This window comes from Anabrus simplex, chromosome 1, assembly GCF_040414725.1.
Source record: "Anabrus simplex isolate iqAnaSimp1 chromosome 1, ASM4041472v1, whole genome shotgun sequence".
NCBI classification, from domain to species: domain Eukaryota; kingdom Metazoa; phylum Arthropoda; class Insecta; order Orthoptera; family Tettigoniidae; genus Anabrus; species Anabrus simplex.
This window is the reverse complement of record NC_090265.1, coordinates 1724384065-1724672422: the sequence shown is the minus strand read 5'-3', so window position 1 is coordinate 1724672422 and position 288358 is coordinate 1724384065. Positions and strand designations below refer to the sequence as shown.

The 288358-nt window shown below is 38.7% G+C and overlaps 1 protein-coding gene and 1 pseudogene across 3 annotated transcripts; one reads left to right on the top strand and one right to left on the bottom strand.

The window, feature by feature from the left end:
* The first annotated feature begins 60601 nt into the window (after positions 1–60601).
* On the top strand, positions 60602–61072 carry LOC136864088 (mitochondrial pyruvate carrier 2 pseudogene; annotated as a pseudogene).
* A 187-nt stretch (positions 61073–61259) lies between these two features.
* LOC136882279 (fatty-acid amide hydrolase 2) lies at positions 61260–276484 on the bottom strand. 3 transcript variants are annotated; one of them, XM_067154855.2, is made up of 11 exons: positions 276064–276484; positions 219447–219689; positions 171886–172105; positions 169661–169878; positions 165399–165510; positions 155043–155197; positions 148334–148474; positions 137332–137427; positions 120851–121006; positions 100402–100584; positions 61260–62203 (listed from the first exon to the last, which is right to left on the bottom strand). In XM_067154855.2, exons 2-11 carry the CDS (start codon positions 219681–219683, stop codon positions 62108–62110), a joined length of 1614 nt encoding a protein of 537 aa, XP_067010956.2. In that variant the 5' UTR covers positions 219684–219689; positions 276064–276484; the 3' UTR covers positions 61260–62107. The 3 variants fall into 3 exon arrangements, with proteins under 3 accessions (XP_067010956.2, XP_067010947.2, XP_067010938.2); XM_067154846.2 differs by lacking the exon at positions 276064–276484 and adding an exon at positions 275723–275788; XM_067154837.2 differs by lacking the exon at positions 276064–276484 and adding an exon at positions 275854–276025 and having other exon boundaries at positions 61261–62203.
* Between the last annotated feature and the right edge of the window lie 11874 nt (positions 276485–288358).

Here is a 288358-nt window from a genome sequence, read left to right as displayed (position 1 = left end):
GGCTCTGAGTCTCGTATTGTAAATGTTCACGCCCTCATTTATAGGTGGAGGCACAATTGTTAGCCTAAAGACCATTAAATTTTCTGAACAAGGTTAAATAAACGATCTGTCACATAATCAATCAGTGTCAATCAATCACTAGTGATCTGCATTTAGGGCAGTTGCCCAGGTGGCAAATTGGTTATCCACTAACAATTTTATTGAACCATTTTAATTAGACTACGTATTTTTAATGCAAGAAGTTTTAGTCTCTGACAAGATAGTTTTAGTATAATCATTGACAATGTTCCATTAACATGTTTTTATTAATGTATGAATATTCACATGTTATGTATCAAATTTTAGTAACTAGCTAATCTTTTAGCTTCCATATGTAATATTACATGTACTTTTGAAGATTATTTTAGGCTGAAGATGCCCTAAATTGAGGGTGAAACATGTCCCAAATAAGTGTTATTGTGTTTATGTAACCACTATAAGTGGAAATAAAGTACTGAATAGGTGGATTAAAGAACAAATGTGAAATGTAAAATTTTTCAATAGGACCTAAAATGAGGTTTATAACATGTAACATACCACTTAGTCGAGCAGCTCGTCTCCTTTCTCCCAAGTTTTTCCAGCCCAAACTTTGCAACATCTTTGTAATGCTACTCTTTTGTCGGAAATCGCCCAGAACAAATCGAGCTGCTTTTCTTTGGATTTTTTCCAGTTCCTGAATCAAGTAATCCTGGTGAGGGTCCCATACACTGGAACCATACTCTAGTTGGGGTCTCACCAGAGACAAATATGCTCTCTCCTTAACATCCTTACTACAACCCCTAAATACCCTCATAACTATGTGCAGAGATCTGTACCCTCTATTCACAATCATATTTATGTGATTACCCCAATGAAGATCTTTCCTTATATTAATACCTAGATATTTACAATGATCCCCAAATGGAACTTTCACCTCATCAATGCAGTAATTAAAACTGAGAGGACTTTTCCTATTTGTAAAACTCACAACCTGACTTTTATCCCCATTTATCATCATACCATTGCCTACTGTCCATCTCACAACATTATCAAGGTCATTTTGCAGTTGCTCACAATCTTGTAACTTATTTATTTATTTATTTATTTATTTATTTATTTATTTATTTATTTATTTATTTATTTATTTATTTATTTATTGATGTCTTTATTTGTGGCGAAGTTAGGGCTCTTGGCCCTCTCTTATACTTAACCACATTATGCGGCTATATACTGAATCCAAACTTAATATTCTAACTTAACACAGTGTATATAATATAATAGTAATATAACTTAATATAGTCTAAAAATAAAAGATTACATCATAAGTCTAAAATTAGAAAAATAATAAATAAATTCAATATTAACTACTCTAGGTGGAATTCATATAATATAACAGTAATTTATGTAAACTTTTGGGAACTATTTACTCCAGACATTCACTCACACATTCACACATAACTACATGATATAGCCTACGTATTCAAGAGGAAATCTTTAGACTGTCTTTTGAAGGTAATTAATGAGGAACAATTTCTAATTTCAGGGGGTAAAGCATTCCATATTCTAGCGCCCGACACAAGGAAAGAATTACTGAAGGTAGATGTATGATGTGGAGGTATTGCAATTGTTGACCCAGATCGCGTGTCACGGTCATGAAAGGAGGATAGAAAATGGAAATTACTGGAGAGATATTCAGGTATATTTTCAGTCAAGAGTCGATAGATAAGGGTTGATACATGGTGATTCCTCTGCTGCTCTACCTTTAACCAAGAAAGTCGTGCATAAAAAGGGGATACATGCGAGGCAAAATTCAATGAAAAGATAAATCTAATGCAGGAGTTTAAAACTCTCTGCAATTTCCTATTTTGTTCACTGGTAGCATCCAGCAACACAACATCACAATAGTTAAAAATTGGAAGTATCAATGTTTGAACCAGTTTTATTTTTAAGTTGAGAGGTATTATAGTCTGGTGAATCTTAAGGGGATGAAGTGATGAGTGAACTTTCCTGCATACGTTAGTGACATGCTCATCCCAGTTTAAAGTTTCATTTATAGTGACTCCAAGGCTTTTTACTGATTTACAGAGTGGGATAGCAACGCCATTTAGTTGAATGACTGGAATTTGTAGACTGTGTAGATGGGCAAGCAGTTTTCTCTGCCCTAGTATGATAGCTTGTGTTTTCGTTGGGTTGATGGAGAGAGAATTCTCAGCTGCATAACAGCTGATCTGCTCTAAGTTTCGGTTCATATTTTCAATAGCTGCATTTATGTCATTCACTTTTGTGTGGCAGTAAATTTGAAGGTCGTCGGCATAGAGATGGTAGTTGCAGTTTTTCAACTTAGAAGAGATGTCATTCAAATATAAAATAAATAACAGGGGGCCGAGTATAGAACCTTGTGGTACACCATTAACTTTGTACTTCCACTCCGTTCTCTTATCATTCATGAAAACACACTGTCGTCGGTTATGGAGGTAGGAAGCGAACAATTTGAGAGCAGCGTGGCTAAGATGGAAGGAATGCAATTTCGCTATTAATATGTCCGTACTGATAGTGTCAAAAGCACTGCTGAAGTCTAGGAGAATGAGCACGGTCACTTTACGTTCATCCATTGCTTTTCTTACGTCATCCGTAATTTTTAGAAGAGCAGTAGATGTACTATGTCCTTTTTTAAATCCAGATTGCAGGTGATCAAGTAACGAATGGTGCATCAAATATTGGAGCAGTTGTTCATGCATGAGTTTTTCTAAGACTTTCGAAAGTGAAGAAAGTATACAGACAGGTCGATAGTCAGATGGAGAATTTGCTAGAGATTTTTTTGGTACTGGGAAAATTAAGGTATCCTTCCAAACAGTTGGGAAGTAGCCTTCCGAAAGACATGAGTTACATGTGTGGGTTAAAATTGGCAGTACTACATCTATCAAGGTAACGACGAAGGATATCGGGATGCCGTCCACTCCGATTGCTCGTGATTTGATTGATGTTAGTTTTCTTCTTACATCGTTTTCATTTACTTTACGAAATTTGAACAAAGGCCGTTGTGGCAACGGAGTAGACTGGAGAGAATTTATTGTTGTTTGTATAATATGAGGGTGGGTATTAACTATTTCTCTAGTAAAGTGGGCATTTAATTCATCTGGATTTATGTCATGCGTATTGGAGTTTGTAGTTTGCCTCCCAATACCTACGGATCTGAGTACAGAATAAAATCGTATGCAAAAAGCCTTATCTCTGATTCCATTTATTTACACATATCATTGATATATATAAGAAAACATAAAGGTCCAATAATACTGCCATGAGGAATTCCCCTCTTAATTATTACAGGGACAGATAAAGCTTCAGCTACTCTAATTCTCTGAGTTCTATTTTCTAGAAACAGAGCCACCCATACAGTCACTCTTTTGTCAAGTCAATTGCACTCAGTTTTTCCAGTAGTCTTGCATGATCTACCCTATCAAATGCCTTAGACAGGTCAATCGTGATACAGTCCAACTGACCTCCTGAATCCAGGATATCTGCTATATCTTGCTGGAATCCTACAAGTTGGGCTTCAGTGGCATAACCTTTCCTAAACCCAAACTGCCTTCTATCAAACCAGTTATTAATTTCACAAACATGTCTTATATAATCAGAAAGAATGCTTTCCCAAAGTTTACATCAATGCATGTCAAACTGACTGGCCTGTAATTTTCAGCTTTATGTCTATCACCCTTTCCTTTATTTATAGGGGCTACTATAGCAACTCTCCATTCATTTGGTAAAGTTCCTTCATGCAAATGATAATAAAACAAGTACTTCAGATATGGTACTCTATCCCAATCCATTGTCTTTAGTATATCCCCCGAAACCTTATCAATTCCAGCTGCTTTTCTAGTTTTCAACTTTTGTATCTTACTGTAAATGTCATTGCTGTCATAGGTAAATTTTAATACTTCTTTAGTATTAGTCACCTCCTCTATCTGGACATTATCCTTGTAACCAACAATCTTTACATACTGCTGACTGAATACTTCTGCCTTTTGAAGATACTCGCATACACACTCCCCTTGTTCATTCATGATTCCTGGAATGTCCTTCTTGGAACCTGTTTCTACCTTAACCCCTTCAGTCCTGAATTTTTCTGTTTAGAAAGAAAAATCATTTCTGACTGGATTTTGATTTTAGGTCATACTGGGGATGTACTTACAAATTTTGGTTGATGAGAGACCTCCCGTTACAAAAATATATCATGTACAGTATACTGTACATTTGGTCTCAAGTGTTGCTGAATCCCAAACTTTTACCTTGGGATGGCAACCTTCTTAGGACAGGATTTGGAGGTATACAATGTTTCTACTGTACTAAATAGTAAGCCATACATTCCTATAGAACTGAAATTATCTATTTTTGAGATAGTTTCATTGTTTACAGATAATTACTTACAAATATTCATATTTTGTTCACATGTTACCGACAAAGAAATGCTTCATAACAATTCACATTCATTTCATTGCTTATGAAATGCTGCAAAGCAGTTCCTGTTCCTATTTATACAAATATGTACTCCACATTTTCTGCAGATAATGTGTGATCGCTGGGTGCAATTAATTTTCTTGCATCGAGTAGGTTCTTTATTGCCATCATGCTCTGGTAAGTGATCAACACTATCCTGCACTTCCCTCTATGGTCTCCTCTCAGTTGTTTGTTTTTTATTAGTTGAAGGTGATCTTACAGGGCTTGTAGATAGCCTTCCTCTTTTGATACACTTGAATTGGTTATCAACCTTCAGAAAAGCTTCAGCTACCCTAAGCCTGAAATCTAACAAATCCATTATCTCCTTCTGTGCCAACCCAGCATTTCTAGCATTTTGACTGTACTCCATCACTCAGAGAAAACAAATATGTATGCACTTCAGAAAAATGTGACATACAAGCCAATCAAACCTGAGGAAAGTAATTAAAGTGTTGTTTAGTTTGCACATTGTCATGGGAGCAGAATATCAGGCCTCTGTGTCAGGAAAATATCTTCAACAGAAAGTTCAGCATCTCCAGAAGTACCAGTAGTATATCCATTGCCACTTGCCTCGGTTGGGCTGCTTACAGATATCATCTCAACATCAGCTCCTGAAATATATCGCAGAATAAAGCTGTATTTTTATAATTATTAGCTAAAAATTTGGGCAACTCAGTTTGCCATAAGAGTACTGGAGTTTCATAATGTGTAATAATACTGAATGTGATAACGTACCAATGTGCTGTATTTTTAGCTGGTTTGTGGTTCATCCTCATCATCACTGGCTAGTCCCTCCACATCAGACACATCTCCATTCTCCAACAACTTCAATATCATATCAACGTCGCTTGGGTTCATTTTCATTCTTGTTGTGCCTTAATTTCAACAAAAATATATTTTTAGGGAACTCAGAGAACAAAAACAAAGTTTCTTTTTACATTTCTAAGAGACAATCTAGAGTATACAACACTTAATCTTCTTCTATATTACTAGAAACTACCAGGTATATAAATAAAACTTTGTGAAAGATAATGAACTCAGTCACACTATTTGCAACACTTGAGACCCCATGTACAGTATACTGTACATGCTAATATACATGGATGTTATGAGTCAAGGGATATGAAAGACTAACTATAATTAGTATGCATATTCTATTCAAACCTTTATCTTTAACCCCCAAACAGAACTTTACCCTAAACAGAATAAAATGTTAAAAATAAAGAATAAAATTTTCCCACTTACCTCCACTAACAGCATGCTTCTCTGCCATGTTCGTTGTTTATCTTCATAATTCACTAATGTGTTGGTAGATGTCACTTCAACCAATTGAGAAACAAAGACAAAGCATAGAAGTCTCTAGCAAGATAGAGAACTCCCCTATTCACTAATAATTCTTGGTGCTATAAGCTAATGAATTTGATGTACAGTATACTGTACACCTGGACTGAAAGGGTTAAAGTACCTATACATACTCTTCCATTTTTCACTAAAATTTGTATGGTCACCAGTTGGACGGTGTTATGCATGACTTGACCAAGAGCCAAATTGTCATTTCGAGATATTGACGTGAACGTGTTTGTTAGCATATAAATTTGAGTCTTGAATGAATTGGCAGATTTATTTCACTATAAGAAGGACTAAGGTCAGTTCTATTTACAGACCAATCACCAACTGCATAGCGAGTCATTAAGTGTCTGATTATCCATAAAATGTCACTTAGTCAATTTTAACTTTCTGAAGTAATTCATTCTTTCTATTTCACATCAACTGATCAAGTGACAATTTTGTCCCTTGGTCATGTGATGCATATTAATGTCATGCTTTTACTTATGTTTTACATTGGGGATTGTTACTACGAAAGGGTAATAATCTAGGTAAACAGACGTATAGACAGTTTTATGAGTAATGTTGAACAAAACTTCTGTTTATTATTCTACAATACCATTACCATACATACAAAGAAACTATTACATACTGACATTTTACAGATGGGTTTCACTAATAACAGAAATTGAAATAAACTTCAGAATGTTCAGCCTGACACAGGAATGGGAAGTATCATCAGCCTCATCTAAGTTTCATCTTCAACAATTAAATCAAGTTGCTGGCAATAAAATCCATCAATATCGTCTTCAATACCCGGATGACTGCAGAGTTTACGATAAAAATCAGTGGCATCTTTTGGAATAAGTGACATCAAAGAGGGTATGTCGCTGAGCTTCGCTTCTGAAATGGGTTTTCCATTCGGCCACAGAGGTGTTAACACATTGCTAAAATAGTGGGTCACGCCATTTTGTGAAGGACGACCAACAGCTTTCTTCTTCTGAATGTTTATTTCAACTGGCTGTACTTTATATTCCTGCTTGAAGAATATGCTAAATGGTTTGTCTTTATGTAGCTCTATATCCTTTACTTTCAGCCAGTTTATCTTTTCTCTCAAATTATTTGTCTTCCGATTCACCATTTGTTTCTCAAGTAAATCTGTACTTTTAAAATCCTCAGATTTCATTCTGTAAATAACTAAAGCAGCGCCTCTCAGGGTGCATGCATTGTGCAAAAGACGACTTTGCTTGGTTGCCCAGAGTGCAGACCCTCACTTCTCGATTTGGAGCAATAGCGCTGTCTCTCTCTTTCCCCACGCTTGTCGCGCTCGCTCCCCCTGTCTCCCTCTTCCTCACTTGCTCCGTAGCACTCCAAATCTGAGCCGAGTAGCCCAGAGACGAAGCGTTGGTCCAAGCCGAGCTGAGCAGGACCGATGCACAGAGCACGGAGCTCTTGCGCCTCGATTTGCACGCGTGAGATTTTGGGCGTTTGAGAGGCCCTGAACTAAGGGATTTCTCTTCCTACACAATTTCACTACATTGATGTAGTCCTCTGCTGTATACAACTTTTGCTGATGTTTCAGTGCACACTCTATGTCCTCCAAATGAATGTCACTGGGGAGAAAGCTTTGTCCTGGAACAAGGAAATGTTGAGTGATTTTTTTCACTGTGGGATGGTGTTCTAAGATAGCTTTTAACATCAAAACCATTTTTATGTTTCAGTTCTGTCCTCCACAGGAATGTGACCACAAGATGACTTCTTTAACACCTAGTAGCTGTTCCATTATATATTTCATCAGGCATTAACCTATTGTAAGAATATGTCTGAACGTAGTTTAAAATTATTGTAGTGTATTGTAGTATCTGTACTTGGTCTGAATGTAGTTATTGTAGTGTATTATAGCATCCTATTAGAAAGTAGTGTGTTTATTCTATTACTGTCAAATATTTGTATAGTACAGTACCATTTCTGTGGTATCTGTAGTAACTCTCTTACTAAAATTCTGTTGTTGTAATTAGGGTAGACTTATCTGCAGTTAAGAATTGCATAATTCTTGTGTATTATTCTATGTTTCCAGTAATTAACAGCAATTTTCATCCTGTTAGCATGTTGTAGGAATAAAAAATCAGAAAATTAAGTAGTATTGTAGTGTAGTAGTAGTCTATATTAATTAACTTACTGTCGTGTGATCTTTGTGAACTAACCTAGACAATATTTCTTTCCTTTCAATTTTATTTTGCACAGAATAAGTTCTTATTTTTCCTTTTCTTTTCATTATTTAGTAAAAAATGGCTAAGGAGTGCAACTGTAGGAACTGTGGGTGTGGCCAGGCATTAAGGAGTATGAGGGAGGAGTTCTCTCAGAGGACAGGAAGGAAAGTAGGCCTCCAAACAATGTACAGGATACAGTAGGTGTAATAGAGGGATGGGAAGGAAAGGGGGGAATTGTAGAAGACAGGTGGTCTAATGTTTTAAGGGGAAGGAGATTGCAGGCTAAGGGCTCCATTCAGGATCAAAATTCAGGACAGGTGTCGGAGAGAAATCAGTACAAGTCACTGCAGGTAGAACAACTGAGGGAAGATGAGGAACAGGGAACTGTTGCTGAGAAGTGTGGAAGTAGGAGAAAGGGAAGATGTAGGAAAGCGAAATGTGGAGTAGTGGATAGTAAAAGACAGGTGGAACAGGGTCATGGGATGGAGAAAAGGGAGGAGGAAGTAGCTTCTGCAGCTGTCAGGAAAGATAGGACTGACCAGGAGGGGAGGGGATCAAATGAGGTGGATAGGGTTGAGGCTCTGGTCATGGGGGATTCTATCGTTAGACATGTCGGGAAAGTGTGTGGAGGAAAGGGTACTAGGGTACAGAATTATTCAGGAATTAGGTTAAGGCAGATGTTGAGGAAAGTAGAAGAGAAGGAGGAGGGAAAGGAGAAGGTGGTAGTGTTTCACATTGGTACTAACAATGTAAGGCAAACAGGTATAAATACCAACATAGTTGGGGATGTGTGGGATCTGGTAAATGCAGCATGGGTGAAGCTTAAGGAAGCAGAGATTGTTATCAGTGGAATACTGTGTAGGACGGATACTGACTGAAAGGTGATTGGGGATTTAAATGAGACTATACAGTGGATATGTGGGAAACTGGGAGTGACATTTCTAGATCCTAATGGGTGGGTAGCAGGTAGGGATCTGCACTCAGATGGCCTTCACTTAAACTGCAATGGTACATATAAGTTAGGAAATTTATTTCGAAGGGTTATAGGGAGGTACATTCAGGGAAACAGGGTGGCCTAGGGAGCGGTGTTAATGGAACAGGGAACTGGAAATCAAGTAGGGATGACATAAAACTGTTAGTGCTCAACTGTAGAAGTATTGTACAGAAAGGAATATAATCAAGTAATTTAATAGATATATATACTTACCAGATATTGTAATAGGAGTTAAATCATGGTTGAGAAATGATATAATGGATGCAGAAATTTTCTCACGGAACTGGAGGGTGTGAAGTCAAATAAATAATAAAGTTTAATTATTCCACCTATTCAATACATAAAAAGAGATGTTAATAAAGAATTAAATCTGTAAATAAAACTACAGGGGCATGTTTCGCCCTTTAATTAAGGGCATCTTCAGTCTAATCTCAATCTGAAAGTTAATTAATCAGGTACCTGATTGTAATTGAAATACATATGAATATGAAGATGATGTTGGAAATGTGTTTCAAATGGTGAGCAAATTGGTTGACAATAGTTTGGTATTCTTAAAATGAAACCTCAATTAAGTCTAATATACAAATAGTCGTAAATTTATGAATCTCCTTGTTTATAAAATTGGTAACAAATTGTATAGGCCTACTGGTAGTTTTTAAGAACGTAAATTTTGTAAAGAGACGTTTCCGTTGCTCACTTCAAGTGAGGTTTGAAATAAATTGTTACATTGAAACAAGTAAAGCGGGGCCTTTTGATGGTTGAGGGTGTTAGAGAAAATTTATCGGGTATTAAACGGTTCAAGCATCAGCATAAAAATTGTTAGACTGTTGAAACTCTCGTGTGAAGAGATGAAACTGCAGTCTTCTAGAAGCATGAGTGAAGAAGAGTGCTTGATGTTAAGTAGCTGTGTTAAATATGAAGTCTGTAACGATGTGTATTGATTCATTCAAGTGTCCGAGTGAATCGATTCACAAGAACAGTGAGTTCACGGCACACAATTCAGCTTACTCCCATTGGACAGTGCTGAGTGGCGCACTCACTGGGCGTTGACAGGGAGCCGAGCTTCCACTGCAACATGACAGTGAATCATGGCACATCAAAGAATCATGAACGAGCGTGGCTCAGTAAGACACAAGATACACACGGCTCCTTATCGGCTCACTGGACACTGGCAGAGAGCCGAGCTTCCGCTGCAGCGAGACATACAGTGAGCCATGGCACACCGAAAGAATCGTGAATGAGCATGGCTCAGTGGGACACAAGATACACACGGCTCCTTATCGACTCACTGAACAATACATGTAATAAATATCATTTTTGGTCTGTACTGATGATATTTGATTGAAATAATAACAGTAAGTTATTTATTAGACCACCTAATCAATACAAAATCTAGTCTTGGATGATTTACATAAATTTGTTAATAGTGGTACATGTTTCGCCTTCCCTGAAGGCATCATCAACCATAGTCTTAACCTTAAATTAAAAATAAGCGTCTAAATAACATGTAATAATGAAATGAATTTTAAAAATCTTGAAGGGATTTGAAGTAAAATAACATTAAAAATAACAATGATGGTTTAAAAAATACAATGTGATGAGATATAATAGTGGAAGTATTAACAAAATTAACATTAGAAGGCTGCTAAAATAAGTGCAATGGATAAAACAACAGATTGTTATACAACGAGTAGTAAGATTGCATAAAAAGAAAGTTGATAGTCTGGCGGTTATAATTAGACGATGGCGAAAAATCGTATATAATCAAAGTAAAGAAGAGAGAATAAAAGTCAAAGGTTAGTCGAGAGATCTGAAGTTAATCATGATCTTGAAGATAAAAGACGAAAGTCAGAGGCATATGGTGAAGTTGTAGAACACGTTGATGATATGAAGTTGTAGAATAGAAGTTGAAGAACAGTTTCAAATAGGATCTCTATGGACCATCTCAAAATTTGAAGTAATGCTCAAATGTTGCAAATTGTGAGTTTGTAGATATTCTAGTTGAAAAGGCATATAATAGTGGAATCTGTAAAAGGAAGCAAGAAATGTAGAGTTAATTATTTCTTGCTTCCTTTTACAGAAGAAGTTAATTATTTCTTGCTTCCTTTTACAGAAGAAATAATTAACTCTACGTTTCTTGCTTCCTTTTACAGATTCCACTATTATATGCCTTTTCAACTAGAATATCTACAAACTCACGATTTGCAACATTTGAGCATTACTTCAAATTTTGAGATGGTCCATAGAGATCCTATTTGAAACTGTTTTTCAACTTCTATTCTACAACTTCATATCATCAACGTGTTCTACAACTTCACCATATGCCTCTGACTTTCGTCTTTTATCTTCAAGATCATGATTAACTTCAGATCTCTCGACTAACCTTTGACTTTTATTCTCTCTTCTTTACTTTGATTATATACGATTTTTCGCCATCGTCTAATTATAACCGCCAGACTATCAACTTTCTTTTTATGCAATCTTACTACTTGTTGTATAACAATCTGTTGTTTTATCCATTGCACTTATTTTAGCAGCCTTCTAATGTTAATTTTGTTAATACTTCCACTATTATATCTCATCACATTGTATTTTTTAAACCATCATTGTTATTTTTAATGTTATTTTACTTCAAATCACTTCAAGATTTTAAAAATTCATTTCATTATTACATGTTATTTAGACGCTTATTTTTAATTTAAGGTTAAGACTATGGCTGATGATGCCTTCAGGGAAGGCGAAACATGTACCACTATTAATTAACAAATTTATGTAAATCATCCAAGACTAGATTTTGTATTGATTAGGTGGTCTAATAAATAACTTACTGTTATTATTTCAATCACTGGACAATGGCGGAGAGCCGAGCTTCCGCTGCAGCGAGACATACAGTGAGCCATGGTACACTGAAAGAATCTTATGCTATAATGGACTCTCAAGCTCAGCTCATTTGAAAATAATACCCATTTTCATTCACTGTCCTTCTCTTACAGGGAGGTTTAAATAATACATGGATTTATTTGCAGTGTTAAAAAGGTAATCAAAACATTTCTGAAGTAGCTAGTAAGTAGGTAGGCTATTAGGTTATACTATTTATTACTTTAATGAATCTTAGTATTATAACTTAGTTGACATTTGACAATTAAACTCGACTTTTTTTTTTGCTAGGGGCTTTACGTCGCACCGACACAGATAGGTCTTATGGCGACGATGGGATAGGAAAGGCCTAGGAGTTGGAACGAAGCGGCCGTGGCCTTAATTAAGGTACAGCCCCAGCATTTGCCTGGTGTGAAAATGGGAAACCGCGGAAAACCATTTTCTGGGCTGCCGATAGTGGGATTCGAACCTACTATCTCCCGGATGCAAGCTCACAGCCGCTCGCCTCTACACGCACGGCCAACTCGCCCGGTAAACTCGACTCTAGCCTGCCCTATGACTATGAGTCATGCTCATGACCACTCAAAAGTACCTGTTTTATATTGTGAAGAACGGCTCAGTGTTCTCTCAGTGCATATGTCACATCGTTGCACAAGACTTCGGTCATATGTGGACAGATGCAATAACTTAACCTACAGTATGTTGAATCAGAAAACCAGCGGGCTACTGTACATCTCGGGTAGCCTATACAAAATATGATGATTTAAAAAAATCCTCAGCTGATAGAAAAATACATATTTTCAAAAATGACTGAGCGAGTTGTCATGCGGTTAGTATCGAGTAGCTATGCGCTTCCATTCGGGGGTTTGGTGGGTTCGAATCCCACCGTTGGCAGCCGTTAAGATGGTTTTCTATAGTTTCCCCATTTTGACACCAGGAAATGCTGGGACTGTACCTTAATTCAGGCCATGGCTGCTACCTTCCTAATCCTAACCTTTCCCACCCTGCGTCGCTGGAAACCTTCGATGTATTAGAGTGACTAGCATTTTTTTCTAAGAAGGGAGTTCATAGTATGAAGACCAGATGGCAGCTGCGAGCACTGAATGCTGTGAATCAGATCACTGTATCGATTCAGTAACGTGAATGGAATCAAATGAATCGATTCAGTAAAATGAATCGAATGTCCCTTCACTAGTATTTGGTGAGAAAAATATCAGGTTTCAAAGTTAATTATGCGTTCAGCATCTTACGTTTATCAATAATTCTTATTTTTCTTATTTACCTTAACATTCATATGTGATGTAGTTTGCCATATTGGAATATACATACGAATTTTGGTGATCTTACGCTAAGCTTTCAACAAAAGACCGATAATTCCTACCTACTGGGCATGGGTACATAAATTCAAAGCACAAGTACACTTGAATGACAATAGTTCGGTTATGTCTTTGATACTGAGCCAGAGGTACTCCTGAAGCCTGTGGCAATATGATAGGGAGGACCCACGGAAAATAAATAGTGGTTGGTATGCGTGGGTGCTGATGGAGTGGAAGGAGAACCTTTGGTTGTAGAGCTATTATGTAATAAAAAAACAAGGCATCACTGATATATGTGTTTGATTGTGTGTACCTTCACAGAAATACTAGAAATCATTATGCATGGAAGTTGCTGGGAAACGGCCGGGAGTGAACGTGTTAAAATATAATACTGAAAATTGTTAATTCATACTGTAAGAGTACAAAAATATTTTGAGGTACTGGTAAACTGTTTTTGTATCCAGTCAATATCAATAAGCAGAGCAGAAATACTGTAACTAATTTCTTATAACGTAAATTATATTGAAAATTACCTGGATTTCTGTTTGCTGGAAATAAAACAAAAGTAACACTATTCCCTTAACACTCAAATATATGTTCATCATTCATTGCTCTTCATGGTACCGAGCAAGTTGGCTGAGCAGTTAGGGTCGTGCAGCTGTGAGCTTGAATTCGGGAGATAGTTGGTTCCAACCCCACTGTCGGTAGCCCTGAAGATGGTTTTCTGTTGTTCCCCATTTTCACACCAGGCAAATGCTGAGGCTGTACCTTGATTAAGGCCATGGCCACTACCTTCCCACTCCTATCCCTTTCCTATCCCATCGTCACCATAAGACCTTGACAGCCTGTGATATAACTACAATGTGTGCCAGTGCAGTTTATCACAACTTCTATTTGAAGATGTCCTTTGTTGCTCCCTCTTCCCACACTGACTCTCACTGTCTTTATCCTATTATGTCTTCTTTCAATGTTTCTTCTTCTTTAGTTTCTTTTCCTATTTGTTTAATGTTGCACAAGAACATCAAAGGTTTTCGTGACGGAAGGTTGGGGAAGGGCTAGGGTTGGGATGGTAAAGGCTATAGCCTTAATTAAGGTACAGTCCAGAATTTGCTTGAATGGAGTTTATTTGGCTGTTGATAGCCACTTTCCATTTCCAGTATGTTTTGATTGGAACTGTAAGGACAGCTGTCACAACATATTGGCAGTTCCTGTGTCTAGTGCCACGCATTCTGTTAGTTCACATTCACCAAATACATTGCGATGTGTCTGAACTTCCTCCTCGTCAATGTCCAGTTACAACTACAACTCGGATTTTGAAGCCAGTAGAAGTAAAGTTTTAGGCTCCCAAAATAGGCTCTAGAAATACAATTGAAGATGCCTAAAAAATATATTTTACTGACCTAAACTGTTACAATAATGGTATTGCCTAACTACTTTTTATGATTTTCTAAGCTGTACAAGTGCCAGTGGGCTGGGCCTGTCAGCACAGTCCCACTGGTGGAAGAATGTTGGCCTGGGTTCAATTCCAACCCTCTCTGCAGTGTTCATACAGAGTGAGGGCATATGGCTCTAATAAATTCATACAATAATGCCAATATTATATTAAATTAATTATTTTACCACTCAACTAATTGAAAGGGCGAAGTAAAAATAGTTCTGTTGCATGTATTTTGATCATAGGCTTTCAGCCATGACCATATGATATCAAACATTGGTAATAATTCATTTGTAGATATAAAATATGCTTGGAATAAAGACAGCAGAGGCTGAGGAAAGAACTGTGCCACCAGAATATTTCCAGGATTTGACTACAGAAGGCATGATGATGATGATGATGATGATGATGATGATGATGATGGTGTTAGGACTGGCGGAGACAAAGAGGAGAGACGTGTCTGCTGGCTGAAGACAAAGTACGTATGAAGGAAGACAATGCGAACACCCTTGGTGATTCATTCATTCATTCATTTATTAATTATCTTCCATAGACTGTACAATTACATATTTTGAAATATGCCAACAGTATATTCATTCATTCATTTATTTAGCTTCCATATACTGTACAATTACATATTTTGAAATATGCCAACAGTATAGGAGTTGTCAAGTGATTTCCTAATACTAACAATAACATATGTACAATCATGAACATTTTGAACAAGAAGAAAAACAGAAACACCAAATACCTCAATGTTAGGACACCACATCTTAATTTTTTAAAATAACAAATAATATTAATAACCAATATTTACAAGACAAAATAAAAATCTATTGGTGTGGTGTTAATAATATGTTCATAATCAATGTGACATGAACATATTTTTAAGGCTATATACTAGATATTAAGAAAGTTTACAAGTTAATAAGTAATAGCATCATTACCAGCACTTCATCATGTATTCTTCTGTACTGTAGAAGCAGCTACTCAGCAGGAGATTTTTTAAAGCTGTGGTAAATGAACTACGGGACTAATATCTTTAATCTTATTTGGAAGCTTATTATACAATCTGATTCCAACAGAGTCTTCATGTCTCAAGGCAATGGTTTTACTCTTGTGCTCGATAAAAATATTATTTCTTGTACGCGTTTGGTAATTTTGATTGTCAAAATTCTTTCTGAAGTTATCAATATTTTTTTTCACGTGTAGAATGCATTGCATGATGTATATGCTTGGTACTGGCAGTATCCTTAGTCTCTTAAATAATGGTCTGCAATGATCTAACCTGTTACGTCTCGATATAATTCTGATAGCTCATTTCTGTATTCGAAAAATAACATAAAAATTTGATTTGTAGCAGCCCCAGAGACCAATAGCATAAGTGATGACTGAATGGAAACATCCAAAAAATGCTATTCTAACATATTCTTCACGACAACTATTAGACAAAATCCTTAAGGCAAAACCAACAGAACTCAGAGACTTCCCTATTTTTTTAATATGACAATCCCATCTTAATTTTTCATCTATATTGAACCCATGACCTTTGTGCCCTAAGAACATTATGCGTAATGTAACAATTAAACTAAAAGTTGGATTCTTGATAGCATGGAGTTGACACGTGACGAGGGGGTGATTACCTTCGGTCCCACGCTCTGGGGTACGTGACGTCAACCACACGTGTCGACGGCGGAAGAATCTCAAGTCATTTTTATGAACTATTTCAAAGCGCGTGTACACGGCGTGACCACGCCAAGTCAAAAAAATATAGTGCCTATCAAAGGAGGTCAATCATCTCACAAATCGAACCCGTAAAATTTTTAAATGTCCATGAACACTACCGCCAGAAATGTAGCAAGCATGTAGTCATTTTCAAAACTCTTGAAATTACAGTTTAGGTAAGTCAGAAAATTTATAGAAATTTTCTTGGCGGCAAAGGGAGAGATCCGAAGAGAGGGGGTAACTGCTATAAATATGAAGGGACGCCATGACGAAGTTTCCTTCTCCGGCATTTGTGATACAAAGCGGACGAAATTGTTGAGCTGCTCTGCGAAATCAAATCAACGAAAGTAGACTGAGTTCGACTGCAGATTTTAGCCATTGCGGCTAAGTCTTGACTCCATGGGGAGATAGTTTTCTTGAGAGAAATAAGTGTATCAGAAAGGACGGTCAAAGTACTGAAATATTCTAATGTGATTAAGTAATTCGTGTGCGGGAATAATTATAGTCCATCGTGTGCGTTCAAGCAAACAAGTGAAGGGTATTTTCTTTTTTTTAATGCTTTATTCCAGGAAACCTGAAGAAATAATTATAAATTGTGAAGCCATGAATGTAAAAATGGCTAAATAAAATGCCAGGGTCGCAGGTGAGCCCTAAGACGAATACTGGCATGAAGACATGAGGTAGGTGACTTCCCATCTTACTGCCTCTTATATCTCGTCTCGTGATTTCTTAAAGTGTATTTGAATGGGGATATACGACGCAGTGGTCGCCCTAATAAGTTTTGTAAATGTGAGAGTACGACTAAAAGAGTCATTGGTCTTATTTTCCACTTGGATAAATTTTGAAGTCTTGCGAAAGCCGTATAATGTTGTAAAAAGTTATTGATAAGGGTTCTGAAGTGATATCACGTCCAATGTAGATCGTCATCCGTGTGAGTGTACTGCCTGTATTTTGTGATGTCAAAGTAAGATGTTCATTCGATGTAAAATTCTTCTGTCTGCAATTTGACGTTAATAATAATAATCCATGGTTACTCATTTTCAATCGAGAGGAAGCGCGCTGTCGGGTGAGAGCCAAGGGAGATGAATTTGGTCACGGAGAGAAACGTTCTTTTTTAATGCCCATTTTAAACTGTGTCTGACTGACAAATAAAAGATCTAGTAGAATGTTTCAGTCATTTCTCGTAAAAATCAAGTTATTAAATACGATATCATTTATGCGAAGTTATTCATGAGTAATGCATTGTGCGATATTAGACGTCAGGGTTTCTAGTGAGGATTTTATTCCAGTTCTTTGTCGATGATAATTGTGGAGCTGGGAAACAGAGGTTAGTTTTGCGAAACAGGTTGGACCTGTCATCGAAGCCGGGACCCGGAAGTCCGAGGAATGTTTTGTATGAGTTGAAATGAGATGTGCGAATCAGGTTAGAGTCCTGTCATTGAAGCCGGGATATGATAGCCCGAGGAATATTTATAATGTTGAGAATGGAAAGAAATTCATAGAAATCCATAGCGGTATAATTGGCGACGCGTATAATTAGTGTGGGCATCTTGAAGCATATCTGTGCATTTTGTTGGTTAGAATATCGTATTTGTTTAATCATGTCGGCAGAGTTTAAAGGTGAGCATTTTGAGAAGCCAGTCAGCTGGAATAAACCAGGTGGTTCCTGTAACTGCCAAGCGAGCGAGGGGGGTGAGACACCTCAGCTATCTAACGGGACAGGCTTGGTATTGAGACTGTATTCTCGGCCAGGGAAACGTTAAAATGCTGGATTTAGTTGAAATTTCATAGCCGGTAATGATCTAAGTATTGTGAAGTACTGTAATTGGGGACGTAATGAACATTTGAAATCACGAACTTTGAGTATAAGGAACAGAGTAACCCAATTTCAGGGTTGTCCAAAATATAGAGCGATGGTCGTGATGATCGATTTGTCTGTGAGGGGTGTGCAAAATTCATAATGGTAATGACGAGATATGACATCGTAATTATATGGCGAGTTGTTTGGTTTGTACGTAGATTATTAGGATATCCAAGTGTTAAACGGTTAGGATTAGATTAGATTTTTAAAGTGTGATATCACGATACGAGATATATAGCTGGACATGAATGATGTAACAAATTCTTTTCCAGCCAGATAAACATCGCAATATTGAATTTACATCGCAGCTGCGTAGAAATTTGTGAGGAAACCAGAGTCCGCGGAGATAAAATTTGTTGTTTGTTAATATTTCGTTAAATCATTTAAATTTATTAAATTATTAAATTCAGTGAAACCGCATTTTGAAATAACTTTAATCAAGCAAATAACTTGGAGATGCATTCTGGAAATTTTAGTTTGTTGTCTGGGGAATATTAAAAATAAAGTAAAGATTAAAGGGACATATCCGAAGGAAATGGATTTTACTGCCACAAAGTTTGTGAGCATTGCTATTGTTGTAATTATTGAACTTTGATTGATTGAGCAGTGAATGTGCTGGGGATAGTAAAGTGGAAACTTTGGTCATCAACCGATGTAACTTAATTGTGTTTAGCCTTCAGCCTAGAAACTTGGATGGTCAGGGGGTCATCAACCTCAGTGACTTAGATTAGGGCCATATGCCATTGTAGCGTCATTTCCTTGCGGTCATCATCCACAATGACTTTAAAGTAACTTAGAAGATTAGATGTCGGTCCATGACATAGACGCAGGTCACATCGATTCAATTAAGGGTCCATGCCGTAGAACCACTGTGTGGCACACACCGATTGGACGGCCTTAATTATACTCAGAGTCCAGAGTTCGTGTTACGAGGGCTGGACCATAACGAATCACTATGATGGTACATGTGGTCTCACATGGAAGCCGAATTTAAGGATTTCCAGACTTTCCTTTCTTAAATGATTAATAATTGAGATAATGGTTTCTAGTAAGATTGCCCATCAGGCAGTTACGTTAAAGTCTCACGCCAGTGTTCTGACATTTATGTAAAAATGATTGTGGTGTCCAGTGGACACAATTGACTATGACATCGTTGACATAGTAAATTACTTCATTTCCCTGAATAAATAGGAATATTTTAAATAGACCTTTCATTCCAGTAGATAGATTAGAATTAATGAACCCTACCTTTACCTCAGCAAGTGACGAAGAACCCGAAACGACCCAAGAGACAGATCTCATGAACTTTGCTGATAGGTAAGGAAGGCAGGTATCCCTCAATATGGACCTAAAGGGTTCATTAAAATGGCTTCCAACGTGGGGCATCAGTCACTTAACGATGGGGCATAAGTCACGATAACGATGAGGGAACCTAAGTCACGATAACGATAAGGATATTTTGAAAAAAATCGTGTACTAGGGGAAAAGAGAAATAATGTTGAGGCTATGCCACATTATGGATGATAAAATCGTGTGCCAGAGTTGATAGTGAACTCGAAGAAATAGATAAACGCCCGATGAGTAAGGCTAGGAGATACCACTATGAGAATAATTTATCTACTGAATGAAAGGTATGATTTAAGTGTGTTAGTGTAATTTCCCAAATTTTTGAATACTGGTTTGAGTGTTTTGGCTGATCACTTTGATCGAGTGAACATTGAATTTCACATTTCATTAAATAAAATTTTAGAGAATATTGCATTAACAGTGTGATGTGTTAGATAGGAGGATGTTGTGATGTTTATCGTTGTAGTCTCATTATGCGCCGTTGAAGTCTCGGGCTCACCGATGACCTATCGTTTTCTGTTAAATACAGTATGTATATGCAGGAGGGAGAATTGGCCCAAGGGCAGGTGGTCCAAATGATGAAGGACTTTATGGAGAAAATGGAGGCCGAGAGGAAGGAGTGGAAGGACTTAAGTGAGAATATTAAATCTATGAGTGTAAGGTGGAATAATAAGCTAGAGACAGTGAACAGTAAGTTAGATAGTGTAGAGGCGTGTAGGAAGGGTATGAAGGAAGTCGTTCAAAATGTTGACATTAAAGTGCAGGACACTCAGGATAGTTGTAAGGAAGCTAGCGTTGATATTAGGAAGGACATTGGTGAATTTAAACATAACATTGATCAGCAGTTCATAGAAACTCGCGAGCTACAGCGTGTTCTCAGGGAAAATCGGGACATAAGTAGAGGAGACCTCGATAGGCACGTCAACGGAAGTAGAGATCTACATAAGCAGTTGATGTCAGATCAAGCTGAGCCTAGGGCCAATCTGAAGACAGAGGTAGAAGAGGATATAAGAAATTTAGGTACGACTCAGGAAGAAACGCCTAGGAGTATTGAGGAGGTACAGGCAGACTTGAAGGAACCAAGTGAAAATATAAAGGCGGATGCGAAAGACTCGAACAAGAAGTTAGAAACAGTGGAGGTTATATTCGCCCGTCTACTTGAATATTTTACTAACATGGAGTCTCCTAAATCAGCGCCACAAGTAGTTACGCATGTGGAAAACCAAGTGGATGTCGTAATTCATATCCAAGAGAGTAGACCGGAAAGGGATGTTTCGCAGGCAGACATACAAGAGAATAATGGGCCAGGGTTTGAAACCATACTAAACCAGGATAGTAAGAACGTGGAACAACCTAGCTACCTGTACAGAAAGTGGAATAGACGCCGTGATCCATGTAGTAGGAACCAGGGTCGATGTCGGGAAAATTCTTACCAAAGACGCAGACGCCGTTGTGGAAATGAAGCCGATAGAAGATGGAATAATTACAAATCCAGACATTCTGATCTATGGCATGGGTCTGAAGAGGAAAAAGCAAAACCTAAACGATTTGGTGCCAATAAGAAGAAGAGGCCTAAGAAAAGTAGAAGTGATGAACGTTCAGACGAGGATGCCAGTGATGACGATTATAGTCCGTCAAGAAAGGCTCAAGCAAATGCGAAGAAGTGTAGGCCAGCTGCTAAAATGAAGAAGATGACGATGATGAAGAAGAAGTGTAAGCCAGCTGCAAAAATGAAGAAGATGATGAGGATGATGAAGATGTGTAAGCCAGCTGCTAAAATGAAGATGAGGATGATGATGAAGAAGAAGGGTCAGCCAGCTGCTAAAATGAAGAAGATGAGGAGAATGATGAAGAAGAAGAACGGTAAACCACCTGCAAAAATGAAGAAAGTCAGTGACAACGAGAGTAATGAGGACAGGGATTTGAACCCAGAAACTTCGCATTTCGATGTGAATGCAAGTTCGTCGAGAAGTTGGAAGGACAAACCACCTAACTTCCAATAAGTCAACTATAATTTACTGGAGATCTACCCGCAACCCCGAACTCCCCAAGCAACCAAGAACTACCAGAAAGCTGAAGGCATCAACCAGTATCCGTACACCAGAAGATGAACAACTACATAAGAGGGAGGATAGGAATTTATGTTCAAAGGTCATGTTTCATCAGACGTCAAAATTAGAAATTTCGCCATCTGGAGTATTTAAAGGAAATTCCTTGTCACTGTGCGAAAGGAATTCGTGTCTTGGGGGAAATATGAACCCATGACCTTTGTGCCCTAAGAACATTATGCGTAATGTAACAATTAAACTAAAAGTTGGATTCTTGATAGCATGGAGTTGACACGTGACGAGGGGGTGATTACCTTCGGTCCCACGCTCTGGGGTACGTGACGTCAACCACACGTGTCGACGGCAGAAGAATCTCAAGTCATTTTTATGAACTATTTCAAAGCGCGTGTACACGGCGTGACCACGCCAAGTCAAAAAAATATAGTGCCTATCAAAGGAGGTCAATCATCTCACAAATCGAACCCGTAAAATTTTTAAATGTCCATGAACACTACCGCCAGAAATGTAGCAAGCATGTAGTCACTTTCAAAACTCTTGAAATTACAGTTTAGGTAAGTCAGAAAATTTATAGAAATTTTCTTGGCGGCAAAGGGAGAGATCCGAAGAGAGGGGGTAACTGCTATAAATATGAAGGGACGCCATGACGAAGTTTCCTTCTCCGGCATTTGTGATACAAAGCGGACGAAATTGTTGAGCTGCTCTGCGAAATCAAATCAACGAAAGTAGACTGAGTTCGACTGCAGATTTTAGCCATTGCGGCTAAGTCTTGACTCCATGGGGAGATAGTTTTCTTGAGAGAAATAAGTGTATCAGAAAGGACGGTCAAAGTACTGAAATATTCTAATGTGATTAAGTAATTCGTGTGCGGGAATAATTATAGTCCATCGTGTGCGTTCAAGCAAACAAGTGAAGGGTATTTTCTTTTTTTTTATGCTTTATTCCAGGAAACCTGAAGAAATAATTATAAATTGTGAAGCCATGAATGTAAAAATGGCTAAATAAAATGCCAGGGTCGCAGGTGAGCCCTAAGACGAATACTGGCATGAAGACATGAGGTAGGTGACTTCCCATCTTACTGCCTCTTATATCTCGTCTCGTGATTTCTTAAAGTGTATTTGAATGGGGATATACGACGCAGTGGTCGCCCTAATAAGTTTTGTAAATGTGAGAGTACGACTAAAAGAGTCATTGGTCTTATTTTCCACTTGGATAAATTTTGAAGTCTTGCGAAAGCCGTATAATGTTGTAAAAAGTTATTGATAAGGGTTCTGAAGTGATATCACGTCCAATGTAGATCGTCATCCGTGTGAGTGTACTGCCTGTATTTTGTGATGTCGAAGTAAGATGTTCATTCGATGTAAAATTCTTCTGTCTGCAATTTGACGTTAATAATAATAATCCATGGTTACTCATTTTCAATCGAGAGGAAGCGCGCTGTCGGGTGAGAGCCAAGGGAGATGAATTTGGTCACGGAGAGAAACGTTCTTTTTTAATGCCCATTTTAAACTGTGTCTGACTGACAAATAAAAGATCTAGTAGAATGTTTCAGTCATTTCTCGTAAAAATCAAGTTATTAAATACGATATCATTTATGCGAAGTTATTCATGAGTAATGCATTGTGCGATATTAGACGTCAGGGTTTCTAGTGAGGATTTTATTCCAGTTCTTTGTCGATGATAATTGTGGAGCTGGGAAACAGAGGTTAGTTTTGCGAAACAGGTTGGACCTGTCATCGAAGCCGGGACCCGGAAGTCCGAGGAATGTTTTGTATGAGTTGAAATGAGATGTGCGAATCAGGTTAGAGTCCTGTCATTGAAGCCGGGATATGATAGCCCGAGGAATATTTATAATGTTGAGAATGGAAAGAAATTCATAGAAATCCATAGCGGTATAATTGGCGACGCGTATAATTAGTGTGGGCATCTTGAAGCATATCTGTGCATTTTGTTGGTTAGAATATCGTATTTGTTTAATCATGTCGGCAGAGTTTAAAGGTGAGCATTTTGAGAAGCCAGTCAGCTGGAATAAACCAGGTGGTTCCTGTAACTGCCAAGCGAGCGAGGGGGGTGAGACACCTCAGCTATCTAACGGGACAGGCTTGGTATTGAGACTGTATTCTCGGCCAGGGAAACGTTAAAATGCTGGATTTAGTTGAAATTTCATAGCCGGTAATGATCTAAGTATTGTGAAGTACTGTAATTGGGGACGTAATGAACATTTGAAATCACGAACTTTGAGTATAAAGAACAGAGTAACCCAATTTCAGGGTTGTCCAAAATATAGAGCGATGGTCGTGATGATCGATTTGTCTGTGAGGGGTGTGCAAAATTCATAATGGTAATGACGAGATATGACATCGTAATTATATGGCGAGTTGTTTGGTTTGTACGTAGATTATTAGGATATCCAAGTGTTAAACGGTTAGGATTAGATTAGATTTTTAAAGTGTGATATCACGATACGAGATATATAGCTGGACATGAATGATGTAACAAATTCTTTTCCAGCCAGATAAACATCGCAATATTGAATTTACATCGCAGCTGCGTAGAAATTTGTGAGGAAACCAGAGTCCGCGGAGATAAAATTTGTTGTTTGTTAATATTTCGTTAAATCATTTAAATTTATTAAATTATTAAATTCAGTGAAACCGCATTTTGAAATAACTTTAATCAAGCAAATAACTTGGAGATGCATTCTGGAAATTTTAGTTTGTTGTCTGGGGAATATTAAAAATAAAGTAAAGATTAAAGGGACATATCCGAAGGAAATGGATTTTACTGCCACAAAGTTTGTGAGCATTGCTATTGTTGTAATTATTGAACTTTGATTGATTGAGCAGTGAATGTGCTGGGGATAGTAAAGTGGAAACTTTGGTCATCAACCGATGTAACTTAATTGTGTTTAGCCTTCAGCCTAGAAACTTGGATGGTCAGGGGGTCATCAACCTCAGTGACTTAGATTAGGGCCATATGCCATTGTAGCGTCATTTCCTTGCGGTCATCATCCACAATGACTTTAAAGTAACTTAGAAGATTAGATGTCGGTCCATGACATAGACGCAGGTCACATCGATTCAATTAAGGGTCCATGCCGTAGAACCACTGTGTGGCACACACCGATTGGACGGCCTTAATTATACTCAGAGTCCAGAGTTCGTGTTACGAGGGCTGGACCATAACGAATCACTATGATGGTACATGTGGTCTCACATGGAAGCCGAATTTAAGGATTTCCAGACTTTCCTTTCTTAAATGATTAATAATTGAGATAATGGTTTCTAGTAAGATTGCCCATCAGGCAGTTACGTTAAAGTCTCACGCCAGTGTTCTGACATTTATGTAAAAATGATTGTGGTGTCCAGTGGACACAATTGACTATGACATCGTTGACATAGTAAATTACTTCATTTCCCTGAATAAATAGGAATATTTTAAATAGACCTTTCATTCCAGTAGATAGATTAGAATTAATGAACCCTACCTTTACCTCAGCAAGTGACGAAGAACCCGAAACGACCCAAGAGACAGATCTCATGAACTTTGCTGATAGGTAAGGAAGGCAGGTATCCCTCAATATGGACCTAAAGGGTTCAATATGGACACCTAAAAATTTTGTGGTCAACGTATTTTCAATTGCATTTGCATTTAATATAAGGTTGCGTCTTTTTGCAGTTTTGTCATGGTAATTAGATGCCTTGAATTCCATGTATTGGATCTTTCTTAAGTTCAATGTTAATTTGTTTTTCCTGAACCATGATTCTAACCTAGACAGGACTGTATTTGCTGCAGTTTATACAGACATAGGGGCAGGATTATTAATAATTATGTTTGTATCATCAGCATACAGAACTGCTGTTTCTACTTGATTATTGTGAGGAGGATCATTCACTCTTTCTTCTTCTTGTATTATGTTGATGTACCTCCTTCCTTAATCAGGTTTTCTTTGATGTCCATTATGCATTGGTAAGTACATATTGAAGAAAGGGCCATTATTCCCAGTTCTTGGAAAATGGCCCTACATGATTGCTTGTCTGAAATTCCTTGCATGTACCTGATTGCTTTTTTTTTGCCATATAAAAACATCCTGAGACCCCACTGGAATTCTGCCACATTATTGTTCCATACTGTAGATATGAATGAAAGAAAGCATAGTAAGCAGATTTTGTATTTGAGGTCTGCTAACACATTTCTTCAGTTTTTGCAATAAAAATACGGTATGCACTAGCCATCTGTCTTGGTAGGTGTCAGTTACCAACAGATCAGCCCAACTTGGCACACTGGGGTGAAATGCTGGTAACAGCAATTAGTTAGCTGGAAAATCTGTAATGTTCAATAACAGACCAATTATATTGGTGTTATAAATTTATTCATTTGGAACAGATATTTCAGGTTCTCTAAGGGAAACTATTTCTGTAACATTTGATGGCCTAGCAAGCATCAATTTTTGAAAAAGAGACAAAGTCTCTCATAGAGCATTGGCACTGCCGGTGGTTCTAAGTAGCCTACTCAGTGGCCTCCACGCCATCATGTGTGAAGTCCGACGTGGCCTGCACACCATACTTCAACGTGGCATTGTACAGACATATTAAAACATGTATCGGATAGGTGGATAGAGTGGGCTTTTTACCCCTGGACTGTCCGGCTCCATGGCTAAATGGTCACAGGGGTCCCAGGTTCGATTCCCGGCAGGGTTGGGAATTTTAACCATAATTGGTTAATTCCCCTCAGAAGGGGATTGGGTGCCGTCTTCATCATCATTTCAACCTCATCACGATGTGCAGGACGCCTGTTGGCCTCAAATCAAGAAGGCTGCACCAGGCCTCTCTGGAGGCCACACGCCATTATTATTGTTACCCCTGGACTGTACACAGCTCTATTCTAGAACGGTGGAAGTGTTTATAGTCAAGACTCCCCTAAGTTATTATTACGTACTCAACACTCTCTCGGAAATAAGTTCAGAACATTTCAGTGCTTCTTAACATTGGACAGTATGTACCTGTATCAGCAGTATACACCTGTTACCACCATCATAGTTTCAACAACAACCTCTACCATCACCACTACTACTCACCCGGGTCAAGAAACTGCTGACGCTACTGCTGTAGCCTATCATACAGCACTTATGTCAGCATTCATGAATTGGCTGAACTACCCCGCCATATCTGCTTGCGTCACCTGCCCCGCAGTTCGAACATAGCACACAGTATAAACGCGTGGCCTCACGTGCTGTACCTGGAAGTGAGCCTGCTCTGTAAACTCCAATACCCTGCATGAATCCCAATCAATGAAAATACGGTATGCAATAGCCATGCGTCTTGGCAGGTGTCAGTTACCAACAGATCATTTAACACCACTTCAGATGCCAATTTTCCATCCCTCATGCCAGTCAGATGTCTTATTACCTCAACCCGTGCGCTACAGCCCTGTCTCCAGAGGATCCATTCCTTCCTTCTCATTAATCCCATTCCAGCTTTTCGATTGACTCAGAGAATTCTTGCCACTCTTCTTCAATTTAACATCCAGAAAGAACAAATTGCCAAATTCATTCCATGGATAAAGGGATTATCATCAAGGTAATGGTGAAGAAGCTACAAACAAAGTCTTAGGCACCATCGGCTCAGCTCAACTTGGGTCATTATTACATTTTCAGTGTCTATCACAGTCTGTATTCAATCCTCTACCCTCTCGCAGCCACCTTTTCAGATGCGTGATTAAGGGATAAAGCCATCTCAGAAGAATCTATGCCGGCCTCGTGGTGTAGGGGTAGCATGCCTGCTTCTTACCCGGAGACCCTGGGTTCGATTCCCGGCCAGGTCAGGGATTTTTACCTGCATCTGAGGGCTGGTTCGAGGTCCACTTAGCCTATGTGATTACAATTGAGGAGCTATCTGACGTGAGATAGCGGCCCCGGTCTAGAAAGCCAAGAATAATGGCCGAGAGGATCCGTCATGCTGAACACGACACCTCGTAATCTGTAAGCCTTCGGGCTGAGCAGCGGTTGCTTGGTAGGCCATGGCCCTTCAGGGCTGTTGTGCCATGGGTTTTTTTTATTTTTTTTTTATTTTTAGAAGAATCTATACTCAGCGAACTAAAAGTGGACAGTATTTCAGTTTGGGAGGCGATCCGCATCAAAAACATTGCTGGACCATCATTCGCGGTGTCTCCTTCTACTGCTGATCTTGACAGACTACTAGAACATGGAGTGTATATATTTTGGCAACATCACAGAGTAGAGCCTTCCGCATACTCCTCACCTGTAGCTCCTGCGCTGAGCGCTGCTTACAGTACAATGATCACAGCACGGCCCAATGTCGAGCAGAGAAAGCAAACTATGGACACTGTAATCAGCCTCACTATACTTCTTAGTGCCCCAACAAACAAACACCTCTGCAGTACCACCCACACTTGTGGATTAATTCATATAATTTACTTAAGACAGCGTAAAGCTTGCCCAGTCCCACCACCAGACTGCCCTGACCTCAAAGCTCCTATCAGAACAATAGACCCCACCACACCCATGACAGGCTCCATCTATCCATCCCGCATCACAGAAGACCTCATCGGATTTTTTACCCTATCTTTGATGAATATCTTCCCATACCACTGCCCCTTAATTATTTCTCACCTCCAAGCCACAGCCAATCAGACATTAAATCTGCACTTTCAAGCAATTCACACCGGCTTAAACACGCACTTCCAGTTTCACTGAATAGAAACTACTGTGCAATGAAGGTCTCTTCTTCTACTTCTTTTCAGCCTACAGTATTACCTCCCACCTCAGTGCGTATGACAGTGGTAATACTTTTCTACATCTCTTCGTGCCACCCATACATATTTCAATCTTGGTATGTGAAAGTTAAAACAAAGGATTTAAGACACGCTTAGGGAACAAAATCTCCTAACACTTAATTAACCAGCGCCAAAGTGCTTCATTTCTTTCAAATATTATTCAGCAAGAAATTGGGCTCCATTAACAATTCTGTGTGCCACTCCCGTGCAAATCGAGATAATCCACTTGCTCAGATGCAGGTTACCAGAAAATTGTTTAATTAGTTTAGCTGCCTGAACTAACAAATCTTTGTATTCATTTGTGTATTTCCTACATGGAAAAAATCACATGTTCTACTTTGTTATAAAAGGAAAATACAAAATAATGATAAAAAGTTAAAGAACAAAATAAAAATAAACAAACCTTAGCCAAGAAGCAAATCCCCCCTCCACCTCCTTAATTTTTTTCATCCTCACCTCCTTCCTCCATCACATCTCCCAACCTGCCTGCATCTCTTGGCCAGAAAGAGTGTAAACCTCAAGGTGGTCTGCCCCACACTTTCAGGATGGGGAATGAAAACATTCATAGATATGCACTAGCCACACGTCTTGGTAGGTGTGCTAGTTACCAACTGATAAGCTCAAATTGGCACAATGGGGCAAAACGCTAGCAACAGGAATGAGTTAGCAGGAAAATTTATATTGTCCAATACCGGACCAATTATACTGGTATGATAAAAATATCACTCAGGACAATTTCTTACAGCACTGTTGTGTATGAACATTCAAGCTCAGTTTTGAGTCTAAATGGAATTTTCATTGACTTGTTGCTGTCCTCCCTAGTTGTACTGCTTGGATGAAAGAAAATTTCTTCAGTTTTGTTGCAATTTAACACCAATTTATTCCCCTTTAATCATGCCAATGACTCCTGAAATCTCTCCCTGTTTTGAGCAATTACATTTTCTAATTCTTTATCTGCTGTTATTAGAGTAATATCATCTGCATAAAGTACACACTTACCTCATAAGTTCCCAGGAAAGGAATGGCCTGTCAAATGACCCTTGGAGCTTTTTGTCAATTAATAGTTGAGGTGCTACCTGTTCATTCAAGAAGGAAGAAGACTGGTTTGTTCCAGACTGAATGAGTTAACCAGCCACGGTTATAACCAGTAACCCAAGGATGACGAATCAAAGACCACTGATGGCTGTCTTCCTGGACATCGACACAATGAAGGAGTAGGCTAAAGGAATAGGGCTGCCCAGTCCTCAGCTCCATTTCCAGATGCAGTAGCACAAGTATTCTTATTGTTTTATAATGTAGAGCTAGCTAGGAGAATTTTCAATTTAATATAATAAAATTGTAATTTTACACAACTTTGTAAATATGTAGATAGAGCTGCAACTTTGAGGCTGGTAGTGTTTCTTGTCCGAGTGGGTCTTTTCTTTCATATTAAATGTTGAAGCTAGTGTAATGAGCAATGAAGTTGCTGTTGATATGGCAGCAAATAATGTTTAATTTGGGGTTGCTTGAAGACAGCAGAGCTGGAAGGAACGATTTGTCTTCTGCATGTTCTTATTGATAGACCCAGTTCCATGCTCGACAAGGGGTCTGAATATCCTACATGTTAATATTTTGTGTATAGATAACTTGTGTCCATTGTTATTTCAGTGTGTGATAGTATGTTATCATACAATGGGTTTTGTGAGGAAATAATTGAGAGTTCTCAGTTCAAGGTTATATTTGAGAAGGTGCAACCTTGTTAATGAAAGTGGATCATCTTATATTGGTTTTCCAAGTCGCTGAGAAAGAGAGCTAGGAACACACATAATAGGACGAACACAATGGCAGGTGAGTGTGGGAAGAGGGAGACAAGGACAAACATGGAAACACAAAAGGACAAGGACAATCTCACTGGGTGAATTGGCCGTGCAATTTGCAGTTAGGGGCACGCAGCTGTGAGCTTTCATTTGGGAGATAGTGGGTTCGAACCCTACTGTTGGCAGCCCGAAGATGGTTTTCTGTGTTTTCCAATTTTCACATCGGGCTGCTTCCTTCCCATTTCTATCCCATTGTCACCATAAGACCTACCTGTATCGATGCAAAGTAAACAAGTTGTACACACACACACACACACAAAAAAATCCTTGTTCTTCCACATCAATCTCTTTTCAGCCTCCGAATAGGTCGCTTCTGCTTCCCAACTTCATCAGGAGGGCAGGCGTCCTGACAGATCTTCAGTTTTGATGTGGGACAAAAGTGTAGGGTATGAAGAAAGCCGGATAAGTACAGGAGAAAGGAAGAAACATCAAAGATAAATGCAGGTGGAAAAAAAATATGAACACAGGAGAAACACAAAAGGAAAGAAAAGGATCCCAATGGGATAATATACGAGTATAGGAAAGGAACAAGTTCGTGCCACATCAAGTCAGGAAGACAGGAACAGAATATGAACAGAATAGGAGATCAGTGTGGGAACAGGGAGACACAGAAATGTCTGCCCTCAATAGATTCAGTTCCTAGGTTTGTTCGGATCTCTTTGTTCTTTATATGATTAAGTCGTGTATTTGGAAAGAAGTTCTAAGAAACTTTATCTCACAAGTTTACCGGGTGAGTTGGCCGTGAAGTTAGGAGCGTACAGCTGTGAGCTTGCATCCCGAAGATAGTGGGTTCGAACTCCACTATCAGCAGCCTTGAAGATGGTTTTCTGTGGTTTACCACACCAGGAAAATGCTGGGGCTGTACCTTAATTAAGGCCATGGTCGCTTCCTTCCCACTCCGAGGCCTTTCCTATCCCATTGTCACTATAAGACTTATCTGTGTCAGTGCAACGTAGAGTAAATTAAATAAAAATAAAAGTAAGCACAACAAAAACTGTGGCAATGAAAATGGGAATGACTTGTGCAGGGTGATTTTTATTCTTTGAGGAATCTTCCTATCCCATAGTAAGTTTTGCACAAGACTGTAGAAATTGGACCCTTTGGTTACTCTGTTCGGTACTTCTGGTTCCACCCTGACTTCACCGGCCATCATTCTGTGTAGATATCTGAATTGGTTTACTACTTCAACCTGTCTGTTGTGCAATTGTAGGTTGCATTCAGAATTCTCCCTGCTAATTTTCAATGCCACAGTTTTTGTTGTGCTCACTTACATTCCATACTTTTCAAATTTAGTTTTCCACAAATTAAGTTTGCTTTTTACTCCCTCCTCTGTGCTGTCCCATATGCTAAATTATCCACAAATACCAAAGGCTGTAGTTTTCCATTTCCTACTCCCTTTAGGTCTTTCACAATGGTATCCGTAACTGTTATACATAGAAGAGGTGAAAGGGCACTTCTTCGTTGTACGTGGTTGTGTCAAACCATTCACAGTATCGATTTCCACACATCTTCTGCAATTGGTATACATTTGAATTTTGCTGATACTCAATAATTTCGTGTAGCTATTTCTAGCCGGGTGCAGCCCTTGTAAGGCAGATCCTCCAATGAGGGTGGGCGGCATCTGCCATGTGTAGGCAACTGCGTGTTATTGTGGTGGAGTATAGTGTTATGTGTGAGTTGCAGGGATGTTGGGGACAGCACAAACACCCAGTCCCCGAGCCAAGGGAATTAACCATTTGAGGTTAAAATCTCTGACCCGGCTGGGAATCAAACCCGGGACCCTTGTGACCAAAGGGCATCATGCTAACCATTTAGCCATGGAGCAGGACATTTTGCTGATGAGGTACTAAGGAATTCTAAGTTTTCTGAAACTTCCAGATTACTAATCTAGGGACATTATTGTATGCCTTTTCTTAAACCTATAACATAGGTTTCTTATCATGGTAATTTTTTCATTGAATCCCAAAATGATTACATGTGAGCAACTAACAGATGGGATCTCAGTTTGAGACCAGATGATAATAAATTATATTGTATGGTATATTTTAATATTTCTTCACATTTATAAATTCATTGATACTAATTTAATGACTGTAAGATTTCCATGATAAGGCGGTGGTGATGATTATTGTTTTAAGAGGAAGTACAACTAGGCAACCATTAGTGTTAATAGCACTAATCAGAGGGGGAAAAATCAAGGCATATAAAGGAAAGACTCTCTAGGATTCGCAAACCTAATACCGTCGTGGTTAGAAAAGAACAAGAGTTGACAAAGGGAGGTCGGATAGGATAGATGAAAGTGAGGAGTCTGGCACAAGTAAGTGGAAGCAATGCCAGATAAGGGCCCTCTGGTTGCCAACCCTCCATGATAAGGAGGTGACCAGATGGACACACACTTAATGCTTCAACATTTTACTTATTCATTTTGTTCATTTCCATTTTTCTTTTTTAGGCCCATATTGTCAACGTCAGCTAGGATAGTTTCCATATGTGTATTATTTTGTTGTTGTTGTTGTGGTAAAATGAAGATTTCCTGAGAACTTATTGCACAGGTAATGTCATTTCGATTTCAGTAGGAATAATTTCTGATAGATATTGTCAGAATAACTTTGGTAAAAATGTCAACAGGGCGTGTAGCTCTTCGCACCTTTGTGTTAAAGTAAGAATCATCCGATAAAGGCCAGTGAATATCGTTAATGAGTTGTCGACATCTTTGGTAATTAACAGGTATTGTATTAAAGTAGCTCCAGCATCAATTTAGGACCTAGTCTTTGTATTTATGGAGGAATTTAAAGTTAAAAATTTCATTGTTCCGTATTGAAGAATATTACAGTTAAAATTGAAATAATTGATAAATAGATTCAACCTATTCAATACAAAAGAATAAGAAATGTAGTAAATTACATTCCCATTTAATAATAAGTAGAGATGGTACCGGTTTCAACCCTAGTTCAGGTCATTGTCAGCCGATTAAAACCTGAAAAACAATGCATAGGAAAAGGAAAAGATTAAGTACACTCCGGATCAGTAGAAGAGGCGATATAAATGAATGGGGGTAGACACTGTAAAACCAGAAGAAGTAAAATGCAAGTCACTCAAAAGGAAACAGTGCGCAATTCTCTGAGCGGCAGCATGGCACACACAGCGCTAGGCAAAGTCCCACAATGTTTACGAATAGCGGAGAACAGTTAAATGAGCCAGTTTTTAAACACTGTCAGGCACAATCGAACACATACGAAGATCCATAATCGTGCAGGAGTTGAAGACGAGTAGATCCATTGAAGCAACTTGCCAGCTCCCGGTGATCAGCGCGACACATTCAATATCAGGCACTGTGGTTTCAAACGCCAAAGTAAAATGGAGAATAGCTTGAAGATCCAGTAATTTTCCTCGGTCGCGGGAAAGTAAATATATAGATAAATATAATACAATTCAATATAATTGGATAAGTAATTGTGCTCCTATAGAATACTTATCATTAATTCACTTCAATACACAAACAAAACTCAAATCAAAGAATAAATCTCATATCTGACACTGGTGGATTCAAACCACTTACTTTATACTTAAATTAAAAACAACGTCAACTGTTCTAAGTATTCTATAGGAGCACAATTACTTATCCAATTATATTGAATTGTATTATATTTATCTATATACTTACTTTCCCGAGACCGAGGAAAATTACTGGATCTTCAAGCTATTCTCCATTTTACTTTGGCGTTTGAAACCACAGTGCCTGATATGGAATGTGTCGCGCTGATCACCGGGAGCTGGCAAGTTGCTTCAATGAATCTACTCGTCTTCAACTCCTGCACGATTATGGATCTTCGTATGTGTTCGATTGTGATGTGAATTTGTGCCTGACAGTGTTTATAAACTGGCTCATTTAACCGTTCTCCGCTATTCGTAAACATTGTGGGACTTTGCCTAGCGCTGCGTGTGCCACGCTGCCGCTCAGAGAATTGCGCACTGTTTTCTTTTGAGTGACTTGCATTTTACTTCTTCTGAGTTTTACAGTGTCTACCCCCGTTCATTTATATCGCCTCTTCTACTGATCTGGAGTGTACTTAATCTTTTCCTTTTCCTATGCATTGTTTTTCATGTTTTAATTGGCTGACGATGACCTGGACTAGGGTCGAAACCGGTACCATTTCTACTTATTATTAAATGGGAATGTAATTTACTACATTTCTTTTTCTTTTGTATTGAATAGGCTGAATCTATTTATCAATTATTTCAATTTTAACTTTATGGAGGAATGCGAAGTCTCCTCTGACATGTTAGATACTGTGCTTTACTGTGTCTTATGTCATAAAGTGAACTTGTTCTGATATGAAGTCACAGGAGAGATGTACACAGTAGTGTATATTGTGTAGAATTTGTAGATCCTAGCAGTTGCAATTTTAGAATACTTGTGGATTAGTCATGGTCACACCGGTCATTGTCTTGACATTATTCTGACAGCTGTGCTGATGTCTGTTTATTCTCAGCATGAAGTGTAGCTAACTGATTACATGTTCCAGCAATTGTTTCACGAATTTAAGTAATTTCAGATTTGTTTTTAATTTAAGTATAAAGTAAGTGGTTTGAATCCACCAGTGTCAGATATGAGATTTATTCTTTGATTTGAGTTTTGTTTGTGTATTTTTTTTTTTGCTACTTGCTTTACGTCGCACCGACACAGATAGGTCTTATGGCGACGATAGGACAGGAAGGAGCTAGGAGTGGGAAGGAGGCGGCCGTGGCCTTAATTAAAGTACAGCCCCAGCATTTGCCTGGTGTGAAAATGGGAAACCACGGAAAACCATTTTCAGGGCTGCCGACAGTGGGGTTCGAACCTACTATCTCCCGAATACTGGATACTGGCCGCACTTAAGCGACTGCAGCTATCGAGCTCGGTGTGTTTGTGTATTGAAGTGAATTAATGATGCACTCAGTTTTACAAGCAGACAATCCCCTAGGTGCGTAAAAGAGCATGGTTAGGATTGCACTGTGATGTTACCTTTAAAATGGTATAGAATGCTTCGTATTCAATGCGATTTCAAATAATATACTATCGTCAGTCGTCAGAAAGTTTTTTAATGTTTCCATAGTTTAACTAATTGCTGTTGTACTGTGAGCCAAAAATGAACAATTTTCAGTTAGTTCTGATTGTGGAAGTATTGCAAACGGTACTAGTAATTTTGTAATAGTGTAAAATGGATCACAATCTTTGTTCAAGTAAAACTTCTGCAAGCAGTTTCTGCAATGTTTGTGGTGAATTAACTTTGAAATCACAACACTGATCAATTACTGACAATGTAAAAAAAGTCTATTACTTGTATTTTGGCTCTAAAGTGGGTGAACAAGGCAAAAAATAACAGCATGTCCTTTGCTGTTCCAATGATTTTTGGCAACAGCCTACCAGTCATCTGGAGGATTGTCACTTCTGCATTACCAAAATAGAGGGATTTTCAAGAAAAACTAAAGGTAAAATTGTGTATCCTAATCTCTCATCAGCAGTAAGACCCATGCCACATTCTCCTATAGCTCCTGTCCCTATTCCTCTGCCCAGTCGTGAAGATTACGTCATTGTAGAGGAAAACAAGCTATCAGAATCGTCAGTCTACCCTTCAACCTTCGATGATCCCACCTACGTTCCCAAACATCATAAACCACCACCTATGATGCGACAGACAGAACTTTTTCTTTTGCTAGTTGATTTACGTCGCACCGACACAGATAGGTCTTATGGCGACGATGGGACAGGAAAGGTCTAGGAGTGGGAAGGAAGTGGCCATGGCCTTAATTATAATTAAGGTACAGCATTTGCCTGGTGTGAAAATGGGAAAACCATCTTCAGGGCTGCCGACAGTGGGGTTCGAACCTACTATCTCCCGAATACTGGATACTGGCCACACTTAAGCGACTGCAGCTATTGAGCTCGGTCAAACAGAACTTAATGACCTAGTTAGGGATTTAGGTCTTTCCAAACAACACGCTGAGCTATTAGGTTCTCGATTACAAGAATGGAACTTACTATCAGAGGATATTAAGGTTCCAGTATTCAGAAAAAGAAACAAAAAGCTGACGATTTATTTTTCAAAGGAAAATTCTGCTTGTGCTTGCAAAAATGTGAATGGGCTCATGGATGAATTAGATACTGAATATAATCCGGAAGAATGGAGACTGTTCATCAATTCTTCAAAACTGAGTTTAAAAGCAGTTTTATTGCATCACGGTGATACAAAACATTCCATTCCAGTGGCTCATACAGTTGCAATGAAAGAAGCTTATGAAAACATGTCACTGATATTGAATGGAGTAAATGATAATGAACATTGTTGGGTAATTTGTGGCGACTTGAAAGTTGCTAGGATTACAAGGTGGGTTTAAGTTCTATTGTTTTTTATGTTTATGGGAATTTCGGACAACAGCACTACGTTATGGGGTACAGAACTGGCCAATCAGACAAGTATATATTCCTGGTGAGCATAACATTAAATATCCTCTGATAATGCAACATGAAAATGTACTTCTCCCTCCACTTCATATTAAACTAGGGATAATGTAGAATTTTGTGAAAGCTGTAGATAAGAGTGGAGAAGTCTTTCAATACTTAAGGACTCTGTTTCCAGCAATCAGTGATGCTAAATTAAATGAAGGCATATATGTCGGTCCACAGATTAGAAAACTTCTGAATAGAGATGAGAATTATAGGCACTAAAAACAGTTAAAATAGGCAGGCGTATAGGCTCTTATCATCATCATCATCATCCTAAACCATCTCCAGTTTCCCGGGTGTGGTATATGAGGATCTTAAATTAGCCAAAATAAATAGGTACTAATTTGTAAAATAGGCAACAAAATAGGCATGAGGAAAAAGTACTTGTAATTTAATAAAACAATTACTATAAAAGGAATTTACAACAAGCTACTTTTCAATGTTTTTCAGTAATAATCTTGTTCTCCTGTCATACAGAATTTTTTTTTACCGAGAGAAAGATCTCTCAACATCAGATGAAGTGATTGGACAAAACTTTGATGAAACCACTTCATCTGGTTTTAGTTCAATTGTTTCGTCTACCTCACCACGTAGCTCCCTGGCTACTTTTACCATCGCTTTCCATCCTGGATTCTGCTGCAGGACCCTACCGAACGTTTTGCTGAGCAGGCAGACAAGAAATAGAAACCCATGAAAAGCGGAAACTACGTCAGATCCAACTGAGACCTCTACCCACTTTTAGATGTGACTTGTGTGGCTGCATATTTCATGTGAAGTTTGGCTTGATCAATCAACAGTGACATCTCCACAGAGCCGATAGACTTTAAGAAGAATTGCAAGAGAAAAACGTATTCTCAGAAATGAGTAGTGGCTGACAACGACAATTCTATACTTTTTTATTAATCATAAACTTAATTACTTGTATTATTGCTTACACCTTATTTGACTTCTCATTAAATGCAATTGATTAGCATGGTATTTTTAATTATTGTAGTAAAACTGAATGTGGTTCAATTTCACCACTACATCAACTATTTGCACAATATTAAAGAACTAAAGGAGTCATGAGAGTATCAAAGCAACAGCCACATGTTCTATAATATGTAGAAAAGTTGCTTTTCATGTGGATAAATTATAAGCAACTACCAGGTGATACTGTGACTGACAACGTAATCTGCTGACTTCATAATTAAATTGCCATGTACATCAATAGAAAACGGAAAGACTCGAGGCAAGCAGGGGATGGTTTGACAACTTTGAAAGCACAAGAGGCAACCATAGCACAGTGATGCACAGAGAGGCTGCGAGTTTGGATGTTAGGGCAGCTGAGGTTTTTGCTGTTGAGTTCCAGAAGCCCATGGTTTCCAAGGGTTACCTACTGCAGCAAGTTTTTAACTGTGATGAGATGGGATTCATTTTGGAAAAAGATGCTAAAGAATGCAATGCCCGGTCACACAGGCCCACGAAAGACCATCTCACCCTCCTGTTCTGTGTTAATGCAAGGCCCTACACATGTATCATTCCAAGAATCCATGATCTTTCAAGAAATGCAAGGTGCAGAAGAGCTAGTTAAATATTATGTGGAGGTCCAATGGCAAGCCTTTGGTCACTGGTATCTTGTTTACCTTATAGTTCTGCCATGAAGAATTCCCCTTTAGAAAAGAACTGGCCACTGAAGTCTTGCTGGTTATGGATGAATCCAGCCTGATGATAAGTCTTGCTGGTTATGGATGAATCCAGCCTGATGATGACTTACTGGGGAACTGAGGTATGTTAACACCACTCCAGCCTATGGATCAGTAGGTCATTAACCTATCAGTATGCGATGACTTTCACTACCTGGCTACCCTGTGCTGCGGGAGGAGTATAGCACCAAGCATGCTACGAGTGCAGGCTTTTAGTTAGTCGGGCGTAAATGACTAGTGGTTCAATGGATTTTACCAGAATGTTCAGTTTGTTATTAGTGCATAAACACACAAACAGCATAACTTACTGGAATTATCCAAAGTCAATGAAGTGGAAGAATCTTCTGAGCTTTCAAGTCGAACAAGAGATATGGCTGAACCAAATACAGAAGTAGCTAGTACCCGGATTTTTTGAGAAATAAGATCTCAGTACAGGTTTCTGTACTATGCTAATTAACAAACACAATGCAAAAACTACATACATTTCTTTTTTTTTTGCTAGTTGTTTTACGTCGCACCGACACAGATAGGTCTTACGGCGACGATGGGACAGGAAAGGAAGGATGCGGCCATGGCCTTAATTAAGGTACAGCCCCAGCATTTGCCTGGTGTGAAAACGGGAAACCACGGAAAACCATTTTCAGGGCTGCCGACAGTGGGGTTCGAACCTACTATCTCCCGAATACTGGATACTGGCCGCACTTAAGCGACTGCAGCTATCGAGCTCGGTCATACATTTCTTCCACAGTAACCAGTACACATTCATTTACCCTCGATCGGAACGGAAACAACATACCATGTGATCGCATGTGATGTTGAAAATAAATATCTGCCTATCTTTATGAACTCGGCAGTAGAAAACAACTGAAAATTTCCACACAGGACATAAGCAATTATTTGCAGCATTCTGAGACCCATAATTTGCCGTAAATATTTCCCTTTGCCCTCTATAATTATCCATGTCTTCTCACACAAACCCACCATCAATGTAACGATTACTACTTTCACTCTCAAATTCTATATCCTAGTTTTTGCTTAACGAAACTAAACTTTCCGTATCATCATTCGGTAAAACATAGTTAATTTCTGAATTTGCAGTCACAAGAAAACTTTTAGCTGCTATGATGTCAACAACAGAACTTGTTGGTTTTTCAGACGCGCAGAAGCACAAATCAGAAGCTGCTACGCGCGTGCAATGCACGTCACTCCACGACAGAGAGCGCCGGGGAGTCTGTGGCAGTGTATGGCACTCCACGTTGAGTGGTTAAGAGGTTTACACAAAAGCACTCTTTCAGCGAGGTGACCAAAGGAAAAACCTTATTATTTCCACACAGTGCACTGTCTTAACCCGCGAGGCCTCGCCGCGCGGTCTTTTCGACCGCACATTCATTTATTCACTTGTAATCTGCAATGAACTTACATCTCGTCTTGATCTTGCTTCTCTTATCCTCCACTGGAGAGTTGACAATGCTAGTGCAGTGACAGTTAATCTAAATTTTTTGTCCATTGTTACCGGGAGGAAGAAACTCTGACCTAGACAGAAGTTGCGGTCTTTTCCACCGCGCGCGAGGCATTGCGTTTGGCGTTGTTCTTTTGTTTGTGTTCCATACTGTGAGTCTTAATAGTTCTTTCTGCGTGTAGTGTTATGTTTTGTGTTAGAAAACATGGATCCGAAGGAAATAGAGAACATTGATCAACTTCTGCGAAGTGTAGAAAAAGAAGAATTAGTGAACCGAGCTCTTCAACGACAACAGCGTACTGCAAGGCGTTATTTGTTTGAAGATTATGATAGTGATTGTGAACCGTTTAATGACACTACAGCATCTGATGACGAGAATTATTCAGTGAATGAAAGTGAACATGATACGGAAAGTGAGGAGTCTGGCGAATCTGAAGATGATATAGACAATCCTTGCGAGGAGCCTGATCAAGTACCACGTTTGCTTGGTAAGGATAATAAAACAAAGTGGGATGCTCATGTAATGTGTAAAACAGGCTGTAAAAGAAAAACGGAATATAGTGAAACCTTCTCATTTACCAGGTGCATTTTACATTTCCAGAGTTCAATTTTTAAACATCGGTAGCCATAAGTTCTGACAGACGGATGTTCAAAGTAGTCAAATGAAATGAATATATCTTTATTTTGTGTCTTGTAGAATATTTTGTCAGCTGATTAGACATACATTTGTGTAATAAAGCTATGATATGACATTTCAGTGTATTATGTTCGAAAAAATAATGTGTGCATTATATAATGCCCCATGGATTCTGTGCGGTCGAAAAGACCGCGCGCGAGTTCTGGCGAACAAATATCAGTGCGAGTTCTCCTGGGTTAAGAGTACCAACAAAGTCAGCAAGAGAACCTTCAGTTCTGCTTGGAGATAAAAGTTGTCTAATTGTGTTCTTGGGCATGACTTTGATGTTTGCTGATGAACAGAAGCCACCAGTTGTGTTCATGGCGAAGACTACAGGACTGGATCGACTTGCGGAATAACATGGCCAATGGATATACATCGCGAGGAACAAGAAGGGGTTATAGAGGAAATCTCATCTGAGGAGGATAGAAAGACAGATAAATTAGATCAGGGGGATACCTAAAATGTGGGAAACAGTGCAAAATTTGGTAGAAAAACACCATGTGAACAAGGTCGTAGCAGTCCGAGCGATGAGTCTATTTAATGACAATGCAATGTCACGTTTCAGGGAAATCCTCAAAAGAAGGCATCAGACAGGTTCCTTGTTAAAAGTCGTATCTTCCAGAGAGCCCAATATTCTGTTAGTTATAGTGAAAGCTGTGCTACACAGTTAAATGGTAAAATGCAGGTTGAAAATAAAAACCCACAGCCTGTTTCCAGTCATTGACCGGGTCAGGAATGGAAGATGGGAATTGTGCCGGCTGCCGAGGCCTGTCGCACTCCTCTAGAGCAATGATTAATTACAGCGTATTTTATCTCAAGTTTTTTATGTATCACTTTTTTTTTTTTTGGTCTTTCATCTTTGTGTTATTTTAGCTGATGATGACCTCTAGGCTAGGTCAAAACATGTCCTATGTAGCTTTTCAGACAGACCATTTATCAAATGACATACTTGTATTGAACAGGTGGACTTTATGCAATTAAATTCTTTTAGAATTTTATCTTAAATACTGCAACTATGAAAAGAATCGTAAGGAATTTTGATCAAGAAACTGTTAAATATAGAATGTTTGGACAAGAAGTACTTGTGAAATGTAAGTTTATACTAATAAATAACTTTGTAATAAATACTTTACAGTGATATATTGGTTAATGTATCCTTGATCTCTTCTTACATTTAGTAAATAGCTGCAAGGTAAAGAAATCAAAGGGTTCCTTAAATCTGGCAACTCTACGAACAAGTTCACTCTGGTTATGGCTCTCTTCTGTGATACAACTGAAAACAGAAACCAATCCAAACCAATCATCTGAGTGAACAGATGATCACTCTGTGACTGCTACTTAATATATACATCACTCAAGGCAATCAACTCCATTCTAACCACAATCCATCATGACGGAGCTCTTGGGTGTCTACAAAACAGAGCGGTAAAATATTCATTTTTAAAATTTATCACACAAATTTTACTGTAACAATGAGATGAAGTCTACATTCTTAATTGAATAAATGAATACTGATGATATGTGTACAAATGCTTTTTAAAATTTTTAAATACAATTTGCTTTACGTTGCACCAACACACATGTGTATAAATGGAGACTGTTAAGGTACAGCAGAACCTCTCGTATCTCTTACTCACATGGTCAGTACAAAAAAGGTAGGGTAATTCAAGGAACAAATAAAAACATTCATTATAACAGTATTTTAATAATAATATATTTTATTGCAGCCAATGGCTAAAAGAAATTTACATTAATAACACATCTGTCATCTCTAGGGTGTAAGGGGTAGGTAGTCCTACTCAAATGTCAACCTCACCTGCAAGTGGTGCACCCTGCTTTCGACTGATAAGGCTGTGGCGACCGAGCGACTCCCGGGATAAGGAGCCCCCCTCTGCTATGCCAACAGCTCCCTATGAAGGCGGATGAGCTGGCAGGGGCTGGGGCACTCTCTTGCCCTTGAGGTGGGAAACCACCTCTAAAGGCGGAAGAACCATATATGGTCAATGGCATAGAAAGTCCTCAACGGCGAACCAGGCGTAGGGACAATTAAAGCTTGCCTGGCAGCTGGGAAGGCGAACAAAGGCTGCAGCAATCTTGGAGCCGCCAGTCGTCGTAACTTTTATGTCATTGGGGACTGGTTCCGAGTCTGTCAAGAAATGTGTGATTGTTGATGTGCAACAGCATTCCCATACTAAAAGATGTCACGCACAGGCGTTTTCTGAAGAACTCAGCACATACACTACAAGTCCTGCGGTGATTGGAGAGTTGTGCCAGGAGCAGGAATGTGTAGTCTGGGAGCTCCTAGTGACAAACCAGCACGTAGGCGATGAATGTGTGATTTGATCAAAAATTAGATGTGATTGCTGTTTTGCTTGAGGAGAGGCTGTAAAGCAACTCATGTGCTGCATTCGTGACTGAGCAGGCCTAGTCAGGAACCACTCTGCTCACCCTGAATCGGGAGGGGGCTATAAAAGGTGCCCTAAACATAGTCGGCCACAACACAACCCGACTGGGAAACTGCACCCAGAGGGTACACCATAAGCGGTCAAAAGAAAATAAAGATGAATTTTGCAACCTGGAACATCCGTACTCTAATGAATAATGATAAAGCTAATCGGCCAGAAAGGAGAACAGCTATCTTGGCTTGTGAACTAAAAAGATTTAACATCGATATTGCAGCACTGAGTGAAACTAGAAGGCCTGACGAAGGACAAATTAAAGAACAAGGAGGCGGATACACTTTCTTCTCACCTTGATGAACTTCCTTCTGGCTAAAATGAAAGACTCATGAGCATACGCCTCAAGCTCACCAACAATCAATGAGTTACAGTAATTAGTGCGTATGCCCCGACCCTCACTTGTGAAGAAGATGAAAAAGAAGCATTCTATTGCCATTTTGACATACTTTTAACAAGAATACCCCAAGCTGACAAAATCATTCTCTTGGGCGACTTCAATGCCCGAGTTGGTAGAGACTCAACGCTATGGGCCAAAGTAATTGGAAAAGAGGGAGCAGGGAATTGCAACTCTAATGTAACCCTTCTGCTCACGAAGTGCTCAGAGCACAATCTAGTTATCACTAATACCCTCTTCAGACAGAAGGATAAATTTAAAACATCATGGCAACATCCACGGTCAAAACACTGGCATCTAATTGATTACATAATTGTACGCACCCAAGACCAATGCGATGTGTTAATCACAAAGGCTCTAACAAGTGCTGACGACTGCTGGACGGACCACCAACTTATACGGTCTAAGATGACCCTTCATATCCACGTGCAGCGAAGGAAACAGAGAAAACTTACGAGACCTAAAATGAACACAGACCGTCTCAAGGATAATAGCAGTAAAGCAAAATTTCAACAACTCCTAAGTGATAAACTGCTGGATGAATATCCTGAAAGCACTGAAGAACACTGGGTAACACTGAAGACTGCAATACTATCAGCTGGTGAAGAATCGGTAGGACACCTTAGGGTCAAACACCAAGACTGGTTTGATGAAAATGACCAAGAAATTCAGAAAAAGAGAGCAGCACACCAAGTTTGGCAGATCAATCCTAGTTCACTCTCTAAGAAACAAGAATATCAAGAAGCAGATGTTCAGAGGAAAAGCCATGTTCTGAAAAACAGTTGGTGGACGATGAAGTCTCAAGAAATGCAACATCTAGCAGAAACTAACAACACTAGAGCTATTTTCAGCATGATAAAAACCGTATATGGCCCAACAGCTCAACGACTAAACCCTCTTAAATCTAGGGATGTCTCTACTCTTCTAAAAAACAGCAATTCCATTAATGCACGATGAAAAGAACATTTCCATGAACTACTAAACAAGGATCCAGAGATCAACATAGTAGAAATCTTCAAAATTTCACAAAACCTACAAAATCTCATCTTGGCGAAGTTCCTTCCTTAAAAGAAGTTGAAAATGCTATTAAACAGCTCAAAAACAATAAAGCTGCTGGATCAGATGGAATTCCTGCTGAACATATACTAATGCTCATAGTCAAAATATGGAACACTGAAACAATACCTCCTGATCTCAGAGATGCTCTGATAGTTACAATCTTCAAAAAAGAGACAGAACTGACTGTGGTAACTACCGTGGAATTACCCTTCTGTCTATTGCTGGGAAAATACTTGTTCGAATTCTATCCAACCGCCTGATACCTCTCGCTGAAGACTGCTTACCTGAAACTCAGTGTGGATTTCGACCCAATCGCAGCACAACAGATATGATTTTCTGTGCTAGACAAATGCAGGAGAAATGCAAAGAACAACATCTCCCTCTGTATCTGGCATTCATAGATCTTGCCAAAGCCTTTGATTCAGTTAAAAGAGATGCACTGTGGAAGATCCTAGCAAGAATAGGCTGTCCTCAGAAGTACATAAATTACTGCATTATAATATAATGGGCATGGTTCTTGTCAACAATAACCTTGGAGAAAATTTTGAAATCACAGCAGGTGTGAAGCAAGGTTGTGTGATAGCTCTCACTCTGTTCTCAATATTTGTTGGGACTATACTTCATCTTGTTGATGGGAAACTACCAAAAGGCATAGAAATTGAATGCAGGACTGATGGAGGTTTATTCAATCTCAGTAGACTATGAGCCAAGACCAAAACTTCCACTACATCCATCATATGCTGATGACAATGTGTTCTTGCAAACTCTGAAGAAGATTTACAAGCAATCTTAAACACATTTGATGAAGGTTAAACAAGTATTGGCCTAAGCCTTAACATCCAAAAGATGCAGATCCTTTACCAGCCTGCACCTAACTCCACCTCCATACGTCCTACAATCACAGTCCAAGGCAACGTTCTGAAGAACATAGTATATTTCCCATACCTTGGCAGCCATCTCCCAGCAAATGCAAATCTTGATGATGAGATTCAACACCATCTCAAATGAGCCAGTATGGCTTTTGGTTGTCTTCGGGTAAGGGCCTTTGATAATCATAATATCAGCACTCAGACCAAGCTTTATGTGTACAAAGCTACTGTTATACCATCTCTTACATATGGGTGCAAAACGTGGACTACCTACAGAAGGCACATACGATGCCTGGAAAAATACCATCAACGTTGCCTGAGAAGTATCCTGAGGGTGAAATGGCAAGATCGATGCACTAATATCAGTGTTCTGGAAGAAGCTAACTCCACTAGCATTGAGGCCATGATTATCAAGCACAAACTTCGCTGGTCAAGCCACATCGTTCGCATGCCTGAATTCCATCTCCCAAAACAAATTATCTACTCCCAGATAAAGGATGGTCATAGAAAACATGGAAGACCACAAAAGTGTTACAAAGATGCACTAAAAACCAACATGAAAAAGTGTCAAATCAAAACTAACAACTGGGAAGCTACTGCACGTAACCGCACAGTCTAGAGTCGTAATGTCTGGGAAGGAACTCAGTGCTTTGAGCAAGAAAGGCAGAGAACAGAAATTGACAAGTGCAATGCAAGAAAACAATGTAAGCTCATGAAGAAAAACGAAACTACACAAGCAGTACCTAACAGAACAAATGTATGTAAAAAATGATGAAAAATCTGCGTTCTAGGATTGGCCTCTACAGTCACTTAAGATCTCACAAAAACTAAGTTCTTCAGGAAGACAATAATACTCGTCTATGAAGGACAGACCATCAGTCATCTCTGCAAAAGGCTGTTAGTGTTTCGTGCCGACAAATACAAATCATAGCATGATAACGTTCACAGCTCTTACCACAACATTCACATACACAGTCCCTGTCTGGTTGATGGAATTTTTTAGTTTTACACAACTTATAATGAAACCCATGTATTGCAAAAATGTATAACCAAGTGTCTGAGCTCATATCCCCCTCCTTGCCAGTCTTTGTAAATCATTACGTCCATCGAGTAACATTCGCTCCATATTTCTCTCTTCTTTGCTCTTAATTTCTCTATGAACTGCAGATATGTTGGTGTAGTTGGTAGTGGTAGGTGATAACGGAGATCCTCTATGTAGAATGGTTCACGGGTTAACTTATACACAAGCCTCGAAGGCGTATACTTCCAGTCACATAGTACTTTTTTTCCATAAAAATAGCTTTCACTTTTTCTAGTTGCTCGAACTGCTTCATTTTTAGATGTGACCATACAATTTCTAAACCGTAGGTGATCACGGGTGAGACTTTGAGGTCAAATAGTTTCAGGGCTGTTTTGATAGACAACTTATTCAAATTCTGTATGTCGTTGATGGCTCTGATTGCTGCATTTGTCCTGTTGTTGATGTGGGTAGAGAAAACATTACCTCTAGTTTGTATTGTGACTCCCAAATACTTGAAGTTCGAAACATTCTTTAGAGGCCCCCCTGTATATGAAACTCTGATGCTTTACCTCCTTTCCTAAATGTCATCGATACTGTCTTTTCCTCATTTAATTGAAGTTTATTCTCTTCTGTCCACTTCACCAATGCGTCAAGTGTCTCTTGCAGTTTCTCACTGGACCTCGAGGCAATCACAATATCGTCTGCATACATACAAGGGTCGAGTCATAAGTCATGGCAACTATTTTTTTTTTCTCGCGCACAGGAGACAACATGAAAAATCTAAGATAGCATTTAGAAATATAGGGCATGTACTTCTGCATAGTGCCTGAAGACAAATTCTGACTTCAGGATTTCTCGTATGAAAGTGACAGAACACAGGCCATTGGTAAACATTGTTTTATTATGGTATAGACAGCAAATACACAAGACTACATGCAAAAGACAGGTCTCCACTGGTTACAGACCTTCAAAATAATTACCCAAGGTTTCCACTGTGTGTTGCCAGCGATGGAGCAGGCACTGAATACCATTCGCTGCATGTGTATCGGTAACGCGTGACACCTCTCTCCGAAATGCTGTTACAATGTCCTCTTTGTTAGCAAACAATTGTCCACGTAATGGCTTTGGGGATCCACTTTGGGGATTAGATCATAGTCACATGGACAAAGATCAGGCGAATAAGCTGGGTGTGGAAGAACCTCCCATCCCCACTGTTGTAAGTGACGCTGAACGAAGGCTGCTGTGTGAGCTGTCGTGTTATTGTGTAGGTTTATGGATCTGGATATTTGGTTCGCACTGCACGGCGCAATTGGTACAACAAAAAGGAATTGTAATAAACTGCATTGATAGTGTGCCCCTCACGCACTGGATGACACACAAGAACACCTTGAACATCGTATGCCAGGATTACCATAACCTTATTGGGTGACTGATTTTGTCGAACCTTGTGTCTCCGTGGTGACCCCGGACGATGCCATTCACTTGACTGTCTCTTCAGTTCAGGTTCATAAGCACGTGTCCATGTTTCATCAACTGCAATAATGCGATTCAACATGGATTGCCCTTCTTGCTGAAACCTCTCCAGAGTGATGCGACATGTTTAGTAACGAGTCCACTTCTGTACCTCAGTTAAGTGACGTGGCACCCACTTTGCACAAGTTTACACATCTGTAGGTCCTTGTGTAAAATGTGCCGTATTGTTGCCGCTGGTATTGCTGTATGTTCTTGCAATTCCGAGGCCGGCGCCTGTCCTCATGTAAACACTGATCGATTACCATTATCCGTACATCTTTGTCCATGGACACCGGACGGCCTGGGCGAGGCAAATCGGCAGTTGATACTCTACCCCGTTTGAACGTCTCCACCCACCTCGCCACTGTTCTATAGGGCATGGCATGCACACCTGATGTTTCCCGCAGCTCTGCATGGCATTGGCGTGCATTTCTGCTGCGGAGAACTGCTATTTTAATATACGATTGTTGCTCCTGCTTGTTGACTTCCATTTTGTGACGCTCTCACACACTGAACTTGAGGGCATGCTTAGGCCCACACTTTAAATGTTATGTGATATATACTCACATCAATAAACATTCATGGTACTGAAAAGGTGGACCTTTAACATTTTACTGCTATGACTCAACCTACGTATATATGCTTGTTTTTTCAGAGATTATTTCTATAATATCAGCCGTAGCAATTATAAATAGTAATAGGCTTAGTGAATCCCCTTGTAGTGCACCTGTGGTTTGTTGAATTGGGTTGGACTTCGTGATTCCGTCACTAATTTCTATGCAGTTTGAGACCAGTACGTTCTGAATTAGTCGTTTAAGACTTACTGTATATTCCTTCTCATTAATCTGTCTAGTTTCTCCATTATAATTTTTCGGTTAATAAGAGTTAAAAGCTTTCGAGAAGTCAATGAAGATGGTATATAGCTTGCCTCCTGCTGTAGTAGTACCTTCTTCAATATTATCCAGTAGACACTTGATGGCCTGTATCATGTTTCTCCCTCTTCTAAAACCAAATTGTTCCTCTGGTAATTTGGGATCCACTTCGCTAGTCAGACGTTGACATAAAAGTTTTGTTAGGATCTCTAGCAGCGTGCATTCAAGGGTGACGCCTCAAAACCACATAACAAAAGATAAAACCAAACCCACTGCATTTTCCACATTTACTTTCTCTCAAACGCTTATAAAATCACCAACATTCTTAAAAAACACAACATGAAAATATCTTTTAGAACCAATAACAGAAATCTTGATTTATTACACAACTCTAATTCAATTAATAAATCTAATGTTTTTTCTAAATCTGGAGTATACAGATTCCAATGCAATAACTGTAGCTCTTCATTCATTGGACAGACAGGACGTAATTTTAATATCAGATACTCTGAACACATCAACTCCATAAAATACAACAGATTCTCCACAATAGGACAACATGTACAAGACTCTAATCAGAATTTTACCAGTATTGATAAAGACACAAAAAATATTTAAAATTATTAACAAAGGCCCCCTTCTAAACACTACTGAAAATTGTTTTATTCACCTTGACCACTACTTCAACCCCAATTTCCATTTAAATGACATTTCTGAAAAACCTAATAATTTATTCGATTTCCTTATCCGCTTTTTTAAAAATGCTAAATTTATAAACCCAAATTCAATATTCAGGCCTTATATAGTTCCCACTGACATTTTCTACTTCCTGTAACCCATCCGCCTGATCCACTTTAAACTACTACACCTCCTCATTTATTTCCCTATTTTTCCTATATATTAATCACTGTTTTTCTACTTCAACGTTTCCTTTCCTTTTTACCTTCCTTCTTTTTTCCCTTTCCTAATTGAACTATATTTTCTAACATCTCTAATAATTTAGACCACTCTAACTTTCAAATTTATACATTATGCTATTCTAAGATTGACCTCTACTCTTATCTTCAAGATATAACACGCTGTCATTAAGCTCCTCAACTGTTCCAATTTTGTGCTTTTTAATATTTTTTTTTTGTCTACGTCATATGTTTCAATAACTTCAAGAATCTAACATACGAGTTTCTTTAACTTGGATATATTTCTTTCGACAAATAATATACAATTATATTGTACTATTTCACTCATATCAGCATTTAAAGGCTTGATTCTTGAACTTTTTAAATTATTTCATCGGGTTTCCACAGACCTTTGGAAGCACAGTGCCGACTGGCACATATATCTTGCTACTCTTCAAGAACTTCCTCCGTAATACATTTACGTATTTCATCTACGACTTCTTCATGATTTTTGGAACTATCGGCACGCAGTGCTGGTCCCTAAAATTATACAGTGCCTCATGAACTGCAACTGAAAAATACGTATTTGATCCTAGACTTCTTCATAACATTGAAATTTCAACACACAGTGCTCACTAAAGTGTTATAGCACTTCGTAAACAGCATCTGACGGAATTATTTAAACTTCACATTTTGTTTACCTGTGCATTGTCTTTTATACTTATTTGTGATCGGCTGATGATGGCCAAGAATAATGGTCGAAATCGGTACCAATTATAATTATTATTATTATTTTTTGCTAGTTGCTTTACGTCGCACTGGCACAGATAGGTCTTATGGCGACGATGGAACAGCAAAGGGCTAGGAGTGGGAAGGAAGCGGCCGTGGCCTTAATTAAGGTACAGCCCCAGCATTTGCCTGGTGTGAAAATGGGAAACCACGGAAAACCATTTTCAGGGCTGCCGATAGTGGGGTTCGAACCTACTATCTCCCGAATACTGGATACTGGCCGCACTTAAGCGACTGCAGCTATCGAGCTCGGTCAATTATAATTAAGTAGGAATGTAAAACTTCCATTTCTTATTTTAATAGTATTGAAATTTGAACCATCATATATCTTCTTTCAACTTAATAGTGGCCTCTATAAGCGTTTGGATCTTCAGTACTTCCCTTTCCTTTATATATCATGTTGACTGTTGACTTTCTCCAGTTGTTTGGAATCATTCCTTGCTTAAGGCATTGGTTCAAGACATATGTTATTGCTTCTTTTAATACCAGGAAAGCAATTTTAATGTGTTCATTGTAGATATTATCAGGACAGCAAGCTTTACTATTCTTGGAGCTGTTTATAGCATCCTCTACTTCCTTGAATGTAAACAGTTCTGTGTCTAGGTCTTCTTCTCCTGTGGGTGTATGAACTGGAATACTGCATGGGCGTGTGTCTATTTTACTTAATGCATAGCCCAAATGATTCTCCCAAACCTCAATAGGAATATTTAGCGGATATTTTGGGCGCCTTGGGTTAAGAGCTTTATACAGGCATTGCTCTGCTTTTTCTATCAACCTTTGTTCTTCCTGTTCCTGAAATAACCTTTTCTCCTGCTTTATGTCTTATAGGTCCGCCTCTTGTTGGTGTAATCTTGTAGTAGATTGGTGCTTGGGGCTTTAAGGGCTGCGTGCAGCGCTTTCAGTGCAGTCTTTCTTGCCAAGTAGCAATTTCCCTTAAACCAAGGCTTTGCTTTTCTTTTAAATGGAGGCTCTGAAATTCCTGCACCTTGTAATGAATCTTCTAGCTTGTTGGCCGCTTCCTCCAGGTTGCCTTCCACAACCATCTTCACAATTGCCTGGTTGTCTGTCCCACCTACATCGTGTTGCAGAAATTTTCTCGATATCCTATGAGTTTCAAGCTCCTTCTGGTCATAATCACCTTTAATCAGAAGCATGCTTTCTACCATGTGATGTTTCCTTAATGGGTTTAGGATAATTTTCTGTCCCATTGGTTTTAGTTTACCACCCAGGTTTGTAAAGATCAGGTCTATGGTGTTTATATATAATTTTCCTTCGCTTCTATTAACCATGGATAATCCTTCCTCTTCCAAGTGACTTCTCTTGATTTTTGCGAAGGAACATCCACTCTGCAGTTGAAGTCACTTGCAAGGAGAACGCCATCATTTCTGTTTGCTGAGTTCAAGGCTATGACTATTTCATCTATAATTTGGAGAGAGATGAAGTCCGGTTGGAAGTATGCACAAATGAAAACACACAGTTTAGTTTTTATTACTAAGACATTACTTGTTTGATGCATAACTTTAAGGGGCATGAATTTCAATGTGAGGAGGCACGTGATTCCTCCTTTTGGTCTTCCTGTCAGTCCTTGTTCTGCTAGTACGTTAACTGAATAGTGCTTGCTTGCTACCCACTCTGAGGTCAGGAAGGTTTCTAACATTATCACTGCATCATAGCGATCAAAAATATCCTCTGGTCCTAAGTTGACTACATTTAACAGGCCTTCAACGTTCCATAGCAATAGCTTCACTTCTGAGTCTTTCATTTGCCATGAAGTTTTACTCTCTATTTGAGCTGAAACGAAAGGGCCGAAAAATTACATCCATTGGCCAGAAAGCTGGCTTGTACACTTCATCTTTGCTTTCTAGAGGAATTCCGACTTTGAAAGCTTTATTTTCTAGTTTGGTTCTGAGTTGTTCACATTTTACTCCGTCTTTGAATCCCTTGTCCACCAAGTAGTCAATTACATCATTTGGAGTTATATCCTGGTGTACTCGGTCTATATAAATTCAAGCCATCCTGTTAGCAGCCCTTAGTTTTAACTTGCCTTCGGATGTTGTTGCTGTCTCTCGTTGCGTTCTCTGTTTCATTTGAATCTGGTATTTGCAATTTTTTCAGATTCCCTCCCATCGTTCCTCCACGGGTAGTGTTGCTCTCCTTTCGCATTATAAATTCTTGTGGACCTGCATCTGCATAGCCGTCCGTACTTTTCCTTTCCCATCTACTGATGACTCCCTTCTGATCTGCGTTAGTGTTCTGTCTGGGTGTTGGGCTAAGTTGTCTCGTTATCTGAGAGACAATCCTATTTCTGCCTTTGCTTACATCATGTTTAAAACTACTATTATCTTCACCAAACATCTGATTAACTTCATCCATCATCTGCACTCCATCTTGATTTGCACTTTTCCATGTCTTATCATGATCGCTTTTCCCTTTCTTTTAATTTTTAATAATCTTAATAGCTATAGCGGATGTGTTTATAATTATCTGGTCAGCTGGAGAGGCCTCATTTGATCGTTTTGCATTATTCACGTTGTTTCTGCAATCTTGCTGGAGGTGCACTGCTTCGTCCTCTGGCCTGGTCTCCTTTCACTTATGTTTTTCCTATATCTACATCTACATCTTTTCTGCAGTTTCTTGGGGGGTTGATCTCTACGAATATCAATTTCATATATTGTTTCATATCTTCCATATCTTTCATCATTCTGATCAGAGTGCTCTTGTAATTTCCCAAGCTTTTCATCTTTGCTTTACATTCATCATATAGCCATGTCAGTTTGCAGTTGGTTCATTTTAAAGTGTCAAATTCCTCCTGCGTTAAACCAGCACATTTCTTACGATGCCATGTTTTGCATCCATCGCATTCCACTGAATAACCATCACTATCAAAATTGTTCTTGCAGGTTCTGCAAACACTCTTTAGCTCACTCTGTGTAGCTATTTCTGGCATGTTGAAAACTATGTAAGTGACAGTGACTACGATGCAGTCTGTTTACTCTTTGTATATCATGCAGTTATTAAACCCCTTCTCCTACAACACAAAAATTCATCGGATTCCAGTTCAAAAGGACTATCCTACCTTGATTTAATAAGATGTCTCAATATTAGGCATCCAATAAGCAATAAACTCCGTACCACTTTGTCTATGGTGTTTATATATGATTTTTAGCCAAATTTTCAACATTTTGAAGATATTACTGTGTTTGGACATCAATGTCTTTAAAATTAATGGATATTCCAATTTTAGTATAGTCATTCATATTGTTAAATGATCAATGTGTTCACAAATTCCTATGTTTATGTATTTTACTACTTAATTTTAGAATTATAATTAAGCACAAATTTATCAAAGGAAATTAACAATGACAGGTCTTAACCTTGAGATGATTACATAGGCTGAAGATGGTTGAAATCAAGCGAAACATGTCCCTATAAAATAGTGTTGTAGCATTATGAATTTCTAACAACATAAAATCAATTGTATTGAAAAGGTGGAATGAAAAATCACAATACTGTAAGCACATTATAGCAAATTTCAATACAGGTCTAAACATGAGATTAGTTACATGTAATGTGATAGCTAACCAGGCAAAAACTAAGACAAATAATTATATTAACCTCAAGGTTAAAGTCAGTAAGATTGCTAAAGATATATGGTTTTTGACAGAATGTTTAAAGTGCAGTATAATACCTAAGTTTTTAAGGTCTAGCCAAAGAAAGAACATATCAAGTTCAAAATCTCTTGACACCCAAAACAGAGTAAACAAAATATGGCTAAAAAATGAAATAAAGTTGTTATATAGAAAGAAATCGTTATGGTACTAAACTTGCAACTTTACAAGGTACACTTAAGTACGCCCCAATCTACATCCCCATTAGAATGGAGTTCAATTCAACAGTATACCACCGGGCGAGATGGCCGTGCGTGTAGAGGCGCGCGGCTGTGAGCTTGCATCCAGGAGATAGTAGGTTCGTATCCCACTATCGGCAGCCCTGAAGATGGTTTTCCGTGGTTTCCCATTTTCACACCAGGCAAATGCTGGGGCTGTACCTTAATTAAGGCCACGGCCGCTTCCTTCCAACTCCTAGGCCTTTCCTATCCCATCGTCGCCATAAGACCTATCTGTGTCGGTGCGACGTAAAGCCCCTAGCAAAAAAAAAAAAAAAACAAAAAAAAACCAAAAAAACAAAAAAAAACAATAAAACAGTATACCAACAAAAAACTTTCCAACATCTTAGACAGAAAGCAAAAAACTCTGAAAAACAAATTAGAACACCTAAAAGAAGCTAAAAAAAAAGTCAACAACACAAATAAATAGAGAAAAAGATCCAATTTCTTTAATGAAAAAACATCCCCGCGACAATCAATTTATCAGACACCAACTTTTCTGACAGTGAAATGAACATACTTAATAAAGGAGCTAAATTCAATTGGTCCAATCCACAAAAAACGGAAGATTTAACAACCACAATAGCAGAATCAGAAGTAAATATAGGGAAATTGCCGGCAGAAATACAAAACGATATTAAATTCGAAGTAAAAAAGAAACTCCCAAGTTTAGTAAAAGAAATGAAAACCAACTCCAACCAGACCCTCCGAAAACAAATAAGGGAATTAAAAACAAAAATAAGGGATAACAACGTTATTGTAACCAAGGCAGATAAAGGCAAAACAATAGTCCTAGTAAAAAAAAACTGACTACATTAAAAAAACCAAAGAGTTCTTTTCTAATGAATCTTACACTATAGTGAATAAAGACCTGGTCGCTAGAATTCAACGAAATGTATAAACAATCCTTAAAAATTCAACTTCTTTATTTAATGAGCAAGAACAACAAAAAATGATTAACATGAACCCGACAATACTTAAGGCAAAGGTACTACCCAAGATACACAAAAACAACACACCCATTCGACCAATTACAAACAGCAGGAATAGCCCAACATATAAAATGTCAAAATTTATACATCAGTTTCTTAAAAAACATTATAAGTTCTATAATACTTCCTCAATTAAAAATTCAATTGAATTCTGCAAAAAAACTAAAGAATTTCAACTTACAACCCCGCCATAGGATGAGCTTGTTTGACATTACTAATATGTATTCAAACATCCATATTAATGAAACAGTGGAAATTATTAATTCAAACCTCTCCAAACATAGCAACCTAAGTAAGCTCGAAACAGATGAATTCATTAAACTACTTAAATTCATATTAAATAATAACTATATCACTTTTAACAACAAAATTTACCACCAGTTCAGTTTAGCTATGGGTGACCCCAGCTCAGGGATATTAGCAGATATTTATATGGACAGCATGGAACATAGAACAATTAAACCTAATATGGAAGGACTCCTGCCTTTGGCTAAGATTTGTAGATGACACGTTCGTAATAATAGATAACCGGGAAAATAACAGCGGAAAAAACTTAGATTTTTTAAATAATATTGACAGATACATAAAATTTACTAAAGAAGACAAAAAAGACAATTCATTGAATTTCCTGGACGTTACCGTAACACGCTTAAATTCTAAATTTGATTTTCAAATATTCAGAAAGCCGACACACACTTCAATAACAATAAGAAATGATTCACTCCACCCAAAATCCCACAAACAAGCAACCTTTTTTAGTATGGTCTACAGAGCTCACAAAATACCCTTATCACCCGCGAATTTAATGAAGGAACTAAATTTTATAAAAGAACTAGCACTAGTCAATGGATACAAAATAGAGATGGTAAATCGAATCATCAATAAAGTAAAACTCAAATTAGCCACAAATCTCGCACAGGAAAAGACTAAAAAAATCAAAATATGCAACTTTTACTTACACCAGTCCAACAATTCATCAAATAGCAAACCCACTGAAAAAACGGGATATACAAAAGCCTTCAAAACACACTCAACATTAAAAACTTCATATCTGGTCCGTATTGAAAGGAGATAACATACAATAGGAAAGTTGATTGATCCACCTGTTTTAATACATAATATGTTGAAAAAAGGTGGATCAAATCAATCAAGGAAATTTGATTGATCCACCTTTCTTCAGTACATAATATGTTGAAATAAAGGTGGATCAATCAAATTTCCTTCTACTGTATGTTCAAAACGCACAACATCAATAAAAATTTAGGCTTTAATCATATCATAGTAAACTCTAACAATAACAAATATCAAGGTTCTGGAATATACAGACTATCATGCATACAGTGTAATTTTTCATGTGTTCGCCAAACTGGCCACAGCTTTCTTATCAGATACATGAAACACTTTAACGCTTTAAAGCATAATAAATATTCCGCAATGAGTAACCATATGAAAGAAACCGGCCATCAATACACCACAATAGACAAAGACCTCACAATAATAAACAGGATTGTAAAAGGGAAGCTAATGACGGAGTTTGAAAATATATATATTTATTGGAGCAATATTTTAATAAGGAAAAAAAACCTGAATGATGCGGTCGATATAAAAAGTCCATTAATAGAGCAATTGCCAATATTACTACAAATTTTCAAATCAGATAATAGTAGATTCTTTAAGACATTTAATCTGAAAAACTACCACCACAAAAATAGACACAATTACTACTTTGATAACGCATAAAGATTCCCCTCCACACAACACGCCAAGGTCCAACGCCCCGCCTACTGTTTCCTCCTCTACCCCCACCTCGACAACAAATAAAGACTCCTCACCACATGATACGCCAATGTCTAACGCCCCGCCTAATATTTCTTCCCCTAAGTCCCCTACCCGCCCTTCACAACAGCTTTTCCATATGTATAACACAAGGAGTAGAACCACGACAGATAACAGTCACCGTAATGTAACAAATACCATGAGGTTTTGTAGTAGCAGTCAAAGGGGTAAGTGAAACATACCCTTAGATCACTGTAAAAGCACAACACACAACATTATTCACGTTCATTTTCCTTTGTTACAGATGTACCATCATTCAAATATTGCAAAATAAGAAACAAATCAACACCTTAAGATTTTGGATTGACGTACCTTTCGACTAAACTCTCATAATAACAAACTACTCATCATCATCATCATCCTAAACCATCTCCAGTTTCCCGGGTGTGGTATATGAGCCTCCTCCCTCTCATCCTGTCCTTGTACCATTCTTCCTCCACCAACTTGTCCCAATCATGACCTCTCAGCAGTACATCGCTCTTAACTAAATCTATCCATTTCCTTCGTGGCCTTCCCACGGGTCGCCTTCCTTCTACCTTTCTGTCAAATTCCTTCCTTGCAGTTCTGTTTACTGGCATCCTCTTCATGTGACCAAACCACTTCAGTCTTGATATCTGAATCTTATTGAGGAGAGAATCATCTATTCCTACTTCTTCTCTAATTTTCTCATTCCTAATCTTGTCTTTCCTGGTTTTCTGGATCATAGTGCATAGGAATTTCATTTCAGCTGCCTGAAGTTTGGAATTATCTCTATTGGTCAGTGTTGTGGTTTTGAGACTGTATGTAAGAATTGGTGTATAATAGGACTTGTACAATGTCATTTTTGTTTCCATGGGTATTTGCTCATCCCACAGCAGGTGTCTTACCTGTTGGTAAAACTGTGTTGCCTTATTGATTCGACTGTTCACCTCACGTTTTGCTAAGTTGTCATTTGATATAACGCTACCCAAGTATTTGAAAACTGGAACGCTGTCCAGTTGAGCTTCTTTTAACATGACTATTGGTTCTGTTCCTTCCCCATACACTTTCATCACCACCATCTTGGTCTTGCTGATGTTTAAACCATATTTCTTAAACTCCTCATTCCAGCTTAGTATTCTCTCTCCCAATTCCTCTTCTGAGTCACTCTAGATCACAACATCATCTGCAAATGTGAAGGCTTTGATATCTCCATGTTCTTTCCTTTTAATAGATTTCATTACTACATCCATTACAATAATAAATAGAAGTGGTGACAATGAGCTGACCTGATGCACTCCTCTCTTTGTTTCAAACCAGTCCGACAAACCACATCCTACTTGAATACAGCTTCTGTTCCCACTATAAAACATTTTCACTTTGTCTATGAGGCTGTCTCGCACTTGAAGTTCTTTCATGCATTGGCAAATTCTTTCCCTTGGTACACTATCGTATGCTTTCTCAATGTCCAAAAATATTAGAAATAAAGGCTTGTTCTTCTCCCAGTATTTTTCCATTAGCATCCTAATTGCAAATATAAGGTCTGTAGTTGACCTTCCTGGTCTGAAACCATACTGCTCTTCTTCCAAAATTGGTTCAACAATATCTCTGATTCTGGTCTCTATTATTTTTTCCAATATTTTCAGGACATGAGACAGTAGTGTGATACCACGGTAATTAGTACATTTTCGTCGGCTTCCTTTCTTGAACAGAGGTACAATGATGCCCATCTTCCAGTCCTCAGGAATAGTATTTTCCTCCCATATCTTGTTGAGCAGTCTGTAGAGCCATTGAATTCCTGGAATTCCCGCTGCTTTCAGCATATCTGCACTTAGTTCATCTATGCCCACTGCCTTTCCTTTCTTCATGCTCTTGAGCGCATTTACAACCTCAAGCCATGTAATTGGTGGTTCAGTTGTGGTTCCTCGACTTGGCTCTCCTCTATCCGTTGTTATGTTTTCTGTATCTCCATTCAGCAGCTTTTCGAAATAGATCTAGAGTTCTTGTTTAATTTCTCCCTCTTCTTGTGCCAGAGTTCCATCAACACGTTCTATTGCTTTTATGGTCTCTTGATCCCTTTGCTTGTTTTTCACTACTCTGTATAGCAATTTCATATTTCCTCTACTGTTCTCTTCCAGTTTGTCTGAAAACTCATTCCATTTCTTCTCTTTTTCTTCCCTTACAATGTTCTTTACAGCAAGTTTCTTGTTCCTGTATACTGCTTGAAGTCTTTTTATTTCTTGTTCATTTCGTTCTTGTCCCTGTTTTTGTTTTTCCTTGTTCAGTGCCTTCTTTATTTGGTTTCTTTCTTTCACCGCTGTTTTCACTCTATCATTTCACCATGGTGTCTCCTTTTTTCTTCTGATAGTGTAACTCCACATAGGTTTTTGGCTTCTCCCACAAAGGTGTCTTTGAAGGCCTTCCATTCTTCATTAATGCTGGTTACTTCACACTTCGGCAAACTCTGTTGAATCCTTAGTTTGTATTCTTCCTTTATTTGGACTTCTTGCAACTTCCAAGTTTTTTTTTTTGCTAGGGGCTTTACGTCGCACCGACACAGATAGGTCTTATGGCGACGATGGGATAGGAAAGGCCTAGGAGTTGGAAGGAAGCGGCCGTGGCCTTAATTAAGGTACAGCCCCAGCATTTGCCTGGTGTGAAAATGGGAAACCACGGAAAACCATCTTCAGGGCTGCCGATAGTGGGATTCGAACCTACTATCTCCCGGATGCAAGCTCACAGCCGCGCGCCTCTACGCGCACGGCCAACTCGCCCGGTGCTTCCAAGTTTTAACCCTTGTTTTTTTTCATAATAAGTTTCTGCGTTTCATTTGTCTTATGTTTGAAGTCTACTACCAACAATCTGTGGTCACTGTCCATGCTTTCACTAGGGATGACCTTTACATCTGTGATGTACCTGCCACAAACTACTACCAAAGTAAAATCTGATCGTCAAAACAAGACTCGTTTGATGAAACTACCTAATTCAGCATTTTACTGTTCAAAACTAATAAATTACAGTAGCATGGCTCAAAATTAATACCTGAAGCAGAATTCCAACGTATTCAAGATAGTAATCTTCAGAAACCAATAAGTTTTAACAAAAATTATGACTCAAATTTTAACATAAGAAGTCAATTTACAATTGTTTTTAATAAACTAGAACTTTGAGAAAAAAAAAAAAAGCCAAATTTTCAACATTTTGAAGATATTACTGTGTTTTGGACGTCAATATATTTGAAATTAATGGATATTCCAATTTTAGTATAGCCATTCATAATTTTAAACTATCAATGTGTTCACAAATTTGTCAAAGCAAATTAACAATGACAGGTCTTAACCTTCAGAAGATTACATAGGCTGAGGATGCTTGAAATCAAGCAAAACATGTCCCTATAAAATAGTGTTTTAGCATTATGAATTTCTAATAACATAAAATCAATTGTATTGAAAAGGTGGAATAAAAAAACACATTATTGTAAGCATATTTTAACAATAGCATTTGCCGACCGATTTGTGCCTCCAAACCTTCAGTCTTTATGGAGTCATCCTGCAGGGCCGAAAACTATCTTCTTTTCGTCTCCACTTTTTAAATGGGGCTTGGTGATAGCTGGACTAGGTGACACCCAGCACCCTCCTGAGAAACTCAGTATACCGTAATCAGCTGCTCTAAGTGCGACAGGCCTCATCTGGTCCCGCTACTCCCTAGTCATCATCCCCAAACTGGAGTCTTTTTAGTGTCAACCTCTTTGTTGCCCTTACTGGCCTCTACTCACTAGGATGAGCTATCAATTACCAGTACTCCCTGAAGAACGAGGAAGCAGCAGCTCCAGCCGTGGCCAGCTGGTGTGTCCTAGTTCATAGAAGATAGTCAATAGCACAATTACAATGGAGCAGCCCCTCGTGAATTCCAAGATAGTTGTAAATTTACACTTGTTACTTTTACTTGGACATCTACTCTTGATAGTGATACTGCAAATGTACTCGTACTTAAGTGATGATGAATATTTTTGAAATGTTGTATCAAAGTTAGTTACAATCTAAATAACAGTGTTTTAACAATAACTGAAGAAAGTAGACTTACACAGTTAAATATTCTTCTGTATATTTAATGAAATGAATACTAAAAAAAAAGTACAGCTCTGGAGGCCTACTGGTCATTAAAATTTGTTTGATACAAATTTTATATGTACAACACTGTATACAAATGCTTTCACAGAAATGACTTCACCTGAAGAAGTCTGCAATGTTCTTTTGTTTGAAATCAGACATTGTTGATTTTGCAGATGCACCCCTCTATGTAATTAACACGCACTGGTTGGCTGTCAATATCTTGCTGTTTGCTGTTTTGTCGCTACAATAAGCAGCAATGACTCACATTCATATTACGAAAAGCCAAGCACAGTGGGTTATGAGAGGGTCTACTGTATCCCAGAGTTGAAAATATCACACAGCACCAACTGCTAGACAGGCATTATACTTCTTTCTAAACGAGTATCAGTCAAGGTTGATCACAGAATCATACAATGTTACTAAAGGAAGCACCATAACCAGTTTGTTGTCAATACACACACTATACTGTTGTGTTGTTATACATAATACATCCATATTTCAGTTTTACTACAAACAGAAAGAGGCTAAAATCACAAATAAATGTCTGGTAAAGTAAGATTCTAAAGATTAAATACTTGATAGGTTAACACAACCCAAAGTGATAGAAAAGAAAGTGGTGGACTCAAACCCCTTTTGGTTTGTTGTGTACTGAAACATGTCTTACTTATTAAGTGTAGTGATTCACCAACAGCTCTTAATGTTGCTACATTCTATGTAAACAACACAGACATGATATCTGATTTCTGCATGGTGGGACCACTTTCTTTTCTATCCACAGCTGTCTTTAAGGTCAACTACATAACAAAAGATATGTAATACAGCCTAGACCTTAAAAGGAGGAACCCATCCACCAAACGCTTTCTGCAGTTCCTTGGCAACAGCAAAACACAGATGGTCTTTGTACGGAGCAGCAACCACCTGCAAAGAGAAACACAACACAAGGTTACAGCTTCTTTCTTTCTAGTAACTTTCCCATAATGGAAGCCATTTCTTTTCAGTTTTGACTTACAAGGAAACCCTTCCATCTGCTAATCTCTGATCTGATTGAGATTTGGCACAACGACTTCAGTAGGTATGTTTTATTCAGCCATGTCAAAATTAGATGCCCAGTTGTATATTTAGTACCGGTTTTGGGGTGTCAAAGTTTGCTCATTTAAGCACCGCATAGACAGGAGTAGCAGTGGGGCGGCCAGCCGGTTCATGTGTCATGCTCTCACTTCTCTCTCTCTCTCTCTCTCTCTCGCACGCATGCACGCACGCGCGCGCACACAGTGTTCTCATGTTAACTGCCACAGAGGCATGGTTCTGGTTATGTTTAAGGCAGGTTAGGTATATAGTAATTGGCAGTGAAAGCAAGTGTGTTTAACAGCCGGATTTTTGTTCTTTTGTTCACAGATGTACCACCCACCGACCGTTCGTAAGTATCATAATCTGGTCTGATTACAAACATAGATATGCTTGTTTTAAAGAAATTGAGATATGTAGGTTATCATAATTTTGCAACACGTCCAGCTCCTTGGAACAATAGACAGCGGGATCTATTCTCGGCCAGCTCAACAATTTTAGCTCAGGGACTGGATATTTGTAATACAACACACCATATTACCAACCATCACAGAAATATGCAATACATTTTTCCACACTGGGCTAAAGTCAGGAATGGCATCCGTCTGTAAAACTGGGCCAGCGAGAGAGACACACACACACACACACACACACACACGCACGCACGCACGCACGCACGCACGCACGCACGCACGCACGCACACTACTTCCCTAGCCTCGGTAATCACGGGCACTCTGCGGTGAATGGCACCATGTAGTCCTGTGTACATATATAAATAGTATGTAAACACCGACACAATGCCATGTAAGGAAAACAACAATTATTGCCATAGGAAACCTTTTTAAATAGTAGATTAACATCGCATTAACACATCAAAGGTTTTCAGCGATTCAAGGATAGGAAAGTGTTAGAATTGGGAAGGAAGCGGCCGTCGCCTTAATTAAGGCCTGGCGTCCCATTCGCCTCGTGGAGTGGCAGCAATTACCAGGGTTAGGGAAATAATATGTTAGAGAGAGAGAGAGTGAGAGAGAGAGGAACTGGCCGGCCATCCCGCCTGTACCTGCTTCCTGCCACTCATTCCTGTCTATGAGGTGCTTAAATGAGCAAACTTTGACACCCCAAAACAAGTACTAAATATATGACTGGGCATCTAATTTAGATACGGATGAATAAAACATTCCTACTGAAGTCATCGTACCAAATCTCAATAAGATCAGAGATTAGCAGATGGTAGGTTTTCCTTGTTAGTTAATGTCAGTCTGTTGAAACTAATATATCATTAATAAAATTTAGAAAATACCCGAAAAAGAAAACATTTAACAAGAACAATTACATTAAATTACATTGCTTCTTTTTCAGGTATAAACAACTTAATTAAATTCAAGTTATTTCTTTCTTCAAGCGTTTCCTAAATATTATTATTAATCATAAATTAGTTTTGGCAGTCTGAAGAAGCTAACAATTACAGGGGACAGAAGACTCCAATGGCACCATTACTCTAAGATCAAGGACACCAGGACAATCTCCCTCTCTGAATATTGAATTTTCACGACCGCATTGCAATCGAAACAGACTTTCAACCTATTAGGTCATGTTACGTACATTTAGTACGTGTTGAAGAGATGTTAAGTACAGAACAAAAATGGCCAACCAGACACCAGTGGTATCCGAACCCACAACCTCCCGATTTCGCGTTGGTTGCTCTACCAATTGAGCTATGGTGGCCTAGGCCATCTTTGTTCTGTTGGAAAGGATCTAAGCTACAGGTCTGGCACTACTGCCATCACATTGTAGAGGACGCTTAAGTTGCCCGTTGAGGGCCAAGTCAATGAATATTGAATTTTCATGACCGCATTGTAATCGAAACAGACTTTCAACCTATTAGGTTGTGTTACGTACATTTATTACGTGTTGAAGATATGTTAAGTACAGAACAAAAATGGCCAACCAGACACCAGTGGGATCCGAACCCACAACTTCCCGAATTCGCGTTGGTTGCTCTACCAATTGAGCTATGGTAGCCTAGGCCATCTTTGGTCTGTTCTTTTTAACCCCTTAGCGACGGAATACCCGAAAATCCTTCCTTAGTGAACACCTACACCCTAATATAAATGTATCCTCAAAATTTCATTTCTTTATGTCTAGTAGTTTTGGCTCGTCGATGATGAATCAGTCAGTCAGTCATTCAGTCAGTCAGGACAAGTTATTTTATATATATACTAGCAAGATACCCGTGCTTTGCTACGGTATTATAATGAAATTTATAATTGAATGCTTAACGTTTTATATATAATCCGCCGAAATTTGCGATCTAACTCGTTTTCTGAGATTATCCGCCAAAATTCATGATCTGACTCGTTTTGTGAGAGATTACGGCAAAGTTCCTCCCATTTTTCAATCTTTCTTTCCAGTAATCGATTTCGTACTTCCCGGGCTAGGTCCAGGTATTCCACCACCCGGCCAGCTGGGTCCCTAAATCTTTGCCATCTTTTCCTATAACAATTTTAGTATGGATCAAATCCTTGAGGAGATCCGGCGGGGTGTCGTCTTGGGTGCCTTGGCAGTACTGAACCCGCGGTTGGACTGCAATTGTAGTCATTAGCCGGCCAGGACCCGTTTCCGTTTATTGACCTTATTATAGAGGCGAACAACTACATGGTCAATATCATTCATATTGTTTCTTTCAAATGTGTTTAAATTTTTATTTATATGCCAGGAGAATCTACTGTAATTGGACTCTATGTACTCCAAAGGAAAAGATGGTTCTTGAAAACGAACCCAGGAAAGATTAAAAATGATCAGTTTATGAACAGAATAAGTACATTATGAACAGTAAAATCAACTGGTCTCAACTCATTTTTCACCCCACTGCCGTTAAGTTGATTTACCCCCCCCCCCCCCCACGAAAAAAAGAAGGCATGTTTCCTTATGTTTAAAGGAGATTCCAAATACCAATGTTCACGTCTGTTACCTTCAGTTCTGAGATATAAGTATCCCCATAAAAAGAATTCACTTTTTTCACTTCTTTTCACACTCCCCCCCTTAAGTGAATTTCCCATTAAAAATACCTGTCTCTTTATTAGTAAAGGATCTTCTAAATACAAATTATCATGACTCTAACATCTTCAGTTTTTGAGATATGTGTCCACATAAAAGGAATTCAACTCCTTTTCACCCCCGCCCCCAAAATGATTTTGCCCAAAAACGCTTTTTTCTTTGTTTTTAAAGGAGATCCAAATATCAATTTTTACGTCTGTAACAATTTTAGTTTTTATTAGATATAAGTATCCTCATACAATAAAATCAATTAATTATTCAATTTTTCACCTCCTCCCCCCTTCATTGGTTTTTCCGAGAATACGTGTTTGTTTAATTTTAAAGCAGATTACAAATACCAATTTTCACGTCTGCAAAATCTTTCGTTTTTTTTGAGATAATAGTATCCTCATACAAATAATTCATCTAATTTTTCAATTTCCCTTCTCCATTTATTGGATGTACGAAAACAAAAAAAATTCGTATTCCTTTATTTTAAAAGGAAATTCCAAATACCAAATTTCACATCTGTGACATCTTCAGCTTTTGAGATATCAGTATCCTAATTAAAGGAATTCAACCCCATTTTCAGTCACTTTTACCCCTCCACCCAAGTAGTTTTTTAGAAAACAAAAGATACATGTTTCTTTATTTTCAATAGAGATAAAAAATATGATTTTCCACTTCGGTAATATGTTAAGTGGAGTTTCCAAAAACAAATCACCTATGTTTCTTTACCTTTACAGGAAATTCCAAATACCAATTTTTACATCTGTAACATTTAACGTTTCTGAGATATACTGTAGATATAGTCTTTCTAAAAATTCACCCCAATTTGTCACTCCTGTTTAAGCCCCATTAATTAGATTTTCCAAAAACAAAAAAAATACGTGTTTGTTTATTTTCAAAGCAGATCCCAAATACCAATTTTCAGGTCTCTGATATCTTCTGTTTCCGAAATATAAGTATCCTCATTTAAGGCATCCAACCCATTTTTCACCCTCTTTCACCCCTCCTATTGGGATTTTCCGAAAACAAACAAATATGTGTTTCTTTATTTTTAAAGGGAAATCTAAATACCAATTTTTACATCTGTAGATTTTAACAGTTTTGATATATATACTCATTTTAAAAATTCACCCCCTTTTCAAACCCCCATTAATTGGATTTTCCAAAAACAAAAAATATGTGTTTCTTTATTTTTAAAGGAGATCCCAAATACCGATTTTCAGGTCCGCAATATCTTCACTTTCTGTGATATAAGTATCCTCATTATATGCATTCAACCCCTTTTTCACCCTTTTCACCCTTTTCCACCCTTCCTATTGGGATTTTCCAAAAACAAAAAGGAGATTCTAAATACCAATTTTTACATCTATAAACGTTAAAAGTTTTGAGATATACATACACTCATTTTAAAAATTCACCCCCATTAATTGGATTTTTCAAAACAAACAAAATACATGTTTCTTTATTTTTAAAGGAGATCCCAAACACCAATTTTCAGGTCTGTAATATCTTCAGTTTCTGAGATATAAGTATCCTCACTAAAAGCATTCAACCCCTTTTTCACCCCTTTTCACCCTTCCTATTGGGATTTTCCGAAAACAAAAATATGTGTTTATTTTTAATGAAGATTCTAAATACCAATTTTTCACAGTTCTTTATACGAGCTGGTAGGAACAAACATGGAGTCTCTGCGATCAAAATGTTAAAATAAATGCATTTAACGTCAATACGGCCCGAAATGTAATTATTTTCATCAGTCAGTTATGGAAAGAACCATGTATAGAAGGCACAGAAAAAGAATGACAAATGGACATTATTTAAACCTCTTATTTAAGAAAAATATTTGCTCATCACTCACTATATAATCAGACCTTGAAGCAGTAAGAAGACGTAGGACTAGACTGAAAGAGATTATTCATCTGGAGTAAATACCGTAATTTGGAAGGAAATATAATTCGCGGCTACACGCCCAACACTTGTTATCAAGATTTAATCGCTGCGCGAAAGATAAATACTATAAAAGGAGATAAAACAGATTACAATAGAGCTACGTCACGAAGTGGCGCAGAGCTTAAATAAATTTGCCCGATACCGCTTAATAGTAAAAGATATGTACCGATCAGCTGTTGAGTGCGTTCGCACCAATAAAAATATAGAGGAAAAAAGTTCCTTTTCAAATTGGAATAAATACTTAATAATTATCCTAGTCGATTTGGAGCTAGCATATTGGACTAACTGTACCATAGCAAAATCCATACAATTTGAGCTTCACAAGAGATATATTAGTTGAAGAATGACAGCAATGAATCACATATTTTGTTATTATTCTGTTATATACGTACGAGATTCCACTATGAGCCTGTAAAGAAGCAAGGCAACGCTATTTGGATCCTGATGAGGCGATACAATGTTGATCATCCCAGATGACCAGTAATCAATTGTGGAGAGCTACAATGAACCCGATCACTCGTGGAGGAACCAGATGACGAGATCCTAATCTCAGATGACCGGAGATGAGAAGACATCGAGACCACCTTGAGCAAAGCTAAGTCCATTATCTGAGTCGTTTTCGTAAGTAAGAGAATATTACCTTTATAATTATATGTTGATATATGTATTTGTGCGAAGACAGTGCGTAGATAAATGTCTAGATGAGATTATTGGAAGTAGGTATTCATCTATATGAAATGTCAATTTCATTAGTAGGCGTGGTCACCAAGTGATATTCCAATCGTAATGTTTCCAGTCATATGTGAGAGTAAATAGTTAGTGTTATTATTATTATCAGTGAAGAGTAGAGTGTGAAGTTGACATTAACACCAGTGTATACTATTTTAATCAAAGTCACTCGGTGCGAGATCGAATATAGGAAGTGTTTATGAAGGAATAAGGCAGTAAATTACTCAGAGTTATGATGTTAAATTTGGCACTATGACGATAGGAAGTAAAGAGGGCATTTTAAGAATGTCACGGCACGTTGACGTGCAGTTTAATGAAGTGATTTGCATATGATGAAGAGAGAGATTTATTATATGTGAAATGTGAATAATAATTGACACGTTAGAAATATGGTATAAGGATGATAGTGATTTATGATGGTCATATTTATTATTTTCTTCGAGAGAGATAGTCATAGTTGTTCTAAGTGAGACAATGTGATTTTCAAATGATGTTTCGGAGAGTGTCAGTGAATTCTTGCCAATTCCATATGATAATTCTTAATCCTATGCATTTTCACATAGCTTAGGATACGATCTCGAGATTGGTAGAGCAATGTTTTTTATCCATGTTGGGATTGTCTAGAGAGTCATACATGTAGTAATGATAATATTTAAGCCTTCACTGAATTATTTCGGATGATTCTGAAAACTCTCACTGTGTATAACTTTATTCTGAACAATATTCAACCTATTAGACTAATCAGGTGACATAGCTATTCAAAAAGGATTCTTTTTAGTCGAAGATAGTGTCTTCTGACCAAGTAGATTTTCCGTTAGTAGTAGGTGAGATGATAATTTCATAGGGTATGTATGATGACGTTTCTTACAACCAAATACGCACGTAGGCTGATACTTATCACTAAAATTAAGGTCACATTACCTTAAGTTTATAAGTTAAATCTTATGATAATGTTACTTGGAGGGTGATTACAACTCACACTGGACATAGCTTAGCTTATGGTGAGTGACACAGGGAAATATGAGTAACTAAGAGGCAATTGAGCATGCGAATGTGAATATTTAAACTGTGAAACATACGTGAGTGTACTTGTCAATTCAAAATCAGGAGAAGTTTTGAGATAGTTTTTATTGAGAAATTTACACCTGCATTGAGACAGACAGTTAGTGTAAATTGAAATATGTGTCAGTCCTATGAGTAAGGAATAGGTAGTAACGAACTGAATTTCATATTTAATCGAAGAATAACTGATATTCAGACAATTTGAACTCCAATTCTTATCTGAACACCAACTCGATGATACCATAAGCGTTCTTTATTTCTCAAGAAAGTTTAGTCAGAGATATTGTAAATAGTAATTGATACAATTTTTATTTATTTTTTCTTAAAGGATGCATCCAACACTCTTAATATTCTTGATCTTAATGTTTATTTTCTTGCCAGTACGGCACATGTAAATATAATTAATTTCATTCATATTAGTTTAATTCATTTTAATATTCTTGATCTTAATGTTTATTTTCTTGCCAGTACGGCACATGTAAATATAATTAATTTCATTCATATTAGTTTAATTCATTATCGCCCAACTTCGTAAGTGAATTGCCTATGAATGAAACCATATGTTTCTTTATAATTCCCAAATGTTATGTAATATTTCTTCTAATATTCTATAATTTTGAGAGATCAGTGGACTCATGAAATGAAATGGTAGAATCCTAGAATGCGTTTATTTACGATGAGTTCGGAGGATATGATTTTTCTGAGATGTTGGTGAAGAATATAGACTGTAGGAATAACAATGAATTACTCACTTCAAGAAGTTTTCATTGGTCGAATTTAAAATGATTTTTCTTATAATGTCTAACTTAATACTTAAATAAATATGAGATAGTATAACCTCAGCACTCTTTCTATGTGTTCCTAGAATTAATAGTTATAAGATAGTGGTATCTTCAGTTGACGACAACTTCTCTAAGAGCTAATGAGAGTATGGTATCTAACTAGTAACGGGTAAGAGACGTCTTTCAACGTTAGTTAGAATTTACCATTAACCGACCTGGACGTTTTTCACTTACGGAACCCATACCCATAAAACTTAGTCATCGAACCAATTGAATTTAGAGCTAGTCAGGATCTCTTGTGTCCATGCCTGGACGCGGGAACGGCGCACTATAAACATTAAAAGTTTTGAGATATACATACACTCATTTTAAAAATTCACCCCCATTAATTGGATTTTCCAAAAACAAAAAAAATACGTGTTTCTTTATTTTTAAAAGAGATCAAAAGTACCAATTTTCAGGTCTGTAATATCTTCAGTTTCTGGGATATAAGTACCGGTATCCTGATTAAAAGCATTCAACCACTTTTTCACCCCTCCTATTGGGATTTTCCAAAAACAAAAAAAAGATACGCGTTTTCTTATTTTTAAAGAAGATTCTAAATACCAATTTTTACTTCTGTAAACTTTTAAAGTTTTGAGATATAGATACACTATTTTAAAATTTCACCCCCCTTTTCACCCCCTTAGTGACGGAATATCCAAAAATCCCTTCTTAGCGAGCACCTACATCTTAATATGAATGTATCCCCAAAATTTCATTTCTTTATATCCAGTAGTTTTAGCTCGGCGATGGTCGGTCGGTCAGTCAGGTCAAGTTGTTTATATACAATATATATATATATAATATATATATATATAATATATAATATATATATATGTACATCTGTACATTTTAACAGTTTTGAGATATATATATATATATATATATATATATATATATATATATATATATATATATATATATACACACACATTCATTTTAAAAATTCACCTCCTTTTCACCCCCCCCCAAATTAATTGGATTTTCCAAAAACAAAAAAATATGTGTTTCTTTATTTTTAAAGGAGATCCCAAATACCAATTTTCAGGTCCGTAATATCTTCACTTTCTGTGATATAAGTATCCTCATTATAGGCATTCGACCCCTTTTTCACCCTTTTCACCCTTTTCCGCCCTTCCTATTGGGATTTTCCAAAAACAAAAAAATACGTGTTTTTTAATTTAAAGGAGATTCTAAATACCAATTTTTACATCTATAAACGTTAAAAGTTTTGAGATATTCATACATACATACATACATACATACATACATACATACATACATACATCTATATATATAAAGTAGCTTGTCCTGACTGACTGACTGATTCATCATCGCCGAGCCAAAACTACTGGACATAAAGAAATGAAATTTTGGACATATATTCATATTAAGATGTAGGTGCTCGCTAAGAGAGGATTTTTGGATATTCCGTCGCTAAGGGGGTGAAAAGGGGGGTGAAATTTTAAAATGAGTGTGTCTATATCTCAAAACTTTGAAAGTTTACAGATGTGAAAATTGGTATTTAGAATCTTCTTTAAAAATAAGGAAACACGTATTTTTTTGTTTTGAGACAATCCCAACAGGAGGGGCGAAAAAGGGTGAAAAATGGGTTGAATGCCTTTAATCGGGATACCGGTACTTATATCTCAGAAACTGAAGATATTACAGACATGAAAATTGGTACTTTTGATCTCTTTTAAAAATAAAGAAAGACGTATTTTTTTGTTTTGGGGAAATCCAATTAATGGGAGGGTGAAAAGGGGGTGAATTTTTAAAATGGGTGCATCTATATTTCAAAACTTTTAAAGTTTAGAGATGTAAAAATTGGTACTTAGAATCTTCATTAAAAACAAGGAAACACGTATTTTTTTTGTTTTCGGAAAATCCCAATAGGAGGGGTGAAAAGGGGTGAAAACGTGGTTGAATGACTTTAATGAGGATACTTATATCTCAGAAAATGAAGATATTACAGACCTGAAAATTGGTGTTTAGGATCTCCTTTAAAAATAAAGAAATATATATTTTTTGTTTTTGGAAAATCCAATTAATGGGGGGTGTGAAAAGGGGGTGAATTTTTAAAATGAGTCTATCTATATCTCAAAACTTTTAAAGTTTAAAGATGTAAAAATTGTCATTTAGAATCTCCTTTAAAAATAAAGAAACACGTATTTTTTTGTTTTCGGAAAATCCCAATTGGAAGGGTGGAAAAGGGTGAAAAAGCGGTTGAATGCCTTTAATGAGGCTACTTATATTTCAGAACCTGAAGATATTACAGACCTGAAAATTGGTATTTGGGATTTACTTTAAAAATAAAGAAACAGGTATTTTTTTGATTTTGGAAAATCCAAATAATGGAGGGTGAAAAGGGGGGTGAATTTTTAAAATGAGTGTGTCTACATCTTAAAACTTAAAAAGTTTACAGATGTAAAAAATGGTATTTAGAATCTTCTTTAAAAATACAAGAACACGTATTTTTTGCTTTCTTTAAACCCCAATAGGAGGGGTGTAAATGGGTGAATAATGGGATGAATGCCTTTAATGAGGATACATATATCTCAGAAACTGAAAATATTACAGAACTGAAAATTTGTATATGGGAGCTCCTTTAAAAATAAGGAAACACGTATTTTTTTTTTTGAAAAATCCAATTAATGGCGGTTAAACAGGAGTGACAAACTGGGGTGAATTTTTTGAAAGACTATATCTACACAATATCTGAGAAACGTAAAATGTTACAGACGTAAAAAGTGGGTATTTGGAATCTCCTGTAAATGTAAAGAAAGAATAGGTGATTTGTTTTTGGAAACTCCACTTAAGGGGAAATAAAAAGGGGTGAAATTTTAAAAAGCGAATTTCTACAGTATATCTCAAAAACTTTAACATGTTACAGAAGTGAAAAATGGTATTTTTATCTCTATTAAAAATAAAGAAACGTGTATTTTCAGCTTTCGGAAATACCACTTGGGTGGAAGGGGGGGGGGGGGGTAAAAGTGACTGAAAATGGTGTTGAATTCTTTTAATTAGGCTACTGATATCTCACAAATGAAGATATTACAGACGTGAAATTAGGACATTTGGAATCTGCTTTAAAAGTAAAGAAACACGTATTCTCGGAAAATCCAATGAACGGGGGGGGGGGGGGGGGGGGGGTGAAAGAATTGAAAAATTAATTGAATTAATTGTATGAGAATACATACATCTAATAGAAACTAAAGTTGTTACGGACGTGAAAATTGGTATTTGAATCTCCTTAAACAAAGAAAAAACGCGTTTGGGGGGGCGGGAGTGAAAAGGAGTTGAATTCCTTTCATGAAGACACATAAATCAAAAACTGAAGAAGTTAGAGTCGTGATAATTACTATTTAGAAGATCCTTTACTATTAAGGAAACGAGTATATTTTGCCGGAAAATTCACTTACGGGGTGTGGGGGGGAGGCGAGTGTGAAAGGAAGTGAAAATAAAGTGAATTATTTTTATGGGGATACTTATATCTCAAAACTGAATGTAACAGATGTGAACATTGGTGTTTGGAATATCCTTTAAACATAAAGAAACACGTCTTCTATTTTTTGGGGGGGGGGGGGTGTAAATAAACTTAACGGCGGCGGGGTGTAAAAGGAGGTGAGATTAATTGATTTTACTGTTCATAATGTACTTAAGGAGCCTCCGTTGCTCAGGCGGCAGCGCGCCGGTCTCTCGCAGCTGGGTTCCGTGGTTCAAATCCCGGTCACTCCATGTGACATTCGTGCTGGACAAAACGGAGGCGGGACAGGTTTTTCTCCGGATACTTCGATTTTCTCTGTCATCATTCATTCCAGCAACACTGTCCAATATTTCATTTCATTTGTCATTCAACGATCATTGCCCCAGAGGTGTTCTTCGGCAGCCGGCACAATTCCTATTGTCGCCGCTAGATGGGGCTTTATTCATTCCATCCTGACCCTGTCGAATGACTGGAAACAGGCTATATAGTTTCGATGTACTTATTCTGATCATAAACCGATCATTTTTAATCTTTCCTGGGTTCGTTTTCAACAGCCATCTTTTCCTTCGGAGAACGTTCTTAGATTACAGTAGATTCTCCTGGCATGTAAATAAAAATTTAAACACATTTGAAATAAACGATAGGAATGAGATGGACCGTCAAATTGTTCACCTCTATAATAAGGTCAACAATGCACGGAAGTATGTCATTGGTATCGCCAGAAATCCCGCACACTTGCCTACGCGCGACGATGGTGCTGGTCACATTGTAACAATGACACTGGCAGCAGATGTAATTTACCGCCAAGTAGCGATCTTGCATCTTGCTGTGGGGTTCAGAACATCTTTTAATAATAATAATAATAATAATAATAATAATAATAATAATAATAATAATAATAATAATATTCTGGCCCGTTGTCAAATGTGCGGACCCCCCTGGAAACGGGTCCTGAACGGGTAATGACTAAGAATGCAGTCCGGCCGCGGGTTCAGTACCGCCAAGGCACCTAAGACGACACCACGCCGGATCTCCTTCAGGATTTGATCCATATTAAAAACGCTTATAGGAAAAGATGGCAAAGATTTAGGGACCCAACTGACAGGGTGGAATATCTGGACCTAGCCCGGGAAGTACGAAATCGATTGCTGGAAAGAAAGATTGAAAAATGTGAGGAAACATACCGTAATCTATTAGAAAACGAGTCAGATCGCGAATTTTGGCGGATTCTCGCAGAAAACGAGTCAGATCGCGAATTTCGGCGGATTATATATCTAAAACAATTAGCATTCAATTATAAATTTCAGTATAATACCGTAGCGAAGCACGGGTATCTTGCTAGTACATACATATATATAAATAAAACTGAAGATATTACAGACATGAAAATTGGTATTTGGAATCTCCTTTAAAAATAAAAATGTATGTTTTTGTCTTTGGAAAATCTACATAAGGGGGTGAAAAGAAGTGAAAAGAGGGGGAGGGGGTGAATTTTAAAAATGAGTAAATCTACAGTATATCTCAAAAAAACTAAGGATGTTACAGACGTGAAAATTGGTATTTGGAATCTCCTTAAAAAAGAAAAAAGAAACATGTATTTTTGTTTTCGGAGGGAGAAGATGTGAAATAGATTGAATTATTTTTATGAAGATACTTAATCTCAAAAACTGAAGATGTTACAGACGTGAAAATTGGTATTTGCAATCTCCTTTAAAAATAAAGAAACACTTTTCGTTTTTGTTTTGGAAAATCCACTTAAGGGGGGGATGGAAAAGACTGACAAAGGAGTTGGATTATTGTTATGAGGATGCTAATATCTCAAAAATTGGAGATGTTACAGACGTGAAAATTGGTAGATACACTGACTGACACTGACAATGCAACACCAAGGAGGAGTGGTTCGAAAGGGATGAAAGTTGGGGAAAAAACACAGACGGCACAGACGAATAATTGATGTTTATTTCAAACCGATATGCAGGTTACACAATGCGCACGGCATCGACTCAGTAGGATGTAGGACCACCGCGAGCGGCGATGCACGCAGAAACACGTCGAGGTACAGAGTCAATAAGAGTGCGGATGGTGTCCTGAGGGATGGTTCTCCATTCTCTGTTAACCATTTGCCACAGTTGGTCGTCCGTACGAGGCTGGGGCAGAGTTTGCAAACGGCGTCCAATGAGATCCCACACGTGTTCGATTGGTGAGAGATCCGGAGAGTACGCTGGCCACGGAAGCATCTGTACACCTCGTAGAGCCTGTTGAGAGATGCGAGCAGTGTGTGGGCGGGCATTATCCTGCTGAAGCAGAGCATTGGGCAGCCCCTGAAGGTACGGGAGTGCCACCGGCCGCAGCACATGCTGCACGTAGCGGTGGGCATTTAACGTGCCTTGAATACGCACTGGAGGTGACGTGGAATCATACGCAATAGGGCCCCAAACCATGATGCCGCGTTGTCTAGCGGTAGGGCGCTCCACAGTTACTGCCGGATTTGACCTTTCTCCACGCCGACGCCACACTCGTCTGCGGTGACTATCACTGACAGAACAGAAGCGTGACTTATCGGAGAACACGACGTTCCGCCATTCCCTCATCCAAGTCGCTTTAGCCCGGCACCATGCCAGGCGTGCACGTCTATGCTGTGGAGTCAATGGTAGTCTTCTGAGCGGACGCCGGGAGTGCAGGCCTCCTTCAACCAATCGACGGGAAATTGTTCTGGTCGATATTGGAACAGCCAGGGTGTCTTGCACATGCTGAAGAATGGCAGTTGACGTGGCGTGCGGGGCTGCCACCGCTTGGCGGCGGATGCGCCGATCCTCGCGTGCTGACGTCACTCGGGCTGCGCCTGGACCCCTCGCACGTGCCACATGTCCCTGCGCCAACCATCTTCGCCACAGGCGCTGCACCGTGGACACATCCCTATGGGTATCGGCTGCGATTTGACGAAGCGACCAACCTGCCCTTCTCAGCCGATCACCATACCCCTTGTAAAGTCGTCTGTCTGCTGGAAATGCCTCCGTTGACGGCGGCCTGGCATTCTTAGCTATACACGTGTCCTGTGGCACACGACAACACGTTCTACAATTACTGTCGGCTGAGAAATCACGGTACGAAGTGGGCCATTCGCCAACGCCGTGTCCCATTTATCGTTCGCTACGTGCGCAGCACAGCGGCGCATTTCACATCATGAGCATACCTCAGTGACGTCAGTCTACCGTTCTGACCACTCCTTCTTGGTGTTGCATTTGCTCTGTCAGTCAGTGTATATAAAAAAGGCAATAGGCACCCAAAAAATTCCAACCCCCCAAGGGAATGAAATGGGGGGTGAAACCCTAAAAACCAAAATATTCATTCCTCCAAAACCGTTGACCAGACAAAGTTGAAATTGCACTCAATCATTCATGTACTAGATGTTAAATAAGACAAGATTAGAAAAAAATCAGTGCTTAAGGCTAAAATGGGGGTTTATACCTAAAAACAAATATATTCCTTTCTCTGAAACCGTTTCACATACAAGGTTGAAATTTAACATGATGGTTCCTCCTGTATGTCTTAGATTTTCAATAAAAAGTGATCTTAAAATAATACACCCCTAAGGGTTTTTGACTTGGGGAGGGGGGTCTGACAACATAAATATTCATTTCACTCCATCTGTTTGACATATGGGCTTGAAATTTCACATGATGGTTGTCCTATATGTCTTAGATTTTGAATAAGAATGGGTCTTAAACAATATGCCTCTAAGGGGAGGGGGAGTTGACTAGGGGGTGAGGTCTTGATGTGATAAATATGCATTTCTCTCAAAACAATTGGCATGCATGTCTGAAATTTCACATGATGGTTGCTCCTGTATGTCTTGGATTTTAAACAAAAAGTGGTCTCAAAATAATATGCCCCTAAGGGCTTTGACCATGATGGTAAGGTCTCTGAAATCCACTGACTTATGAGGTATAGGAGGTTGAAATTTTACATGATGGTTGCACCTATGTGTAATAGAATTTAAATAAGATGTGGTCTTTAATCAATACACCCCTAACGGGTGTTTGACTGGGAGTGGGGTGTAGCTGACGACATAAAAATTCATTTCACATAAACCGTTTGACATACGAGCTTGAAATTTCACATGATGGTTGTCCTATATATCTTAGATTTTAAATAAAAATTGGTGATTTTGCCGGGAAAGGCCAAAAAAAAAATTTGTATCTCTGAAACTGTTAAACTTACTTGAGAGGTTGAAATTTCACACAATGGTTGTTCCTGTATGTGACAGATTTTTTACAAAGTGGTCTTAAAACAATGTAGCCCTAAGGGGTTTTGACTGGGGGGTTGGGGTGAGGCCTGATAACAAAAATATCAATTTCTTTGAAATCGCTTGACGTACAAGACTGGAATTTCACATGTTGGTTACTCCTCAATATCTTGGATTTTAAATAAAAATTGGTCTTAAAACAATGCACCCCTAAGGGGTCTTGAGTGGGGGTGATGTCCGATGACAAACATATTAATCTCTGAAGCTGTTTGACATTCGAGGTTGAAATTTCACATGATTGTTGTTCCTATACATCTTAGATTTTAAATGAGAGGTAGTCTTGAGACAATAAATTCCTAAGGGGGTTTTGACTGGAGTTTGGGGCTTGATAACAAAATATTCATTTCTCTGAAACCGTTTGACATACGAGGTTGAAACTTCACATGATGATTGCTCCTACGTGCATTACATTTTGACTAAGAAGTGGTCTTAAACCAACACACCCTTAAGGGGGTTTTGACTGGGAGTGGGTTATGATGACATAATATTCATTTCTCTGAAACTGTTTGACATTCGAGGTTAAAATTTCATATGATGGTTGCTCCTAAATATTTTAGATTTTAAATAAGAAAAGGTTTTAAAACAATACACCTCTAAGAGGTTTTATCTGGGGTGTGACGACTTATGAAAAATTATTCATTCCTCCAAACCGTTTGACTATAAATTTGAAATTTTACGAGAACTTTGGTTGTTGTAGGTGTCAAATATGATATAATTCAAAATATTTCACGTATAAGGATTGGGATTATGTAGAAGCTGTTGACGTTATAAAACTAAGTCTCCTCAACAGCAAGGTACTCGACTGATATCTGACTCCTTTTCTTTATTGCCAAAAAAAGTTATTTGTAAAATTCAGGGGTTTAACTGAAATAATCTTGAATTTGATACACAACTGGAGGAATTTTCTTTTTGAGACTGTATACCATTAATGACACCTACCAATTCTTGTGGTCATTGAATGTATAATATTTATAGAGATTTACACCTCACAAATTTCTACTGTAATTACTTTCTACAAGCTTAATACATATAATAGGCCTAAATAATAAAGAATGTTTTACCTTGATTTTTATCAGAGATCAGTGCTGCCCTCTATACACACTAAATTCTATGTCTTAGATTTTAAATACGAAGTCATCTTCAAACAATACACTCCTGAGGGGTTTTGACTGGGGGATGAGGAATGACGACAAAATATTAACTTGTATGAAACCATTTGAATTACGAAGTTAAAATTTCAATTCATATCCTATGTGTTAAATAACAGAAAGTTTGAAACAAATTTAACCCCTCAGAGAGTTAAATGAGAGTTAAGATCCAAAAACAGATATATTTACTGTATTCCTTCCTCCGAAACCGTTTAACTTATGAAGACAACATTCCAAATAGCGGTATATATGTTAAATGCTAGGTTGGAAATAGGAAGTACTTATAAACATCCCACCCTTAAGGTGTTAAGTGGGGTTATCTCCGTAAACAAAATTATTGATCCCTCCAAAACCGTTTGACGTACAAATTTGTAATTTTATGAGAAGGTTCTTCGCTTATGTCCTAGATCTAAAATATCATTTACTTCAAATATTTCTCCCCTAAGGGGTTAAGATGGTGGTTGACTCTCAAAAACACACCATGTCCATTCTTCCGAAACCGTTTTGTTAATGATTGTTGTTTTAAGGGGCCTAACATCGAAGGTCATCAGCCCCTGAAACAGTTTTAGGCTCGATCTTAAAATGTCCTAGATGTTAAGAAATATTTTTGAAACATTCACCACCTAAAAAAAGATCATTCCTCCATTACTGTTCGACGTACAACATCTAAATTTCACAGGTTGATTGCTTTTACATCCTACATGTTAAATATGATAGGGTTTAAAAACATTCCAATTCTTCTGTACGGGGTACATATGCGTGTTAGATAAGAAAATTAATAATCATTCCCCCAAAACTGTTTGATGGACAAACTGAGGGTGTATTTTACAGTAGACTCTCTAAAGTGTAAAATTTTGAAAAATAACTTTCAATTCAAAACTGTAGCGAAGCAAGAGTACTTTGCTAGTGACATTATATTGTTTTAAGGATATTAGGTCGTATAACAATAAATTGTTGTATGCTAACATGTTCCAATCTTGCAACCATAATAGACTATATCAGAACCGACTTTAAATTAAGGAAATTTGTTAGGAATGTGCGGGTATTCCAGTGATTATTTGATGATAGAAACCACTATCTGATCTGTAGTAAACTAAGTATCTAAATATCTAAATGCCTACTACAGAGAAAGTGAAATCTGTCAGCAGATGAATAAGGGTAGAAAACCTCCCAGGATGGGGAAATCAGAAGTACATGGATATGGTTAGTGAAAAGTTCCAAACAACGGACAGTAAGCAGGTTCAGGATACAGAAAGAGAATGGGTGGCATACAGGGATGCTGTAGTGGAAACAGCAAGGGAATGCTTAGGAACAACTGTGTATAAAGATGGGAAAAACCAAACATCTTGGTGGAATGATAAAGTGAGAGTAGCTTGTAAACATAAAAAGAAGGCGTATCAGAAATGGCTCCAAACAAGGACTGATGCAGACAGGGAATTGTACATAGAGGAAAGAAACAGAGCAAAACAAATAGTTGCTGAACCGAAGAAGCAGGAGAAGTGTGAAGATTTTGAAATGACCTGGAAAGGCTAGGTCAAGCAGCAGGGAAACCTTTCTGGACAGTAATAAAAAATCTTAAGAAGGAAGGGAAAAAGGAAATGAACAGTATTTTGGGTAAATCAGATGAACTCATAATAGATCCCAGGGAATCGCTGGACACAAAGAAGGAATATTTTGAAAATCTTTTCAGTGTAAAAGGAAATCTTCCTGGTGACATTGCAAACCTAAAGCTCACGGGGAGGTGGAAAATGATGATGAGGAAATTACGCTTGAGGAAGTGGAAAGGATGGTAAATAAAATCCATTGTCATCAAGCAGCAGGAGTAGATGAAATTAGACCTGAAATGGTGAAGTATAGTGGAAAGGCAGGAATGGTATGGCTTCATAGAGTAGTAAGATTAGCATGGAGTGTTGATAAGATATCTTCTGATTGCACAAAAGCAGTAATTGCACTTATCTATAAGCAAGAGAACAGGAAGGATTGCAACAATTATCGAGGTATCTCATGGATCAGTATACCAAGCAAGGTGTTCACTGGCATCTTGGAAGGGAGGGTGCAATCAGTGGCTGAGAGGAAGTCGGATGAAAATCACAGAGGGGCTGTCAGGATCAGATTTTCAGTATGCACCAGGTAATTGAAAAATGCTACGAGAGGAATAGGCAGTTGTGTTTATGTTTCGGAGATCTAGAGAAAGCATATGACAGGGTACCGAGGGAAAAGATGTTCGATATACTGGGGGACTATGGAATTAAAGGTAGATTATTAAAATCAATCAAAGGCATTTATGCTGACAATTGGGCTGCAGTGAGAATGGATGGTAGAATGAGTTCTTGGTTCAAGGTAATTACAGGGGTTAGGCAAGGCTGTAATTCTTTCACCTGTGTTGTTCATAGTTTTAGTGGATCATTTGCTTAAAGGTATTAAGTGGCAGGGAGGGATTCAATAAGGTAAAAATGTAGTAAGCAGTTTGGCCTATGCTGACGACATGGTCTTAATGGCAGATTGTGCCGAAAACCTGCATTCTAATATCTTGGAACTTGAAAACAGGTTCTATGAGTATGGTATAAAAATTAACCTTTCTAAGACTAAATTGATGTCAGTAAGTAAAAAATCCAAGAGAACTGAATGTCAGATTGGGGATACAATGCTGGAACAGGTAGATAATTTCAAGTATTTAGGATGTGTGTTCTCTTAAGATGGTAATATAGTAAGTGAGATTGAATCAAGGTGCAGTAAAGCTAATGCAGTGAGCTTGTGGTTGCGATGAACAGTATTCTGTAAGAATGAAGTCAGCTCCCGGACGAAACCATTCAGATCAACTTTGCTTTACGGGAGTGAAAGCCGGGTGGACTCAAGAGGATGTCTTATTCATAAGCCAGAAGTAACAGATATGAAAGTAGGAAGAATGACTGCTGGTACAAATGAGTGGAAACAATGGCAGGAGGGAACTCGGAATGAGGAGATAAAGGCCAAGTTAGGAATGAACTCGATGGCTGAAGCTGTACGCATAAACTGACTTCGGTCGTGGGGTCATGTGAGACGAATGGAGGAGGAGAGGTTACCTAGGAGAGTAATGAACTCTGTTATGGAGGGTAAGAGAAGTAGAGAGAGTCCAAGAAGACGATGGTTGGACTCAGTTTCTAATGATTTAAAGATAAGAAGTTAAGAAGTAAATGAAGCCACAGAACTAGTTACAAAATGAGGATAGTGGTGGCGGTTATTAAATTCACTGAGGCTTGCAGACTGAATGCTGAAAGGCATAACAGTCTATAATGATGATGTACAGTATCTTTCAGTGACAATGAAATATCTAATTTGATCAATATGAACCCCAGATTATCATTAGCTAGAGCCCTACCAAAAATACATTAAGCCGTCATTCCTATAAGACCTATAATCAAAACTTCAAAATTCATCCATAGCTTCTTACAAAAGTATTATACTTTTCAATTAAAAACACAATTGAATTCTGCAACATTACCAAAAATATTAAACCTAAGCCTTCCTTAACCTTAAATTCGTTCAAAGTTACCAACAAATATTCTAATATTCCAGTTAAAGAAACACTAATTTTAATCAAGAAGAACTTAATGCAGAATAACAAACTAAGCAATCAAAAAATAAAGGAATTCATGTACCTTGTGGACTTTACTCTTAATAAGAACTACGAAGGTGGATCAAATATAAATGGGATTTAAATTTTTTTTTTTGCATCAACGAAAATAATACACATATAGAGATCACTTTTCTACACGCTGTTCTGCCTTCAATACACATTTTCTCCAACAGATTGGTAACTTTTTGATGTAGCCCTGATAGAAAGAAGAGGGACATACACGGAGCCAGTTGCGCACAAACTCTTCTGCACTTGCATCACCATCGAATCATTGTCCTCCTAGGTCTTGCTTGAGTGGCCCAGACAACTGGCAGTTGCAGGGTGATAAATCTGGAATGTACGGAGGGTGTTCCAGAGGTGTCCAGTGAATTTCCTCCAGTTTTTCCTGCATTACAGCAGCAGTATGGGGCATTGCATTGTCATGGAGAAGAATGACGCCTCAGATAACTTGCCGGCATCACTTGTTGCGAGACGCAGATTTTGCCTCATGCAAAATGCAACAGTAATAGGCTGCATTAATTGTCCTTTGTTCGTGAAGAAAATCCACCAAAACACTCCCTCGGAGTCTCAGAAAAACAGTTGCGAGCACCTTTCCAGCCGATGGGCATGATTTGGCCTTGACCGGACTTGCTTCATCTCTTCACTGCCACTCCATGCTTGCCTGCTTTGACTCTGGGGTGTAATAATGCACCGAGTTTCATCACAAGTCACAATATGATGCAAGAAATCCTCTCCTTCCTCCTCATAGTGACGCAGGAATCTCTGACAAACTTCCTGGCGTAAAGTTTTTGTTCCTGGTTGAGGAGACAAGGAACCCACCTGGCAGACAATTTTCTGAAACAGAGTTCATCTCGGATGATGGTTTGAACACTTCTGTAACTTATTCCTATGCATAAAACAATGTGCAAAATTCTATTGGCCGATTTTCACCAAATAATGTCACGAATGGCAATAATGTTGTCTGCAGTGATGCTTGTCCATGGGCTCCTTTCATGAGGTTCATTTTCCACAGCTTCTCTTCTAGCCACAAATTTTTTAGCCCACTCATACACCTGAGTCTGCGAAAGTGTTTCTTCCCCAAACTGTGCACGGAACCATCTCAAAATTTTGGAAGGTCTGGTGCCCTCTTTTGTGCAAAATTTGATAATGATGTGTTGTGCAACAGATGTGTGCACCTCTTGCTCACTCATAGAATACTGAAGCAGCCCAGCTATCCACCGTCTTTCGCACGTGCAAACCCTTCCTCCAGACACCCCCACCAACATCCTGGCAAAGTCCTGCCTCAGAATAGTAGAATTATTACTAACAGCAGCAGTACATTCAAATACCCATTTATATTTGATCTGCCTTCGTACTTCTCAGTTAACAACACAATATACAAACAAAAAGGACTCCCAGTGGGAGCTCCAGCTTCTGGTATTCTTGCCAAAATTTATATGGACCATTTAGAAAAATATTGGGAGCTCCAGCTTCTGGCATTCTTGCTGAAATTTACATGGACCATTTAGAAAAAACATAAAATACTAAATAACGCTAAAGGAATAGTGCTCTTGGTGAGATACGTAGATGACATTTTTGAAATAATAGACAACCAAATTAACAATAGTACCAATTTGCTAGAACAAATTAACAACTTAGACCCATACATTAAATTTACACTGGAAACTGAAAATAGGAGGAAACTAATTTTTTTAGAGATTTAACAACAGAAAGGAAAAAAAGAAAATCTGTCCTACACATTTAGAAAGCCAACCCAAACCTTAAATGCAATACAGAAGGATTTGCACCATCCCAAAGCGCACAAAAAAAGTTAATTTTTTAGCATGCTCAACAGAGCAATATTCTATTACCAAAAAAGAATTTACAAAAAGAAATTAACCTCATACATAAAATAGCAATCAGTAATGGGTACATGAAAATCTATATTGACAAACTATCACAAGCAAACAACAACTCATAAAGAAAAACAGAGTAATAAGAAGAACTCTGCCACTTTTACCTACAATAACAGCAACACCTACCAAATTACCACTATTTTCAAGAGGCTTAATTTCAATATAGTCTTCCACACAAACAACACTAATCAACAATTAGTTTATAACCATCACAGTCTAACAAAAATTAACAAATACCTAAGTTCCAGAATTTATGGGCTAAATGTGTGGATTGCAAATCTTATATTGGACAAACAGGGAGAAACTTTTAAATATGTTACCAGGAACACATCAAAGCAGACACACACAGTACATACTTGGCTATGAGTTCATACAAGACAGACTTAAATCATAAATTTACCACAATAGAAAAATTTAACAATCTTACACACATAAAATAAAGGTAAACTAATGAATATTTTTGAACTCATTTATATCGAAACAGATAAAAACAGAACCCTAACTTCAACACTAATTTAGATTACTGAAAATGTAAACATACTCCTAGAAAAGATTTGAAATTTAGATTCACAAAGAAAATTTACTAAAAAGAAACAAAAAAAAAAAATACACCAGCTCTCTACTTTCCATTAGCTCTGTTCACCTCCACACTACAGCTACTTTCCCCTCCGTTTACCCCCTTGTCCCTCTTACTGATCAGCTGCTTGACATGTACATTCAGCCAACAGACAGCACACGCAAAGCAAACCCAATGGGACCAGCGTGGAGGTGAGCAATTTGATATTTTTTAACCATTTTCAACACTACTTGAAGGTTTTCTTCACTTCTACAACTATTCTTTTATTCTTTTCATTTCAGAATCCTAACTACACATTATTATTGAAAGATAACACTATGTTCCTATCAAACTACGGTTTAAAAGAGTTTCCCCCCTGTCCAAATAGAAACTAAAATCCACAAGAACTTAAGTAATCAGCACTAATTTCAAAAATATACATTCAAAGAACCATAAATATTGATCAAAATACAGCACAGTGTTAAACACGTGAGAGGTTGCACCCGTTTTAGAACGCGAGAGGTTGCGCGAAGGCAAATTGCTCACGCTTAATATTCTAATGAGCTGCTATTTTCCTTTTGCAGTGAATGCTCTGATAAAAATATAAATATGTACCCTGTTTAACTGCCTTTCAACTAGTACTAACATAATTACCCAGTAACAATATTTTCTCAATGTAAAAAATTAATGAAATGTTTTTGCAAAATCTGGTAAAATTACGTGAGTTTTTAAAGAACGCGAGAGGTTGCGCGTGAGCAAATTGCCTCAATGTTTGCATTTGTACGTTTCAATGAATGATTTGGTCATAGTTCAAGATAAAACTACAGCACCACACTTCACTGAAAGCCACCATAAACCTCATGAACTTTACTTAAGAAACTTTCTTGGAAATGCAGTCATGTAAGAATACACTAGATGAGGGGTCGCTCGATGGTAATTTGCCGCAGCAGATGCGAGAATGCAAGAAAACTTAAACTACTCCAGAACGCAGCAGGCAATACACTAACGATAATCAACATCAGGCGGGGCAGAGGGAGGGGGGGGGATGAAACGAGCGCCCTAAGCCCTACAGCGGCTAGCAACGAAATTATTAACAAATATTTGAAAGTGTGGCAAATTGCAGCAGGTGCAATTTCTCCCGTGTTAATGACAATACCAACTTGCTCCTAGAAGAGCAGGAAAAGAAGACAACACTCGGCAAAACTTTTCATCAGTGCACGCTATTCTTCATAGATTAGAATGTTACCATGCTTTCTTAAGTGTCACCAAACAGTGTTGAATATATTTTAAACAGTTTTAAATCACCTAATATTTTATTGCCTGTGTCAGTTTTTGTACTGCATGCTTGTAAACCGGGATGAAACATGTTACTAATTAGACATTAAGCTAAGTCCAAAACAGACGAAAAGCTAAGTTTATGTAATGATAGGTTAGCCATTAAAAAGTATTGGAAGGTGGAAATCATCTCTTAAAACCAAAGTTGGGGACATACCACACAGTTGAGCATCTTGTCTCCTTACTCCCAAGTCTTCCCAACCCAAAGTTAGCAACATTTTCGTAACACTACTACTTCATCGGAAATCACCCAAAACAAAATGTGCTGCTTTCCTTTGATTTTTTCCAGTTCTTGTACCAAATAATCCTGGTGAGGGTCCAATACACTGGAACCATTGCGGTCTTAGCAGAGACTTATACGCCCTCTCTGTTACATCCTTGATGATGTAATACTTGTTGTTTAAATGGGCCTAACATCTAAGGTCATCGGGCCAGTTACATCCTTACTACAACCCCTAAATACTCTCATAACCATGTGAAGGGATCTGTAACCTTTCTTATCCTAGTTTATATGATTTTGTCATCAATCACTACTGATCTGCATATAGGGCAGTCACCCAGGTAGCAGATTCCCTATCTGTTGTTTTCCTAGCCTTTTCTTAAATGATTGCAAAGAAATTGGAAATTTATCCCATGGTAAATTATTTCAATCCTTAACTCCCCTCCCTATAAACAAATATTTGCCCCAATTTGTGCTCCTCAATTCCAACTTTATCTTCATATACAGTAAAACCTTGTTAAGACGTTTCTGCAGGGGGAGAACAAAAATGAACGTGTTAAGCGAGAAAACATACTACAGAATATACAAATAAAAACTATCCAACAGGGATATGGAAAAACTAGATAAGATTTTTTCCGACATGAGGCGTTTTACGTCGTGTATCCGTGGGTACAGTGAAAACTATAGTATCTACAATTTCCCAAGATGAGAGGAAAGTATTAAAAGGTGTGAAAAACATAGGAGAAAAAATATGAAAACCTTTTCTGCTGGGACTTTTAAAATAACGAGTGCACTGAATGGTGTGAAAAACACCAAACAACAAATATGAAGACATATGCACTGGGGCCAATAAAAATATCGAAGTATTATTGCAGATCACACTCTTCCTAAAACAAATGTTAGTAGAAGCCTTTTATTTCGGAGCAGTGGGTTATAAAACATTATTTTCTGGTTACACTCTTAGACAGTGAACTGGAGGTTATACTCAGCCACGTGTGACTGTGACAGACTTACTTTGGCTGCCATTTTGAAATATTTTGGCCAAATCGAAACTCGAAGGTGTGAGTTCAACATTTGCGACCTCTGCACGCTTAAAGATGTGGATACCAGTCCATTTTCTAAAAGATTTTAACACAATGCGGACCGGGTGCTCATCAATATGATCAACCCCTGCGCCCGGCCATTTTCTGTGTAACTTACTGCTACAGCGCATGCACATAAACAAATTACTCCTACTTCACTAACCTTCTACTTATTATGGTGAAATTTACTCGAGACCTTTGGTAAGAGTCCTAATAATGTTTCCTGGTGTGGTAAGTTGTGTAGCAATGACCTCTGTGAAGGGGCACACAGCAAAATTTGAGGGGATGACCAGTAGTCTTTCCAACATGAGTTTTTTACCTGTCCCATCAGTATAAACAAAGCAAAAAAATTTTGCTATTGACAACTAGTTACATCAGGCCACTTAAAGCCCTTAGGGGATATTTTGTGTAATGAAGTAGTTTGCTGGATACAAGTTCGTCTGCTCAGCAAAAAGTTCAAAGAAATCATCATAAAAAATAAGCCCTACTACTTCATCAATATTTTGAGGTTCATCAAGTCTTACTATTATGCCAGGAACTCCTGGGAAATCCTTTAAAGTCAGTGAATATTATTTTCTACCCACTCATCAGAAGAAATAGACATATCACTTCCATTTACACTCACTCACTTTCAGCCTTGTTCTCGACCACCAATACTTCACGTTGTTTTGGAGGGTCACATCATTATTATAATTTAAAGTTAAAAACTTCATCACTGATCCGTATTGAACTAACAGTTACAATGCTAAAAAGAGAAAGATGTTCCACCTTTTCAATACAATAACACTGTTGCACGAATCAATGTAGCAACATATTTAATTTATTAAGGGACCGGTTTCGACATCTGTCCATGTCATCATCAGCCTACACAAAAATGGCAAGAAGTTAACACAAGTGTCATAAGTGTTACAATTGTGTTAACTTCTTGCCATTTTTCTGTAGGCTGATGATGACATGGACAGATGTCGAAACCGGTCCCTTAATAAATTAAATATGTTGCTACATTGATTCGTGCAACAGTGTTATTGTATTGAAAAGGTGGAATATCTTTCTCTTTTTAGCATTGTAATCATTATTATCAACCGAGACACTTTTGTAAGAATAGCTATCAACTTCGAACTCGCGATCGTCAACATCACTGGGGCAATCCGAACACTTATCTGCATATAATTCATTAAAAATCTCGTCTGCATCTACGCTCTTGTTCAGTCTGGGAAGTGCCATCGTACTCACCACATGGCTCCTTGAACGATGTAAACATGAGGTCAGAAAACTTAGCAAATGAATCATAAAACAGAAGAAGAACGTAAAGCAAAGCTAGCATGGCATAAACAAAAGCTTCAATACTGAGATTCTAGTAACCTTGACCGCCAGATAATTTCAGAGGTTTTGACAGATGTCACCAAACGTACAAGTCTCATGAAGACGAGTTAACTCGTCTCTCGCCCACAAAGCTCAGCCAACCAAACATGAGTAAACTCGTCTCCCGTCCTCAATGTATTAATGTTGTCTTCATTAGAAAGGAATTTTACTTTTTCTGTATCCATACCTAGGCTATCATAAGATAAATATGCACCACGCTAGTCAATTTCACACGATCATGTTCCTAATCCAGATATAGGTATCAGACGAAAAAACTTCACTGTACCACTCAACACAAAATAAATTTCTAACTTTTGAATGAAATACAAGCACAAATAGGCTCACTTTTTCCGTAATCTCTATTGTGGCGACAGCTCTTACCCAAATTGTAAATCTAGTTTCTTTCACAAGGGATGATAAATAACATTTTCAGGGCTAGGAAAAATGTGATCGTACTTGCAGTAAGCAGTAAAAGCGAAAATTCGTGATGCAATAGGTATGTTTATATGTTCCTAATCCAGATATAGGCTACTGTACCACGTGACAAATATTTGCTGCACTTCACTGCACCACTCAACACAAAATAAATTTCTAACTTCTGAACGGAATGCAAAATACAAGCACAAATAGGCTTACTGTGTTATTCAGCAATCTTGCTGCTAACCGACAAGCAAAATTGAACATTTATGAGGCTAACAGCTTGCACCCCAAACTTGAAACTTATCCTGTGAAGTTCAGGAAGTTAAAGCCTTTTTCCGTAATCACGCAACTGTGGTGATGGATCTTACCCGAGTTGGAAATCACATTTGTTTCACAAGGGATGACAAATAACATTTTCAGAGCTAGGAAAAATGTGATCGTACAAAGCGGTAATAGTGAAAATTCGTGATGCGATAAGCGAGGTATTTTTATATAGATTTAATATGATGAGAATCGGGACTTCGAATTTATGATGTGCTAAGCAGGAAAATGTGTTAATGAGAGACACACTAACGAGGTTTTACTGTAGTGATCTTTCCTCATTTTAAAGACACCACTAAAACTTATTCGGCTACTAATGTCATTCCACACCATCTTTTCACTGACAGTTCAAAACATACCACTTATACAAGAAAATAACAAAGGTATTTTATTGGGCCACCTATTCAATACTATCAATTTGTATGTGGCTACAATTATCTACAGCTATAGAATTTTACGGTACATGTTTTGCCCTTTCTAGAGGGAATCTTCAGCCTTTAGTCAATCTTAAAATGTTGAATTTAAATATTAAATCAAATATGAAACAAGAAGCTACAGTAGATAATTAACATTGTAAAGCTAAAACTAGTATACAAAGTCATTTAAAATGTGGGCAACACTACATTAAAACTGCGATAACATAATAGATTAAAACTATCTCAATGCCAGTCTAAAGCCATGCGTCTGAAAATAAAACTAGATCTTCATCTTTCTAGAACATGTGGAACTTGTGTACGGTATTCTCGAATATGTAATTCCAAGATAGTCACAAAAGATCTTGCCTAAAGTTAATGTTCGTGTGTTCAGACTGAATAATGATGATTGCATCTGTACAAGGATATAAATTTTGAGTGAGTTGTAAAATACATAGTTGGTGCTATCATACATAATATAACGGGTGAGTATGCAACGTTTGGCAATAGAGACAATTATAAAATAAGGCATTAGCTGAGATCACTGCTAAGAATATCTTAAAAGTGAACTGTCGATGGCCATGTAGTCATATTGGATGTAAGGCCCTTTGTAGAGAGTACTAGATAGTCGAATGGACTGTCATTTCAATGTAAATCTAGATGTTATACACGTCCTCCCGTTACAGCAGTGTTAGCTTGTCTTGCATCCAATGTGACTACATGGCCATCAACAGTTCACCTTTATGATATTCTTAGCAGCGATCCCAGCTAACGCCTTATTTTATAATAATTGTCTCTATTGCCAAACTTTGCATACTCACTTGTTATATTATTTACAATAGCACCAACTACGTATTTTACAACTCATTGCACATTATAAACTTCCTCAATTCATTCATATTTTTCTTTTTCTTTTTTAGACCCCTATTGACAACACATAATCAAGTTCAACTTGCATCATCAGTATAACTCCACCTCCTAATCAGGAAATCTATTTTAATGTGGCATAACCACCACACTGTTTTATGTACAATGTGCGTATAATTTTGTTCGTACAGCCACTCACGTTGTTTTATAATTGAAAATTTGTTGTTTTGAACAACAATTTAATTTGTGATTTTAATTGGACTTCATGCTTCATATCATGTTCACGCCGCACCATTTTAACATTGAAGATTGACAAGACGCCATCACGCTGCGACACAGGATACAAAGACTTTTTATTCACTTATTTCAACGTGTCCTCACCTTATTTTTAACATTTTGTATTTGTGACTGAAGATGTCCCACAAGAGGACGAAACATGTTTTATGAGTATAATTTAATGTAGTCTTTTTTAAAAGACAATTACAGTACTGTAAAGGTGTAATTATAAATTCAAATTTTCACAAGTTTTTACAACTCACTCAAAATTTATATCCTTCTACAAATGCAGTCATCATTATTCAGTTTGAACACACGAACTTTAACTTTAGGCAAGATCTTTTGTGACTATCTTGGAATTACATATTCGAGAATACCGTATACAAGTTTCACACGTTCTAGAAAGATGAAGATCTAGTTTTATTTTCAGATGCATGGCTTTAGACTGGCGTTGAGATAATCTATTATGTTATCATAGTTTTAATGTAGTGTTGTCCACATTTTAACTCACTTTGTATACTAGTTTTAACTTTACAATGTTAATTATCTAGCTTCTTGTTTCACATCTTTTTAAATATTTAAGTTCAACATTTTAAGATTGACTTAAGGCTGAAGATTCCCTCTAGAAAGGGCAAAATATGTACCGTAAAATTCTATAGGTGTATATAAATGTAACCACATAAAAATGGATAGTATTGAATAGGTGGACCAATAAAATACCTTTGTTATTTTCTTGTATAATAACTTTCAATACAGAATAATCATGAGGATAATAACTTGTAACATATCACTTAGTCGAGCAGCTCGTCTTCTTTCTCCTAAGTCTTCCCAGCCCAAACTTTGCAACATTTTTTTGACAATTGGGTTTCAGTGAGAATTGATGGTAGAATGAATTCAGGGTACTTAAAGGGGTTAGACAAGGCTGTAATCTTTCACCTTTGCTGTTCAGAGTTTACATGGATCATCTGCTGAAAAGTATAAAGTATAAAATGGCAGGGAGGCAGTAAGCAGTCTGGCCTATGCTGACGACTTGGTCTTAATGGCAGATTGTGCCGAAAGCCTGCAGTCTAATATCTTGGAATTTGAAAATAGGTGCAATGAGTATGGTATGAAAATTAGCCTCTCGAAGACTAAACTGATGTCAGTACGTAAGAAATTCAAAAGAACTGAATGCAGATTGGTGATACAAAGCTAGAACAGGTCGATAATTTCAAGTGACTAAACTGATGTCAGTACGTAAGAAATTCAACAGAATTGAATGTCAGATTGGTGATACAAAGCTAGAACAGGTCGATAATTTCAAGTATTTAGGTTGTGTGTTCTCCCAGGATGGTAATATAGTAAGTGAGATTGAATCAAGGTGTCGTAAAGCTAATGCAGTGAGCTCGCAATTGCGATCAACAGTATTCTGTAAGAAGGAAGTCAGCTCCCAGATGAAACTATCTTTACATCGGTCTGTTTTCGGACCAACTTTGCTTTATGGGAGCGAAAGCTGGGTAGACTCAGGATATCTTATTCATAAGTTAGAAGTAACAGACATGAAAGTAGTAAGAATGATGGGTGGTACAAACAGGTGGGAACAATGGCAGGAGGGTACTCGGAATGAGGAGATAAGGGCTAATTTAGGAATGAACTCGATGGATGAAGCTGTACGCATAAACCGGCTTCGGTGGTGAGGTCATGAGAGTCGAATGGAGGAGGATAGGTTACCTAGGAGAATAATGGACTGTGTTATGGAGGGTAAGAGAAGTAGAGGTAGACCAAGACGACGATGGTTAGACTCGGTTTCTAACGATTTAAAGATAAGAGGTATAAAACTAAGTGAGGCCACAACATTAGTTGCAAATCAAGGATTGTGGCGAAGTTTAGTAAATTCACAGAGGCTTGCAGACTGAACGCTGAAAGGCATAACAGCCTATAATGATAATGTACGTATGTATGTACTCTTTTGTTGGAAATCACCCGGAACAAATCGAGCTGCTTTTCTTTGGATTCTTTCCAGTTCTTGAATCGTGTAATCCTGGTGAGGATCGCATACACTGGAACCATACTCTAGTTGGGGTCTTACCAGAGACTTATATACCCTCTCCTTTACATCCTTACTACAATCCCTAAATACCCTCATTACCATGTGGAGAGATCAGTACCCTTTATTTACAATACCGTTTATGTGATTATGCCAATGAAGATCTTTCCTGATATTAACACCTAGGTACTTACAATGAACCCCATACGGAACTTTCACCCCATCAACGCAGTAATTAAAACTGAGAGGACTTGACCCCAATGAAGAACATTCCTTATGTTAACACCTAGGTACTTAGTGTTTCCCATGAGGTAATATCACCCCATTAACACAATAATTAAAACAGAGGACTTCTTGTCCTGGTGAAACTTACAACTTAACTGTTCATTCCATTTACAGTCATACAATTGTCTGCTGTCCATCTCACAACATTGGTTAAGTCCCCCTGCAGTTAGCCACAGTCCTGCAACTCATTTACTACTCTATACAGTATAACATCATCTGCAAATATCCTTATATATGATTCCAGTTCTTTACTCATTTCTATATATATAAAATAATATGTTCTGACTGACCGACTGACTGATTCATCATCACCTAGCCAAAACTACTGGACATAAAGAAGTAAAATTTTGGGGATACATTTATATTAGAGGGTAGGTGCTCACTAAGGGAGGATTTTTGGATATTCTGTCACTAAGGGGGTGAAAAGGGGGTGAATTATTTAAATGAGTATATCTATATCTTAAAAGCTTAAAAGTTTACAGACATAAAAATTGGTATTTGGGATCTCCTTTAAAAAGAAATAAACACATTTTTTTCTTTTTTTCAGAAAATCCCATTATGGGGGGTGAAAAAAGGTAAAAACTAGGGTGAATACCTTTTATGAGGATACTTATATCTCAAACACTGAAGATGTTACAGACATGAAAACTGGTATTTGGAATCTCCTTTAAAAATAAAGAAACACGTATTTTTTTGTTTTTGGAAAATCCAATCAATGGGGGGTGAAGAGGAGTGAGAAATGGGGTGAATTTTTGAAAGACTATATCTACAGTATACCTCAGAAACGTAACACGTTACAGACATTAAAATTGGTATTTGGAAACTCCTGTAAAAGTAAAGAAACATAGATAATTTGTTTTTGGAAAATCCACTTTGGTGGAACTGAAAAAGGGGTGAATTTTAAAAATGAGCATTCTACAGTATATCTCAAAAACTTAACATATTACAGGTGTGAAAACTGGTATTAAGAAATATGTATTTTTTGTTTTCAGAAAAAATAACTTTAGGGGGGGGGGGGGGGGGTAAAAAAAGACTTATAAGCAGGTTGATTTATTTTCATTAGGATACTGATATCTCAAACACTGAAGATCTTACAGACGTAAAAATTGATATTTGGAGTCTCCTTTAAAAATTAAAAATACGTAATTTTTTGTTTTTGGAAAATCCACTTAAGGGGTGAAAGAATTGAAAAATTAGTTGAATTATTTGTATGAGGATACTTATATCTAAAAAACTGAAGATGTTACAGACGTGAAAGTTGGTATTTGGAATCTCTGTCAAAAATAAAGAAACACTTATTTTTTGTTTTCGGAAAATTCATGTAATTGGGAGGGTGAAAAGAAGTGAGATTCTTTTAATAGGGATACTTATATCTCAAACACTGAAGGTTACAGACATGAACATTGGTATTTGGAATCTCCTTTTTTGCGGAGGAAATAAACTTAGTGAGGGGGGAGGAAGAGTTGAATTATTTTTATGAGGATACTTATACCTAAAAAACTGAAGGTGTTACAGACATGAAAATTTGTATTTGGAATCTTCTTTCAAAGTAAAGATTTTTATTTTGTTTTTGGAAAATCCACTTAAGGTGGGTGAAAGAATTAAAAAATGAGTTGAATTCTGTGTATGAGGTCACTTTATCTCGAAAACTAAAGATGTTACAGACGTGAAAAACAGTATTTGGAATCTCTTAATAAATTAAGAAACACGTATATTTTTGTTTTCGTAAAATCCATTTAAAGGGGCTGTAAAAAAGGCTGAAAAGGGGTTGAAATCTTTTTATGAGGATACTTATATCTCAAAAACTGAAGATGTTACAGACATGAAAATTTGTATTTGGAATCTTCTTTAAAAATAAAGAAACATGCATTCCTTTGTTTTCGGAATATCCAATTAAGGGTGGGTAAATGAATTGAAAAAGGAGTTTGGACGTGAAAATGGGTATTTGGAATATCCTTTAAAAACAAAGAAACACACATTTTTATTCAGGGGGCAGGGAGGAGTGAATCAACTTAAGGGGTTGTAAAAGGAGTTGAATTCTTTTGACGAGGACACAAATAAAAAGTGGACTTAAAACTATACACCGTTAAGGGGTTTTGACTGGGGGATGAGGAATTATGACAAAAATATACGTTTATATGAAACCGTTTGAATTACGAATTTAAAACATCAAATGATATCCTAGGTTTTAAATAACAGAAGGTTTGAAACAAATTTAACCCCTCAGACCCGGTTTCATCAACGTGGGTTAAATATACTCTAACCCTGGGTTTGTTAACTTAGGGTTAATATTTTAACTCATTCTTACAAGTGACGCGTTTCACCAAGCTATTTCGGCAGAGGGTTAACTAACACCGCGTTAACCCTTGCAGGAAACAGCTGCCCTAATAATCAAGGAGGCAGTGACTAAAAATCAGAAATCATGAACACACTTCTTGCGTGGTTCTTTTGTTCATTTCTTGCGCGGTATTTCGTTTTCTTCCTCAGGTCCGTGGTAGATATTCTTTCGTGATCTTGAACGAAAAATGGAAGAAGTGCAGAAGAGAAATAGTGGCACGAATTTTTCTGCTTTAGAAAAACCATTACTTATTGAATTAGCCACCGAGTACCGAAGTATTATAGAATGCAAGAAGATTGATGGTATAAAATTAAAAGAAAAGGAGGATGCATGGGAAAGAATAACAGGGGAATTTAATAATATTGCCCACGTTACAGTGCGATCTACGAAACAACTAAAACAGTTTTATAAAAATGATAGCTTCTCTGTGCCAAGAGTTGTGTTTTGAAAGTTGGCACACCTTCACAGCAATAACACACATGAAAGTGAATATACAGTTTAATTTCAAAGTGCATTTCTGTATAACCACTACGTAATACACAGTATAATGTTCATAGGTGTTGTACTATTGAAGTGGTGTTGTGCAATTGCATTCCTATATGCCACTGTAGTGCTGTCGTTATCAATGTGAAGAATGATGTCATTCTCAGTTCCAACATTCCTATTCCTTCTCCTTCCTGTGAGATACTGATGCAGAGTCAAGTCCTGTGGGGGAAGTTCATCTCGGGTCTCCACAGTAATATTGTGTAATACCGCTGTTGCTACTATTACGGTCAATGTAGTTTCTAGTTTAGTTCGCAAGCCCAAGTTTGTTTCGATCAGCTGTGTATTCTAACCTCTTGCGAACTTCATCGACGAATTTACTGACGACGGTTTTTGAAGTCTATCTCTTCAGAAATTGTTCCTCAGATAGATTTTCAAAGTCTTTCCTTCTTATTATATATATTTCTGTTAGGAACACCGTTTAACAAATCTAAATAAAGCAACTCTGCATCAAATGCATGATTTACGGTGGCCATTTTGCTTTTAACCTTGAATAAATAGTTTAACCCAGGTGAAAGTAGGGGTTAACTTAACTCCGGTCTTAACCTAGAGTTAAAAATAACCCTCCTTGATGAAACAGAATGAACAGTCAAACTCAGAGTTAAAACTGTGTAACTCGGGGTTAAGGTTTAATCCACGTTGATGAAACCGGCCCTCAGAGAGTTAAATGGGGGTTAAGATCCGAAAACAAATATATTAATTCCTTCCTCCGAAATAGTTTAATGCACGAAGACAAAATATCAAATAGCGGTACATATTTTAAATCCTAGGTGTGAAATAGGAAATATTTTTAAACATTCCACCGCTGAAGAGTCAAATGAGATTAGCTCCATAAACTAAATTATTCATCCCTCCAAAACCATATGGCATGCAAAGTTGTAATTTTAAAAGAAGGGTCTTCTTTTATGTCCTAGATGTAAAATACCATATACTTAAAAACATTTCTCCCTTTAAGAGGTTTAGATGGTAGTTGACGCTCAAAAACACAATATCCGTTCTTCCGAAACCATTTCAGGCACGAACGTAACTTTAATTATTATTTTTTATGAAGGGTGGTCTTCTATATCTTAGATGTTACTAAATATTTCAAAACATTCCACCTTAAAAAAGTATTCACTGCTCCATTACTCTTCGACGCACAAAATCAAAATTTCACAGGTTGGTCGCTTTTACGTCCTAGATGTTAAATCAGATATGGTTTAAAACATTCCAATTCTTCTGTATGAGGTTCAAGTGAGCGGTAGATTATAAAATAAATAATTATTCCCCCAAAACCGTTTGACGTACAAAGTGATGAGGTATTTTATAGGCTCAGCTGACAGTGGACTCTCCAAAATATAAAACTTTGAATAATAAATTTCATTTTAAAGCTGTAGCGAAGCACGGGTATCTTGCTAGTCTATATATACTTATAAGAAAACATAAAGGTCCAATAATACTGCTCTGTGGGACACACCTCTTTATCTGACCCTGTAACAATTAAGAGGAGAATTCCTCAATACAGTATAATCTTTACAGGATCAGATAACACTTCACCTACTCTAATACTATGAGTTCTATTTTCTAGAAATGTAGCCACCCATTCCACCACTCTTTCATCTAGTCCAATAGCCCTCATTTTCATAAGTAATCTCCTGTGATTTACCCTATCAAAAGCTTTGGATATGTCAATAGTGATACAGTCCATTTGACCTCTGAATCTAAAATATCTGCTATATCTTGCTGGAATCCTACAAGTTGAGCTTCACAGGAATAACCTGTCCTAAACCCTAACTGCCTTCTATCAAACCAGTTAGTAATTTTGCAAACGTGTCTAATATAATCAGAAAGAATGCTTTCCGAGAACTTACAAACAAGTCAAGCTGACTGGCTTGTAATTATATGCTTTATGTTTGTCACCTTTTCCCTTGTACACTGAGGCTACTATTGCAACTCTCCATTCATTTGATATCGCTCCTTCATGCAAACAATAATCAAATAAGTATTTCAGATATGGCACTACCACAGAAATCTTATCAATCCCAGGTGCCTTTCTAGCTTTCAACTTTTGTATCTTTTTTTGTAAATGTCTTTATCATCATAAGTAAATTTCAGTATTTTGTCAGTATTAGTCGCCTCCCCTATCTGGACATTATCTTTATATCCAACTACCTTTACATATTGCTGACTGAATACTTCAACCTTCTATAAGTCCTCACATATACACTCCCCTTGTTCATTCATGATCCCTGGAATGTCTTTCCTGAAACCTGTTTCTGCCTTAAAGTATCTATACATATCCTTCCACTGCTCCGTGAGCTACTTCAATCTCTTCTTATTCCTGAAACCATTCCTCACTCTATTTCTTTCTTATCTACACTTCTTTCTTTACCTCTTTATTTCCCTGTTATAATATAATGGATATTTACTATCCCTTGCCACTTTTAAAGGTACATACTTGTTTTCACATTTATCAACAATTGCTTTAAACCCATCCCATAGGCAGTTTACATTTTTGTTTACCATTCTCCATTGATCATAATGGCATCTTAAAAATTTCCCCTTCCCCTCTTATGAGCCATATGGTATTGCCTAACAGTCCTACTTTTACAACATTTCTTTCTAACACATTTATTTTTAACGACAAAGAGATGTTCATGATCAGTTATACCATCTATCACTTCAGTTTCCCTACAAAGCTCATATGGTTTTATCAGCACTACATCTAGAATATTTTTCCTTCTAGTTGGTTCCATCACATGATTCAGCTGTCCTCCCCATAATAACTTATTCATCATTTGTTGGTCATGCTTTCTCTCATTCGCATTCCCTTCCCAGTTAACATTTGGCAAGTTCAGATCACCCAGTACAATAATGTTCCTTTCTGTGCCATTCCCCACATAGCTGACTTTCTCATCAAATAATTCTGCATCAGTGTCAGTGGCAGCCTTGCCAGGTCAGTACACTCCAAAAACATCAAGCTGTCTATTGTCTTTAGAGATGAGTCTTACACCTAGAATTTCATGTTCCTCATTCTTAACCTTTTCATAGCATACAAATTATTCTTTCACCAGTAAAATACTCTCCCTCCTACCGTTCCTAACCTGTCTCTACGATAAACACTCCAGTTCCATGAGAAAATCTCTGCATCCATAATATCACTTCTCAGCCATAATTTAATTCCTATTACAATATTTGGTAAATATACACTATATATCAAATTAATTCCATTCCTTTCTTACAATACTTCTACAGTTTAATACTAACAATTTCATGTCATCCTTACTTGACTTCATGCTTCCTATTTTGCCATTAATCCCTGGATAGAATGACAGTTCCGTATATAAAAATGTGAGCCCAATAAACACAATGTGATAGCTTGACTGTACCATTTAATTTAAAATAAACTTCACTGGGCTATACAATTGTTCCTGCACACTCACAGTACTGCATTTGTTGATCACAATCATATGCTCTATCTGCTCACGGACTTCTGTGATGAGCAACATCATATCTGAGAAAAGTCTTCTTGCTCACATTTTGACTGTCATCGTCGTTGCTCTTCATTTGGAAATACCATTTCAGAATGGTCTTATATTGTCTGAACATCGAGTATGCCTCTCCTGAATGGTGAGGTAACTGGGACACTGCTACACTGGTCTTATATTGTCTGAACATCGAGTATGCCTCTCCTGAATGGTGAGGTAACTGGGACACTGCTACACTACTCACACACTTATATAACCACTACAGAAATGTGTACACAATCTTTGGACCCCTTTGTACAAAATCACAAATTGTTTTGATACATCACTGCCCTAACATATCTTACAAACTTAACATATCTTGTTTTCTCTCCAAGAATGATATGTTAACACATTTCCTAAATTACAGCATAAAAACTAAATGTATAAATGCTGTTATCTGAAAACTTCCGTTAGTACTGAATATGGCAGAGAACAGACCTGTATTCCCACTGGCAGACCATCTTTGTTGAGTCCCATTGGCACCTGGGTAACTGGCAGGTGAAGGGCATTGAATATGCAGAAGTAGCTGAAGTTGTACGGTCGTAGAAGAGAGGCATAGTGATAGTGGGCAGGCATAGAACTGCTGGGGAACAGCAGAACTCCATCTTCTCCCAGCTTCTCCTGTAAATAATTTCCATCATGAGCATATGAGACACAGGGGTACACACAGAGCGAGAGAAGGAGGGGAGGGGGGGAGAGAGAGAGAGAGAGAGAGACAGAGAGGTGAAAAGTAAAACTGAAATCCCTCTGAGGGTCAATGGATCCCAGTATCATGGATTCAAACCTGGCAGACATACTCACATTTGTTCATTTGTTGGAGAGCGGAAAATAAGTCCACTCAGAACTCCATGTCGTAAAGTGTTTACCTGACAAAATTAATTTAAACTCTGCAATAGATCACCCATACATTTGTGCTCTGACCGATAAATTACATTAGTGTCTATTATCTGTCTCTCGACTAACCGAGGTTCTGTGTTATCTGAGCCCGATCAAAAAAATGAAGTAAAGATCATGTTCCATTAGTGCCAAACAATTAAATTGTTTCACAGCTCACGTCTAACTGCTCTCTTCTAGTCGGTATCAGACTGAACGAGCAATACGACGACTCCATTCCTTCGTGGCTTCATTAATTTGTCACTAAACATTATCCAATTGAATGATTACTGCTAAATGATCAGAGTCACATTTTGCACATTCTTCAGAATTTAAATTTTAATGTTAAGGTTGTAAGATCCCTGGGGGAGTCTGTTAACCCCTAGAGGGCACGTCCCCGGGTGGCGGATAGGGGAACCCTACAGTTCAGTAGCGCTGGTTGAAATACCCAATACAACCCGCGGACCAACAGGCAGCCCAGTTCCTGAGGGCTTTAAAATATTGGGACACCCTCTCTCTGGGGGGGGGCACAAATATGGAGGGCCCAAGCCCAGCGTATAGGTGAAGATCCCATTGGCATCAGAGGCAGAGAAGGTGGACTTCGGTACGACATCGGTGGCGGAAGAGGGAAACTTCTAGCGTCTGTACTCCAGAGGAGCGGCTACAGAAGACATCTGTATTCCAGAGAAGCGGTTACAGAAGGCGTCTACTCCAGTGGAGTGGCCTAGAATAACATCTGGCAGTAGGTATAAAATGCCTTTGGGAGTGGCGACTCCATGGTAATAATAGCCTATATATGGTATGGTACTAGTAAATCAACCTCAGAAAAGGCTAGGGCATGCCCCGCTTAAGGCAACTTGCAGATTTCAGGGTGCTGGGGGAACTGTGAGAAATGGGCGACCAGTAACCAACAGTAAGATAGGAATAGTAAATCTTATGGCCCTAAAAGGAAAGACGACCGGGTGAGTTGGCCGTGCGCGTAGAGGCGCGCGGCTGTGAGTTTGCATCCGGGAGATAGTAGGTTCGAATCCCACTATCGGCAGCCCTGAAAATGGTTTTCCGTGGTTTCCCATTTTCACACCAGGCAAATGCTGGGGCTGTATATCTGTGTCGGTGTGACGTAAAGCCCCTAGCAAAAAAAAAAAAAAGGAAAGACGGAGGAAGTACAGTAAAACCTTGTTAAGACGTTTCTGCAGGGGACAGCAGGGATATGGCAACGCTAGATACGATTTCTTCCCGGCATGAGGGCATTTTACGTCGTGTATCCGTGAGCACAGTAAAAACTATACCTAACATTTCTAAAAATGAGAGGAAAGTATTAAAATGTGTGAAAAACATGAGAGAACAATTCTGCTGGGGCTTATAAAATAACAAGTGCACTGAAAGGTTTGAAAAACACCAAACAACAAATATGAAAACATATGCAGGGGGGTCAATATAAATATCAAGTATATCTAAAACAAATGGTAGTAGAAGCCTTTTATTTCATAGCAGGGGGTTATTATTACACTGAAGAAAATGGAAATTGCACACCCAGAAGGAGTGGTGCTACATTGCTGCAATTGAACATGCAGGATGTGTGTTCGGTTGTTCTTCGATGATTACACTTTCAGGTCCCTCTGACCGCAAGTTTGGACAACAATCAATACAGGATGTGCCCACCACGAGCTGCAATACATTGATGAATTCATACTATCCACTTCATATCCGTATCGACTATATGATCCAATTAATTAATTGAAGGAACAAGAATCCACCTGATCGATACTTTACTTTTATTTAGCCTTAGGCTATTTCAATAGACATTAAATTAAAAGTTCAGAACATGTTTCGAATGCATTGCATACATCATCAGCTGCTTACATTTGGCAAAAGTAAAATTAGCTAAGAACAGGCCATAGATTCACAGACATTAAACAAGACCTAGCAATTCTCAATAGGCTAAACAAGGGAAGGTTAATGAACAGTCTAGAAAATATTCATATACTTCTAGACAAGTCAATTAATAAGGACAAGAATCTGAATGAAGTAAATGAACAGAGAAACCCCTTATTTGAATGCATATTGAGATACATTGAGTTATTACGAAGGAAGCAAACACGCCCAGCGCACACTTCAAGCAATCACAAGGCCGACACGTCACAAGCAGTAACCACCTCCCCGCCCGATATAGCAAATGACAACACGTCCGCATTTCCCCTCCCTCCTAACCAGGCTAACTCACGAACTACAGCATACAGTTACAATACAAGGTTGAAGGCAGCCGGATTAAACCCACTCCCGTAGCACGGGAAGTTAAACAAACACGCAAGGCAAGGGTAAGTTCATACTTCCATACTTTCCAACACTCAAAGACTTATTATCCGTCACGTTTTTCAAATTCCAACTAATAGCCGCATTTTTTCCTGTCGGTTACAGGTCGTGATACAGACGATCCAACGTTTTTCAATTCAAACTACAAATAGCAAACTTCACATTCGGAACAAGGCACACGTCTCCACCCAACAGGAGACAAGAGACATGAAAACACCGGATGCCTTCTTAAGGAAACTTTTTTACCAACAGTTCAACAGAAATACTTCACATAGTGCATACAAGTTCTTCAGTAATCAACGAACTTATGAAAATTCACAAGACTTATAGTGAACTATATTTTAGTCCATCAGTGCTTTTAACATCAAGATTTTTTAATAATAAGTTATAGTTTGACTAACAATTGCCTTCAATGCATCCATCCTGTACCCCCCCCACATCCATTCACACATGCACGACTAACACTTGTTTTTAAGGTTTTAAGAAAATTGTGAGACTGTTCTTAGTTAATTTTACTTTTGCCAAATGTAAGCAGCTGATGATGAATGCAATACATTCGAAACATGTTCTGAACTTTTAATTTAATGTCTCTTGAAATTGCCTAAGGCTAAATAAAAGTAAAGTATCGATCAGGTGGATTCTTGTTCCTTCAATTAATTAATTAATTAATTGGATTGATGAATTCGTCAAGGCATGGAGTCAATAAGGCCCTGGATCGCTTCCTGAGGAATTGTGGCCCATGCCTACTGCACTGCACGGGTCAGTTGTTCCAGAGTTGTGGGTGGCTGAGGACGGTTGGCCAGTTGTCGACCCATCATGTCCCACACATGCTCAATAGGACTGAGGTCCGGGGATCTGACGGGCCATTCTAAGGTTGTGATGTCGTGGAGAGCTTCTCTGGAGATGCACGCAGTGTGAACCTGGGCATTGTCCTGCTGAAACATCCCATTAGCAATGTTCGCCATCATAGGGACAACCACTGGATTGAGTACCCTATCAACGTACTGTCGAGCAGTCATAGTGCCCTCAATAAGCACTAATTGTGATTTCACATTAAAGCCAATAGCTCCCCAGACCATAATGCTTGGTGTTGGCCCTGTGTGCCTCTCGACAATAAGATCTGGGCGGCCCCTCTCCCTGGTACATCGGCGCACACGATTCCGGCGATCACTGCGGGCAAGACATAAGCACGATTCATCACTACAGACGACCCTATGCCATTCGTCGACCCACGTCGATCTTTCTCGACACCAGGCCAGCCTTACACGTCACTGTTGTGGGGTCAATGGAGCACCTTCTGCAGGGACACGGGACCGTAAGCTAGCTGCACGCAGGCGATTACCAACTGTTTGTTGTGTAACGTGGGGTGCCACAGTTGCTTGAATTTGCGCTGCTGTTGCATGGGGTTCCATCCGGGCCATCGGAATGATGCGGCGATCCTCTCTCACAGTTGTCTGTCACACTGGGTCTATGCCAGGTCTACAAGTGTGGGTACCTTCATTTGACCACTGCTACCATACACGTTGTACCGTAAATGCTTGTCGGCCAACTCGTGCAGTGACAGTCCTTAGCAATAATCCAGCCTCACACAGCCCAATTATCCGAGCCCTCTCAAACGGTGACAGTTGTTGATAGCGTGCTCTTCTCTGTCGTCGAGGCATGGTTGACGGGGAATACTTCACTGCACAGACTGCAAGTCAACTATGCTACAATAGAGTCCGTATACTGGAGTTGATTCCTCCGCGACCAATCACGTGGGGAGACCTGTAGCACCAATCCAATGGGTCTGAAACTTTGATCGTTTGCATACCTACATGGCATCGTTCCATATCTTGAAAATCAACACAAATGACCAATGCCTTCTTGGTAATGAAATTTCCATTTTCTTAAGTGTATTTTCTGATCGCACTCTTAGACAATAATTGGAGGTTACACTCGTACATGTGCGACCGGCAGGATTGACTGTCATCCTGAAAACTTCGACCTATAGTTGAATGATCGAGTCGAAACTTTAAGGTGCGTGTTCAACATTTGCGACCTCTGCGTGCTTAAAGATGCGGATGCCAGTCCACTTTCTGAAAGATTTTAATTTTGTCTTTATTAGTAAGGAATTTTACTACTTTTTCTCTACAATGCTTATTGAAGATAAAAGGTTTCCACCTATTCAATACATTGACATAGTGATTCAATTAAGACATCACATATTTATTATAAACTTTATGGTGTACATTATGGTACCGGTTTCGGCATCTCACGTGCCATCATCAGCCATTGAGAAAATAATTGCAAGGTATGTTGGATGAATATAAAAAAATAAAAATCTATTAGTACAATATAGAATATATACAGACCTAATCAGAATAGTATGCTCTGTTAACACACCCAAAAGAGATAAAGAGAAGATGGAAGGAATACAGTGTGAGGACTCAACAACAAAGGATGATATATGGAGTTAGCAGTACAAAAGATGAAGATGGAAAAAGCAACAGGGATGGATGAAATCAGTGTGGAAATGATAAAGGCTGCTGGACTGGTATGCAGTCATTGAGCTGACTACTAAAGTGTATGTGGAAACACAAATGTATACCAGAAGACTGGAAAAAAGGGATAATAATACCAGTGTTTAAGAAAGGGGACAAGAAAGTTTATGGTAATTACAGAGGAATCACACTTATATCGCAGGTAGTTAAAATACTGGAAAGGATATTAGAAAGAAGAAAGATTGAAGGAGAGTTACAAGAAGAACAATATACAGTAGCTTCAGGAATGGAAGATCTACAGTGGACCCAATCTTTAGCATGAGACAGCTGATGGAAAAGAACTGGGAGTATGGAAAGGATCTGGTCATGTCTTTCATAGATATAGAAAAGGCATATGATAGTGTCTCCAGAGAGAAGGTTTGGGAAATCATGATTAAAAAGAGACTTGGAAGAGAAATGTTAGAAATAGTGCAAGCAATGTACAACAACTGTGTTAGCAGAGTCCTGATCCCAGTTGGAAAGACAAAACGGTTTATGAATAAGACTGGATTAAGACAGAGGAGTGTGCTGTCATCTCTTTTGTTTATTATGGTCATAGACAAAAATGTAACGGAAACAAAGGAAGCCTATGGAGATAAAGATATGAAGATACTGCTATTTGCAGATAATGATGATGTGATCTGGGGAAAGAACAGCAAAGAAGTGCAACAGCAACTAGATGTATTGAACGAAAAAATTGAGAAATATGGCATGAAAATCAGTACAGAGAAAAGCAAGACGATGGTGATGTTGAGAGGGGAAAGCCAAGGAAAGGGCACTGTGAAAATTGGAAGTCAGAGCCTGGAAATTGTGGACAGCTTTAAATACCTAGGAAGTGAATTAATGCAAAATGCTAGAGTGGACATGGAGATTAGCAGGTGGGTACAGCAGGGTAATGCATTCTACCAAAGTGTAAGAAAACTTGTTTGGAACAAAGAAGTACCAAGGAAAAGTAAAGAGATAATGTACAAAATGTACTATGTACCCATACTGACTTATGCAACTGAGACTTGGACTTTGACTAGCAGGTAAGAGAGTAGAATTCAAGCTAGTGAGATGAAATTCCTAAGAAGTATGATAGCAAAGACTACAGTGACTCTATATGTACAGTGTGGCCAAGGCCAGTCCAGCCGCCATGTTTTAGCCAAGTACTCAATCAGCTGATAGTTCAAGGAGATTAATATTATTATTTCAATAAAGAATAGACTAGGTCAATGTTTTAAGATGTTATTCGTTTTGCTTATGCTGTATGTGTACAGGCCTGTCAGTATTTGTTATATTCAGTGTCTGACTACCTGACGTAAAACTTCAAAATTTAGAGTTATACGTGGTTTAGGCCTACAAATCACAATTATTGAAGAGGTTAGAAATTCTGTATTGGTAGCTAGGCCTATCATAACATTTATATTATAATACATGTGGCATAAAATAGTATAGTCGTTGTCTTGAATAATGTATGTGAGGACTGTAAAGTTAGCCTACATTTAATATTTTTCTATTTGCTTTACGTCGCACCGACACAGATAGGTCTTATGGTGACGATGGGACAGGAAGGGCCTAAGAATGGGAAGGAAGCGGCCGCTGCCTTAATTAAGGTACAGCCCCAGCATTTGCCTGGTGTGAAAATGGGAAACCATGGAAAACCATCTTCAGGGCTGCTGACAGTAGGGTTGGAACCCACTATCTCCCGGATGCAAGCTCACATCTGCGCACCCCTAACTGCACGGCCAACTCTCCCGGTCATTTAAATTTTTTAAAAAACTATAACATTACCATATATCAGGTTACATGGTTTTACATATTAGAATATACAACGCAGTATCATAAAAGTATACATAGAAATGTACTTTTTATATATAACATCAGTATGTATGTAATCTGAACACGCACAGAAGATAGAAAATAATATGACTAGTTAACCGATGGGTAGAGAAAATTGTATTATCTATCTCCATATTTATGTTAACGTAATATAAGTTAACATAATATACTGTACCATTTTACTTGTGGTGCTAGTAGAAATAATAGCGAAAACCTGCTACTCTTTTGTGACGAAAACAAGCAACTGCCATGGTCCCCAGGTTGTGTATAGTGCTCCTTTAATGATGGCTACGGTTTGATCCCCGCAACAAGGAATTAAATATTAGTATCACTATACAACATATCTATCGTTTGAGAAAATACTACTTGTTGCTCGGTGAAAACATGCAGTTTCCCTCGTCCCGGTGTACTTGTATTCAGGACTCAATTATTGACCACCTGCTGTTTGATTTCCATGATGTGGGACTAATTCTGTGCCCTGGTTCGGTTAGTATTGGCAGATATCTGCTGTATTTTAAACATCGGTTTTGCTAATGCATTGTTATCACTGTTATCAATAGCTTCTTCTTTTTCTACCGCTCTTCCCACAACTGTGGGATTGTGGGTGGGAACTGCGTCACACATGTGGATTTGGTCCTGTTTAACGGCCGGATGCTATTCCTGACGCAAATCGTATATGGAGGGATGTAATCACTATTGCGTGTTTCTGTGGTGATATATAGTGTGGTATGTTGTCTGAATATGAAGAGGAGAGTGTTGGGACAAACGCAAACACCCAGTCCCCAAGCCCGAGCTATTAAAATACCCCACCCGGCCGGGAATCGAACCCTGGACACTCTGAACCGAAGGGCAGTAGCTGAACATTCAACCACGGAGTCAGACTATTATTGTTATCATTATAATGTATGAGAAAACTCAACTTGATGCCAGGCGGCACTTACAAGCATGTCCTTTAATAGATGAATAGCCATAAAAGTTTGAATTCGAGAATATATCAATCATAATACCTCATACGGTGAAAATGAATGAGACTTAGAGTGAATGATTGGGAGTGGCCTTTCCTGTAAGTTTTGTTAAGTACAGCTTTCAGTTAAAACAAACATTTTCGGGGATACTTGAAAATTTGTGAAAAATAATATAATCGTGAAAAATCTCTGTTATTTTCCTTACACGGTAAAATCGCACAAAACGTAAAATTTCGGATATTATATTCCAAACAACTTTCTTTATGTACAGGTTTTCGATACGGAGAATATTAACGGAGAAATCTGACATTTACTGTCTTGGCCTTTATAAAATTACTAACACATTTTGTTATTATTGTTACCATTATAATGCATGAAACAACTCTTCTCGTTGTTGGGAGCGTCTTATAACGTGCTGAAAACAAGCAATTGCCTAATTTAATTTTAAAAACTTTTCCTGATCTGTTTCTGCAACCATAAGCATAACAGCCTGGCGTAATTTTCTTCAAAACTCAGACCTCAGAAATACGTAAATTCACACACATTTCTTAATTAATAATGCTAAATAATCTTCCATGTTTAATAAAAAACATATTTTCGGTGTATTAAGGTTAAAACAGGTAGCCTGTACTTCGCTGAAATTGCATAAGAGTGATCTTACCCTGTGCTGAACACATACGTTTAAATCAGCTGATGGGACATTTGGCTAAAACATGGCGGAGCCACTCAGAATGAAGCACTCGCTGGCCACACTGTACATATAGAGTCACTGTAGGAAAGACAAGGAGAGACAGAGTGAGAAATGAAGATCTTAGGAAGGAAGTTGGGATAGGAAAGCTAAATGAGAGGGTTGAAAAGAATAAACTAAGTTGGTATGGACATGTAAAGAGGATGGAGGAGAATATAATTCCAAGACAGATGCTGGAGGCAAAGTGCGAGTGCAAGAGAGCAAGAGGAAGACCTAGAACAAGGTGGATTGAATCAGTGAAGAGCAGCATAAGAAGACAAAATTTAGACTGGAGCAAGATTGTGGAAGAGGAATATGGAGAAGTGCCATAAATACCCAGACCCGGCAGGAGCTGGATAAGGGAAAATGATGACGATGATGATAATGATGAAGGTTGTAAATCTATAACCCAATCTTAAAAGCATGGAAAAAATTAAACACAGTGTAAAACACAACTCATTTTATTAAGGTGTGTACAGACTTGCTCATGAGCCGCTCACACAACCAGGGTCGCTAGTGTAGACGAGGTTGTGAGCGTCGTTCAAGCCAGCTGGGGTCGGTTTTCTCGGTGAGCACAAAGGGATGCTCACCCTCAGCGTGGATGACAAAGGAATGTGCTCGCATATCTGTACCTGATTCTGTGAGCCAAAACATGGCAGCCTGGTCGAATGAAGATGGACTTGCGCTAGTCGACACTTATCGGACACATTCTATTTTATGGGACCCGAAAAATAGGGATCACTTCAAATAAACACGTGAAAGAGGATATACTGCAGGCTAGTGTATGCATCTCCCATGGCAAAGAACTGTAGAGTTACTGTTAATTTGAAATTTTAAGTATACACATAATTCAGAAATCGACCAAATCCCAGAATTAAAAAGGAGAGAATTATAAATAGGTACTATTAAAGGAGAAACTATTTTCCATTTTCTATTTAAAAAATTTAATGTGGTTAAAAATATACGAGCTACATAATTAGTTAAAAAGCTCCCCACAGGATTCCTCGAGCATACTTTAACTGCAGTGTTCCTGGGAAGAGACTAATAGGAAGACCTTTGAAATTAGAAATGTAAACTGGCGTCGCATATATCAACAAGATCTGTGAATGGACAGGACAAACTGGAGGAACCTCATACACAACCGTATCCAGCTTGATGGAGCAAAGAAATGATGATGATGATGAGATAAAAAGGAAAATCAGAAGTGCCTCAGTCTTACATATAACTTAAGTGATTGTCAATGCTATTTATTTTAGGGTTATGTTTTGACTCACAAGTGGCTATAATAGGTTGAACTCTTTGTTGTGAAGAAGAAAAGAAGTGTGCTAACAAACAGTAGGTGTCATTTTCTTTGTAGTGCATTTGTCATCGTCTTACAAATATTATTATTCTTTACTTATATGATGGAAGACTCAAATATGTTGGTACTGAGAACAGTGTTGTGCAAATATCTCACTGAGTGTATAATTTGTGTACAGTGATACTTTCAAGTTGTGATTGTTGAGAGTTTATGACGAACCAGGGTTCTTAGTGCAGTAAATCAAGTTGTTTATCAGCTTACAGCTTCTTTCATTAGTGGATCATACCTGGCAAATTACCCTATTATTTTCAGGGATGAATGAGTGTCAGGTAAGGTAATACAGCTGTTGTGGTGCCTAAAAATCAATCTGCAGTGATAAGAATCTAAGGCGATGAAAAAGAAGAGTGATCCAGGAAGGAGCGAGGTTCGGCTGCAGTTTGTCCCCTCTCCTTTTCAATGTTTATATAAGACAGGCAGGAAAGAAAATCAAGAGAGCTTTGTAAAAGGAATCATCATCCAAGGAGAGGAACTCTAAACTCTAAGATTTGCCGATGATATTGTTATTTTATCTGAGTCTGCAGAAGATCTGGAGAAACTGATGAATGGTATGGACACAGTCTAGAAGGAGTACAAAATGAAAACAAAAGTAATGGAGTGCAGTCGAACAAAGTCAGGTGATGCAGGAAATATTAGATTAAGGAATTCAGTCTTAAAGGAAGTAGATGAATATTGTTACTTGGGTAGCAGAATAACTATACTCCGCACGGCCTTACTTCTAAATTGAAGTTTCGCAAAACAAATGAGCATCGCCAATCCTCTGTTGCCAGCGGGCTACACCCGCGAGAACAGCTGATGCAATACGACCGCGGTAAACAGCCATATATAGTAAAATGTAATACCGTACTCAGAAAAACGAATACATATGGAATGAAAACAAATTCATAAAATCTACACTTACTAACAACATCTGACACTAATAAGAGAATATATTATTCAGAATAAAAGAGAATTAGGAAATAACACATCACTCACCGCCAATGGCTGACACAGGAAGGAGGTTATGGCCTACAAAGGAAACACTCCACTGATCTCAGAGTCACTGGAACCCTCTAACGATGAATCATTGTCACTATCACCAGGTCCCAAAGATATTATTAAACTTTCGACGGAGTTCTCCAGTACATCTTCATCTTCCCACGCCTCACGTATTAATCTTTGTGTACTGCGCACAACTTTCCTCCAGTCATCGGCACTGACGTTCACCACAGCTTCGGTTAACAGGTTTTCCACCTCGGGTACAGTAAAACGCTTATTTTTTGTTGCAACATAACCCTTAACCTGAGCCCAAATCTTCTCTATTGCATTGAAGTGGCAATGATAAGGTGGAAGTCGAATAACTTTATGTCCATGACGTCTTGCAATTTCGTCCACGACATACACAGGAAATTGTGGCTTGTTTTCTTTCACAAGCTGCAACAGTTCACCTTTCTTCATGTCGTCCCGCACAGGAATGTTGTGCCTCCTTAACCACTCAGCAAGAATCGACTTCTTTGCTGCCATTGTCGGAGCTTTGTCTTGAATTACGGAATGGTAGGGGGCATTGTCCATTATTATTGTACAATTTTCAGACAGGTTATTCATCAATGTGTATTCAAACCAGTTCTGAAAATTGACACTATTCATCTCCTCGTGGTAATCGCCAGTCTTCTTAGACCTCAGAACATATAAACAGTTAGGTACAAATCCGTTTGCGGTACCGGCATGTAGCACAATAATTCTTCCCCCCTTTCCAATGGGCACTGCCATTGTACCTTCCACAGAATCATCTGTCCAGCCTTTTCCTACGGTATGGTTTGCATTAATCCATGTTTCATCTAACCACACAATCGAATCAAAATTTTCCTTCATAACGTCCCTTAAAAACCGGCAGCGCCACATCACAATATCACTTCTCTCCATTAACACTCGGCGACCGTTTAATTTCTTGTAACGGAATCCCAGTTCCTTTACCACAACATTCAGTGAAGTCTTGCTGCCTTTAAATAGTTCGCTTTCCTTCAGAGACTCACGTAGCTTCGCAAGAGTAGGGTGTTCTTTTCTGCGGTAGTAGTCATAAATATGACGACGAATGGCATCTTTCTCGAAACTGTCCAAGTTCGTCACTGGTTTGGCCCGATTCCTTTTCTTACCCGGTGTTTCAAACTTAGAGGATCCAGGAGATTGTTCCTCAGCGTGGTATTTCTCCTTTCCAATTGCCACTACTGTGTATTTACTCACTTTGGTAGCGTCGGCAGTTCTCTGTACAGCTTGTGCTAAAGGAAGCAATGTAGCACCGTTCTCCTTTTCTTTCTCAAAGTACTCGCGCACATTGGACACAATTTCACGAGCCTGGCTTCTCAAGGGCGTGCCTTGTCCCACACGTCTCGATTTCTTGCCACTTGTCTTTCCCGAACTACACTGAGACATGGTAAACACGACGAACTAAGTACACTGATACACGGACGTAAATAAAACTACAGCTATTTAATAATTAAACCTATACTGTACTTATGCTATGCTAAACTGTAAACTACGCTATACTGTACTATACTAGAGAGATAAAACTTATATGATAAAACACTAATTACTGGAGGAAAATGCAAAAGATCGCGAACCGTACCGAATACCATACACGTTGAACGAGATAGGTTAACCACGTGGTGAATGTAAATATCAGACTTGGCAACTAGGTTTCGAGATCGTGCTCTGCCGATATAAATCGATATAAATGGCAGGTTGGGATTGGTTGGATGTCTATGCTTCGGTGCACAACCACCAGACAGAGCCAAAATCGGCCTAAACGTCAATTTAGAAGTAGAGCCGTTCGGAGTATAATGATGGCAGAAGTAAGGAGGACATAAAATGCAGACTGGGACAAGCAAGAAAAGAAATCTGCTCACTTTGAACATTTCTACAGGAATTAGAAAGACTTTTTGAAGCCTTTCATCTCGAGCATAGCATGGAAGTGAAACATGGACGATATCAATCTCAGGAAGAGAAGAGAAGAGAAGAGAAGAGAAGAGAAGAGAAGAGAAGAGAAGAGAAGAGAAAAGAAGAGAAGAGAAGCTCTTGAAATGTGGTGTTACAGAAGAATGCTAAAGGTGAGATGGGTAGATTGAATCACGAATGAAGAGAGAAGAGATACTGAATTGAATTGGTGAGCGGAGAATGATTTGGCAAGATTTAACCAGAAGAAGATATAGAACACATCGTAAGACACTCAGGACTTGTTCAGTTGGTTTTTGAGGGAAGTGTAGGTAGTAAAAATGACAGGGGTAGACCAAGGTATGATATAACAAACAGATTATAGTAGATGTAGGATGCAGTAGTTAAGAAGAAATGAAAAGTTTAGCACAGAATAGGGTGGCATGGACAGCTGGCCTCAATTTCAATGTGTACACATTCTGATGACTTGGATCTCTACTTTTAACACCATTTTTTTTTTTTCCCCCCCCACATCTGATGATTTGAAGGTCACTGAATTTCTGCTGGGACAACAAAAAGGTTACACAAAACTTCCCTGTTTCCTATGCGAATTTGATAGCAGGACACCGAAAAAACATTGAGATAATGTACATCGGCCTGAAAGGGAGCACCTTCAACCAGGATCAAAAAATGTCTTGAATGTAAGTCTTGTTGACCGTGAAAAAGGTATACTTCTACCCTTGCACATCAAACTGGGAGTGATGAAACAGTATGTTAAGGCAATAGACAAAAATAGCCCATGTAAAATTCAAAGGAGTATTTGACAGATCACAGATTCGTAAACTGATGGTGGACAAAAATTTCACAGAAACGAAGGCTATAATTGAGGAAGATGCATGGAATACATTCAAAGAAGTAGTCACAAAATTCCTTGATAATATCAAAGACCCCTCTATACAGTACAAAGAAACTGTGAGAAACATGTTGGACAAGTTTAACCAACTCGGTTGTAATATAAGCCTAAAGCTTAATTTCTTAGCAACACATCTGGACTACTTCCCTCGAAATTTAGCAGCCACAAGTGAAGAGCAAGGCGAAAGGTTCCACCAGGATCTCAAAGATGCAGAACGGCACTACCAGGGATGTTGGAATGTAAATATGATGACCGACTGCAAGCGACTACCCTTCCAGAGAGCACTCGGGAACTTCAAAAACTCAAATTTTACGGGAAATGGAAAAATATGACTGAGTAAATTTGAATCTATCAAAGAAACTATTTAAAATAGTTTATGTTAGGTCCACCTTGTCAATACACTTTTAACGAATGAAAATTATTTATTCTATCATACATGTTTCAGGAACAACATGCATTCCTTTCATCAGTGAAGTCAAATCAAGGAATAAAAAACAATATAACACTATCGTTTGTTTAGCCCACAATTTAAAGAAGTCATCATCATTAGGGAGCGGGTTTTTATGTGCTAAAAATGTGAAAAATATTTATTTTTTTGTGTGCTGAAAAACTTTAAAATATATGATAACAAATTAAAATTATTTCCCTTTAAATATCACATAACTACTCGCACTCAAGATATAAATAAGTATAACGTTTTGAATTATAATATGGTGCAACCAAACGTGCTCCTTAAGGCAAATTGGTGTCTGTGTATGGAAACGTGCAGTATGTATTAATTTTTTATATGTCAGAGTAGATATTATGAATGGTTATTTTTTTTAAAGGTAATGTTTTGTTTAAATATGGCAAAAACAACCTATCATCTTTGAAAAAATGGTACCAGTTCGTACTCACCCATCACACGTTGGAATATTAGTTGCTAGAAGTAGTCTCAGAATTACAGTGAACAACAAAGGTCATCTCCAAATTGTCCATCACAAATGCATGCCGATTATCTCTAAACAACGTCTTATACCTTGAAAATGATCGCTCCACATCACAGGAAGTCAGACGTGCATCATTAAAGAGAGAAATGTCACCAACACTAACGCCATCAATTTTGCCAACATGAGCACCCTCTAATACATTCGAAATTTGGCACATTGTTTGAAATCCTCCGTTTTTCTGAACAAATTTTGATATTTGACCTTTAACAGTCCCTGAACATGCAAAGCCAGGAGTGAATCTAATTTATTTTCAACAGCGTGCACTTCCTTCACTGTTTCGGACAACAGGTTAGTGGATTTTTCAAGTATGTCTATAGTTTTACACAAGAAGCTTAGATTGGCAGATATAAACGCCAAATCATTTTTCAAAGAGCTGTCTTTCAGGATCTGTTGAAGAATCTCAATTGATGACGCGTCGTTTTTATCTAGTGCATTCACAACGGATGCAAAACTTTCTAAATTGTCTGCGTAGTATACCACAGCACTAAGCCAGGTATCCCACCACGTAACAATAGGCAGAGGAGGAAGTGCAAGATCCGGGTTTTTCTCTTTAAACAGATCGATTCTTGAGGGTGCTTTTACGAAGACTTTTTTTGCCATTAGACACTAATTTATCCACTTGAGGATACTGAGCCCGCACAGTTTCACATAACCTGTGTAGAGCATGAACAACGCAAGTTACGTGTATCATTTTCAGAGAGCTCACAGAAAGGCCTTCAGCTGCCTTTTTCATGTAAGCTGCAGTGTCAGTAAGGAAAAGCAATACATGGTCGTATTTTATACCTTTTGGCCAAAGTAAGTGCATGGCTTCATTGAATAACCTAACTACAATGACATGGTTTGCAGCAAGCATTTCTTTCACGCTAGCAAATAAGAATGTTCACAAGCAGTTTTGTCATTCTTCAACACACCAACTACAACATTTCCTACTTTTCTGCCACTTGAATCAGTGGTTTTGTCAATGCTCAGCCACAGTTTTTCGCTATTACATACTGCCCGAATTCTCTGTAAAGTTTCTTCGTAACATTTTGGGAGATAGTTTTTCCTTAATGTGGATTCGTCTGGAGGCTCAAAATTAATGTACTTTGTTAGGAAATTTCTCAGTCTCGAATTATTTATTTTGCCAAGAGGAATGTCGGCGCAAACAAATGCTCTGCATACATCTAAATAATACTGGGAATATTTAGATGGGCCTGCATTTGAAGTAGCTGGTTCAGCTATTAGTAATTGTCGCGAACACACACACGAAGCACCCGCAGTATGCACTGTCAATTGTTGGAAAACCTTTGTTGCTAATAGAGTTGTTGAAATTCAATCCCTCACTGCAGTCTCAGATTGGAGACATGTACCTATTCACAGCAATCCAGCTGACACCTGTCTCCGGGTGTTTTACCCTCACAAATGTTTTCTCTTGATGTATGGCGGCATGGTCCCTCCTGGTTGCACGAATTGTCCCCAGTGTATCCTGATTTTGTTGCCAGTAATACACTACCTGCTGTGAATGCAGAATTGAGACCTTTTTGAGAGTCCTGCTAGTTAATGTGCACCCACCTGAGTTAGAGAAGTTTTCTTCCTTTCTCAAACTCAAGCGAGTTTATAGCTATGTTCTGTGATTTATTACCAATTGAGGATTAGTGAAATGAAAATAATTAGTTTGATGCAGGCTAGTGAATATGGGAAGGAACTTCATGACTTGAGGTCTAATAGTGTAGCTGCCTCTTCGAGTTCATTAAAAACTTTGATTCCGTTCCTGGATGATAACGGGTTGTTCAGAGTCAGGGGTCAACTCATGCATTCTCAATTGGAATATAATGAAAAACACCCTATCATTCTTCCTCCGAAACACTTTATTACTAAACTGATTGTTAAACATGAACATGAGATGCTATTGCGGCCCTCAGACTGTATTGTTTTCCTTGCGAAACAGATTTTGGATTCCACATGGGAAGACCGTTATTCATGGTGTGATCCATTCTTGTTACAAGTACTTCAGAAGCAAACCACTCACATAATGGGTCAGTTACCCTTGTATAGAGTTGAACCGTTCTTACCTTTTGTTAAGGCTGGTCTTGATTATGGAGGCCCAGTCATCATAAAGGGTGATAACCCGAGGAGTAAGATAAAGTTTAAAGCAATACATTGCTCTCTTTGTTTGACTTGCTACTAAGGCAATACATCTTGAAACGGTGAAGAGTCTAACGACTCAGGACTTCCTCGCCGCTTTTAGAAGATTTACGGCACGTCAGGATTTCCAAATCTCATCTTGAGTGATAAATGGCACAAATTTTGTTCAAGCCAACAATGAGTTATTAAGATTTATTAAGGATAACTGTACTGAAATAGAAGAATATTCATCTAATTTGAATGTGGGTGGGCTTTGGGAGGCTGGAATAAAGTCCACAAAATCACTTTTGAAGCTGACCACAGGAAAATGCATTCTTAACTTTGAAGAACTGAGTACTCTTTTGTATCAAATTGAGTCTATGTTGAACTCAATACCTCTCTGTTCAATGACTGACAACCCTAATGATCAATGCTATTTGACACCTGGACATTTTCTAGTAGGGAGACGATTGACCTCTGTCCCCTCTCCAGACATATCCAACAGCTCCTACTCTTGTCTAACTAAATGGAACTTGGTGCAACAGCTGTATCACATTTTTTGGCAGAGGTGGTCACAGGAATACATACAATCACTTCAACAAAGACGTAAATGGTTTTCCATAGGAAAGTGGACTCCAACTGTGGGAGACTTGGTGCTTTTAAGGGAGGATAACCTTCCTCCTCTGGACTGGAATAAAAGTTCTCTGACTTGATGATATAATGTTGTACCTTTACTTAGTTTGCTATTAATTTCAATGTTGATTTCATTACTTACATTAATAATGCTACCCAGATATGTAAACTGTTCTACATTCTCTAACCGTTCTCCGTCTATGTTCACTTGGCTTCTCTTTTTCTCCTTTCCACAGTGCATGACTATGGTTTTCTCTTTACTAATTACCATTCCAAACTCCTTCAGATTTTTATTCCAAATGTCCAGTCTCCTTTGTACTTCCTTTTCTCCTTTTCCCCAAATCACCACATCATCTGCAAATATCAAAGCATTCACTTCATCACTACTGATACTCTGTTTTACAAGTTTTATGATTTCATCCATCAAATATAATAAACAATAATGGCGACAGTGCACTTCCTTGCTTGAGACCTTTTTTGTATAAAATGTTTCAGTAACCACTCCCCGCTTGTACACTGCTTTTACTCTCATGATACAACATTTTTATCTTGTTAATTAATGATTTTGGTAAATTCCTTTTCAGTAAGCATTCCCATACATGTTTTCTCTTAACTGTATCATAAGCTTGGGTAACTTCCTTTTTAGACAATCTTGGAATGTCGTTCTTTTATCCTCCTTCTCCAATTCCCAAATTCCGATCTTTGGTTTCTTCTTCAACACAATTTCAGGGAATTTTACTTGTTTTAATACCACGATTAATAATCTATGATCACCTTCCATACTTTCAATGGGGATTATCTTCGTATTCATGACGAATCTTCCCAATTCTCAGTCTGTTATAAAATCGATGAGTGTTCCCTACTGTCCATCCCAACTATATCGGCTAATCTTATGGCTATTCCTCCTCATAAACCATGTGTTCTTTATTATCAGGTTATTTCTAATACAAAAGTCCAACAGTTTCTCTCCGTCTTCATTTCTATCGCCATACCCATGTGCGCCCAGAACATTCTTATACTCCATTCTGTCAGTTCCCACATGAGTATTCAGATCTCCCATAATCATGATCTCATCTCCAACATTATGTGTTTCCAGTTCATTGAGGAACTCTTCTTTTTCTTTCACGCTACATCCTGTCTGTGGAGCATACACCTGTACTATCTTGAGTAGTTCCTTGTTTATATGTATGTGCATTATTATAATTCTTTCATTTACATACTCAATTTCAGCCATTGCTTCAACATTCTGATTCACTACAAATCCCACTCCATTTCTTTTCTCTTTACTGTTACCCATCCAGTACAAGGTGTACCCCTTTCTTAGTTTCTTCATCCCTCCCCCTTTCCATTTTACTTCACTTAATCCCAGGATATCGAGTTTTCATCTCTCCATTAGGTCAATCAATTCATTTTCCTTCCCACTCAATGTTAAAATATTTATTGTTAAAAATTGGGTTTTGTTCTCTGATCTAACACTTGCACGAACATCATCATTACAATCATAGTGTGCAACTGTAGTCAAAGACTTGTCAATTCCATTTCCAATTTTAAAATTTCATCCAAGGCTTGTATTATAGTTGAAAGCAAGTACAAATTTACTCATCTGCTGACCTGCTAAGTCTAACGCATCTGAGGATTTTCTTTCGGGGTTTACTCCCTTAGCCTTTGAAGATCCCTCTTCTCCACAGGGCAGCGGTTTCCTCTTCTAATTTTCCCCAGAGAGGATGGGTTGCCTCATCCAGATCTTCACCATTCCAAAGGTCTCTTTCTCTGCCTAAGATGCTGTCAAGGTCTTCACCCGTAACCCTGGGCATGGGTTCCACGTTATACCCCGTGAGACTGGGTTCCTGCCTGAACTTAGCTCTCCTTCACACCGGCTTACTGATGTGGAGGATACCTACCCCCGCAACATGGATGCGCCAGACAAGAATTACTCAAGTGAAGGATAGGGAAGATGACCCTATCTCCCTTGAGCCGGGTTAATGGACGTCGCACTGACACAGATAGGTCTTACGGCGACGATGGGACAGGAAAGGGCTAGGAGTGGGAAGGAAGCGGTCGTGGCCTTAATTAAGGTACAGCCCCAGCATTTGCCTGGTGTGAAAATGGGAAACCACGGAAAACCATTTTCAGGGCTGCCGACAGTGGTGTTCGAACCTATTATCTCCCGAATACTGGATACTGGCCGCACTTAAGCGACTGCAGCTATCGAGCTCAGTTCAGATGACCATTAGTCATAAAGATGTAGCCTGCATGGTTGCTAGGTAACATTGTCTGACCATCGATCCATACCTTATATCACAGCCTGCACGGTTGCTAGGGTTACACTACACATTTTGTGACGGTAACTTCTGTAATGCAAATTTTCAGATGACCACCAGTCATAAGACATATTTATGTAAAAACGGGCAAGACGAGTTTCTTCGTCATTTGCGGAAGAGCATAATGGACAAGGAGACTTCCTTCATCAATTGCAGAAGAGTAATGGGCGTGACGAGGTCACTTGTCACCCACATCATGATAATAGGCACGACGAATTAATTCGCTTCCAGTCAAAATATATTCCCCGCTACGAATGTTCGTTTCCCAGTGGAACCTCCCTGATTAAGAGGTTAAATAGAATCAATGCTCTAGCACAAACATATGTCAAGGAGAAGGCAAGGAGTAGGAAGGTGGTGGGGCTTGGCCTTGATTAAAATGGAAAACCATCTTCATGATGGGGTTCATCATCTCCCAAACTCATTCTTGTCATCATTCTCTCTCTTACCAATAGTTCAGCTCGAAGCCTCTCGGTTGCTTCCTCAGCCCATTCTGGTTTCTCCTTGGGGAACTTCTGTGCTGCCAGAAGCATGATTGCAGCCAAGGTAAACTCACTGCAGCCAACCAGTTTCTTGAGAAGTTCTACCCATAACGAAACTTCACCCTAAAGGACAATCACAATACTAGAGTAGTTTGTTGAAAAAAAAAAGAGGGTAATACTGTAAATCAAACAAATATAGAAAATGAGAATTTGCATATTCAAGGGCATGAAACATGATGACCAAAAAGATTAAATATCAAACTTAGATGTGAGAGTATAAGGTATAAAAAAAAGTCATATCTCAGCCTCTAAAAGATGTTCTAAAATTAAAAATAGTCTCTAAAAATTACATTAAAACCTTTTCTTACAACATGGAAACCATAGTGTTATTTTATTAAGAACTAGCTAATAATGCCATTTGCTTTACTTCTAGCTACCTTCGGAGACGCCGAGGTGCCGGAATTTAATCCCGCAGGATTTCTTTTACATCCCAGTAAATCTACTGAAACAAGGCTGACATATTTGAGCACTTTCAAATACTACCGGACTGAGCCAGGATCGAACCTGCCAAGTTGGGGTCAGAAAGCCAGTGCCTCAACCGCCTGAGCCATTCAGCCCAGCAGTCTCTGCAAAACATAAAGAATTTTACTCTTTCTTTCTTTGAGATGGCTAAATCCCAAAATATTATCATGTCCATTAAATGGGCCATGAAAGTATCCATCTAAATATTAACCTTTAGAATGCCAGACAACGATGTATTGTTGTTCGATACTTGTGTGTAAAGTACCAGCAACGATATATCATCATTTGAAGCGCCTTACTAACTGCATTTAGCACGATTATGAATGGCAAACTCTGCCACTGCCCGGTCCCAAGTCCGGGATGAGAAAGGAGGAGGGTTGGCTGGGTTACCAGCCAGCTACAAAACTGCTATGTGGAAAGTAATAGGATACTACCGCAATATATTCCCTAGAAACACACACAATGGCTCTCTCTACAAAACTACATAATTCTGCAGGTAAAACTCTCCCACATTCGGATCTCTGCAAGGGGAATGCATTGAGATCAAATGGAGTTGAGGAGGAAAAGGAGAAAATAAAGAATAGGATGAAAGAAGATAAGTTAAGAACTGGAACGTGGAATGTCCTTACACTTCTACAGGCTGAAAAACTTGAAAATGTCAAGCAGGAGATGAAGAAGAATAGATTGGACATATTGGGAATGTGTGAAGTGAGATGGGGAGGAAGTGGACAGGCTGAAAGTGGAGATTATACAAATTTTTTTACTTAGGAGGAGAGAAGAGTAGAAGTAAAAGGTATAATGATAGGAAACTGGCTGAAAAGTAAGATTGTGAAGGTGGACTATATTGATGACAGGTTGATTATGTTGAGACTAAAGAGTTCAAAAAAGGATATGGTTCTAATTCAAGTGTACATGCCAACTAGTCAACACAGAGATTACGAAGTAGAGATCTATGAAAAGACTGAAGAACTTATGGAGAAGGAAAAGCGATGTGCATGTATTATTATTGTTATTATTATGGGAGACTGGAATGCTGTGGTGGGCGATGGAACAGATGGCGAGTCAGTGGGAAGTTTTGGACTGGGTACAAGGAATGACAGGAGTGAAAGACTGGCCAGTTTTTGTAAAGAAAACTCTTTAGCAACTGGCAACATCTTATTCAAACATCATATAAGAAGAGCATCTAGAGTGAATGGAGAGAGATACCAAATCGACTTCATCATGATACAAAAGAGAAACAGAAACTGACTAAAAAAATAAAAAATAAAAATGCAAAAGCCTACCCTGGAGTAGATACTGACTCAGATCATAACTTTGTGGTGGGTGACATACGTGTGTCAAGTTGAAGAGAATGTGGAGAGGTAAACCAAGGGAGGAATATGACCTAGAAACTCTAAAGGAGAAAGGAAAGGCTAAGGACTTGGAAGACAGTTTTATGGCCAAATGGGACAGAGGAGACAATGAAGAACAAGTAAATGAAAAATGGAAGAAGATGAGTAAAAGCTTTAAAAATGCTGCAGGGGAAGTACTTGAGACTGACAAGTCCAAACCTGTAAGAAAAGAATGGGTAATGAAGAACATGATTAGTGAGATGGAAGAAAGAAGGAAGTGGAAGACTGTGGAGACAGTAGAAGGGAGACAGATGTGCATAAGTCTGATTAATGAACTGAAGAGAGAAACAGAACAAACAAGAGAATCATGGCTGAAAGAGAAATGTGAAGGAACAGAGAAGCTGGAAAAAGAGGGAAAGTATGAAATGATGTATCGAGTGGCTATGGAGGTGGTGATTGATGGTAAGAGGAGAAGAACTGGAATGGAAATACAAGGAATGGATGGTATGTTACTAAGTGAACCTAACAACATTCTGAAAAGGTGGCAAGAATATATAGAAAATCTGTACAAGTCTGACAAAATACCAAAAGACATGGAGATTGAAGATGATGCAAGTGTGATAAACTGATATAACTTGACAACAATATTCTCTCACCCATGGGTAAATTATGCAAGTATTGAGCTCAAATTATTATTATTATTATTATTATTATTATTATTATTTTAGGATTATAATTATTATTATGCCTTGTGATGTACATCCACTTATTAGTATCATTATTAGTTTACGATCGCATTATTTGTGAGGTTATGTCATGAAACATTTGTTGTGTATAGACATTTATATGAGTGTAGTTAATGTAAGAACTTGTACATAATTTATTATTACCTGTATTAATGATTTGTAATCCACTACAGAATTGTGAAACACACTGTAACATCCAGAATGGTACTGGGTAGACGCGTACTCAGTAGAATATAATATACATTATATCTGGGCCTTACACTCTAGAATTTATGAGAAAATGTATCTTTCTAGAAGTCTGACCAGGCACATATATGAAGAGGGGGTCTTGGTGGTAGAGATGAGTTACTGTTTAGTAGGAGTTTCACTGGTGAACACGTGTTGTAGGCTGACATGCCAGTGTAGGCAGTCGGTAGTCATCTGTTTCAACTGTGTTTCAAAGTTGTAATCTCCATGTTGAAGTGATAGGCAGTTGTTAAAATGGCGGCTTTGTTGATGTTCTCGGAGTGAAGTGTTTTGTTTGTGATACAGTGATTAAGGTTATGTGCATTCAGTTTGTAAATAACTGTAAATAAATTCGATAATGTTGATTGCACCAAGCTATTTATGATTCTGAAGATGATAGGTATCAGATACCGAGAACGAAGAATTATCTACAATCTGTATAAAAATCAGTCTGCAGTGATAAGAATCGAGGGCTTTGAAAAAGAAGCAGCAATCCAGAAAGGAGTGAGGCAAGGCTGCAGTTTGTCCCCTCTCCTTTTCAATGTTTACATAGAACAGGCAGTAAAGGAAATCAAAGAGAAATTTGGAAAGGGAATCACAGTCCAAGGAGAGGAAATCTAAACCTTGAGATTTGCCGATGATATTGTTATTTTATCTGAGACTGCAGAAGATCTCGATAAGTTGCTGAATGGTATGGATGAAGTCTTGGGTAAGGAGTACAAGATGAAAATAAATAAGTCCAAAACAAAAGTAATGGAGTGCAGTCGAACGAAGGCAGGTGATGCAGGAAATATTAGATTAGGAAATGAAGTCTTAAAGGAAGTAGATGAATATTGTTACTTGGGTAGTAAAATAACTAACGATGGCAGAAGTAAGGAGGACATAAAATGCAGACTAGCACAAGCAAGGAAGAGTTTTCTTAAGAAAAGAAATTTGCTCACTTTAAACACTGATATCAGAATTAGAAAGATGTTTTTGAAGACTTTCGTGTGGAGCGTGGCATTGTATGGAAGTGAAACATGGACGATAACTAGCTCAGAAAGAAAGAGAATAGAAGCTTTTGAAATGTGGTGTTACAGAAGAATGCTGAAGGTGAGATGGATAGATCGAATCATGAATGAAGAGATACTGAATCGAGTTGGTGAGAGGAGATCAATTTGGCTAAATTTGACGAGAAGAAGAGATAGAATGATAGGACACATCTTAAGACACCCAGGACTTGTTCAGTTGGTTTTTGAAGGAAGTGTAGGTGGTAAGAACAGTAGGGGAAGACCAAGGTATGAATATGACAAGCAGATTAGAGCAGATGTAGGATGCAATAATTACGTAGAAATGAAAAGGTTAACACAGGATAGGGTGGCATTGAGAGCTGCATCAAACCAGTCTATGGACTGATGACTCAAACAACAACAACAAATCCATGTACACAACTTGACAGCATTTTGTGTGCGTGATTGTGGCTACATCATTGGCGACCGTGGGACAGGATGTCAGAATTTATGAGTAAATACGAGTGCAGTAGATCAAAATGCAAGTGATACTAGAAAATATGTCGCTGACACAGCTCAAAGACGAACTTACCAAGAGGAATCTCCCGACGAACGGGAAGAAGAAATTGCTACAGGCGTGGCTATGGGAAGATCTCGTGGAAAAAGGAGAAGATCGCGAAAAGTTTTTCATCTAAGTCGACGAAGATTCCAAGACAGAAGAAGAGGTAAATATCCCTAAAATGTATTTTAACTTAATGACCATGATGCAGGCACTAAATGACAAAATTTCAGACGTCAATTCCGGCCTAAATGATAAAATTTCAGACGTTAATTCTGGCCTAACAGGACAGATTGCAGATCAAATTTTGAAAGTAAAATAACAAAATTTAATTTCGAAAGTAAAATAACAAAATTTCTCAAACTAACTCGATTTTAACCAGACAAATATCACAAGTGTACATGCAGGTTTATAAAGTTGAACAGGGTTTGGAGTTGAAAATTTCAACCGTAAATGACGAAATTTCATCCCAAATTAGCGACGTTACCAACTGATGCAGCAGATATCGGACATCAAGTCAAAACTGGGACAGGTTGACCAGATCAATAGTAGAGTAAGCCAGCTGGAAGGGGATATCTTGAACCTCAAGGAGGAGGTGGAAATCCAGGTTTCCGGCATAAAGCAAGTGGTTAAGGGGAGAATTTCTACCGTCGAGGGAAGTTTTGAAAGCCATATCTCTGCTGTCGAGGGAAATTTCGGGAGCCGTATTTCTGCTGTTGAAGGAAGGTTAGAAACCCAGATTTCGACCATCAAGGGAGATGTGCAGCGAGCCGGGTAGGATGTTTAAGAATGATGTGCCTCCATTTATTAAGGTCCTGGTATGCTTCTTTTCTCAAGGGCAACCCATATTTCTCCTCTTTTCTCTAGGTCTTCTCTTATCTGGTCTAACTACCTTCTTCTAGGGCGTCCAATTGATTTTCATCTCGGAACGATCTTTTAGAAACACTTGCTTAGTGTTCGAGTCACCTGCATCCGCTTAACGTGTCCTAGCCACTTCAGCCTTGCAACACTCAGCCTTTTCTCCATGGTCAGGTTGACCTGCAGGTCTCTCCGGATCTGATCATTCCTTATTCTGTCCAATGAACTTCATATCAACAGCTTGCAGTTGATTTACTTCTCTTTTATGTATGGTGCAACTCTCCAGATTACACGTCATGATGGGCAGGAGGTAAGTCTTAAAACAGGGTCTGTTTAGCCCTCTGAGGAACTCCCTTGTCCCATACTATGTTCCGTACTTGATGGAAGAAGTTGGATATTTTTTGCACCCAGTTCAACACTTCGTTCTTGGCACTTTGTCATTTGATATTGTACTCCCCAGATATTTAAAGGTATTCACACATTCAATCTTCTCTCCCTCGAGGGTGAAGTTACAAGGTGTATTTGTTCTGCTAACTTTCATCACCACTGTTTTGCTCTTGCTCACAGTTAATAATGAATAATTAATTATTAATTTATCATTTATATTCTTTAAACTTGGTGTTCCAAAGATCCATTCTCTTCTGAACATCTCAGTTTTTCCCCAAATGGCAACAGCATCATTATACTTCCTCATTACCCCTTAAACAACCTCCCTTATTTCCGCATCCATCAGCACCGCCTCACCCCTACCTCCAACTCCTCATTTTTATTACTCACAAATGTTCCAATGTAACTTATTTCTAAACCAGATTAATAACAAACTTTTTGACATACTCTCACAATAACAGCTTTCTTTAGAGAAGAAATTAAATACATTAAAAATGAACAGAGCTGTAACAAAAAATCAGTCCAAAGAGACCAGTTTGCCAAGAAACTTAACTGAGAATTTCCACCCTCCTGTAGTCAATCTGTCTAACATAACTTTCAATAAAAAAGAAACCACCATCTTAGCGAAAGACCCAAACAAAAACTGGCCTAATATGAATAAAATAAACACAGCCACCAACTTGATTATTGAGTCAGAAGCTACAATCAATAAAATGCTGCTAAACATCAGGACAAACTTAGATTTGGAGTTTTAAAAAAAAAATTTAAAAAATGGATAAGACGTTCAATTCTGACAACGTAAACAAAAGAACCTGCCTTATCAATTCTAATGTTAATAGTTTCATTTCTGAACATAAACAAATTGCCAAACTCAAAAAGAAAATCAAAAATAACGATCTAATAATCACAAAAGCGGATAAAGGCAATACTACAGTTATCATGAAAAAAACTAATTACGTATCTAAATCCAAAGAATTTTGCAACAGCACGTTTACAATAATCAATAAAGATCCTACATAGAAAATTCAGCGACAATTAAAACAAACATTAAAGAACATAACCTTTCTTTTTACAGATCAAGCAAAATCCAAACTCGTAAACATGAACCCAGGTCTACCTCCAGTTAAAGCCCTCCCAAAAATTCGTAAAGCTAATATTCCTCTGGCCCATTATTAACTACAAACCTAGCCCTCTATATAAAGTTGCTCAATTTGTTCAACGTTTTCTAACCAAGAATTATCAATTTCTCTCCAATAAATCTGTCAAAAACACCACTGAACTGAACTGCCTTAGCTGGCAGGATGTAGTGTTTACAGTGCACTATGTTTTCTGGTATGGGCTATAATAAATTTGTTACTTTCATTGACCTGTCTCAGTCTCATCCTTGGCTTTGACAATATGAAAGTGACCGAGGTATGAGCGATGCTAGTAATGCCGTTCCTTATGCAGCCAGTCCCTGTTTAGAATGGTGTGAAAATATCACTCATAGGGTCAGTCGATGCATGCATTTCAGTGGGCTTGGCAGACTGATGTGTAATAGCAACTTCTGGTGCAGTGAGGAAAGCAATGGGAAACTACCTCACTCCTCATTTCCCTAGTATGCCTCTTCAGTGACACCTAGGCTATCTATGACAGCTGTTGGTGGAGTTGTAGAGGATCAAATCAGCCTTCGGGCTGAATACCCAACACACATACAACTTACAACCCTACCACACTCTTCATTCTTTCGACATAGTAAATATGTATCCAAGCATACCTACAACAAAGTGTTTTTCCATAATTGAAAATAACTTAAACAAACGGAATTTTTGCAGCAAATTGGAAGTACAAGATTTCATTTCTCTTCTGAAACTGGTCATTAATAATAATTTCTTCACATTTGATAAAACCATCAACCAACAAAATGGACTGGCTATGGGATCACCCGCATCAGGAATTCTAGCGGACATTTGCTTGGACTCTTTGGAATATACAATAACAATACTTTTCCAAATATTCTTATACTAGCATATGCCCGCAGCTTTGCCCGCGTTTATTAATTCAACTGTTAGATGTTTCTAAACTATTTATTTAAAAGCAAATTAAAACATTATATTTATTAATTCGCATATTTTTGACATAAATTGCATGAAATACGTTATTTTATTTTTATTGTATTGTTACTTTCAATGCTTAAGATACCGAGTTGATGGATGGTACAAATAATATTAAAACAATGTAAAAGACCATGTTATATAATGCAAAATATATTGTTTTCTTATAGAGCTTCGGGATAAACTATAATAATGTCCTTCCATTTGGAGGTAAGATGTATACTGTATTGTGTTTGCCTTTTCAACTCTTGAACAATCCACGTACAGTTGACAATGGCAAAAGCAGCGTTTTCGAAGATGGAGTCCTACAACTTTAAGCGATTGTCCTATGTCAAAATTTCAGACCTCTGTGTTTCATAGATCTGACTGGGCTTTGCATACATACACACAAACACTTCCGAATATTATGAGCTGATGGCTGCTTGTGTCGCGGACAAAAATGGCTTCCTACTCGAGGAATACTACTTCACCCGCGACATGCTCAGTCATGATGGTGGCTTCAATAATATTCGTCATAAGTTTCAAAGCCATGTTCATCTCAGAGGGAAGGATTCATATTCCTGAGAAGGATAATCGGTGCCACAATCGTCTACTCCAAAATGTTCGAGGGTACTCCAGGTGACTACAAATTGTTCAAAATCTCTGTCGTGTAGTTGACAACCTCATCACACCTACTCTTTGTTCTCTACATCGATGACATAATTCTTTGCACCCAAAATAGTCAGTGTTCCCTCCTCTTGTACGCTGATGACCTGAAAATCCTAAGAGAAGTGTCTACGCCTGATGACTGTGATGAATTACAGACTGTTCTCAATTTGTGTGGTGACTGGTTTAAGAAATGGAATCTTTCTCCCAATGTTAAGAAGTGCAATACAATCTCCTTTTCATTGCTAAAGCAAAGAATGAACACTGCATATACCATCCAGAGAAATACATTGCAATCGGCTTCTCAGGTAAGAGACCTAGGCGTTATAATAGACTGTAAACTAACCTTCTCTGCTCACATTCACTCTATAAAATCCCGTGCTATGCGTACTCTAGGCTTTCTTTGCAGGTTTACTGAGATTAATGATATTAACGCCTTAAAATTATACTTTGTCTCGTATGTTCTTCCCATTATTGACTTTTGTTCCCCTATTTGGTCCTCATCTGCTATCACAAACATATCTCAACTAAATAGTATTTTAAACTTTTTCACTTTCATTGTTAAGACTCGCAATCCTGTTTTTAAGAACAAAACTAAATCTTACATTATGAACTATCTGGGTATACTTGACCTGAGAAGCCGTTTACAGTTCTCTGATCTATGTTACCTTCATAAAATAATCAATGGCCACACCAAATGTAATACTCCTCCGGCGTACTTCCCTATACATGTTCCTCCCTGCCCTACACGCAACCAGCGCACTCATCATGTGTCCCATCCGCGCCTAACTTTACACAAACGCTCTATCTTCCACAGTCTCCCTACTCTTGGTAACTCACTACCCGATATTGACATATTCGCACCTTTCGCGTCCTTCAAAGAAAAAATTAGAAGATTCCTCTAAGTCCTCCCCAGGTTTTCACTTTCTTCCGTCCCTCCAACCCTCGACCTTTCTTCTTCCTAATTTCAGTAACGGACACTTGCCAGTTACCGTTGTCATTGTTGTTACATTGTTACTGTTAAAATTGTTAATTTATTGTTGTTACTTAATATTGTTGTTTATACCTTTGTTATCTTTTATACGTATTTAAACTTATTATTAATATTAGTGTAAAATGGCCCTCCATAGGCTGTATCTAATAAATAAATAAATAAATAAATAAATAAATAGATAGATAGATAGATAGATAGATAGATAGATAGATAGATAGATAGATAGACAGACAGACAGACAGACAGACAGACAGACAGACAGACAGACAGACAGACAGACAGATAGATAGATAGATAGATAGATAGATAGATAGATAGATAGATAGATAGATAGATAGATAGATAGATAGATAGATAGATAGATAGATAGATAGATGAATGAATGAATGAATGAATGAATGAATGAATGAATGAATGAATGAATGAATGAATGAATGAATGAATGAATGAATGTTGTGTTGACAGACTTTTCAATTTATAGAAAACCGGATAATTCTTGTGAGTGTTGCTTGTTGATGACATTGACAGCTACATGTCTTGGTGCAAGAATTGCTCTTAGACACAGCCATGCATCTTATGTGAAAACCTGTGCCCACCTATAACAAACATTTTAGATCTTTTTTTTGCCGTAGATTTGGCTGGGCATCACACACATGAACAGACAGACAGACAGACAGACAGACAGACAGACAGACAGACAGACAGACAGACAGACAGACAGACAGACAGACAGACAGACAGACATGGATTGAAGGAAAATGACTTCCTATTCCACGGACTTAAAATGGCATCTTGATTGATATATGTATTATTCTTTGTTTATTATTATTGTCTATCTTGTATCCTATATGTTTCCTCTAAATGTATACATGTCCAACCCTTGTCGCCTTTCTCTACGGGGTTTGGGTATGAAGTGAGATGAATCTTCGTAGTGAGTTTTTACATCCGCATGACTTTCATGACGTCAACCTAATCAGATGAAATGAATGACATGATATATGATAGTAAGAATGAAGAGGATGAAATGCGGCGCCAGCACGTAGCCCACTCCTCTCGAATAGCTCAAGACTTTACATCCAGATCCGACTGATGAATCACCATCAACAGTGTCATATGCCCTCACAACACCATATAAGACCAAAAACGGCTTCCTACGCCTGGACGTAAAATGGCTCCTTGAATTGTGTTCTGTACCTATCTCATGTACGTTGCCTAGCGACAGTGACTCTCTGCATTTAATCTTGGTGACAGCAAGTTGGATTGTCATATCCCAATAAATACACGTTTTCCGATGGTTTTTCGTTCATAACTCACCAATGAAAGCGAAAATGAAAATTCCTACTTCGAGGTACATCTACCTATGTACAAAATTTCAGATCTCTGCATGCTGTAGATTTTGCTGGGCATCGCACACAGACAGACAGACACTTCCTTTTATTATTATAGATGGGCCAGGTATGTTGACGATACATTTGTCATTATGGATGAAGAAATCAAGAATGCGACCTCTACCCTGCAGGAACCAAACAACACCGACCCCCACATTAAATTTACGCTTGAGTCCGAAAATAATAAAGTAATCAATTTCCTATATTTCACTATTCTTAGAAACCCTTTTGCTCTATCTTATAAAATCTTCAGGAAACATACACAAACTGCCAATACTATTCAACAAGACTCCATACACCTCCAAACACACAAACGTGCAGCGTACAATAGCATGGTTTACTGGGCATTCACGATACCTACGACAAAGAAAGATCTCAACAATGAACTCAATATTATAATGGCAACCGCCAAATTTAATGGTTACAACAGATTATTTATAGAACAGATCAGCAACAAATTCAGACACAGACTTAAGACCACTCTCACAAGAGAAAAACCTAAAACTACCATTTCATCTACTTTTACATTCAATAGCCATGTTTATAAAATCACCAATCTCTTTCGAAAACATAACGTAAACATTTTCTTCAGAACTAATAACAGGACTTCAGAAATTTTACACAATTCATCCTTGGTCAAAACCTCCAATAGATTTTCTAATCCGAAATCTATAGAAAAACTGTAATGACTGCAGCACCTCTTATGTAGGTCAAACAGGACGCAGTTTCACAACCGGATATTTTGAGCACATCAACGCAATAAGATATAACAACAAGTTTTCTGCTATAGGCCAACATATTCACGACTCTAATCATAAGTTCACTGACACTGAACATGACTTTGAGATACTTCAAATAACAAATAAAGGGCCAATCAACATTACTGAAAATTGTTTTATTCATTGCGATCAATATTTCAATCCTAACTATAATTTTAATGAAATTTCCAAGAGAACTAATATTCTTTTCAATCTTTTAATTAAATGGCTAAAAATTATTAGACTCCCAAAAAACAACTCGATCTTTTACACTATACATAATATACATCCCCATCAGTTGCCCCCAATACCACATCCTTCCACTCCTCCCCAGTTCCCTGGCAGTTGCCACGCCTCTACCACTCCCCTCCCCTCTCCTTCCCTTCTCCATGGCCCTTAACCTTGCCATCGCATCCATCAGTCCAGCTCCGTCTGCCGGTCAAACAGGCTGCTCAAAGTGAGTTTGTTTCTAGTTGTTTCTAGTCATTTCTTTTCATTCTTTCCTTCTGCCTAATTCAGCTTTTAATTTTTTCTTCAGGTTCCAACCCCCATATTGAAGTGGGAACAAAACTTTTTCAGATCTAACTAAGTCCATCACATGATCGTTTATTCTTTCGGAACCGCCAAACTACGGATCAAACAAGTGTCAACCTAACATGACGACAACATTTTGCAGCGCATATTCAACAAGATTAAAGACTAAAGCATATAAAAGTTGGACTATACACTATGCGTATAAAAGGGAGTCATCACCATTTTTAAAAGGATTTTATATTATAGTGCAATATCATCATGTACCATAATTTTATTTAACATTCATCTCTGCAGGTGTTATGTATTTTAAACTGTTTTAAGATTGTGTGTTTGACTGATTTGACACTTTGGTTGATGATGGCACGACATAAGTGCCGAAACTAGTACCTTATGTGATTAACACGACCCCTGCTTTGCGAGTCACATTGTGACTCATACAGCACATAAATGTGGTGCTGGACAAAAATACACATTTTATTTCTATGCTGCTACGGTGATAACTTTGCGTAACAGTACGACAGCGAGTCACAGGTGGTACCTATGTTGTTCTACGGCATAGGTGTACGTTTAACAACTACCTTACACCACGAGGCAAGGGTAACTTGTGACGCATGGATGTAATGCAGCTTTTACCACTTGTTATACGAGTCACCAGTGCCTCGCATTTTTACTAGACGTCCCGCTCGATTGCGGTGGACAATAGGGGCTATACATTGCTGATCAAGTATTATCGTGCTGTAGCCGTCATTGCAGGCTGGCGGAAATCTGTTGTGACAGTGTGTGAATACCCTTGTCATCGTGTGAGGTAACTACAGGATATACAATTGAGCATCTTTTCTGTGCAGCATCTCGGTAAGAACGTTACTTATATACAGATTTCATCATCTTATTCTCAAATATAAGCATAGAAAGCTAAGGAATGTGTGTGAATTGTTTCAGATGAAACGTAGATTATCAGACTTCCAGCTACCCAAAGAGTGTTCCAGTTTGGACTCTTCACAATGAGCCAGGAGATCTCGATTGGAGAAACCATTAGAGGAATTGGATATTGAGGATCTTTTAGGAGATGAAGATATCCAATGTAGTGATATTGAGGATCCCAATTTTTCATTGTCAATTTCATCATCTTCACCAGTGTCCTCTGGAACTGACACAGATGTACAAGATAGCCACAGTGAAAGTGACAGCGAACAAGTTAAAACACAGTCAGTTAAATCAGACTGCAATTGGTGTGATATAACCAGGAATGATTTAGGTTTCATTGTTTTTCATGGGGAAGCAAAGGTTCAGTTACAGTTAAAAGAGAGACAGACCACTGATATATACTCTCACTTCGTGGATGATAGCCTATTAGAAATGATGGTTCAGGAAACCAACAGGTGTGACAATCCATTTAAACAAAGTCATAATGAGAAACGCAAGTCCAGAAGTTTGAAATGGAAGAAAACTAATGTTGAGGAAATGAAACAGTTTCTAGGAATTATCATGTGTACGGGTCTTGTTCCTCACCCAACTATTAACTCATAATGGTCTAAGAATGACATATGATGTGCGACTTATTAGACAGGCAATTCCACGGAATCGTTTCCTTCTTTTCTTGTGATTCTGGCAGTTCACAGACAATGAACCTAACCAACAACCACGTGATCGTCTTTATCGAATCCAACCCCTCCTTGATAAATTAAACCAAAATTTTGAGAATGCCTTGACAATAGGGAAGGAAATGGTTATAGATGAAACTATGGTTCCTTGGGGAGGCCGTTTAGTTTTCAGAATGTATATTCCTAACCAAACTCACAAATATGGAGTTAAGGTGTATAAACTCCATACGAAAGAAGCCTACACTGTTAGAACAAAGATCTATGCAGGAAAATCCAGTGAGGGTGAAAGCGGAATGGAACTTCTACGTGGATTCTTAAATGAAGGACATATCCTTTATGCCGGTAATTTCTACACCAGTGTGCCTCTGGCAGAAGAACTTGTAAGGAACGAAACATTTGTGTGTGGGACTGTTCGTAGCAGTAGACGTGGACTACCGATGATAGTGAAACATAAAATGAAGAAGATGTGGGTAAGATGTGTCAGCACAGTACTCGAGTTATCAAGTGGGTTGACAAGCGACCTGTTCTAATGCTTTCAACACTGCCGAGCCATAGTGACTATCTGGTAAACTCTGGAAAGAAAAACAGAGACAGTGAACGTGTCAGTAAGCCTCTCTCTGTTCTTGATTACAATGGAGCTAAAAAGGGGGTCGATTTCAGTGATCAGATATCTTCCTATTATTCAGGTCTAAGGAAAGGTTTAAAATGGTGCAGAAAAGTAACCCTAGAAGTTATCATTAAAACGGCCTTGGTTAATGCTTGGATACTTCACACGACGTCTGCAAAAAAATGCCACTACTGCAATTTCAAGAGAAGGTTGCAAGAAGTCTGGTTGGACCACAGACAGAACCTGTCATCAGTCCTGGGAGGAGAGGTGCGCACTCTCTCAAAGATGGAAGGACCAGCCAGAAAAGTTCAAAGATGATACGTGGTTTGCTATAAAGCTCAGCGAGAATGTGGCACATCGAAAGATGCTGACAAGAAAACAAAGCAGGTGACAACGTACTGTGAGGAATGCTCAAACAAACCATTCATGTGCATTGGATGTTTTAATAAGGTTCATAAATGCTGAAATTGAACTTACTGTGTTAAAAATAAAGACTGCCATTGTATAATAACAAAATTAGTGATATCATGAGTGTAAATAGTTTAGGGAATTTTGAGATCAGTGAAAAGAAATAGGCAATTGAGTTCAAATAGGGAACAGCATTATTTAAAAAAATATTATTTTAAATTTTATATGCAGTGCCTTTATTATAAAGCAAATAAATATGTTCATTTATTGTTTGTGTAAAAATGCATTTATGCTCATGTAAATCAACCTTTACCAACATGTAGAGAGAGATATTAAAGCTCTGTTCTGTGCTACGTGAGGCACGGCTGACTCGTGGACTTTAATAATTATTGCCGCTAAACCGAGCGCTGGTGGATCCTCCTGCTGAGAAATGTGAGAAGTTGATATGACTTGCAGCTGTCAGTCTCATTATTTCGAAGTAATATACTTTCGCCATACACCGGCAGCCTGCAGAACTACTTCCGGAGGATGAGTCACACGTGCCTCGTGACGCACACCAGCGAAGTATGGTACGAGACATCGGTGACTCGTGACGCACTCACACTTAATGTTAACAGTGTAACAATAGCAGCGAACGTGTTAATTCACACTAATAAATTAAATTGTATTGAATAGGTGGACTCCTAATAATTTTAATGATTGTAATCCCACTTCAATACGGATCACGATGAAATTTTTAAATATCAATGACAACAGACAAGACACACATATACTGCATCATCTTTTCTGAAGTTTATATTCATTATTATGTGGGTTAAGTGTAAGGGAGGCCCATGATAAATAAATAAATAAATAAATAAATAAATAAATAAATAAATAAATAAATAAATAAATAAATAAATAAATAAATAAATAAATAAATAAATAAATAAATAAATAAATAAATAAAATAAATAAATAAATAAATAAATAAATAAATAAATAAATAAATAAATAAATAAATAAATAAATAAATAAATAAATAAAAAAGCAAACAAACATACAGATAAATAAATACAGTATTTTCTTGCGTAATTAACACACTTTTCTTGACGATAAATACAGACAAAAACTTTGGATGCGTAAATTATTAAAGAAATTCAGGCATTTAAAGCATTATTTACAATTTACAATTCATTTACATTTCAAATATAATACACACGCAATTGCTTCAACTCATTTGTGGTTAATCATCATTTGGCATAAAATTCTGGCGTGAGATTTTTTTCTGAAAAGTCAAATTGTTTCAGCGTCACTGATCACCGCGAGTTTATATGATGCAGTATTACTCGAATACTTGCTCACTGTGGACTAACAAACAATTTTGAGATCACGTAAAATGCATGTCCCGTACCCGAAACATTTGTAAAATACGTTTGTACCAGACTGGAATAGACCGTTACTAGTCACTTCTGGGCTGATTCTCTCACTGAACTAGTGCAGTGGTATTTCCTACCGGCTGATAACAGCATGTTGCCCAGTATTTGGAATGCCTGGTTTTGCACTAGGAAGGCTGCTACCTGAGTGGTCAAAATCTTTATTTTGAAATGCATCCGGAGCTGCATGATGGGTGTTCGAAGAAGTGGGTGCGTCAAATACGTGAACGTTTCTTTTTCTCCACTTTGGACCCAAAAATATTGGGATGCGTAAAATTATGCAAGGGCATTAATTATGTGAGAAAATACGGTTAAAAAAAAAACAACAACAGTGTGGGTGATCTTAGCATAAAGAAGATATGGTAGATGTACTTAAAAGGCACTTTACCTCTCTGTTTGCAAGCTCTTTTGGGAAGTAGAAAGGTTCCTTGGACATCCAATACCGCCACAGTCGGAAACTATAACGCATTCCAGGAAGACTGATCTGTTGAAACCACAGATTTTTAACAGAACAACTTTGCACAGATCTAGTCACCAGTGAAGAGAACAAATGAAACATTTGTAACAGAAATTAAAAATAAAATGAAATATACAAACCTAATGAAAGAGAAATATCCATGTTTTATGCTCTTCTCTTGGCAGTATTGACATTTTAACTATTCAACAGCCATTGTCAAGAACAAATAACATGGGCTGGCTCTCAGACTGGCGTTGCCACGACTTGTGCAGTGTGACAATTCTTCTGTCATTTAAAGGAGAAACTCTGCTTAATTTGTAGCCCTCATTCTTTCCTGTTGAAACAGTTATCTCCACAGCTTCAAAGTACGGGCACTGTTCTTGACAAGGGCTACTCAATAGTACAGCAACATGTTTACAAGAGAAAACAGCTTACTGACCAGCAAAGCATGCAAGTGTTCTGCTCACTTTAAAATACAGTAAAATATGAATATGCAATATTCATTAAATTCAATGGTGAAGTTATACAGATTTGAGAAAAAGAACTCCATAACAACATCATCTATAGTAGAACAGTACATACTGTAGACCTAGTCGGCTATGTTCTGCACAGCCTTTTGGCTAGGATTGGGAACAAAGCGACTGTGGCCTTAATTAAAATGTGTGACAATGGAATACCATATTCAGGGTTACTGACAGCTACCGCCTGAATCACACAAAAAACTCTTGTAATAAATGCTGGAACCTCACACACATGAAATGTTCAATACCTGTCAATGAGTGCATCTCAAAATCAATATTTTAATGGCTGTTCAAACGAACCTTTGAGTATACACCTTTCTTTTTAATTTTCATTATTTGTTTCATACTGCACTGACACAGACAAGTCTTATGGCGATCATGGGATAGGAAAGAACTAGGACTGGGAAGGAAGCGACTGTGGCCTGGTGTGAAAATGGGAAACTATGGAAAAACCATCTTTAAGGCTGCCAACAGTAAGGTTTGAACCACTCTCTCTATAATGAAAGTTCCACAGCTACGTGACCCAAAACCACATAACCACTCGCTCAGTTATTCCCTCTTGCAAAAGGTATATATAAGTTCCTGAATCTTCATGTTGTGAGTTGGCAATGAACAGAACTCTGATGCCTCAAAAAGCTAAAACTTAATATCGTGTGAAAGCAGAATTGCATCAGTTTCTGTATGATCGCAAAATAATACAATACATCTCTTGGTTGAATTATCTCATAGATTTTTTAGAGGTTGGAAGTTTGTAAATAGAAGTGGCATGGTGCATCATCTTCATTCGAGGCTATGAGTATACTAAAATGAGAAAGTTTACATATTTGGACAGAACATTTTGCTGAACATTCAACAAAGACTCTGGTGTTCAGCAAGTTGATATATTTTATTTAGCACATGGTGACCAAAGAAACTACGCTCTAGACCATGTCTGGTGCCTCACCCATCGCATCATAAATATTCAAGCCCAACAGTCACAGCTTGGTGAAATCAGTTCTTACATGGTCCAAAATCCTCCACTGGTGTCACACAGCATTCTTCAGCAATGTCTCAAACCTTCTTAAGAAGTTTTAGCAATGTTACTGTCTGAAGAAGACCTCCCAGTTGTGAACTGCAAAGCAACTCTAAAGTTGACAATTTATTTATGTTCATTGCAAGAGGCAACAAGGTTCGGTTGACATTATCAGATGTGAATGGGTCGAGACAGCAATTGAATTACAGCTCAGCGTTTATGTTTGCTTCCAGTGAGTTCCAATGACTTTGCTTAGTTTTAACTGTTCAGATTGCTTTCACTGTCAAAACGCTTTGAACATTATTTTATGACTTACAACGCAGTGACAAAAGCAGCAGGTATATCAATATCATCTGTTACGATAATCGTCAAGGAAGATTCTCGGTGCAAGGAGGAAGATACCTTCCTTGGCACACCTGGCAAACATTACCAGATTCCTAAAAAGGTGTACAGATGACTTTAACAAGCATGTGATTCAGCAGACTACAATTCATAAACTATTGCCAAAACTTTACATGAAAAGCTTTAAAGTTGTATTAACTGAATCGACATTGAAAAAATACGGCTTCCTTCTTAACAAAATGTCTGAAATGGTGATAATTAATTCTACAGTGGTTATTCCTGTGGCAGGTTGTGAAAGTACTTTGGTCTTCTAAGCATTGATGGCGAGGTCAAAACAATTGTAAACTCACTTGGAACAATTTGTTGCAACACGCTGGGTGTGGAATGTAATAAGCAAACTGCATTTCAGTTACCTTGGTGAGAGATCTTTTCCAGACTATAAAATACCATGAACACTGGTTTCTGATGTTCACCTACATTTTTCCTAAAGATATACCAATTGTGCCTCTGGAAGCTCAGAAACCACACTGAGATTCAGGGAGAATCCTCTCAGAAATAACTTAGAGGCAGCTAAGTAGAATTATGGCTAGGATTTTATGTGCTATAGATAGCAAGATATACCATGATAGGTTCCATATACACTATGGTCACCCTTCTTATGGTGATGATAATGGCATTTTTGAAGTCAACAGGTACTTTCGGGCTTCCTAGATTAAGACAATAAGTGTAAAAAGTCTTGTCTTCAAAGGTAAGCCTCCACTTTGAAACAGTCCCAGAGGGATGTTGTCTGGTCCAGGTGCCTTTCTGGGTTTCAGCTTATTCAGTGCCTCGCTGAATTCCCGGTATGTTGGTGGCACTGCAATCCATGGCTGTTGAGGTTGTTGTGGAACAACACAGAGAAAATCCTCAGCAATGGTAGAGCTTCGATTCAAAAGAGTGTAAAAGTGTAAAAAATCTCAGGAACCTCAGGGGTTGTTTGATGCCCAAGACCTGTGAAACTTCTATGCGAGAATAAAAGAACTGTATGAACTAACTCCCTCCTTTACACTTTTTAATTTTTTAATGTTTATTTTTCTGCATGGTTCATGGTGTGGGTTACTGTAGTCACACGTCCTAGTTCGTGAACCATGGGCAACGGCTGAGTGGCCTAGTAAGTGGTCCTGAGAGTCGGGATACCAGTTGCTATGGAATGGGAGTGGGCATCTCGGACATATTCTGAGTCATGGCCCTCCCTGTGCTCAGGCGGCTAGGACTATACAATTCACCGGTGGTCTATAACCCGTTAGAGGAGAGATCCTCACCTGGACTATGTGCAAGTAGGGTAGCATCCTGCTTCATGAATTACCGAGCTCAGAACATTTTAAGCAAGCCTCGGACCTATGGGAGTAACGGAGTCCCACTCCCATTTGACAGGCGAGGGACTCCTTGGAAACAACTTGGCGAACGAAATGGAATTTGATGGGGAGCTATCAATATTAATGGGGCTTATGGAAGAAAGAAAGTAGAACTGGCTGAGTTAGCAAAGAGGATGCATCTGGATGTGCTAGGAGTAAGTGATATTCGGGTAAGCGGAGATAACGAGGAAGAGATACGAGATTATAAAGTGTACTTGACGGGTGTTAGAAAGGGAAGGGCAGAATCTGGGGTAGGGCTCTTTATCAGGAATACCACTGCAAGCAACATAGTTTCTGTTAGGCACGTAATGAGCGAATGATGTGGGTAGATTTGTCAGTTGGAGGAATTAGGACTAGAATTGTGTTCGTGTATTCACCATGTGAGGGTGCAGATGGGATAAAGTTGACAAGTTTTATGAAGCATTGAGTGACATCGTGGTCAGGGTCAACAGCAAGGATAGAATAGTGCTAATGGGTGATTTCAATGCGAGAGTTGGAATAGAACCGAAGGATACGAAAGGGTGATTGGTAAATGTGGGGAAGATATGGAAGCTAATGGGAATGGGAAGCATTTGCTGGACTTCTGTGCTAGTATGGGTTTAGCAGTTACGAATACATTCTTCAAGCATAAGGCTATTCACCGCTACACATGGGAGGCTAGGGGTACCAGATCCATAATAGACTATATCTTAACCGACTTCGAATTTAGGAAATCTGTTAGGAATGTATGAGTTTTCCGGGGATTTTTCGATGATACAGACCACTATCTGATCTGTAGTGAACTAAGTATCTCTAGGCCTAGGGTAGAGAAAGTCAAATATGTCTGCAAACGAATAACGGTAGAAAATCTCCAGGACGAGCAAATTAGACAGAAGTACATGGATATAATTAGTGAGAAGTTTCGAACAGTAGACAGTAAGCAGGTTCAGGATATAGAAAGTGAATGGGTGGCATACAGGGATGCTGTAGTAGAAACAGCAAGGGAATGCCTAAGAACGACTGTGTGTAAAGATGGGAAAAGGCGAACATCTTGGTGGAATGACGAAGTGAGAGCAGCTTGTAAACGTAAAAAGAAGGCTTATGAGAAATGGCTACATACAAGGGCCGAGGCAGACAGGGATTTATACGTAGATGAAAGAAACAGAGCCAAACGAATAGTTGTTGAATCCAAAAAGAAGTCATGGAAAGATTTTGGTAACAACCTGGAAAGGCTAGGTCAAGCAGCAGGGAAACCTTTCTGGACAGTAATAAAGAATCTTAGGAAGGGAGGGAAAAAGGAAATGAACAGTGTTTTGAGTAATTCAGGTGAACTCATAATAGATCCCACGGAATCACTGAAGAGGTGGAGGGAATATTTTGAACATCTTCTCAATGTAAAAGGATATCATCATGGTGGTGTGGCGAACAGCCAAGCTCATGGGGAGGAGGAAAATGGTTGGTGAAATTACGCTTGAGGAAGTGAAAAGGATGGTAAATAAACTCAATTGTCATAAAGCAGCAGGAATAGATGAAATTAGACCTGAAATTGTGAAGTATAGTGGGAAGGCAGGGATGGCTTCATAGAGTAGTAAAATTAGCATGGAGTGTTGGTAAGGCACCTTCAGATTGGACAAAAGCAGTAATTGTACCTATCTATAAACAAGGGAACAGGAAGGATTGCAACAACTATCGAGGTATCTCATTGATTAGTATACCAGGCAAAGTATTCACTGGCATTTGGGAAGGGAGGGTGCGATCAGTCGTTGAGGGGAAGTTGGATGAAAACCAGTGTGGTTTCAGTCCACAGAGAGGCTGTCAGGATCAGATTTTCAGTATGCACCAGGTAATTCAAAAATGCTACGAGAGGAATAGGCAGTTGTGTTTATGTTTCGGAGATCTAGAGAAAGCATATGACAGGGTACCGAGAGAAAAGATGTTCGATATACTGGGGGACTATGGAATTAAAGATAGATTATTAAAATCAATCAAAGGCATTTATGTTGACAATTGGGCTTCAGTGAGAATTGATGGTAGAATGAGTTCTTGGTTCAGTGTACTTACAGGGGTTAGACAGGGCTGTAATCTTTCACCTTTGCTGTTCGTAGTTTACATGGATCATCTGCTGAAAGGTATAAAATGGCAGGGAGGGCTTCAGTTAGGTGGAAATGTAGTAAGCAATCTGGCCTATGCTGACGACTTGGTCTTAATGGCAGATTGTACCGAAAGCCTGCAGTCTAATATCTTGGAACTTGAAAATAGGTGCAGTGAGTATGGTATGAAAATTAGCCTCTCGAAGACTAAATTGATTACATAAAATGAACTTCATTATAGAGCCCGTATTGTCGTAAGTATACTTTGAAGGTTGAGTCGAATGTTCCACCTTTACAATACCAAGATTCTTTATTATCTAATTATTTACATATCATTTTTTATAAATATCACGGGACATGATGTCAGTAGGTAAGAAATTCAACAGAAGTAAATTTCAGATTGGTGATACAAAGCTAGAACAGGTCAATAATTTCAGGTATTTAGGTTGTGTGTTCTCCCAGGATGGTAATATAGTAAGTGAGATTGAATCAAGGTGTCGTAAATCTAATGCAGTGAGCTTGCAGTTGCGATCAACAGTATTCTGTAAGAAGGAAGTCAGCTCCCAGACGAAACTATCTTTACATCGTTCTATTTTCAGACCAACTTTGCTTTACGGGAGCGAAAGCTGGGTGGACTCAGGATATCTTATTCATAAGTTAGAAGTAACAGACATGAAAGTAGCAAGAATGATTGCTGGTACAAACAGGTGGGAACAATGGCAGGAGGGTACTCAGAAGGAGGAGATAAAGGCTAATTTAGGAATGAACTTGATGGATGAAGCTGTACGCATAAACCGGCTTCGGTGGTGGGGTCATGTGAGGCGAATGGAGGAGAAGTTACCTAGGAGAATAATGGACTCTGTTTTGGAAGGTAAGAGAAGTAAAGGTAGACCAAGACGATGATGGTTAGACTCAGTTTCTAACAATTTAAAGATAAGAGGTATAGAACTAAACGAGGCCACAACACTAGTTGCAAATTGAGGATTGTGGCGACGTTTAGTAAATTCACAGGGGCTTGCAGACTGAACGCAGAAAGGCATAACAGTCTATAATGATAATGTATGTATGTTATTTTTCTGCCACCAACTATTTTTCATTTCTTTTATGCACATCTGATATTTCCAACCGAGTTCTAGAAAATGAGCCTTCTTCAGAATCCATCTTATAGCCTCAAACCAGTCTTACTTCTTCATTTTTTGGAAGCCAATAATTTCCTCTGCTGATGGTCTTACAAAGCACTGTACATTCTTGTTCAATGTCCTTCATGTTACTGAAATTATTTGATAAACTGTTTTGAAAGTCTGCAGCAACAGATTCATCAGAGAGCTTAGAAATATTAAACTCCCATCACAACAGATTTAAATCTTTGCAGTCCAAATGATTTTAACTGGTAACATTAGTTTAGTCCAAGCAAATTTTAAGGAAATCCTATCTAATGATAAAGAGTGAAATCTATATGAAATAAAAAAGAAAATAAAACATAATAAAAGTTATCTCAAGCAAGAATTTAGTTTAGCTCTATCTGAGAAACATGTGCAACCAGTTCACAACTTGAAATTTTTCATTGTGCAATGCAAAACAAATAGTAAAATTGAAAAAGAAAGATATATACCCAAAGGTTCATTCAACTGTGAACTATGTTGTTATGGAGTTCCCTTGCTCAAATCTGTTATAACTCTTTTGTTCTTTATGAATCTTACATATATTTTGAACAGGCTACTTGTTTGGCCAGAACTCTGGCATCAAGAGAATGATAAAACAAAAGGCATTTAAACTAATGCTGTTAGCCAACCTCTAAGAGAGAATGGCATGGAGATATAAGATATAGGAAACCTGAATTTTGTAATGCAGACAGTACTCTACTTATGTATAGGACAAGACACTCGACTCAGTCTTCACTTCCCCAAAGAGTCAAGTACCCATCCTCTCCACATGCTCACCTAATCAAAATTCTTGAGGAACTAGTACTAGACAACAAAACCCAAAGACTTATTCTACAAAAAATGACTGACACACACTCCACGGTTAAATTCATTGGGGATATCTCAGAAATATTTGAGATCGAAACAGGGGTTAGACAAGGTGATGGGCATTCCCCACTCCTCTTCAACTGCATCCTTGAAAAAGTTGTGAGAGAGTTGGGCAATTTGGGGTAGGGCTAACAGTCAACTGTCTGGCCTTTACAGAAGACATGACACTGATCGCTGAATCTCTGAAAATAGCAGCGATCCAGGTCAACTGTCTCAGACGACAAGCAGCCAAAGCAGGACTCCAAGCATCATTGGAAAAAGTACTTCACCGACATCACAGAAGCGAACAGAGAGATGTCGCTAGAAGAGGATAAAATTAAGCAGGTGGTAAAATTTAAATACCTTGGTGAATTGATTGACCTCTCCATAAAAGTAACAAGCTGGAGCTGATTCAAACAAGCGATGTCTAGGCCTGGTACTAGAAGACGGGGAATACTGGAGACATCACAATTTAGAACTCTACTCTGCGATAGAGAGGCTCTCTGACTGTGCCTGGATAGGGATGTCACATCAAGAAAGTCTGTACCACCTAACTTATTATTTATCGTATGATGAATGTATGTACACACACATACAGGGTTATTCACCTAACATGTTACTCGCAAATAACTTCTAAACCATTAAAGATATCAGCATTCTGTTTTCATATTCGTAAATGGTACGCAGGGTCTTGTAAAATAACGTGCTACTTAGTCTCATGGGGTGATTAACAACCGAGATATTGATACTAACTCCATATTTTTAAATAGAACACCACAAATTTATACAGCCGATTTAAAAGTTCATCTGCGTACAAGTTCAAATATATAAGTATTTTCAAAATCGGACAATTACATTTTGAGATATAAGTAAGAACAGCATGCGCTGTTTTGCATGCAGCATCAGACGGCGTGAAGTTGGGGAAGGACTTATTGAGGCGCAAGCAGTTTCCTGGGAGTGAGTTCAGCCACAGAATGGGTACCAGGCATGTAAGCACCTCGTACACATGTGATGGGTTTGCAAAGTGTGTATGACAGGCAAACACATGACAGGACAGAAAGGGTTGATGTATTTAAAACGAATAAAATGAGTACTTTGCCTTGAAAGGAACATAACAAAAGCTATAATTGTCACTGGTTTTAGTGTATAGTTCATACTACTCTACGAGTTGAGAAATAAACATAACACAAAACACTGGAAAAGCTCCTTCTAGAAAAGCAAATGTTCAGAGCTGATCGTAGAGAGATGGCAGCAACACTATTATTTATGTTTTATTTTACATGCATTAATCTCCGCAGAGCTCCAGCGCGACTGTAGTAGTGTGCATTTGGGAGAGCGTAGGTTCGAGTCCTGCCTTGCCCAATCTGACATTGATTTGCATGGTGTCCCATGTTCAACACCAGGCAAATACCAAATAGGTACCTTTGTGATAGGCCACGGCCGACTTTCTTTCCAATACTTTCCATTCCCATCCATCAGAAAAAACGCTAAACCGAGCGCAGCCTATTACATGTCAAAACAAAACAATACAACTTTAATCTCCCTTCCCCATTGTGTGTTCGCCAGTCATACAATAACGTTGCACACCCAGGGTATGTTACGGTACATCACATTATGTTTACAGTACATGCCTGGTATCCGTTTTGTGGCTGGAATCAAGGCCAGGAAGCAGCTTGCACCTCAATATGTCCTTGCCCGACTTCACGCCGTCTGATGCAGCATGCAAAACCGCGCATGTTGTTCTTATTTATATCTCAAAAAGTAATTGTCCGATTTTGAAAATACTTACATATTTGAACTTGTACACATATGAACTTTTAAATCAGCTGTATAAATTTGTGCTGTTCCATTTAAAAATATGGAGTCAGTATCAATATCTCGGTTGTTAATCACCACATGAGACTAAGTAGCACATTATTTTACAAGACCCTGCGTACCATTTACGAATATGAAAACAGAATGCTGATATCTTTAATAGTTTAGAAGTTATTTGCGTGTAACATGTTAGGTGAATAACCCTGTATATATACATAGTTTTAGGATAAATGTGCAGTCACAATTCCGTACAATACTAAAACTCTAGGTCTAGTTTTCTGACCCAATCAACTGCTTCATCTGATGTGCTGTGAATGTCCGTTAGCTTTCCTTTGAAAGCTTGAATTGGGCAGTCAGCAACAATGTGGTGGATTGACTGAGAAGGGGTCTACATTGCTTCACGTCCATAGATTTAACCACCACTCTGCCCTACATGTGTCCCCCGGGTGAGGCTAAGCAAGCAACAGTGATAAGATGAGACCAAACTGTTGGAAACGACCTCTTGATCAAAGAGCAAACAAGGAGATGTGTGGTCCTTTTCAGGACCTTCAAGTTTCTTAGAATTGGACCATCACTGCGCATTTGTCAATTGAATATCGAAGGGATTAGTCGAGCGAAATGTGTGTATCTTTCCAGGATTGCACCGAAATATGCAGCTGATGTCATCGTGCTTTAAGAAACACACACAGCAGATGAACTACAGTTACAGAGTAGAGGGAAAATTCCAGGCTTTAAATCGATAGCATCTAACTATCATATAAATTACAGCCTTGCAACTTATGTCAGTAATTATATAACAAATTACCAATTACTATCAGTACACTATGAAAATGACATTTTTACTACTACAGTTAACACTGAAAACTCGACAATAGTTCATGTGTACAAGCCACCAGTTATTAGTTGGCCTAACCCCCCTATACCTTCTCAGCAATAATAATAATAATAATAATAATAATAATCATCATCATCATCATCATCATCATCATCATCATCATCATCATCATCATCATCAATGTCCCACTCCAGTTGCCCAGGTGTGGTTAACAAGCCTCCCCCACTCCTTTCTGTCCTTCCACTTTTCCCTGCTCCGTTACTTCCGCCACATCCAATCCAGCTTCTCTAATGTCCTTCCAAATCTGATCCATCCACCTTCTTCTTGGTCTTCCAACTGGTCTGTTTCCCTTAACTCCTTCCAATTCCCTTCTTGCTACCTGTTCCTTTTCCATTCTTTTTACATGTCCGAACCATCTCAATCTTGCTTTCTGCATCTTCTCTACTGATGGTTCTATATTTAGCTCTTCTCTGCAGTATCCTACTCTTGGTGATTTCAACAGTCATCATCATCTTTGGGGATATAACAAGGATGATCCTAATGGTGAAGTTCTTGTGGACTGGATGGAAACTGAAAATTTGAATTTCATTTTTGATGCTGAAAACCTGCCTACCTTTCAATCAGATCGCTGGTCTCGAAGCTATACCCCAGACCTTTGTTTCACAAACCACCTAGCTGATGGAGACTAAAAATTGGGAATGACAGACAAATCCTTAAGAGAGTCCACGGTTTTCAGGAAAAACTGCTTAAGAAGAAAGGTACCCCCTAGTTAGAGGAAAGAAAGAAGCTTCATTGGAAGATGATGTGATAATACTGGAAAAAGATCAAAGCCCAGCAGTTGAACATGCATGGATCCAGGTAGGCCTATTTGAAAGAAGAAAAGGTATGCGATTTGTCACAATAAATATATCGTCATATTGTCAGTGTTAACTTTACCTTCACAACTGGCTTCTCGCTAAGACACTGAAAGTGTGTCACTGCCTGTCTGAGAGGCAGCAACAAATCCTCATACACACTGCTTGCACGAGGGTCTTTCAGCTGCTCCATGTACATGAATTGAACCTTCGCCAGGTTTACCTGTAAACATTACATACATCTCTCATATCAATCACTTATGGGACCACAGCATGGTCCATACACACAAGAAGGAAAGGAATGACATGTAAGCTCAACAAACGCCATAGGGCTATGCTAAGAACAGAGGAGGAAAGTACAAAACAAAATATACAACAGACACTCTGGTCATTTAACTTACCCAACCACAAGCTGAAGCAAGGAAGTCTGCACTGAAAACCCACCCAATTAAAAAAGTTCTATGATCGCCAGGAAATACTGAACCAGGTCATCAAAAGGATAACATCAGTTTTCTTTAAAAATAAAATTATAATTAATTTTAAGTGCAAAATAAAATTACAGATAAATTTTAAATGAATCAATTTTTGTAAATAAATGAAAATTTGAAAATCTAAGGTAAACAGCTTAGTAATAACACAATAAATTTTTTGCAAACTTAACAAATAAATCAATGAAATTAAAATACATATAGGGATTTAAAATAAATTTTTTAAAAAAACTTAGGTTTGGTGCACCATGAACTATTGCTATTTTTACACATCATATTTTAACATTAACTAAAATTTAATAAAATTAAATGTGGGATGAATAGCTAGGCTGAAATTAATGAAGGAAGTCTATTAGAATTCCTAGTGGAGGCATCACACAGCGGAAATATGTTCTGAGGTATAGTTCAATAATCATCACATGAAATAAAACGTAAGGACCGTTCCGACACAGAAACATTAACACATAACCAGTCCAAAATGAAAAAAAAAAAAATGTAAACACAGGTAAATCAAACATAAATCCCAAATAAGATCCAATGGATTAGTAAATAAACTAAATCCCATGGGAAATAAAATATAAATCAAGGCAGGTTCGGTAACCCAAGGCGTCCACACACACTGAGAGTCAAACATAATCTCACGCCAAGATCAAAACAATAACAATTCAGCAACGCCACGCCAGAACAAAAGAAGGATGCGCAAGATAAGAACAACAATGACACAGTTACGTGATTCGACAAATGGAAGCAAGATAATGCAACAATGAGAAAATAAGATAAGGATATCAAACATATGAAACACTCCACTAAGCAAAGCATAAATCCCCATGAAATAATAGATTTTAAGTTACATATCCTACTTAAAATATTTCAGTTAAACTATATACCTTAAATAATACGTGGACACATACCTTAAAAATTACTCATGTATATGAACATTAACACTTTGTAGCTAATATGAAATCGTAAGTAAATAAAGGATTTTACCATAATGAGGAGGATAACATTTTTCCATATTTGATTTAATAAATAATAGTAATAATCAACCAATATAAATTTTAAGATGCCTTTGCTGGCAGGACCTAGTGTTTACAGTGCACTATGTCTTTTGGTATGGGCTAGAGCAATTTTGTTACTTTCATTGATCTGTCTCTGTCTTATCCTTGGCTTTGACAATATGAAAGTGACTGAGGTATGAGCGATGCTAGTAATGCCGTTCCATATGCAGCCTGTCCCTGCTGATTAGTGTGAAAACGTTGCTCATAGGGTCGGTTGGTGCATGCATTTCAGTGGGCTTGGCAGACTGATATGTAATGGCAACTTCTGGCTCGGTGAGGAAAGCAACGGGAAACTACCTCACTCCTCATTTCCCTAGTACGCCTCTTCAGCAATGCCTAGGCCATCTATGACAGCTGATGGCAGAGCTGTTGAGGATCCAACCAGCCTTAGGGCTGAAGACTGAACATACATAAATTTTAAGTACAATGAGGATAAAATATCCATGTGAAATTAACATCAACTTAATAATAATAATAATAATAATAATAATAATAATAATAATAATAATAATAATAATAATAATAATATTTTAACTTGACCAAGCTCATTATTTTGAAAATGTTGAACAGACACTTACTAAGGCATTGCCAGAATTGTCTGACTGTTATAGGGAGAACCACCTGAGACCAAATCCCAGTAAAACTCAGACTCCATCGAGCTCGATAGCTGTATTACATAAAATCAGCTTCATGGTCCGTATCGCACTTCGATAGATTCACAATTATTTATTTATTTTCCACCTAGTCGATACAATGATTGCTTAAGGCAATTTTTAATGGTCAAAAGTGGTACATGTTTCGTATATTATCAACATCTTCAGCCACATAACACTGTTTAGATGAAAAATATATAAATTGACAAAGTAATGCTTTAGAGGAAGTGTCCTTAAAATTAACATAAGATTGACTACATTAAAACAAACAAATAACTCAAGAGAAAATATATAAATTATTTCTACAATAGAAAGCAGTTGTAAAGGACATTTCCTCTAAAGCATTACTTTGTCAATTTATATATTTTTCATCTAAACAGTGTTATGTGGCTGAAGATGTTGATAATATACGAAACATGTCGTCAAGGACTGCTTTCTATTGTAGAAATAATTTATATATTTTCTCTTGAATTATTTGTTTGTTTTAATGTTGTCAATCTTATGTTAATTTTAAGGACACTTCCTCTAAAGCATCACTTTGTCAATTTATATATTTTTCATCTAAACAGTATTATGTGACTGAAGATGTTGATAATATATGAAACATGTACCACTTATGACCATTAAAAATTGCCTTAAGCAATCACTGTATCGACTAGGTGGAAAATAAATAAATACTTAATTGTGAATCTCGATAGCTGTAGTCACTTAAGTGCAGCCAGTGTCCAGTATTGCAAGAAATCAACTTCATTTCCCGGATCAAATTCTATTGGCAAAGACTTAATAACAATGAAAATCTTCCACCTTTTTGATACTTATATTTGCATTTTAGCAAATTAATTAATTACACACAGTACATGTTTTGTTCTTTTTCAGAACATCTTCAGCTGTTTTTACTTTGCTTAGGTGATTCACTAAGTGTTTATCCTTTTAAGTACATCATAATCAGGTACCTTGTTCTTCCTAAATACTACAAAAATATTAATTAAATTTAAATGAATTAAAAAACAATGTGGTGGTGGTTAAATGGGTTAGTGAAATGAGATGGAAATGGATCTTCTAATAGTTAGCCTATTTTAAAAAACTTTTCCTATTCATTTGAACAGACGTTGTTAAACAATGTTTGCAGCACTTTTTCATTAAAATATTCCACTTGTCTTCTATTACAAAAGTGTTTTGAAAAAATGTATAACTTTCCTTTGTCATTGTTCTGAATATTGCTAGGTATTCACTTCATTTACTCCCTCCAAGGTGGATGCTATTTGTTTTGAGTTTATAAAATGTCTGTTGAATTTGGTTAGTTCAGAAACCTTGAAGCTGATTGCTGTCTTTGCTATTAATAAAGGAGCTTCCCCATGTTTTTGCTGTAGTCAAAATCCACTCCTACTGTGACCTTGGAGGACCTTCCGTCTTGTGAAGGAAGGCTGCTTCAGCCGTAGCATAAGCCAGCAATCATGGAAAACTACAGTTAATGTGCTCAACTCTGAAAACATGCAAACATACAAGTACAGTTAAGTGCATGCAATGAAGCTTGCATAGGTGAGTAAACCAAAAGTAGGATGAAAATGAAATGAACATAATAGTTTTCTTCTTCTTTCCCTTCTCTTGAGTTTCTATATTCTACCACTCCTGCCACTCCTACTTCCCACATCTGCCTTTTTACTTTCATTTCAAATGCTTGTCTTCTTCTTTCTCCTAGTATATGTCAGGAATGGTATAAAGCAGTTTTTGTGAAAGGTTTCCCTGCATTACAATAGCACTCTCCCATCTTCTGATAGCAGTTTCTTCTTACTACAATAATCTATTGGTAAAGTGTTGTGTACTGTGGATATGATCTTGGTTTCTAATCATGAGAGGTCTGTAGAGTGCCGGTTATTTCCCTCCCCTCTAACTCTATGAGTGATTGTTAATCTTCCTGCAGCTCCATCACCACCAGCAAGGCTCATTGTTAGTGGACTAACATCTAGATCATTGGTCTAGTGTGAAAGTGTGCATTATTGTAGTTCATATGTATCAGCTATGAACACTTTTTAGATAAACTAATATTGTTTGGAAATATTAAGAATTTTTTTGAAAAAAGTAATAAATGCAAATACTGTATTTCCTCTCACCACAGAACATAAATTTTGCACAACTTTAATTACGAATCTCTTTGAGTGATTGTTCATTCACATTTTGAAGGCAATTCTAAAAGAATAATCACAATGATATAACCCATATTTGCCGATGATCTTGCTCTCTTGTCCAACAATATTCAGGAAACCAGACAACAAGTTATATCACTACAGGAAATAGCACATAAAATTGGTCTTGGAGTATCTTTTGAAAAGACAGTAATCATGTTTACTGACCCACCACTCATAAACAAAATTGCTATAGGAAACAAAGAAATCAAAATTGTAGATAAATTTAAATATCTGGGAGAAATCATAACATATAACCTCAATGAAAAGCCAGCATGGCATAACAGAATAAATAAACTGACCAGAGCACAATATGTCACCAAGAATACCTACAACAAAAAGGGCCTCTCAATAGCAACAAAATTGAAACATTACAAAATAGTCACTCAACCAGAAATAACATACACAAGTGAAACCATCTTCAAAACAACTAACACTGCACAAATAGACAAAATACTCAAGATAGAGAGAAGAATCATTAGAACGTGCATCAACAAATCATACCAAAAAGATGGACACTGGAGAGTAGCTTCTAATGAAACCATCTACAAGGAAATAGAACCAGTAATGAGCATAATCAGGAAGAAACGCATTTCTTTTTTTGCACATCTAATCAGGACACCAGAGAACAGGATCATCAGGAGAATAGTAGAAAAATTATGGAATAGTAAGTGCAACATTAAGTGGATTACAGAAATCAAGGAAGGTATGGATGAACTACAAATTACAGTGGAAGACCTAAGAAACAAAACTGACAAAATCAAGAAACTCACAGACAAGCAAACCAGACTGCAAATCAGAATCAACAAACAGACAATAGGAAGGGTGATTTCCGATGATGAAAGAAGGATAAGATCAGAGAGAATGAAGAAGTACTGGGCTAACAGGAAACTGAAAAATTCTTTGTATAAAGTTAGCTAGAGTGGTCCAATGAAGGCCATAAAATGTAAATAAATAATAAATAAATAACCCATATGTAGAGGCATGATTTTTTTCACATTAACGATAAGCGCGACAAGAAATATTTTGATGCGATTTTGAGATATCTTAGTGAATCATATGATTCTGGTTAAAAATTAGTGATTTTATTTTAGTGAATTACACCGAATTAAGGCGACAAGGCCAGTTTAAAGCGAAATTGATTTATTTAGCGATAAGTGCGAAAATGCAGCAAAATTCGTGGAAAATAACGATCTTGAAATTGTATTGAAATATCACGTGTGAGAAGGGAAAAGACAGAACAAGGATTTCTCATTTTGACAGAAGTACCTCTTCGTATTAATATTCTACAAAATTGTTTATAGGGTGAGTATGCCGTGTGGTTAGGGACGTGCGGCTGTGAGCTTGTATCCGGGATATAGTGGGTTCAAATTCAACTGTTGGCAGCCCTGAAGATGGTTTTCTATGGTTTCCCACTCTCATACCAGGCGAATCCTGGGGCTGTACCTTAATTAAGGCCATGGCCGCTTCCCTCCCACTACTAGGCCTGCCCGATCCCATCGTCGCCATAGGACTTATCTGTTTCGGTGCGACGTAAAGCCACTAGCAAAAAAAAAAAAAAAAATCCTTAATAGTGTGGCCATATAGGGTGAAAGCTACGGCCATGCAGGGTGAAAGGGTAATTTCTCTTTATTTAATCTATCTTTCGCAAATAATTCACAAATCTCACGAATTAAACTTTTTATGAATAATTTTAAGAAATGATTAACGCAAAATTGAGGCGATGGGGTCAGCCCTATTTCGCAAAATAATGCGAAAATTGTTTTCTTTTCACGAAATCGAATATAAATTAATGCGAAAAAATCATGCCCCTACCCATACGATAAAAATAAGATCAGAAATTAGATTTTACACAATTTTTAATACTAATAACATTATATGCTTTACGTCCCACTAACTACCTTTTTTTACTTTACATCCCACTAACTAATTTTTGTTTTCGGAGACACCGAGGTGGCGGAATTTAGTCCCTCAGGAGTTCTTTTTACATGCCAGTAAATCTACCGACAGAGGCTGACGTATATGAGCACCTTTGGACTGAGCGAAGATCGAACCTGCCAAGTTGGGATCAGAAGGCCAGCACCTCAACTGTCTGATATGTTTTGTTAAGAATGAAGCCATATTTTCCAGTGTCGACTTAGTTAAATGTACATTACATTTGTACAATTACATTCAACCGTCTGAGCCACTCAGCCCAGCACGCAACTTTTAAAATACTACTAATTTCTTGTTCTGTTTCCCTTAAATATCTATATGCCAATATTCGCAAACTTAAATGCAAAGCTTGCTGTTTTCCTACAATGTCACCACAAACAAACTGAAGCTACTTTCCACTTTTATATATCAAATTCAGACAAAAACTTGTGCAGTATTTAATTTCTATAGATAGTACAAAAAAGCAGCACTCACCTCTGCAAAAAGCTGTAGCTTCGAGATGTTGCTTCCGACAAGAACTTGTAAGAATGGAGCCAGATCTTGAGCGTACTTGCACATTGGACCAGCTGAGACCATTGTGTGCTCTTCCTTACCAGTTCTGCGAGTTAGCCCTTTCAAGGGAGTCAGTCCTACAGACACATAAATAACAATTAGCAAATATTTGAGGTTGGATTTGTAAACTATACGGCATTGATCTAACAGGGCTGTTCTTAAACTAAGGACTGTCTGACAATTGGATATTGCCCTTTTTTTTTTTTTTTTTTTTAAATGCTGACTTGGCATATCACATCAGCTTTAGGCTCCTAATATTGTGATTTTTTTTTTTTTTTTTTTTTTTTTTACAGTTATTGGCATCTCATACGATTTTATTGTACTTCATGAGTTGTTTGGCAGGTAATGTTACATGAATGTGCATGTGTGTGAGGTGTCAATGCTTTCTGACAACATTTTCTGTGCTTACTCAAGTTCCTTTTGGGAAATGAAATTTATATCATCTGATGGCCTAGCAGGCATCATTTGCAAAAGAGACTCTCTCATAGTGCATTGACACTGCCTGTGCCCTCTAAAGGGATCAAGGAATGCTGCTAGTGGGATGTATATCTACTATGAGTGCTTTGTGTCCAGTGTCGATTCCAACACCATACGTGGCAGTGACAGTTCATTGCTGTTTGAAAAGGTGGACCCCAAGGTGCACTGAGTGACTGACAAGAGGTCTCACCTCAGGAATTCTGTTAGTATGTGTGAGACTGTTCTTTCTCTGTCTGGTTGGGTTCAGCAAACCCCAGGCTTCCTAGGCCTGCTTGAAAGTGAGCCAGGGTTTTTTTCCCCTCTAATCTTGTAAGTCAAAGACTCAGCAGCAAAACCACCAGGTCATCTGTAAACCAGCACCATGTTCAGCACAGCCAGCACCACCTACACAACCACTACTACAATTTCATTGTCATCTAGCGCTTCAATAATCACCAGTCCAGCACACAACTAAGGGATTACACGCCCTAGCACAGAATTCATCCCACCATCACCTCCATATCTCCGTAGCTCCAGCCCTGCCATCCGGAAGCATTTCACAGAAGCTACTGCAACACCAGAGCCATCTATAATGTCTGCCATCATTCCTATAGACACCTCAATCCTGCCACCAGACACTAACTCCACTCCAAATTTCAACCCATCTCTCAAGCTCGCCGACCAATCACTAACCTTCACAGACACCACCCCCAAGGCACACACACACATTTCTCCTGCACAACCCTCCATCAGAATTCCGCCAGCCAAGAAACATCTTTGCTACACTAGTCAGATTCAACATGCGCGCTACAGGATAGCCGATATCCGTCCAACATCTAACGGTGTAGTTATTGAAGTCAATGGGGAGGACACCGCATTTTGCCTTACGTACATCACAGGAGCCACGCAATTAGGATCTGTATCGCCCCGCAAGCCCATGTCCAAACCCACCACCAAAACTCCTCCACCCCTGTTACAGCCTGTTCAGTTGCATTATCCAGAGATGAGGGAGGAGGTGGGGTTGTAGACATCGCAGAAGACACTATTGTTTCCGACCTGAATGTAGAGGGCATTCTGTCTGGAAGGCTTTCTACATCAGAAATTCAACTGGACCAACCTTCATGGTGAGGATCCTATTCCCCACTACCGAGAACACAGATAGGTTCACTGTAAGTGGGGTTTCATCTTTTGTCATCACCATAGGGTGGAACCTTCCTGCACTCCTGCTCCCCAATCAATTCACTGTGAAAGGTGCTTGGTCTATAACCAGCACCCAACAGCATGCTGCATGGTCAAACATCTGGTGTGCAGACATTGTTTAGAACCCCATCCTGCTTCCCGTTGCCCTAATGTTCAACGCCCCCAAGTGCAACACCTGTGGTGAACCTCACTCCACATACTCCCGCTAATGCAAAGACCCATCCCACCCCTGCTGAAAACTGCCCTGGTTTAGTTGCTCCCATCTGTTCTGTCGACACATGTCCCAAAACAACTCGTTCCCTCTCTCCCCACTCTTGAAGACAACATCTGATTTATCATCATCATCATCTCCCTCCTCAACATCCACCCATTTGATTGGCCCTTGGTCCTCGCTCTACTCCAATTTTCAAACCTCCCACTTCAATCTCACTCTCATTTCCACTCCCCCACAGAGACCCCAACTTGATCATGAATAGAGTCCCTTCTAGATCCCAATCTCCTAAACCCATCTCTATCCTCTCCCTTTCCCTCCAAACACCTCCATTTTCAAGCCCTCACAACCCAATACCCCTCCCATGTCCTCTTTCGCAATGAAACTATGTTCCAGCCCCATCAGTTCTTCAGTCTCCACTGCTCGGACCACCCCTCAAAGACATCGGCAGAGGGGATTCCACACTTGCTACAAGCACGTCACTCCCTGTCCGCATCCACACACCCCCTTACCATATCTCCTGCCCTGAATTCACTGCCACCACCATTTACTTCAGTCCTCAATCGTACATGTTGTACCCAATATAATAGTATGTATTTTCTTTTTACACATATGTCAAAGTGTTCACTCACACACACACTCACTCACTCACTCACTCACTCACTCACTCAGCAGGCTTCTATGGGACATGAAGATCCTGCGCCGATCTCACAAATTGCCTCCAGTGAACTCTGTTTTGGGCGAGTCCTTGCCAGTTGTTCACATTCAGATGTCTACATAGCTTGAAGATTTCGTTTTTCCAGGAGCTATGTGGTCTTCCCACTGGTCTTTTTTCTGTTAGTTCTTCTTTAAAGATTCGTAAGACCATCCTATCACTTTCCATCCTTAGAAGATGACCAGCCCATTGAAGTCTTCTGGAAGTGATGATGTTGATTATTGGTGCTTGCTGTGATAGTGAGTGTATTTCTTTATTTGATCTCTTATTCCAGGTTTGAGATATAGAATCAAAGTACGGTCCAAAGATTTTCCTGTAAACTTTATTTTCGAAACCCTGCAACTGCTGTTCTTCTTTTCTGCTTAAACTCCATGATTCTGAACCATAAGTTAGAACTGGCCTGATGACAGTATTGTATATTTTCAGTTTTGTATTTCTTGTCAAAAATTTTGATCCTAATAGAAGCTGTAGAGAGTAGTTCACCTTGTTAGCATTCTGTATTCTAACTTTGATTTCCACTTCTCTTTGATTCTGTTCACCAATCATAACTCCTAGGAATTTGAAAAGCTCAACTCGTTCAAAAGTATGTTTACTAATAATCAGAGGTGTCCGGTTCTCATTCATGTCAATATTCCTCTCTATTATCATGTACCGAGTCTTTTGGTAGTATTCTGAGGCCTAATTTTAATGCTGTCTCCTCAAGTTCAATGAACAATTTCCATATTTCAATCTCATTTCTCCCTATGAGTGTTATAATTTTTATTTAAATTGGGTGTTTGACAGACTGGATAGATTTTATGTTACAGACATCACTATGTTGTACACTCTCTGTTTACAAAGATTTCTAGAAAATTTTGCATATTGTGGAAAGGTTTACAAATTACAGAAGTTGCGAGCAGAAATATGTCTCCTGGCTTGACCACCGCTACCGCCTATACTACATACAAACAAATATTCTCCACATAGTTTGGGTGCACCCAGTAATCTTATCAACTGAAACATCATCTTTATGCAGACTTTTCCCTTATTTTCAGAACTGTTTCATTGTAGCAGGTTGGACAGTAGTTTTTTCTTAGCAGAGACTTGTCTGGAATAGAATGGCCCATGAACATACACTTTTTTTGTTTCAGATTGTTCAATATCTAATACCACAGAAAAGAAAATCTCACTCAGTTCCTTACAAATAGCTGAAGATGTGCCTATGCTTGCGGAAGCACTGATAATGAGTAACAGTTGGAAATTCTTCTTCTGACTGGCATTCTGAGCACCACTAATGTGTTTGCCATTACCACTAAATGGATTTTTTTTTTTCCAGCTGCTGCGTATGTTACAAAATAGTACTTGGCTACATGTTGAAAAGTTATCCTCCCTGAAGTCAGAAACCATTTGTCTCGAACAGCTTTAGATGGTTTTACTTTAGGCATTCTGGACAAAAGTGAACACACTCTCTAACAATCACACTAAAATACATACACTACACCACTGTCCTTTGCCTTCAACTTTCTCAGTTGCCTAGATTAGCTCCTCCATCTCATGACTTGGGGAAAACATATGGGCTGTACAAAAAATCTTTCTCAGTTCCTCAACAACATGTTGCACCTTTAGCCATTGCTTAATTCAAGGTTGCAATTACATTGAAATGAATCGATCTGAAAATTAGTGTAAAATGCAAAATAAAGGAAAAAGTGACCTAAAAGTACCTTGTCAACAGAAAAATTATCTGAAAATGACACAAAACCTTTAAAAAAGACTTAATAATAAAAAATAGTAAAGAACAAAAGAAACTTTCTACACAAGCAATGGCAGTGAAATATCAAAATCTCAGTCTTGCTTACCATCACTGACTGACTCAGTGATCATCACTTCATCGCTCCAGAAAGTCAGGTGTTTTGTCCATCCACAGCTGTTGGTCCATTACATCATGAACATTTATTTCTCTCAAATATCACAATAACCACACCCGGGCAACTGGAGTGGAAAACTGATGATGATGATGATGATGATGATGATGAAACATCACAATGTCTTCCTCTAGGTCTGTTTAAAATATGCTCCTGGGGTTCTGTTTTTCAGCCATTTCCAACAATCTCTTTGGTTCTAGTGTTTCAATTGGACAGCCTCCTTGACGTCTCATCCTTTAACTTCAATTTGGTTGCATGGAGACTATTGTTGGCTGCTTCCAGCCTACAGGGTGATCTTGGAAGGCAGTGGAAATATTTCAACCCAAAGCATTTGACAGTGACAGAATTGGGAAGCTCCTTGTATTCTGATGCTGATTTTTTGTTTTATAGTATTATCTGAGGAAACAAAGCTACCTAAGTTGCTGACAGTAACTATTTCATCACTTCCAATTCTCAAATGAATTCCTACTCATTACCATATTGGTTCTGCTGATGATCACTGCCATTCTTTTAAATTTTTCTAGCCAAAAGTCTAGTTTGCCCTGTACCTTCCCTTCTGCCCCTCCATCTCACCATCGAATCAGCAACACTTGTTGTTTGCACCTTCCCTATAACAGCTTAAATTACCTCATCAATTACAATAATGTCTCTCATGAATAATATTTAAGTTAATTTTACATCAATCTTTCAGAATTTATTACAACAGTAAAAATTCTATGCAATGTTGAATACACAAGACAAGTGCCTATGACAACAGTGGTGGTGATTATTGTTTTAAGAGAAAGTACAACTAGGCAACTATCGTCTAGCCTATGACAACAGTAGATATGGCTCAAGATACCTAGGAGTCAATAATCCTTTATTATTAAACCATAGTTTAATGTGGATCAAATAGAGCAACAATTGAATGTCACCATTTCACCATCTGATGACAGCTCTGAAACACGTTACTGTTGTTGTTATTGTATCTTATGGCTAGCCTGGATTCCAATCCTTCAGCTTTCTCGTATTCCAGTATAGTTGAGTCAGATTTCCAGAAGCTCTGGCTGTCACATCAAGTTTGTTGCAATGTAGTAGGTGTTCCTTATCCATTTTGCTTCCAGGGTTATGGCAAAGTGTGCATTTTTTGGATCTCAGGATGCTGATTCGTTTCAGATGAGCTGCAAGACAGTCGTGTCCAGTGTTAAGTCTGAAGATGGCTATAGCTTCTCTTCTTGGTTTTATTGTATACTGATCCCATTTAGCATCAATATAATTCCATACCAGAAAAAAGTCCACTTCTGGCACTTCAGGAACTAATGATGACTCTAAGAAGGCTCTTGAAAATGCAAGAAGATATACCAATCAAAGACATAACAACCGAAATAGACTTTACCAAGAAACCAAACTGAGAGTAGGAACCCTGAAGAGATAGTCGACCTGATGGAAAGGAGAAAGATCCATATATTAGGAATGAGTGAGACAAAATGGAAGGGGATGAAATCAAAGAAACTGAGGGAAGATTACAAGCTATACTGGCATGGTAACAAGAAGGAAACAAAGAATGGAGTTGGAGTTGTGCTACATAAAGATATTGAAGACTTCATGTATATAAATGAAAGAATGATCAAAGCCAGAGTAAAACTTGGCAGTAACAGTCTCACATTAATTCAAGTATATGCCCTGCAGACAGGATGTAATGAAGAGTTCCTTGAGAATTTGGAGGACCATGTATAAGAGGATAATATTATGATAACAGGGGATCCAAATGCCCAAGTTGGAGTAGATAGAACAGGCTATGAAGAGGTAATGGGGCCCTTTGGATATGGGGGAAGGAATACTGAAGGCGAATGTCCTAGATTTCTGTGCCGAAATAACATAATAATAAAAAACACTTTCTTCAAGAAACAAGACAGCCATAAAATAACCAGATAGAGCTGGGATGGAAGAACTAAAACAGTCATTGATTATGTAATAACAGATAGAAAAAGTGGAGAAGGCATGAGAGATGTAAAGGTTATTCCCAGTGAATGTTTAAACAGCAATCACAGGCTACTAATACCTGACTTGAATTATAAGGTTGTGCAAACACCAAGTACACAGAAAATACCAAGAATAAAAGATTGGAAATTGAAAGATCAGGCAAATAAAAAGCTTTTCAAGAGTTAGTAATGGAAAAGGTACTGAAGCATGAAACACAAAGTGCACAGGAGGAATGGAACCTGTTTAAAACAACATTAGTGAGTTGTGCAGCAGAAGTATGTGGCAAAACAAGAGGAGGAAGAAAGAGACCAGTTGGTGGAGTGAAAAAGTAAGAGAAGCTATTAAAGACCAAAATATGGCAAAGAAACATAAAGATGTTGAGAAGCAAAAACAAATGCACAGTGCCTTACCACAAGATAACCAAAAAATAGCTGACCTCGAACAAATATATAGAGATAAGAAATTACTAGTGAAGAGAATTGTGAAGGAAGAGAAGGATAAGAGTTGGGAGATGTTCACACAAAAACTAGAGGAGGACTCAAAAGGGAATCAAAAGATGTTGTATGGAATATTAAAGAGTGGGAGATCAGACAAAGGGGATGGATTCCTAATCTGGAATATAGAAAACATCAGAGAAGAAATGGGAAACTATTTCGACACGTTGTTAAATGGCAATGAAGAAGAGAAGCACGAAAACAATGAACCTATCAAATATGGAGAAGAAGAAAGACCAATTACATGGTCAGAAAGAGAAAATGCCCTGAAGCTTACGAAAGGAGGAAAATCATCAGGAGTAGATGGATTATCTGCAGATATAATCAAAGCAGTAGGCATACAAGGTCTTCACTGGCTACAACAAACACTAGGAGTAATCTGGAGAGAAAATAACATACCAGATGAATGGAAAAAAAAGGATTGATAATACCAGTATTCAAGAAAGGAAGCAGAAGAAAGTGTACAAACTACAGAGGAATTACCCTACTACCACACTGCCTTAAGATATTGGAAAAGATCATAGTGAAGAGATTAAGAAAGGATAGAACATCAGTTTGAAGAAGAAACCCACAGCTTCAGAGGCAATAGAGGAACAATAAACCTAACTTTTGCTGTTAGACAACTAGTGGAAAAGTACTGGGAAAAAGGGAAAGATCTGATAGTAGTATTACTAGATACAGAAAAAGCCTATGGCAGTGTTCCAAGGAGCAAAATATGGGAATTCCTGCATAAACTAGGGGCTCCAAGTTCTCTAATTTGTAAGATCCAATTGCTGTATGAAAACTGTGAAAGTAGTGTACAAATAGGGAGTAGTAGATGTGAATGGTTCCAAACAAAGAGAGGTGTACAACAAGGCAGTGCACTATCTCCACTACTTTTCCTTGCACTAATGGAAGTAATCATTAAAGAGATTAAAGTTGCAGAACCTGGAGATTTGAATGCATTAGTGTTTCCAGATGATGTTTCCATTTAGAGAGAAACAGAGCAAGAAGTCCAAAGGAAATTAGACTGCTGGGTGAACAAATTTAAGGAATATAAGTTAACTGTGAGTAAGAAGAAAACAGTAGCAATGAAATTGAGTAGAACACCCAAAAATGTGACCTCAAACTTCATGGAGAGAGAATTGAATGTGTAGAAAGCTTCAGCTATCTTGGAAGTATTGTATCGAACTAGGGGAGTGCTAAATTGGAAATCCGAAACAGAGTGACAAAAGGTTCCACGTTCTTCTATCAGGTACGAAATCTAGTATGGGACAAAGCAGTTCCCGTAAAAGCCAAACAAACAATATTCAAATCTTACCTCCTGCCAATCATGGCATATGGGTTGCAGACCTGTGTGTTATTGAAAAGAGACATCAGCAAACTGCAAGCATGGGAAATGAACTTTTTATGATCTGCTATGCAAAAAACAAGAAGAGATAGAATTAGAAATGAGTGCACTAGAAATGACATGCAAGTGACCTGTATAATGGAAGAAAGACTATGCATTGCACGGTTGAAATGGTTTGGACATGTGCAAGAGACTAGAACCCCAGACAATACTTGGAAATCGCAGTACGTGGAAGGAGACCTGTTGGATGTCCCAGAAGAAGGTAGCTGGACCAAATAAATGCAGACCTTATCGAGAAAGGAACAACACGGCAGGATGTGAAAGGAGAGGAAGTCTATAATGAAAGGAACCGATGGAGGCATATTGTACACAAAAGTCCTACCCGGCCCACTGGAAGGATACCCAGATGATGAAGATGATGATAATTTCATCATTTGGTTTCTGCTGTTTTCTTTGCCATTTCTTCATGCCTGTTTTGATAGTAATTTTCAGAATCCCTTTTGCTGACATAAAATCAGTCTGACTGGCAGGTTATTGTAGTGTGGTACCTACCGTATTTTGGCTAATCTGTCTGAATCTTCATTACCTGTTATTCCAACATGAGAAGGAATCCACTGAAATGAGATCTGTTTGTGGAGTCTTTGGAGGGTTTATCTTTCAGTTCTTTATTTTGAAATTTATTATTTGACGAGACAGCTTGGATGGCTGCTTTTGAATCTATAAGGATAACAAATTTTTGGCAATCATTGTTTCTGCCTAATAACTGTTGTAGTGCATGGGAAATTGCTTTTATCTCTGCATCAAAATTTGTTTTGTTTTGGCCTACTGGGAAGTGGAGTGAGAAGAAAGATGAATGTATTCCTACCCCAGTTCTGTTTTCCTTGACCTATGAGCCATCTATATATATTTTTAGCCAATGATTAGATGGATATCTTTCTTGTATTGTACAGAGGGCCAGCTGTTTTAGTGAACAGTTTTTCTTGCAGGCCTCTTCTAGCAAAGTATGATCCTCAGTCACTTGCATATATTCATACTGGCTTACACACTGTGGAATACAAATTAATATTAATTATTTCATCAGAAAGCCTTTATTCTCTGCTTAAGCAGTGCAGTGACCAAGGTACTGCATCAAACCAAATGACGTTTGAATTCTGGTGTCTGTGGAATACAATATTAAATAATAATAATACCACCATATATACGTGAATACTCCGCACGTATTTTTCCCGGAATTTAGCAAAGAAAAACTTGGTTCCATCCATTATTTGAAATAAGGTTGGCAGGATATAGCTTTGCCTCAAACAATGGATTCTGTTATACTACAGTGTTGTCTGTGTGGCATCAGTAGCATGTTAGAAGTGAAGTGTGAACTACACAGTATGTATGGCCACAAGTTCTCATAATCGCTTGTTCAAGGCTAAAGAAAAGATGAGGGTATTGAAGAAGCATAGAACATTAGAAACTGCGCAGCAGGAAGAAAGTACTATATCACATAAGTTGTGACAGATGAAAAAACAAAATGTTACTTCAAAAAGCAAATACTAATCGCTGGGTATTTCGTATAATACGTTCCTATATGGCTAACATCAGACAGCACACTCCTTATGACAAGAAACTAGTTGAGACACGAGTATGTTTTATGACTGGGAGTCATCAGAAAAAGTGTGTAACGCGACAAAATGTGTGACGGAAGTGACATCATATTAGCCGTTACCGTAAGCCTTGGTTAACAAAGATGCTCTGTTATATGATGCAAATAAATAATTTATTATCAATTTATTATCAATATCAACAATTCTCTCCTAAAATTAGAGTGTGCAGAGTATCAGTGTATATAAGTACAGCCCTGCACGGATATATAAAATATTATCCGCATCTGCTCCGCACTTCCTTCATCTGCTTCCGCGAATGGTCATCCACATCCGCAAAGTAATAATCACATGCTATATGACTAACAGGAGACCTGAATGAACCAAGGATGGCTTAATAACAAGGATAACATTACAAACCTGAAGTTGGCTTGTGACCAAAGATGCCACAACAGAAGGCAGGCAGTCTAATGGAACCTCCAATGTCAGTTCCCACTCCAAGGGGAGAACCAACAGCTGCAATGATGGCAGCCTTCAACACAGAGTATACAGTACACTACAACTCTCACAAGACCATGCACAAAATACAAACAAAGTTAATAACTATTACTGTTCACTACCCAAGGAAGTCGTATCAGTACTTTATTCATTTCTGTAAAGACTACAACAATGGTGCAGATATATAATGATACAATTACTAGAACACTGAGCATAAGTGAACACAGAGCTGCTGTTCTAAGAACTTAAAAATTTTGGCAAATGAGCAACTTCCCAAATTACAATCTGCATAACTTTTAAAATCAAAGTTTAATGCTTTTATGTTATGATACTAATTGTACTCATTTAACTACATTGGCAGAAAAAATATCCAAAAACCATGAAATAACGAATGTAGAATACAAAAACTTTGGCAATATATTTGTCAAGGAAACATATTTAATTGATTAAAGGTACAAGACCACAGGTTAATATCCGTGCCAGGAAAGCCATTGCAAATGTGCCATGCTGGTCCATTAATAACCAGTGTAATCGCCTGACTGTTGAATGCAGGCATGCAAACGTGCATGCATTGTGTCATACAGGTGCCGAATGTCAGCTTATGGGATGGACTTCCATGCTTGTTGCACTTGGTTGGTTAATACAGGGACGGTTAATGCCGGTTGTGGATGGTGCTAGAGTTGTCGTCCAATGATGTCCCATACGTGCTCAATTGGGGACAGTTTGGGGGATCAAGCAGAACAAGGCAACTTGTCAACACTCTATAGAGCACATTGGGTTATAACAGCGGCATGGGGGCGTGCATTTTCCTGTTGGAAAACACCCCCAGGAATGCTGTTCATGAATGGCAGCACAACAGGTTGAATCACCAGACGGATGTACACATCTGCATTCAGGGTGCGTGGGATAACAAAGAGAGTGCTCCTGCTGTGATAGGAAACTGCTCCCCAGACCAGAACTCCCGGTGTAGGTCCAGTGTGTCAACGCCGCAGACAGCTGGAATGCAGACGCTCACCTGGCCTCCTCCGAACCAACATATGGCCATCACTGGCACCAAGGCAGAACTAGCTTTCAACGGAAAACACAACAGACCACCACTCCATCCTCCAATGAGCTCTTGCTTGACACCACTGAGGTCGCAGATCGCAGTGGTTTGGGGTAAGTGGAATGCACTCCACAGGGCATCAAGCTCGGAGCTGTCCTTCAAGTAACCAATTTCAAACTGTTCATTATGTCACTGTGGTGCTAACTACCGCTCGAACTGCTGCTGCAGACGCAATCCGCTGCACCACAACCATACACTGAATACGGCGGTCCTCCCTCTAGATAGTGCTACGGGGATGTCCAGAGCCCGTTCTTCTTGCGAGCGTACCTTCTCGTGACTACTGCTGCCAGCACACATCCACAGTAGAAACATTCCTGCCAAGTCATTCTGCAATAGTGCAAAAGGAAAATCCACTTTCGCGTAGCCCTATTATACGGCCTCGTTCAACAGCAGTGAGCTGTTGATACTGGCCTCTTCATTGTTGTAAAGGCATTCTTGACCCACTCACAGTCACTCCACCCAATCTCACAGGTAACTAACGCTCTCACACAGTACAGCCTGTATTTAAAGCAAACCTGATGTGCAATGTCATGGGGCTGCTACTAGCACCACGCTAATGCGATTTGCGGCAAATGTGAATCAACGTCATCTTTCAGATATATAAACACGCCTACCAATGTTTGTTGGTGTTTGGATATTTTTTCTGCCAGTGTATATATAGCAATATTTTTGTAGGAAAAAGAACATTTTATTTGAAAAACAAGACATGTCTATTTTGCTTAGTATTAAGAAACATTACCTCCCTGGAGTTATTCTGATTTTAGGTTCAATGCTAGTTAACAAAGGTAATGTTGTAGGGCATGTGATAACAAAACCAAAAGTAAATTTGTGAAACTTCAGTCCTTCAGTTGAAATAAGTTCAATGTTGCATAAAGCACTAGTGTAAACAATAATAGCAGTTCAAACTTGTGAAATATCAGGGTTCTGTTTAAGTTTTATTTTGAAACATGAAGTTTTCCTCAAAAGAAGAATCTATTTTTGCTAATCAGTTCGCCAAATTTTTTAGATTTTGTTTCTTTTCAACTGACACACTTTTTACCTTTGTCTGTTTTTTTAGACCCTGTCAGGAAGTTTAGTTTTGTATGGTCCATTCACTTTTGTCATAAATGAAGTTCGTGTTTTGAACTCCACCTCAATCGCATCATGTTGGGATTCTGTTTATATGGCGATCAATAGTATTCACATATAAAAAAACAAAAACTTTGACCTGTTGTAAGTACCTCAATGTGAGGCGATGCACATCCACATCTTCCACAAAATCAGAAAAATCATACAGCTATTGCCAATTCTTTACACTGACAGTTTAATTCTGTGATGAAAAACTGAACAATTATTAAGGCACACAGTTCAGATATTAAAAAATTTGTAGCAACAGCTGATAAGTTCATCCTTAGTCTGCGCAAGATGCTTTAGACCTCAGATGTACAGCTAAATCGTCGCTACTAATTTGTTTAGGACTTAAATAAACTTTCATCACCAATTTCTAGATGTGAAATGGCTAATTTGTTTAGAAAATACTCAAAGTGACTGTGGTTAGAAAAGCCCCAGAAACTTCAAAAAGAACTGAGATACGGCCTTCAGGTTTAGTGCAGCAGAAAGGTTCATATGTAGTATAAGATTACCTGTTTCTCACTCATAAGGTCAACCTATTAACCTCTTATGGCCTGTCAGGACTTTCACGTCCCTGTTAGTAAAATTGTCCCTTGTGTTCAACACTAGTCATACAACCTGCCAGAACCTAGACGTTCCTGCTTATTGTAGTACACTACACGCATACCAGATTGCAGCACCCATTGCGTTTGAATTTCAGCCAGCTCTGGAAGACTTGTTTGGAATGTGGCTTAGTGACGCCAGTGCAGTTGAGAAGCAAAGCGTGTGTCAGTTATTTCGTTCGTCCATTTTGGTGAATATATACAATGTAGGTGTTTATATATATAGAGTATATACATTTCACATCCTTATAAATACTGTATACTTATGTGGTACACATAGTCCTGATGAAAATGGTGCATTTGGATGTATTTTATAGCTGCAAGAAGTTAGCAGGAAATCAGAGAGCAAGTTATTGTAGTGATGTGATGTTGGTATTATAAAGTCAGTTACAAGTGAGCTGAAGTTGTTGCGATGTTGATGTTACTGTCGTAAATCAGTTGTATTGATACCACTTTGTGGACTCATCGCAAATTACTGTATATAAGTGCCTCCATATTGTATGTGAGTTAAGTGAAAGTATATATATACACGAGTAGTAAGTGATACACCTGCATCTACGTCAGAGAGATGTTGCTAGTTTGGGTATACCAATCAATCACTACTGATCTGCATTTAGGGCAGTCGCCCAGGTGGCAGATTCCCTATCTGTCGTTTTCCTAGCCTTTTCTTAAATGATTTCAAAGAAATTGGAAATTTATTGAACATCTTCCTTGGTAAGTTAATACCTCTTCTGTATCAGGGTTGGAGAGGCTTTAACAAAAAGGAGGAAAAGAATTTGTGCCCATCTGTAAACAGCCAGAGGAATGAAGCTCGATGCAAGTTTGAAAACTGTGTGGTCACGTCACGATGGCAATGTCGGAAACGGGAAGTTTACCTTTGCTTAAGAAGAGAAAGTAACTACTTCACTGCTTTCCACAGTGAGATGAAAGATGCAAACAGCAACTCGAAGTACATACTTATAACCTTTCAGCCTGCTTGTACTCAAAGATTATTTTATGTTGCAACCATTGAGTACTTTTGTCCACAAATGAGAACATGCATCTTGAAAACTATGAAATGTAAATGTAAAACAATTTCTGTGCAGTCTCCTTACCTTATTTTATTTTATGGTCAGAAAATAAAGTGACCGAAAGGGTAAGAGCTAATGAAAAATAGAGTGAAATATTAATTTAACAAATAACTAGAGATTATACCTAAAAGAAAAGAGAACAAAACAATTTAATCAAAAGATTAATAGTTCAATATTTTCTTTTTCAGGTATTTTCTGAAATTTATTTAATCATAAATTAATTACAACAGACTGAAGAACTGAGAGTGTTTACAATGTTTAGTATGATGTCAATATCTTACTGTATAGGTCTCTCACCTCTCCACCAGAAGAGCCCCCAACAGTCCGTGTAGTATTGTACGGATTCAGAGTTTGGCCGTAGACGTTGTTCCGTACCTCGATCCACATGTTGACTTCGGGAATATTGGTGACTGCAATGAGGATGGCGCCGGCCTCTTTCATTAATATCACCACATCAGCATCTTCATCGGCCAAAACCTGGCGTCGAGAAACCAGTCCCAACGTGTGCCGCAAACCTGCAAGAGAAAGCTTCATTACATTAGGAGTCCCTACTGGATACAAGTTTAACAAAAGGATGTGGAAGGTTCAAATGGATCACATCATGTAGAAAGGAACCAATGGACAATATAAGTAAACAAATTTAATAAACTACCAAATAAATGTTATAATATAGGTATCAGTTACTCACTGTTAAATAATACTATACACCATATCTCCGATAGAATATACACCATTGCCCCAAGTGTGTGTGGTGGACGGGTGTGAGGCAGTGAAGCGATAATAAAGGACATATGAACACAGGTCATCCCAAGTCCCGAGCTGCAATATATTGCTGTATCCTGAGCAGTATGGAGTCAATAAGACCTTGGAGAGTTTGGAGTGCTGAAGGGAGTTGTGCAGGTGTCTACCCATCACTCCCACACATGTTCAACAGGCTTAGGCAGGCTGCTGTTAAAATATAATTTCTTGGAGAACTCGCTGCCGGGCCCGTGGTGTAGGGGTAGTGTCCCTGCCTCTTACCCTAAGGCCCCGGGTTCAATTCCTGGCCAGGTGAGGGACTTTTACCTGGATCTGAGGGCTGATTCGAGGTCCACTCAGCCTACGTGATTAGAAATGACAAGCTATCTAACAGTGAGATAGCGGCCCCGGTCTAGAAAGCCAAGAATAACAGCCGAGAGGATTCGTCATGCTGACCACACGACACCTCGTAATCTGCAGGCCTTCAGGCTGAGCAGTGGTCGCTTGGAAGGCCAAGGCCCTTCAGGGCTGCAGTGCCATTGGGTTAGGTCATGAGAGCTCCTTAGAGATGCCTGCAGTGTCCTGCTGAACCACTGCATTTATAATGGTCACCATCAGAGGGACATACTGTCGAGCAGTCATTGTGACTTCAACAATCAACAATGCCCATTTCATGTCAAAGCCAACTACTCCCTAGAGAGAAATGCCTAAGGCTCTTGACAATACACACAGCAAAAGTTATTTATTTTATGTTGTGTCATCATCATCTTCAACCAGCACCAGTTTCCCGTGTGCAGTGAATGAGCACTCTCCATTTAATTCTGTCCATGTAGATGTCTTCTTCCATAACCAGCTGCAAATCTAGACTTCATCCAACTAGATCATTTCTAACCTGATCAGTTCATCTCTTCCTTGGCCGACCTTTTGATCTTTTGCCTTCGAGTTCCTTCTCAAACCACGCTCTAGCTGTTCTTTTTGGGTTCATTCTTTTGAGAGGCCAAATCATTTCAGCCTGGCTTCGACACAGATCTCACTAAGGGTTCTTTTCACTTGGACAAGATGATGATCTCGTTGTTTCTTATTTTATCCCTTCTTGTTTCCTGAATCATAGTTCTTAAGAACTTCATTTCCACTGCTTGTAGCCTGCTTATATTTCTGTTGGTTTGGATGCAGGTTTCTTTACTGTATGCGGTAACTGGTACAAAGAAGCTCCTGTAGAGTGTTAATTTTGATCTTAATGGAACTTGCTTATCCCAAAGTTTTCTCACAAGATGATAAAACTGTGCTCCATTCTGTACTCTACTAGTGATTTCTGCAGATGGTCAGCTATCTGTTGTTACTACACTGCCAAGATAACAGAACTGATGTACTATCCCCAGGATAGATTGCTCCCAATACAACATCCTGGAGTGTACAAAATTCCTTTTACCTGTGAAAGTGGTAATGAATTATTAACATTAATATTAATGAGAAGAAAAAATGGAGGATGGAGGAGGTTAGACCTTTTGAAGAGATCCCATGAAAATTATCCAGAATAATAAGTTTGCATTCTTGGATCATATTTAGTCCTTAGAAAAAAAAAAGGAGCCACACACAAGACAATCTCAACTTCTGCTTTTTTTCTAATATTCAGGGCACTGAAAAGCAAGCCTAAAACTTTTAATTACAGTCAATTTTGAGCTCTAGACTAGGTGTGTGATGATCTTAAGTAGCTCAAATTTGCAACAATATTACAGAAATTTACCTCCAAAGCACTCATGTTACATCACACAAAGAAATCTCACCTTTGCAAGCAGTGCTGTCCTTAGTGGTGAAGGGTACACCCAAGAAAGGCTTCTTTTGCTTGATTTGCTCAACAGATAGAGAGCCAGATTCTAGAAGCTTATCAACCTCTTTAGCTTCCTGAATTGCTAGAACAAATCTATTGTCAACCACAGCATTTAGAACTGTATTCACCTCTTTAATCCTGTCCACAAAGGCTTGAACCACTACAACAGCACTCACCTGTAAAATAAGTTTAACAGAGTGTTACAGTACCATCTGGAAAGCAAAACATCATTATGAACATGCAGCTGTGTGCTGTCACTAGTGTTAGGAAGTTTATGACCTAAAGAAGTACAAAAAGTGCAAACAAGTATGTCCTAAAAAGTAGCTAAATATGACCTTAAAAAAATGTAAAATATCACTTAAGAATTTTAGCGATAGGTAGCAAGTATGAAAGTATTACTAACATTAAACGTGTTAAAAAGTGATTAGCGACAATACAGCAGACAAAACTGACAGAGCTACAGAAGGTACATTAAAACTTTAAACATTCAAAGCATAGCCCTGAGGCGCAGTTATCCTAATGATGTACCCTCGTATAGTATCTCTTTCTCATAATCACACATATCTTCTAAACCTGCTACCTATCAGTTTCGAGAAAAAAAGGAAAATACATCCTACTACAGTATTTTCAAATTCCTGTGCTTGAAACTCAATGCAGATAACATGTATCTTGTTAAAAACAACTCAATTTAAAAACAAATGCTCAAAATCAAATCAAATATGACCTTGTATCATCAAAATGACCAAAATATGACCAAAACAATGAAAATGGCCAAAATATGCATTTATATGCAACATAAAATTCCTTTAACGGGGTCAGGGACCCACTATTCACGGTTATTTTTCAGATTTCAGATAAAATGAGCTCAGGAAAGAAATATGACTTTTTTTGTAACTCCTGAACCTTAGTTTTAAAAAATGACCACTTTGTTTAAGATACGAATTTCTCCACATGGCTTTATGATCCTAAGTAAGCAGAATATATACTATATAATCAGCCCTAATCTCTGCTGTCTAAAGCACACAAGTAACAAACTGTGGACCTTCTGAAATGAGCACATAGAAGCGAACTGTCTTTATGGGCTGTCCACAGCTTGACAAACTGAGTCGTTCTCTGCAGTTTCCTCATTTGTGCTAACAAAACATAATATTAGCCTAATATTAGCAACATCCATGTTGATGTTTTGATGGCCGAATCTCCTACCACATACTATTTTAAGTTCTATTATAAATGATACAGAAGTATTTATCTTGACGTATTCATTTTAATAAAATAGGTTTATAGAGCATGAAATTCAGTTTATGTTACCAACATCTCATTTCTGTTAGTGTGTTTTATGTAACAGAATTATCTACAGTTAACTGCTCCAAATTAATCTTGTCCATGACTGTGAAATAAAGTCACAAGTTTTATTAAATTATTCACTCCACTTTGCTCCATTGCCAGATGGTCAAATGGGGACATATACTGTTGTTGTTTTCATAAAGAATATTATGCTGTAAGAGCTATGCACATTATGTCAACTGTGGGTGTGTGTCATCTCAGAAATATACAGTTGCTCCTAAATATTCATTTTCAATTTTATCATTAAGCATGTGTTATAGATCTATTAATTGAACTCTGTATATTTCTAGTGTTTTTAAAATGTTCAGTTTTATCTCTTTTGGATGTGTGTGTAAAACGATCAGAGAATTCTATACATTTGATACTTCAAGTCCTGTCATGTAGATGTGCAGCAACTGCTGATTTATTATGCTTATGCAGCTGAAGTGCCACCAAGTGTTCTTGAGATCTGATGTCAAATCATCTTCCAGTTTGTCCACTGTAAGAACCTTCACAGTTTTTACAGGTGATTTTATATGTACCAGTCTGTTTGAATTTATCTTTTATTTTTTCAATTTATTTTACGTCGCACTGACATAGGTAGGTCTTATGGTAAAAATGGGATAGGAGTGGGAAGGAAGCGACCGTGGCCTTAAGGTACAGCCCCAACATTTGCCCAGTGTAAAAATGGGAAACCATGGAAAACCATCTTCAGGACTGCCAGCAGTGAGGTTTGAACCCACTAACTCCCGAATGCCAGCTGATAGGTACGTGACTCAAACCGCACGGCCACCTGCTTGGTTTGAATTTATCTCATGTATTGACTGAATGTGGTACAGCCCACCTGGTGGCTATGATCCTTAAGGCATTGAAGTCTAAAAGGTCTGACACCGTGGTTAGCTGGTTCAGGCTCCTACTGGTCAAAGAAAGTTTCACCATCAGAATGTTGGCCGGTAGGGTAGGGGAGGTGGTGGTATACAATTTCTAATCACTTGATTGTGCACCAAAAGCCTGGATTAAATTCCAAACCTCTCCGCAGTACTTATATGGAGTGCAGGCATATGACGCTGTTGATGGTGATTCGTCCGTCAGATGGTGAAGTTAGGCCTTGATCAGACCCTTTGCTGCTATTAGAGAGGAGTAGGTTATGTGCTGGTACCAAGTTTCACCCTCTCCCTTCCTATTATCATATATCACGTCATTCATTTCATTAACTCCTCTGATGACAATGACGTCAGGAAGGGCATCCAGCAGAGGTGCCAACTTTGAAGTGGATTATCAGTAATCGCCCTCCGCCCCCGAGACAAATTTCGAGTCAAGTTCAAAGCATGCTCCTTCCTTCTTGATAATGACACCCCTTTTGCCCTTCCCTCTAGCAATCTATCCAAAAGTATATCATATTACACAATAACATTTGCACGCAACCTGTTGGTTCTGTGATAAAACATTCCTTGTAGCTTGTTTCTCATGCAGCAGCTGCTTTTCAGTGTAGTTTTTCTTGAAGCATCCTTCCGACTGTGATGACACTTTCGTTTTCTGAACCATAAGCGATACCAGTGTAGATGTGCTTAATGTAGGCCTCACTTCTTTCTCAATCTTTCTGTCAACTGTCAGGTAAACTTAACACTGCAAATACAACATTACTGAAGGATTTGTAGTGGAGAAGAGCAGCGCCTGGGCTCCTTCATTCACAATGAATTTTAAAACTCTTACGGGTAGCAAAAGGAAGTCACGATCGTATAAGTATCGTTGCCAACTCACAAGCATTGAAATAAAGACGATTTAGGAGAAAGGCTCGATAGGACTAAACATTATTCCTTTTCTTTTGTTTCCGTCGAAAATTATTTTTTTGTGATAATGTCAGCTTTTCCGTAATAATTTCACCTTTGACCGTAACTCCGTAATCGTGAGGTGAAATCCGTAATAATTACGGACAATCTGTAATAGTTGCCACCTCTGATCCAGTCATAAAAACCTGTCAGGAGAGATTCGTTTCACCTCATACCCGACCCCGTAGAGAAACAGGACAAGGGTTGGACTAAAAAACAAACATTGACTGAGTGTAGTAGGTTGTTTATAGCTGAGAAGCTGATGAGTATATTTTGCTTCTTGAGGCCCTGGCTATTTGGTGTGATGTTTTTCCAATGAATGGTGTGCTGTGATAGCTGTGATACTGCATGTCTTGTTTGTGATGCTCACTTTCTTGCCTTGATTTTCAACAGTTTTCTTCCTGATGTTTCTAAACATTTTATCTATCTTATATAGATTGTATCCATTATTTTTTGCTCATTTGCTTTATGAACTGAATTTGTTTAGTCCTACATTCATCAGGTAAAGGTAGTTTTAATACTCTATAAAATACAACTCGAAATGGTGCAATCTTTTTTTCTGTGAAATAGGTGACATGAGGAGTTGTTGTTTTTCTGTAAATGTTGAATTTGTGTGTATCATTTGTTATTTTACACAAATTAACAATACAGAAATATAAAAAAGACTCAACTCATTCTTTCCAGAAGCAAATAACGGAACAAAATGAAGAAAATCATCTACCTTCTCAAAGTAAGAGAGACTAAATATATGGTTAATGTGCACCCACAACCATCAATAATGTTCTCTCCACTTAAATTTCATAAATGAGGAGTCAGATCAAAAATTAGATGGATGGCTTTTCCGGCGTTTGCTCTATTAACCAGCGTTTCGTCCTAGGTCTGACACTAGACTCTTCAGAGTGGGATGTGTCAGACCCTACCCACTGACGCTGGGGTGTATGCAGTTATCAGACTGTGCTTCATAAATAAGCTTCTGATAAGTTCACCTGCATACACCCCAGCGTCAGTGGGTAGGGTCTGACACATCCCACTCTGAAGAGTCTAGTGTCAGGCCTAGGACGAAACGCTGGTTAATAGAGCAAACGCCGGAAAAGCCATCCATCTAATTTTTGATCTGATTTTTGATATGCTCTATTGGTGGAAAAGAATCTAATTCCCTCCATGGGAACTTAGAATTTCCATAAATGAGGAGTGTCTGTTCAAAAGGTGCTATTTCCACTTCCAAAAAATACATCAGTATTTCGTCCACATGCACTACAGTAGTTGAATATTATCGATTGCCATTAGCAATCCAGACAAGAAAGATATAATTCCTTGGAAGCTGTATCAAACCCGATCATCGGTACATTCTATGTACCTTTTATTTTATGTTTCTTGCGCTTTTCCCACAACTTTCTTAATCCTATAACCAGTAAATGTCACGATCATGACTTATTTCCGTGTAGCTTTACTGCTAGTCACGATTGCGATGCATTATGTCAGCGCTTACTAATCTCATGATAGCTCCTTTATTGTCAATGTATTGATCAGATATCATACAGCGCTTTCAAGAAGAAAGTCTGTTTTTACTGTAAAACATAGGTAATGTAATTTTGAATCATGGAGAAGGTTGGCATACGTGCGGGAAAAGAACATATTGCAGACAAGTCATCTTGTTTGTAGTGGTTGCCTAGCGAGTATTTCCATGGTATCTGCATCTAAAATGAATGAATTATCATGGAGCAGCAGTGGTGAAGTGCGACATTTTGAAAAGTGTTACCACACTCCTTCTAAGAGTATATCTATCTAAATCGTCCACACTGTCTTTATTCCAAGCATTTTTTGCTGAGGAAAATAGAATACATGGCCAACAGTACATTTTATTCATTTTTGCACAACCACATAACCAATCCAGATATATATACCACGAATCACTGTTGCACTGTTGCACCATCAAATGTCTCTGCTAATAACTTTTCACCACACTGAAATTCTTGTAACTTTCCAAAGGGATGTTTAGAAAGAGAAACAGCAGAATGGTCACCGCTTACATTACCGAATCTCAAAAATTTCTTGAATTTTGCCTTCGGGACTAACATATCTAAATACAGTACAGTTGAGAGATGTGCTCTGTTACAATAACGGTAATAACGGAAAATAAGTTTGCTTTTTTTGACCTCATCTTTAATATTGCTGGTCATAAAAAAAGCTATGGCGTCAATAATATCATTTTGAATGTTAGATGAAAGTCCTGAGAAAACTGTAGATGTTTCTAAGTGGTGCCGAAATGTCATCTTTCTTAGCAATTAATGTTAGTAACTCCCTGTAATTACCTCTGTTAACAGATTCTTCAGTTTCTTGATGACCATTGAAAGGTAATCCTTGCTTTGAAAGAAAACACACAGTCTCTATTAAGGTGCTGATAATATATCTGTTATTTTTACTAGCTCATTATGCTCATTATTTTCTTTCTGTGAGCTGTAATCTATTCTGGACCTTCCGAACTGAATCACATCAGCAACAGCGACAATGTGTGCTTGAGAAATCTCATAGCGTCTCTTTAAAACTCAAACTATATAAATTGTCCACACCGTCTTTATTCCAAGCATCCTTTCCTGAGTAAAATGGAACACACGGCCAATAATACAGTATATTAACTTTGCATAACCAAGTAACCAATCCAGATCTACGTACCATGAGTCATGAAAATATTCAATCAATACTGATCTGCATTTAGGGCAGTCGCCCAGGTGGCAGATTCCCTATCTGTTGCTTTCCTAGCCTTTTCCAAAATGATTTCAAAGAAATTGGAAATTTATTGAACATCTCCCTTGGTAAGTTATTCCAATCCCTAACTCCCCTTCCTATAAATGAATATTTGCCCCAGTTTGTCCTCTTGAATTCCAACTTTATCTTCATATTGTGATCATTCCTACTTTTATAGACGCCATTCAAACCTATTCGTCTACTAATGTCATTCCACGCCATCTCTCCGCTGACAGCTCGGAACATACCACTTATGATATAGATGTTGATTCCCATAGGGAATCTGAAATATTTGTCCTGAATGAGCAAATTTATAATACCAATATAAATGGTCCGTTATTGGACATTATAAATTTTCCAGCTAGCTCATTCTTGGTTGCCAGCGTTTCGCCCTCGTGTGCTAGGGTGGGCTCATCAGTTGGTACCTAGCACACCTACCAATACGCTGGCTAGTGCATACCGTGGAGGCCACTGCGTAGGCTAACTGGAGCCACCGGCAGTGCCAATGCACTAAGAGACTTTGTCTCATCACTAAAAATTGATGCCTGCTTGGCCATCAGATGATATAGATGTTGATTCCCATAGGGAATCTGAAATATTTGTCCTGAATGAGCAAATTTATAATACCAATATAAATGGTCCGTTATTGGACATTATAAATTTTCCAGCTAGCTCATTCTTGGTTGCCAGCGTTTCGCCCTCGTGTGCTAGGGTGGGCTCATCAGTTGGTACCTAGCACACCTACCAATACGCTGGCTAGTGCATACCGTGGAGGCCACTGCGTAGGCTAACTGGAGCCACCGGCAGTGCCAATGCACTAAGAGACTTTGTCTCATCACTAAAAATTGATGCCTGCTTGGCCATCAGATGATATAGATGTTGATTCCCATAGGGAATCTGAAATATTTGTCCTGAATGAGCAAATTTATAATACCAATATAAATGGTCCGTTATTGGACATTATAAATTTTCCAGCTAGCTCATTCTTGGTTGCCAGCGTTTCACCCTCGTGTGCTAGGGTGGGCTCATCAGTTGGTACCTAGCACACCTACCAATACGCTGGCTAGTGCAAGAATGAGCTAGCTGGAAAATTTATAATGTCCAATAACGGACCATTTATATTGGTATTATAAATTTGCTCATTCAGGACAAATATTTCAGATTCCCTATGGGAATCAACATCTATATCATCTGATGGCCAAGCAGGCATCAATTTTTAGTGATGAGACAAAGTCTCTTAGTGCATTGGCACTGCCGGTGGCTCCAGTTAGCCTACGCAGTGGCCTCCACGGTATGCACTAGCCAGCGTATTGGTAGGTGTGCTAGGTACCAACTGATGAGCCCACCCTAGCACACGAGGGCGAAACGCTGGCAACCAAGAATGAGCTAGCTGGAAAATTTATAATGTCCAATAACGGACCATTTATATTGGTATTATAAATTTGCTCATTCAGGACAAATATTTCAGATTCCCTATGGGAATCAACATCTATATCATCTGATGGCCAAGCAGGCATCAATTTTTAGTGATGAGACAAAGTCTCTTAGTGCATTGGCACTGCCGGTGGCTCCAGTTAGCCTACGCAGTGGCCTCCACGGTATGCACTAGCCAGCGTATTGGTAGGTGTGCTAGGTACCAACTGATGAGCCCACCCTAGCACACGAGGGCGAAACGCTGGCAACCAAGAATGAGCTAGCTGGAAAATTTATAATGTCCAATAACGGACCATTTATATTGGTATTATAAATTTGCTCATTCAGGACAAATATTTCAGATTCCCTATGGGAATCAACATCTATATCATCTGATGGCCAAGCAGGCATCAATTTTTAGTGATGAGACAAAGTCTCTTAGTGCATTGGCACTGCCGGTGGCTCCAGTTAGCCTACGCAGTGGCCTCCACGGTATGCACTAGCCAGCGTATTGGTAGGTGTGCTAGGTACCAACTGATGAGCCCACCCTAGCACACGAGGGCGAAACACTGGCAACCAAGAATGAGCTAGCTGGAAAATTTATAATGTCCAATAACGGACCATTTATATTGGTATTACATACCACTTAGTCGAGCAGCTCTTCTTCTTTCTCTCAATTCTTCCCAACCCAAACATTGCAACATTTTTGTAACGCTACTCTTTTGTCGGAAATCACCCAGAACAAATCGAGCTGCTTTTCTTTGGATTTTTTCCAGTTCTTGAATCAGGTAATCCTGGTGAGGGTCCCATACACTGGAACCATACTCTAGTTGGGGTCTTACCAGAGACTTATATGCACTCTCCTTTACATCCTTACTACAACCCCTAAACACCCTCATAACCATGTGCAGAGATCGGTACCCTTTATTTACAATCCCATTTATGTGATTACCCCAGTGAAGATCTTTCCTTATATTAACACCTAGATACTTACAATGATCCCCAAAAGGAACTTTCACCCCATCAACGCAGTAATTAAAACTGAGAGGACTTTTCCTATTTGTAAAACTCACAACCTGACTTTTAGCCCCATTTATCAACATACCATTGCCTGCTGTCCATCTCACAATATTTTCGAGGTCACGTTGCAGTTGCTCACAATCTTGTAACTTATTTATCACTCTATAGAGAATAACATCATCCGCAAAAAGCCTTAGCTCCGATTCCACTCCTTTACTCATATCATTTATATATATAAGAAAACATAAAGGTCCGATAACACTGCCCTGAGGAACTCCCCTCTCAACTATTACAGGGTCAGACAAAGCTTCACCTACTCTAACTCTCTGAGATCTATTTTCTAGAAATATAGCAACCCATTCAGTCACTCTTTTGTCTAGTCCAATTGCACTTATCTTTGCCAGTAGTCTCCCATGATCCACCCTATCAAATGCTTTAGACATGTCAATCGCGATACAGTCCATTTGACCTCCAGAATCCAAGATATCTGCTATATCTTGCTGGAATCCTACTAGTTGAGCTTCAGTGGAATAACCTTTCCTAAAACCGAATTGCCTTCTATCGAACCAGTTATTAATTTCACAAACATGTCTAATATAATCAGAAAGAATGCCTTCCCAAAGCTTACATACAATGCATGTCAAACTTACTGGCCTGTAATTTTCAGCTTTATTGCACTGTTCTTTTTGATTACTTGACTAAATTTTTAAGAAAAGGCGTAGGTCTACCTTTTTCAATTATGTTTTCATTTCTTCAAAAGTTCTTAACTAAAATGGTGTATTCATTAAGCTTTCTATTATACAGGAACATTCTGGGCCTGCCAACTCACTTATTTTCGAAGTGGAAGTGACAGCACTCATTTTAATGTTTAATGCGTTGTGCAGTTCTGTAGACTATCCTTACCTAACATAAATTCACACTTTAACAAGAAAAGTGTCATCTTATTATAATAGAAAACAATAACAATAATATATTAATGCAGTGTTGAGCACAGCGGAAAAGACAGTACAGCTCAGCACCGACGTTATAAGCTTTTGTTTCCACTTTCCATTGTGGTAACACGACTGCAGAACGAAGCAGGATACATCTTTGTGTCGAGGGGAGAGGTGCCTTGCTCGGCACAGGCACAGTGATACTCGCCTAGCTGTTAGAAGAGATTCAAAGCGGAACCACTACATGGAGTGGTACCTCTCGCTCAGCTTTGATGGTGACGATCTACTGCAATAGAGTTCTCGTGGCACATCCAGGTGAAGAAACAAGAATTTTAAATATTAGTATTAAAAGAATATTCGATCTTTATTTTCAAATTGTTACCAGTGGTAACAGTGGATACTAGCACACTTCGCCACTATGGAGGAGTGATATTCGTGGCTGTCTATTTGATTTAGAAGGTGAAGAAGATAGTGAAGTCGTTCTGGAAGAAGGAAATTATGATTCTGACATCAGCTGGTACACCTCCAAGGAAAGAAACTATGCTTGAAACATAACAAGACTAGAATCGAACACTGCACTCGATGTCGTTAACCTTAACATGTGATCAGAACATTGATTGATGTGTTCAGATCACTAAACAAGTAGAACCGAACACTGTACAACATGTCAGGGGATACCTTTGTTCTAAGAAAATTAGATTGAAACTACAGAAAAAAATCATGCAGCCACTTCTGGTGCCCAGGATAAATTAGAACATTACTGGAGACCTATGAAGGCAGGAAGAAAGAGAAGCCACCCTGAAGATGCCAAGGATGAGTACGACTAAGCATTCTGTAAAAAAACATATCAGATGTAAGGCTTTTCAGGTGTTTGCTCTATTAACCAGCGACGCAAACACCTGAAAAGCCTTACATCTGATATGTTTTTGACATGCTCTATTGGTGAAAAATATCTAATTCCCTCCATGGGAATTTAGAATTTTCCATTAAGCATTCTGTGTTTTGGAGTGATGTGCACGTATTATAAAAAAGGACTGAAGTCTGAGAAGTTTCAGTTCTTTTTTATTTTCTCTCTCTCTCTCTCTCTTACCTTTACAAAAGTTCTAGATAGCAAAAAGTGTATATATTATTGATAAGCATGAAATGTTGAACCTTTTGTATATAACATAACAGTGATATAGCTATTTTTATTACCTGTGTGTTGCCTAGAACTTCATGGACTATTTAGACTTTTGTCTTTTGTGTGAAATATTTCATTAATACACCCTTAAGGCACTAAATTGCTGAGTTTGATTTCTTACTGTTCTTTTCTGAATAAAACGACATGTAATACTTAATTATTAGTCAATTATTCTCTTTTGCGTGATTTTATGAAAAGTTGCTTGCAAAACTTCCAGAAATGCTAAGCAGCTGGAGGTAATATAGTCACCGATTGCAGAGTTACGGTAGAAATAGCACCTTTTGAACAGACACTCCTCATATCTGGTGACCCTAGCAGACCAATTGCAAACTCTAGGATAGGAATAGCCCAACATATAAACTAAACACGAAGCTGTTATTCATCTTAAAAAATATCCTATGCAATGGAAAATGACAGGATGATAAAAAAATACTGAATTTACTCAAGCTATAACAAATATTAGTTAGTCCGGCAATGAACTTTCAATGAATATTCATTTGGACTGGAAAGACAGAAAAGCAATACTAAACCTCTACATCAATCAAAGAATAAACATCGAAAGTAATGAAAAAGTATGCAAGGTGAGGATCAGGAAAGGAGTAAGACAGGGGTGTTCCTTATCGCCATTTCTATTTAATTGTACATCGAAGAGGCCATGAAAATGTTTAAATCAAAGACACCTGGCATTAAAATAAATGGAACAACTGTACACTGTATTAGATTTGCCGACGATATTGCACTTTTGGCTGACAATGAGAAAAACATGCAGATCATGCTCAACAAATTAACATCCATCTTAAAAGATTTCCAACTTAACATTAATGTAAGTAAAACAAATGTTATGGTTGTAAGCAAATCTAAAATGAAGCCAGAAGCACATCTCAGAATTGGAAATATTTTAATAAAACAGTTCACAAGTTCTGCTACTTAGGATCAGTTATTACCGATGACAACAGATGCACTGTGGAAATAAAAAGAAGAATTTCCCTGTGTAAGAAAGCCTTTGAGGAGAAGAAGCAGCTCTCAATTAATAAATCCTTGAACAAAATAAATTGTTTATCAAAACATTCATTTGGAGTGTGCTGCTACATGGCTGTGAAGGATGGACTCTCTGGAAGGAGGACGTGAAACAACTAGAGGCAGTGGAAATGTGGCTATGGAGGAAGATGACAAGAACTAGCTGGAATGAGAAGAAAACTAATGAAGCAGTGCTTAGAGAAATAAACACCCAGAGACATTTAATAACAACGATAAAAAGGAGAAAAGCGTCAGTTTTTGGTCACATTCTCCGGCATAATGACTTCATAAAGAACTTGTTCGAAGCAAGGTGATGGGAAAGAAAGGCAGAGGGAAACCACGGAAGATCATCATTGAAGAGGTTGTTGAGATGATGGGATGCCAAGGTTATGGAGAGATGAAAAGGATCGCAGAGAGAAGAGATCAATGGTTGCAGCAACAAGGCAAAGCCTTTAGATAATGATGATGGCAATGAACTCATCCCAATACTTTCCCTTTTTTTCTTTAACCACCCACTTCGCAAATAGTTTCTTGTTCTGGTAATGAATTTCATCTTCATGATGACTGATGGCTGTTTATTGTTATCTATCCTCTACTTTGCTGCATTTCTTTCTTTCACAGCAGTTTTCACCCTCTCATTCCATCATGGTGTTTCTCTCTCCCTGCATATTGCATTTGTCCTTCCACAGTGATTTGGCTTCTGAAACCAGGGTGTTGAATGAGAACCACTCTTCTTTCACTCCTCTTTTTTTCTTTTTGGTAATTTGGCTGAGATCTTTCTTTGGTATTCTTCCTTCTTCTCATATTTAACTAGCAACCAGGTCTTTCCCTGTGTAAGAAAGCCTTTGAGGAGAAGCAGTTCTTAATTAATAAATCCTTAGATAATGAACAAAAGAAATTGTTTATCAAAACATTCATTTGGAGTGTGCTGCTATATGGCTGTGAAGGATGGACTCTCTTGAAGGAGGACGTGAAACGACTAGATGCACTTGACATTCTGCACATGGATGTTTCCAATGTGCATGACCAAAAACCAGTGGTCATCATAGAGACATTCACTTGAAGTAATGTTAACATCAGTGATGAACGGCTAGCACATCTATCAGTTTTTATATAGTCTATTAATGTCCTCTGTGTCCCATCCCAACTGTAGCGTGTGATTTTATGGCTGCCTCTCTTCTGAAACAAAGAGTTTTGTATGCTCAGGTTATTTTGTGCACAGAAGTCTATCAGGTTTTCTTCCTCCTGGTTTCTGCCATAGCCATGGGGGCCTATGATGTCTTTGCAGCCTTCCCTAGCTGTCCCAACTTGGGTATTCAGGTCTCCCATTACTGTGATGTCTTCCTTTATTTGGTCCTCTAGATCTACAAGGAACTGATCTTTTCCATCTGCAGGACAGCCTGCCTGTGGGGCATATACTTTGAGAAATGTATGGAATAAATGGCCAACACGTAATTTCACTTTAAAGATTCAGTCAATCATATATAACTTATGTCCATCTGCACATCAATATCTTTGTGGAGAACGAAAGCAGCTCTATTTCTGGCTTCATTAGTGTTTCCACTCCAGTATAATATAAAGCATTTCGTAAGGTTTACTTTCCTGAATCTTTTCATTTCATCTCATTCAACCCCAAAATTCCAAGTGTGCGTCTGGCCATGAGGTCTACAATTTCTTCCACTGAGGGTCCCAATTCTGAGCTGCTTTTTCCTGTGTAATGTTGGTTTCCTCCTGCATTTCCAATGAGCTTCAGGTTGTTGACCGTCATAAGTTTGTGACTTGCATGAAGAGTTGTTGTCATGTCTGATAAATTTAACACTTTTACATCCGAGGCTTGTTTTGCTTTTGAAAGCAACTCTGTTCAGCTGGATTGCTAGGTCTAACACTGTAGAGGATTTTCTGTCGGCGTAATCTCCCTTAGCCTTTGGCAGTCCCCTGCCACACCTGGTGAATTTGTGTGTCATTTCTTACACAGAGGCTTCACCAAGCCTCCTAAGGGAGAACTCCTCTACCCTTAGCTTATGTCACTACTTGCGACTGTCTGGCCGAGGGTTGAGCGGTCAGTACCAGACCCGACAAACTAAGAGAGAACCAACGGCTATGGTTGGCCGTGCGGTTAGGGGCGTGTAGCTGTGAACTTGCATTCAGGAGATAGTGGGTTTGAACCCCACTCTCGGCAGCCCTGAAAATGGTTCTCTGTTGTTTTGCCGCCGTAAGACCTATCTGCGTCGGTACGACGTAAAGCAGCTTCCCTATCAGATTCCCTATGGGAATCAACATCTGTAGAGCAGCTTGTAATAAAAAAAAACTATATAAAAAAGAAAGACCTAAGGTTGACAGCTTTATCCAAAATTTCTTGGGCTCTTCTTATGATGAGGTTGTAATGACTGAGACTTCTTTATTGAATAGTATATCTGATAGTTTATTTGATAGTAGATATTTATTTAGTGTTTAGAAACAATGGAGATTGTTTAGTAACCAGAAAGGAGAGGGGCGGGGGAGTCTTGAGAGCCCTCAAAAAAGTTTTAAGGCGAAACTTTTTTTGCTATTTGCTTTACGTCGCACCGACACAGATAGGTCTTTGGTGACGATGGGATAGGAAAGGCCTAGGAATGGGAAGGAAGCGGCCGTGGCCTTAATTAAGGTACAGCCCCCAGCATTTACCTGGTGTGAAAATGGAAAACTACGGAAAACCATCTTCAGGGCTGCCGACAGTGGGGTTCGAACCCACTATCTCCCGATTACTGGATACTGGCCGCGCTTAAGCGACTGCAGCTATCGAGCTCAGTTAAGGCGAAACTACACTCATGTTCATAAAAACCAGAACACTTTGAAAGACTAGCGATAGGAAGTTCATATTCACAGGACATGTGCATTAGTATGTTCTGAAGAAAGGATTAGCATTTCAGGTTCAAGGTTCACATCGATACCTCGGCTCATCACCACCGACTGGTAAAATGTGCCTGCGGCTCTCGTTGTTGCTATAAACCGAAGGTAATGGATGACCTCAGCAGATGTGCAGGATGCCTCGTAGACATATGCGAGAACCATACCGTCAAATGAGTGAGTTTGAAAAAGGGCGCATTTTTGGCATGAGAGAGTGTGATACATCCATCCGGGAAATTGCTGCTCGTATGGGACGAAGCGTACTGGCAGTGCAACGGGTGTGTACAGAATGGTTCAAAGAAGGCCGTAGAACATGATGAGATGGGTCTGGTCGCACCACACAGACCACTCCTTGACAAGATCGACACCTCATCCGAATGGCATTGCAGGACAGATCTGCGTCCTCCTTGACTCTGGCGCAACAGTGGAACACATCATACACTATCAGGAATGACAATCCGTCGCCGTTTATTATGGCCTAGGTTACCGGTGCATCGTCCACTTCTCCGCCTACCTTCGACTGATGTGCATAAACCCGCTAGACTGCAATGGTGTATGGAATGACGTCACTGGGGACAGGAATGGCAGCAGATACAGCAGTGTTTTTGGATGAATCCAGGTTCTGTTTGTTTGAAAATAGTGGCTGCATTTTGGTTCACTGCAGACAGGGAGAGGCATCACACTGACTGCATTCGCACAAGACATACAGCACCAACTCAAGGCCTTATAGTATGGGGTGCTATTGGGTACAACCATAAATCACAGCTGGTGCATGTCCAGAGCATTGTGACCAGTTTGGCCTACATGAATGACATTCTGAGACTCGTAGCCATACCCTTTCTGCACGACACTCAGGCGCCATAATTCAGCAGGACAATGCGCAACCACATGTTGCTGCACAAATACGTGCCTTCTTATTGCCACAGGTTGCCCTCGCCCGCCCGATCACCGGACTTGTCGCCAATCGAAAATGTGTGGAATATGGTGAAAATACGGGTGTGGCGCTTTAACCCAATGCCAACCACCAAAGATGAACTGTGGAACCAGGTGAATGCAGCATGGACGGCTATACCCCAGGATGCCATTCACGTCTTATACACGTCGATGCCATCACGTATGGAACAAGTTATCAGTGCTGATGGTGGCCCAGTGTCTACTAGGCAACAGGACACATGCTGAACTAGGTGACTGAAATGCTAATCATTTCTGCAGAACATACTAATGAACATGTCCTGTAAATATGAACCACCTATCTCTAGTGTTTCAAGGTGTTCTGTTTTTTATGAACATCAGTGTATTATCCACATACAATAGATAATACTGTGAATCACTTATTATTTGTATCTCAAATAATAATAGGAAATTATTTATAAATGTTGTATACATTGCTCCAGCATAACCTTTCACAGCGTATCAGAGCTATTTTAGTTAATAAAACACTGACAATCTTAGGATTTTCGACTGCTTTATTACGGGTGATTTCAATCTAGAGAAATGAATTTCATTTTATGGATCCGTCTTGAACTTTGATCAAACCAAATTAAAATAAGTGAGTTAAATCCACTTATTTCAATTTGGTTTGATTTCAATCTACCTGAGATAAGTGGTACTACTGGTTATTCTTTATAGACAGAACTGTGAGCGGTAAAAGACTGTCAATTGATATATTTAGGTCTAAATTCCTACAATAATATTCTTAATTACAATTCTAGGACACTGGATCTTGCAATGGCCAATTTTATCGATGTGGAACGAATCTTGTATCAGAGAAGATTTACATCATCCCCCAGTAAAAAGATGTTGGCATGAATCGAGAATACTACGATTTAAAGAAAACTGATTTTCTACAACTGTTTTATCAGTTAAGAGATACTGATTGGAACATGTCGTTTATCAAAATCAAAATCTCTTTATTTGCAAATGAGGTGTCTACCTCGGTGGCAAATGGTACACTAAAATGCATTATTGTCAAGCACTAAATTTTAAATTAACAGGAGACGAAGAAAATTTTCCTAGAATACAATATTATACAATTTACGCTAATAATTTTTTCTATTAAACACACACATCATCCTTAATAAATTTATATTGTTTACAAAATTCTACTTATAATATCTTACAAACATAGTCAACTCATATACAGTACGGTATGTGAAATTACTTCTAATAATACTATACAACTGATATAAGATTAAAATTAACACTGAATTTATTTACATATTTATATTTTACCCATTTTGGAACCTAAGTAGCATAACGACCTGCTGCGTCTTATCAGGCTGTGGAATTTTTTTTACTCATCAATATACAGATACCTAAGGGATGTGTCATCAAGAAGTCAACCAGGCGAGTTGGCCGTGCGGTTAGGGGCGCGCAGCTGTGAGCTTGCATCCGGGAGATAGCGGGTTTGAGCTCTACTGAAGAAGGTTTTCCGTGGTTTCCCATTTTCATACCAGGCAAATGCTGGGGCTGTACCTTAATGCCATAGCCACTTCTTTCCCACTCTTAGGCCTATCGTTGCCATAAGACTTATCCATGTCAGTGTGACATATAACAAACTGTAAATTGTAAAAAAAAAATTAAAAAGTAAAAATTTATTTTTGCTTTAATCATGAGATCATTGAGATACCAATATAAATGGTCCATTATCAGACATCTTAAATTTTCCAGCTAACTCATTCCTGGTTGCCAGCATTTCGCCCCCATATGCTAAGTTGGGCTCATCAGTTGGTACCTAGCACACCCACCAAGACACATGGCTAGTGCATACCGTGGAGTCCATTGCGTAGGCTATTTGGAGCCACCATCAGTGCCAAAGCACTATGAGAGACTTTGTCTCATTACCAAAAATTGATGCCTGCTTGGCCATCAGATGATATAGATTCCCATAGGGAACCTGAAATATTTGTCCCGAATGAGTAAATTTATAATACCAATATAAATGGTCCTTTATTGGACATAATAAATTTTCCAGCTAGCTCATTCCTGACTGCCAGTGTTTTGCCCCCGTGTGCTAAGTTGGGCTCAACAGTTGGTACCTAGCACACCCACCAAGACGCATGGCTTGTGCATACTGTGGAGGCCACTGCGTAGGCTACTTGGAACCACCGGCAGTGCCAAAGCACTATGAGAGACTTTGTCTCATTACCAAAAATTGATGCCTGCTTGGTCATCACATGATACAGATGTTAATTCCCATAGGGGACCTGAAATATTTGTCCCAAATGAGTAAATTTATAATACCAATATAAATGGTTCGTTATTGGACATTGTAAATTACTCATTCGGGACAAATATTTCAGATTCCCTAAGGGAATCAAGATCTATATCACCTGATGGCCAAGCAGGCATCAATTTTTGGTAATGAGACAAAGTCTCTCATAGTGCTTTGGCACTGCAGGTAGCTCCAAGTAGCCTACGCAGTGGCCTCCACGGTACGCACTAGCCATGCATCTTGGTGGGTGTGTTAGGTACCAACTGATGAGCCCAACTTAGCACACAGGGGCGAAACACTGGCAACCAGGAATGAGTTAGCTGGAAAATGTATTATGTCCAATAACGGACCATTTATATTGGTATTATAAATTTACTCACTCAGGACAAATATTTCAGGTTCCCTATGGGAATCAACATCTATATCATCTGATGGCCAAGCAGGCATCAATTTTTGGTAATGAGACAAAGTCTATCATAGTGCTTTGGCACTGCCGGTGGCTCCAAGTAGCCCACGCAATGGCCTCCACGGTATGCACTAGCCATGCCTCTTGGTGGGTATGCTAGGTACCAACTGATGAGCCCAACTTAGCACTCGGAAGCGAAACACTGGCAACCAGGAATGAGTTAGCTGGAAAATTTATAATGTCCAATAACGGACCATTTATATTGGTATTATAAATTTACTCATTCGGGACAAATATTTCAGGTTCCCTATGGGAATCAACAATGTATATCATCATTCATATAATCAAAAAGAAATGGAAGCGTGCCAAACAAAGAAAGTTTATGACGATGATTACAGGCAGCTCAGATCCAAATTCTGCATATGGAGTTTGCATAAATAAATTAGAGGATACTTTAAAATGTGATATAATTCATTTCTGACGGCACATTGAGAGTAAATGATTAATGGGCTCAGGAGGAACTATGTTTGAGTACAATGGTGAGAGCTATGAGGGCGATAATGTTACCAATGGTTTTGCTCGATATTTTTAGTCAGTTTATGTCAAATCAGATTTTAATTACATATTGGATAATTTGGCTTTGAATGACATTCCTTTATTTCCCTCTATTCAGATATTACATGTTAGTAAGCTATCTGTTGACTAGGTGGAAACTGCTATTAGTGGTAAACTAAAGCCTAAAGGAGCAAGTGGTTCTGATGGTACACCACTGTATATAATTAGGGTTTGTGTTGATTTATTGGCTAGACAATTAACTTTCACCTTTAATCTTTCTATTCACACTTCATTCTTTCTTGAAAAATGAAAAATACCTAATCTTACACCTGTTTTTATGACAGGCAGCTTCGTAACCATATCTAATTATTGTCCTGTGTGCATAATCAAGTCCATAGCTAAGGTATACAAACATATATTATACATTAGGATTTATAACATATCAAGATTGTGTTATCTGAATTTCAACATGGTTTTGAACCCAATTTTATGGGCTACTCAAAATTTGTATGATACCCTTAATGACAACAGAAGGACTGACATTATTTACACGGATTTTGAAAAAGCATTCGATATAGTCGACCACAGAATTTTAGCTGCTAAAATGTATCTAAAATGTATAATTTTTTTTTTTTGTAAGCAGTTACTACAGTTAATGTGTTCATTATTTTAAAAATTCACAGCAGTTTGTTCCTTTCAACAACAACATTTCAGATAATTTTATCTGACCTTCTGGGGTACCACGAGGATCTAATTCTTTTGTTTTTAATTCCAATTAATGATTTACCAGATAATACTCGATATAGAGACTGATTCCCAGAAGGAACCTAAAATATTTGTCCTGAATGAGTAAATTCATAACTCCAATACAAATGGTCTTTCTTTTTTTATTGGAAATTATAAATTTTCCAGCTAATTCATTCTTGGTTGCCAGCATTTCACCCCATTGTGCCAATGGAAAATTTATGATTTCCAATAACAGACCATTTATATTGGAATTACAGATAATATTTGCCATCTAACTGTTTATTTTTTTCAGATGTTTTGAAACTTTAAGAATACATTAGCAACTAAACAAAAGGACATTGATAATGTCATTTCTTGGTGTGATATTAATCATTTGCCTTTGAAGGTTAGTAAATGTAAATGCATGATATTTACCAGGAGGAAAGAATTTGAAAATCAGCCTATCATATATGCAGGGCAAAAGTGGATAGGGTTTTAACATTTAAGGATCTGGGTATAATTTTTCACCGTACGCTAACGTTCAATGAACATATCAATAAAATAACAAAGGATGCAAACTGAATGCTAGGATTTTTAATAAGAATTCAAGAGCTAAGGTATGAACACATATTACACATTAGGATTCTAGCCTTCTGTACTGAATAAATTATATGTCACATTAGTAAGGAGCATATTCTGCAATAATTTGGAGCCTGAATACAAAGCAGCAAGTGAATGCTATTGAAATTGTACAATACACGTTCCTACGTTATCTTTAATTCAAAACGTTTAATATTTTTTGTCCTTTCGACACAAACTCAGTTTCAGTCTCCTTAACTGAAAATAAGACAAGACCTTAATTTCTACACGTTAAGGAAAATCATAACAGGATGATTTGATTCTTTGGACCTGTTAAAACACACTTCATTCCATATTCCTCAAATATGATCACATAAGCATAAATTATTTCATGTCAAAGGTCAAAAACATTACATTGGTCAAATTCACCTTTTGTAAAAATGACAATGCTTTATAATACTGTAACAAAAGAAGATGGTTTTCAGAGATGCTGAGGTGCTGGAATTTAGTCCCGCAGGCGTTCTTTTACGTGCCAGTAAATCTACCGACACGAGGTTAGCGTATTTGAGCACCTTAAAATACTACTGGACTGAGCCAGGATCAAACCTGCCAAGTTGTGGTCAGAAAGCCAGCGCCTCAACCATCTGAGCCACTCCGCCCAGTGAGTCTATATAATGGTATTTAACTGGTCAGATAATGAATTTAATCAGAAATTAAAAGCCTGCATTTACAACCTGTAATTTTTTAAATAATTATTTCTTTCTGGTACTCATCATTTCTCAGATACTAGTTTGCTAGTTTGTGCTTAAAGTTTTATTTATTACCGTGTGATTTCATTATGCATATTTCATTTATTTTAAACTGTAAGTGGTATCATATATAATGTTACTGTACATTTTATTTTGTTTTTTAATTGCAAATTTTTATTTCATATATATAGATTGATAGTTAATGTTAAGAAGGTACTTAACTGGGTGTAAAACCTGTGTTCTTTCAAACATACAAACAAACAAACAAACAAACAAACAAACAAACAAACAAACAAACAAACAAACAAACAAACAAACAAACAAACAAAATCATAAATTATCATAGATATGTGGACAACACCGTAATGCTTTTCAATGGGAATAAAGAACAACTTGAACTATGCCTCCCATTCAAAAACTTAACATTGCAACATCAGCTTTACAACAGAACATGGAACAAACAGCAACAGATCAATTTGTTTGAGTCATCAGTCCATAGACTGGTTTGATACAGCTGTCCCTGCCACAATATCCTGTGATAACCTTTCATTTCTACATAACAACTACATATACATATACATATATATATATATACTAGCTGATGTACCCGTGCTTTGCTACGGAATTCTACATTTTATACAGAATTCTAGGTTAGGTAGTGTAAACGTTGTGAGCAAGATTGTATTAAGTTATATAACGCTTAACGTTGCCCTAGAAACACGACGGGGAAGTCACCAACGTCTTTTCTCATATGAAGTCTGGATTAGGGAATTTTCATTGTAATGGTAGGCCAACTTGCCTACCATCAGTCACAATCAGGTTGGGGAGTTTTCATTATAATGGCAGACACTCGCTCTCCGCCTGCCTTTATAGATTCTCAGAAAGACTCTCTTAGTGGTTTTCCCAACTGAAATGAACATGGGTCATTACAATGACGTCAGTAGGAATGGCGCGATTAAAAGCAATGCTTTCATATGAAATACTCGATCAAATGAGAAACCACACATTTTCTCACTTTCAACGAACAGTACTATGCTGCCGAACTAACAGTCCAAAGCTACAGAGCTGGAATGACCAAGACGCAGACATCCGTGATCCGTAAACAATCTTCATCCTTTTTCCGGCGGGGAGGGGGGGAGGTTCGAATAGTGGATAGTCCCAGGGAAAAAACTATGCCCGTTTACTTATCTGTTTCCTGGGAGTACCCGATGAGTCGGAAAATCTCAACTGACTACACTGGCGGGGGAAAGAACTATCTGATGTGGAGGCAATTTTTCCTCCAAGCCAGAGAATTTCAGGGTTGAATTTTGAGTTATTTAGTGAATTGTGGTACTGTAATTTGGAATAGGCCTAAATTGTAATTCTAGACCAGGTACTACTACTACTACTACTACTACTACTACTACTACTACTACTACTACTACTACTACTACTACTACTACTACTACTACTACTACTACTACTACTACTACTACTACTACTACTACTACTACTACTACTACTACTACTACTACTACTACTACTACTACTACTACTACTACTACTACTACTACTACTACTACTACTACTACTACTACTACTACTACTACTACTACTACTACTACTACTACTACTACTACTACTACTACTACTACTACTACCCAACATAGGAGACTGGCTTAAATGTAGACATCGGCAGGTAGATTACTATCTGTCGCAGATCCTGACAGGACATGGAAGATTCGGCGTATACGCCATGAAGATGGGAAAGACGCAGGGAGATGGTTGTTGGTACTGTTCTGAAAGGGATACAGTAGAACACACCTTTTTCTACTGTGTTCGATGGGAAGAAGAACGAAGAAAAGCCTGCCAACAACTTGGCCGACAACTCACGCCAGGGAATCTGGTTCAGATTATGTTAGAGAGCCCGTTTGACTGGAACACAGTAAGGGCAATGGCGACAAGCATTATGGGGATGAAGGAGAAAGAAGAGAAAGGAAGAACTTAATAACATACATCACTCCATTCTGATGTCATGCCGACAAGCAGTTCCAGAATGGTTTGAGTGAAGAGGGCAGGGGTTTTTAGTTGGTGGAAATCCAACTCCCACACAGAGTGGTGTCTTTAAAAGATTTTCCCCTGCCATAACAAAAAAAAAAAAAAAAAAAACTACTACTACTACTACTACTACTACTACTACTACTACTACCCAACATAGGAGACTGGCTTAAATGGCAGGTAGATTACTATCTGTCGCAGATCCTGACAGGACATGGAAGATTCGGCGTATACGCCATGAAGATGGGAAAGACGCAGGGAGATGGTAGTTGGTACTGTTCTGAAAGGGATACAGTAGAACACACCTTTTTCTACTGTGTTCGATGGGAAGAAGAACGAAGAAAAGCCTGCCAACAACTTGGCCGACAACTCACGCCAGGGAATCTGGTTCAGATTATGTTAGAGAGCCCGTTTGCCTGGAACACAGTAAAGGCAATGGCGACAAGCATTATGGGGATGAAGGAGAAAGAAGAGAAAGGAAGAACTTAATAACATACATCACTCCATTCTGATGTCATGCCGACAAGCAGTTCCAGAATGGTTTGAGTGAAGAGGGCAGGGGTTTTTAGTTGGTGGAAATCCAACTCCCACACAGAGTGGTGTCTTTAAAAGATTTTCCCCTGCCATAACAAAAAAAAAAAACTACTACTACTACTACTACTACTACTACTACTACTACTACTAGTAGAGTAGAGAGTAGAGGTACTGAGAATAGAAATGTCAAATCCAAAGAGGTTGAAATAGACGTAGAAAACCAAAGAGATACTATGTCGGATGAGGAGCTGGACGTAACCATGGAACTACAGAGTACGAAGACTATAAACCAAAGAGTAGGATTAGAAGAGATGCGACTAGAAATTGATAAGTTAGTCAAGCATAGTGAAGACTTATTAGCATTAGTTAAGATGACTCCCAATACCAAAGCGGAGATAAAGAAAGGTATTAAAGAAATGGGACAAATGGCAGAAATAATTCGTAGTCGTTCGTGGGAATGGGAACAATTTGATGTGAATGAAGATCCAAAGGCTAGGAGTGATTTGGAACAGGGCACTACCTCCAGTAAGAAAATAACCCGTGACTGTGTTTACAGTAACACGCATGTCATCTCCGGAAATATAGGGAAATTGACTGATTGGGATATATCAATGGTTGTAAATCCCAAACATCTTACAGAGGACGATGGAATTATGAGAAGCATGAAGAATATGCATACAGAAATCTCTGACTTGCTGAACTCTAATCTGGAGGAAGGTAAGACGGAATTCCTGCGCACTGTTACGCAAACCTACACGAGTCGAGGAGGAGAGCGGGAGAAGCTGAGATATGTATATGTAATACCATATTCATTTAATCAAGATGGAGTAAATGACCTGCAGAGCCTGTATTCATGTCTCACCCACTGGAGAGAGATAATTGAGACTCATGCAAGAAAGAAGGTGCTGATAACTATCCCGGATACCCTTGATCGGAATTATATAAGGAAAATCTTGGTATGGATGTTTCGTAAGAGTGATATTGAAATAGGGTGCTTGGAATCGGGTAAAACGCAGGTAAAACAGGCTGTTTCTGTGGGATTAACATCGAAAAAGAAATCCTTAAAGGACAATACCCAGGAAACAGTTACGTGCAAAGCTGCAGGAAAAACGTACGCCGAATTGCTTAAAACAGTAAAGGAAGGAGTAAACATCAAAAAAATTGGCGTTAAAATAAAACGAATAAGGAAAACAGCAAAGGATGACCTTATACTTACTGTAGAAGGCAAAGGAAAGGCTGACGTATTACAACGTGAGATAACTAAAAACGTCAAGGAAATAGAGGTTTCAACAAAAAGGAAGGAGACAACAATTCTAGTGTACGGTATGGATCCGGATTTAAATGAAAACTATCTCAGAGCAGCACTCTCATTAGAAGCTGCTGTCGAAGAATCTCAGATCAATATTACGTCCGTAAGACCGGGGAGGTTCGGAAATCTGAATGCTACCGTAATATTGCCAACGGAACCATCGAAAATACTGTTAAAGAAAAAGAAAATAAATGTGGGATGGGCAACCTGTATGGTGAAGGAAAAAGTTACAGTTGCAAGGTGTTTTAAATGTCTTGGATTTGGACATAAAGCGCCACGCTGCGACGTTAAGGATGACCGGTCACGGAGCTGTCTAAATTGTGGACAAGAAGGCCATTTGGCGAAGGATTGTGGGAACATTTCGTTTTGCACCATGTGCCAAGTGGAGGGACACCGCTCAGATCAAATGAAATGCCCTACTTACAGGAAGCTAATATTAGAGGCAAGGAAGTTGAATTTAAACGACCAATAATGGACATACTGCAAGCGAATCTCATGAGGAAATCCGACAGACATGACATCATGTATGCGACAGCCTTGGAAAAGAAAGTAGACTTAGTGCTTGTTAGCGAGCCAAACAGAAGGCGAGTAGCCGAAGGTGGTTGGTTCACGGACAAAAGATGTGATGTAGCTGCATATTTTTTAAATGATAAGTTGGAGGTGCTAAGCATAAGGGCAGAAGAAGGATATTTGTGTATTCAACTTCAGCAATATCAGATTTATTGTTGCTATATCTCTCCTAACATCCCTTTTGATATTTTCAAAGCTGAAGTAGATGCAATAGTTCAGGACTGCATGGCGTCAGGTATTGAATCTATCATTCTCGGAGACCTAAATGTCAAGTCGCCTCTGTGGGGGGCACCAACTGCAGATCGTAGGGGAGAATATTGGGCAGAATGGATAGCGACCCTAGACTTGGTGGTTCATAACACTGGAATCTTACCAACTTTTTCCAGAGGGAACTCAGAGTCTTTCATAGACGTCACATGCTCAACGCAGGGTATAGCATCATTCATTGTTGACTGGGAAGTTGTGGAAGATGAATCTCTCAGCGACCATCGTTTTATTTACTTTCAAGTTAAGGGATCGAAGAAGCTTAATGATATCACGAAAACGGTGTGGAACTATAATTGGGAAACCTTTAAAATTGCAATCGAGTGGATGTCACAAACTGTAGATACAGTGCAACATACTCTAAAAGATGTAACTGCTGCTCTTAAAGATGCTTGTAGGACCAGCCGATTGAGGAGACCAACAAAATATAAAACACGAGTCCCTTATTGGTGGAACAATGAAATAGACATGCAAAGGAAAGACTGCAATCGCAAGAGACGAATTCTTACAAGATCTAGGAAAAAAATCAGCCAGGTCAACTTAATACCATTAGAAGCTGACTATAAGGCATCAAAGAGGCAGCTAATGAAGCTAATAAAGGATTCTAAGAGAAATCTCTGGCAAAAGCTATGCGAAGATCTAGACAGTGATATCTGGGGAGCGGGATATAAGATAGTGACCGGTCGAATAATCAACAGGGTACCAGTTCAGCTCCCAGCTGATAGAAGGAAAGCCATAGCAATGGAGTTGTTCCCTTGTATTAATGACAGACTTGAAACGGAATCAGATTTTTGTGTTGCAGAACCGTTCACTGTGGTTGAGTTACAAGAGGTAGCACGCAATATGAAGACTGGTAAGGCACCAGGTGTAGATGGAATCCCACCAGAAGCCATCAAGTATGCAGTTGAGGTGGCACCTGGTTGGATCTTATCAGTCTTAAATGATTTATTAAAAAAGCGTGAATTCCCCGATGAGTGGAAAGTAGCTAAACTAGTGCTGTTATTGAAGGCAGGGAAACTATCTTTAGATCCATCAGCATACAGGCCACTGTGCTTATTAAACACCTTGAGCAAACTTTACGAAGGATTGATTAAAACTAGACTGGAGAAAGAACTTGAACAACAGGGAGGACTTTCTTCGAACCAGTTTGGATTTAGAAAGGGTAGAACCACAACCCAAGCTATTGAGAGGGTGATTCAAATACAGGCAGAAAGCAGTGAGAAATGGGCTGCCTTGATAACGCTAGATGTCAAAAATGCTTTTAACACTGCTTCTTGGAGCATTATTTTGAGAGAACTTCGTAGGATGAACATTTCTCAGTATCTACAACAAATAATCGTTAAGTACTTCAAAGGACGAAGAATACGATTTCATGATTTAGAAGATCTTGAAATGAGTGCTGGCGTTCCACAGGGATCTGTCCTAGGACCCACCTTGTGGAACATTCTATATGATGGTGTCTTACGCCTGCAGCTGACAAAAGGGACAACATCTATTGGTTATGCAGATGACCTTGCAATAGTGGTAATAGCAGAGAATGTAGAAGAACTGACCTTCCGAGTAAATGAATCACTGAGACGAGTTAACCTTTGGATGGTAAATAATAAGTTGCGATTGGCTCCACATAAGACTGAGGCTGTAATTTTGAAAGGTTCCAGGAATTGGAAAAATGTCCGTTTCTTATTAAATGACACAGTGATTATCCCAGGAAAGTCTGTACGATACCTTGGGGTTCTTATTGACAGGAACTGCACATTTGGTGCACATGTGAAGGCAGTAACCCAAAAGGCAGAGAAGAAGGCATCGGCATTAGCCAGACTTATGCCTAACATCGGGGGACCAAGAACAGTTAAGAGACAGATGATGTGCTCTGCAGTATATTCCATTTTACTTTATGCTGCACCTATCTGGCACAATGCACTCAGGAGGAAGATTCACCGAAGAGCTATGGAAAGAGTACAGAGGAAAATGCTGCTCAGAGTTACCTGTGCATATCGAACTGTTTCGACAGCAGCTTTACAAGTTGTAGCTGCCAGTATTCCCATTGACCTCCTCGTTGTAGAGAGAAAACTTTGGCATGAAAGGGGTGCAACTATATCTGCTGAGGAAAAGAAAGCCTCGAGGAACCAACTCTTACTAGACTGGCAAGACCGATGGGATGGCACAACCGATGTTGGCCAATGGACAAAAAAGCTAATACCCAACATAGGAGACTGGCTTAAATGTAGACATCGGCAGGTAGATTACTATCTGTCGCAGATCCTGACAGGACATGGAAGATTCGGCGTATACGCCATGAAGATGGGAAAGACGCAGGGAGATGGTTGTCGGTACTGTTCTGAAAAGGATACAGTAGAACACACCTTTTTCTACTGTGTTCGATGGGAAGAAGAACGAAGAAAAGCCTGCCAACAACTTGGCCGACAACTCACGCCAGGGAATCTGGTTCAGATTATGTTAGAGAGCCCGTTTGCCTGGAACACAGTAAAGGCAATGGCGACAAGCATTATGGGGATGAAGGAGAAAGAAGAGAAAGGAAGAACTTAATAACATACATCACTCCATTCTGATGTCATGCCGACAAGCAGTTCCAGAATGGTCTGAGTGAAGAGGGCAGGGGTTTTTAGTTGGTGGAAATCCAACTCCCACACAGAGTGGTGTCTTTAAAAGATTTTCCCCTGCCATAACAAAAAAAAAAAAAAATACTACTACTACTACTACTACTACTACTACTACTACTACTACTACTACTACTACTACTACTACTACTACCCACTATGTCGGATGAGGAGCTGGACGTAACCATGGAACTACAGAGTACGAAGACTATAAACCAAAGAGTAGGATTACAAGAGATGCGACTAGAAATTGATAAGTTAGTCAAGCATAGTGCTAGTTGCTTTACATCGCACCGACTCAGATAGGTCTTATGGCGACGATGGGACAGGAAATGGCTAGGAGTGGGAAGGAATCGGCCGTGGCCTTAATTAAGGTACAGCCCCAGCATTTGCCTGGTGTGAAAATGGGAAACCACGGAGAACCATTTTCAGGGCTGCCGATAGTGGGGTTCGAACCTACTATCTCCCGAATACTGGACTCTGGCCGCAATTAAGCGACTGCAGCTATCGAGCTCGGTGTCAAGTCAAGCATAGTGAAGACTTATTAGCATTAGTTAAGATGACTCCCAATACCAAAGCGGAGATAAAGAAAGGTATTAAAGAAATGGGACAAATGGCAGAAATAATCCGTAGTCGTTCGTGGGAATGGGAACAATTTGATGTGAATGAAGATCCAAAGGCTAGGAGTGATTTGGAACAGGGCACTACCTCCAGTAAGAAAATAACCCATGATGTTGGGACACAGGCGCAATTCAGTGACAGAGTGCTAGATATAGAGCAGACCCTCTTGGAAGCTACGTGCTTTGACGAGTTTGCGAAGCTATTGGATAAGGAATGGCCTGACTGTGTTTACAGTAACACGCACGTCATCTCCGGAAATATAGGGAAATTGACTGATTGGGATATATCAATGGTTGTCAATCCCAAACATCTTACAGAGGACGATGGAATTATGAGAAGCATGAAGAATATGCATACAGAAATCTCTGACTTGCTGAACTCTAATCTGGAGGAAGGTAAGACGGAATTCCTGCGCACTGTTACGCAAACCTACAGGAGTCGAGGAGGAGAGCGGGAGAAGCTGCGATATGTATATGTAATACCATATTCATTTAATCAAGATGGAATAAATGACCTGCAGAGCCTGTATTCATGTCTCACCCACTGGAGAGAGATAATTGAGACTCATGCAAGAAAGAAGGTGCTGATAACTATCCCGGATTCCCTTGATCGGAATTATATAAGGAAAATCTTGGAATGGATGTTTCGTAAGAGTGATATTGAAATAGGGTGCTTGGAATCGGGTAAAACGCAGGTAAAACAGGCTGTTTCTGTGGGATTAACATCGAAAAAGAAATCCTTAAGTGACAATACTCAGGAAACAGTTACGTGCAAAGCTGCGGGAAAAACGTATGCCGAATTGCTTAAAACAGTAAAGGAAGGAGTAAACATCGAAAAAATTGGCGTTAAAATAAAACGAATAAGGAAAACAGCAAAGGATGACCTTATACTTACTGTAGAAGGAAAAGGAAAGGCTGACGTATTACAACGTGGGATAACTAAAAACGTCAAGGAAATAGAGGTTTCAACAAAAAGGAAGGAGACAACAATTCTAGTGTACGGTATGGATCCGGATTTAAATGAAAACTATCTCAGAGCAGCACTCTCCTCAGAAGCTGCTGTCGAAGAATCTCAGATCAATATTACGTCCGTAAGACCGGGGAGGTTCGGAAATCTGAATGCTACCGTAATATTGCCAACGGAACCATCGAAAATACTGTTAAAGAAAAAGAAAATAAATGTGGGATGGGCAACCTGTATGGTGAAGGAAAAAGTTACAGTTGCAAGGTGTTTTAAATGTCTTGGATTTGGACATAAAGCACCACACTGCGAAGTTAAGGATGACCGGTCACGGAGCTGTCTAAATTGTGGACAAGAAGGCCATTTGGCGAAGGATTGTGGGAACATTTCGTTTTGCACCATGTGCCAAGTGGAGGGACACCGCTCAGATCAAATGAAATGCCCTACTTACAGGAAGCTAATATTAGAGGCAAGGAAGTTGAATTTAAACGACCAATAATGGACATACTGCAAGCGAATCTCATGAGGAAATCCGACAGTCATGACATCATGTATGCGACAGCCTTGGAAAAGAAAGTAGACTTAGTGCTTGTTAGCAAGCCAAACAGAAGGCGAGTAGCCGAAGGTGGTTGGTTCACAGAGAAAAGATGTGATGTAGCTGCATATTTTTTAAATGATAAGTTGGAGGTGCTAAGCATAACGGCAGAAGAAGGATATTTGTGTATTCAACTTCAGCAATATCAGATTTATTGTTGCTATATCTCTCCTAACATCCCTTTTGATATTTTCAAAGCTGAAGTAGATGCAATAGTTCAGGACTGCATGGCATCAGGTATTGAATCTATCATTCTCGGAGACCTAAATGTCAAGTCGCCTCTGTGGGGGGCACCAACTGCAGATCGTAGGGGAGAATATTGGGCAGAATGGATAGCGACCCTAGACTTGGTGGTTCATAACACTGGAATCTTACCAACTTTTTCCAGAGGGAACTCAGAGTCTTTCATAGACGTCACCTGCTCAACGCAGGGTACAGCATCATTCATTGTTGACTGGGAAGTTATGGAAGATGAATCTCTCAGCGACCATCGTTTTATTTACTTTCAAGTTAAGGGATCGAAGAAGCTTAATGATATCACGAAAACGGTGTGGAACTATAATTGGGAAACCTTTAAAATTGCAATCGAGTGGATGTCACAAACTGCAGATACAGTGCAACATACTCTAAAAGATGTAACTGCTGCTCTTAAAGATGCTTGTAGGACCAGCCAATTGAGGGGATCAACAAAATATAAAACACGAGTCCCTTACTGGTGGAACAATGAAATAGACATGCAAAGGAAAGACTGCAATCGCAAGAGACGAATTCTTACAAGATCTAGGAAAAAAATCAGCCAGGTCAACTTAATACCATTAGAAGCTGACTATAAGGCATCAAAGAGGCAACTAATGAAGCTAATAAAGGATTCTAAGAGAAATCTCTGGCAAAAGCTATGCGAAGATCTAGACAGTGATATCTGGGGAGCGGGATATAAGATAGTGACCGGTCGAATAATCAACAGGGTACCAGTTCAGCTCCCAGCTGATAGAAGGAAAGCCATAGCAATGGAGTTGTTCCCTTGTACTAATGACAGGCTTGAAACGAAATCAGATTTTTGTGTTGCAGAACCGTTCACTGTGGTTGAGTTACAAGATGTAGCACGCAATATGAAGACTGGTAAGGCACCAGGTGTAGATGGAATCCCACCAGAAGCCATCAAGTATGCAGTTGAGGTGGCACCTGGTTGGATCTTATCAGTCTTAAATGATTTATTAAAAAAGCGTGAATTCCCCGATGAGTGGAAAGTAGCCAAGCTAGTGCTGTTATTGAAGGCAGGGAAACTATCTTTAGATCCATCAGCATACAGGCCACTGTGCTTATTAAACACCTTGAGCAAACTTTACGAAGGATTGATTAAAACTAGACTGGAGAAAGAACTTGAACAACAGGGAGGACTTTCTTCGAACCAGTTTGGATTTAGAAAGGGTAGAACCACAACCCAAGCTATTGAGAGGGTGATTCAAATACAGGCAGAAAGCAGTGAGAAATGGGCTGCCTTGATAACGCTAGATGTCAAAAATGCTTTTAACACTGCTTCTTGGAGCATTATTTTGAGAGAACTTCGTAGGATGAACATTTCTCAGTATCTACAACAAATAATCGTTAAGTACTTCAAAGGACGAAGAATTCGATTTCATGATTTAGAAGATCTTGAAATGAGTGCTGGCGTTCCACAGGGATCTGTCCTAGGACCCACCTTGTGGAACATTCTATATGATGGTGTCTTACGCCTGCAGCTGACAAAAGGGACAACATCTATTGGTTATGCAGATGACCTTGCAATAGTGGTAATAGCAGAGAATGTAGAAGAACTGACCTTCCGAGTAAATGAATCACTGAGACGAGTTAACCTTTGGATAGTAAATAATAAGTTGAGATTGGCTCCACATAAGACTGAGGCTGTAATTTTGAAAGGTTCCAGGAATTGGAAAAATGTCCGTTTCTTATTAAATGATACAGTAATTATCCCAAAAAAGTCTGTACGATACCTTGGGGTTCTTATTGACAGGAACTGCACATTTGGTGCACATGTGAAGGCAGTAACCCAAAAGGCAGAGAAGAAGGCATCGGCATTAGCCAGACTTATGCCTAACATCGGGGGACCAAGAACAGTTAAGAGACAGATGATGTGCTCTGCAGTATATTCCATTTTACTTTATGCTGCACCTATCTGGCACAATGCACTCAGGAGGAAGATTCACCGAAGAGCTATGGAAAGAGTACAGAGGAAAATGCTGCTCAGAGTTACCTGTGCATATCGAACTGTTTCGACAGCAGCTTTACAAGTTGTAGCTGCCAGTATTCCCATTGACCTCCTCGTTGTAGAGAGAAAACTTTGGCATGAAAGGGGTGCAACTATATCTGCTGAGGAAAAGAAAGCCTCGAGGAACCAACTCTTACTAGACTGGCAAGTCCGATGGGATGGCACAACCGATGTTGGCCAATGGACAAAAAAGCTAATACCCAACATAGGAGACTGGCTTAAATGTAGACATCGGCAGGTAGATTACTATCTGTCGCAGATCCTGACAGGACATGGAAGATTCGGCGTATACGCCATGAAGATGGGAAAGACGCAGGGAGATGGTTGTTGGTACTGTTCTGAAAGGGATACAGTAGAACACACCTTTTTCCACTGTGTTCGATGGGAAGAAGAACGAAGAAAAGCCTGCCAACAACTTGGCCGACAACTCACGCCAGGGAATCTGGTTCAGATTATGTTAGAGAGCCCGTTTGCCTGGAACACAGTAAAGGCAATGGCGACAAGCATTATGGGGATGAAGGAGAAAGAAGAGAAAGGAAGAACTTTATAACATACATCACTCCATTCTGATGTCATGCCGACAAGCAGTTCCAGAATGGTCTGAGTGAAGAGGGCAGGGGTTTTTAGTTGGTGGAAATCCAACTCCCACACAGAGTGGTGTCTTTAAAAGATTTTCCCCTGCCATAACAATTTTTTTTACTACTACTACTACTACTACTACTACTACTACTACTACTACTACTACCTGAGCCTCTGACTTAAGTGCGCACACTGCTCATTCAAAACAGCGCGTCAGAGTAGGTATCGAATAGCTGGCATACTATGATGAACCAGTGTGTTACGTACCAGCAGTATCAGAAAATGTATGAACCAGAGGAATGGTATGCTAAAGAAGAAAGTTATCTAACTCCTCAGCTATTTCCCACTAATATTCAGTTAGGCTGTTATACTCGGTAGGGTACGCAGCAGTAATCCCATCTATCGGAGTTGAATGTCAGCATAAGAGACAAAGAACATTACAACAAACAACAGTCAGTGTAATGTTATTGTTGATCAATGTTACGCGCTTTCGATATTGTAGGCCTTCACATTATTAGTTGTTTTCCAGTTCTGAAATACCACTCTTACCATAGTGGGTACGGTAAAACTGAATAAAACATAAACAATCGGAAATTGTATTCTCTATAACTTTTCATATGCAGTACTTTTCCATAGGACCAAGAACATATGTATTTAAAAATTAAATTTTAGGTTCCTTCCCCTAAACTACCATTTCACCCAGGGTGAATAACATTGTTTATAGCTTAAACTGTAGTTTCTTATTCCCCGACTCTATATACCGATTTTCATTGAATTCTGTTTACCCATTTTGTCGGGGCTCGGCGTTGATATGGTCTTAGCAACAAAAATCCAAATTTATGAATATCTGTGTTATCATAGCCGGTACGGTAAAAATGCATAAGACGTAAATGATCAGAAATTTAATTCTGTATAACTTAAGTTCTGTAGTATTTATCGATATGACCACTAATAATATAAATATTTGAGAATTGAATTTTAGGCCTTCCCCTAAACTACCATTTCACTCAGCGTGAATAAAATGATTTATAGCCTAGATTGTAGAGGCTTACCCCCCCGACTTAACATACCGATTTTAATTAAATTATCTTCAGCCGTTTTCTAGTGATGCGTGTACATACATACATACATACATACATACATACATACATACATACATACATACATACATACATACATACATACATATATACATACAGACAGACAGACAGACAGACAGACAGACAGACAGACAGACAGACAGACAGACAGACAGACAGACAGACAGACAGAAATTACGGAAAAGTAAAAACTGGATTTTCTTGTTACTGTGGACATGACTGATGCAGAAATACCATTCTTTTCAAATTCTGAGCAATGTACAGACAAAACTCTTATTTTATATATATAGATTTATTGAACGAATCAACGACTTCCCGCAATTACGGGTTGCCACAATGGACAAAGTAAAGCATATCAGGATACAGAATGTTTTATCATAATCTACTCTAATCTGTTTGTCCTATTCGTACCTTGGTGTATCCCTGCTGTTTTTACCACCTACACTTCCCTCAAAAACCAACGGATCAAGTCCTGGGTGTCTTAAGATATGTCCTATCAGTATCTCTTCGTTCGTGATTCAATCTACCCATCTCATCTTCAGCATTCTTCTGTAACACATCATTTCAAAAGCTTCTATTCTCTTTACTCCTAAGCTAGTTATCGCCCATGTTTCACTTCCATATAATGCTACACTCAAAAACATTTTTCTAATTCCTATATCAATGTTCAAAGTGAGCAAATTTCTTTTCTTAAGAAAGGCGTTCCTTGCCTGTGCTACTTCTCATTTTATGTCCATCATTAGTTATTCTACCACCCAAGTAACAATACTCGTGTACTTCCTTTCAGACTTCAGGATATGAAACGTCTGGAAGCAATGGAAATGTGGATATAGAGGAGGATGTTGAAAATAAACTGGACAGAGAAAAGGTCAAACGGAAGGGTCCTGAAGGAAGTAGATGAAACAATGGAGTTGATCACCATTATAGGAAAGAGGAAAACCCAACTCCTTGGCCACACCTTAAGTCATAACAATTTCTTCATGACTATGTTGGAAGGAAAAGTTCTGGGGAAAATGGAAAGAGGAAGACCAAGGAAGAAGTATCTGGGTTCCATGATGGACAGACTAAATTTCAAGAGACGTGCTGACTTAAAACACTCAGTAGAGGAGAAACAAATGTGTTTGCAGAGATAATAGAGCCTTTAGAATATATATGAATGAATGAATATTGTTACTTGGGTAGTAGATCAATTAGCTTTCTGGAATACACCATCAGCATAATAAATTATACATATGAGGGTGAGTCAATAAATAAGTCGCAAAACTGAATTGAGGCAAAAATAATCAAAGTAACTTTCTGACATTTATTTCACTTTTCCACATATTCACCCGGTACATTCAGGCACTTATCCCATCTCTTTACAAGTCCTTAAAAGCCAGCAGCAAAGAAGTCCTTTGGTTGCTGTCACAGCCAACGTGTAACCTCATAGATTACGGCATCATCTGTATCAAAATGACAGCCACCCAAGTGATTTTTTAGGGGCCCAAACAGATGAAAATCACTCCGGGCTAAGTCAGGACTGTACGGTGGATGTTCCAAGCGGTCCCCATCTCTGATGCTTTTCCTTCCATGGTTAAACTTCTGGATCCAATTGAACACAGCTTTCCGTGAGAAACAGTTTTCACCATAGACGGGGTGCATTTCGCGATGCACTTCTTCTGTGGATAGTCCTTTGGCCCACAAAAAACGCACAATTGCACACTGTTCTTCTCGTGTACAGTCATGCAAGACATGTGCCATCGTGCACTAACAGCCTATGACTGAGTGAGTGCCTGCGAGATGTCGTACGACAAGCATACATATCCTGCCATCTGCTGGCAAAACTTGTGTGCGTAATTTCAAATGATATAAGGCACACACATGTTCGCAACTTATTTATTGACTCACCCTCATACAAATTCAACATACACAGAAAAACAATGAAAATGTTATTTTGCTTTACGTCCCACTAACTAATTTTATGGTTTTCAGAGATGCCAGAATTTAGTCCCACAGGAGTTCTTTTATGTGCCAGTAAATCTATTGACACGAGACCGATGTACTTGAGCACCTTCAAATACCAGTGGACTGAGCCACTCAGCCCGGCTACAGAAAACAGCAACAACCTCTACAACCATAAATAATCACACACACACATATGCACGCACGCACGCACCACGCACACAGAGCAACATTTTAAGCTATGCTTCATGAAGCATTAAAATTACCCTTACCTGATGAATGTAGGATTAAACAAATTCAGTTCATAAAGTGAGTAACCATAAAAAATGGATACAATACACATAAAATAGATAAAAATGCCTAGAAAGATCAGGAAGAAAACAGCAGAAAAATCAATGCAAGAAAGTGAGCACCGCAAACAAGACATGCAGTATCACAGCATACCATCCACTGGAAAAGCACCACACCAAAGAGGTCTCAACTGTGAAGGTTTTTACATCGGACAAACTGGAAGGGGATTTGACATCAGATTTCAAGAACACTTGGTGGCATTTTGGCTGCATAACCATGATAAGTCAGCAGTTGCTGCACATCTACATGACACATGACTTGAAGTATCAAATATACAGAATTTTCTCACCATTTTACACACATCCAAAAGGGATAAAACTGAACATTTAAAAACATGAGAAATTTATAGACATCAATTAACAGACCCACAACACATGGTCAATGACAAAACTGAAAATCAGTATTAAGAAACAATCATAAACTTTAGGAGCAACTCTATATTTCTGAGACGGCACACACCTATAGTTTACCCAACATAGATGTAATAAATTCACAATTTACATAGCTCCTTCTCTTAAATGTAATAGTATAATATTCTTCGTTTTTCTAAATTTATTTTGACTTTCTCCAACTGGAGATTGCCCCTAATGACTGTAATGTAAGAGACAATGGAGCAAAAGTTTCTGAAATGCATGAGAAGGATGGCTCAATTAGGATCTCAGAACATACTATGAAAGGAATGTTGCTGGTAACAGGCCCAAAGGGAGAACTCATGAGGGTTAGGAAAAGCAAATTTTCAAAGACCTTGCAAAGCATAATGTAAGTTGGCAGTTTAAAAGTAGAATATCAGTGTAAACGGACAGGATGAATTGGGAAGGGCTTGCACCCGACTTGCTGGAACAGAAAACTGTTGATGATGATGATGATGATGAAAAATGAATGAATATAATTATTACCATTAAATTTAGGATATGTTAACTGACCATTCAGCCAAGTTTAATTGAAAGCTGCCAGGTCCAACACAAAAAGAGTGTAACAGTCCTAAATGTAGTCTCCAGAAAATTAGTCTTCTAAGAGACTTAGATGGCAGCCCTGCCATCAAGATTTGGTGCTGAACACCATCAATTATATGATTAAAGAAACCTTTACTAAGCATAGCCAGACAGATTCAAAGATGACGACTTTTCGCAAGTAATAGAGCAAGATGGTGTGGCTTTATGGATGCCTTGCATTCAAGAAAATAAGTCAATCTATATACATATAACTAGCAAGATACCCGTGCTTCGCTATGGTATTATACTGAAATTTATAACGGAATGCTTATCGTTTTATATATAACCCGCCAATATTCACGATCTGACTCGTTTTCTGAGAGATTCCATCAAAATTCGCGATCTGGCTCGTTTTCTGAGAGATTACGGCAAAGTTCCTCCCATTTTTCAATCTTTTTTCCAGCAATCGATTTCGTACTTCCCGCGCGAGGTCCAGGTATTCCACCCGGTCAGTTGGGTCCCTAAATCTTTGCCACCTTTTCCTATAAGCATTTTTAATGTTGATCAAATCCTTGAGGAGATCCGGCGTGGTGTCGTCTTGGGTGCCTTGGCGGTACTGAACCGGCGGCCGGACTGCAATCGTAGTCATTACCCATCCAGGACCCGTTTCCAGCACGGTCCGCACATTTTGACGACGGTCCAGAACATTATTATTATTATTATTATTATTATTATTATTACTGATGTTCTGGACCCCACAGCAAGATGCAAGACCTCTACTTGGTGGTACATTACATCTGCTGCCATTGCCATTGATGAGAGTATGACCAGCACCATTGTCGCCCGTAGGCAAGTGCGCAGGACTTCTGGTGACATGAATGACATACTTCCATGCATTATTGACCTTATTATAGAGGTGAACAATTGCACGGTCAATCTTATACCTATCGTTTATTTCAAATGTGTTTAAATTTTTATTTATATGCAACAAGAATCTACTGTAATCTAAGAAGGTTCTCCCAAAGATGGCTATTGAAAACAAACCCAGGAAAGATTAAAAATGATCGGTTTATGATCAGAATAAGTACATTGAAAATCCACAGCCTGTTTCCAGTCATTCAACGCAATGAATAAGCTCCCAGCTGGCGGTGAGGATAGGAATTGTGCCGGCTGCTGAAGCCTGTCGCACTCCTCTGGGGCAATGATTAATGAATGACAAATGAAATGATATTGGAGAGTGTTTCTGGAATGAATGATGACGGGGAAAACTGGAGTACCCGGAGAAAAACCTGTCCCGCCTCTGCTTTGTCCAGCACAAATCTCACATGGAGTGACCGGAATTTGAACCACGAAACCCAGTGGTGAGAGGCCAGCGTGCTGCTACCTAAGCCAAGGAGGCTCCTTATAAGTACATTAGGAACAGTAAAATCAATTGGTCTCACCTCCATTTACACCCCACCGCGATTAAGTTGATTTACCCCCCCCCCCCCAAAAAAGAAGGCGTGTTTCTTTATGTTTAACGGAGATTCCAAATACCAATGTTCACATGTGTTACCTTCAGTTTTGAGATATAAGTATTCCCATAAAAATAGTTCACTTTTTTCTCTTTCTTTCACCCCCCCAAGTGAATTTTCCGGCAAAAATTATTTGTTTCTTTAATAGTAAAGGATCTTGTAAATACCAATTATCTTCGATTTTTGAGATATGTGTCCTCATGAAACGAATTCAACTCCTTTTCACACCCACCCCCAAAGTTGATTCCCCCCCACCCCCAAAACACGTCGTTTTATTTTTAAAGAAGATCTAAATACCAATTTTCACGTCTGTAACAACTTTAATTTTTATTAGATGTAAGTATCCTCATACAAGTAATTCAATTCATTTTTCAATTTTTCACCCCCCCTCCCTTCATTGGATTTTCCGAGAATACATGTTTCTTTACTTTAACTATACTATAGACATAGTCTTTCTAAAAATTCACCCCAATTTGTCACTCCTGTTTAACCCACATTAATTAAATTTTCCAAAAAAAAAAAAAAAAAAGTTTCTGTATTTTTAAAGGAGATTCCATATACTAACTGTCTGGTCTATAATATCTTCAGTTTCTGAGGTATAAGTATCCTCATTAAAGACATTCAACCCCTTACTCACACTTTTCACCCCTCCTATTGCGATTTACAGAAAACAAAAAAAAAAAATATGTGTGCTTTTATTTTTAAAGGAGATTCTAAATATCAATTTTTACATCTGCAATCTTTAGAAGTTTTGAGATATAGGTACACTCATTTTTAAAATACATCCCCCTTTCAACCCTCCACAATTTGGATTTTCCAAAAAAAAAACAGTACAGGTTTTTTCATTTTTAAAGGAGATCCCAAATATCGATTTTCAGGTCTGTAACATATTCAGTTTCTGAGATATAAGGATCCTTATTAAAGGCATTCAACAATTCTTCACCCCTTTTCACCCCTCCTATTGGGATTTCCTGAAAACAAAAAATACGTGTTTCTTTATTTTGAAAGTATATTATAAGTACAAATTTTTACATCTGTAAACTTTGAAAGTTTTGAGATATAGATACACTCATTTTAAAAATTCATCCCCCTTTCAACCCTCCATAATTTGGATTTTCCAAAAACAAAAAGTACATTTTTCTTCACTTTTAAAGGAGATCCCAAATACATTTTTTCAGGTCTGTGATATCTTCAGTTTCTGAAATATAAGTATCCTCATTAAAGGCATTCAACCCATTATTCACTCCTTTTCACCACTCCTTTTGGGATTTACCAAAAACAAAAAAAAATACATGTTTCTTTATGTTGAAAGGAGATTCTAAATACCAATTTCTACTTTAACTGAATTTCAATACTGAAAAATGAGGATAGTATCATGCAATTTCTACGTCTGTAAACTTTTACAGTTTTGAGATATAGATAAACTCATTTTAAAAATTAACCCCCCCCTTTTCACCCCCCATTATTTGGATTTTTAAAAAACAAAAAAATAAGTGTTTCTTTATTTTTAAAGGAGGTTCCAAATTTAATTTTTTTGACTATAACATCTTCAGTTTTTGAGAGATAAGTCTCCTCATGAAAGGTGTTCAACCCCCTCCCCCCCCCCCCTTCATGGGATTTTCCAAAAACAAAAAATATGTGTTTCTTTATTTTTAAAGGAGATACCAAATACCAATTTCTATTACTCTAAACCTTTAAGTTTTTGAGATATAGATTTTCTCATTTTAAAAATTAACCCCACTTTTCACCCCCTTAGCGACGGAATATCCAAAAATCCTCCCTTAGCAAGCACCTACATGTTAATATGAATGTATCCCCAAATTTTCATTTCTCTGTGTCCAGTAGTTTCGGCTCGGCGATGATGAATCAGTCAGTCAGTCAGTCAGTCAGTCAGTCAGTCAGTCAGTCAGTCAGTCAGTCAGTCAGTCAGTCAGTCAGTCAGTCAGGACAAGTTATTTTATATACAGGGTGGCGCACGAATAGTTGACACATTTGAAAAGCAAATATAAAATGCAACTTACGTACTATGTTGTTAAAATTTTGCTCACACCTTCCCTGTTTCATGGAAATAACTGTAGAGGTGACACCGCTGCTTTGTCTCCAAATGCCTGCATTCCAGTGAGCTTTCTGCCATGGCCGCCCACGGCCGACTCTCCATTCAGCAGCGCGCCAAAACAGTTATCTTTTATGGCGACTCAAAGGAAATTTCGAGCTGTATATCAGACTAGGTGGGCACAGCAAGGAACATCGTACTTCGCTTATACAGAAACTTTGAAGAACAAGGCAGTGTGAAGGAAGAAAAGCGACCACGTGCACCAGCAGTTCGGTCTCCCGAAAACATCGCTGCGCTGAGTGACGCCATGCAGCGCAGCCCACACAAGTCAACACGGGGAGCTTCAAGATATAGTGGAATATCGCGCTATTCAGTTCATCTTCTCAGACATAAAAGTTTGCAGTACGCCTTATGGACTCAAAATAAAGATGAAGTACCGTTTAACACTTGGTTCTCTGACGAAGCTTATTTTCATCTCAACGGGGCACTTACTTAATAAACAAAATGTGCGGTTTTGGGCTACAGAAAAACCGGACATTATTCACGAAAAAAACACGTATGCGGGAAAAGTGAGTCTGTGTGTAGGTCTGCCAAGACATGGGTTAAATGGACCATTTTTCTTCAGTCAGATAGTTTTTTGCATAGCGATAGAAGGACATGCTGGGGAATGGACTCATGCCTCAAATTCACGCTATCCCTATTCATATACAGTAGTTGGTGCAAGATGGTGCAACACCTCACACTGCTAACGATATTGTTGAGTTTTTGAGGGGAGTATTTGGTGTACTCACAGTACAACGATAATGGCGGATTCTTCTGGCCTCCTTAAAGCCCACATGTAAATCCCTGTGATTCCTTTAATGGGGATATTTGAAAGAAAACCTTTTTGCTTCAAGACCTCAAAGCCGCATGGAAATGCATGCTCGGATCGTGCAGCTCTGCAGTGAAATTCATGAAGACCTGTGCCGCAGTTATCAGAAACACGCGTACTCGTCTCGAAGAGGTTGTCTGCCGCAGTGGAGGCCACGTTCATTAGTGTTCTATGAAAAATAAATTTGTTATTCTAAAATTAAATGTGTCAACTATTTGTGCGCTACCCTGTATATAGATAAGAGTTTTGTCTGTACATTGCTCAGAATTTTAAAAGAATGGTATTTCTGTATCGGTCATGTCCATAGTAACAAGGAAATGCATTTTTTACTTTTCCGTAATTTCTGTCTGTCTGAATGTATGTACACGCATCACTAGAAAGCGGCTGAAGATAATTTAATGAGTTGTTGGTGAGCGTTGATTGACTATGGAGGAGGCTCAGCCAGTATTACCAGCTTCTCAGTGACACATCAGATAACTTCCACTCCATACAACACAACTTTTAACAACACGCTAGATCCAGCGCGCACCGGCACGAACATGGCGTGCCACTACGGCTCCTCTTCACAAACAGAAAAAGAAGATGCCTCGTCCCAGCTATGACACTCCGACTCTGTAGTAATGTATTTTTAATCCCTCGACTGCGAATTATACCATAAGCAACTCCATTCTATTTCACCAGGCCAGCAGCACAAAACAATAACTTCGTCCCGAGGTCCTTCATGTTTTCAGTTACGGAATAATATCAGTTTAAAGTCTCACTATCATCTCACACTGATGTTTTCACATAATATTCAAAGCTACGTGAAGTTAACAGAACTAAAAAGCGAAAGATTCTAACCCGCAACATATTCCCAGTAAATACAATTATCAACAAATAACTGCCGTCATTGTTGCCATTCAAATGCACCGTGTACTCAGTGACACCCAATGAGTTTCCGTCCATGCCGACCAAATTCACCGTACTTATTGAGCCATATGCATGTACCCAGGACTTCAACCAGACAACTTCCAGCGCCTATAGAAACTCATTTGACATTCTTGAAAAAAAACAAAAACAAAAAAAACGGTGGAATATTTTTCCCTGCCTCCTATGGTTATAAACTAGGTTGGACCACTCTGCATATTACTGATGTGTTAATGCTGCAATCGTCAACCAACGACTAAAACAACGGGACGCACTTGATGCCAGACATTTTATATCCTTTCTCACCAGGCTACTCTCTTGTAAATATGTATTATAAGCTTGTAATTTCTCAACTGTACAATTGGATAGTGTAAAATTACTGTATAGTTACCCTGTCAACCTTTAATCGTTCAACCAACGGCAGTAATTAGTGTCACGAATATTGACGCCAGACACTTTATACCCTTTCTCCCCTAACTGTTTCAATGTAAATATATATGCATAAACTTCATAATTTCCTGTGATTTCTAATGAGTAGCGTCAATTATTCTTCGGACCACCACTGCTGGACTCTGCTAAAATACGCAGTGATTTTACACATTGGTGCCGACTACTGTATATATAAACTTATATTGTTTAACTGTATCATCGCTGAACATGTTTTTCTTTTTTGCTTGACTTTCCCATTGTAATGTATCTTAATGTTTATGATTTAATTACCAATCAGGTACCTGATTTGTGCCTTGAGGAGGTATATGACTGATGATGCCCTCAATGAAGGGGAAACATGTCTCAAATGGTAATAATAATAAATTCCTAAGTGTTTAAAAAATTTATAATGTATTGAATAGGTGACACAATAAACCCTTTAGCATCCTACATTCAGTATCTTCAATATGGAATTAAAATGATATTTATCACTTGCAAGAAGAATAGATAAGAACAAAGCGAATGGATACTCACCTTGCGCGGCAGTGTGTGCAGCTTAGCTGGAAGTGTGAGAATGGTGGCGGGAGGAGATATATTGGAGGGGAGGAAGAGGAGCAGGCGCATGCGGGTTGAGCAGAGTGGTAGTGGCTTGGGAGGGGATGTCGGGGGAGGGGGGAAGGGAGGGGGGAAGGGAGGGGTGAAGGGAGGGGGGAATTTAAGGCAGAGCTGAAGGGTGTGGGAGAAAGGGTAATTGCTTTGGAGGAAAAGTATCTTTAATTAAACTTAGGATCGAATTCTGGTTGGCTGAATTATTGTTTCTGAGAAAAGTGATAAATAAATCAAGAACGATGTTGGGTTTCTCTGAGATTTCATTAAGATTGTAATTGGCATTAAAATATTGGTCTAGGTGTATGTAGTAATTTTCCATTATGTGAGTAAAGGACCCTTATTTGCTAATTCAAGTATGTCCATGTCTTGTTCGATATTGGTGAAATTATGGTTATAATCTTGCATGTGTTGGCCAATAGCTGAAAAATTATATTTTATTGCATTAGTGTGCTTCTGCAAGATTATAACCAGAATTTCACCAATATCGAACATGACATGGACATTCTTGAATTAGCAAATAAGGGTCCTTTACTCAACATAATGGAAAATGACTACATACACCTAGACCAATATTTTAATGTTATTTGCTTTACATCCCACTAACTACTCATATGGTTTTCGGAGACACCGTGGTGCCGGAATTTGGTCCCGCAGTAGTTCTTTTACGTGCCAGTAAATCTACCGACACGAGGCTGACGTAACTGAGCACCTTCAAATACCACCGGACGGAGCCAGGATCGAACCTGCCAAGTTGGGGTCAGAAGGCCAGCGCCTCAACCATCTGAGCCACTCAGCCCGGCAGACCAATATTTTAACGCCAATTACAAACTTAATGAAATCTCAGAGAAACCCAACATCCTCTTTGATTTATTTATCACTTTTCTCAGAAACAATAATTCAGCCAACCAGAATTCGATCCTTAGTTTAATTAAAGGTACTTTTCCGAAGCAATTACTATTTCTCCCACACCTTTCAGCTCTGCCTTAAACTCCTACCTCCCTCCCAAGCCACTACCACTCTGCCCAACCCGCATGCGCCTGCCCCTCTTCCTCCCCTCCCATATATCTCTTTCCACCACCAGTCTCACACTACCAGCTAAGCTGCACACACTGCCGCACAAGGTGAGTGTCCATTCGCTTTTTTGTTATCTATTCTTCTTCCCGCATACTTTGCGTTTTCACTGGCATTTTCTCAATTTTAATAGGTCCCATTTGTTCTGCTATGAACTGAAAGTTCCACCCATTCATATCACCACACACAGTGTCTACTTACAACTCCAGAAGAATTCTAAAACTTCATATTCAGTCTGCACAGTTCCAACAATCAACCATGCAGTCATATCAACATAGCCTTAGTTACCTAATACACCATGTATCGAAATTTCTGCTTAAGCTGATGCAGTGTATAATCAACTCCTCACAGATTCTTCTAGAGAGTATCATCTACACATCTGTTACTCAAACATTTGTATATACTTGTATACTTTTATTATAAATGTCAATTGTGTTCAGTCTTAGTATCATAACACTTGGTCCACAACTGTAATGTATTGCCAGGACCTACTGAATTCTATCTGAAACACCATGTATCTAAAAATATTTGACTCAAGTTGATCCACAACATAGAACATCTCATTTGTACTTTTATACCCAGACTTTTTAACGTATTTGTGTACTTGTATTATATATTGCTCACCTATTGTCACTCGTAATATTTCACTTTCATATGCAACATTTTTAGCACATCATAGTGTTAATTATATATTTGTTTCATACTGTTCTTACTGCTTACAAACATGTTTTAGGATTTCGTCAAATATTGTGTATTGTTTAAATATGGCTGATGATGACCCCGAGTAGGGTTGAAACTATTCCCATGGAATGTAAATACATGCAGTGTAAATATAACTATGTATTGAATAGGTGGAAAACTTTTATGTTTAAAATTTACATGTAATCTCAGTTCAATACAGACTAACAACATGAAATTCATAACCCTTGACAGAAAATGTAGGTAGCGGGCTACTGTCTAAGGTAAGGTAAGGGTGTTTTCTGCCCGAAGGCAGGTTCGAACCTCCAACGAGGTCTGCCTGAGCCGGAGTTTACGTACGGTAGGGTGGCCAGTTCCTTTCCGCTCCTCCATTCCCTTACCCTCCACCAACAGCGTGTGGCAACCCATCCCAATCTTGACCATGCCCACTGTTGCTTAACTTCAGAGATCTCACGGGATCCAGTGTTTCAACACGGCTATGGCCGTTGGCGATACTGTCTAACAGCTCTCAAAGAAATGTGGTCCAATCAGGTGGCTACCCGAAATACCACACCAAACATTTACTCTCCATCGTACCTGAAATGCTGCCTCTCCTATTCAGTGGGCTGTTGTCAGTGCTCTAATAATGCATGTTACAGCAATTTATGAGACTATTATTGTGAAACTGTGATTCGTCCAAAAACAAGATTTTCATAACTAATGCCCCATCATATGCTACTTGCTTTGGCATCCATTCGAAAAGTTGCCCCCTAGCTCCAAAATTTGCTCCATAGAGCCCCTGGTGGAGTTGTAGCTGATAAAGGTGAAAGCAACTGTCTTGTAAAATATGTACTATACTTGACTGGTTGATATTAGGCTGTTGTGCCACTACCTGTGTACTTGTGTGCAGGTTATCCGTGATAGTGCTCAACACAACCTCAACACTAGCTCCAGAAGTCAAAGGTGCCTCTCTAACTGGAGGCAGTCAGGAGAGTGATCCTGTTGTATGCATATGGTGTTTCACATTACTAAAAGTAACTGTGGCTGGTTGAGGTCTGTGTGGAAATCTCTCTTGGTAAATGAGCTGTGCTTGTAGTGTATTTTTCCTTGATTTACCATACATTAGGAGCATAACGTACTCATCCACTGAATACATAGCGAAGGTATGAACAGCACTACTGAGATCGCACCTTACCGTATTTGAGTGGGGACAGTTAACATCCATATCCCAGTAAAACAGTGTCCTATTGGTCAAATGTGGCAGAACAGGTGTTTGACAGCCGAAGCTCTGATTGCAAAAAAGAAAAATCTTTCGAGGAGACATTTGTACCATCAGCGAATGGTGTGAGGTGCAGTACCTATGCTGTTTGACCAACTGAGCCATGCCAACAACATATAAGTTAAATGTCTATAAACTGTACTTAATATGCATTCACTTCAGTTTCACCAAGTCACACGCTTTTACTACCTCTGTATCATTGTTTTCAGTATTCCCCTCATATTTTACAATGTGAGATCATTTGGCTAATGGACATTCACCGCACATCGGATGAAGCAGTTGATTGGGTCAAAATGCTAGACCTAGAGTTATAGTATTGTACGGACTTGTGACTACGCACATTTACCCTGAACTATATACATGTGTGTACATAGATTCATCATACGATAAATAATAATAATAATAATAATTTGGCACGATCCATTAACATTTGACAGATAGATGTATTTTGTAACCACCAGATGCATACATGTTTTTACAACGATCTTGCTGTGATGACATCACCTGACGTCATCTAAATCTGCAAGTTCTACTCAGTGCTATGGTACAATATCACAGTACGCAAAGGAATTTAGACCTTCCGTGCTCTTGATGTTTGAAAGGTGGTCAAAGATCTAAAATTTGAAGGGGCAGAAGATTCACATTCTATAACTAGAAGTTATAAATCCCAATAATCAAGTTTCTATTGCACCCCTCCCATTCCGAGAGGGTCGTATTACTACGATTGTATTGTATTCCTTCAGAAGCCCAGCTTATATTGTCTACTCCCAGGCTTTGCTACTGCTTTTACAAATCCTATTTTATCGCAGGAAGTAAGATGCTTCCTTCTAATCTACTTGTTATTACAGCATTTTACCTCTCTGTTCCTTATCTTTTCAGCCAATGAGATGGCACTTTCCATCAGGAGTGGGTCTCGCACTGGAGGAATGTGCTGCCTCTTGGTCTCATCGTAGAAATATCCAAACACTAAGTCGATGACATAATCCAAAATGTACCGAAAGGTGAGCCAGATTTTAAGAACAATCCTCAAAAAGAAATTTCTCAATTGTAGGCAGGTATCCCTCTGGCTTGGAACTTCTGCAGCAGAAGTCATTCTGTCCTGCAAGAAAAATTACACCACCAGCTATTAGTTTCAGCACAATGTTTGAAAATACTGCAGCCACTAGTAAGATTGCCACCTGTCATGTTTCTGTTCAACTGGCTAGCATAATATTTATACACATGTGATTAAATCATTGCTAATTGAAATGCAGGCATTCTAAACAGCATCAAATCCCAAACAACTGCACATGAAACCTGAGGTTATTATTATTATTAATGATTTTTACATTAGGACTAACAATGCAAGGCTGTGAACTTCCCCTCACAGAGCTTCACACTACAAGTTCACTATTTGTGTTACTGACCAGAAACCTCCATCAAATTAACCGTGAGTTGTTTGGAAGCAAAATCAGCAAAAAGGTAAGAAGTTTTATCTGAAATATTCAGGTTGTGGACATCTGAATGCAAAATTACATCCAGGGCAGGTTGCCGAGACCAAGAGAGAAAAACGTAAGGGGTGATCAATTGCTTCAGTGCTGCCAAGACGAGGAACTAGTCATTACGAACCCATGATTCCAATTACCACCTTGACATCTGTACTACTAGCGATCTCCATGTGACAGTCCTCGAGCAATCGCCAGAAATTACAGTGACTTTATCATGATATAAAAAACATACATACATACATACATACATACATTCAGTCTGCAAGCCTCCGTGAATTTACTAAATGCGCTACGATCCTCTATTTGCAACAAGTGCTGTGGCCTCATTTAGTTCTATACCTCTTATCTTTAAATCATTAGAAACTGAGTCTAACCATCGTCATCTTGGTCTCCCTCTACTTCTTTTACCCTCCATAAGAGTCCATTCTCCTACGTAAACTATCCTCCTCCATTCGCCTCACATGACCCCACCACCAAAGCCGGTTTATGCACACAGCTTCATCCATCGAGTTCATTTCTAACTTAGCCTTTATTTCCTCACTCTGAGTACCCTCCTGCCATTGTTCTCAACTGTAGTACCAGCAATCATTCTCGCTACTTTCATGTCTGTTACTTCTAACTTATGAATAAGACATCCTGAGTCCACCCAGCTTTCACTCCCGTAAAGCAAAGTTGGTCTGAAAACAGATCGATGTAAGAATAGTTTTGTCTCCTTCTAACAGAATACTGTTGATTGCAACTGCAAGCTCACTGCACTTTGATTCAATCTCACTATATTACCATCCTGCAAGAACACACATCCTAAATACTTGAAATTATCTGCCTGTTCCAGTTTTGTATCATCAATCTGACATTCAATTCTCATGGATTTCTTACCTACTGACATCAATTTAGTCTTCGAAAGGCTGATATTCATACCATACTCACTGCACCTATTTTCAAGTTCCAAGATATTAGACTGCAGGTTTTCGGCACAGTCTGCCATTAAGATCAAGTCGTCAGCATAGGCCAGACTGCTTATTACATTTCCACCTACATGAATCCCTCCCTGCCACTTTATACCGTTCAGCAGATGACCCATGTAAACTACGAACAACAAGGATGAAAGATTACAGCCTTGTCAAACCCCTATAAGCAGTCTGAACCAAGAACTCATTCTACCATCAATTCTCACTGCAGCCCAATTGTCAACATAAATGCCTTTAATTGATTTTAATAATCTACACTTAATCCCATAGTCCTCCAGTATAGTGAACATATTTTCTTTCGGTACCCTGGCATATGCTTTCTCTAGATCTACGAAATGTAAACATAACTGTCTATTCCTCTCATAGTATTTTTTAATTACCTAGCGCATACTGAAAATCTGATCCTGACAGCCCCTCTGTGGTCGGAAACCACACTGGTTTTCATCCAACTTCCTCTCAACCACTGATCGTAACCTCCCTTCCAAGATGCTAGTGAATACTTTGTCTGGTATACTAATCAATGAGATACCTCGATAGTTGTTGCAATCCTTCCTGTTCAGTTGCTTATAGATAGGTGCAATTGAGGACATTGCTGGAAGAGGGGCTTATATGCCTATAAGCCCTTTTTTCCATCAATCACTCTAATTGATTCATCATATTGTTATTGTGCTTCCCTGAAAATTTCATTAAGATCCGGTAATTTTTGTAGATGTGAGAGATATTTTTCTGAAGGCATGTCCAGTTGGCAGTAACTCATGGTGAGCCAAAAACAAACAATATTGGTTTAATTGTTGTGTGATTATTCTAGTTTGTTGCTTTGACTTGTGGAGAGTGTTGAAGTGAGTTTTTGTATTAGAAATGTAATGAGTTGTGATGATAACAGTATTTTTAAGAAAAGGCGTAAGTTATACGGCAATAATACTAACATAAAATGTGAAACTGATAAAATAAGAAGGGCTGAAAAACAAAGTTATGTCAGAAGTTCTGGCAAGACAGTTGGAAGAAAGCAGTTTTTAAATGTTACTGAGTGGGGCAAAGAACAATGTTTCAAACGTTTCTCAAATAAAATACAGGAAGAGCTCTTTGGAAACTTCTACAACGGTCAGGATAAAGGTATGCAAGATCCTTTTCTATCAAAGTGCACGTCAAAAGCAACTGCAAAATATACTAAACATGATCAGAAAAACAAAGACAAAACATTTCGTCTTATAAGCTGAGCTATGATGGTTTTGAAATTAAACCTGTTAAATGATAATTTGTAAACTCTTTCAAATATGAGACAAAAGAATACAAGTTATTCAAACAAAAGTTGCTGACAATGAAGACCTAAGGGATTGTAGATGCAGCCACTGCAATAGACCCCACAAATTAAAACCAAATGTAATGACTCTGATGAAAAGTCATTTGGAATCAAACTCTCATGATGAAAGCTGAGACCTATGGAGAATCTCTTTCAAAGAATTATTTGCTAAGTTGTATAAAATACCATCTTGCATATGACCTGTCGAATATGCCTCTTTCAAAGAAATGTTTACTGTATGGTGTAAAATATTATTGTAGAATATTTTATTTCTATTCCCTGGAAATGTAACTACTAGATTGTAAATTATTATTATTATTGTTAAGTGATATTCTGTGAAGTTCTGGAAATATTGTGACAGGACTTTGGAGCGGAGTGTGTCGGCCCCTGTCTTTACTAATTTTGGAAGATGGGAAAGTTCGCAATTAGAGTTAGGTGATGTTCTAGAATATTGTGAAAACATGGCGACGTGATAAAGGGTTTTGATTGGTGGATCTGGGTGGCGATAGGAAGACTCCTGTGCTCTGATTGGTCATTCGGTGATCACACCGGGGCCAGTCCTGCCTTCTTAAGAGAGTGAGGCGAGATTTCGTGGTCTTTAGTTTTCTCATCAGACAAGCGATCAGACGCATGTCGGCGAATCCTCGCTCCCGGGATGGGCTACCTTGGGGTAAGCACGGTTGGTTTTGGTTCCATCTTAATTTAATGTTCGCTTGAATTTTCACATATGAGTTTGCCCTACTCGCCACTCAATTACTCAGATGTCTTAGAAAAACTTTCATTTAATATCGTATTTGTATCCTGTGGTTCCTGTTAGCCTCAAGGTTGTATTGTAGAAGTTGCATTATGTTAAGATATCTTTGGTTAACCTCTTGACCTAAAAGCAAAGCTCTTGGTAAACTACATCTAAGTTGTATTCTGGAAATAGCGTGACTGGATTGTTAGGATAAAGGAGTTTTGTTCCGAATTTTCTTGGTAATGTTTATTTTGGAAAATAATATCTTGAATCAAGGAATCACTGTTGATTTTTCTGGAAACCCGCAACCTTCGTATCCTAATGGCCCTGGTAGGTTTCCCAGACCTGCTCCACATTCCTTTATTATAGTCGTCACATTGCCCAACCTGATGTTTGTTTGTTTGTTTGTTTGTTTGTATTGGCGCAGTTCATCTGATGTTTTATTTTGTGCTAAGGTTTTAACGTGCCATGTAATTTGGTTTCCCCCCTCCCCCCCCCCCCCCTTTCTTAACTGTGTATTGTGTAACCACTGGAAACCGGTTACATATTGAAAGAAAGAACACAAACTCTCCTTAGAAAAGGGTCTTGTCTCCAAGATCTTCTAGTCCAGCAGGGTAGCTCTGCCTAGAGTATTCCACTGTCTGCTGCGTGTTGGTTTATGCTGCAGTGGCTGCAGTGATCGACTTCGTCTGACAGCAACCTAACGTGCCAAGTTGAGAGGCACACTGTATGACTTGGGCGCTACCATCCAGCACCACAATCCAGTGGCCAAGTGTCCCGATGGAGGCTGTCAGGCTAGACTGCGCCTCACCCCTCTGCCCATTACTCGGTTCAAGATACGGCTGGGCTGCGCTGCAACTTACCTAGCGATCAGGTTTGGACTGAACTTGAATGGAGGCTGTTGGCAAACGGCCGTGTCAGCAGCCACATCATCAGCAATAACCAGGGGTCAAGTTGCACGATTTTGATCCTATGATTAATATGAAAACTGATCCAAGATCTACTTATTTCTGAAACCTTGCTAAGGAGGAGGCAGTTGATGCCTTCTTACAAGAAAGTGAATGGGCTCTGAATTACTGACATTTGGTGGAAGGAATGAGTATACATCCTTTTCTGTGGACAGAGTTAAAATGGTCGAAGTAATTTTGGAATGTTGGCAAATGCATTTTTGAACTTATCACATTTTGACATTTGTGTTGTGTTTATATCTAACCCTTAAAATACCGCAATTTACTGAATGGTTCCTTCATGTAGTGACATTTATTTTATTTTATTGGAAGTTCAACTTGAAGAAAATCATGTTTGTCAGTAAAGTGACTGTCGACCTTTCTGAGAACTATCAGTGGACTGTCTACTTGGAATTCTTTTGTGAATACCAGTTTTTTATATGTGTTACAAGATATCACTGCTATGGTATGTAAATTTTGGTGTGATCAAAACCCCCAGTTTCATTTCGAGTATATTTATGATAATTTGTCGAGCATAGCTCGATTTTCGAGGGGGAAGGAAGGATGAGACCTGTGGAGAATCTCTTTCAACGAAACATTTGCTAAGTTGTGTAAAATACCATCTTGGATATGACCTGTGGAATATGCCTCTTTCAAAGAAATGGTTACTGTATGGTGTAAAATATTATTGTAGAACATTTTATTTGTATTCCCTGGAAATGTAACTACTAGATTGAAAATTATTATTATTGTTAAGTGATACTCTGTAAGTTTCTGGAAATACTGTGACACGGACTTTGGAATGGGGTGTGTCGGCCCCTGTCGATTCTAGAAGCATGTCTTTACTAATTTTGGAAGATGGAAAAGTTTGCGTTTAGAGTTAGGATGTTCTAGAATATTGTGAAAACATCACGATGTGATAAAGGGTTCTGATTGGTGGATCTGGGTGGCGATAGGAAGACTCCTGTGCTGTGATTGGTCACTTAGTGATCACATCGGGGCCAGCCTTGCCTTCTTAAGAGAGTGAGGCGAGATTTTGTGGTCTTTCGTTTTCTCATCAGTCAAGCGATCAGACGCACGTCGGCAAATCCTCGCTCCCAAGATGGGCTACCTTGGGGTAAGCACTCTTGGTTTCAGTTCCACCTTAATTTACATTTAATGTTCACTTGTATTTTCACATAGGAGTTTGCCCTACTCGCCCAGACTCGCCACTCAATTACTCAGATGCCTTAGAAAGCGTGTTATCTTTCATTTAATATTGTATTTGTATCCTTTGGTTCCTGTTAAGGTTGTACCACTCTGTTGTGCTGCTTGGTGATGGACGTGAGTGAGTGAGGCTCCACAGTAATCAAGTGATTTGAAGGTGTTATACAGCAGTGAAAGTGACAAAAATTTGCGGAAGTGTAACATTTGTATTTACCAATCAATATACACACACGTTTTGTTGGTATTGATCTTCTTTTTCTTCCAAATTCGCATTGTAAAGAAAATGGGTCGCCGAAACAACGTAGTTGGAAGCCCAGCCATTACCAGTGCTGCCAACGTAGACCGCCTCGTGAAGTGCGCGCTGGACGACTTCATTAACTCGGACAGCTTCCTTGAAAAAATTGTGCAGGCCATCTCGACCCGCATAACAGAAGTGGTCATAAAGGAACTTGAAAAAAGTTTAAAATTTAATATCGAAGCGTTGTCAGAATTAACTGATAAACTTGATAAGAAGGAGGCGGAAATTCGCAAACTGAAGGAGGATATGGACGCTAAGTGTGATTCATTGGAGCAATATAGCAGGAGAAATAATGTAAGAATTTTCGGCATTCCTGAAAGTTCGAACGAAAACTGCGATAAACTAGTGCTCAACGTGTGCAAAGCAGTAGGTGCAGATGTGAGACTTAATGACATCGATAGGTGTCACAGAGTAGGACCTCGATCTCCAGGAAAAACACGACCTATCCTAGTGAAATTTGTGTCTTATCGCTCACGGCAGGACGTTTTCACGAAGAAAAGGAAACTGAAAGGATCATCTACAACAATCCGTGAAGATCTTACGGCTGTCAGAATGTCCATCTTGAAGACAGCTATCCAGCGTTTTGGACTTACAAACACTTGGACTGATTCAGGAGACATCATAATCAAGAAGGCGGACGGGATGAAATTAAGAGTTTGCCAGTTAAAGGAACTTCCTATGGCGTAAGGTTCTGTTGCAGTGCTGCTTTATCACTTGACAATGTGAGTCTACTTCCCATCCTTTACCGTAAGTCACAGCCGAGAAGCTATCTTTTTATTTAGTTTAAGAAAATCTATCTATCTATCTATCTATCTATCTATCTATCTGTCTATCTATCTATCCATCCATTTACCGTATTAATTGATCTTAATATCGATTAGCTTATCTGTCTTCTTATCCTACCATCTGTCGATTGACTTACTCTTTAATCACTTTCCTAACTGGTTCAAATTTAAATCAGGCCCTCGTATTTACGTCTACATAGATCTAACATCTACACTACGTAGAATAAGCTCCTACTTGAGTTATTCTGTACGCGTAATCTGCTGTTGCACGTTATTATTATTATTATTATTATTATTATAGACAATTTAGCTATCCAAAATACGTAAATTGCTGATTATTCATTGGTTGTATTCGCATGCTGTGTTCTACTTCTAGTTAGTTTTCATTTTAGCAATTGGCAATGCATGCCACTGACAGCAGTAATCCCTCTGACCATTGCAATACTTTTCCTTGTCACACTTCCCCTTCCCCGCCCAGCCCTTCAACCTGTCTACCTGCTAGTCCATTGACCCGAACCCCACCCCTTGAAGCTACAACACACATTCTCCAGTCAGCTCTAAATAGACATAAAAGCGCACTTCACATATGTCACCTTAATGCCCAGAGTTTAGTTTCTCAAACTCGTATAGATGAACTAAAAGCGATTTTCATTCCACTGTCCTTTGATATCATCTTATGCAGTGAAAGTTGGTTGAAAGTCAAACATCAAGCTAAGAATCTTGAATTACCTGGCTACTGCCTTCTGAGGAATGACAGACTTGGCAAAGGGGGAGGTGGGGTCTGTGCTTTTGTCTCTTCGCGCTTGAAACCTCAAATTATCTGTCAGTCGCCTCAACAGTACGAGCGTAAACCTGAGTACATGTTCATAGAGATACAGGTCGCTACTGTTAAATGCTTGGTAGGTGTAGTATACAAACCGCCTAAAGCTCGCCGTCTGAATGACTTAGAGACTGATATTAACAGACTGTTACCTATGTACGAACATTTTATAATGATGGGAGATTTTAATACAAATCTTCTAGATCCAGATTCTTCCGAAGCCACCCATCTATTGAATACGTTTCAGGCATGCAGCATGGCGGTCCTCCCACTTTCTCCCACTCACCACACTAAAACTTCACACACACTACTGGACCTAATAGTAACGAACAACCCTGACAGAGTATTACATCACGGCCAGACATCTGCTCCCGGACTGTCAGCCCATGACATCATCTTTATGTCTTACGCACTGCAATGCCCTAAACATAAACCTAAGCACGTGACTTACCGAGACTATAGCCGTATTAACAACGAAAAATTATTGGAAGACGCTTTTTCGATGCCGTGGCAGGAGATAACTCATAAAACTAATATTGACGACATGGTCACCACTTTCAATAACATGATACTACAAATTTTTGACAAACATGCCCCTATACGAACAGCACGCGTCTGTAAAAGACTCTCCCCGTGGCTAAATGACGATATTAGAGCAATGATGGCTAAGCGGGATGCAGCTCATAGGAAATATAAACATTACCCGACAGAGGAAAACTTTATCTATTACAAACGACTACGTAATAAAACGACTCAGACAGTAAGAAACGCTCGACTACGGTACGCCCATGACCTTATAAAACCTGACGTAAGACCCGCTACTTTATGGAAGTCAATCCGCCATTTTGGACTAAATAAACCGGACAAGGTAGACGATTTGGAAGTTTCTCTTGATGAATTGAATAATCACTTCGTATCCTCCCATGTACAATTAAACGAAGAAGCAAAAGAAAATCTTTTGGGTGCAAATTACAACACACCACCCGTAGGCAGAGACAAATTTTATTTTAGTTATGTCTCACCTCTTCAAGTGAAAGCGGCTATCATGCAAATCAAAACTAAATCCACAGGGGCGGACAATATATGTATCATAATGCTAAAGAAAATTATCGACGCTATTATTCCAGTATTGACATTCATATACAATTTCTCCCTTCAAAATAGTGTATTTCCAACTGTCTGGAAAATGGCCCTGGTGCATCCTTTACCAAACATAAAATCTCCTAGACTAAACAGTGACTACAGACCTATAAATATACTGTCAATAGTAGCCAAGGGACTCGAACACATAGTGCATAATCAAATCACCAACTATCTCAACGACCACGACATATTAGACCCACACCAGTCAGGTTTCCGACGCAATCACAGTACATGTACTGCCTTACTAAGCGTGACTGACGATATAAGACAGGCTATTGACGAGCAAAAACTGACTATCCTAGTATTATTGGACTTCAGTAAAGCATTTGACTCTGTAGACCATGAGTTGCTCCTATCCAAACTTTATCACCTAGGTTTCTCCTACAGTACTCTGAGATGGTTGGGAGCTTATTTACATGAACGTCAACAACGTGTCACCAATCAAGGTGCATTTTCTTCGTGGCAATATGTAAAAAGAGGTGTCCCACAAGGGTCAACCCTTGCTCCTTTGCTATTTTCTGTCTATATCAACGACCTAGCTAAACAGCTGACACATTGTAAACGTCACATCTATGCTGACGACGTACAATTGTACATCCATGCAAAACCAACAGACGTTTTGACAGCAATCGAGAAAATTAACATGGATCTAGAGGCCATAAGTAAATGGTCTTACCAGCATGGACTTATTTTGAACCCAAAAAAGTCCCAAACTATAGTAATTGCCCACCCAAGACTTATTTCCGACAATTTCCGCATGTCCATCCCCGACGTACAACTTCAAAATCAAGTTTTGCCCTTTTGCAAGAGCGTAAAAAATCTCGGAGTAACCATTGACCAGCACCTCTCGTGGACGGATCAGATAATATCTGTGAGTAGACGAGTTTTTGCTACGTTGCACACATTAAACAATTTCAAATTTACTTTTCCGTTCAGTTTAAAGAAGAAACTAGTTGAAACCCTCGTTCTTCCAATATTCGATTATTGTGACGTAGTTTACAAAGATGTGAAAACCGAGCTTCGAGATAAACTACAACGTGCACAGAATGCCTGTGTAAGATTTATATGTAATCTGAAATTTTCAGATCATGTTACCCAGTCTTACGTCGACCTCGGATGGCTACGCCTTGAAGACAGACGCAAGCTGCATACCCTGACTTCATTGCACCGAATCCTTACCTTACAATCCCCATCTTACCTGTATGAACGATTTCATAGCCTTTCTGAACACCATGATAAAAACACCAGAGCGCTGAGCTCGACATTGCTCGCTATTCCTAAGCATAAATCCTCAACCTACAACAATTCCTTCACTGTTGTGGCCAGCCGTGAATGGAACTTCCTTCCGCAGGAGGTCAGAGGGATATCAAACCACGGAAGATTTAAAAGTATGTGTTCAAAATATCTCTATGAAACGAGCTCGTAGTGCGACAGTCTTCTTCTTCTTCTTCTTCTTCTTCTTCTTCTTCTTCTTCTTCTTCTTCTTCTTCTTCTTCTTCTTCTTCTTCTTCTTCTTCTTCTTCAAATGACCATTCTTCTTATTCTTTTTCTTCTTCTTCTTCTTCTTCTTCTTCTTCTTCTTCGTCTTCTTCTTCTTCTTCTTCTTCTTCTTCCCATGGTCCTTCTTCTTCCTCTTCTTATTATCATTATTATTATTATTATTATTATTATTATTATTATTATTATTATTATTATTATTCATCAGTAGTGTTAGAAAGTACTCAGCTGTGGTTTTCCTGCATAGTTATCCTTATCCCTATCCCCATTTTGCAATGTTTTTCACCCACAGTAAACTCATGAAAACTGAACATTTCGTCAATGCGATATACTTCTGGAATTGGACAAATTAATTGTAAATATTAGTAGGTTTATCTATATTATTATTATTATTATTATTATTATTTATTATTATTGAAATTGTAATTCGTTCTTTGTTGTATGTTAATTTCTTCGCAGGAAGCAAAATGTTAATTTATACTGTGTATTATAATAGTTATTTTTATGTGCAGCAGGATAGCATAGTACCGTAGTAATTTGTTTCATTCTCTTTTTTCATTTATTCAGTATGTTATATATTTTTTATGTTAATTATGTATTTCACTGGTTAAGTGTAAGACAGGGACACGTGTCCCTAACTTTGCCAGTTAAAATAAATCATGTCTATCTATCTATCTATCTACTGTAGAAGTTGCATTATGTTAAGATATCTTTGGTTAACCTCTTGACCTTAAAGCAAAGCTCTTGGCAAACTACATCTAATTTGTATTCTGGAAATAGCGTGACTGGATTGTTTGGATAAATGAATTTTGTTCCAAATTTTCTTGGTAATGTTTATTTTGGAAAATAATATCTTGAATCAAGGGATCACGGTTGATTTTTCTGGAAACCCGCAACCTTCGTATCCCAATCGCCCTGGTAGGTTTCCCAGACCCGCTCCACATTCCTTTATTATAGTCGTCACGTTGCCCAACCTGATTTCATTTGTTTGCATTTGCACAGTTCACCTGATGTTTTATTTTGTGCTAAAGTTTTAAAGTGCCATGTAATTTGGTTTTCTTCCCCTTTTCTTAACTCTGTACTGTGTAACCACTGGAAACCGGTTACAAAAGCCATTACTGTGCCCACAAGGCATCACTCAAATATCTTGACAATCCTCAACTAACAATAAAAGCGTACTTGCTGTTTAAAGACTACCACACATTGTATACAAATGAACAACTTAAAACGGGGTATCCTCATTATTTCAAAAAGTTCAGAAATTTTGACTTTTCTGTAAGGTCACCAAAAACTGACATTTGTGACTTTTGTGCAGAACACAAGGAAAAACTTGCAAGAGACCCGAATGACCCTTGCCGAGTAGCATACGACATTCACATCAGAAAGAACAAGAAAAGGACGAGTTAAAGGCAGAGTATTTAAATAAAGCTAAAAGTGACCCATCTTTCTTAGTGTGCGAGTTCGATTACGCACAAAACTACCCAGTTCCTCGTTTAAATGCTCACTGACAGTTCTATAAGAAATTACTGTGGATGTATGCATTTAACGTACACATTTATAATGACGATTTTTTATTGCTTCATGGAGACCCAGAAAGAGCCTCCCCGAAGAGTGTATGATTTACATTCGGGCGTTTCCTGGGCAACGGTGAGGTGTTAACACCGGCTGATCTTTCCATTCCAGAAGTAACATCAACTATTATATAATGACATTCATAAGTCGGGAAAGGTTCTTTTCAGAACCAAAAATGACCATCATATCTATAAACATAGAAGGTATGTCAACTTTTAAACAACAGCTCTTACAAGAACTTTGCCAAACAACAAACTATGATGTAATATGTGTACAAGAAACTCACAGGGATGTACACCAACCATGTCCTAGAATACCAGGTATGAAACTGGCAGCAGAGAGACCGCATGGACGATATGGTAGTGCAGTCTTCGTCAAGCCAGATCTCCAGATACTCTCCACATCAATTACAGAAGAAAATGATATAGAATTGATCGCAGTGGAATTGAGCAATTCGGTTTTAGTTCCCATCTATAAACCTCCTAATGTAACATTCTTATTCATGTCACCTAACAATCTCGATGATTGGAAAGTATCTTTCTTCTTTGGCGACTTCAACAGCCATAGCAGTATTTGGGGCTACGAACAAGACAATAAGAGTGGTGAGAATGTTTTAGAATGGGCTGAGAAACACCATCTGTCTCTTATCCATGATAGCAAGCTCCCTTCTTCTTTTAACAGTGGTAGATGGAAGCAGGGTTATAATCCAGACTTAATATTTGTGAGCGAAAAGATAGCACATCAGTGTGTTAAATCTGTATCTGCTCATATTCCGAATACACAGCATCGCCCAATAATGTGTCAACTGGTAGCTGCCATTAGACCTCAAGAGGTCTACTTTAAAAGGAGATATAATTTTAAGAAAGCTAACTGGGAAAGATTCACCAACTTACTGGACGAGAAGATCAAACCACTCAATCCAATTCCAGAAGCATATGAACAGTTTAATAATATCATCAGGGAGTGTTCAAGAGCTACAATCCCTACAGGATGTAAGAACAAACTACATACAAGGTCTAACTCAAGAAACCTCTGCCCTCCTAACAGAGTATCATAAACTATTCGAAGAAAACCCTTTCAGCAATGACACCATCACAATGGGACAACAAGTAATTTCTTCTATTTCTGAAGTAAAACGAGCACAGTGGTTAAGATTGATGGAAGAGATTGACATGGGTAGAAGTAGTCAAAAAGCTTGGCGATTACTTAGACGACTCAGTAGTGATCCTAATAAAACTTCAACACATTCCAATGTCACAGCAAACCAAATAGCACATCAACTTCTATGAAATGGACAACCATCAAATCCATGTCGGCTTCAGAATAAAGGAATTGAGAGGGATTATGAGCAGGAGACATATACACTCACTAAACCTTTTACTTTATCTGAGCTGAACAGAGCAATAAATCAGTGTAAGAATGGTAAGGCTGCAGGCCTAGACAAAATATGTGTTGAGCAAATTAAGCAATTTGGACCTATTGCTAAACAATGGTTACCAGAACTGTACAACAACTGTATAAACACCTGCAAGTTACCAAGTGTGTGGAGGAAAGCCGGAGTAATCGCAATTCTCAAACCAGGAAAAGACCCAAATGATCCGAAAAATTACAGACCTATCTCACTGTTGTGTCATCTGTACAAGATCCTAGAACGGAAAGACTTACTGTAATCATTGAACCACTTCTTATCCCAGAACAAGCAGGATTCCGTAAAGGGAAAAGTTGTACTTCACAGGTCCTCCATCTGACACAGTATATCAAAGATGGATATGAAAATCATAAAATCACAGGGGTGGATTTTATCGATTTATCTGTTGCATATGATACAGTTAATCATCATATACTGTTGCGCAAATTATACAACATGACAAAAGATTACAAGATGACTCTAGTAATTTGCAATCTTCTCCAAAATCGTAGGTTCTTAGTTGAATTTCAGGATCAGTATTGTCGATGGAGGAAACAAAAGAATGATTTCCCACAAGGCAGTGTTCTCGCCCCTATGCTCTTCAATATCTATACGAATGACCAACCCCTTCCAGTTGGCACCAGAAGCTTCATATATGCGGATGATCGAGCTATTGAACTGCTTTGAGGTTGTAGAAGAAAAGTTATCAGAGGCTCTTTCTGAACTATCCTACTACTACAGAGGAAACCAATTGAAGCCTAACCCATCTAAAACTCAGGTATATGGCTTCCATTTAAAGAACAGACAGGCGTCAAGGATATTGCAGGTAGTATGGGAAGATACTCAACTAGATCACTGCCCAACACCTAAATATCTAGGTGTAACATTGAATCGTGCTCTCACCTACAAACAACACTGCATGAACATCAAGCAGAAAGTGTCGGCTAGAAACAACATCCTTCGCAAGTTGTCTGGAACCAATTGGGGTACACATCCAAAGACGATGAGAACTACAGCCCTGGCTCTGTGTTACTCCGCTGCAGAGTACGCTTGCCCTGTTTGGTACAGATCAAGTCATGCTAAACAAGTTGACATTTCTCTAAATGAAACATGTCGACTCATTACTGGCTGCTTGAGACCAATTCCACAAGATAGAATCTACTGTTTGGCTGGAATCACCCCACCAGATATAAGAAGAGAAGTTGCATCCATGAATGAGAGAACTAAAGTACTTGCCTCATGTGCACACCCACTGTATGGATATGAACCTGCCCACCGAAGATTGAGGTCTAGGAGGAGTTTCCTGAATACAACCAAAGATTTAAACGAATCTGCTCAATCCACAAGGTTGAGATTATGGAGAACTAGAAATCCTCAACTTGCTGGTTGGATGCTACCAATTGAACATCTCCCTCCAGGACACGAGGAACATTGGTCTACGTGGAAATCGTTGAACAGGCTTCGTACTGGGGTTGGTAGATCAAGAATCAATATGGTAAAGTGGGGCTTTCCTGGCACATCCAGACAATGTGAATGTGGTGAAGACCAAACCACAGCACATTTCATGAACTGTAGTAAATGTCCTTTAAGTAGCACAATAGAGGACTTGATGGTTGCAACACCTAATGCCTGTGATTTGGCAAAATTCTGGGCAGACACTATTTGATATGTATGTCATTAAGTACCATTATGCTATGTGAAATGTATGCTTCTGATACGAATAAATTAATAAATAAATGGAGACCCAACGTGCCAAAAACTCTAACACTGTTGTGTCATTTTTAAAGGACTGTCTCCTGAAAAACATGAAGAAATATCCTCAAGAAAAAACTATAGTTTTATTATCTGACTTGGCAGGGGGGGGGGGGGGGCAAAACCTAAATATAACCATGACTAAGTTTTTTTACTTGGTTCAGTAAAATTCATGATGTTGAAGTTATCTAGTTATTCCCTGTAAGGGGTCATTCATTTATGCAGTGTGATAGAAACTTTGTAGTGGTAGGAAAATCTGTAAAAACAGTAGAAGTAATAGGAACTGCAAAGCCTTGGATAGAGGGAATAGTACAAGTACTCTAGTCAGCTCATCATGGATATAGAGCTTATTCAAGACTGGAACAAAGCCCTTGATCCATTTTTCATGGACATTAAGAAACGTATGAAAAAACAACAGTTTATAATAATGAAATATGTTTGGTTGAAGTACAAAAGGGATGGAAGTGTTTCGGCATCAAACCATTTTTCCCCCCCATTTTCAGACCTTTCAAACTTTTAACAACTAATGATAAGAAGGCGTTAATGCAAGTAAAGCTTGAGGTAGTACCTTACCGTGAGGTGTTGGAAGAAAAATACAAGATGTGAAAAGTTTGAATAAAAACCTACCAGAAACTGACCAAATCTGGATTGAACAGCTTACCATCAAACCAAGAGAACTGACATAACATCGTGCCTGCAAAAACTGCTATGCAAAATACTACAGCTTGGAACTTTGGACAGTAAGTTTTGTCATTTAAGTTCAATACTGTATTCTCTGAATTCTCGCTCTTATGATATAAGTGCTGCAGGTTGGTTTTTCCCACAACATTATAACACAGCAGTTTTTGCAGGCACAACAACAATAAACTGCCTTAAAATCATGGAGGTTCAAAATGGTCTCATAGGTATCTCCATATCACATCTGAAGTCAAAGCAGATGAAACATGGAACAAGATTAAGAAGACAACTGATGAAACTACAGTTTGTCAAACAGGAATTTTATCTTCAGAAAAGAAAAAAAGATGTGATGAACCAAGATATTCTCGAGCTAATGGAATAACGAAGAGGTAACAAGAACAAGATGGCTTATGTGACATCCAAAGAAGTATTTTTTTTTTTTTGCTAGTGGCTTTACGTCACACCGACACAGACATGTCTTATGGCGACAATGGGATAGGAAAGGGCTAGGAGTGGGAAGGATCGGCTGTGGCCTGAATTAAGGTACAGCCCCAGCATTTGCCTGGTGTGAAAATGGGAAACCATAGAAAACCATCTTCAGGGCTGCCGACAGTGGGATTCGAACCCACTATCTCCTGGATGCAAGCTCACAGCTGCGTGCCCCTAAGCGCATGGCCAACTCGCCCGATAAAAGAACTATTAGGAGAAAGAAAAGAGAAGCAGAAATTCAGATTAACCAACATTGTAAAGAAATTGAAAATCTTGAAAATAAACACGACAGTTTCAATCAGTATATGAGAGTCTGGAAATGAATGGCTATGAAACTGGTCGACAGTGAAAACAAACATGGGTGGTTAAGGAAGAGCTATATTGCAGATCTCTTCAGAGATGATCATTCAGAATTTGATGATGTCAAAGAGCAACTACAAGGTCGGCAGATTCTTACGGATGAGCTGGAGAAAGCCTCAGACTAGAGGGGTCATGCTGGGCATTTCGTCTCATGGAGACACAGCATATAAGAGAGTAAGCGAGTGATGAGTGTGTGCACTTTAGCAACAGCAATGTTGTGGTTATGTCACAGGTTTTGAAGGTCAATGAAGGGTGAATGTTCATTTGAGTATTAAGGGAATGGTGTTATTTTTGTTTCATTTACAGTGGACAGAAATCCAGGTGATTTTCGATATAATTTATGTTATTTCTGTTCTGCTTATGTATACTGACCACATATAATAAAGAGTGTACCAGTACTTCACAATAATTTTGTACTCTATGCAATGAATTAACAATTTTCACTATTATATTTTAGGAGGGGCACGGCTTAGAAATATTCCTAATATAATAAGCGGATAAGCTGTGGCTTCTTGTTGCTTGAGTGTAAATGATCTGATAAATTCAACAACAATCCAATCATGTTTACCAGAAATAACATTAGTTAAGACATACCGTACTGTATATCTACTTGTAATCACATCTACAGTGTTGTACTTGGATAGTGAATATACAGGTTGTATCATAACTATACCGACAAAAAATCGGGGATGCTCTTTGTGTTACGTTAAGAATAATGGTGCAATCAGATTGGTGGAGAAACGAACTCCTCGAAAATAAATAACTGAGAGGCCAAAGAGATTTTATTTCCTGCACTGGACCATCGATTTACATCCACAAACAAGAGATTTTGCACTAACGACAGTGGACAGTCCAGATGTATAATGCAGTTGGCCCTTATCCATTACAGCAGCAGAGCCTTTGGTGGAAAAATTGAGAACTAATTAATTTATAATCACATGTAGTCAAAAGTACAATGAATAGACCTGTAAATCTTGTGTTTGTGGAGGCGTTTAATATTGTGCTAGCCTTGGAACATTAAACACAATTAGAAACCTGGGTGTGATGACCAATCAAAGCAGGCTAATTTGACACAAATCTTCACAACTCCTATACACATTAAGAGGGTACTGGGAGAAAACAAAGATGCAGAAAATACAACTGGTTCTTCAAAAATCAGTGCAGGAGTTCAGGCTTTCAGTATGTCAACAAGAGAGACTGAAAAAAGAAGTTAAACCTGAAGTAAAAAATGTAAGTTAGCCGTTATAGAAGGCCTATAACCAGGTATAAGAAAATTCAATGAAGAGTGGTGTAAGACATGCCTTGCCTAGCGTTTGATGAAACTACAGCTATGGCTTAATGTAAATCTTGTGTCTTGTTTCCAAATTCTTCAGATCAGTCTCCAAAAGTAGTCACAGGTTTCATAGGGCCATTTAAACTAGAAACATTTAAGAAACATAACAAAATCCTTACAACACAGAAACTGTGTGGCAGCTTGTAATAAAACATTGCTTCCAGAAACAATGCCCCTGGCCATGTGTGTAAAGATAATGGATTCTAATGTATTTGACAGTTGGAAGAAGCTTTTCAATATTGCATAACCCATTCACAGATTTTCCCAGCAAGATCAGAAGGCACATACATGGTCGCAAACGACCATTCTGTAAGATTCTGTAAGATTGTAAGTCTATGTTCAGTATCTTCTGAATTTTGTAAAACAAAACTGACACTAGCATTTACAGTTAATAGTCTTACTATAGCTGTTTATTTTAATATTTCTGGATGGTTTAAATTTTAAGATTAGAAAAAGTAATGCCGACTCAATGGTAAGTAGTGCAACTTGGTTATTTATAGGTATCGGGTTGATAGGATTCTTGCTGGCTCGTCAATTCAGAAATTTCTGCACCCTTGCTTTACACTGAGTTATATTTCTGTTTGCGATAATGTTATTGTATGTATTGTGGTTGCGGAGGGTTATAATTTTCATGGAAATAACAGCTGATGACTACTGTGCAGTTAAGAAAGGGTACAGATCTCTTCACAGGGTTATGAGGGTATTGAAACTTTCTTTAAAACTTATGTTGAATTGTGGCATTCTTGCTCCCCCATGGTAAAGGTCAATAATGTGTGCACAGTTAGGAATAAAAAACTTAACTGGTATTCTGACGAACTGACCCAAATAAGGGAAAGAATGTTGATTCTGTATAGAGTTTATAAAAATTCTTGGGTGCAAGGGTGTGTGCAGAAAGATGCGTATGAAGTATATCTCAGGTGTAAAAAGTTCTACAGAACTAAACTTGCACATGAAAAAAAATTAGTGTGTGAAACATACATTAAAAGTGCATCCAATAAATGCAAGGCAGCTTGGGATATTATAGTGCCAGAGAATACTCCTAATCATACACATGATATATTACTGAATCCAGATACTATGAATGATTACTTTTTGAACACAGTGAAAGAAATAGGTGATAAAGTTAATCCAACAGGTACATCTGCTAACATTGGGCTTGATCCACATCAATTAGGGAGACATACTTTACAATGGGTTGACATTACGTCAAATGAAATCATAAAGACGGTCTCAAAATTATCTAATTCTAAAAGTATGGACAGTTATTGACTGTCCAATTACATTATTAAACAAACAATGCATCTGATTTGTGAACCACTAGCATTTAGTATAAATAAATGTTTAGATTGATTTTTTTTTTTTATGAATATGCTTAAAATTTCAAAAGTTACTCTGGTCTTCAAAAGTGGTGACAAACATCTTCCCCAAAATTACCGTGCAGTTTCAATTGTTCCCATATTATCTAAAATAATTGAATCAGTTATTTATAGTCAACTTAGTAATTACTTTGAAACTCATGCCCTGTTGTCTAGTAATCAATATGGATTCAGACAGGGTAAAAGTACTACCTCTGTGGTTCTGGAAATTGTCAATCAAACTTTAACAGCCTTTGAAAATAGGAAAATGATTTCCCTGGTTTTATGTGATTGAGTAAAGCGTTTGACTGTATAGATCATAGATTCACAATTAAGTATTTATTTATTTTCCACCTAGTCGATACAATGATTGCTTAAGGCAATTTTTAATGGTCAAAAGTGGTACATGTTTCGTATATTATCAACATCTTCAGCCACATAACACTGTTTAGATGAAAAATATATAAAATTGACAAAGTAATGCTTTAGAGGAAGTGTCCTTAAAATTAACATAAGATTGACAAGATTAAAACAAACAAATAACTCAAGAGAAAATATATAAATTATTACTACAATAGAAAGCAGTCGTCAAGGAAACACTTGTACAATATTCCATAGAGAAATTGTCCTAATAAATATTCTTTTCTTAATAATTCATGAAAAAAAATCAATTTATAAATTAAAAATTATACAATTTCTAAGTAATTATCGAAATGAAGAAATCCTGATATCACAGTGCGGCTCTTATTATTAATGTAGATGAAAATATAACTAATTCCTAGTTGTCAAATCTTATTAAGCCTGCTTTCCTTTGGAACAGTAACTCCTGTCATTCTTTCACAGTTTTGCGCCGGGTGTAATATTGATGATGCGTTCTTCCTCGCTCTTGCACCTGAGGAGGTGGAGGCGCGGGGGATATAGGTGTGTCAAGATCTTCCTTGCTGTCACCTATAGCTTCAACTGAGGAGGAATAAGTTGTAGGGCTATCTGTAGGTGGAGAAATTCCAATTCTTTTTTCTTGATCCTTCTCAAGCATTTTCAAATATACTAGAATTTGATAATATAATGGATTCTTATATTCTACAGCCTCATTAAGGTTATCATTTTTCTTTACAAGTTGGTCTAGATGAATGTACAGGTCTTCATATGTGTTCATCAGGCTGCCCTTTTTTAACTTTTTTATGATGGTCAGGTCTTGTTCTATGTTGGTAAATTTATGACCTGTGGCAGTCATGTGTGATCCCATTGCTGAGAATCTTCTATGTTTTTCAGCATTCACATGTTCCAAATATCTAACTTTAAAATTGCGGCCAGATTGTCCTATGTATGTATTCTTACATTCAAAGCATGTGAGTTTATATATACCGGAATCAAAAAAATTATCTTTTTCCGAGAGATTTATTGTATCATGGTTGAAAATACTATGTTTCATGTTGTTATTGGTGGAAAATGCAATTTTGAAATTTTTTCTCTTAAATAAATTTGTTATTACATGAATGTTTGGATTATTATATGTGAACTTGATATATTTTTCAGTTTTACTAGGTTCGACTGCTAATTTAGATTGTTGCTTCTCCGAAAATTTATTAATTATTTTATCAATCATGTTATTGTTGAAACCATTCAACAGGGCTTGTTGTCGGATAAACAACAGTTCTTTATTCCTTTCAGCTTTGGATAAAGGAATACTAAACGCTCTGTTAACGTAACTATAATATGCTGATCTTTTCTGTGCCTCAGGGTGTAACGAGTTGTTCTTGATAGTGGTCAGTGTGAAAGTGGATTTTCTGTGTATTTTGAAAGAAAATCCTTTTTCTTCTCTTGTTGTGACTATGTCCAGAAAATTCAGTGATTTTTCAACTTCTTCTTCTAAAGTGAATTTTATATTGGAATCCAAATTATTCAATATATTTAAACCTTTATTGCTATCGGTGAGTCTGTTATCTATTATAGCGTAAACATCGTCCACATAACGTGTCCAAAAATCCAAACCCTCTATTTGATTAATAATTTTCGTGTGTTCCAAATAGTCTAAGTATATATTAGCCAATATTCCTGATGCTGGGGCTCCCATTGAGAGTCCTTTTTGTCGGTAAATTTTATTATTAAACGTAAAATAATTTTGATTTAACACGAATTTTAAAACATTAATAAAATCTTCAATTTCTGGTATGCTTACTAATTTGTTCTTCGTTAAATTCTTCTTAATGATTCTGATAGTGTCTTCTATTGGAATGTTTGTATACATGTTGGTTATGTCAAACGAACATGTCGTGTGAGATGATCCAAGTTTAAAATCTTTAACTAGATTGCAAAAATCCACTGAGTTTTTGATAGGTGTTTTACAATGAAATACGTATTTACTTGATAAGAAATTATGTATAAATCTAGAAGTTTTATAAATGGGGCTATTTTTGAAATTTATGATAGGTCTAATCGGTTCTCCCTGTTTATGTAATTTCGGTAGTGCTTTCGCAGTCGGGAGTCTAGGGTTCATATTTATTAATGTTTGCACATCATGGTCATTAAACAAGAAAGACGTGCTTTTTAATAGTTTTTTAAGATCCCTCTGAATACGTGATGTCGGGTCTTTATCAACTGTACTAAACGAATTATTATTAAAAAATGCTTCTGTTTTTTCAATATAAACATTTCTATCTAGGGCTACAACTGTTCCTCCTTTATCTGCTTTTGTGATAATTAAGTTATTTAGTTTGATTTTTTGTTTCAAGTTATTAACCGCCTTGTTGGTGCCTCGAAGTGATTGTAAACCTTTTACTAAAATAGGAATTTTCTTCTTAGCTTCATACCTTATGTCATTCTGTAAGTCTACAGGTAGATTCTGTATTGCTGTTTCTGTTTCAGCTAATGTGGTGATTAAATCATAACTTTTGTTTGAACTTGGCCAATTGAAATTAGGGCCTTGACTTAGAGGTTTGTTCTTCATTAAATTCTATCTCAGACAAGTTTTTAATTGGAGGTGGATAAACACTATCATCAAGCGTAACATTAGGAACTAACTTTCTTTCTTCTCTATTAGATGCTAAATTTTTCAACTTAAATAATTTATTATCCAAAATTTCTTGTTTCATTTTAAGTGTGTTCTCCATTTTTTTATTGATATGTTTTAATCTTGTCAATCTTATGTTAATTTTAAGGACACTTCCTCTAAAGCATTACTTTGTCAATTTTATATATTTTTCATCTAATCAGTGTTATGTGGCTGAAGATGTTGATAATATACGAAACATGTACCACTTTTGACCATTAAAAATTGCCTTAAGCAATCATTGTATCGACTAGGTGGAAAATAAATAAATACTTAATTGTGAATCTATTGAAGTGCGATACGGACCATGAAGTTGATTTTATGTAATGTATAGATCATGGCATTTTGTTGGGGAAACTTCAGTATTATGGCATAAATAGTCCCACTTTGGATGTAATTAAGATGTATTTGAGTAACAGATGCCAGTTTATTGCAATTAGAAATAGACATTCCACATTGAAAGATGTTATGACAGGTGTTCCACAAGGATATGTACTTGGCCCATTGCTCTTTAATGTTGCTGTTAATGACCTACAACAAAATGTTATGTCGCAATCAGTTGTATCATATGCAGATGGACAACTCTAATCAACAAGCATCAGGACGTATTAAATCTGCAAGAGACGTCACAAGAAGCTCTTAGGACTGCAGTGAAATGGTTTTCATCTAATAAACTACTCTGCAACGAGAATAAAACCCAACATATTCTGTTAGGATTATCCAATAATACCAATAATATAGAAATTCAGTCAGTCAAGCTACTGGGTATTCATATTGATACCAAATTAAGCTGGGAAGTAAATGTCAATCATGTCTGTAAAATGGTATCACGGGTCTCATATCTTATGTGGAAATTGAGGGAATTAGTGACAGCAGACTGTTTGAGAATGGCATATTTTGGACTTTTCCAGTCCCATATTTCATATGGGCTGCTATTGTAGGGACATTCATCTTATGTCCATAATGTATTGCTAATACAGAAGAGACCAGGCGAGTTGGCCGTGCGGTTAGGAGCGTGCAGCTGTGAGCTCGCATCTGGGAGATAGTGGGTTCGAACCCCACAGTCGGCAGCCCTGAAAAAGGTTTTCCATGGTTTCCCAATTTCACACCAGGCAAATGCTGGGGCTGTACCTTAATTAAGGCCATGGCTGATTCCTTCCCATTCCTAGGCCATTCCTGTCTTATCATCGCCATAAGACCTATCTGTGTCGGTGCGACGTAAAGCAACTAGCAAAAATAAATAAATAAATTTAAAAAAAACAAAAACAGAAGAAGCTTGTTCGTGTAATGTGTAAAGCTGGTTCTTCTGAGCACTGTCGTCCCCTTTTTATCAGGCTTAAAATATTAACAGTTATAAATCTATGTATTTTTACCTCATTATTGTATGTTAAAAACCATCTGAATGAATTTACCATCAGGGAAAACATCCATCAACACAATACTCGTAATAAAGGTAATATTGATGTCCCAAGACACAGACTTGTGAAAACAGGTAACTCACATAGAGTAAATAGTATAATAGTTTTTAATAAATTACCATTCTCTGCACAGGATGTGTCCATCAATAATTTTAAAAGCAAACTGTATAACTGGATGTTGGAAAATCCATTTTATGACGTAAAGGAATTCTTAGAAATGGAAACTGTTAATGTTGACTTTTAATAACTGTAGGCTATATAGATAATAGAAATAATACTGTAGTATTGAATGACAAAACCTATTTCATGTAAATGATCAATGGTGAATAAATATTCTTATCCTTATTTTTAGGGGTTGCAGTAAGGATTAACTGGAAAGGTAGAAGAACTCCTAGACATGATGGATAGAAGAAAAATATTAATATTGGGATTAAGTGAGACAAAATGGAAAGGGATTGGAAGTAAGACACTTCGTGGAGGATATAAATTATACTGGAGTGGACAGGTGAAGGTAGCGAAAAATGGTGTTGGATTCTTAATTAACGAAGGGATTGATGCTATAGCTGAAGTTATCTGCAAAAGTGATAGAATCATTAAAATGTTCATGAAACTGGAGAACACTAAGTACACCGTCATACAAATGTATGCCCCACAGACAGGCTGCAGTGAGGAAGACAAAGAGAAATTTCGGCAAGACCTGGAAGATACAGTTAATGAAGAAAATGTTATTATTATTGGAGATCTAAATGCGCAAGTTGGCGTAGACAGACTTGGGTACAAGAACATCATTGGTCCACATGGATTTGGACAAAGGAACCCAGAAGGAGAACAACTATTAGATCTGTGCAGAAGAAATGGTCTTATAATCAAAAATACATTCTTCAAAAAGAGAGACAGTCACAAAATAACACGGTACAGTTGGGATTGCCAGTATAGAACACTGATTGACTACATAATCACGAATAAAGATGGTGGCAGGTACATCACAGATGTAAAGGTCATCCCTAGTGAAAGCATGGACAGTGACCACAGATTGTTGGTAGTAGACTTCAAACATAAGACTACTGAAACGCAGAAAATTATTATGAAAAAACCAAGGGTTAAAACTTGGAAGTTGCAAGAAGTCCAAATAAAGGAAGAATACAAACTAAGGATTCAACAGAGTTTGCCGAAGGGTGAAGTAACCAGTGTTAATGAAGAGTGGAAGGCCTTCAAAGACACCTTTGTGGGAAAAACCAAAATCCTATGTGGAGTTACAAGTTCTATCAAAAGAAAAAAGGAGACACCATGGTGGAACGATAGAGTGAAAACAGCGGTGAAAGAAAGAAACCAAATAAAGAAGGCACTGGACAAGGAAAAACAAAAACAGGGACAAGAACGAAATGAACAAGAAATACAAAGACTTCAAGGAGTATACAGGAACAAGAAACTTGCTATAAAGAACATTGTAAGGGAAGAAAAAGAGAAGAAATGGAATGAGTTTGCAGACAAACTGGAAGAGGACAGTAGAGGAAATATGAAATTGCTATACAGAGTAGTGAAAAACAAGCGAAGGGATCAAGGGACCATAAAAGCAATAGAACGTGATGATGGAACTCTGGCACAAGAAGAGGGAGAAATTAAACAAGAACTCAAGATCTATTTCAAAAAGCTGCTGAATGGAGTTACAGAAAACATAACAACCCGATAGAGGAGAGCCAAGTCGAGGAACCACAACTGAACCACCAATTACATGGCTTGAGGTTGAAAATGTGCTCAAGACCATGAAGAAAGGAAAGGCAGTGAGCATAGATGAACTAAGTGCAGATATGCTGAAAGCAGAGGAATTCCAGGAATCCAGTGGCTCTACAGACTGCTCAACAAGATATGGGAGGAAAATACTATTCCTGAGGACTGGAAGATGGGCATCATTGTACCTCTGTTCAAGAACGGAAGCCGACGAAAATGTACTAATTACCGTGGTATCACACTACTGTCTCATGTCCTGAAAATATTGGAAAAAATAATAGAGACCTGAAGGAAATAGGCCTTACAACAGAAGACACCACAAATAAGATAAAATTGAATACAAAACTCAAGAATACAAACCTCCGCTTTACCCTTACACAAAACAAACCAACAACATGCATATTTTCAACTGAGGAAAGGGCACGAAGATCGGAGCGTCTGAAGAAGTACTGGGAAGACTGCAAAGTCCGAACAATCCCTTCAAAGAGACCTGAACGACGGACTGACTAAAGTGATCCTTGTAATCTTGGTCCAATACGGACAAACAATGAAATTTATTAATTTAACCTATGTGGTCATAAAAGAATAAGAAGGGACCAGAATCAGAGATATTGTTGAACCAATTTTGGAAGAAGAGCAGTATGGTTTCAGACCAGGAAGGTCAACTACAGACCTTATATTTGCAATTATGATGCTAAAGGATTAATACTGGGAGAAGAACAAGCCTTTATTTCTAATATTTTTGGACATTGAGAAAGCATACGACGTGTACCACGGGAAAGAATTTGGCAATGCTTGAAAGAACTTCAAGTGCGAGACAGCATCTTAGACAAAGTGGAAATGTTGTATAGTGGGAATAGAAGCTGTATTCAAGTAGGATGTGGTTTGTCGGACTGGTTTGAAACAAAGAGAGGAGTGCAGTAGGGCAGCTCATTGTCACCACTTCTATTTATTATTGTAATGGATGTAGTAATGAAATCTATTAAAAGGAAAGAACATGGAGATATCAAAGCCTTCACATTTGCAGATGATGTTGCGATCTGGAGTGACTCAGAAGAGGAATTGGGAGAGAGAATGCAAAGCTGGAATGAGGAGTTTAAGGTTTAAACATCAGCAAGAGCAAAACGGTGGTGATGAAAGTGTATGGAAAAGGAGCAGAACCAATAGTCATGTTAAATGAAGCCCAACTGGACAGCGTTCCAGTTTTCAAATACTTGGGTAGCGTTATATCAAATGACAACCTAGCAAAACATGAGGTGAACAACCAAATCAATAAGGCAACACAATTTTACCACCAGGTAAGACACCTGCTGTGGGATGAGCAAATACCCATGAAAACAAAAATGAGATTGTACAGTCCTATTATACACTAATTCTTACATACAGTCTCAAAACCACAACACTGACCAATAGAGATAATTCCAAACTTCAGGCAGCTGAAATGAAATTCCTACACACTATGATCCAGAAAACCAGGAAAGACAAGATTAGGAATGAGAAAATTAGAGAAGAAAGTAGGAATAGATTATTCTCTCCTCAATAAGACTGAAGTGGTTTGGTCACATGAAGAGGATGCCAGTAAACAGAAGTGCAAGGAAGGAATTTGACAGAAAAGTAGAAGGAAGATGACTCGTGGGAAGGCTACGAAGGAAATGGATAGATTTAGTTAATAACGATGTACTGCTGAGAGGTCATGATTGGGACAAGTTGGTGGAGGAAGAATGCTATTTTTTTTTTTTGCTATTTGTTTTACGTCGCACCGACAGATAGGTCTTATGGCGATGATGGGATAGGAAATGGCTAGGAGTGGGAAGGAAGCGGCCGTGGGCTTAATTAAGGTACAGCCCCAGCATTTGCCAGCTGTGAAAATGGGAAACCACGGAAAACCATCTTCAGAGCTGCCGACAGAGGGATTCGAACCCACTATCTCCCGAATACTGGATACTGACCGCACTTAAGCGACTGCAGCTATCAAGCTCGGTGGAGGAAGAATGGTACAAGGACAGTATGAGATGGAGGAGGCTCATATACCACACGCGGGAAAGTGGAGATGGTTTAGGATGATGACGATGATGATGATGATGAGTAAGGATGTAAAAGCGAGGGCTTGTAAGTCTCTGGTAAGACCGCAGTTAGAGTATGGCTCCAGTGTATGGACACTCACCAAGACTACATGATACGAAAACTGGAAAAAATTCAAAGGAAAGCAGCATGATTTGTTTTGGGTGACTTTCGACAAAGAAGTAGTGTCATAATCTATGAGCTTCATTTCCGTGTTGATTGCTAGTACAATATAAAAATAATATAGAAGCCTCCACCTTATCAATACAATGTTTATTTACAAGATGCAGTAAATTCAGTACCGGTTTCGACCCCTATGGGGTCATCCTCAGCTGTTATACATTAAATCGGTTTCAAAAACATCACATAAGGACTAATGTCTTTCTATCACTGACCCAATTTGACAGATCATGAAAAAGTAAATATAACAGTAGTATAATGGATCTTTTCTCATTGACTAAAAAGTTGGTTATTATGTAAAGCGTCATCTCATTGTAACCTGAGTCTAGTAAACATCAAATAAAGTTTACATCTGTATATGTGGGATTATTACATATTTACATTTATATTATTGGAACATACGTTGTCTATTAAAAACGAATATATACACATAAAATTTTACCCGCTATAACAGGCCGTTTAAAAGTGGATGAAATGATAAAAACAAGATAAAATGGGTCCACATTTAACTCTAGTTTGTACTGGTTTGTTGTTGCTGCATTATTCTTGTAATATGGTAAGTACACAGTGTTTGTACTCTAATGTTTGTATTTGTGATAGTTTTTGTTCATTCCGATGTTTTCTTGATTAATGCTCGTATAATATATTACAGTTGTCTTGATGTACTAAAGAAGTAGTGTTACTAAAATGTTGCAATCTTTGGACTGGGAAGACCTGGAAGTAAGGAAACAAGATGTTCGGCTATGTGGTATGTTTTGAGCTGTATTTTCCAATGTGTTGAATGGTGGAACATCCCTCAAACTCTATTATATTAGTAGGCCTATACGTCAACACAGAAATGAAAATCATAACCTATGGTAGTGGTGAGTTAGCGTGGAAATGACGTAAGTAGAAGAATAAGCTTAAGTGGAGCTTTTAAAAGTGGGAAAGATCATAATAGGAAGATCAAGTTTGAATTCAAGAGGACAGATTCGGGCAAATATTCATTTATAGGACGAATAAATTATCAAGGGAAATGTTCAATAAATTTCCAAGTTTGTTGAAAATATTTAAGAAAAAGCTAGGTAAACAATTTGCCAGGCTGAGTGGCTCAGACGGTTGAGATGGCTGGCCTTCTGACACTAACTTGGCAGGTTCGATCCTGGCTCAGTCCGGTGGTATTTGAAGGTGCTGAAGTACGTCGGCCTCGCGTCGGAGATTTACTGGCACGTAATAGAATTCCTGAGGGACTAAATTCCAGCATCTTCAAAAACCGCAAAAGTAGTTAGTGGGACATAAAGCAAATAACATTATTATTATTATTATTATTATTATTATTATTACTCAATTTGAATAAGAAATGAACTACAGATAAATTACAGAAAATAGATAAACGAATCATTAGAACAATTCTAAGCAAAAAACACCAAGTAGATGGACAATGGCGATTACTACCTAATGAAGTTGTATACCAGGAGACTGAGTCTATAATAGATACAATGTGGAAAAGAAGAGTTGCTTTTTTTCTGTCACATATCACGACTACCAGAGACTAGGATACTCAAACATTTATTCAACTACTTTTGGAATAGTAAAACTAAAAATCACTGCTTCAAAGAAGTCCAAGAAGATTTAAATGAATTAGGCTTGACAATTCAACAAATTGAAAACAGAGAAGAGGATCCTGAGAAATAACGACGTGAGACTTAAACTGAAGACCTATACACGCAAACAGTACAACTTAACTGACAAAGAATGGGCAGCCAGGTCAGGGAGAATGAAATATTTCTGGGAACAAAAGAAGAAACATCAACCAAATTTGTAACCAATATTCATAAGACTTGACTGTATATAGATTGATTTCAGTGCTCCAATGTGGGCGTAAAATAAATAAAACTGAGTTCGATAGCTGCAGTCGCTTAAGTGCGGCCAGTATCCAGTAATCGGGAGATAGTGGGTCCGAGCCCCACTGTCGGCAGCCCTGAAGATGGTTTTCCGTGGTTTCCCATTTTCACACCAGGCAAATGTCGGGGCTGTACCTTAATTAAGGCCACGGCTGCTTCCTTCCACTTCCTAGGCCTTTCCTATCCCATCGTCGCCATAAGACATATCTGTGTCAGTACGACGTAAAGCAAATAGCAAAAAAAATAAAATAAAATAAATAAATAAATAAAAAATAAAAAATAGGTAAATAATTATAAATAAATGTAAATATGGGGTAAACAACTGATAGGAAACCTGCCACCTGGGCAAACGCCCTGAATGCAGATCACTGATGACTGATTGATTGATTGATATAAGGTTTGGTGTGATTGATCAGCGCACGGTTTAATAGAATAATAGGCTTCCTTCTTAATGAACATGGTTCAACATCATTATTTCTGGTACTAGCCAAGCATCTGCATCATCACATAAATTTATCCAATCTGTTCATTTAAATTCTGTGCAAACATGTTCCCCAACAATAGAACTAATGTACACTCCTTCCTTCATGTCTCTGAGGCCTATTAGTGATTCTAATAACCATAAATATGGAGGGGATGTCTTCGGCAAAAGACTTTTACAGAATCTTTGTAAAATACAGGATTGTGACATCCTTTGAGTCCAAGAAACACATCAATACAGTAATCAGCATCATCCAAGAGTTACTAGTGTGCATTTAGTGGTAGAAATACTGAATTAACTTTATTGTAGTGCCATATTTGTTAAATCTGGTATCGCTGTCCTGTCCACTGACATTTCGCGGGGGATGATGATGTAATGGTTCTTACAGTTGAGTTGAATCATTGTACTGTTTCATCTGTGTATATACCACCTGGCAGTGTATTCTACTTCCAAAGGCCACAAAATTACAACAGTCAGATTGTTCATATTATGATTGGAGATTTCAACACAATACGAACATGACAATGAAGTTGGAGAGGCAGTGCTGGAGAGGACAGGGGCTAATCAATTACTTTTGATCCATGATGCCAAACTGCCTTCTTTTAACAGTAGACAATGGACCAAATTTTTATCAGCAAAGGAATCATTCAGCAGTGTGTGAAGAGTTTGTTAATAATGTAATTGTTTTTACGTCTCACTAATTACTTTTGACGGTTTTCGGAGATGCTGGAATTTTGTCCTGCAGGAGTTCTTTTACGTGCCAGTAAATCTACCGACACGAGGCTGAAATTTTATAGCACCTTCAAATACCATGAGACTGAGCCAAGATCGAACCTGCCAAGTTGGGGTAAGAAGGCCAGTGCCTCAACGGTCTGTGCCACTCAGCCTGGTTGTGTGAAGAGTAATGGCCCCCCTATACCACATTCTCAGCACAGACCAGTCATATATCAGGTTATTGTGGCAGTGCATCTCATGTTTGTACCTTTCCATAAACGATTTCATTTCAGGAAAGCTGACGGGAACTTGTGTGCTACATGTTTGAAAGATGAGGTATCTGATACAGGTAACTCCACAGATGATTACTGTACCGGGCTCAATGTCGCACACTCAAAATTAGCGCCTAAATGAACTCCTCTAATGGTCAGACAGTGAAACTGATAACACAACAAGTTGGAACTTTAATCAGAAGATGTCACCACTAAAAAATTAAGTAACTGTTTTGTTGTGAAGTTTCCTAAACTGACTGAATTTCTCCTTGTTTTGTTTTGATATACATCAAGAAGTTTGGACATTTTTCTACAGATGACACTACTAAAAACTATGATCATGCACCCTGGTGCAAGGTGAAAGAACTTATAATTTAAAGTAGTTTCATATTCCTAGGTTTTCCATAACTGATGTATGTTCATTTATTTTTGGGTTGGCAATACTTCCTTTTCTTTCCACCAGTTTTGAATCTAGCCAATCACTAATTTTTGTAATTAATTTTCAACCAATCCCGCATTTCTTGTTCACTTTGAATCGGCCAATAAAAATTAAGAGGGTGTGCCTGATTAATCTTGAATGATCTCAAACCTTCCCTGAGGGTTTATAAACTGCGGATTTTCACGTTTCCTGGCCAATTGATCGTCATCTTTCTGAGTGTGTGTGTTTAAGCAGGAGGCGGGCGGTCTCTTTCATCGGCAGCTAGAACATCTACAAGGTAATGGCCACATAACTTCACTCTTTCTTGCTACCTCCGCAAATTATTCCGAGGAAAAGGTCTGAATCTTTAGTTGTGTAACAAAATTTTCTAAAATGTAAATCTTCTTTCGGCTAATGTAAGAACTTCATAAAATCTTTTACTGTAAATCGGGGATAGAGAGATAGAAGCTCCCCTTCATCCTGGTTTGAGGTGGCTAAGTTCTTGCAACCTTTCGTTTCTGTAATGTATTCAAGTTATTTCCATCCGAGCCACCTCAGTAGTTTGGGAATAGCTCCAGTTTCATCGGCCAAAAGCCTGTAGGATTTTATATTTCATTATCTGGAGCGCAGGGTACGCCTCCATTCATTTTGAGTTTGGGCCAGTTATCTAACCTGTTCTTTTTTCGCAAAGGCCCTGTAGGTTGGGTACTAGATACCCCTGTGTAGAAACCAGTTCAATTTGTAAATTGTGGCTTGAGAGGCCAGAGATTGTACATCTTGATGTAATGTTGCCTTTTGTAGGCTTGGGAAACTGAGAGCTTGTTAGCTCTTTTTTCAAAGTTTTGTAACAGTAAAATGTGCTTTTGGGAGGCTAGATATTGTGATTTAGGGAGCAAGTGCAAATAATACCACTTCCATTTGTAAAATTGTAAAACTAGGGGCTTGAAGCCCAGAATCTGTAAAAAAAAAAAGTTAATCTTGGATTTTCCTAGTCTTGTTTCAAGATTGCTATTTGTACCTGTCATGTTGTTATGTTCACTCAGTGAAAAGATGGTTAAGTTTGTTTTCGGAAATGAAATACAGGTGAACCTGACTCATATGTACATCAAGGGGAAGAGAGAAACTACTTGTAACTCAGAATTACTTAGAAATCAGACTTACACAATACACTACATATTTACTTTTTAAAAAACCAATGGAATAGACCTACATGTGTAAATCCTTGCAAATAATAAATACATAAAGACAGAAAATATTATTTTGAACTTGGTCCAGCCTTAAAGAAATCAGATAGTTTGGATTGCTCCTCTTTTCTTGCATTAAGAGCATAAACCTCCTTTTGCAAACGTAGTAATGAATTCAAAGCATTTTCATTACAACTTTTCGCACATAGACTGCACTTAACACTTCACTCAGTACAGGTGTTTAAGAATTCAAGTCGTTATCTCCATCATTGTCACTATCGCTTGTAGCTGGTCCATCACCACTACGTTGTTGGCATACGTCAGCAATAATCTCTTCATCCAGTTGTTGTCCACATACAGCCAGATTATCATCAAAATGCACGAAAGTATCGAATTCTACACATACTGGTAGCGTTAGCTCATTGCCAGACAAAACTTCATCCCCATAATCATCATTAGAGGCAGCCTCATCTAGTAAGACACCAGCTTTGCAGAAACAGTTACTGATTGTGGAAAATGACACCTGCTTCCAGGCAGCAGAAATAAGGTCCATTGTACCAAATTAATGAAGAGAGGTTCATTTCCTGCATCACTCAGTGTTATTAAATGTTGAACCAGTTTTTTTCTATAATGCACTTTGAAATTTGCAATGATGCCCAAATCAAGCGGTTGTAGAACACTGGTACAGTTAAGAGGGAAAAATTCCACTCGGACATTCTCCAGAACGATTTGAGGTGGATGTGCTGCACATCGATCCATAATAAGAAGGATCTTCTTCTGTTTCTTTTTTATTTTAATGTCCAGTTTTTCAACCACTGTTCTGAGAATTTCTGTTGGATTCATATTCCGTAGGTTTTGTTTTTGCACCCTTAAAACACCTCGGATTCTTTGATTTTCCTACCACAAGTGGAGGAAGTTTGTCAGATCCATCTGCATTGGTGGCGAGAAGGACTGTTACACGAATTTTACTTTTCTTCCCTCCATGGCATGGGTCACCTTTTTCAGCTAACGTTTTATTAGGAAGGAGATTGTAGAACAGGCCGGTCTCATCACAATTGTAGTTGTTGTTTGGAGGCTGGTAATCGCTTACGATACCCGGCAAAACCTCTTCTTTCCAGTGGTGCACCATGACATTGTCCACAGCTTTTGAGTCGCTGCAAATTGTTCTCCCTGTGATTTCATGATGATCTTTAAATCCTTGCAACCACCTGATGAAGCCTTGAAATCAGCAGTGATACTCATCATTTTAGCTAAATCTATCGCCTGTCTTTAGCATGTCGCCACTAATTGGTAGAGCTACGGCCCGCTTATGCTGGAACAATGTGAAAAGTACTTTCTCCAAATCTACGTACCTTCCGTGGTATAATTAATTCCTAAGTCTGAAGCAATTTCAGTTTTTGTTTGGTGTGGATTAGCGTCCACTTCTCGTATATATTTTTCTTTTTCATCTAGGGTTTAACTTTTCCTGTTCTCCATGGCTAATCAAAAGCAACTGAATGACAAAACAACTGTTCAACAGTAAACACCAGATACCGGCAACGTGGACATTTTTGTTCCCATGAAATAAATTCTCATATTCAAACAAATTTACTGTATTTTCTTTTGTTTCCACACTGAAACCGCCCACTTTGCTTGTAATGTATCTTAATCTTTGGCAGCATTGTAAAGGTAAAAAACGGCGAAGGTAGAGGAGGTAGATTGAGAGCGAAGAGGAATCGCTCGGTTGGCCTTTGTTAAGCCGCCAGTAAGTGAGGGTCAACAATGTCACTCGGCGAAACTCTTTGTGTTCTGTTTCAGCTACAAAACCCGACCGCTCTACTTCCGCCTACGCCGACCAAGTCGAAACGTCGCATATACAGTAGTTTCTTTTAAAAAAGCATATGCTCATTACAATTATGCAAAACTCAGTTATATTTCACTGACACTTGATACGTATAACAGCGAATTACGTATAAACAGATTACGTATAAATAAGGTTTAATTAACACGCTTTTAAATTACATTTTGCCAGGACCTAAAGGAAATTACGTACAAATGTGAATTACACAGAACAGCAGGTTCAACTGTATAACTTTTTAAAGTTTTAATTCAATTTTGATGTCCTAGTTAGACCCATTCACCAAGGCACCTTATTTAACCTCTTTCTGCTCCATGGGTAACTCCGGAATAATTACGATCTGTTTGTGGAAGCTGTGAAGAAGAGCTCTAGACTACCAACTCCTTGTGGATGTCGTACAAACTATGCTCCTGGATTCACCAGAGACATCTGAAAAAACCCAAATCTTCTGGCAGATGCTCAAAGACAAGATCAGCAAGATTCCCTACCACCATGACAAGATCTTCGAAGAAGACTCCAATGCCCACCTGGAGAAGGAATGAAGATACAAGACCTACCAGGACCTTACACAACACATGGGAGAACCAGCACCAATTGTAAGTGTTTAACAGAACTGTGTAAGTTGTACCAGATGTGCATAATGTCCACATTCTTTCCTGGAGAGCCGAGACCCTAGACCAACTGGAAGTCACCTAACCACAGACCACATTGCAATCAGTGTGAAAGATAGGAAGGAGATCATGAATGTCAGAGTGTAAAGACTTGAATGTGGATTCTGACCATTTCTTCACATAAAGAAAAGGCTACTCCCTAAATGAAAAGTACCCTCTAATGTAGCCCCAGTGATAATTGATCCTCAGTTCCCAATTGAGAATGGAGAATGCTTTACAACAGGCATTTTACAAAACAATCATTAACCTCAGACAACCTCACAGGAAGCGACGTCACCAGTGTGGGTTTTTTTTTTTTTTTTGATGTTAAGATTTTTTACTTTTGACCCAGTTCATTTATAAGTGTGTGGTTTTTCAGTTGTCAAAACTAATTTAGAAAGTACTTAAAATAGAAAATCATTAAAATCGTTTTCAGGTACAATGTGTTACTAAATAATTTCTTTTTAAGGTATTTTCTAAATTTTTTATATCCTGAATTATTTTCAACAGACTGAAGTCAGTGAATGTGACTGTGTGGTTTGATGAAAGTGGCACAGCTTGCAACTAGGTGACAGGAGGCCACTCTTCTCAGTGCTACAAGAATGCACACCCTCACAAACACCACATCCAGGGTAGAGTTGAGAGGAGAACTGATAAGGAGTTTCACGATCAAAACTGGGGTACAAGAAGGAGATGGTCTCTCATCCATTTTGTTCAACCTGATGCTCAACTGATATGGAAAAACCTGGAAAAATATAATGAGAAATCTAGGAATCAAACCAGTCACCATTGGAGCTGGAACTAGAAAGATCAAAATCGGTCTCTGGCCTTTGCAGATGTAATCACGATGCTAGCCAACAACTCCGAGGAACCTGCCCTTGCTGTCCAAGTCCTATTATGAGATACCACTGAAAACTGGACTGCATATATTGTATGACAAGACCAAGTACTTCGAGAAGTTGCAACCCAGATAATCTCCTTTCACGATTATCCATGGAAGGAGTAGGAGAGTTGATTGCTTCCAGTACCTCAGCGAATGGGTTCACCCCAGTGTTAGAGATGACATCTACCTCTTATGTACAAAACTCAACACAGACTACCAACTATCGCAAAACTGATACAATAAGAAATACATTTCAATGCCAAGATCTGTCACTACAGAATTGTTTTTATTGTATTTGCTAGTAGTTTAATGTCGCACCGACACATAGAAGGTTTATGGCAATGCAAGGATGGGAAAGAGCAAGGAATGGTAGGACAGCGGCATTAGCCTTAATTAAGGTACAGCTCCATTTTTGTGGTTTCCCATTTTTGCCTGATCTGACAATGGGAAACCACAGAAAACTATCTTCAGGGCTTACAATGGTGTGATTTGAACCCACCATCTCCCAAATACTACAGAACTATTGTCAGATTCCAGTTCCTATATACAGCAGAGACTTAATGAACAGGAAACATACGACGATATGGAAAAAGTTGATAGTAGTATTCTCAAGAATATTCATGGATCCAGAGTACTCCCAGATGGAACCTAAAAGCAAAATCTAATCTATACAGACAGTTGGAAACTAACATATAGACTAGGGTAGACAAAATACTTGATAGCTGTATGGGTAATTTTTTCCTTTTTTCTTTTTACGATATTTTCTAAATGTATTGTATCATAATAATGTTATTGGCTTTACATCCCACTAACTACATTTTTACAGGTTTTGGAGATGCCAAGGTACCGGAACTGAGTCTTGCAGGAGTTCTTTTACTTGCCAGTAAATCTACCGACAAGCGGCTGACATATTTGAGCACCTTCAAATACCACCGGGCTGAGCCAGGATCGAACCTGCCAGACTGGGGTCAGAAGGCCAGCATCCCAACCATCTGAGCCACTCAGCCTGGCAATTTACTACATCCTGAATAAGCTCCAAGTATATACAGTAACTTACAGATGATACTGACAGTTGGAAACGGCCGACACAGGAATGCAAAGTATTTCTACAGGCACCTTTCACAAATGGATAAAAATGGGATTACCAAGATCCCCTCACTGATTAAAAGCTTTCAGCTCAATGAAGTTTGAAAATAAATGGATTCTACTGGGATTTCTAACCTTGATGTCCTAGACCGCTCCAAATTCTGTGATATGGTTAATTCTTGGACTGCATCATTCAAAAGTACCAATCCTAGAAACCACTCTCACTGGAGAGACAAGAAATTAACAGCCAGGCTCAGGAGATATTAGAAATTAAAGCAAACCTCCAAAAAGAACTACAGTAGCCATAAGGGCTCCATAGCAGGCTTAAATCAATAATAAAATATACGAGGGTTGGAACTTAAATAGTGGCAACTATTTATTTACAACAGATACAAGAGAGTTACATGTTAGCAACCTTTACTGTCCTTCAATGCAGTCACCAGCGTTGTGTATAACCTGTTGCCAGCAATGTGGAAGTCGTAGTATACCTTTAGCAGAGCCTGTTCTGTTGATGGTGCGAATGGAGCGGTCTACTGCCTGTCAGATCTCTGCAACAGTTCTGAAGCGAATGCCGCGAAGTGGTTCCTTCATTTTCGGAATCAAATCTAAGTCACAAGGACTTAAGTCTGGGGAGTATGGTGGATGGTACAGTACTTCCCAGTCCCATCAGCCGAACAAATCAGCCACAGGTTGCGCTGTATGCACCCAAGCACTGTCGTGCAAAATGATGGGTGGATTCTGTAGAAAGTGTTGCCGCTTCTTTCTCAAAGCTGGTTGCAGGTGGTGCTCCAAAAACAAGCAGTAATACTGTTCACTGATGATCTGCTGTGGCGGAATGTAATGCATTAGGATAAAACCATCACAATCGTACAAGAGGATCACCATAACTTTCACCGTACTGGGGCTCTGACAAACTTTCGACTTTCATGGGGACCCATAATGACGCCATTCGTTCGATTAATGGTTATGAATTTCATGTTTTTGGTCCGTATTGAACTGAGAATAATATATAAGTAATAATAATAACAACGTAAACGTTTCCACCTTTTCAATACTAAAATATATTCACAAAATTATAAATTACACGGTACTAGTTTCGACCCATCTAGGGGTCATCATCAGCCGTATTGGAGCAAAGATCACTTTTGGCGAAATCCTAAGAAAATGTTATTTTAAAGAATAACAAGTGAAATAGTTATTAACTATTACCATAATAACATCTCATTTCACTTGTTATTCTTTAAAATAACATTTTCTTAGGATTTCGCCAAAAGTGATCTTTGCTCCAATACGGCTGATGATGACCCCTAGATGGGTCGAAACTAGTACCGTGTAATTTATAATTTTGTGAATATAATTTAGTATTGAAAAGGTGGAAACGTTTTGTTGTTGTTAGTCGTTTAGTCGCTTTCGACTCTCCGTGACCCCATAGACCAAAGTGCGCCATTTCTTCCTGTCGTATACTATTTTCCGAAGTCTTTCTAAATTGAGAGCCGTGGCTTCCTTGATGTCATCAATCCACCTCATCCGTTGTCGCCCTCTTCTCCTGTTACCATCGGTCTTCCCCAGCATTAAGGTCTTTTCCAGTGAATCATGTTTTCTCATGATATGACCAAAGTACTTTAGTTTTTGCCTGAGTATTTGACCTTCCAGTGAACAGCCTGGGTTGATTTCCTGTAATATGGACTTATTAGATCTCTTCGCAATCCACGGAACTCTAAGGAGTTTTCTCCAACACCATAGTTCAAATGCATCTATTCTTCGGCGCTCAGCCTTTCTTACTGTCCAGGTTTCGCTTCCGTACATTGCTACTGGGAAGACCATAGCCTTCACTATACGAATCTTCGTTCTTAAAGTTACGTCTCTACTCTTGAAAACGTTATCAAGGTTGGCCATTGCCTTCCTCCCAAGGAGCAAGCGTCTCTTAATTTCATGGCTGCAATCGCCATCAGCAGTTATTTTGGAGCCCAAGTAGATGAAACTAGGAACAACCTCCATTGTTTCACCATTTATATGCCAGGAGGTGATAGGTTTAGTTGCCATGATCTTTGTTTTCTTGACATTCAACCTTAGTCCAGCTTTTGCACTTTCTTCTTTCACCTTCATTAGTAGATACTTAAGTTGTTCTTCACTTTCTGCCAACAGGGTGGTGTCATCAGCATATCTAAGGTTATTTATATGTATCCCACCAATTTTAGCTCCAGTTTCTGTTTCATCTAATTTGGCATTCCTCATCACATACTCTGCATATAAGTTGAATAAGTAAGGTGACAATATGCAGCCTTGACGTACACCTTTCTCAATCTTGACCCATTCAGTTGTTCCATATAGGGTTCTCACCGTAGCTTCCTGATCAGAGTAGAGATTTCTCATAAGGCAAATAAGATGATCTGGTACTCCCATAGTCTTGAGTACTTGCCACAATTTATTGTGGTCGACACAGTCAAAGGCTTGAGCATAGTCAATAAAGCATAAGTATAGGTCTTTCTGGAATTCTCTTGCTTTCTCCATAATCCAGCGAATATTAGCAATTTGATCTCTGGTTCCTCTGCCTTTGCGGAAACCGGCTTGTTCTTCAGGTAGTTCTCGATCTACATACTGCCGAAGCCTATTTTGCAGGATCTTGAGCATAACCTTACTAGCATGCGATATAAGTGCGATTGTTCGGTAGTTTGAACATTCTTTAGCGCTGCCTTTCTTTGGAATTGGGATGAACACTGAGTTTTTCCAATCTTTTGGCCACTGCTGGGTTTTCCATATTTGCTGACATATTGAATGTAGCACTTTCACAGCATCCTCTCCTAGGATTTTAAACAGTTCTGCTGGGATTCCATCGTAACCACTTGCCTTATTGTTTGCAATACTTTCTAGGGCCCACTTGACCTCACTTTCTAAGATATCTGGTTCTGGCTCTGACAACAGAGTAACTTCATCATCAGGAGTATTCCCATCTTTCCTATACAAATTGCCTACATATTCCCTCCACCTTTCTTTAATCTCCTCTGCTTCAGTAAGATCTTTTCCATTTTTATCTTTTATCATTCCAATCTTAGCCTGGAATTTCCCTCTGATGTCTCCAATTCTTATGTAAAGATCTCTTATCTTACCCAGTCTGTTATTTTCCTCAACTTCCTTGCACTGTTCATTCAAAAAGGCATTCTTATCTCTTCTAGCTAGTTTCTGAAACTCTGCATTTAATTTAGACATTTTCGATCTTTCCCCTTTGATTTTTGCATTCCTTCTTTCTTCTGCTATTTGTAGTGCTTCACCCGATAACCATTTGGCCTTCTTCTTGTTCTTTTTCTTGGTAATATGCTTTTCCGCTGTCTCCTTAACAACACAACGTACTTCTGACCATAGCTCTTCTGGAACTCTATCTCTTAAATCTAATCCATTAAATCTGTTTCTAACCTCTACTGTATATTCAAGAGGTATGCTATTTAGGTCATATCTGCTTGATGGTTTAGCTCTGTCAATCCTCTTTAATTTGAGCCGGAATTTGGAAATTAAGAGCTCGTGATCTGATCCACAATCAGCCCCAGGCCTTGTTTTGGATGACTGTACAGCACTCCTCCACCTTTGACTACAGAGTATGTAGTCGATCTGATTCCGACATTTACCATCTGGCGAGGTCCAGGTGTATAGGCGGCGTTTGGGCAATTGAAACAGTGTGTTGGTAATGACCAGTGAGTTGTCTTGACAGAATTCTAGGAGTCTCTGTCCAGCTTCATTTGTTGTGCCAAGGCCAAATTTTCCCGTTACTCCATCTACAGTTTGATTTCCTACTTTGGCATTCCAGTCGCCAATAATGAAGATGACATCCTTCTTTGGTGTTAACTGTAGCAATTCTCGTAAGTCTTCATAAAACTGGTCAATATCTTCCTCTTCAGCTTCAGTGGTTGGTGCGTAAATTTGTATGACTGTGATGTTAAAAGGTTGGCCTTTAAAATGTACAGACATCATTCTATCAGTTTTAAAATTGCACCCCATTATAGTGTTACGCACCCTGTTGCTAACTATGAGGGCAACTCCATTTTTCCTTTGGTTTTCATTTCCAGAATAGTATACCATGTACTCATCTGTAGCAAATTCACCAATACCAATCCATCTCACTTCGCTTATTCCCAGTATATCGATGCCCAGTCTCTTCATTTCTCGTTTGACTATATCCAGCTTTCCTTGATACATGGATCTTACATTCCAAGTTCCTAAACAGTACTGTTCCTTGCAGCATCGCACATTTCTTGAGGCTTCTCTCAACGTAGTTCCCCCCGGAGATCCGACTGGGGAACTTGAAACTCCGGAATATTTTGAATTGAGCAAAGCCATGGGGTTTTCTTGGGAAAATTACAGTGGTGGTTTCCCGTTGCCTTCCACTGTCCTCCACTCCTGTTGGCTCACTGACCCAGTTTCCCGCTGGGGTTGTAAACCCAACCTTCCACTGGGTTGCTCAGCTTAACAGGGGCACCACGCGTAGGTAGGATTTGGAGAATTGAGGTGTGAGAGGCTAAGTGAACTCTCTTGGTGAGTTCATATATTCGCATCACACCCCCGTTTCTAGCCAGAGTCTCAAGATGTTCGTAGAGACTCCCCCAGGTCGTTTACGTTGTTATTATTATTACTTATATATTATTCGTTCGATTGGCGTTTCAGTTTTGGCTCGTACGATTTGGCCCATGTCTCAGCCAGGGTTATGATACGGCATAAGAAAGTCTCTCCTTAGCACTCACAGCACTCCAAGTGCGTCTTAGCAGCGTCATAATGCAACCATTTGTGCATTTTTGTCAAATCATGCGGAACCCATCGTGATGCAATTTGCGCATGCCCAGGCGTTCCTTCAGGATGTGAAGCACAGTCGTATGCGCTAATCCGGTTTCTTGGGCAAGCTAACGAATCGTCTGGTTTCGATCACTGTCCAGTAATGTGGTAAGAGCATGCACTTCGTCTTTACTGATGCTCGTAGGACGACCTGCCCGATGAATGAATGTCCGCCACAGTTTGCCGACCATCGTTGAAGGCTTTTACCCACTGTGCCACTGTTCTGTAAGACAATGCAGATTCCCCGCAAGCCTCTTGAAGACCTTGATGACACTGTCGTGCTGTACGACCTCTGGCACATTCAATCTTCATCCAACTCCGTTGTTCCTGTTTGGAAAACATAGTGACGTTACGTTAGACCGCTAGCTCACAAGTGATTGTGTTTCTCTCGCTTGTGTGCATGCAGGTGATATGGGAAGGGTGAGTTCATATGCTCTGAGGTAAGTTAGGTATGTAACCAACGTGTGCTATCAGAGACAATATTAGATTCTGATGCATAGCGTCTCCACAGCAGTGTTGCCACTATTTCAGTTCCAACCCTCGGAGCAGAGTTCTGCAACAGTCATTTTTACCTCTTAGGATGAATAACACCATCAATTAATTTCCAACAGAATTCAAAGGATTCCACCACTCACTATGCAGAGGTCTTGACCAGGTTATAGTTTAATACCTGGCCCAGCCCATTTCATGTGGAATATGTTTTAAACAAAATAATTTGTTACAGGAGCCAACAACAAATTCGATCATGCAAACGAGACCATTAACTTTGAGAAGGCCAGGCCAGTTCGAGAGGACAACCACCTTTTAAGAATCATTGGAACTTCATTGACAGTTTCCATTATAGGTCACTTACAGTTTACCATGCACCTGTTACTTTTCTAACACAGCTTCTCAGTTTTGTCGCTGCTCTCCCGACCATTTAAAATAATTTCAACATTAAAAACTTCATATCTAGTCTGTATTGAAAGGAGATACCATACAACAGAGGGAAATTTTGATTGTTCCACCTTTTTTCAATACATAATATGTTATTAATATGATTACAACATTTTTTATTCAGTACCGGTTTCGGTGTCTACGGACACCATCATCAGCTGAAACAGGTCGTATGAACAAAGATATACAAGTATGTAGTACATATAATAGACCCTTAGTAATAAATGACATTAATAGTATTAAGTAAAAATACAATGCTTAAAAGAATATAAACAAGTTATGTGCTTGTTGGTCAAAGTATAAAATGAAAGTGAAGATATTAACAAATGTTTAAAGACTTGATCACTTTGGAATGGTTAAAAAGTCTCAAGCACAGCACTGCTAAACACTGGGTGAAAATAAAACATGGACATCCAAAAACTGACGTAGTATGCTGTCCTTCCACAGAGTATTGATAATAATGTAACATAAGTAAGTTTGATGGTGGCTTGTAACATCAACTCATAAAAAGAAGCCATCAATTATGAGGTACTCAAAGAAGTGGATCATATTGCAGGCAAAGAGAAAGTAGATATATGGCCAGAAAGTTCTCGATCCAATTCATAACGTGAAGTATAAAAACAAAGTTAAGAGTTAAAATGAAATATTGGAAATAGCTAAAAACACTATAAAGTTAAGTAGGAGACTCACCTCGAACGGCCTGATGTATGCGTGGAGAGTGGCAAGGAGCAAGTGCTAGAGTTTGCTGGAAGCAAAGAACATCGTTAAGGGGAGGAAAGGGGTGGGTCAGGAATGGGGAGAGGAGGGGTAATGGAGGGGTTCCGAATTGGATCGAGAACTTACTGGCCATATATCTACTTTCTCTTTGCCTGCAATATGATCCACTTCTTTGAGTACCTCATAAATGACGGCTTCTTTTATGAGTTGATGTTACTTTTTTTATTTTTTATTTGCTTTATGTCGCACCGACACAGATAGGTTTTATGGCGACGATGGGATAGGAAGGGCCTAGGAATGGGAAGGAAGCGGCCGTGGCCTTATTAAGGTACAGCCCCAGCATTTGCCTGGTGTGAAAATGGGAAACCACGGAAAACCATCTTCAGGGCTGCCGACAGTGGGGTTCGAACCCACTATCTCCGAGATGCCAGCTCAATACCAATATAAATGGTCCGTTATTGGACATTATAAATTTTCCAGCTAGCTCATTCTTGGCTGCCAGCGTTTCGCCCTCGTGTGCTAGGGTGGGCTCATCAGTTGGTACCTAGCACACCTACCAATACGCTGGCTAGTGCATACCGTGGAGGCCACTGCGTAGGCTAACTGGAGCCACCGGCAGTGCCAATGCACTAAGAGACTTTGTCTCATCACTAAAAATTGATGCCTGCTTGGCCATCAGATGATATAGATGTTGATTCCCATAGGGAATCTGAAATATTTGTCCTGAATGAGCAAATTTATAATACCAATATAAATGGTCCGTTATTGGACATTATAAATTTTCCAGCTAGCTCATTCTTGGCTGCCAGCGTTTCGCCCTCGTGTGCTAGGGTGGGCTCATCAGTTGGTACCTAGCACACCTACCAATACGCTGGCTAGTGCATACCGTGGAGGCCACTGCGTAGGCTAACTGGAGCCACCGGCAGTGCCAATGCACTAAGAGACTTTGTCTCATCACTAAAAATTGATGCCTGCTTGGCCATCAGATGATATAGATGTTGATTCCCATAGGGAATCTGAAATATTTGTCCTGAATGAGCAAATTTATAATACCAATATAAATGGTCCGTTATTGGACATTATAAATTTTCCAGCTAGCTCATTCTTGGCTGCCAGCGTTTCGCCCTCGTGTGCTAGGGTGGGCTCATCAGTTGGTACCTAGCACACCTACCAATACGCTGGCTAGTGCATACCGTGGAGGCCACTGCGTAGGCTAACTGGAGCCACCGGCAGTGCCAATGCACTAAGAGACTTTGTCTCATCACTAAAAATTGATGCCTGCTTGGCCATCAGATGATATAGATGTTGATTCCCATAGGGAATCTGAAATATTTGTCCTGAATGAGCAAATTTATAATACCAATATAAATGGTCCGTTATTGGACATTATAAATTTTCCAGCTAGCTCATTCTTGGCTGCCAGCGTTTCGCCCTCGTGTGCTAGGGTGGGCTCATCAGTTGGTACCTAGCACACCTACCAATACGCTGGCTAGTGCATACCGTGGAGGCCACTGCGTAGGCTAACTGGAGCCACCGGCAGTGCCAATGCACTAAGAGACTTTGTCTCATCACTAAAAATTGATGCCTGCTTGGCCATCAGATGATATAGATGTTGATTCCCATAGGGAATCTGAAATATTTGTCCTGAATGAGCAAATTTATAATACCAATATAAATGGTCCGTTATTGGACATTATAAATTTTCCAGCTAGCTCATTCTTGGCTGCCAGCGTTTCGCCCTCGTGTGCTAGGGTGGGCTCATCAGTTGGTACCTAGCACACCTACCAATACGCTGGCTAGTGCATACCGTGGAGGCCACTGCGTAGGCTAACTGGAGCCACCGGCAGTGCCAATGCACTAAGAGACTTTGTCTCATCACTAAAAATTGATGCCTGCTTGGCCATCAGATGATATAGATGTTGATTCCCATAGGGAATCTGAAATATTTGTCCTGAATGAGCAAATTTATAATACCAATATAAATGGTCCGTTATTGGACATTATAAATTTTCCAGCTAGCTCATTCTTGGCTGCCAGCGTTTCGCCCTCGTGTGCTAGGGTGGGCTCATCAGTTGGTACCTAGCACACCTACCAATACGCTGGCTAGTGCATACCGTGGAGGCCACTGCGTAGGCTAACTGGAGCCACCGGCAGTGCCAATGCACTAAGAGACTTTGTCTCATCACTAAAAATTGATGCCTGCTTGGCCATCAGATGATATAGATGTTGATTCCCATAGGGAATCTGAAATATTTGTCCTGAATGAGCAAATTTATAATACCAATATAAATGGTCCGTTATTGGACATTATAAATTTTCCAGCTAGCTCATTCTTGGCTGCCAGCGTTTCGCCCTCGTGTGCTAGGGTGGGCTCATCAGTTGGTACCTAGCACACCTACCAATACGCTGGCTAGTGCATACCGTGGAGGCCACTGCGTAGGCTAACTGGAGCCACCGGCAGTGCCAATGCACTAAGAGACTTTGTCTCATCACTAAAAATTGATGCCTGCTTGGACATCAGATGATATAGATGTTGATTCCCATAGGGAATCTGAAATATTTGTCCTAAATGAGCAAATTTATAATACCAATATAAATGGTCCCTTATTGGACATTATAAATTTTCCAGCTAGCTCATTCTTGGCTGCCAGCGTTTCGCCCTCGTGTGCTAGGGTGGGCTCATCAGTTGGTACCTAGCACACCTACCAATACGCTGGCTAGTGCATACCGTGGAGGCCACTGCGTAGGCTAACTGGAGCCACCGGCAGTGCCAATGCACTAAGAGACTTTGTCTCATCACTAAAAATTGATGCCTGCTTGGCCATCAGATGATATAGATGTTGATTCCCATAGGGAATCTGAAATATTTGTCCTGAATGAGCAAATTTATAATACCAATATAAATGGTCCGTTATTGGACATTATAAATTTTCCAGCTAGCTCATTCTTGGCTGCCAGCGTTTCGCCCTCGTGTGCTAGGGTGGGCTCATCAGTTGGTACCTAGCACACCTACCAATACGCTGGCTAGTGCATACCGTGGAGGCCACTGCGTAGGCTAACTGGAGCCACCGGCAGTGCCAATGCACTAAGAGACTTTGTCTCATCACTAAAAATTGATGCCTGCTTGGCCATCAGATGATATAGATGTTGATTCCCATAGGGAATCTGAAATATTTGTCCTGAATGAGCAAATTTATAATACCAATATAAATGGTCCGTTATTGGACATTATAAATTTTCCAGCTAGCTCATTCTTGGCTGCCAGCGTTTCGCCCTCGTGTGCTAGGGTGGGCTCATCAGTTGGTACCTAGCACACCTACCAATACGCTGGCTAGTGCATACCGTGGAGGCCACTGCGTAGGCTAACTGGAGCCACCGGCAGTGCCAATGCACTAAGAGACTTTGTCTCATCACTAAAAATTGATGCCTGCTTGGCCATCAGATGATATAGATGTTGATTCCCATAGGGAATCTGAAATATTTGTCCTGAATGAGCAAATTTATAATACCAATATAAATGGTCCGTTATTGGACATTATAAATTTTCCAGCTAGCTCATTCTTGGCTGCCAGCGTTTCGCCCTCGTGTGCTAGGGTGGGCTCATCAGTTGGTACCTAGCACACCTACCAATACGCTGGCTAGTGCATACCGTGGAGGCCACTGCGTAGGCTAACTGGAGCCACCGGCAGTGCCAATGCACTAAGAGACTTTGTCTCATCACTAAAAATTGATGCCTGCTTGGCCATCAGATGATATAGATGTTGATTCCCATAGGGAATCTGAAATATTTGTCCTGAATGAGCAAATTTATAATACCAATATAAATGGTCCGTTATTGGACATTATAAATTTTCCAGCTAGCTCATTCTTGGCTGCCAGCGTTTCGCCCTCGTGTGCTAGGGTGGGCTCATCAGTTGGTACCTAGCACACCTACCAATACGCTGGCTAGTGCATACCGTGGAGGCCACTGCGTAGGCTAACTGGAGCCACCGGCAGTGCGAATGCACTAAGAGACTTTGTCTCATCACTAAAAATTGATGCCTGCTTGGCCATCAGATGATATAGATGTTGATTCCCATAGGGAATCTGAAATATTTGTCCTGAATGAGCAAATTTATAATACCAATATAAATGGTCCGTTATTGGACATTATAAATTTTCCAGCTAGCTCATTCTTGGCTGCCAGCGTTTCGCCCTCGTGTGCTAGGGTGGGCTCATCAGTTGGTACCTAGCACACCTACCAATACGCTGGCTAGTGCATACCGTGGAGGCCACTGCGTAGGCTAACTGGAGCCACCGGCAGTGCCAATGCACTAAGAGACTTTGTCTCATCACTAAAAATTGATGCCTGCTTGGCCATCAGATGATATAGATGTTGATTCCCATAGGGAATCTGAAATATTTGTCCTGAATGAGCAAATTTATAATACCAATATAAATGGTCCGTTATTGGACATTATAAATTTTCCAGCTAGCTCATTCTTGGCTGCCAGCGTTTCGCCCTCGTGTGCTAGGGTGGGCTCATCAGTTGGTACCTAGCACACCTACCAATACGCTGGCTAGTGCATACCGTGGAGGCCACTGCGTAGGCTAACTGGAGCCACCGGCAGTGCCAATGCACTAAGAGACTTTGTCTCATCACTAAAAATTGATGCCTGCTTGGCCATCAGATGATATAGATGTTGATTCCCATAGGGAATCTGAAATATTTGTCCTGAATGAGCAAATTTATAATACCAATATAAATGGTCCGTTATTGGACATTATAAATTTTCCAGCTAGCTCATTCTTGGCTGCCAGCGTTTCGCCCTCGTGTGCTAGGGTGGGCTCATCAGTTGGTACCTAGCACACCTACCAATACGCTGGCTAGTGCATACCGTGGAGGCCACTGCGTAGGCTAACTGGAGCCACCGGCAGTGCCAATGCACTAAGAGACTTTGTCTCATCACTAAAAATTGATGCCTGCTTGGCCATCAGATGATATAGATGTTGATTCCCATAGGGAATCTGAAATATTTGTCCTGAATGAGCAAATTTATAATACCAATATAAATGGTCCGTTATTGGACATTATAAATTTTCCAGCTAGCTCATTCTTGGCTGCCAGCGTTTCGCCCTCGTGTGCTAGGGTGGGCTCATCAGTTGGTACCTAGCACACCTACCAATACGCTGGCTAGTGCATACCGTGGAGGCCACTGCGTAGGCTAACTGGAGCCACCGGCAGTGCCAATGCACTAAGAGACTTTGTCTCATCACTAAAAATTGATGCCTGCTTGGCCATCAGATGATATAGATGTTGATTCCCATAGGGAATCTGAAATATTTGTCCTGAATGAGCAAATTTATAATACCAATATAAATGGTCCGTTATTGGACATTATAAATTTTCCAGCTAGCTCATTCTTGGCTGCCAGCGTTTCGCCCTCGTGTGCTAGGGTGGGCTCATCAGTTGGTACCTAGCACACCTACCAATACGCTGGCTAGTGCATACCGTGGAGGCCACTGCGTAGGCTAACTGGAGCCACCGGCAGTGCCAATGCACTAAGAGACTTTGTCTCATCACTAAAAATTGATGCCTGCTTGGCCCTATGGGAATCAACATCTATATCATCTGATGGCCAAGCAGGCATCAATTTTTAGTGATGAGACAAAGTCTCTTAGTGCATTGGCACTGCCGGTGCCTCCAGTTAGCCTACGCAGTGGCCTCCACGGTATGCACTAGCCAGCGTATTGGTAGGTGTGCTAGGTACCAACTGATGAGCCCACCCTAGCACACGAGGGCGAAACGCTGGCAGCCAAGAATGAGCTAGCTGGAAAATTTATAATGTCCAATAACGGACCATTTATATTGGTATTATAAATTTGCTCATTCAGGACAAATATTTCAGATTCCCTATGGGAATCAACATCTATATCATCTGATGGCCAAGCAGGCATCAATTTTTAGTGATGAGACAAAGTCTCTTAGTGCATTGGCACTGCCGGTGGCTCCAGTTAGCCTACGCAGTGGCCTCCACGGTATGCACTAGCCAGCGTATTGGTAGGTGTGCTAGGTACCAACTGATGAGCCCACCCTAGCACACGAGGGCGAAACGCTGGCAGCCAAGAATGAGCTAGCTGGAAAATTTATAATGTCCAATAACGGACCATTTATATTGGTATTATAAATTTGCTCATTCAGGACAAATATTTCAGATTCCCTATGGGAATCAACATCTATATCATCTGATGGCCAAGCAGGCATCAATTTTTAGTGATGAGACAAAGTCTCTTAGTGCATTGGCACTGCCGGTGGCTCCAGTTAGCCTACGCAGTGGCCTCCACGGTATGCACTAGCCAGCGTATTGGTAGGTGTGCTAGGTACCAACTGATGAGCCCACCCTAGCACACGAGGGCGAAACGCTGGCAGCCAAGAATGAGCTAGCTGGAAAATTTATAATGTCCAATAACGGACCATTTATATTGGTATTATAAATTTGCTCATTCAGGACAAATATTTCAGATTCCCTATGGGAATCAACATCTATATGCCAGCTCAAGTTGATGTTACAAGCCACCATCAATCTTACTTATGTTACATTATTATCAATACTCTGTGGAAGGACTGCATACTACGTCAGTTTTTGGATGTCCATGTTTTATTTTCACCCAATGTTTAGCAGTGCTACACTTGAGACTTTTTAACCATTCCAAAGTGATCAAGTCTTTAAACATTTGTTAATATCTTCATTTTATATTTTGACCAACAAGCACATAACTTGTTTATATTCTTTTAAGCATTGTATTTTTACTTCATCCTATCAATGTCACTTATTACTAAGGGTCTATTATATGTACTACCTACTTCTATATCTTTGTTCACACGACCTGTTTCAGCTAATGGTGTCCATAGACACCGAAACCGGTACTAAATAAAAAATGTTGTAATCATATTAAAAAGGTGGATCAATCAAAATTTTCCTCTATTGTACATCATTTAAAATAAGGCAAACACACCTAGCCAACATTGGAAATAATCTTCGAGAACGGGACCGCTGGACTGAGAAGAAATTGAGAATGGTGCTATTCTAAAATTTTAAATTCATCGTTTTTTTTTTTTTTTTTTTTTTTTCATTACTTATCACATCACATACATTTCACCTGGCATGTTGTCTCCTCTCAAAGTTGGTTTCTCAAGCTTTATCGCTCCCCTCCCACCCATTCGTGGGATGGTGTTTCTACAAAGACAGATTGTCAGCCTAAATTTTTCAACACAGTGATTAGGTCCTGTTTTTTGAAGTATTATCTAACTAAAAATTTCAGTTTAAGAGGTTCGCAATCTCACCATTAGCACTTGTTGTTTCGTTTCTGTCTGTTATCTTTTTTCTTCTTTTCTTTTCTTAGGTTTAGCACATTTTATTTTGTTTCCATTATGTTTTATATTAACTCTTTGTTCACTGAATTGGTCTTAGCGAGTTATTATTGCTCCATCTAGTGATGTGAATCTATAGGCCTATATATAAAATAAGAGTTTCGTCTGTACATTGGTCAGAATTTAAAAAGGATGGTATTTCTGTATCGGTTGTGTCCATATCAGCAAGGAAATGCACTTTTTAATTTTCCATAATTTCTGTCTGTCTGTATGTATGTACACGCATCACGAGAAAACGGCTGAAGAGAATTTAATGAAAATCGGTATGTAGTGTCCGAGAATAAATCGCTACAATCTAGGCCATAAATAATCTTATTCACGCTGAGAGAAATGGTAGTTTAGGGGAAGGCCTAACAATTAATTCTCAAATATTTATGTTATTAGTGGTCCTATCTTAATGAAAATCAGTATGCAAAGTCGGAAAATAAGTCTCTACAATTTAGGCTATAAATCATCTTATTCACGCTAAAAAAACTTGTAGTTTAGGTGAAGGCCTAAAATTTAATTCTCAAATATTTTTTTAGTGGTCCTATCTTAAAGAAAATCGGTATGCTAAGTCGGAAAATATGTCGCTACAATCTAAGCCATAAATGATTTTATTCACACTGAGTGGAATGGTAGTTTACGGGAAGGCCTAAAATTTAATTCTCAAGTATGTGTGTTATTAGTGGTCCTATCAACAAATACTACATTACTAAAGTTATATAGTATTAAATTTCTGATCATTTATGTCTTACACATTTTTACCGTACCGGCTATGATAACAGAGATATTCATGAATTTGAATTTTTGTTGCTAAGTCCGTAACAGTGCCGTCACGAGAAAATGGGTAAAGAGAATTTAATGAAAATCGTTATGAAAAGTCAGGGAATAAGAAACTACAGTCTATGCTATAAATAATTTCGTAAGACGCTCTAATATCACAGAGTCGAAAGAAAACTAAATGTGAAGGCCTACAATACAGAAAGCTCATAACATTGAACAACAATATTATTACATTGACCATTGTTTGTTGTGATGTGCTTTGTGTCTTATGTTGCCAGTCATGTCCGATAGATGGGATTACTGCTGTATACCGAGTATCTTTCAAAAATTGCTTTACGTCGCACCGAATCAGGTAGGTATTACGGCGACGATGGGATAGGAAAGGGCTAGGAATGGAAAGGAAGCGGCCCTGGCGTTAATTACGGTACAGCCCCAGCATTTTCCTGGTGTGAAAATGGGAGACCACGGAAAATCTTCTTCGGGGCTGTCGACAGTGGTTTCCGAACCCACTACCTCCCTGATCCAAACTCACAGCTGCACTCCCCTAACCGCACGGACAACTCGCCCGGTCGTACCGAGTATAACAGCCTGCCTGAATATTGGCGGGAAGTAGCTGGGGAGTTAGATAACTTTCTTCTTAAGCATGCCATTCCTCTGGTTCATAAATTTTCTGATACTACTGGTACGTTACACACTGGTTCAGCATAGGCATTTGAACTATTCAATCTCTACCATGAGGCACTGATTGGAATGAGCCATGTGTGTATTCAACAGAACAATGGCAGAGGAGTGTTCATGGTTGTCTGCGGCCTGGTCATTCCAGCACTGAAACTTTGGACTGTTAGATTGGCATCGTAGTACTGTTCGTTAAAAGTGAGAAAATGTGCGATTTTTCATTTGAGCGAGTATTTTATATGATAACGTTGCTTTTAATCCCTACATTACTACTGACGTTATGTAATGGCCTAAGTTAACTGTAGTTAGGAAAACCACAAAGACAGTCTTTCTGAGAATCCCGTAGCGAAGCACGGGAACATCAGCTAGTATTCTATATTGTTATTGTTTTTAGTTCAGCTGTCTCCTTTGTTTTTCATTTGTCATTCATTGTTTTTAGCACATTTTTAGTTTATATTATGTAGATGACACATTAACCACTCCCCCCCCCCCTTATTTCACTGAAGATGGCTCAAACAAGTTGAACATGTTTGAATTTTATTGCTCCATCTAATGATGGAATTATGTTTTGTATTGAATTAGGAGGATACATTTAATGTTTTGCTTTGTAAAGTGAAATAATTTATTATTATTAAAATTAATAAGGGTGCAGATGATGATGAGGTGGACAAATTTTATGGAGCATTGAGTGACATCATGGTCAGGGTCAACAGCAAGGATAGGATAGTGCTAATGGGCAATTTCAATGCGAGAGTTGGAAACAGAACTGAAGGATACGAAAGGGTAATTGGTAAATGTGGGCAAGATATGGAAGCTAATAAGAATGGGAAGCATTTGCTGGACTTCTGTGCTAGTATGGGTTTAGCAGTTACAAATGCATTCTTCAAGCATAAGGCTATTCACTGCTGCACATGGGAGGGTAGGGGTAACAGATCCATAACAGACTATATCTTAACCGACTTCGAATTCAGGAAATCGGTTAGGAATGTACGGGTTTTCAGGGGATTTTTCGAAGAAGCAGACCACTATCTGATCTTTAGTGAACTAAGTATCTCTAGGCCTAGAATAGAGAAAGTGAAATCTGTTTGCAAACGAATAATGGTAGAAAATCTCCAGGAAGAGGAAATTAGAAGTAGGCTACATGGATATGATTAGTGAGAAGTTCCGAACAGTGGACAGTAAGCAGATTCAGGATATAGAAAGAGAACGGGTGGCATACAGGGATGCTGTAGTAGAAACAGCAAGGGAATACCTAGGAACAACTATGTGTAAAGATGGAAAAAAGCACCTTGGTGGAATGATAACGTGAGAGCAGCTTGTAAACATAAAAAGAAAGTTTATCAGAAATGGCTCCAAACAAGGGTTGATGCAAACAGGGAATTTTACACAGATGAGAGAAGCAGAGTGAAACAAACAGTTGTTGAGTCCAAAAAGAAGTTGTGGGAAGATTTTGGTAAAAGCCTGGAAAGACTAGGTCAAGCAGCAGAGAAATCTTTCTGGACAATAATAAAGAATCTTAGGAAGAGAGGGCAAAAGGAAATGAACAGTCTTTTGGGTAATTTAGGTGAACTCATTACAAATCCCAGGGAATCACTAGACAGGTGGAGGGAATATTTTGAAAATCTCAACGTAAAATGAAATCTTCCTGGTGGTGTCGCGAGCAACTGAGCTCATGGGGAGGAGGAAATGGGCTGATGACCTTAGATATTAGGCCCCTTTAAACAACAAGCAGCAGGGAGGAGGAAAATGATGTTGGTGAAATTACACTTGAGGAAGTGGTAAATAAACTCCATTGTCATACAGCAGCAGGAATAGATTAAACCTGAAATGGTGAAGTATAGTGGGAAGGCAGGGATGAAATGGCTTCATAGAGTAATAAGATTAGCCTGGAATGTTGGTAAGGTACCTTCAGATTGGACAAAAGCAGTAATTGCACCTATCTATAAGCAAGGGAACCGGAAGGAAGGATTGCAACATCTATCGCAGTATCTCATTGATTAGTATACCAGGCAAAGTATTTACTGGCATCTTGGAAGGGAGGGTGCGATGAGTGGTTGAGAGGAAGTTGGATGAAAACCAGTGTGGTTTCAGACCACAGAGGGGCTGTCCGGATCAGATTTTCAGTATGCGCCAGGTAACTGAAAAATGCTATGAGAGGAATGGACAGTTATGTTTATGTTTTGTAGATCTAGAGAAAGCATATGCCAGAGTACCGAGGGAAAAGATGTTCGCCATACTGGGGGACTATGAGTTTAAGGGTAGATTATTAAAATCAATCAAAGGCATTTATGTTGACATTTGAGCTGCAGTGTGAATTGATGGTAGAATGTGTTCTTGGTTCAGGTTAATTACAGGGGTTTGATAAGGCTGTAATCTTTCACCCTTGTTGTTCGTAGTTTACATGGGTCATATGCTGAATGGTATAAAGTGCCAGGGAGGGATTTAGGTATGTGGAAATGTAGTAAGCAGTCTGGTCTATGCTGATGACTTGGTCTTAATGGCAGATTGTGCTGACAGCCTATAGTATAATATCTTGGAACTTGAAAACAGGTGCAATGAGTATGGTATGGAAATTAGCCTTTCCAAGACTAAATTGATGTCAGCAGGTAACAAAGCCAAGAGAACTGAATGTCAGATTGATGATACAAAACTGGAACAGGTAGATAATTTCAAGTATTTAGAATGTGTGTTCTCCCAGGATGGTAATATATAGTAAGCGAGTTGAATCCAGGTACAGTAAAGCTAATGCAGTGAGCTCACAGTTGCGATCAACAGTAGGCCTATTCTGTAAGAAGGAAGTCAGCTTCCGGACGAAACTATCTTTACAACGGTCTGTTTCCAGACCACCTTTGCTTTATGGGAGCGAAATCTGGGTGGACTCGGGATATCTTATTCATAAGTTAGAAGTAACAGACATGAAAGTAGCGAGAATGATTGCTGGTACAAACAGGTCAGAACAATGACAGGAGGGTACTCGGAATGAGGAGATAAAGGCTAAGTTAGGAATGAACTTGATGGATGAAGCTGTACGCATAAATGGGCTTTGGTGGTGGGGTCATATGAGATGAATGTAGGAGGATAGGTTACCTAGGAGAATAATGGACTCTGGTATGGAGGGTAAGAGAAGTAGAGGGAGACCAAGACGACAATGATTAGACTCAGTTTCTAATGATTTAAAGATACGAGGTACAGAACTAAACGAGGCCACAGCACCATTTGCAAATAGGCGCTTGTGGTGACGTTTAGTAAATTCAAGGAGGCTTTCAGGCTGAATGCTGAAAGGCATAACGGTCTACAGTAATGTATGTACCTGTATGTAAAATTAATTTCAATTTGCAGACAGAAAGAATTACCTAAGTTTTATTTTTTTATCCCTACAAGCATGTCAATTTAGGCCCGAGCCTGTGTAGACCTCCTATCACTGTGTTCACAGTGTTCGACATTCTGTCAGGAAGAATCTGGCACCCATGTGTTCACAGTGACAATCAAATCCTCCCCTCTTTGTTTTGCTTGCCTGTGCTGAGTCATACCGATCCTCTCAAGGATTAGATGATTCTATAACCTGGTTGGATAATATTCCAAGATCTTTCCGTTCATGACGACATAGTTGTTGGATTTCAGCGTTTTAAATCTCAAAATTACACTTGGGAAAAATATATAATACCGTTATTTAAAGGAGGGAAAGTATACACCAAATAGTGGAAAGAGACAAGGCCTACTTTTCAAACTGATTTACATTTCGTTAACTTGAACATAATTAGTTAAAAACTGTAATATTTATAGCCTTTAGAGTCGAGATTCATCATTTAAAGAGACAAAACTTGACTATTACCATTTCATATTATCCCACTACGAATGACACTGCAAACGTCATACTCCTTACACAAGAACATTGTTTAACCTCCATTATTACAAGTTCCTAGTCTATTACTTTTATTTTCTACAAATACATTACCAACTCACCATTTCTGAACGCTCTGTTACCATTGTAAAGCAAATATCTTAGCCAGATATATATAAAAAAGAATACGATTAGCAGTGTGCTGTTTTCAACATTCGCACCGCGCACATACGTCACACCTTGCCTAGCATTAATTACAATACGTATTGTTTGTGCCGAGTACACGTTAAGTCTGGTTCATAGGAAGAGTGTGGCGCAAGAAGGAAAGTTACCTGGAAGTGCACAAATATTATCGACTGTGTGTACTGGGACAAATATGTAATTTGGCCTCACTTCAGAAGTCCAAGAATCTTCAGTTGCGTACAGAAGAAAAAAACTCGTTATTTTACAACGTTCCAGTGCAAACTTAGTAGGGTAAAGAAGCCGCTTGTTCGTTGCAAATGTATATAAGGCTTTCTTAAATGATGTTGGATACAATCATTAAGGTGCAAAGAACGAGCTGAGCTGCGAACTACTACTGCAGTTACACGACATTCAACAGCATTGAATAGGGCACTATGCAGAACCAGGCGAGCACATTATACATATCAACATGTTAACGTTCATCATCTTCTTCTGTTGCTACTTTTTTGATTGAACCACGTGGGGATGCCAGACGTCCCCTTTTGCCCAGACATGTCGTCTTCTTAGGCCCCTTTCTTTCTTTCTTTTTTTTTTTTTTTTTTTTCGACCAAGTCCTCTAGTCTACAGTCCACTTTTTTTTAAGGCCCTGACGTCAAATTTGTATTTCATCCACGAAAGCGACAGTGGGTGTGTTATGAGCCAGATGGTCTTGTATGGGCAGTAGAATATTGATAGTTAATCTTCTTCTTCTGCTTACGATTTTCTTGGGCGCTGCTGAAAAGCCATTACCCAATTAAGTTAATCCATTGATGAATTATTAAACAGTTCAAAGATGATCGAATGTTGGTGTTAATATCTCAAGAGTATTTATAATAGATGGCAGCATTGAAACCCAACGATTGGGAGACAGATATTTTATTACCGGTAGATGTCAGGATTTCTATTAGAACAGTGCGGCCAAGTCTAGACCAGCCGCCATGTTTTAGCCAAGTACTCAGCTGATAGATGAGGCAGAGACTCAGCTGTTGCCGATTTGTCACGTTGGTTGAGACGAATGTTACGTTCATGTTCTTTGATACGAGTACCCGCACCCGTATCCGCACGCTCTATCGTCGGGTCATGATGTCATGTTCCAAGATACTCGAGCTCTTATCCACACTAAACACTGCAGGTCCAGGATTATACGGGAAGCTGTGGAAATTAAGTAATACCTGGTTGCCAACCATTGTTATTTCGTCTCGGTGTTTTTTCCAAATTCGTACGTTCCTCGTCGCCAGATGTTCCATTCGAGGCTTATGTCATATGTTACGCAAACACGTTATGTGAACCGCTTAGTCTGACTGTGATAGTTCGGTCAGCTTCCGCTTCGAACGCTAGCGTTGTGCCACGTCCTGGGGTTCATCTGGTGGTGAATGAACGTACCATTTCCATTTCTACTTCTATTATAACGTTCCAGATTCAAACGTGTCATTGTTTAAGAAGCTCTTCTCGTGGACAGTTGAGAATTCTTCTGAGGACGCAGAGCACAGTTTTCTGCGAAACGTTAAGAATTTCACCTTATTTTCTTGACACGGCACAAGCCCAAAAGCCTATACAATATCATGTCTGTATATATTTGTTATATGCCGTAACAATGATGGCATTCGAATCCTAGAATTTGCTGAAGCGTGGGATCTGTCTGTTAACAAACACCTTGCGGAATTCACACCTTTCACCTACTATAGTGGAAGTCATGTGTCCCAAATTGACTACTGGATGACACGATGAAGAGACCTTGCGCTGGTCAGGGATACGAAAATAATATTATATCGGCAGAACTGACCACAAGTATAAAATTAGAAGGAATTTTAGCAGAAGCGATTGGGGTAAATTTTCATTCATTGGGAAGGGCGTGAAGGAGTAGAACAGTTTACCAGGGGTAATGTTTGATCCTTTTCCAAAATCTGTACAGATATTTAAGAAGAGAATAAATAGCAACAGAGAAAATAAATGAAATGTTAGAGGGCATTCGACCAGTGCAGGTTATTGTAAATAAAATATGTTTGTGAATAAATTCATTCCATTCCCTGGTCTGTGGAGTCTGGACAGCTGAAAGGGGACTGCCTGTAGGGATGAAGTACAGTGGGGACTTCGAGGGCCGTGGGACCGCTACGGTAGCTGTGAAGGCCCTTCAGGAACTCTGAGAAGTAGCGGCAAAAGGGGCTCCGGTTATGACGCAGCAGGTCGTTATGCTACTTAGGTTCCAAAATGGGTAAAAAATAAATACGGTAAAATGGGGTGAATAGGGACAGTTTTTATCGGTTTTTGCTTAGTAACTGTTGAAGGAATTGGTTAACTTTAATGGGGTAATTTTTTCTGTTAAAAAGGAACTAGCATGTTTATATTTTATACATACCGGTAAGTAAATAAATGCAATGTAAATTTTAATCTTATACCAGTTGTATAGTATTATTTGAAGTAATTCCACATACTGTATATGAATTGACTATGTTTGTAAGTACAGGAGATATTATAAGTAGAATTTTGTAAACAACATAAATTTATTAAGAATGAGCTGTGTGTTTAATAGAAAAAAATGTTAGCGTAAATTGTATAATATTGTATTCTAGGAAAATTTCCTTCTTTTCTCGTTAATTTAAAATTTAGTGCTTGACAATAATATATTTTAGTGTACCATTTGCCACTGAGGTAGACACCTCATTTGAAAATAAAGAGATTTCGATTTGATTTGAAAGTGATTTCATATGATAGCGTTGCTCCTCAGCACTAGATGTACTAGATGCTGCAGTTAATCAATCAATCAATCAATCAATCAATCAATAGATTATATATATTACCTATATTATATATATATATTACTAGCTGATGTACCCGTGCTTCGCTACGGGATTCTGAGAAAGACTGTCTTTGTGGTTTTCCTAACTACAGTTAACTTAGGCCATTACAAAAACGTCAGTAGGAATGTAGCAATCAAAACAATGTTATCATATAAAATACTCGCTCAAATGAAATACCGCACATTTTCTCGCTTTTAACGAACAGTACTACGATGCCAATCTAACAGTCCAAAGTTCCAGTGCTGAAATGATCAGGCCGCAGACAGACGTGAACACTCCTCTGCCATTGTTCCGTTAAATATACACACTGCTCATTCCAATCAGTGCTCAGCGTAGGGAACGAATAGCTCGAATGCTATGATGAACCATTGTGTTACGTACCAGCAGTATCAGAAAATGTATGAACCAGAGGCATGGCATGCTTAAGAAGAAAGTTATCTAACTCCCCAGCTACTTCCCGCAAATATTCTAGCAGGCTGTTATACTCGGTACGACCGGGCGAGTTGATCGTGCGGTTAGGGGCGCGCAGCTGTGAGTTTGCATTCGCGAGGTAGTGGGATCGAAAACCACTGCCGACAGCCCTGAAGATGGATTTCCGTGGTCTCCCGTTTTCACACCAGCCAAATGCTCGGGCTGTACCGTAATTAACGCCAAGGCCGCTTCCTTTCCACTCCTAGCCCGTTCCTATCCCATCGTCGCCACAATACCTATTTATGTCGATGCCACGTAAAGCGAATTTAAAAAAAAATACTCGGTATACAGCAGTAATCCCATCTATCGGACATGACTGGCAACAGAAGACTCAAAGCACATCACAACAAACAATGGTCAATGTAATAATGTTGTTCAATGTTATGATCTTTCTGTATTGTAGGCCTTCACATTTAGTTTTATTTCGACTCAGTGATATTAGGGCATTTTACGAAATTATTTGTAGTGTAGGCTGTAGTTCTTTATTCCCCGACTTTCCATAACGATTTTCATTAAATTCTGTTTACCCATTTACTCGTGACTTGGCGCTGATATGGACTTACTAACAAAAATCCAATTCATGAATACCTCTGTTATCATAGCCGGCACGGTAAAATGTATAAGACATAAATGATCGGAAATTTAATACTATATAAATTTAGTGATGTAGTATGTTGATAGGACCACTATTAACACAAATATTTGAGAATTAAATTTTAGGCCTTCCCCTAAACTACCATTCCACTCATCGCGAATAAGATTATTTATGGCCTAGATTGTAGCGACTTATTTTCCGACTTTGCATACCGATTTTCATTAAGATAGGACCACTAAAAATATTTGAGAATTAAATTTTAAGCCTTCATGTAAACTACCATTTCTTTCAGAGTGAATAAGATGATTTATAGCCTAAATTGTAGATACTTATTTTCCGACTTAGCATACCGATTTTCATTAAGATAGGACCACTAATAACATAAATATTTGAGAATTAATTGTTAGGCCTTCCCCTAAACTACAATTTCTCTCAGCGTGAATAAGATTGTAGCGACTTATTCTCGGACACTACATACCGATTTTTATTAAATTCTCTTCAGCCGTTTTCTCGTGATGCGTGTACATACTGCACCCGTCCACCTCCCGAGTCCCAGACTAGCATTTATCTCAGGGGTGTCGGTTCATTATTTAAGTCATCAAAATATAAGTATAGAGGCATCAGTGAACACGGGAATGAACGGGGAAACTAAAAATAAAAATGGGGAAAGCTTAATTGTAAACATGAATTTAAGGACTCCATGATAGGACTAGGAAGTGACATTTAAATTTCAAAAGGGCATATCGTGTAGCTACAATAAAAAGATTATGAGAATGGTTCCCTTTGTAATAATGGTGGTGGTGGTGATTATTGTTTTAAGAGGAAGTACAACTAGGCAACCAGAAGGAGCAGTTTATTGTGCCTTCTGGCGCTGAAATTTTGATACACTGGATAACAGCAATTGGTTTTACAACACATTAAATCATATGTTCACTTGCTACACCGCAAGTGGTGACAAGACGTTTGTAATGTCCATGCTGAAAAAGAAATACAACTGTGGGGTGTAATTCACTGATCGATCACGTTAGGATCGAAACGTTGTACGCATGACCGATTGGTCCACAAGGACCAGCCTTCCCGAGATCGGGAGCCTGAGAATAAACAAGGCTTATCGTCGGCTTCTCGATTCGGATTAGATAGAGTACCTCCGACTATCTACATTTCCCAACGTCGGCAATTGGGTTGGATATTGTTACGATGATTTTTGTGAGGAACAGGTCCTATATTATACATCCAGCTGATGCCATGCCAGTGGAACTAGTACCTACAAATTATTTACACAGGATCTAATCACTGCCAAGCTCGACCACATGGTTTCAGTAGGTTAGTGTCACGATCAGATAACGCGAGGTACAGTGGAATTACCGGGCGATGACCTCAACTCACCCCGCAAGCAAATGAACAAACAAGGTATTACGGGAACTTGGCTCATGCTGGGCCGGCCAGTTACGAGAAAATATATGATTATTATTCCGATCAAATCGCAAGCTGAGGGATGTCATCCTCAATAATTTAATTCATTATTATTAGAATCATCATTCCTCCACGAAATTATTATTATTATTATTATTATTATTATTATTATTATTATTATTATTATTATTATTATTATTATTATTATTATTATTATTATTATTATTATTATTTACGATTTCTAACACGGCCACGTTTTATTATGATCATTATTATAACGGGACGCAAAACACAAATGTTATTACTGTTATTATTATTATGATCTCCTCATATGATAATTAATATTATTATTATATGATTATTATTATTATTATTATTATTATTATTATTATTATTATTATTATTATGGGTTAGTCACGTCCGCAAACGTCTCAATAGACCGGTCACATTTACGAACCTTCACCGCTCAACCGAAAGGACATCATCACCATTATTACTCAAACGTCTCAATAGACCTGTCACATAATAATAATAATAATAATAATAATAATAATAATAATAATAATAATAATAATAATAATAATAATCATAATAATAATAATAATAATAATAATAATAATTGTACCGGGCGGTACACCTCTACACCGTTTATTTAAAAGTTGCGCCAGTTGAAACTCCTCTTCTGGAGGAAGGTTGAACTTTATCTATTCTATTAATTCTCTACTTTCTCAGAAGATGTCACCACGTGGAAAATTTTGAGTTTTTGAACTGTGTCACTTTTGATGTGTTTTTGTTTCGCTTGAAGTAAGAAGTGTGAACTTTCTCTTCTAGAGGACACTACTGAAGATCAACAATAGCGCACCCTAGTGCGGAGTCAAAGAACTATTTTGTTGGAGAAATTTTTATTTCAAAAGTTTGTTTCTTGTTAAATTTCTTTCTGTTATTGTTTAAGTTGGCTGTATACCCCTCTTTCTCCCCTTATTTTGGATCTAGCCAATCCCGAATTTCTTTAATTAATTTTCCACCAATAATGTGTTTCTTCTTCCTCTATGTAGGGGTTTCTTTTCCCTAGCCAATAAAAACTTTGAGGGAGGGTGTTTTATTTCCCCTAACGCCTAGAATCTTCCGCGAGAGGATATAAACTGCTGATTTTGGGGTCTCCGGGCCACTTCTGTTCCATCTTTCAGTGTATTAAGTACATAGCAGGAGGCGGGAAGCGCCTCTTTCTTCTTCAGCCGTTCAACACCAGGTAATGGCCTATTAATAACTTCCTTTCTTGCTAGGTCGGCAGTTTAACACTCGCGGCGGGTTCGAAGCATTTCCATCATGTAACCTTTTCCTAAAATGTAATTACTCTTTTCATCTTTTTCTTGTAAAGCTACATATTGGGATAGAGAGTGCTAACCCTCTCGAGCTCCCACTCACATTTGTTTTGAGGAGAACTTATTTTCTCAAACTATTCTTCGTTTATGTAATGTAAAGTGTTCTTCTCTAAGTCACCTCTGTAGTATGGGATTAGCCCTTGCGTTAGTGGCCCAGAGCCAGATTAGGTTTTAAAAACAAAGTGTATTAGGAGTGCAAGTTCGCCTCCTCTCAAATTGTTATTTTAGAGGTCATGTAATCAACCTTCTTTTCATATAATAGACCTCCGTAGGTTGGGTATTTTACCCCTGTGAATACGTCCTTAGAGGACAGCTTGAAGGTAGAGTTTGGGGTGGCCTTGTGATAGGCTTACAATTTTGAGAGCGGATCGCTCTTTGAAATTTGTTTCTGTATGCCTCGTGCAGGCTTTATGTGTAATATTTGGAGCCAGTGCTCCTGGGCATGAATGGGGTTTTCTGCCCCTTGGCTAAATTTTTTTTTTTTTGGAGTAAGGCGGGGCTGATTGCCCAAGAGTCAGGAAGTAAGGGCACTGAGCCCGAATCCAGTAATATTGTACCTACATTTTTGCTACTCTGTACCTGTTATGATTGTTATCTCTTGTTTTTGAAAAGAAAATATAACCTAGTTAAATTTTAAATTAATTTTACATTGCACGTTAATTTCGTAGCTTGAAACCCATTCACACCCGCACCTTCTTTCACCTCTACCTACCACGGATATCTCCGTAACAAGTGGTAGCAGAGCGTGGTTGAATGGGTCTCAATTTAGCCCCTTTTGACGGCTAAACATTGCTTTAATTCGAACTCTAACAATTTTCTCAGTTGCTGGAATTTTTTGAGTTTTTCAAAATTGTTCTGTCATCATGCCCGGCCCTCGCGATGTTCTCCTCCTTAACTATTTGCGCAAAGAGGAGTTGATATACGAGTTAACTATCAGAAATGTGCAATCTGGAGGCACGGTTGCAATCGACACAAACAAGCTTAGAGAGTCCCTTGATTTGCCCATTTCCATCCCCAATTTGGGAGAGAAAGAAATTGATGACTCTCTTTCCACGATCGTCGAAAATATTACTGGGCTAGCATCTGTAGTCAGCTTTTTTGATGAAAACGATCCGTCTCCCAATCAAATTAAGCGTGTGCAAGGCAGGCTGTATCACTTTGCAAATAGAGTTAATGATCTGTTGTCTCTAAAGGTGAATGACGTTCAGAGGAAGGACGCTAATACGCTCCTTGAAACTATTTCTGAATTGTCTAATAAGGTCACTCAATTGCTAACCGGCGAAGTTCCTCCCAAAACTGATCAACCCGCCACGGTGAATGTAGGTAACGAGGAAGAGCCTCCTCAGGGAGAAGTCAATAGGATAACCGTTGCTGCTCAAACTATCTCTGCCCCATCGAACAACGAATCTGAACGCCGTGCGTCATTGGGTAACATCCGTTCTGAATTAACTTCTTTGCCATTGAAACCTTTACCTACTATGTCACCTGGGTTTAGCAGCTTGCCTCATCCATTGGCAATGTTGCTAAGAGGTATCTCTAAGTTTTCTGTCAACACCACTAGTGAAGTTATTTCATTTTTAAGATTTTTAGTGGAATTTCAGGATCATGCCCTTGTGTTTTCTCTTTCCCCTTGTCAGATTTTGCAAATTATCTATCCGTATGCTATTGGTATTCTCTCTGATAAAATCGTAAGAGCCATTGCCGAGCAATCATCTATTGAGGATTTCCATGCCCATTTGCTAGCTAACTTCATCCCGGCTAGGGCCAGGTCCTCCCTGATTCAGAAGTACTATTACCGTGTACAGCGCTTGGATGAAAACTTGGCTGATTTCATTCAAGATATCAAATTCTACACTAGGGTGTTTGCTCTGCACTTTCCTGAAGATCAGATTGTGCAGGCTATTGTAGAAGGTATTTCGCCACCCTACAGGTCATATTTGTGTTTCGCGGCGTGTCCGCAAACCTTCTCTGAACTTGAAGCATTGGCCGTCTCAGCGGAAGGAGTTAGATACGCCGATTCTTTGCGTGTCGCGAAAGAACCCCCGCCTTCCTTTAGTAACACTCGGCCTCCACCTCGCCGACCAGTCAATCCCCGTAAATGTTATGCTTGCGGGGCGCCTGACCATCTGCGGAATAAGTGTCCTCTGATCAAGTCAAGTGGGACAAGGAATGGAGCAGGGTCATCACAAGGCTGTTTTAAGTGTGGGGCCTTCTCATATATCGCCAAGAATTGCCCAAACTCAAATAGCACCCCCTCCTGCTCAACTTCTGGTGCAAATTCCAGCTATGCCAATAATAAAAAGTGACTAGTGGCGTCGGCTGAGCCGACTAATCCATCTTCCCGAGACTTAGCCCCTAGTAAACAGGTTGTAAATGCAGAGAACGACCAGCCTTCAAATTCATCTTTTGAATGCCCTCAAGAATGTCTTAGGATTGCGGCGGATACCCCCGCACCTGTTCCTTTTCTTAAGATTGAGTTAAATAACGAGCCTATAACAGCTCTCTTAGATTCAGGCAGTGTTTGTTCGATTATTTCGGCTGATTGGTATTTTAAATTGAAATCTGTTTGTAAACTCCCTGACTATGACTCATCTCCTGTTAAATATGTTTCGGCTAATTCATCTCCATTAGAAATTCTAGGTTCCTTACATGTCAAAATTCGGGTTTTTAAATTTACATGGAAGATCAAATTGTTTGTGGCCAAGCGTTTGTCTTGCCCCATCATATTGGGAGCGGACTTCATTTCTCACACTGGTCTTGTGCTCGATCTCCAGAGTAGGTCGTGCACATTCAAATTTGCGTCCAATTGTAGAATTCCCTTGTTAAAGTGTAATTCGGTATCATGTTCATCTATTTCGCCTACCCAGGATGAGATGTTGTTAGACCTTAGACATCTACCTGAGGAGCAGGCTGATAGTATTCGGAAACTGTGTCAGTCGTTTCCCGAGGTGTTCTCAGATACTCTTGGTGTTACTGACCTTATTGAATACAAAATTGAGGTCACGGATTCGATTCCTGTCCGTTTTCCACCGTATAGGCTATCTCCACCTAAAATGAAGGCTCTGAAAGAAATCATCGATCAGATGTTGAAGGATGGTATTATTAGGCCCTCTAAGTCAGCGTATTCTTCGCCTATTTTTCTAGTCCCGAAACCCCAAGGAGGCTTCAGGCCTGTCATTGATTACAGGGCTCTCAATCGGAAGGTGGTGTTGCAATCTGTGCCCCTTCCCGACCTTCATTCTTGTTTTTCATGGTTTCGTAAGGCCAAGTTCTTCACGATCTTGGATTTGAATCAGGCCTACAACCAAATTCCCCTTGCCGAAGAGTCTAAACATCTTACAGCGTTTGCCACGGACTGGAATTTATATGAATACAACCGCGTGCCTTTCGGGCTCCCCACGGGGGCAGCTGTGCTCACTAGGCTACTAGATAGGGTCTTTTCCGACATCAAATTTGAGTACTTATATCACTACTTGGATGATGTCGTCGTATTTTCCGAAACCTTTGAAGAACATCTAGATCATCTGCGAGAAGTTCTCAATCGCCTTCGTAAGGCTGGGTTAACTGTTAAGTTGTCCAAGGTTGCCTTTGCTAAGCCCTCTATGTCATTCCTAGGGCATATTGTGTCACCTGATGGTGTAGCAGTCGATCATTCTAGAACACAGGCCATCCGTGATTTTAAACCTCCCAAGGACATTAAAGGTATCGCCAGGTTCATTGGCATGGTGAATTTCTTCAGGAAGTTCATTCCTAATTTTGCTAATAGAGCGGCGCCCTTAAACCTTCTCCGTAGGAAAGGCATCAAATTCGAGTGGGGACCGTCTCAACAAGCCGCTTTTGAAGACCTTAAATTAGCTCTCTGTAATGCCCCTGTACTTGCTATGCCTGATTTCTCGAAGAAATTCATCGTCCAAACGGACGCGTCGTCGTCAGCTGTAGCTGCAGTCCTTCTTCAAGAGACTGAACTAGGGAGGCGTCCCATCGCCTATGCATCTAGGACTCTATCGGCTCAAGAAGCCAAGTATTCCATCTATGAGCTCGAAGGGTTGGCAGTCTTATTCGCCTTAGAAAAGTTCCGTCTCTATCTGGAACATCTCAAATTCGACCTGGAGACAGATAACCAAGCCTTAAGCTGGGTCTTAGGTAGACCGCGTCGTACTGGTCGTATAGCCCGTTGGGCCATCCGTATTTCCGCCTTCCAATTCGATGTCAGGCATATCAGAGGTACTGAAAATGTCGTGGCTGATGGACTCAGCCGTATGTTTTCAAACGAGGTCGAGACCCATGAACCTGTCGACAGTTCATCACTTTCCGAGTCCATACTATCTGAGGTTAATGCCATCCTAACAGATGCTCCCATGCTCTTTAGGGATATCGAGAAATACCAACGTGAAGATCCGACGCTGGGTCCGATAATGGAAACCCTTTCTTCTGGGGAACATGTCGTCCCTTATGTTCTGAGGAATGGTGTTTTATGTTGCCCATCGAGGCATGATAAGATGATGAAGGTTGTCGTGCCAGCGGTTCTTGTGCCTATGATCTTCAAGTATTATCATGAGACCCCATTAGGAGGGCATCTTGGAATCTTTAAAACCCGTGAAAAAATTCGTGAAATGTTCATTTGGAAAGGTATGGACGGTGAAATCCGTGAACTTGTAAAAGCTTGCAAATCTTGTTTGCTTAGTAAACCCACCATGTCCACCAAGGTAGGCCTTTTGTCTTCGCATCAAGCGTCGCGCCCCATGGAACGCCTGTATATCGATTATGTAGGACCCTTCCCCCAGTCAAAGGGCAATGCCAACAAGTTCATCTTTGTGTGTGTAGATGGTTTTACAAGATTTTCCTGGTTATTTCCGACTAAGCTGGCTACCGCTCAGTCAACCATTACTTGCTTAAATTCTATTTTTGCTTCTTTTGGTCCGTGTCAATATATTGTATCTGATAATGCTAAGGCGTTCACATCAAATTTATTTCGTAAATTCTGCTTTGACTTGTCCATCTCTCATGTAACTACTTCAGCTTATTACCCTCAACCATCTCTGGCTGAACGGGTTAACCGTAATCTCAGGTCCGCACTCATTGCCTATCATCATGAAGATCCTTCCAGGTGGGACACGTCCCTGCATTGGATAGCTTTTGCTTTGAATTCGGCGGTTCATGAATCTCACAAGTTTACTCCAGCTTCTTTGATGTTTAAGTTTGTTCCCAACTCGCCGCTCTCTAACCTCTGGTCTCTGAATGACATTCTACCCGAGACAATAGATCCGGACAACATTAAAGATCTTTGGAAGAAGGCTAAAGCCAATCTTAAAGTGTCTCATGAAAAGGTTAGGGAAAGGTATGATCGTGGACGGAGACCCACCACTTTGAAGGTAGGTGACCAGGTTATGGTCAAAAATTTTGTTCCCGCGGGCAAGCTTGCCCCCAGATTTCATGGGCCTTGTATCATTCTTGATTTTCTTACGCCGGTTACCTTATTGCTAAGTAATCCAGCCACCGAGAGGATATTTAGAGTTCACCTGTCCCAGGTGAAACCGGTGTAATTTCTGTGTTAACTTGCTTCATATTATTTTGAAAGGATATGAAGGTTATATTTTTTTGAGTTTCACTTTTAAGGCATTCTGCCCCTTCTGTAATATTTTGGTTTTAGATGTAAGCCTTGTGTAAAACCTGCCCCGACCAGTTAAACTGCCATCCTGTTCTTGCCACGGCCATTACCACGCTCCCGTCTCCTGCTCCACCTTAC

Bases quoted from the DNA above. Each gene is read 5' to 3' on its own strand.
- LOC136882279 (XM_067154837.2), bottom strand. From the start codon at position 275,877: ATGGTAACAGAGCGTTCAGAAATG. The intron at 165,511-169,660 runs GTGAGAGACCTA...TCTGTGTTGAAG, and splicing joins GGGGCTCTTCTGGTGGAGAG to GCTGCCATCATTGCAGCTGT. The intron at 137,428-148,333 runs GTAAAGTTAACA...TGGTTTCAACAG, and splicing joins GCGAGAAGCCAGTTGTGAAG to ATCAGTCTTCCTGGAATGCG.